Source organism: Salminus brasiliensis, chromosome 1 (assembly GCF_030463535.1).
Source record: "Salminus brasiliensis chromosome 1, fSalBra1.hap2, whole genome shotgun sequence".
Taxonomy (NCBI): domain Eukaryota; kingdom Metazoa; phylum Chordata; class Actinopteri; order Characiformes; family Bryconidae; genus Salminus; species Salminus brasiliensis.
The window spans coordinates 28,804,734-29,058,260 of record NC_132878.1 but is presented as its reverse complement, the minus strand read 5'-3'; the positions used below and the strand labels follow the sequence as shown (position 1 = coordinate 29,058,260).

Here is a 253,527-nt window from a genome sequence, read left to right as displayed (position 1 = left end):
TCCGCACCAAGAGCCCTTCGAGCTTCAAGTACGGCTCGGCTCGACCCGCCATCCCTCAAAATTCACAGAAGACAAGCGTCCAGGCTTTTTTCTGTCCTGCACCAAAGTGGTGGAACGATCTTCCCCTGGGTGTCCGAACGGCCGAGTCGCTCGCTGTCTTCAAACGCAGACTGAAGACCCACCTCTTCAGAGAGTACTTGGACCATTAGAGTTCTATGGTCACCTTATTGTATTGTGTTTAGTAATGTCTAAAGCTTAGAGGTATCTTTTGAACTATTAGTCTATTCTAACTAGCTGAGGTTTTTCTTGGGTAAATAGCAAATCACTTTGTAAGTCCCTCTGGATAAGAGCGTCTGCTAAATGCTGTAAATGTAAATGTAAATGAAGGATTGTGAAGATGGAGGACTTGTTTGTATGAACGAAACACAAAAAAATGACCTTTTATTTCATGTTACTAAAGAAATGGTCAAGATAATTCAATTAGATAAACTATTTTAATTTTAATTACACATGTCCACCAATTTCACCTCACAATATTCCAATCTGAAATTATAGGTGTGTTACATATAAAACAAATCACTGTTTACGGTTTGAAAAGGAAGTATGGTCAACCTTACATTTTTAATGGAAGTGTTTCATTAGGATACTGTACCCAAATGTGTGCTTTAAAAATCCCGCATGTTTGACATATGTAAACTCCATACTGGGTACACTTCCCCACCCTTCCCATCCCCCCCAAAAAGCTAAGGAAGTTCATTTCAAGATAATATATAATTCTAAAGAATATTTTATTTGTTTAATTTAGATGAAATGCTTTTTCTAGTTTTCTGTAAAGAATATTTTGAAACAACTCATCATCTATTTGTTTCCTGTAACTCTACAACATTCTGGAAAAAATGTTTATCCTCGTTACTGTTTATACTCAAGATTTTAAGATTTTTGGTCTAAGCGAATTTACAAAGTCAGATGTAATATTTGGAATGCTTTTCCAACACAGATTCTAATATGGTTATTAATGTTATTTTACTGTAAGGACATTTTCAAGTAAGGTATATGACTACAACTTTGTTCCACAAGGACCTAAGACACTACTTCAGAACTGTAGAGTACATTAAAAAGTATTATTTAGATTCTTTTATAAATGCTCTCTGATAGACCCTAAAATTAAGACCCTGTCATTGTTTCATCCATTATTTTCCTATTAGTTGATTTCTTTGTTTATTATTTATTTATTTATTTGTATTTGTATTTGATGATTTGATATTGCCACTGAAAAAAAAACAACCATAGCAATTTCTTAGCAACCGTATATCTTACCACCTGGCATACGTAAGCAACTGCTTGGCAACACCATGGAAACCACATGGAACAGCTTAGTAACCACCTAGAAGCTGCGTAACTATGTAAGACGCCATAGCAATTGCTTAGCAAAAACATAGCAACCAGCTAACTGATAGCAAGCACATGCAATACTATAGCAACCCTCTGGGAATTGCTAAAGAGAGAAGCTTTAACACCTGACTTTCCATAGTGTGAAAAAAACGGAATTATTTTATTTATAAACACAGTTGTTTGACATACAGAAATAAACTGATGCAAAAATCCCCCAAATAATCACAAAATGAAGCGCATAATAAATATAAAAACAAACTAAAAACATGTTACTTAGTTAGCGTTCGTTTGCGAATGACGTCACCTGCTGGGCCGCCGTACTTGTGTCATTACGGTACGCGGAAATGCGCGAGTGGAAACGCTCCTTGTTTTTTTTTAACGAAAAGCTTTTAAATAAATCAGTAAACAAACAAACCGATAAACAAATAACCCCGCGCCGCGTGTTCACTGTATCAGCGGTCCGCGCGCGCAGCAGTGGATTAGCGGAACAGCGGCAGCAGCAGCGGTGTGTGTGTGTGTGTGTGTGTCTGTGTGCGCGTGTGTAAGGTTGGCGTGAGTGAGTGAGTGTGTGTGCGCGTGCGTGCGCGCGCGTGTGCCTGTGTGTGCGCGCGCTGCGGCGGAGCGACATGAACAGCATGAGCGCGAGCGGCTCCAGCAGCACGTTCAGCCTGCAGGACTGCGATGTGATCGGATTTGACCTGGACCACACACTCTGCAGATACAACCTTAAGGAGACCAGCAGGGTGAGACTGCACACACCCCCCCACATCTCATACACATCAGGCTTAAGTTCGCTCCTTGTTCGCCAGCTTCATGTTCCAAGTCTCCGTTCCACCTTAAATGGTTTCGCCAGAGGCGCCAGAATGCAGCTGCTGCACCATTTAAGGTGGAACGGACAGTTGGAATAAAAAGCTGGCGCATTGCAAGGCAGTTTCATCCTCGTTTCATGTACGTTACGCAAATCACACAGTACAGTCATCGTTAACACGGCCACAGACAGCACACGCACGCACAAACACACGCACGCACGCACGCACGCACACACGCACGCACACACGCACGCATACCATTATGGATGTATTACCATGACACATCATGACACCGAATGCAGCCAGCACATGCACTACAGCCCTACTGATGATGCAACCAATGACAGCCAATACAGATACAGGTATGGTCGTTATGGATACCACTACATCTTCCAGAGCTGGTACCACCTTTAGAACCAATACAGCTAACAAAACCACCACTTGATTAATATAGCCGGTAACCATTACAGCCTATACAGATCCCAGAACTGTAACTACGGCTACCACTACAACTCATATAGCTCATAGAGACTAAAATCATGACAACCAGTATGATACAAAAACTCTAGTCACTATGGTTACCAGAGACCAGAACTGAAACTGTAGTTACCACTAGAGCTTATATAGCCAATAAAACCCTTACAGCCAGTACAGATACCAGAACCGAAACTATGGTTACCACTACAGCTAATGTAGCCAATACAGGCTGTACAGGTGGTAGAACTGTCGCTGTCTTTGCTGCTACAGCTAACATAGCCAATGCAACCATTTTAGGCCATACAACAGAACATCAGTTGGCATCAGTATTGCTGTAGATGTTGGATAATTAGTTCTGCTACTCCAACTCTTCAGCTCTTCAGAGAACACAGTTCTACTGCTCCTCAGCCCAATGCTGGAGGCATTACACCCCTTTAGTCCACTCAGCGTTGGGCACAGTGGCCTTAGGCTCATGGTTCTCACAGGTGCTCCAGAGCAGACCGTTCTATTGACCACTGCTTATATAGAGATAAACATTATACAAGGTGTGTCAATGCCTGTGTCAGTCACCTTAAAGCAGCTACACCTCACTCAATAGACGGGCTGGTAAAGAGGACTGTGGTGTGTTGTTAGGTGATGTTTGGCTGCTGCGTTGTCCTGGTGAGTTTAGTAGCAATTTCTACAGTTCAGAAATGTTTATGCATTGCCATCCCCAGATCTGCACATCAGCAGTATCAGATATCAGCTCAGAATTCCTGTATAGTTGAATAGGCCAGTATACTTGTAAAACATTAGCTGCGAAGAGTGTTTATCTGTGCTTATAGGAGGTGGGTATTTCACTGTCAGTGACGTGCTTGTGTTTGTTTTCAGCTCATATATGAAAGTTTTGCTCGATATCTGGTGGAACATAAAGGCTACGATAAAGATCTGCTGAACCTGACTCCGGCCGCATGGGACTTCTGGTGAGCTGCTGATTTTGAGTTGAATGTTTCTGCTGTTAACATTCATCACTAAGGTCAACACTCATGCTGTACTGTTCTGAATTCGCAATGAGTCATCTTGATAATATTACACAGAGGTGTGTAGAGTGTCCTAAACCTACACTGGAGTAAAAATGTTGCTACAGTTGCAATTGAAATGAATCAACACCCACTGCCAATTAGGGTAAATGTACACATTCTCAGCTGTTTGCTGAAAAGAAAAACATGATCCATTTAAATATTTCAAAACAATATTTTAGAAGAAGTGCTTCTCCGCATTCAACACAAAATCCCACTTGTCAACTTGTTTGCTGCAAACGTGAACAGAACAGTATCCCAAAATGTCTGTGGAGCGATGAAACAAAACTGTAGGTTTTCAGGTATGTCTGGAATAGGAAGATTGAGGCTCACCCTGAAAAGAACACCCTGCCTACAGTGAAGCATGGCATGGTTCTGTGATGATCTGGGGCTGCTTTGCTTCCTCTGGCACTGGAAACCTGCAGTGTGTAGAGGGAGTGCAAGATGGATTCAATCAAGTCTCAGGAAATCCTAGGAGAAAACATCATGCCTTCTGTTGGGAAGCTGAAGCTTGGGTATCATTGGACCTTCCAACAGGACATTGATCCCAAGCATACCTCAAAGTGCACAAAGGCTTGATTTCAGAAGAAGTCCAGGAAGATTCTGGAGTGGTCATTACAGTCACTTGACTCAAACCCCATAGGAATTCTTTGGTGGGATTTGAAGAAGATCCAAGAGTATTGGTGAACTGGAGGCCACTGCCCATGAGGAAAGGGCTAAGATTTCTCAGGAATGCTGCCATAAGCTGGTGTCATTAAAAGGATCATTATGTGTTGAATGTGAAGAAAGCAATCATTCTATTAGTTGTGTTGAGAAATTTCAATTGCTTGTTTGGTTGATTTACTAAAAACACAAGATATTTTGCTAATAAATCTAATTTGCAGTGGTAGTTGGTTCGAAATAAAGACAGATGTAAAAGTAAACATGTATTTTCAAGAAACAGCTCTAGTAGAAGAACATCAGAACAGCTTTATTTCAAAGATTCTAAAATAAACCTGTACATTTTAATCAGCGCAATAATGTATGTATATTCTGTATATTCCATATATTGTTTTCATTTTATTTTGTACATTTTTATGTTTTTGCTACCTTGAATGTGAGTGTAACTACTGTGTTAATGTGATGTGATGAAAGCAATTTGGTTTGGTTTGATTTGATTTGAACTAAAGCAGCAGCTCCAAAAACTACTTAAGTACTGTGAACTTTAGAACTGCAGCAGAACGTTGAACCTCCAGTGTCAATCAGCACTTAAGCTTTGATGCTAAACCCGACTTTTTATCTGATGATTTTTTTTTTGTGTGTGTGTGTGTGTGTGTGTGTGTGTGTGTGTGTGTGTGTGCGTGTGTGTGTGTGCAGCTTTAAGGGTCTGGTGGTGGACCTGGAGGAGGGAAACCTGGTCAAATTGGCCGAGGATGGAACTGTTTTACGGTAAGACTAATTGAATTGATTAACATGCTACTGCACATTTAACTGTTTATGACTGTAGTTCACTTGTTTATACTCTTCATTACTTGGAATACCGCTACTTGTCTCCTCACTCACACCCGACCTCATCTCCACTTTACACCAGTTCTCCAAAACGTTCACTGGCTACAAAATACCACATTCAGTTCAAAATCCCAAGTGCATTTCCAGATCTGCTTACCATTCACTTTTTCAACATCCACATGATTTGGTGATCAAGCATTCTCCAGACTTGCAACACACCTCTGGAACTCTCCCACCACAAATTCAACAGTTACACGGTCTCTGTTCAAATCCAACCTTAAAACACATCCATTATCTCTTACATACAACCTTCCTGTGTCCTGAATCTCTCTAATTCTGTCATTTTCTCTTCTGCCTTAGCATATATGAATTGTTGTTTTTTATGTATTAATGTATTTGGGTATTGAAAAGGCACTATACAAATATAATGTATTATTACTCAGTCAAAATATATGTCATTTGAACACAGACTTTTGCACAGAGTGTCTCTATCTACCTACCTACATATATCTATATCTATCTATATATCTATCTAACTGTAATTAAATTGTTTTTATTATTTTTGTTTATTTTAAACAGGGCCACTCATGGCACTCAGGATCTGAGCCAGGAGGAGATAATAAAGCACTATGGTCCCAAAAGAGAATGGAAGCACTTCAACAGCCTCAATAGTACATTTACACGCTCTGGTAATACACAGTCACTCTCTTACTCTTTCTCTGTTTGTCTGTACATGGTTTTTTTTACTTTAAAGGAGAAGGAATATATAAACACAATACAAGGTCTGTGTTATGTTAATGTGGTCGCTCATATCATTTCATTGCTTTCTCTGCAGCTAAGTACTATTTCTATGACAACTATTTTGACCTTCCTGGAGCGCTTCTCTGCGCTCGAGTGGTGGACATGTTGCACAAGGTAACAACAACCTTATACAAGCTACAAAAATGTCATGAGTCATATGAAAATCTTGTTTACCCTCGTCTATACTCTATGCTAAATTGTTTTGATTTTAAAACCAAGCTGCATATGACATGTTTTCTAACAGCGAGGCAGTGAAGTTACACCTGACTTTTGGAAGGACATGGTTGCTGCCATCGATCACAATTACAACACGTCAGCATTTCGAGGTACGTCAGTACATTTCTAGGAGCATTAAAGAGCATAAAGTATGAGTACTGTATCACAATCTAACTCAATGAAAAGAGCAGAAACTACTATAGTGAAAGTATGAGTACTGTATCACAGTCTTACTCAATGAAAAGAGCAGAAACTGTAATATAGTGAAAGTATGAGTACTGTATCACAATCTAACTCAATTAAAAGAGCAGAAACTGTACTACAGTGAAAGTATGAGTACTGTATCACAATCTAACTCAATTAAAAGAGCAGACACTGTACTATAGTGAAAGTATGAGTACTGTATCACAATCTAACTCAATTAAAAGAGCAGACACTGTACTATAGTGAAAGTATGAGTACTGTATCACAGTCTTACTCAATGAAAAGAGCAGAAACTGTAATATAGTGAAAGTATGAGTACTGTATCACAATCTAACTCAATTAAAAGAGCAGAAACTGTACTACAGTGAAAGTATGAGTACTGTATCACAATCTAACTCAATGAAAAGAGCAGAAACTACTACAGTGAAAGTATGAGTACTGTATCACAATCTAACTCAATGAAAAGAGCAGACACTGTACTACAGTGAAAGTATGATACTGTATCACAGTCTAACTCCATTAAAAGAGCAGAAACTACTATAGTGAAAGTATGAGTACTGTATAACAATCTAACTCAATTAAAAGAGCAGACACTACTATAGTGAAAGTATGAGTACTGTATCACAATCTAACTCAATGAAAAGAGCAGAAACTGTAATATAGTGAAAGTATGAGTACTGTATCACAGTCTAACTCAATTAAAAGAGCAGAAACTGTAATATAGTGAAAGTATGAGTACTGTATCACAGTCTAACTCAATTAAAAGAGCAGAAACTGTACTACAGTGAAAGTATAAGTACTGTATCACAATCTAACTCCATGAAAAGAGCAGAAACTGTACTATAGTGGAAGTATGAGTACTGTATCACAGTCTAACTCAATGAAAAGAGCAGAAACTGTACTATAGTGAAAGTATGAGTACTGTATCACAATCTAACTCAATTAGAAGAGCAGACACTGTACTATAGTGAAAGTATGATACTGTATCACAGTCTAACTCCATTAAAAGAGCAGAAACTACTATAGTGAATGTATGAGTATTGTATAACAATCTAACTCAACTAAAAGAGCAGACACTGTACTATAGTGAAAGTATGAGTACTGTATAACAATCTAACTCAATGAAAAGAGCAGAAACTATACTATAGTGAAAGTATGATACTGTATCACAGTCTAACTCCATTAAAAGAGCAGAAACTACTATAGTGAAAGTATGAGTACTGTATCACAATCTAACTCAATGAAAAGAGCAGACACTGTACTATAGTGAAAGTATGATACTGTATCACAGTCTAACACCATTAAATGAGCAGAAACTGTACTATAGTGAAAGTATGAGTACTGTATCACAGTCTAACTCCATTAAAAGAGCAGAAACTACTATAGTGAAAGTATGAGTACTGTATCACAGTCTAACACCATTAAATGAGCAGAAACTGTACTATAGTGAAAGTATGAGTACTGTATCACAGTCTAACACCATGAAAAGAGCAGAAACTACTATAGTGAAAGTATGATACTGTATCACAGTCTAACTCCATTAAAAGAGCAGAAACTACTATAGTGAAAGTATGAGTACTGTATCACAATCTAACTCAATTAAAAGAGCAGAAACTACTATAGTGAAAGTATGAGTACTATATCACAATCTAACTAAATTAATAAAGCAGGAACTGTAATATAGTGAAAGTATGAGTACTGTATCACAATCTAACTCAATTAAAAGAGCAGAAACTACTATAGTGAAAGTATGAATACTGTATCACAGTCTAACTCAATTAAAAGAGCAGAAACTGTACTATAGTGAAAGTATGAGTACTGTATCACAGTCTAACTCAATTAAAATATCTTAGTTAAAAACATTTTTTCTTTTTCTTTGTATAGTTTAGTAGTAGAGTACACTCTAGTACTCTACCACAATAATACTGAAGTATAGCAACTAAGAAGAGTTCTTAGTCAAGTAGGTTCTACCCATCATGTTTTGTCTGTCAGAGGTCTTTTAGTATAATGTGAACACTGTTAAAAAACATACGCATTAAGAAAAGTGAGTTATCCTGTCTTTGACATGGAGACCAAGGAAAGCACTCATACACAATGTTGGCACTAAAACTTTATTTGTGTTGTTCACAATGATGTGCATAGCATGAGACACCTTGTGCAGTAACAGAGTTGCATAATAAATGTATCCAGTTTTTCATCCATATCATTTTATACACATACAATTTAGTGTTCCAGAAACAGAAACTTTAAATGAATCCATATATATTTTGGTAAAGTAATACTGAACTTTAGAAATGAAACTCTAAAACATACTTAATAGCGGATCATCTTAGCATAATTTACAGGCCTTAGGAGAGCACCACTGTAAAGTATGAATTAGCACCAGCTCGGTTTGTAGACAAACGCTGCATATTTAGCACTGCAGGACTGTTTTTTAGACAGAATTTTTTTTAATACTTTCCAGGGATATGTCATAGTCTGTCCACCATGGTCAATGGTTTCAGTGTTTTTCTTCTCTTTCACTTGACAGACATTTTGTTATTGTCCAGAAATTATTCCAGACACCTTAATTTACTGAGACACTGCATTTATTAAGTAGTTACTTTTCCCTAATTTGCAAATGTCTAATGGCTCTGAGGGGCATTTTTAATATATTTTTTTAAGAAAAATAAAGTTTACTTGAAACGTTTGAGGTTTTATGTAGCGTCTTGATCACGTAGAGGCAATCAAGAACCCAGAGAAAGAACAGTGGACATTGTCATCAGCATAGATGCCATTGGACTGTTCATCTGGAACCTGAACATACACTCTGTCACCAGCGTGTAGCAAAAGGACAGCACTGCCAGACAACTGATCCAGGAAACCTTTGTTGTACTCATCATAGGAAAACAGAACTGGCTCACTATTTTTGTAAAGTGCTACCAGTGCGTTAGCCCCATTGACATGCATGTGGAAGGCGAAGTAGTAAAGTCCTGGAACCTGGCAGGTAAACACACCTGAGTGAGAATCATAGTGGTTCTCTCCATTGTACACAATCTGACTGAACACAATTGGAGTACCTGCATTAGGGTAAGCACTGGTCAAAAGAGCTGTAAAGGCCGACACTGGGGCCTTCACCAGCTCGTGACTGAGAGGCATGATCTCATACTCATGAGATTTGATGGGCATGCTCTTCTCATGATGGTAAATGATCTCACCTGGTGGGCCAGGGGGACCAGGAGGTCCAGCTGGACCTGGGAGACCATCATGACCTCTTGCACCAGGTATTCCTGGAGGACCTTGTGGGCCAGATATTCCTTTGGCTGTTAATCCTGATGGGCCAGGGGGCCCTGGGAGACCAGGATGACCTTTGCTACCTTGAGGCCCAGATGGCCCTGCTGGCCCAACTGGTCCTCTTGCCCCGGGAATGCCGTTTTCTCCCCTGGCACCTGGTGCACCTTGCTGCCCTGGATGTCCTTTAACACCTGCAGGGCCAACAGCTCCTGGAATGCCTGGTGCCCCTGTAAAACCTGCCTCACCTTTAGGACCCTGATGACCCACTGGACCAGTAGCACCTGGTGGACCTGCTGCCCCTGGAATTCCTGGTTTTCCTGAGTAGCCTTGTGCTCCTTGCTCTCCCTTTGCCCCTCTTGGACCAGGTGCCCCAACCATACCATGATCACCCTTAGGCCCTGCTGGACCTGCCTCACCCTGGAATCCCCTAGCACCCTGAGGACCAGCTGGACCAATAGGCCCCATAGCACCTGGCTGACCTGTAAAACCTGTTGGGCCTGGCTCTCCTTTTTGTCCTGTTGTTCCTGAAGAACCGGGTGCACCTCTGTCTCCTGGCAATCCTGGTGCGCCGCTCTTACCAACACCTGGCAGACCAGGAGCTCCGGGCTGTCCCGCTGGACCCTGAGGACCTTTTGCGCCAACTGGACCGGGAATACCGGCAGGACCATTCTGACCTGGTTTGCCAGGTGCACCAATGCCTGGAGCGCCTGTGTGTCCCTTTAGCCCTGGTGCGCCCATGGGGCCTGGAGCCCCATCTCTACCTGGCATACCTGGCTTTCCGGGTTCACCAGGGTATCCAGTTGCACCACTCTTTCCAATTCCTGGTTGACCAGGCTGACCAGGAGGGCCCACTGGACCGATTGGACCAGGGCCACCAGGACTTCCTGGGATACCGTGTCCTGGATCTCCTTTATGGCCAGGTGCACCAGGAATACCCGGGAGTCCTTTTTGCCCAGGCTCTCCTCTAGGCCCCATTGCACCTGGTGGGCCGTGTGCTCCTGGCTTTCCAGGAGCAGAGTAGCCGGCAGGACCTGGGCTGCCAGGAGATCCTGGTGCTCCTCTTGCTCCCTGTGGTCCTGCAGGTCCTGGAATTCCTCTTTCTCCTGGCATTCCATTAGCACCTGGTTTTCCAGGAGATCCTGGGCCTCCAGGCTTTCCAGGTGAAGAATAACCGGAAGGTCCAGGTGGTCCAGGTGGCCCCACTGGTCCTGGGTGTCCTATTCCACCGGGGCCTTGTGGGCCTGGGGGGCCAGGGGGGCCTTGGGGACCAGGTTCACCAGGTGTACCTGGGATTCCTGGTGTACCTGCAACAGCTGAAAAAGAGTGAAACACCCTTAGAGACTTTTTAAGGATTGTTCAGATGCAACACTTCTAAGCCTAATAAGGAGTGGTGTTGAACTTGTGAATGCAGTATTAAGCTCAGGTACTCTGTCAGATCAGGTCAGGAGAGCTCTGTGCCCTCTATTTGCAGGTGGACTGCAAATTTCAAGTGTTATATAAATCCCTGGTCCCTGGTGCTGTCTGTGTTTGTTAGTATTGATAACCAATATTGTCATGCCTCGCTGACTGCAGTGATTGATCTTATGACCTGTTTTAATTAGGATCCTGGGCCATTAGTGGTATGCTCCACTACACCCACTAGGTATACAGTGTATTGAAATAGTACATTCAGTGATGCATCAGTAAGGATTTAAGCAAACATGCTGGCTTTGGCCTGCTATCTGCTAAACGAGGGGGAGTATGAGTAATGCTTATCTGAGTCAACATCTACAGGCATATAGACTTTTGAATGCCAAACTGCTTATTTGCATATCTAAAGCTGGCTGTGAATTTTGATCTAATATTTAAACACGAGTTAAAAAAACTAAATTCTTTCTATGGTGTTGTTGTTTAATATCCCTGCTGCTGTCATTTAGCTTGCAACCTGGTTGTGCTTTGGGTCTTGGGGCTCCTGCAGGTGTACTAGCTTGACAACAACTTAAAGAAAGTTTTACAGTAATGCCAATATAAAAGGTTAGAAAATGTGTGACACTCTGCTGTTGTATTATTAGGAGAGTCATTGCTTTCCAGCAGAGCTTATGTGAAGTGTACAGCATCACTATGTTCAGAAGGTGACCTTGTATAAACGTGTTTGCACCCGCTGCTCTCAGTCAGTCACATGAAGCGAAGCAGAGAATTCAGATATGTGATTAAAATTCACTTGCATAAGAGCATTCTTAAATCTTCTGTGGTGAAACCCTCCTGGAACACCTGCGCCACTTCTGTAAATAAATGCCTACCTTCCAGCATTATTGTATGAAATGAACTGAAAAGGGCGATTACACTTTCTATTCTGTTTTAAATGTGGGTAGGATGGCACTGGAAATCCTGACAGAAATGGTGTTTGTGAAGTCAGAAATAAGCAGGTTCCTTAAACCACACGGGTAGAGCAGGCCAGCTCCAACAGCTTCCAACGTTGACCTGATATTACTGCGGTCAGCAGCTTCACTGGCTACAATGGAAACTGGTCTTTTCTTTTAGAGTACGCGTCAGGATTCACAGCATGACTTCTGAGGGTAACCTTCACCTTTTCCAAAGGTCTCACTGGAGACGTGTCATTTAAGGCTTTATTCGATTCGATTTCTAGGTCACCTCGCAAATTATGGCAAGTATCCCTCTTCTAGTGTGAGAATTGTTTGTTTTGAACCTATTTTGGTACAATTTAACTCTGCAGAGTAGCTTGTTTTGGGTGTGCCCACTGTGGTTACATCTGTTCTGGAGATTTACCAAGCCCAGGCCTTGCTTGATGTGTTTATTGCCCAAAGCTGGTTATTTGCTGACGCATGTAACAACTATAGCCGCAAGTGTTTGATGTTAAGGGGTAGATTATATTTTAACACCTCGGATCCAGAAATATGCACCACTCTTTTGTGGGAGATGGAACGTCATGTCAATTTGCATGCACTGTCCTGATTTCTAGGCCTTTTCAATTCAGGGAGCTGCAATGCTACATCACAGTTCCCTTGCTAGAGGATATGTGAATGTTACCTGTTGGCCCTCTGTTTAGTGTGAAAACTAAAATATGAAATATATGTATATGAAATTTGTATATGAAACTCTAGTTCTTTCTGTGTAATACATTTTGCACTATTTTCCATGTGATTGTCCTAGAAAGGTCATGGGTGCAATCCAGTACCATCAGTGTTTAGAGATGAGTCCTGTTTGGTTCAGCAAGTATTCAGAAATAACTGAACTGGTAGACTTGATTGATGCTGAATATAGTGTGTGCTGAAAAAAGGCTCTCACAGCTGCTACAGTATGACCTTAGGCATGGTCATGGAGGCCTGGATTCAGAGATCTCAGAGAGGTTGTTTTCCAGTTGGGTAAAATGAACTGGCAACTGCGAGCTGGTGTTTCTACCAGTTCCACCAGTTAAGTACTTAATGTCTAGGCACTTGGTGAAAGCCTAAGTTTATTAGTTCATAATGAGCCATTTTGCAGTACACAAAGTAATTACTAAGGGCTGGAATGCCATTGCTTGTTTTCAGTGGTAGTCCCATATCAGGTACTAACAACTTACTAACAACCAATTTTTCACTATAGATGCTTTTAACCCTAAGTGTTTAGCTGCAGTTTAGGTGTCTCATTCTTTCTTGCTATTTGATGCTAAGTAATTCATACTGTGCTCAGAGGGATTTTGCTCAGTTCTGATGGCAATAAAGATTGGTAGTATTGTGTTAAGGCAGTGCTCGTAAGCTTACCGTGGCTCTTTGTTGGATAAGGAACTTTCTTCACATGGTAGTATGGATCAGGTCTTGCCTCGGCCAAAGCCACGAGGAGAAGTAGAACACTTGTTACATAGAGGTCCATTTTCTGAAGCTAAACCTGTTTGAAAAACACACACACACACAGTTCTGATTAGAGTTGGAGTTGACGACTGAATGATTGAATGGTAAGCAAACTCTGAGGCTAAAGTGGAGCAGCCCACGGGACTACAGGGTGGACTGCAGGTTTGTAGATGCCAGTTGATTAAGAGACAAATTCAGATTACAAATGACCCATCAAGACAAACAGCATATTGTTACATTACTTTAAAAGCCAAGAGCCTGAAGGAGATACTCATACACTCATACAGCAGTCTTAACAGCATCACCCTACACCAGCACCCCACCCTCCCACAGACACCCTCCTGCAGCCGCACTCACCCGCAGGCCGAAGCTCCTGAAAGTGGTGAGGTCGGGCGGTCCCGGCCTGGCTGTATATCCGTGTGAGCTTGTGCGTGTGTGTGTGAGGAGTCAGTCTGCGAGGCTGCTACTGTTCACAGCTGTAAATTTGCCTTTTTATACTAAATCTCTCTCTCTCTCCAGCATCACCCACAGCTATCCTCCCCCTGTGATGTCAGACATAATGAGGGGTCTGGTGGCCCCGGGAGGGAATGCTGTGGCTCCCCTGGGTTACACTCACACCTATCTTCACTGTGCAGATAACAAAAAAACATATATTAACAAAGAATTAGCATTAACATAGCATTAACTGCAAATATGATCACAACCGAAACAAGGAGTAAGTGTTTGGGGGGTCTTTTTTTGGGGTGGTGGTGGGGGGGGGGTTTCTGCTAGTCTTTTTTGTCTTTTTAATGCAAAGTTATTGTTTTGCTTCGCTTGTTTGCAGGTCACTTGTGTAAAATTGAAGTCTACATATGCTTCTTAACTGTTGTTGAGAATTTACAGGATTTTCCTCATTCTGTCCTTGACCTCTTCTGCTTGAGCTCACTTTCCTCTTACCTGCTGCTTTTGGAAGGTGAATAAAGCCTTTGAAGGCTCAGCCTAAATTTAACACTAGTCTTAAACCAGACTATAAACCAGACACTTTAGTCTTTGATGGGCAGTGTGGAAAAATGTGTTAAATGTTACTTGAGGCCGTTCTTATTTTTAGTGTTGTGCATTTAGGCTCTTTTCTGCTTTTTGTGGTCAGTGGAGTTGATCTGCACCACTGAATGTGGCAGTATTTTATTTATTTATTTGTTTGTTTGTTAAACCAGCTGGTACCACCAGAGGGCAGAGTTGCAGGCTTTTTGATCTGTACATGGGAACTGCTGGCCACATTGGCTGCTGTGGTCACACTGTACATTTATTTTGGGATTCTGTGGCTGGTCTAGTGTCAGGGGGAGTGCAGGAGTGCTTGATTTAACCTTACTGTAGTAATTATGATAAATCCGTTTTGCTGGATTGGCACATGGTCCATTTGTTTTCTCGTGCTCTCCAGATATAAGGAAAGGTTTTGATTAGTAACGTAGTTGAGATATTACTTGTAAAGTGTCACCTGTAAAAGCTCATGCGGCAAAAGGGAACTAACAATCTTGCAGTAGTTGGTGCAGTTTCACTGAGTGCATCCGTCTAGTGAAGCTACACTGATGCAAACAACAAAAGGCAGATTAGGTTTTTAGTACTGACACCACTGTCCTGTTAAAATGGAGGACTTCACTTTCATGTGCCTGAAAGAAGCAGATTGGTAATTACCCACACATTATACTATAATTATTATTTAATCAAGTGCTGTTTTTATAGGCCACTTCTGCTCTGACCTGACCACTTTTAGTGAAATAACAGCCTTACCCTACACACCAGTCTAAACTGTGCTTTCTCCCTGAAGGCCACTTTCTGTTCGTTTGCTTGCTTTGGCTCAGTAGAATTAATGTCTTTTAGAGTAAACTCCTTTTTCAGTTGTTTTCAAGTGTAAGGTCATGTCCAGGTTTGGTTTGTTTTGCACTTTAGGTCTCTTAATTAAACGTCTTTACACAACAGTATGTCTTAATAGATTTTGTTTCACCACATAATTCTTTTTTGAATATGATTTCTAAATAAATGTGAATGAAAAGTGTTTGTATTGTTCTGCCCATTACAACACCAGAGATGGGAGAATGTCTTTGGGATGATCTGTATTCTTAAGGAATAACTGAACTCTTTGTCCTTGGAAAGCACTGAATGATTTGACTTTAGGAATAGCTGAGCACTTCAACTATAAGAAATGCTGAATGCTTCAGCTTTAGGGAGTACTGAATGCTTCAGCTTTAGAAAATACTGAATGCTCAGCTGTAGGGTGTACTAAATGCTTCAGCTTTAGAAAAATACTGAATGCTCAGCTGTAGGGTGTACTGAATGCTTCAGCTTTAGAAAATACTGAATGCTCAGCTGTAGGGAGTACTAAATGCTTCAGCTTTAGAAAATACTGAATGCTCAGGTGTAGGGTGTACTGAATGCAGGGAGTACTGAATGCTTCAGCTTTAGAAAATACTGAATGCTCAGCTGGAAGGTGTACTGAATGCTTCAGCTTTAGAAAATACTGAATGCTCAGCTGGAAGGTGTACTGAATGCTTCAGCTTTAGAAAGTACTGAATGCTCAGCTGTAGAAAATACTGAATGCTTCAGCTTTAGGAAGTATTGAACACTTCAACATTAGAAAGTACTGAATGGTTTAGTAGTTTTATGGAGATTCTTTCACTATGGCATTGATTGACAGAAGGACAACTGACGTTAACAGTTACCTTTTTTTCGTCTGTGGGAGCCAGCGTTCCCCAGTCCTAAAGAGGGTCAGGTGGTCAGGTCCTCTAAAACAACTGGTTAGCTGAAGCAGGTGTGCCTTAATAAACTTTGGTGAAGATGTTTTTGGCCACTTCAATCGTGCAGTCAAACGTATTTTTGGAAAACATTTTAGAACTGGAGTTCTAATCTTAATACAGACCATTTACCATCTCTAAATAGAACATTTAGTTTTGAGAGGCATTTCTATGTGGAAATAGCACTGAAGTGCAGACTTGCTGAAGAGGCCCATTATGTACAATGAGTCACAGAAATGTGAGGTTTATCAGATGTGCTGAAAGTGTAATGCTCTAAGAGCTTGTTGAGAGGCTGTTGCAGGATTTAAAGCATGTGAAGACCTTAATGTGCCACAGTTTATTGATGTGTGTGTGTGTGTGTGTGTGTGTGTGTGTGTGTGTGTGTAAATGCATAGAATCAATCTCCTGATCAGGTTGCATATGTGTCAAACTCATTTTTAAGAATAATTGCAAATACATATACAAAGGAGTTGTTTGTGTTTGTACTGAAGGTTTCTGCCTGTGATGGTAACCTCTTTTTCTGAACTCTTCTGACTCATGTAGTTCTCCAGTATTGGTTCCCAACATAGTACACTGTGTAGAAATTGTGTGTAGTACACTGTGTTTAAAAATTAAATGGAATTTCGGTCAGTAATGCAGTATGTCTCATTATGAGACTGTTGTAGGAATAAGATTTTTATTTCTATTAAATAGAATTTCTATTTCTATTATTTCTTTTATTTCTATTCTATTTCTTATTTCTACATTATTTAATTTTAAGTAGCTTTTGAATTGAAATGGTTTAAAGGAAATGCTTTAAAACATGTTTCATACAGATTCTTCTGAAAATTACCCCAAAACTATCCATAAAAAAAATCTGGAAACTGCTCAAAAACTGTCTGAAAACGAACGGAAAACTACCCAGAAAGCTATGTCAAAATTAAAAAATTACACACATTTGAGACCTACCAAGAAACTACCTATAAATTACCCAAAAACTATTTAAACTACCTAAAAACTGCCCAAGAACTGAAACTGTTCGAAAACCATCTAAAAACTACACATCACTGAAAACTTTCCAAGGACTTCCCAAAACATTTGAAAAACTACGCAGAACTCCGCTCTGTGTGTACGGCGGCGCCATTATTATTGATGCTCTGACAAGCACTGCATTCTTTTCCTACACGATAGAAGTCACTGTCCGCTCACAGATTCGTCCTCTCCCCACAGCAGAAAAGAAAACAGATCAGCGGGACTGTCTAAAATACCCACAAGTGATGGGAAATATCGAGGTCAGCAAAGACTATAATGTCCATATATTTCCATGTATTATAAGAGAAGTCGATAACGTAATTATCCCGACAGGCCTAAAAGTACCCAGAATGATGTCAGCATCCCTAAAAAACTATCCACAACAACCCAGAAACCACCTAAAACTAGTTATAAACTACACTGCTCTGTAAAAATGTAAAAATCTGCAAAATTAATGTAATAACTAACACCTTGATCATTGTGGGGCAGTGGTGGCTCAGCGGTTGGAGCGCTGATCTATTGACAAACAGGGTTGTGGGTTCAGTATGCAATATGCATCCTCTCTGCTCCCTGGGCGCTGCTGCAATGGCTGCCCACCACTCCGGGCTCACTGTCGCAGTGTGTGTGTTTGATCACGTGTGTGTGTGTGTGTGGGCCAAATTTCATGTGCCCAACACTATGGTGAATATGCTTGTCTTGTCTTGTCTTTAATTATCTATCATTGTTTTACAATTAGCTGACGTTACTGTTAGCATCTGACAGTGCTAGTCTGAAAGAGGAAAGAGTGGCCTCTCCATAACACTCTCCATTTTATAATTAAATATGACAAAATACTCTTTAATAATTGTTTTTACTGCAGTCATTTTTGTACCAGTTTTGTGTGTGTGTGTGTGTGTGTGTGTGTGTGTGTGTGTGTGTGTGTGTGCGCAAGTGTGCATGTGTGTGACCTGAAGATGGCACACACTACGAGTGGAGAAAGTAATTGCAGGTTGATGGAAGCCGTGCTGAGGGGAGGTTAAAGATAGCTTAGCTCCTGAAAGAAATAAATGGCCAACAGATTTAACGCTTTAATAATGTTGGCACGCCACTAAGAGGCAGTTTGCAGCCGTGTGAACGGACGGGCGAGGCAGGCTGGTTCGATGCTCCGGGTTGGGCGTGGGTGAACTTGCAGCCCTAGGCTTTACCCAGAATACCCCCATTACCCAAGACTCAGTGCAGGCCTGTTTAGAGCATCATTAAGAGACTCTGTATTGCTCTGTATGCCAACTGCAGAGGTTCTAACTAAAGGTCTATGATAGACTACAGGTGGGCTAGGGCCAGGTGTTTAAAACCTGGTGTTTTTGAAGAGATCAGGGCAACCAGCTTGTTGTCATTTGGTCCTGTAATGTTTGTTTGTTTTTTGGGGATTGGGATGATGAATGTGGACTGGAGCTGAAGTTCCAGTTATGTGTTAAAAATGTGAGGATTAGTGCCAGTTCATCCCAATGCTTTAGGGTCGAGGATAAGACTATTTTCGCTCCTAGAGTTTTTCTCACCTTTTGACTCCTGAAGGGCCTTCAAATGGCCTGCAAGTTAAGCATGGGCAGACATGAAAGAGCCAGGTTGGAGGGGGCTGGTGATTGTCCTTTGCGCTCTTATAACTGCTATAAACCTTGTTCAGGTCATAGGGGACTTGGCGGTCGTTTTCCTTGCTTTGTAGTTGGTAATCTCCTGCAGGTCTTTCCAAACTGAAGCTGAGTTGTTGGCAGCAATGTGGCTTTTCAGCTTGTGTGTTTTCTTGTTGTTGCTTTGATCCTTTGCTCTGTAGTCTGTATTTGTCCCTTTTTGTAGGGAAATCCATTTCCACTCCACTGCCTCCTTTTCGAAGTTGCCTGGGTTAAGCTGAAAACCATGGCTTGTCATTACTGTATTTTACCTGTGCTTTAGTTGAAATGCAGCTGTCCTCACACAAGCCAATTTGTGACGTTCCGATCTGTGTATTCATCTTGTCCATTGGTAGGCACCCGGGGAGAAGTCTAGCACAGTTTGCTGATGTCCCTGCTCTAACAGACCTGTTTAATCTGGCAAAAAAAACTGTACAGGGATCCGGCACCCTCCTGGACCGGATTGCCCACCCCTTAGCTAGTCTATCTGTTGCTCTTCATAAAAAGTCCAATCTGTGGAAGCCTTGTAGGTTTTCATTCTCCACTGGTCTACCTCTTCACTGTTGGGGCGATAGGCTTGTTGGTTTTGAGTTTTTGAGTCGGTTGGAATGTAGAAGAGCTTTAAAAGCAGTGTAATGGTTGTGATCTAGAATGTTTTCTCTTATTGTACAACACTTGTAACCAAGCAAAAAAACATTGCAGGCGTCCAAATGGCTTTAAATAATCCCATTATGTTCATCAAAGAACCTCAAAGAACCTTTTTAGAGGGTGTAGATCTAGATCTGTAAAAACTCAGATGGTTGTTTGTTTAGGTTGTTGAAACTTCATATTTTTCTAGGTTAAATGTTTGGACACGGCTGCCCTAACTAAATTAGTTTAGAGACATTTTTATCTCAAGGCCAAACATAACAACTCATCACGTTTCTGCGCCATTCACTATCTTGAATGATGAATACAATGTTAACGTGAATCAGTAGAGTTGATGAATCCTGAAGGAGAACCCAAAACCATTAGCACAAATGAGATATTATATTATATTTATATATATAATATATTATATTTGTATTATATATATATATATATATATATATATATATATATATTGTGCATTGGGCTGATGAGCAGTGGAGCTGTGTTCTCTGGACGTCTTCTATTCTGACTGAGTTATCAGTTGGATTATTAATGAATTGGCAGGCTGCATTTAAATGTGGCTAGTGTCTCTGTAAAGCCCGGGTCTCTTGTTAAAGGTACTTTAATTGTACCCGTGCCCGCTGTTAATAGAACTACAATAGTTCATAGATATATTTCAGTTCATTTAGAATCGGTTCACCTTCTACTAAAGAGTCTACAGCAAGGAATAGTGGGGATTTAATGCCACTTGATTGCTGCATCATTATTTTTTGTGTTCAGCTATCCCCATGTCACCCATCTAGGATACCATTGCAACCACTTAGCAGCAGAGTAGCAACCGCCTATCAACCACCAAGCAGCACCCTAGAAACTAATTTGTAATAAGTTGTAATAACTTCTCTGTGAGGGAGTTTTTAGAGCTGGTGTGAACATTTCACACCAACCCACCATGAAACCCACCTGTTCACAACTTAAATTATGCAGAGATTTACCCTTTAGGTGGACAAATTGAAGCTTACCTGGTCAGGAGTGAGGTTCTGACCCCTGTTTATCACATTGTTTCACTTTTCACTGAATGTTTTTGGACGGTGAAACACGGTGAAGGATTTTGACCTTGTTTGTTATTGTTAGATTGGATCTTGGCTGCCGATGAGGAAGCAGAACTGCAGTTCCCTGGAATGGCTCTAATTCATAATTATGTTGCTTTTGGAGCCACTTTATGTTCCACAGTTTTTTAGAGCAGCACTGATTCAAACATAAAAGAGGAAAGCACTTAGCGGTCGATTTACAATAGAAGTTCAAAAGGTAACACAGGAGCAGGTCCCTTAAATAGTGAATTTTAATGTTAAATATACACAAAATCATCCGTTTAAACTAAAAAGGACTTAATATGGTAACAAGTAATTGAACTGAGCTCACTTAACTCTGAACTTTGAATCAAATAATTGTAATGAAAAATATTTTTAAACCCATTTAACCCATTTATCTTTAAACCCAGTTCAGTTATGGATGAATGGCATTTTTGCAATGTATGCACTGTATGTCCTGAAGTTTGTGGACAGCCCTTTTTATTGTTTGCTGCTTTACGTTATGTTCCATTGCCAAAGAAAAGAATTGACTGATGGGACGGGACACTCTGGAGTAGCTGTGAGCTGTCACTATACCCAGGCGTACAAAGCCCCCAGCATTGGGCTGATGAGCAGTGGAGCTGTGTTCTCTGAAGTAATGGAGCTCCATCCAACATATTTGGGAGGATTTGGAGTGGCAGGATTAATCATCATTAGACAAACATTAGATTCTGTAATTGGTGGTGCTCTCGCTCTTGCAGGGCCGAATACAGTCAAATCTTCCTCACAGTGTTCCAACATTTAGTGTAAAGTCATCTCTGAACAGAAAAGGCATTACTGCTGCAAAAAGGGACAGACTCCCTGTTAATACCAATGATTTCAGCAGAAACACTGGAGGAACTGATGCCCTTAATACTTGATATACCACTTGCAGTGATCTATACCAAAACCGCTAGAAGCCATAATTATACTGTGAGATAAATTTTAGTCTCCAGCTACCAGTCAGACTAAAATAGCTCAGAGCCTTTTTCTTCTTTGTTTACTTCTGTTTTCGAATCGCTGTTGGCAGAGAACAGAAAACCAGAAACAATGAATGAAGATGAACTGAGGATGAAGTTCTGTTTACCCACACATTCTGTTTGTGCAGCGTATCACACGTCCGATACACAGCATGCTCTGTGTGTGTGTGAGTGTGGGTTTGTGTCCAGAACAGTTAAAGATAGTGTGGACACCCCCTCTTCCCCAAATAAGAGCTTCCCTTGTCCAGCAGTCATGAGTGTGCTGCTGCATTGACTCTGATCTGCTGCTGTTTTTACTCTCAAGCACAGAACTGAAGAAAAACAAGCTTATTTATCTCCTCTTCTCTACTGTTGCAGAAAGGCTGACTTTATTTAAACCGGCAGGTTTATTATTTTAAATCAAATCTGATTATATGTCAAATCATGACTAGTAACACATGGCTTGCTGCTTTTAATATAGTATAACATAATGTGATGGAATATGATGTGTCCCTATTTTGAGTGTTAGTGGGTAACTCCACCCTCATATGTACAGAACTGTTTAATATATTATCCACTTTTGAACCTGATTCCTCTCACTGGCTACGCTTACATACAAGATTTTCTCTGATCAGATTGAATTCATTACGATTTTAGATCAAGGCTGATGTGTTTATGTACACTCTACTCAATAATCAGATGAAAATCTCGGTTTATGTGCATGCTAGTATACCATGACAACTGGCAACATGCGAGCCCGGTCAGAGTAGGAGCAGCTACCTGAGTTTTGAGTTGGTGTGTTCGTTTTTTTGATTGCTTGCATTGAAATGATTGCGGACTCCGGAAAATAAACCAAGGCACACAAGCTGCTGCCAACACAAAACCTCTGGATGAGAGTGACAATTTTCAGATTTTGACTGGGAGCAAAATGTCCAGCCATCGTTTATGATTTTATGCTACTTGATAGAAAGATTATCCCTCTTATGCGCAGAACAATCTTAAGCTTTCCGATCGGGAATGTAATCGGATACAGGTGTTTACATGGCTGTTATTGTTTTTCTATTTAACAGATTATTTAAAGGATTACCCGTCTCATTCAATCAGATAGTGTTCAGAGTGGCCTCAGTCGAACTAGTCTATTTCGATTGAGGTGTATATGTGGACGTTTTCTATTCTGACTGGCTGCATGTAAATGTGACTAGTGTCTCTGTAAAGCCTGGACCTCTTGGTTAAGGTGCTTCAACTTTACAAATCAGTTCAACTTCACAAAAACAAAACCCTCCCTGCATGTCTGTACGTCCAGTGGGAGGACCAGTGCCTGCTAACAGCTGCTGTTTCTTAAATAAACCAATATCTGGCTCCAGAGATGGTGGGGAGTAGCGCAATTACCTAAAGCTCTAAAGCAGTAGATACTGACCAGTGGTGAGGCAATGGTCACTGTGGTGGACCGTCTTCCAAACTTAGTCATTATAAAGTGACTTCACAGGGCGGCAGCGCCATGCTTCTGTCTACAGACAGAGTTGTTTCCCCTATGGCTTCAGAACTCGTTCCTGTTGTGCTGTGGTTCTGCACCTCAGGGGGGTACGCACTATATAAAATAACAGCCCTGTCCACTGGAGGAGACCACAGCTGCACCTTCCAGCTCACTTGTGCAGCTTCAGTGTGGTCAGTTTAACTCTGTAGAAGGTATATACTGTACATATACATGCGATTAAAGTTTAGGTCTGCAGTAGTACACTGCAGTTTGCTGTACAGGTAAATGTGCAGCAAAAAATGCTTGATGTGCTTTAAATGAGGTTAGAAAAGGAGCTGTGTGGAGCAAGACATTCTGGGTGTTTCCTGGTTTTACTGGCGCTCTTGAACACACAAATAAAGCCGAGTTTATGGCCCTCCACGTTCCACTAACAGTGCATTAAGTCACAGAGAATCTTAAAATATTTTCATCAAAACCCAGTAAGGCTTATTCTGCCCTTGTGGTCGTTCCACGAAAAGAAATGTTCTTCCTGTAAATAAACACAGGGCCTAAGACTTATCTTGTGTACACACTCTGATTATATAACATATGCAAAAGTTTGAGCACCCCTGCACAAATGACATGTGGTGTTGATTTTCTAAGCATTTGGTACATTCGGAAAGTCCTCAGACTCTGGCACTTTTTTCACATTTTATAGAGCTCAGAGACAGGAATGTGTGGATGCACAGATCTAAAGAAGGCTACAAAAAATGCTGCACTAACAGTTGCCAAGAACACTGCGGCCTCCACAATTATTAATTGGATGACGTTGGGAACAACCTGGACTTTTTCTAGAGCTTGCCACCCCACCAAACTAAGTAATTGGTGAAGAAGGGCCTAGGTAGATGAAGTGACCAAGAACCCAATGGTCACTCTGGCTGAGCTCCAAAGATATTGTGTGCAGATGGGAGAAACTTCCAGAAGGTCAACCAACATTGCCATAAAACCCAGCTTGGTTGAGTGCTGCAGAGTGGCCAGACAGAAGCCTCATTTCCCACGAGAAAGGACTCTCAGACTGTGGGGAAACAAGATGTTCATGTCTGGTGAAACCAAAATTGAATTTTTTAGCCTTAATTCTTAGCTCAATGTCTGGAAGAACCCAGAACTGCTCAAAATCATCATGCTGTGGGGGTGTTTTTCAGTGGCGGAGACAGGGAGACTGGTCAGGGTTGAGGGAAAGCGGAATGAAGCAGAATGGTACAGCTATATTCTTCATGAAAATCTGATCCAGAGTGCTCTGAACTTTAGACTGGGCCAAGGGTTCCCCTTCCAAGACAATGACCCTAAGCATACAGGAAGGGCGTAGGGATAACTCTTAAATATCCTTAAGTGGCCCAGCCAGAGCCCTGATTTGAACCCAATTGAACATCTCTGGAAAGACCTGAAAATAGCTGCCCAACCTCACAGAAGTTGAGAGGATCTGATTTTTGCCTCCTCAACATAAATGTAAAACAAAATGTAAAAAAATATATATTCAACTTTTCAGACACATTTCTTAAGAGTAAATCTTTTTTTTTCTTACTGTATTTGATGGAGATGGATAATGGAGGACTTTGTGGTTATATTATAGGCTGCAGAAAGGTCAAGAAGAATCAGTATTATGGCAGACAGGCTCTATTAATGCTATGAGGACATGTTTTAGGTGAGCTGGTTCTAGACAGCAAGGATTTGTGAAAGCAAAGAAAGGAGAGACCTTGACACTTCATCTAGTTATATATTTATGAATAGCATTGACCAACCTTGTGCAAATCTGCCATTAAAAGCATTTCCAGGTCATTTAGTCTCCATTTAGAGTCCCATTATCCTGTAGGTGTGCTTTTGTCACAGATGAGTTTGGAGGAATCAAGCTTTCAACCCCAAACTCTGTTTTGGCAGAACACATGTAATTATGGTGTGCTTTGTTTACATCTCTGTTTTCTATTTCTGTTTACCTTCAGATATGTTTGTCGGTGGAGTATTTGGGGTGTAACGTCACTAAGGCACAAGTGCTTTGATGCCACAAGTGATGAAATTAATTATACTGTCAGTGTGGCTAGTGTCTCTACTGCGTCTCAGATTTGATGAGCATGCTGCTTCTTCAGATGGCCTTTACCCAGAAAGCGCTGGAGGACAGGGGGACTCTGGCTTTGTTTATGGCCAGTAGCACTTCCACATCACACATTTCATTCACAACCAAGAGTGACACATGTCACGCCATGTTCACCAAATGATATAATTGGCATAAACCTCCGCAGTTTACACAGACTTTCCACCCTCAATGTGTTTTGTCACCTTAAACCCCTACTCATCTAAAGCGTCAGGATTTACTGCATAAACCTTGCTTCAGATAAAGTAGAACTTGACTTGAAGTTGACTCAGCAGCCCCTCCTAAAATAAAGATGCTAGAAAGAAGAGGTCACAGAAGAACCACTTTTGGTTCCCTAAAGCAGGGGTTCTTAACCCGTAGCATGCCATAGCAACCACCCTGAAACCCTATAACATCAACATAGGATTTAGGAACTACTTATTAACAACAAGGCTCAAATGAACGATAATACTGAGTCAGAAATTAAATCCCCTGGCTGTACATCATGGACCTATAGGGGTTCCTGACCCTTACCTTGGACTTCAAGGACATTACAGTGGTAGATTATATTAGATGCCTGACAATGAATTTCTTTTCTTAGAACTGTACATTTGCTTTATGTATGTATTTCCAAAATGAACCTTTTTAAATATAGAAATATTTAATCATCACCACCACCCAAATCAAGCACTCAGTCAGCACGGTGTGATCATAGATGTGTGTGGGCACGTGTTAATACTGTCCTGGCCAGATGACACATTCTGTAGATTTTTGGTAAATGCAATAGTAAATACACCCTCTTTTTTATTTTTTTATTTATTATAAATTGAGTGTGGGAAAAAAGTACTTAGTCACCAATTGTGCAAGTTCTCCCGCTTAAAAAGATGAGAGAGGCCTGTAATTGACGGGCGGGCAACACGGACTTTCAACTCCCTCCAAAGGTTTTCTATGGGGTTGAGATCTGGAGACTGGCTAGGCCACTCCAGGACCTTGAAATGCTTCTTATGAAGCCACTCCTTTGTTGCCCTGGCAGTGTGTTTGGGATCATTGTCATGCTGAAAGACCCAGCCACGTTTCATCTTCAATGCCTTTGCTGATGGAAGGAGGTTTGCACTGAAAATCTCACAATACATGGCCCCATTCATTCTTTCATGTACACGGACCAGTCGTCCTATTCCCTTTGCAGAGAAACAGCCCCAAAGCATGATGTTGCCACCCCCATGCTTCACAGTTGGTATGGTGTTCTTTGGATGCAACTCAGCATTCACTCTCCTCCAAACACAACAAGTTGTGTTTGTACCAAACAGTTCTACTTTGGTTTCATCTGAACATAAGACATTCTCCCAATACTCTTCCGGAACATCCAAATGCTCTCTAGCAAACTTCAGACACGCCCAGATATGTACTGGCTTAAGCAGGGGAACACGTCTGGCACTGCAAGATCTGAGTCCCTGGCGGCGTAGTGTGTTTGTAACGTTGGTCCCAGCTTTCTGCAGATCATTCACTAGGTCCCCCCGTGTGGTTCTGGGATTTTTGCTCACCATTCTTGTGATCATTTTGAGTCACGGGCTGAGATCTTGCGTGGAGCCCCTGATCGAAGGAGATTAGCAGTGGTCTTGTATGTCTCCCATTTTCTGATTATTGCTCCCACAGTAGATTTCTTCACACCGAGCTGCTTGCCTATTGCAGATTCAGTCTTCCCAGCCTGGTGCAGGTCTACAATTTTGTTTCTGGTGTCCTTAGACAGCTCTTTGGTCTTCACCATAGTGGAGTTTGGAGTGTGCCTGTTTGAGGTTGTGGGCAGATGTCTTTTATACTGTTAACGAGTTCAAGCCATTAATACAGGTAATGAGTGGAGGACAGAGAAGCCTCTTAAAGAAGAAGTTACAGGTCTGTGACAGCCAAAAATCTTGCTTGTTTGTAGGTGACCAAATACTGATTTTCCACCATTATTTGCAAATGAATTCTTTAAAAATCAGACAATGTGATTTTCAGATTTTTTTTTTTTCTCATTTTGTCTCTCATTGTTGAGGTCTACCTATGATTTCAATTACAGGCCTCTCTCATCTTTTTAAGTGGGAGAACTTGCACAATTGGTGACTGACTAAATACTTTTTTCCCCACTGTAACTGTTTTATAGTGAGGTGAATATGCTATGATATGGATCTCTATAGTGTGTGAGTATTAGTATAAGCATAAGTCTCCATTCAGCTCTTCAGTGCTGGTTTAAAGACTCCCGCTGGTTTCAGTGATAATTTTATAAAGTTTCAGGTATTATGTTGTGTTTTGATTCTGCTCTATCCAAACTCAACTCTTTTATTTACCTTCTGAGAAGGTCCAATAATGGCCACCAGATGGCGCACTGAACACCATGGGTAAAACAAAGAATCAGAACTCTATCAAGTTATTGTAACCAATCCATTAAAATATGCCTGGATCAGAATTGGACATCCCTGGAATATAGTATTCTGCATCCTGGATTAGCACTTATTTGCTGCATGTATTAGGCTTTAAAAAAGTGTATGTTTACATGTGGAATAATTGGTTTGTAAGAGGATGTGTTCACTTATTTACACTGCAGGTGAAATTTGACATGCAGATCAACAGCACATCATTGGGAAAGAGGTGCACAGACTTTTGCATAAGACTGTAAATGATTGCTGCCTCATATCTCTTCTTAACTTTCAATGGAAAGATATTTAGTTTCATCATTATTTTAGACTATATATATATATATATATATATATATATGTCCTGTCAGTTCCCTTCTAATCTCTGAATGCTCTGAATGTGTGGATATTGTGATGTTCCTGCTGAAAAGTGTAATGAGTTTTGACTCGCTCAGTGGCTGCCACGAGTGATGATGTGTTGGCAGGACAATCGTCCCTGTTATTTTTTTAACTCATGTTCATATTTAACTCTTCTGGTGAAGTCATGGTGGCGTGCTGGAGCGTTAGGACAGGAGTGAGTTTTACAGTGGAAAGTACAGCGGGTTGCCATGGACTGTGTCTGTGTTTTAGAGGCAACACACAAGGAACCCAAACCACAGCCAAACACAGCATTTACTAATGAACGCTTCTGAGAGCAACGTTTGGGTCAGTAGTCTGCTGATGCTGAATGTTCAGCATCGACTCTGCAGGAACACTGGTCTGGTTGGACCCCCTCGTCCCACAGTGTTCAGGAAGGTGTGTAATGAAAAAGTGAATGTTGTTTTCTTGGTGTGTCGCCTTAAGTTCATACACATGCACACACACACACACACACAAATTAACACGCTAATGTATAGATAAAGGAATGTACCCTGCAGCTCCTGGGAAAAGGTATAAATGAGAGAGGACCACACTTACATTCAACACCAGAATAGAAATTCTATATTAAATGTAGTAAAATTATTTTATTGGAGTGTGGCATATAGTCCTGATATTGCCATTCAGGATATTATTCAGACACTGGAGTTCAGGATGTTATCTTGAGATTGGAATGTGGGGTATTATCCTGTTATTTGAGTGTAGGCTATTATGCTGATATTGGAGTATAGGACATTAACCTGAAATTGTTACTCTGATATTACAGTTTGGGATATTATCCTGATATTAGGATAATAGGATGTTATTGTGATATTGGGGTTTAGAATAATTTCTTGTTATTGGAGTGTGGGACATTTATCCTGATATTGGACTGTGGGACATTTATCCTGATATTGGAGTGTACAACATTTATCCTGAAATTGAAGTGAGACATTTTGTTCCTGATACAGGAGTGTGGGACATTTATTCCTGATACTGGAGTGTGGGACATTTGTTCCTGATACTGGAGAGTGGGACATTTTGTTCCTGATACTGGAGTGTGGGACATTTTGTTCCTGATACTGGAGTGTGGGACATTTTGTTCCTGATACTGGAGTTTAGGATCATTTCCTTATATTATCATGTTATACTGATATTAGGACTATATATTAGATATCAGAGTTAGAATTGATTTAGAGTTGATTTTTCATTTTAGGACTTAGTATTTGACAGTATAACATTATCCTGATGTTGGATTTATGATATTACCCTCATGTTAGAGTTTAGGGTGTTATCCTCATAATGTAGGTGGATATGATTTTGGATGTCCAGACACTGCTGTGTTTAGTTGGCTACAGTGAAAGCAGCACTATTTCGGTGGACGTTAAAGCCCATGCGTGATGCGGTGGCTGTGTTAACGTGGCTGTAATGATTTCTGGGTGGGGAATGTATACAGCTCTGTTTGCTAACATAAATATGGTCTTGATGTTGTTTGTCCCGTGCCAGCTTAGATAAGTACATGCATGCAACAATAACAGCCTAAGCATTTAGTGCATGAAATCAAATAGATCGGTACCGCTGCCTCAGACCTCGGTGGCTGAACTTCTGAGGCTTTTCGCAAGTTTGTTTACCTGTGTTTGTTAGTGGGGAGGATGAAGTGACAGTTTATAAAATAGGACTAAATTCCAGCCTGTTTATATTCCTCGAAGCTCAATGTTTCTCTGTCATGCAACACTTTGGATTTCACTGACGTAATCAGGAGTGCTCTTTCAATAGATTTAAACCTTTTCTAATCACATTTGTGGACATGCAGTCGTGAGGCATCCGGTTTTATTTTTTTAATACTGTGTTTTTATGAGAATTTTGAAAATAGTTTATGAAGATATTATCCCTTGTATTATATACATTACAATAAAAACAGACTTTCTGCTTTTTGTTTTGATTATCAGCACTTTATTTATTGGTCTTTGCTGATAATGCTAAATCTGTAGGACATTAATATTGACTGATTTGAAATCCCAAGCCATTTGGTTTCTAATGCATTTGCTGTTTGTTTAAGCTCACCTATGTTCCTACCTGCACAATGGTTTTCATGACCTGCCTTTCCTAATTGGTTTTGGTTTCGTAAAGTGGTTCTGTATCTTAGAGTCAATTGATTTCATATGTGGTTGGAAAAATCCCTGTGTTAGTCTGAAGCCTTCAGAGCTTTCCAAAACCTATCTAAGCCAGTTAAGCCGTCTCATTTTGGTGGGTTTACTTTTGTCTGCCGTTAAACTAACAACTGTTTTTCATCTTCAAGTTAATAGCAGTCATTGTGAGGGTGAAACTGTTTGAGTGTTGCGCAGGATCAGGGTGTAGCCTGACGATTTTGCAGACTGTTTTTATGGGAGATTTCCTACTAAAAGGTTTGAGTTTTGTTTCGAAAGATTGCGTCTTTAAACCGCAGAGCCATTCAGTGAAAGGAGTGTGAAAGTCCCCAGAGATAAAAAACACTTTCACACACTCTGGTCCACCCCTGTCTTCCTCCTGAGTCAGCAACTGCTATCCGCCATCAGCCTGTGTTGAAACACCATTCAGGGACAGTGGTCAGAGACGGTGGGTCAGGTATAATTGTTTGGGGTTCAGACAGAATTGTGTTGTCTAGAGTCCACTTTCAAAAGAACTGTGTCTGGTTCAGACAGAACTGTGTCGGGCTTCAGTCGGGTTCAGAGAGAACTGTGTTGGGCTGCAGTCGTGTTTAAACAGAATCGTTCTGGACTACCTTCGGGTTCAGACAGAACCGTTCTGGACTACCTTCGAGGTCAGACAGAACTGTGTCAGGCTGCAGTCGGGTTTAGACAGAACTGTGTTGGGCTGCAGTCGTGTTTAGACAGAATCGTTCTGGACTACCTTCGGGTTCAGACAGAACTGCTTCTGGCTGCAGTCGGGTTCAGAGAGAACTGTGTCGGGCTGCAGTCGGGTTCAGACAGAACTGCGTCGGGCTGCAGTCGGGTTCAGACAGAACTGCGTCGGGCTGCAGTCGGGTTCAGACAGAACTGCGTCGGGCTGCAGTCGGGTTCAGACAGAACTGTGTTGGGCTGCAGTCGGGTTTAGACAGAATCGTTCTGGACTACCTTCGGGTTCAGAGAGAACTGCTTCTGGCTGCAGTCGGGTTCAGACAGAACTGCGTCTGGCTGCAGTCTGGTTCAGACAGAACTGCGTCTGGCTGCAGTCTGGTTCAGAGAGAACTGCGTCTGGCTGCAGTCGGGTTCAGAGAGAACTGCGTCTGGCTGCAGTCGGGTTCAGAGAGAACTGCGTCTGGCTGCAGTCTGGTTCAGGCAGAACTGCGTCTGGCTGCAGTCTGGTTCAGAGAGAACTGCGTCTGGCTGCAGTCTGGTTCAGAGAGAACTGCGTCTGGCTGCAGTCGGGTTCAGACAGAACTGCGTCTGGCTGCAGCCGGGTTCAGAGAGATAGTGATGTTACGATTGATTTAAAAGTCTTGGATGTGGCTGTAAGTGTATATGGTACACTGAGTGACCAGTAGAGAACAGAGGCTGATGCTCTCTTTCTCTCTCTCTCTCTCTCTCTCTCTCTCCCTCGCTCAGCCTGGTTGAGGTTTCTGTAATGACCGGTCGCTACTTCCCCAGTTTTCACCTCCAGCCTTGACTGACCGTGGCTTTGGCGTCAGATGCTCGTAAATCACCCAGCTTTGGAATCCACAAACCACTGAGCCTCTGCTGTCCACTTATTGTTCTCTTTATCTCTTTCTTTTACCTTTCTCTCTAACGGTGTAGTTGAGTGTGTGCAGACTTATATTTACAGTTGAAGGAAGGAATGATGAATATAAAGCTACGTAGACTTCACCCTAGGGTATCTACAGTATATAATCTTACTCTTTATCTTTAACTCCCTCGTTGGTTCTTCTTGGCTGGTGGAAAATGTCTCAGCCACGTCCACCGAGGACAGATTTAAAAACCTGCTGGATTAAAGGAGAGAATGACGAATGAGACGAAAGAAATGAGCAGTTTAGCAACACCGCAGTGCTGAGTCACAGCTTAACCAGCCATAAAGAACACGCACACACACAGTATGCTAGATAAACTTTTTTTAGTGGATTTACAAGCTCTGTGTGTGTGTGTGTGTGTGTGTATGATAGTGCCACAGGATGCTGGTGAGCTCCAGAAATAAAGAAGTAATGTTATGTTCAGTTTGTAGCGTCTTAAAATTAGTGCCACCATGAGGATGAGATTAGATCCCACTGGAGCTTCAGAAGCCACAGTGGACGAACTGAAGATGATAGAATGCAGCTTAGCGGATGGACGCATGGGGGGCGAAGGGAGGGTTATCGAAGGCCAGGCAGGTACAGAGTGAGAATCAGGTGCAGAGTGGAGTTGGCTGGGTTAACTCTGGGCTACCCAGTGCTGCCGCTCAGTCTGCGGTAATGACTGAGAGCTGTAAACCCAAAGTCAGCAGCAGATTAAACGCTTTAAACACAGTCAGAAAGTGTTTTATTTGTGTGTGTAATCGCCCCTTTCAGTGCAGTGTTTAGAGCCTGCTTGTGTGTGTGTGTGTGTGTGTGTGTGTGTGTGTGTGTGTGTGTGTGTGTGTGTGTGCTGGAAGTGTTTATTGCTGCGTCTCACTTTTAAGCTTTGATGTGTTTCAGCGTTATGATGCTGGTCATGGTACACACACACACACACACACACATAGTAGTTTATTTTTATGTTTCCTCATATATTATGGTTTATGTAGAATGAAGGCCTGGTTAATTATTATTATATACTGCAATTAAAAGAACCAACAAAGAACCCTTTAATTAGGCAAAACAATACATTCAAACTTCCATATGGTTCTTTAGGTTGTCACAGTTTTACATAGAACCATGGCATTTAGTAAAGAACCCTTTTTGTGAGAGTGTACATGGTTACTTTACCACCTTTCTCCTGATCAGAGTGAATATTAATGGAAGTGAAGGGAAACCACCTTTTAATAATGTCTCCCAGTTTGTTTAGAGGTTAGAGGGCACTCCCTGAGTGAGTCCAGGATGAATGCATTCAGGGGTCCATGAGCAATAACAGATAATGAGCGCATTAACAGCACTCCAAACAGCACTCAGTAACAGTAATGCCATCCAATCAGGACTCAAGAGCAGTAATGCCAGCCATTTAGTACCTAGGAGCAGTAATGCCAGCCAAACAGCGCTTAGTAGCAGTAATGCCATCCAATCAGGACTCAGGAACAAGAAATAACAGCCCATCATGACTCAGCAGCAGTAATGCCAGCCAATCAGGACTCAGGAGCAGTAATTCCAGCCAAACACCGCTCAGTAGTATTAATGCCATCCGATCAGCACTCAAAAGCAGTAATGCCAGCCAGTCAGCACTCAGGAGGACTAAAGCAAACAAATCAGCACTCAGGAGGAATAATGCCATCACATAAACACTCAAGAGGACTAATGCCTTCCCATCAGCACTCAGTAGCAGTAATGCCATCCAATCAGAACTCATTAGGACTAATGCAATTCAATTAGGACTCAAGAGCAGTAATGCCATCCAATCAGTGCTCAGTAGCAGTGGTTCCTTTTAATCAGGACTCAGGTGCAGTAATGCCTCAGTAGCGAGAACTTCCGTGTCAGTCAGCACTCTGGGTTCATTCACATGTATCCTGATATTCTCCAGCTGTGTCCACATGAGAACATGTAAACAGCCCTAATACCCTTGCCAGCATGTCAGGCCAGCAGGGGGTGCTAACACCTCACCAAATATGATCAAGTTTAGTCAAGTAAGTGTAACGGCCAAAACAGACCTAAATACAGCAGAAAGTTTCCAACAACAAATATAAAAAAAAGAAAACAGCAGGTCTCCAAAACTCAATCATAAATTACTGTGGCAATGCTGCTGTCTCTGAAACACGCACACACTCCTGAGAAAGGGTAGTTTTTGTTGTGTTTTATAGAAATGAGAGTGCAGGACAACAAGCATGCACAGGTTAACATCATGATGTGAGCATTTTTAAAAAGCTGTTTTTTGCCTGCCCCCATGAAAACACAGCCACCTCAAAACACTGTGTTTGTATGGACGTGAGATCGAAATGCAGAGAAAAGTTAAAAATGTTAAAAATGTCTGGATATGTGTGAACTGTCTGATCTGGAACTATTAATGTTGTTTTTCTACAGCCAGCACAGACGCAACAAAGCGCCCTCTAGTGGTAAATCTATACCAGTGTCTTTTATTTTTCATCGAGGCCCGTCTGCTTTTCTGTGGTTCGTAACTTCAGGAAAGGGTGTCATGACGCCCAACAGACAGTGTGTAGCATTTCTGTGTCTTCATAAGTCTCTGAGATACAGGGGTTTTAAAAAGTGGACGTGAGCTTTGTTTTATCTTCAAATAAATGCTTCTGAAGCAAAGTGCAGCATGTAGATAAAATAAATAATCACATAAATGATAGAAAATACTGTGATCTGTCGTTGTGATTTTAGTGTGCAGCTTTGCTCCATTTGAGAAGCAAATCACATATCACACCCTGTGTGTGTCCGTGTCTGCCTGTGTTAGAGCGTGAGATGGCTTTCCGTTCCTCCCTTCCAGCACACAGGACTGAGTGTTTAATAAAACAGCACCCTCTGGTGTTTAACTGCAGTCATTTTAGAAACAGGACTGATTCAGGTGGTCTGGGTTTAAACAGACTGTGATTTTACTGGATTTAGTGGTTCTGTCCTCTGGTTTCACTGACGGTAACTGCCCGCAATCTGGATTATGTACTCAGGTTTCTGTATTTCTTTAAATATCTTTAAATGACTGAGTTTATGAACTGTGTAACAACAGTAGTATCTTCAGGTTTAGTTTTATGATAATAAAAATAAATTAATTAATAAAAATTGTTAACTTTGCAGCTGTTAAAATTGCAGCTGTTTCTCTGAAGGATTTAGAAGAGGCTTTCCACTGCAGCAGCAGTAGCAGCATTGCCATGACACCACTGTTGTACCCCCCCACCCCCCATACACACACACACACACACACTACCATCTTAAGCTTTTATTTTCTGGTGGAGGTCTGTTTCTGGTGAGGTGTGGGGTTAATGGGGCCCACTGTTTTTTGTTGTTTTGGTGTAGTCAGTGTAATCTGTAGTTTGGGTGTTGGAAGTGCTGATCTGAGGAAGTTGCAGTACTGTCTGTTCTTCACAGGGGGGCAGTACAGACATAAGAATACAGTGCTTCTGCAGTGTTTCCATTGGGCTCAGAGCTGCGATTGTTCTGGAGTGCGTGTTTAGATTGGGTTAGGTATGTGTGTGTGTGTGTGTGTGTGTGTGTGTGTGTGTGTGTGTGTGTGTGTGTGTGTGTGTGTGTGCTGGTTTTGGAAGACAGCCTCCATACCATCTGCAGAAAGAGTCAGACAGTATAGCAGGAAATTCTTCAGCAGGGGATTCAACACACACACACACACACACACACACACACACACTCACACACTCACACCCCATGAGGTCTTCTGGAGACATAGCATCTGTTTAGAATCACATGACAGAGATTAAAGCGATGACTGACAAAATGCAAACGCCAATTTATCACACTTAAAGCAATAGTTCTGTAAAAAATGTCCCCACCTTCCCTGACCAAATTCACCAATGACGTTTTTAATAATTTCTAATAATTTTTAAAGGGGCTATGAGGCTAACTTAGCTTAAAAGTAATAGAAGCTTACACCACACCAGTTAGCACTATACCTACGAGGCTAATGTTGCTAACACCTAATGGAAGCTTACATCCCACCAATTAGCGTTATAGCTTCAAGACAAATGTAGCAAACAAGTAACTGAAGTGCTTTGTTCTCCTTATTTCTCAGCTTTTCATTTTAACTATCCATTCCATCTTAAATGGTGCAGCAGCTACATTCAAGCGCATCACTTTTTAAGGTGGAACATAAAGTTTTTAAAATAGAACTGGAAAGGCTTTGCTGCTGCACCATTTAAGGCAAAATAGTGTTAGATTGTTGAGTAATCTCGAATAAATGTTTAATGGGTTTTGTGTATGTGTGTGCGCATTTACAGAGGATGCAGGCTGGTACTTCCCGTGTGTAAAGCGTGATCCTGGTCGGTTCCTGCAGCCGTGTTCAGCTTCAGTGCGCCGCTGGCTTCGCAGCCTGAAGGAAAGCGGCAAAATCCTGCTGCTTATCACCAGCTCCCACTCAGACTACTGCCGACTGGTGTGTGAACACATACTGGGGTGAGTTACACACACATACAAATGAATCAATCCATCTTAAATGATCAGATTTTTAAAAGGAATATCTCAGATTTGATTAATATTTACAAACTAAAGATAAATGTGGGCCCGGTCTTTGTTTTCGCTTTGCTTTTGGAACTGTTCCTGTGAGATGTGTGAAATTCTCAGGGACCGTTCTCAGAGTTAAGATGTGCTAAACTACCAAAGCAGAAGATACAGGGATGTAGGGTTGCCAGTTTCTGACTGAATTTAAAATAAAAAAAAAAGAAAAAGAAATGAACCTGTGAGGCAGCAGAATGTAACTAAACAGAATGTTTAGTCGTGTGATGTAATGGTTTTCTTCAGGAAGGACTTTGAGGGTCTTTTTGACGTCATCATCACGAATGCTCTGAAACCAGGCTTCTTCTCCCTCATCCCTCAGCAGAGACCTTTCAGAACACTGGGTGAGTGACACACACACAAAGTTCATGGTGCAGCAGAAATGTGCAGAGCAGCTTTTGGCAGTTCATAAAGTCACAGATTCTCTTTTTTATCAATTTATTATTTTTCAGTTCATCACTTTTTATTTAATGGATTTGTCTTCATTATTGGGATGTGTGTGTGTGTATATGTGTGTGTGTGTCTGTGTTTGTAGTGAATGATGTAGAGGACTCTGAGGGTCTGCCTGGTCTGGAGAAGCCTGGCTGGTACTCTCAGGGAAACTGGCCTCACCTGCACGACCTGCTGAAGAACATGACTGGCAAAGCCCAGCCTAAGGTATCACTGTGTGTGTGTGTGTGTGTGTGTCTGGGTGTGTGTCTGGGTGTGTGTTCTTATGAACTAAACTGAATTTGCCAGTCTGGGCCTGACAAGCGCCCTAGGCAAAACAGCAGCTGTGTGTGTGTGTGTGTGTGTGTGTGAGAGAGAGAGAATTCTCACCAACAGTAACAGAACAAACACAACCACAAATCCACTGACTCACTGCCACACAGACAACATCTGCATTTACAATTCTCTCTATCTCTCTCTTTGACTGCAGTGTATATACATTTAACTTTTTGTAGCTGAACATATACAACAGTAACAATAGCAGAAGTACAGTTAGTAACAATAATAGAAAAGGGAAAAAAAATAATAACTTACTATTATTATTAATATTATTATGATTATATAATTACACATATTGTTTATATATTTATACAGTGGGGGAAAAGTATTTAGTCAGTCACCAATTGTGCAAGTTCTCCCACTTAAAAAAATAAGAGAGGCCTGTAATTGACATCATAGGTAGACCTCAACTATGAGAGACTAAATGAGAAAATAAATTCTGAAAATCACTGTCTGATTTTTAAAGAATTTATTTGCAAATAATGATGGAAAATAAGTATTTGGTCACCTACAAACAAGCAAGATTTCTGGCTGTCACAGACCTGTAACTTCTTCTTTAAGAGGCTTCTCTGTCCTCCACTCATTACCTGTATTAATGGCACCTGTTTGAACTTGTTAACAGTATAAAGACACCTGCCCACAACCTCAAACAGTCACACTCCAAACTCCACTATGGTGAAGACCAAAGAGCTGTCGAAGGACACCAGAAACAAAATTGTAGACCTGCACCAGGCTGGGAAGACTGAATCTACAACAGGCAAGCAGCTTGGTGTGAAGAAACCTACTGTGGGAGCAATAATTAGAAAATGGGAGACCACTGCTAATCTCCCTCATTCAGGGCTCCACGCAAGATCTCAGCCCGTGGGGTCAAAATGATCACAAGAACGGTGAGCAAAAATCCCAGAACCACACGGGGGGATCTAGTGAATGACCTGCAGAAAGCTGGGACCAACGTTACAATGGCTTCCGTCAGTAACACACTACGCCGCCAGGGACTCAGCTCTTGCAGTGCCAGACGTGTTCCCCTGCTTAAGCCAGTACATATCCGGCGCGTCTGAAGTTTGCTAGAGAGCATTTGGATGTTCCGGAAGAGTATTGGGAGAATGTCTTATGGTCAGATGAAACCAAAGTAGAACTGTTTGGTACAAACACAACTCGTTGTGTTTGGAGGAGAGTGAATGCTGAGTTGCATCCAAAGAACACCATACCAACTGTGAAGCATGGGGGTGGCAACATCATGCTTTGGGGCTGTTTGTCTGCAAAGGGACTAGGACGACTGGTCCGTGTACATGAAAGAATGATTGGGGCCATATATTGTGAGATTTTCAGTGCAAGCTTCCATCAGCAAGGGCATTGAAGATGAAATGTGGCTGGGTCTTTCAGCATGACAATGATCCCAAACACACTGCCAGGGCAACAAAGGAGTGGCTTCGTAAGAAGCATTTCAAGGTCCTGGAGTGGCCTAGCCAGTCTCCAGATCTTAACCCCATAGAAAACCTTTGGAGGGAGTTGAAAGTCCGTGTTGCCTGCCGACAGCCCCAAAACATCACTGCTCTAGAGGAGATCTGCATGGAGGAATGGGCCAACATACCAGCAACGGTGTGTGCCAACCTTGTGAAGACTTACAGAAAACGTTTGACCTCTGCCATTGCCAACAAAGGATATATAACAAAGTATTGAGATGAACTTTTGTTGTTGACCAAATACTTATTTTCCACCATTATTTGCAAATAAATTCTTTAAAAATCAGACAGTGATTTTCTGAACTTTTTTTTCTCATTTTGTCTCTCATAGTGGAGGTCTACCTATGATGTCAATCATAGGCCTCTCTCATCTTTTTAAGTGGGAGAACTTGCACAATTGGTGACTGACTAAATACTTTTTTTCCCCACTGTGTGTGTATATATATATATATATATATATATATATATATATATATATATATACAGTCATGCCCGAAAGTATTCATACCCCTGTCAAAGTTTGACTTAAATTTACTTTTATTTTACCAGAAGTTATATTTTTGCCTGGAAATGACACAGGCATCTCCCAGGAGATAACACAATGATGTACAAGAGGCATCATTGTGGAAAAAAATATTTCTCAGCTTTTATACACATTTGAACAAAAAGTGGCATGTCCAAAATTATTCATACCCTTCTCAATAATTAATAGAAAAGCCTTTATTGGCTATTACAGCAATCAAACGCTTCCTGTAATTGCTGACCAGCTTTTTGCATGTCTCCACTGGTATTTTTGCCCATTCATCTTTAGTGATGAGCTCCAACTCTTTGAGGTTCGAGGGTCTCCTTGCCATCACCCTGAGCTTTAGCTCCCTCCACAGATTCTCAATTGGATTCAAGTCAGGACTCTGGCTGGGCCACTGCAAAACATTAATGTTTTTGTCTGCTAACCATTTCTTCACCACTTTGGCTGTGTGTTTTGGGTCGTTGTCGTGCTGAAATGTCCACCGGTTCCCAAGGCCAAGTTTCTCTGCAGACTGCCTGATGTTGTTGTTGAGAATCTTGATGTATTGCTCTTTTTTCATGGTGCCATTTACTGCGATCAAGTTCCCTGGTCCATTGGCTGAAAAACACCCCCAAAACATTAGGTTCCCACCACCATGTTTGACAGTGGGGATGGTGTTCTTAGGGTTGAAGGCTTCTCCTTTTTTACGCCAAATGGTACACACATCATTGTGGCCAAACAATTCAATTTTTGTTTCATCTGACCATAAAACAGAACACCAGAAGTCTTCTTCTTTGTCCAGATGAGCATTTGCAAAGGTCAAGCGGGCTTTTGTGTGCCTTTTCTGGAGAAGTGGTGTCCTCCTTGGCCTGCGTCCGTGGAACCCAGCAGTGTGCAGTGTCCGTTGAACTGTCTGCCTTGAGATGTCGCCACCAGCAGAGTCCAGATTCACCAGGATGGCCTTGGTGGTGATCCTTGGATTTTTCTTCACCTCTCTCACTATTCTCCTGGCCAGCACAGGTGTCACTTTTGGCTTCCGACCACATCTTCTGAGATTTTCCACAGTGCGGAACTTCTTGTATTTTTTAATAATACTTTGCACTGTAGCCACTGGAACTTGAAAACATTTGGATATGGCTTTATAGCCCTTTCCTGACTTGTGAGCGGCCACAATGCACAGCCGCAGGTCCTTAGTGAGCTCCTTTGTCTTAACCATGACTGTCCACAAACCAACTGCAGAGAGCTGCTGTTTTTCTCCTGTTGAGTTGATTAAAACAGCTGTTCCCAATGAATCAGGGTAATTAGGATGCTTTAAAACAGCTTGGACTATTTGGAATGGTATAGAACTTTGGATTTTCCCATATACTGTGACAGTTTTCAAAGGGTATGAATAATTTTGGACATGCCACTTTTTGTTCAAATGTGTATAAAAGCTGAGAAATACTTTTTCCCACAATGATGCCTCTTGTACATCATCGTGTTATCTCCTGGGAGATGCCTGTGTCGTTTCAAGGCAAAAATATAACTTCTGGTTAAATAAAAGTAAATTTAAGTCAAACTTTGCCAGGGGTATGAATACTTTCGGGCATGACTGTATATATATATAACTGCATTTCCTGAGGGATCCTGACAGATGAACCGTTTTTTACATTGCCATAGAATGCCTTTAGTGAGTATTTTAAAGTGTCATTTGCTGTATAATAGTCATTCCTCAATCCTGTTATTTTGCCTCAGAATAAACTTCTTAAAAACTCCTCAGAACTACCAGTCGAACATAGCATTCATTCATTCAGCAACAAATAGCTAAAAAAGTTGCTACATGGAATGAAAAAACTGTACACAAGCACATCATTCCCAGTCAGACCAAACATTCAGGAATTAGTTCCATGTTGTAGTCTGGAAAACTGCAGGAGGAGATCCGACAGAAAAAGAAGAAGGTTGTAGTGCTGGATTTCCCACAGTCTCTCTATAACCGTCTATAACCGTCGTCTGTTTGCTAAATAGAAAAGGGCTCAAGTTGAGATTCAGGTAAAGCTCCTCTGAGTCGCAAGTATAAACTTGTGAGTGTTCATAAAGATTCAAAGACGTGTCTGAACCCAGCTAAACCATTATTATTCAGTTACAGAAAACACACACACACACACACTAGTATCTCACCATGCTCTCACTCTATCAGGTTAGCTGTTAGTTGTTAAGCCCCTGATACACACTCTCAGTAGCAAAGGTTCTGCATAGTACTAATTCTATAAGAGATTCAGTTCATTTTTTGTCACAAGATTCTACACAAATAAAAGTATTATATGTAAAATATCATTTTACCCTTTCATATGACACCCAAATATAAGCTGAGGTTCATTTTGTATCCACTAATACTGCTTGACATGTTTCTACAACTTAACTGGAATCCACCTGTCAAGTTATTGGACATGATTGCCAGCACCTGCTTATCTGAGGTCCAGCAGTTGACTGTGCATGTGAAAGCAAACGCCAAGCCCTGAGCCCGCTTGGAGTTTGGAGTTTGACAAAAGACACCTGGAGGACTCTTAAACCATGAGAAACGAGATTCTCTGGTCTGATGAAACCAAAATTTAACTTTTTTTGCCTGCATACCAAGCGTCACACCTGTAGCAAAGCAGGTACCGCTCATCTCTTGGCCAATGCCATCCCTACAGTGAAGCATGGTGGTGGCATCATAATTAATGATGTAACCCCTAAATAACCCCTAAATATTTTTGTCAGTAAAATTAAAATTGCACATTTTGTAATTATTGGTGATTGCGTGTAGATGTTCAAGACCCAGTCTATTGTAGAATAAGTCTGGAACGTAATAAAACATGGAGGAGGTGAAAGGGGTGAGCAGACTGTCTGGCTTGACTGTACAGTTGTGGTCAGAAGTTTACATACACTCACCATGTACGTGAATCTCATGGCTGAATTGGGCTTTCAGTGACTTCTTTGATTGAGATGGATGGCAGCCTCTAAAGACCCGCTTGACTGTAAACAGTGACACTGATGTTTCAGTAGGTTTTGTCTCATGGCAGGCCTGTACTTTGGTGAGGAATGGAGTCATTACTGACTATCCGAACCAGTTTCAGTTTGGGTCCTCTTTCTTGCCTTGGCAGAAGACCCCAACAGTGGCAATGGCTACACCTCCAAATTATTTGTATGTACAGATGTTTTAACCTGATGATCTTGGAATCTGTTGTGGTTTACAGATGTCTCCACAAGACATTTCTGATTTAGACGATCATCCTTCTCAGATCTGCACTGAGCTTCTGCACTGACAGTACAATTTCCCCATTGTACTGTCTGCCAGTGTATTGATGTCACTGTTGAAAAGGATAAGATCCTTAAGGAAATTTTGGTGGTTCTTCAATTAGAACCTGTGGATCAACCACTTAATGTGCTTTAAGGAACCTTTAAGAAACCTTCGTTTTAAAACCTTTACCTAAAGCACTTTGAAAGCCTCCAACATTTTCTTAAAGATCTTGTCCTTTTTACAGTGTAGCAGCATGATATATTGATGTGGTGGTGTATTGATGTGGTACTGGGGTGGTGTATTTATGTGGTGCCGTAGTGGTATGCTGATGTAGTGCTGTGGTGGTGTATTCATATGATGTGATGGTGTATTAACGTGGTGGTGTATTGATATGAGGGTGTATTGATCTGGTGGCGTAATGAAGTGGATATCTAACGGTGTATTCACATGGTGGTATTGATGTGGTAGGTTGACGGTGTACTGACGTGGTGGTGTGTGTGTGTATATATATATATATATATATATATATATATATATATACACAATGGTGCGATTATGGTGTATTGATGTTGTGGTGTATCGTGGTGCTGCGGCGATGTATTGATGTGATGTCATGATGTATTGACGTGGTGCCGTGATAAAGGTAAAGGTAAAGGTGCACGTATTTGTCACTGTACAGTGTACAGCGAAATGTGTCCTCCGCATTTAACCCATCTGGTAGTGAACACACACTCACACACACACATGTGTTAGGGGCAGTGAGTACACACACACACACCCAGAGCGGTGGGCAGCCAACTCCAGCGCCCGGGGAGCAGAGAGGGTAAAGGGCCTTGCTCAAGGGCCCAACAGTGGCAGCTTGCCGAGCCAGGGAATCGAACCCACAACCCTGTTATCGACAGCCCGGAGCTCTAACCACTGAGCCACCACTGCCCCATGGTGTGTTAGATAGGTGGCATATTGACGTGGTGCCCTGTAAGAAATATCTCTGATGTGTATGAGCTGTTATTCTGTGTAACTGAAAGATGTGGATTTGGATCAGAACACTCATGGTGTCTCTCGCTCTCTCTTTTTCTCTCTCACGCACACCCACATATACACAGTATTGTCTCATTGTGCCTTGCCTGTGTGTTATACTGTATCTTTGTTTATTTTGTGTAGGTGGTGTATTTCGGGGACAGCATGCGGTCAGACATGTTTCCAGCGTTCACTTTTGGAAAGTGGGAGACGGTAATGATCGTAGAGGAAATGGAGGGAGAGGGCGTGGCCAGAGCAAATCCTGCCCCCAGCCAGGGGCCAGCTGAAAAGAAGGGCAAATTTGAGGTAACACACACAAACACAGAGCAGGGATGAGAGAGACTATCAGTTCAGACGTTGTTGAGTCACTAATTCTGGTGTTTATTAAACCCGTTTGTGTTTTAATTGACCTTCACTACTCCATAACTTGTCCAAGGGGCTGACTGTGCTCTTACAGTGAGGCACATTACACAGACTGTAATGTGGACAAAATGATCTAATTATAAATAAGGAGATCAGAGGAACACGATCCATGTTTTATAGATTTGTGTTTATTAGTTAATAACCCACTCTCTGTGTTTCTAAGGATATATAAGTAATATCTAGGGCCAAAAAAAATAATTTCAAAAAACTGCTGCTTTTGTCAACATTTTTATTAAGAAAAACACCCCAGACATAAAATACTTTTAATAATAATAATATTATTTTTATTCAGACATGGGAGTCATATTCACAATGAAACATGGTACATATTCATCCTTAAATGGTCACAGTTCTTCTTTCACAGTTACAGTGCAGGATCCCCACAGTGCTGTAACTGATGTATTAACAGTTTTTAATGTTTAAATAAATTAGTGGATGTAAAATGCAGTAGAAATGTATGTCTAATTACATCATTCTCATAAATAGTTTCCACTTTTAGGAGTACATGGATGAAAGAGAGAAGAGGATGAAAATAATCACTGATCTCTCATATCTGTCACTCTGTAATGCCTCCTGACATGATATCAGTCTTTCACAGGTGGTCTGCTCATTTTACCTCACTAAGACAATTTTCTCCTTTAAGCTATTCTGGGGAAATGCACCCCCTCCCCCCCTTATATCTATGCCTGTGATCTATCGTATCGTGATCATATCACAGCCTGAGCACAAACTGCACTAAAGTGTGTGTGTGTGTGTGTGTTAGGATGCATGTGGTTGTGTGCGTGTGTGTCCGGGCAGGCGGATGTGTGTGTGTGTGTGTGTGTGCGCACGCAAGAGTGTGTGCCAGTGAGTGTGGAGGCGTGTGTATGTCTGTTTGTTTGAACTGAAGACGTCTCAGAGAGAAGATCAGAGCAGAGCTGTGTTTGATGTTAGATCAGAGAGTTGAGCTGATGTTTATTAATAACTGTGTGTTTAAAGGTAACAGAGTTTAATAATTCTTTTCAGTTTCAGCAGTTTAACACTGCACCCCTAGCTCACTGCACCCCTAGCTCACTGCACTCCTAACTCACTGTACCACTGAATCACTGCACCCATAACTCACTGCACCGCTGAATTACTGCACCCCTAACTCACTGTACCACTGAATCACTGCACCCCTAGCTCACTGCACCGCTGAATTACTGCACCCCTAACTCACTGTACCACTGAAATACTGCACCCCTAACTCACTGTACCACTGAATCACTGCACCCCTAGCTCACTGCACCGCTGAATTACTGCACCCCTAACTCACTGTACCACTAAAATACTGCACCCCTAGCTCATTGCACCCCTAACTCACTGTACCACTGAATCACTGCACCCCTAACTCACTGTACCACTGAATTACTGCACCCCTAACTCACTGCACCCCTAACTCACTGCACCCCTAACTCACTGTACCACTGAATCACTGCACCCCTAGCTCACTGCACCCCTAACTCACTGTACCACTGAATCACTGCACCCCTAGCTCACTGCACCCCTAGCTCACTGCACAGCTGAATTACTGCACCACTGAATTACTGCACCCCTAAATCACTGCACCCTTGAATTACTGTACCCCTGAATTACTGCACCCCTAAATCACTGTACAACTGAATTACTGCACCCCTGAATCCTTCACCACTAACTCACTGCACCACTAACTTACTGCACCAGTAAATCATTGCACCGCTGAATTACTGCACCCCTAACTCACTGCATCCCTATCTCACGGCACCCCTAACTCACTGCATCCCTATCTCACGGCACCACTAAATCACTGCACCCCTAAATTACTGCAATCCCAGCTCACTGCACCCCTAAATTCTTCACCCCTAACTCACTGCACCACTAAATCACTGCACCGCTGAATTACTGCACCCCTAGCTCACTGCATCCCTAAATCACTGCACCCCTAAATCAGTGCACCCCTGAATTACTGCCTCTCTAAATCACTGCACCACTAAATCACTGCATCACAGTGATGCAGTAAAACAGTGATACAGTGAAGCATCAATGCAGTGATTCAGTGATACAGGGACGCAGTTAAACAGTAATGCAGTAAAACGGTAATGCAGTAAAACATCCCATGCGCTATTGATGAGGTAATACGTAAGCACTAAGCTTATGTGCTATCCAATATGTGAACTAATACACTAGCTATGATAATATGCTAACTGCAGTTTTGAGCTAAGTATGATACAGTGATGCAGTTTATTCTGTACGCCTTTCTATACTTTTTTTGTCTTGCAGGATCAGGGTATGAAGACCCCCTCAGCGTCCTCACAGCAGTGGGGTTCGTATTTTGTGGATGTTCAGAGGGATGAAAGTGGAGAGGAGCGACCGAGGCTCACCTGGTGTTCCCACTGCATTCACACCTACAGCACCACGGCCATCCCCAGCATAGAGGCAATAGCAGGTACACACAAACACACACACCTGATGGTTCATGAACTAAATTATTTGTATTACATTTTTTTATAAATAACAGTGAGGAATGAAACTCCGTGACTCTTTCTCCCCCAGATTTGCCTCTGGATTATGAATTCCCACGATTTTCCCCAGATAAGCCAAGCACCACAGGATATTACCCCCGCCCCCCCGACTCCCTGCTGAAGAGAGAGGAGAACCAGTCCTGAACCCCCTGCCCCACACATACACTTACACACAGGCACACATGCAGAAAGTGTGTGTCTTCTCCCTTCTAACATCTCTATACACAGTATAAGCACAGGTGTGAGTGTGTGTGTGTTTACAGTTAGTTACTGTTAATAAAATCTGAAATAACTGAAGTGTGTGTGAATGTATTATGGTATGTAGGTTTTTATGAATGTTTTCACAAGCTCATAGAACCCAAACCCACCCCAGCGCTATAGATCCCACATTAACCAAGCTCTACAAAATCCAAACCCACCCCAGCGCTATAGATCCCACATTAACCAAGCTCTACAAAATCCAAACCCACCCCAGCACTATGGAATCCGAAATGACTCCAGCACAATAGAACCTAAACCCACCCCATTGCTATTGAAGCCGAAGCCATACACCCCCTCAGCTCTACGTAACCCAATCCCATTCCATTGCTGTACAACCCAAACTCGGCCCAGCACTATGGAGCCCAAACCTGCCCCACCACAGAACCCAAAACACTCCACTGTTATCAAGTCCAAATCTCCTCCAGCACTAACGAACCTGCTTCTGCTTTTCACCATAAACACAGAACCCTGATACCTACAGAACCCTAATCCTTAAATAAGCACGTGCTGCAGTATCTGTTCAGAGTGTTGTGGGGTGCTGCAGTATGTAGCTCACTTTCCCTTCATCTCTTCCACACTGATCCTTATATACAGTCCTGTTAGTCCAGATGTGCCAGCTGTGAGACCAGCTGCTTTCTGCAGAACACACACGGTTAAAGTCTTATCGGTCAGATCAGCTGCATCTCAGCAAACAGTTCATTTTAGAATCTGAAGCGCTTCAGGAAGTCGTTGGTTAGAGGGGTTTCAACGAGTATGATGTGAAACTCTGTGTTTGTGTGTGTGTGTGTTATTCTCTGTCCTCATGTTACTTTACGGCACCTCACACTGAAGATTATTTACCGAAGTGTTTAAAATGTGATGTTTGTGACCATTGGCTTGTATCTCGTGATTGTTCCTGATTGGCTGTTTAAAGGTGTCAAGCTGCTCATTGGTGAATGTGTCGTTCCTGATCAAACATCATTCAGGCGTTTCTCTCGCAATAACTTTAGTTCAGTGTTTAGCAGCAAGAAGCAGGCATGCTTCATCATCGTCGTCCAGTGCGTCACAGTGATTGTGTGTGTTTCAGGGGGTTTATCTTGTCTATGGGAGGGGGATTGAGGCCGTCTGTAATCCTGGAGATCTGACGCCATGGTTCTGTCCTGTTCTGTGACCATTGTGGTGTTGTAGTGTGTGAACAGGAGTGTGTTCATCCAGCACAAATAAACATGCAGAATTAAAAGGTGTTCTCCTGCAGAGCCGTGTTCTGTTTTTTTCCCTTATAAACTCACTTCAGAAAAGCACTATCACTGTTCCTTCATTTAAAGCCACAGTTCAGCAAAACCTCCAAACTCTGAGAAGCGTCCTGACTTTCCATGCTTTACACTGTGGTTCTGTTTCAGTACTGGTTTCGATACATCCCTTCTTCGTCACACCTTCATTACCAAACTGTCCGCTGGCATTGTGAGGGAGGTGTGTGGGGGGAGATGGGGGACTGGAACACACTCAGCATTGACTATGCTAAGGGGCAAGAGTTAAGTAATGAAGCTTTTTCAGCATCACATACTAGTACAAATGGTTCCAGGTTTGAAAAAGAAACCCAATCATTCTGGGTAAGCTCTGCTAATGAACTTGTTCACTTGTTGACCCCTCACCCCTCAGAGGACTCACATAAGGAACCTCACTTCTGCTGATTTTAACAGAAACGGCCCTTAAGGTGGCATTAGGATTCGGCCGGGGCACAATTGAGAGGATATGTGCACCAGGGTGCTTTAAAACCAAAGTATTAAGATGCAGGCTGCAGTTTCTAAACTAACGTAATTAATGGAAGCTAATACTACTGCCACTGCATGGCACACGTGCATTTTACAAGCTGGGAGGAGAGCCCAGCATCGGAAATAAAGCAAGGATGTCGTCTGATGCGGTACAGTAATATTACAAGATTTTACATTTAAATATGACAAATATTATGCAGCGTTACGCCGTTCTTACAAAAGTTGTCCTGCCCGCTTCATTAAAGCTACATGGTGCAGTTTCTGGTGTCTGAGCTGAGAGTGGGAATTTTTAGTGGTTGTTTTTACTCTGATGTGGGTGTGTGCACACTTGGTTGTTCCCAAGCATTGTGGCATACCGAGCAGTTGCTAAAAGATGCCAGCCAGACCTTTTATTTGTGTTCTTAGTTGCTAGTCGAGGCTGAAGCCAAAAGTCTCCTTTCTGCCCGTCTATACTAAAACGTTCCCAGAAGCGCTTACCAGAAAAGTATCCATTGTAGGGGGTCGAAAATGTCTGGGTGGTATTTTTTTTATTTATTTTTTTAGCTTATTTAATTAGATTAAAGCTAAGGCATACTAGTGTGTACTGAACTGGAGTTTGGTTTCCAGTCTGTATCTGCCAGCCTCAGCATAGGTCAGGGCTTTCTCAAAAAATATTTATGCCGTGTCAGCGGTGTAGGGACACTTTCACTACAGGGCCATATGGTACTGAGCACCGGGGGTAACCCTTCCAGTGGCTTCTCCATGCAGACACGGTTTAGCATGAAACACTTACAAACCGGGCTGGGAGGTGGGAGGGCTTAATGGCATAGGGATCCACTGATCCACTTCATACCTCAAGATCCTGGGTCTGTATTGTTCCAGTACAGACAATGGTACCAGATTAGCTGTTCCATTTTAGCATTCTTCAAGTGCCCTGATCATTAGTTAATTAAAGGAGTTAAATAAGGGACAGTGGTGGCTCAGCGCTTAGAGCACAGGGCTACTGATAACAAGGTTGTGGGTTCGATACTCGGGCTCGGCAAGCTGCCGCTGTTGGGCCCTTGAGCAAGGCCCTTTACCCTCTCCGCTCCCCGGGTGCTGGAGTTGGCTTCCCACCGCTCTGGGTGTGTGTGTACTCACTGCCCCTAGTTCACTAGTGTGTGTGTGTGTTCACAACCACAGATGGGTTAAATGCGGAGGACACATTTCGCTGTACAGTGAACACTGTACAGTGACAAATCTGTTCACCTAGTGTGGTGACAAGTACTGTAGCATACTGATGGCCTCTTCTATCACGGCTTCAGCATGGCTCCAAACTCTTAAAAGACAGTTGAAGTGTTTCTATTAAAAGTGGAGGTTTAACAGCTGTGCTGGAATGTGCTCATAATGTGACTGCATATTGTCTTTATGCCAGGACCACAGCTATAGCTATCCGTTAGCATAGTACTAACTGCATACTCGCGTCAAACCCCATTGAGTTTCAGAAAGACTTGTTCATACTGTCGTAATCCCATCTGCACTGTCCCTGTTTATTAGTTTCCCTTGGTATCTTTAGGTTAAAGTGGATTACGTTAGGTTAAATGTATTTCATAGTAGAAGACAAAGTACATTTTTAAGTACATAATATAAGATATGATATATATTTGTATATACGTATATGTATATATTTGACTTTTATTTTGTATAATATTTGATGCATGAATTTGTTTACCACACATACAGAACACAACATTGCTTATACTCTTACCTTTAACAGTACTAATAACAAAGAATAATTATTAATAAAAATAAATAAATAATTCAACCTTAGAGGTCTGTATGTATATACCACCAGGGGGCAGGAGCATGTCTGATTTTATTGTCTTATTTATGTAATTATTATTTAATTACATTTTTGAAAAATATTTATTTCTAATTTAACCTCAGTTTGGAGGGCAAATTACCCAATCCTCATTCATGTAAACTCCCCCTATCACTAGCAATGCCTCTACAGTAAGAAGACAAGCACATGTGAAGTCAGTCACCACCTCTTTTCAAACTGCTTGGCAGTGCTAGGCAGCTCCCCAGCTCCACTACAACAGCTAACAGACACATGTGCAGACCAACATCACACTAGGAGTGATGTGGGGAGGAAAGAAGGAAGCGTTATTTAATACTATTTAGGGAAGTGCCATCAACCTAAGAGAGCAAGGCCAATTGTGCTCCACTGGACCATTCAGAGCCCCCTTATGTAATTTGTATTTGTATTTGTTTATTATATATTATTGTTCATGTTTCTATATTATTTAAGATGAATAAATAGCATAGTTAATATAGTGTGCTAATTATTTAATTATTACCAAATATTGCAGAGGTTTCAAATCCTCAAATACAGTCTGAGCTGTAACCCCAGCAGCCTTCTGCAGTGTGCGAGGAGGTAATACAGCCAGCTTTCTTTAAAGTTGTAAAGATTAAGTTTAGCCTAATGTAATGTAATGTTGATCCTAATCAAGGATGCAGATTTTATCTTACATGGTGCGTCGTAACCTTTTGCATTCTGGTGGGGCCCTGTGTGGTGCAGTAGGTGCCCTTTTTATTTTTTCGCCTCTGCCCTTCAAACAACCTGAGTCACCACTGAACACAAATACATAAGTATAGAAATTCAATGTAAGACTGTCTCTCAGCTCGTCTCTACTGGACCGGGTTAAGTTCTCTTAAAATCCAGCTCTGTGAATCCAGTGAATCCAGGCTGGCCTACGCTCACAACATAACTAACACACTGGACTTGTCTTATAGACTCACTCAACACTGTTATTTATAAACACAACCTAAAGTACTGAGCAGAGCCTGAGTCCAGTCCACCCTTTAGTCCATGGTTTAGTGTCAGACACCACATAAGCAAGTCTGTCAGAGATTACCGAACAGCTCCAAAGGGTTTGATGAGAGTGTGGTGGTGTTGGTATGCAGTTAGGGCTATGCTAATTGGTGGGGTATAAGCTTTCATTACATGTTAGCTACATTAGCCTTGTAGCTTCTGTGCTAATTGGTGGGGTATAAGCTTCCATTACCTGTTAACTGCATCAGCCTTATAGCTCTATTATGGTGGATCTGTTCAGAGGATTTTAATTTGAATACTTTTCTTCCAAAGGTGAGGAATCACTTAACACTGGTCAGATTCCACTGGGCAGTAATGGAGGGAATGAAGGGAAGTCTGTTTAATGCCCACCTCCCTCCACCCCAACACCACCCCCACCCCCACTCCCCCTCCCCCTGCCCCTCCCCCCAGGTTCCTGTGTGTTCAGGCTGCAGCTGAAACTCTCGAATTGAAAGTGCAGGAAGTCTCCAGTCTCTATAAGAGAACCTGAGTGAGAACAGCTTCATTACCGGACTCCTGCTGCTGTCAGATTCCAGGAAACTTCACCTCCTTTCTCTTCTTCCTCTCTTCTTCCTCTTCCTTCCCTCTCTCCTCTTCCTCCTCTCTCTCCGGCCTCACGCTGTTCTTGGAGGAAGCTTGTGGTTTTATCTTCTGTCCAGCTGGTCTGATCCTCACCAGGTAAGACCGACAAACTCAGACAGCTTCATATCTGCTCTTACAAACAAGCTACATCTGAGGTCTGAGGTGTGTCTGTGTGTGTGTGTGAGTGAGTGAGTGAGTGAGTGTGTAATGGAGAAAATGGGGTTCTTAGGCTTTGCGTCAGATCACAGCAGCTCTTTTTTTTCTTGGAATTCTTCTACCAGTTTAAAGCTCCAGTGTAACCTCAACACCCACAACCACAATATAACCATAACTGTAGTGTAACTTAACTTTACTGTAACTATAACCATAATCTAACAGTAACTATGACTGTGACTGTAATCCAGTACAACTGCAGTCTAACTGTAAACTTTACCATTCTTTAATCAAAGTGATGCTGTTTTACCTTAAGCCTTAATTTGCCCTAATACTAAATTCAGTAGTCAGAGCTCTATAAGATACTCTCTCTCTCTCACTCTCTCTCTCTGCTATAACATCGGTCAGTCTGCTGCTGCTCTCCCCTCATCTGGTTTTCTTTAAGAGTCAGAATCAGGTCTCCAAAAATGTGTGTGTGTGTGTGTCTCGCAGGGTTTATGTGAGCTTTACCTCCTTAAGCCTCCACTGTTGGCCCATGTGTGCCTTCAGCAGGAATGCAGGGGTCAAAGGTCATGGGGTTTCTCCTTCCTTCGAGCACAGAAGAATGTGAGGACTGTAAAAGTTAGTGTTCAGGCGGAGCGACGCGTGGAAGACGCCATTACGCACTTTCCACATTAACTACTGCAGAGGCCTAATCGTGTACAGTTCTGTACTGTTTACTCACACACATCCACACACACCAGCCTGTTTACTGCAGCCGAAACAGTTAAAGAGTTGGGGAGTAAACTTGATGGTCTGATGGTGGAGATTCAGCTGCGCTGATTATGAAACATTAGCATCCATTAATAGCAGTGTTAACAGATCATAGAAGCCAGAGAAAGCCTGTTGTTAACTTTGACTATTGATAAACGGTAATCAGCTCCTCCAGTTGAACCACAATAATCACATAAATCTGTGAATAGAACACTGATAATTGGTAAGTGGGGTAGGAGTATAGTTACAGTACAGGGGTATAAATGGGGAAGCAGTACTATAGTCATCAAAATGATTCAACCTCCACTGCATTTTTATAATTATGTTTCTGAGCAAAATGTAGAACTTTTCAGCTGTTTGTAATAAACCAATCAAACAGGATCAATTTAAACATCTCAACACAGTAGTAGAACCAGTGCTTTCTCCACATTCAGCACACACTGACCCTTTTAAAGACGACTGCTGAGTTCTTCCACCCCTGAATAGAATTTCTCATAAGAGCACACCTTTGCAAATCAGGGGGCAAATCGGGGGCTTTGTTAGTTGCATCAGGTGTGTTTGAAAAAACACATCAAATACCTGGACTGGCCAGGGGGAGGTTGTCAACTGTGACGTTTGATTGCATGCTAGAAAGATGGCTGAGTTCAAAAAGAGGAACAAGGAAAGCTGCCACAAGATTAAGAAAGAGGCAGGTGATCAAAAACAGTCGAATAACAGCCAAAGACCCGCAGCACGATTTGGTCTGAATGCTAAAGGTAACCTGCAGTGTTGTTTAGGGAAAATGGATTCAATCAAGTATCAGGAAATCCTAGGAGAAAACGTCATGCCTTCTGTAAGGACACTGAATCTTGGGTTGTCATTGGACCTTCCAACAGGACAATGATCCCAAGCATACCTCCTGAACGATTCTGGGGTGGTCGTCACAGTCACCTGACCTGAACCCCATAGGAATTTTTTGGTGGAATTTGAAAATGTTTGCAGCACACAAACTCAAGAGGTATAAGTTCAGTGGGGTGGGTATGAATGGGGTAGGAGAACTAAGTGGAGTAAGAGTACAGTACAGGGCTTCAAAAGGGATAGGAGTACTATGAATGGCTAGGGATGGAGTAAGAGTACAGTAAGGGTGTAGGAGTGGTGTAGAAGTACAGAGAAAGGAACACAATGAGTGGAATAGTGGGAGTAGGAGTACAATAAGGAGGTAGAAATAAGGAAGGAACACAATAAGGGGAGTAGGAGTGGAGTAGTGGGAGTACAGTAAGGAGGCAGAAGTGGGGAAATGACACAATAAGGGGAGTAAGAGTGGAGTAGTGGGAGTAGGAGTACAGTAAGGAAGTAGAAATGAGAGAAGAACACAATAAGGGGAGTAGGAGTGGAGTAGTGGGAGTACAGTAAGGAGGTAGAAATGAGGGAAGAACACAATAAGGGGAGTAGGAGTGGAGTAGTGGGAGTAGGAGTACAATAAGGAGGTAGAAATAAGGAAGGAACACAATAAGGGGAGTAGGAGTGGAGTAGTGGGAGTACAGTAAGTCGTTAGAAGTGGGGAAATGACACAATAAGGAGAGTAGAAGTGGAGTAGTGGGAGTAGGAGTACAGTAAGGATGTAGTAATGAGGGATGAACACAATAAGGGGAGTAGGAGTGGAGCAGTGGGAGTAGGAGTACAGTAAGCAGGTAGAAGTGGGGAAAGGACACAATAAGGGGAGTAGGAGTGGAGTAGTGGTAGTACAGTAAGGAGGTAGAAATAGGGACAGAAGGGGAGTAGGAGTTGGGTAGCAGTACAGCTAGCGGGTATGAGTGGGAAAAGAATACAGTAAGAGGGTAGGAGTGGGGTATGGGGGTAGTAGTGGAGAGCAATAGACAGGGTAAGAATTTCAGTTCTCTGTAGTTAGGTTTATTTACATTCTCTCTCTCTCTCACTCAATCACACTCTCTTATATACACACACACACACACACATAGCCCCCGGCTGTTGGTGTTCAGTGTGTGCATTCTGTCTGAGTCACTGTTGTGAAATGCAGTGTGTTTAGTCATCTGAGTTAAGTGTGTGTGTAGTGCAGCACTATTGGGGCTCTAAGCTGCAGCTGGGTCAGATTACCAAGAGTGTTCAGGACTTTCCTGCTGAAGAATCAGCTGCAGTGTTGGTGCGAAGGAACACAGCTTAGCAAGTTCATCCACTTCCGACTCAGATTCACTTGAACTCTTAAAGAGCAGATTCCAGTAAAACCATGTCAAAACAATGTTTCCACAATTAGGGGAGGCTGATGTGGCAGAAATGTAACATTTGGAAGGGAACCTCTCCAAAGTGGGGGCTTTTATTCTCATTAGAGAAAAGAAATTTGCTAGATGAACAATCAGAACACTGAAATGTGGCATGAGGGGCCTCTTCTGGCCTTGGGTCCAGCTCTACATTGTAGTCAGTGCTGACATAATTTACTATTCAAGAAATGATTTTAATAAGTGAAGAAAATGGGACTCTATTACTCTATTACTTATAATTATACTATAAGTAAAAAAATGATACGGCTGCTCGGACCTGTGATCATGCCTTCATATCTGCACACTGTTGTTTACTCTAAGCTGCATTCATTTGGCAGGAGTGTGTTCCTGAGTGACACAGCAAGTGAGTGTGTGTCCACTGCGAGTGTGGCCTTGAGTGTAGCCATGAGTGTGGCTTGAGTGACACAATGAGCGACACCCAGAGTGTGGCCCTGATTGTGTTGTCAGTGTATTTGTGATTGTGGCCCTCAGTCACACCACAATGGACATCCTGAGGGTGGCCCTGACTGAAGCCATGTGCGTTGTTGTGATTATGGCCCTCAGTGATGCCCTGAGTGTAGTCATGATTGAGGCTGTGAGTGATGCCCTGAATTATGCAGAGAGCGTGGCTGTGAGTGATGCCATGAAGCCACTGTATTTGTTGCGTTGACTGTGTCTGCCGCTGCTATAAGTGTCACTGCTATAAGTGCCTTGCTGAGTGTGCTGCGCGCCCCTGCTGTGAGTGTCACTGCCATAAGTGTCGACTCCACAAGTACTGCTGTTGTCCGTACAGAAAAGGGTTGTATTAACGTGCCTCACCTAAAGGATCCCACCGCTTTTAGGAGAAATAGTCAAAATGAAAATGAACAATATGATGATGTCATTACGGGCTCCCATCCACTTAGCTGCTTGTTACAGTGCAGTGGATGTTTGGACAGAATGCAAAAAATATGATCAAAAATAATTTAACCCAGATTTCTCTCTTTTTTCTCTTTCTCTTTCTCTCTTAGCGGGGAGCAGCGTGTGATGTGTCCCTGATGCTGCGATGAGTTCATACACTCGTGGTGCTCCTACAGTCTTCTTCATAAACTCAGTATGTTTGCTGCTGAGGGTGGGGTCGGTCCAGGCCAGTTCTGACCCTGGGGGATCCGTCCCATTTTTGGGGGGGAACTATGACGGCCACCCAATGCTGTATTTCGGCCGCGAGGACATAGAGGGCCTGCAGGGGGCAGCGCTGAATTCACACCGCCTGTTGGCCAAGGGGATTCGCGAGGCCGCGGAGGAAATGCTGGAGCGACCAGAGGACTTCCTGCCCCCTTGGAGCCCCGCCCAGTTTAGCGCCCGCTGGAACGAAATCTATGGAAACAACCTGGGCCTGCTCGCTATGTTCTGCCTGCTGTACCCACATCGTGCTGGAGCGCTCCACATGGCCCGAGAGTACATGGAGAGAATGGCAGCCCAGCCGGACTGGTATGATCACTATGACTGTTAAAATCAGTTCTCTACTTGTCCCCTATGCATCTTATAGTGTATTAGTCTGTCGGAATGGTCATATGAAGTGATTTATAGTGCATTACAGTGCACCCTCCTCACTTCCTGTAGTGTAATATAGTCCTTTGGAATGAGTGTGTGGATCATATAAACATTATAGAGCAGTATAGAGCTCCCCCTACACTTCCTGTAGTGTATTACAGTCTGTCAGAATGAGTGTGTGGAGCATATGAACATTATAGAGCATTATAGAGCTCCCCCTACACTTCCTGTAGTGTATTACAGTCTGTCAGAATGAGTGTGTGGATCATATGAACATATTAGAGCATTTTAGAGTACTGCCTACACTTCCTGTAAAGTATTACAGTCTGCCAGAAAGAATGTGTGGATCATATGAACATTATAGAGCATTATAGAGCACCCCCTACTCTTCCTGTAGCATATTACAGTCTGTCAGAAAGAGTGTGTGGATCATATGAACATTATAGAGCATTATAGAGCCCATACAAGGAACTGCACTATAGTCTGTTGTGTGGAGGACAGTGTGTTGCCCAGTATGCAATATCAACTGTAGTGTTTAAACAAAAAAAAACTTTTTTTTGCATAATCAGCACTGTTGACTAATTCCTACATCCTGTGTGTGTATGTGTGTGCATGTGCATGTCTCTGTGTGTAACTAAAATGTTCAGAAACTTCCCTTTTCACTTTTATCCACATCAGCTGAAAATATTGATCAGTTTCACTTCCTTTAAGCAACTGCTAGAAATGTTACTATAAAAAACTATAAAACTATAAATATAGAGTGTTATATGCACACACACACACACACACACACACACACACCATACAGTACAGAACTAAGCGCTGCAACAAATTACTATTTTGACAGTTGAATAATCTATTGATTATAGAAATGACCGAAAAACTCTTATGTAATATATAGCTTTTATATTTAGCTTGGGGTTGTTTCAGGTGTTTGGTAGCTAACTAATGAAAACAATAATAATGATTACCTTATATAGACGTTCCCTGTTTTACTGAACTGTTCTGCTAATAATAAAGACAAAAGGCACTTTTTCTATAAACAGATGCTATGAAACACGCTAAGTGTTTCAAGAATTCCCATTAATATTTCAACCAGTGGCTGGTGTGCTCATGTATAACGTCTTTGGGTTGACTTACACTCCATATGGGACTCCTACACCTCACACTAAAAGAACTCTCCACTCTTCACTAATGTCACTCTAGATGTGTGGCCATGCTAAGTGTGGTGCCTGTTGCTACTGATTTGCACCTATGCCCAGTTTGTGCTGAGCATGCGCACATGTGTGCAACTGTACAAGTGTGCAACTTTGGGTAGCCAGCCTTGAGTGTTTGTGTATTTGCATTCAAACGAGAGAAAGGGGCATCAACCAGGCTTAAGACATTCTGAGCTTTCCAGCTTAACTTCTAACATAGATCATGTATAGATATAAAAGATGAAAAACAAGGTGTCTGTCTGGCTTATGGCTCTGTATAGGTTTTATTCACATGCTCCGTCTACATGACAGTTGCTCAGTCTGTACAGTTTTCACTGCAGCTCTGAGTCCAGATTGAGGGAATTACTACAGTAAAAAGTAACAGCAGCAGGAAAACTGTATTCCACACTGTTATGGTTAAACATTGGTTATTAATCTGCAGTTAGCATACATCCACAACTGTTTTTTAGTTAGTGTGAGATGCATGCATGATGAAGTCATCAACTAATCAACTACTAAATTAGTTGCCAACTACTCACTCACCAAGTTTGTCTTGGTGACTTTAACACTTGTACTGTGCTTAACTTGATTGAACCACACAGAAATATACTGGGCTGGACTGGACTACTGCACTCCTTTCACAGACCCCCACATATCTACTTCATGAGTACAATCCAGCTGTTTATATTTTGGACAAATATGCATCAGTTTTCTTTACATGGAGCTCAAGCTCTCCGCTCCAGGTTTTCATGTCTTTTTATGTTGTTGATTTCTTGTATTTTACTAATTACTGATTGTGTAAAGCTGCTTTGTGACAACAGTTGTAAAAAGCACTATACAAATAAATTTGATTTGATTACACACTTAACATTACCAAACACTCACTGAGACTGTGTGTGTGTGTTGCAGGTTGGTGAAGGATGCTCCGTGGGACGAGGTACCGATGGCTCACTCTCTGGTGGGCTTTGCCACAGCATATGATTTCTTGTTCGAGTATCTAAGCCGCTCTCAGCAGGAGCGCTTCCTGCAGGTGATCGGGAATGCGTCCCGCTACATGTACGAGAAATCGTACCATCGTGGCTGGGGCTTCCAGTACCTCCACAACCACCAACCCACCAACTGTGTGGCTCTCTTAACCGGCTGCCTGGTGCTCATGAACCAAGGTCAGTCTGATTTACTGCCCTGGGCCATTCATAGTGTACCACACTAATTTATAATGGACTGCACTAGCCTGAATCATACTGACCTATAATACCATAGACTGGACAATTCTTGTTTATACTTTACTATACTGAACTATACTTTACTGCACTGGACTGTACTGGTTTATTCTGCACTAGACTGAACTGAACTGAACTATACTTCACTGCACTGGACTGTACTGGTTTATTTCGCAGTAGACTGCACTGTACTGAACTATACTTCACTGCACTGGACTGTACTGGTTTATTTCGCAGTAGACTGCACTGTACTGAACTATACTTCACTGGACTGGAGTGTACTTTTTGCACTAAACAGGACTATACTGGTTTACACCATACTATACTGTGCTGCAGTAGACTGGACCCTTCTGTACTACATTACACAAGACTACACTATACTGCACAACACTACATTAGACTGGACGCTAGTATACTATACTACACTAGAATGGGCAGTAACTTACCACACTAAACTGGACCATGCTGTGCTCTACTACAATAAACTGGACTATACAACACTACTTCTGTACTACACTAGACTATACTGAACTACACCCCACTAGATTGCACTGCACTAGACTGGAATCTACTGAACTGCACTGGGCAAAACTAGACCACACTAAACTTTACAGCACTAGACCTGACTATGCTCAACAATAGAGTGGACTGTACTAAACTATACTACAATAGACCTATAGAATTATACTGTATTACATTAGCCTGGCCATACTGTACTATATTATACTTGTTGTATAATACTGCGGTGTACTACACTGTACTGGACTGTACTACTCTATACAACACTGTACTATACGAGATCATACTGTTTACATATTATTGCTGCTCATCAGTCACATAGCAAAATAGCCAACTCACCCTGTTAGTGTGTGTATGTGTGTGTGTTTGTGTGTGTTTGATCATGCATATCTGTTTCTCTGTAGTGCAACCTGTTGCTGTTTTCTGATTGAGATCAGTAGAGGAAACACACACACACACACACACACACCCATGTGCACTGGGACAGGGTGGGGTTCAGAACTCTCTCACTGTCATCTGAATTATCTGGTATTGTGTGTACAGTAAGGATGACTGGACTAAGAGTTTCTTAGTTTGAAGTTGCTTATTGTTTCTCTGCAGTCAAGGAGATTAAGAAGCTTCTGTTTATTCAGGAGCGCCGACCACAGCTGTGTCCATTACCAGGAAACGGCCAGAACAGTGCTGAATCAGCAACACGCACACACAAATGCACACACAAAACTATTTCCAACCCATCATGTTACAATCAATCAAATAAATGAGTTCCTAAACCTTAACTCATAAAGTCCCACACTATAAACCCCATAACAAGCTATAAAACCTAACCCATACCCAACCCTAGCTTCTAAATCTTTAACCTCATGAAGCCCTAAACTATAAACCCTAAACCCAGCTCCTTTACCTTCCACTCTTAAACCCTAAATGCTGCTGTATGATCTGCTGTGCGGTCTGAAACGTGTCTGCTAATGTTGTAACTGTAATATTCACGTTTCTTCTGTATGCTGAATCAGATACAGTATACTGACTTGTGTGTATGTGCAGGCTATCTGCAAGAGGCGTACCTGTGGACGAAGCAAGTGCTGTCCATCATGGAGAAGTCCCTGGTCCTGCTGCAGAACGTGGTGGACGGTTCTCTGTATGAAGGTGTAGCTTATGGGTCATACACCACCCGGTCGCTCTTCCAGTACATCTTCCTGGTGCAACGGCATTTTGCCATCTCTCACTTTCAGCACCCCTGGTTGCTCCAGCACTTCAACTTCCTGTACCGGACATTGCTGCCCGGTATGCCTTTCAGCAACAAACCAGACCCCCATTATACGCCCCCTTACCACCACCCTCCCCCCAAATCTTATACTCAAATACTGTCCATCAGCCAGGACATGTTTACTGTCTAACATGTTTACTTACTACTACTGTTTTAGTTTAATAGAGGAACTAACTGTCCTATCTGAGTTCTGAGTCAGCAGTGTGTGTTTCTGCAGGGTTCCAGCGGACTGTGGCCATTGCAGACTCAAACTATAACTGGTTCTACGGGCCGGAGAGTCAGCTGGTGTTTTTGGACCGCTTTGTGTTGAGGAACGGCAGTGGGAACTGGCTGGCTGAGAAAATCCGGCAGAACCGTGTACAGGAGGGTCCTGGACAGCCGGGGAGAGGACAGAGATGGAGCACATTGCACACAGAGTTCATATGGTAACACACAATACACTCGTAGTCTTCTGTTTGGTAGTCCATTGTGATTTGAGGATTTAAGGATTTATTGATGGATAGAAGAATGGATGGGTGGATGGTTGGATGGATAGATTGGATGGAGGGTGAATAGATGGATGGACACTCATTCATCGCATTCATCCATATGGAGTAAAAAGTAAACCTGATTGGAGCAATGTGATTTTAATATGCATTATTGTTTTAATATATAATTAATATTTTAATATATGTAATGTACTAGTGGCCACATGCTACCACGGTTATCCAAGACACCAGGCTAGGTGATAAAACATGCCTATGCTTTTATAGAACAAAGCACATGAATACACTAAATAACTGGTGTGTGTCTAATATATTTATATATCTAATATATTCTAGTATATTTTAATATATTTACTGTGTTTACTGTACTTCTTAGCTCTAAATCGCTGCAGTATTCCATTGTCTTCTCTCTGTTTCTGACCCACAGGTTTGATCCAAGTTTACAGTCCACACCCCCTCCTGATTATGGGAAAGCCCAGCTTCAGTATTTTGAGGATTGGGGTGTGGTGACCTACGGTAGCGCTCTTCCTGCAGAGAGAAACCACTCTTTCCTTTCCTTTAAGTCGGGTAAGCTGGGTGGCCGGGCCATCTTTGACATCGTTCATCAGAACAAGTACCGGGAGTGGATCAGGGGCTGGAGAAACTTCAATGCGGGTCATGAACATCCTGATCAAAACTCCTTCACTTTTGCCCCGGGTGGCATTCCCTTTATCACTGAGGCACTGTATGGCCCCAAGTTCACTTTTCTCAACAATGCCCTTATGTTCGGGCCCTCTGAGAACCAAAATTGTTTAGCCCCATGGGAGGGACAGGTGACTGAGGTGTGTGACTCTAAGTGGCTGAAGTATAAATACGGTCCGGCGGCAGACTGCCAGGGCCGCGTGGAGGCGGCCTTGGAGCAGCAAGGTGTAGTGTTTATCCGTGGAGAGGGAAAGTCGGCCTACAGCTCAGAGATAAAGGTCAGGAGTATCCAGAGAAACCTTCTACTGCTCCAGCCTGAGCTTCTGCTGCTGGTGGACCATGTCCATCTGCAATCGGACAGTCCCATCCGCAGCTTCAGTGCTTTTTTCCACAACACGGACACTCCCTTCCAAGCCACATCTATGAACACTATCCAAGGAGCCTTCATTCAGCATGGCCAGGACACTTACAAGATGTTTTGGCTGGACGATACAGGGAGCAGCGATAAAGCAGCAATTGGCTATTGGAGCTATCCACGGGGTTATCCATATAATGGCTCCAACTATGTAAATGTGACCATGCCACTAAGGTACCCCCACACTCGAGTGGCTTATATCTTCGTTGGACCGGGAGTAGAGGTCCAGAGCTTCAGCTTGCGTGGGGATTCGGAGAGGATTGACATTCACCTGGCAACCCATGATCACACTTTCACCATCCATTTACTTACAGGAGAGGCACCTAGCAAGCCTCTGTATGCCATGGTGATAGAGGACCAGAAGAAGAAGATTGTGTTTGAAAGGGCAGCTTCAATACAGGAGCGCCCTCTGGTGGAGGTGGAGGAATATGTGAACATGGTAGAGGACAACCTCCAACATGTCAAGCCAGTGTTTCAGCAGCTGGAACGGCACATCCTGGCCAGAGTCTTGGACTCCGGAAACTTCCAGAAAACTGCGGAGCGTCTGCTGAAGTTCTCGGACAAGAAAAGAACGGCAGAGACGGTAAAGAAGATGTTCGCTCTGTCAAAGAAACAGAAAGGGAAGGGTGGCTTGAAAGCAGGCCTGGCAGAGAACCTGCCGGACATATTCACTCAGATGGAGGCGAGCGAGAAGAGGCAGAGGCAGAGTGGAATAAAGCGAGTTTACGAGGACGTTCCAGAGGAGGCTGACGGAGACTCCAGAGCTTTTGTCGACTACAGCGACATGCGCAGACTTAGAAAGGGGGGGTTTGTAAAAGGGCGCCGGTTTAATGAGGTGCGTGCCGCGGCCACTGTTGGCGGGTCACACTCATTTGGCCCCGCCTACATTCGCATCTTTCTCATCTTCAACATCCTCACCTTCTTCCTGCTGCTGGCAGTACTGCTGCTGCGGCTGCAGAAGGTTCAAACCCTCCACACCCAGCGATGCGTGTACTGCCTCCTGCTGGTGGACAGCTTTATCCTGTTGTGCCTCTACTCCTCCTGCTCTCAGAGTCAGTGCTGACATCATTAGCGCCAGACACTCCCTACAGTGCTGAGATCATAAGTGTGGGTTGAAGATTCTGGGTGAGTCTGAGTGGGAGTTTCTCTTTGGGTACTCCATGAACCCTCCTGCCCAGATTCTGGGGGTACCCGGTTCTCTATTAAAATCTGAAATTTGTGCTGTGGCTTAGTCGGTAAAATCACACTTCGGAGTGACCATCTCTGGATTGCTTTTACGAATAGTGTCATTGTGTTCAATAGACAGATTTCAGAATTACAGGATTAGTAACTTCATTAGTTTCAGAGACACAAAAGCTTTAGACAATGGCCTAAAAAAGTTCCACCTTAAAGCTACATTTTTAAATAAGAACCATCACCTTTAGGCTTTTGCTGAATAAATCTTTAAACTAAAGATTTAACTACTGTGTTTAATGGATGTTCGGAAAAATAAACACAGTAATCTTGAAGTAGTATCACATTACAGGGAAAATTAAGCTGTTTTATAATATTTTATTTTCAATTTTAATTCTAATTTCTGAACCTTTCATTACTTTTAAATGTTTACTGCCAGTCTAGAATAAAGTTCTCCTTACCATTGGGAGCATATCACTTAACAAAGGCAATGAGGTATGAAGTTATTACTGCAGTTAAAGATCTTTGTACTATGTCATTTAAAAATGCTGCACAGTCACAGAGCTTCGGGGCACAATGACACTGTTCTCTGGAACAGTGGTTCTCAGTCCTAGTCCCTACACATTCTAGAGTCGGATTGGGGAACCAGCACAGGCCAGAGGGTCCAGCACAGTCACTCAAACCTGGCAGTTGAGTTGAATCAGGTGTGTTTGAGCAGGGAAAGCACAAAAATGTGCAGACCCTCCAGGACCTGAGGTTCCCCACCTTTATATTAGAGTCTATGGTTTTATGGGTTAAGGTTTAAGGTATAGTTTAGATGTTAGGGGTTAAATGTTAGAGCATATGCTATGAGTCATGAGTCATGATGTGCAGGACAGAGAACCGCTGCTCTAAAAGTGTAAGAAAATCTAGGATGATTTGTATTTTTTCTGAAATGGTGTGGAGAAAGACTTCCCCATGTGCTAGGGCTAATCAGGTTCTCCAGAGGCTCTTCATTAGTATGAATAAAGAAAGATTTGACAGTTGTTATTGTTAGAAACACATTATGTATCTATTTTGGCCCAACAGTTAAACACAAGAAAGGTTTGACCAATGGCAGGTGCTGACATCACAACAACGGGGCCAAAGAGGTGTGGCCTTTGGCTTCATTCCTGGGCCAGAGCTTCAAGCAGCTTTTGTGAAGAAAAAAATTAGGAATGTTTAATGTGGTACAAAAACTGTCAAACAAGCTAGAAGAGTCCCTTAGTATCAACAGGCTGTACATAATAGAATTGTGCACTGTAGTGTTTGCAGGCTGCGGTCTCAGTCGGAGCCACCGTTACCGAATAAGTGTTTATATAAAAGTTGATTCCAGTAGGAATTTACAGAAGTGTGAGATTTGAGGCCTAAAGCTTCTGTGGAGCTTCAGAAAAAAGTGGATGTCTTGTAGCAGGCGGCCAAAGGCTAGCCACTAAACTTCAATGCAATCTGTGCACATTTGATGATGACATTCAAGCAAGAGAACTAATAAAATGTACATATTATAAAGCAAGATTTATAAATATATATATAAATATTTTTGGGGGGTGGGTGTTGTTTTGTACTCTTTGTAATGAACAAGCAAATACAGAAATCTTTCCTGCATTTCTTTCTGTGTTGTTTGCTTTCTGTGTTGTAGTCGATTCAGTCCGATCTTAGAATCTTAGAAATATGAATAAACCTAGAGAACTCCGCTTGGCACCGCCGGCCTTGTGATTGTGCTGTTAAAGGAACAATTTGGCCAAAAATTCAAAAAACCCTAGATACAGTCGATCAGACATGGCATGTTTGATATTTGACGTGTGCTTCCTTAGTTTACAATGAGAAATACCAGGCTAACACTATTTCTAGTAAAAATTACATGTTTAACAACCATAGAGAAACTGATGCACAACAAAATACTGGCAAAGTGCTGGTTTCCTGGATCCAGATTGATTCATCTTAGACTAAAAAGGCTTTTTAGTGTTACCTTTACGGTTCAGTCCTAGCCTAGGCTTGATCCTTGTCCATGAAGCCTGTGTTCTGTGTTCTTGTTACTTGTCATACGTGTTGCTCTCACCAAGACAAATTCCTTGTATGTGTAACATACTTGGTGAAATAAAGAGATTCTGATTCTGATTCTGATATGACAGATTACTGAGCGTTCCTCACTCAGGTTTGTAATAAAATAGTGAGTCCAACATACCGTCCAATCCCTCTGTCCATTTAAGGAAGCTACATGATCAGCCTTTTCATACACCAGCTCATTACCTACACCACCCTATCCAGCCTAAAGCAATGTAGCCCCGCCCATTCAGCGTACAGCAGAATAGCCACGCCCACTCACGTTACAGTTCTTCTACAGTTAGTTTACATGTTTTAGTTTTAAAGGCACAGTAACAGAATAACACTGAAATTCAATGGGATTAAAAGAGTTTGTTTTTTGATATTCAGTTTTTCATAAGTGGTGGAGGATGCCTGACTAACTTTGAGCACTATACCAGTATAACCAGAGTTTGTAGTGGTGTAACACTGTTATGTTGGTCAAGCAGCACTAGCCCAGCATAAGCCAACATCAACATAAAGTTCCAAGTTGGAGAATAGTAAAAGATCGCTCAACCGGAAGTGGTTATTTAACACAGCGAAATTATATAATATTAAAAAGGAGGAGGGCCAGCTTGGCAGGGGAACCACCACCACCTAAAATAACTCTGAAACCCACCGATAGATATTTATGCTTTTGTGCATAAATAAACTGAAACTAAAGTGTCCAAATAAGCCAATTAATTAATTAAATGAATAAATACATCTTACAATCATATCTGTCTATATCGCGATTGGTGATTAAAACTGAAATTATATTAATACTAAATATTATAGATCTACTGAGCGTGACTTAAGGGTCCTAATAACCCCAGTTGCGGACCTCCGAGAAGACCTTGAGCAGCCTCTCTGCAGTCAGGAAGGGCAGGCGTGATCAGGCTAAAGCCGGGTCACGCAGACTGATCAGCAGAGGGCGCAAGCGCAGGTTTCAGCTACACATCAAGAAGAAGAAGAGGGAGGAGGAGGCAGACGCAGTGTGGTATGGGGGCTCGTGTGGGACGAATGTTCTGGCGCTTCAATGTGGAGAATCGGGCACATCGAGAAATCAGCAAGAGCAAACCAAAGCCTGCGCCGAGATACGAGGCGCAGCAACCAGGTAGTGCAAGACATGCGCGTGCACAAGCTAACACACGAACAAGCAGCCATTCAGGCTAATAGCTACTGATCTGGGGGGGTTTGACTCAGGGAGCCTTCTCCTTGAAACTTTCCGCTCCACCTTAATGGTGCAGCAGTTACAGTCCGTGTCAGGCTCCTGCTTCACAAGAGCATAATGGCATTGGAGTGCTTGAGGCAGGTCTCAGTGTACTGACGGCAATGGTGTCAGTTCTGAGGAATGTTTCCACATTTCAGCATTAATCATACCCCTGTAGCTCAGACTACTGTTTTAAAGTACTGTACTGCTATTGACAAAATGACAGGAATATCATACTCCCATTATGGCAGCATTATAGTAATAGTCTACTGTAGTGTTGTGGGAAAAGTTAGGTTGAAATCTGGTATATTTCTAAGATGAATGCTGTAAGACTGGTCAGTGGCTTTAGGGTTCTGTTCTACAGAATCTAAGCGGCTTTAATCAGATAATTAAACTTGAGTAACCTCAGATTAACTCACTCACTGTCATGTGGTCCTTCACAGCCAGCACCTGAAACACATGAGTGTTTCTATCATGTTTTATATTAATGTCAACATTTGTGAGCATGGCTCTCAGGTAAACAGTCCATGCGCTTTATCTTCCGACTCTAAAACAAGATGCTTACAGTAAACTGATCTAGAAGCAGGTGTTCAGTGACCTCTTTTACTAGAAAACATAATTCTGCTTTTTTATCAACAAGAATGACTGACTGTGTGTGTGTGTGTGTGTGTGTGTGTGTGTGTGTGTGTGTGTGTTGCAGGACCAGTGGCCAGTGAGGAAATCCACAGGAAGGATGATCCGCTGCTGGTCAGACTACAGCAGGTTTATGTTGAGTCTAAAGATCCTGTAACAAAGGTATGTGGAGTGTGTGTGATTGTTCATTTTATTCTTATAATAAAGTGGATGTCTGCGCTGAAAGATATAAAAATATATTTCAGTGCACATCTCAAATGGGAATCAATTGACATTAAACTTCCAGTGCGGCCCCTGCTGGTGTGTGTGTGCAGTGTGTTGCCCCCTGCTGGTGTGTAAGACTCTGTACAGTGTCTGCTGCCCCTGCTGGTGTCTGACTATATGTTTGTGTTCAGGCTGCAGCCATTCCAGAGCGGCAGCAGACGGAACGCCGGCCTCTGAAGCATAATTTTCCAGATGTTTTGGGAGTCAGTGAGGTGAATGACGTTCCAGTGGGAAAGCTGTCCCTTCTGGAGGTGCTACATGTTCTGAAGGATCACAAGCTCTCTCCTCAGACATGGACAGCAGAGAAGATAGCCCAGGAATACTCGCTCCAGCTCAACGAAGCAGAGGCTCTTAAAGATTTCTTTATGATTTTTGAGATTAAGGTCCTTCCCCCAAAAACTAGTGAGAAGAAGCAGATAAAGGATACATGAAGCTCAAACTGACTCTTGACCTGTGGTCAGGCTTTGTAAATTAAAGTTCTGTTTTTCTGCTCTGTGATTTTAATGTTCTTAATAGTTTATTATATGTCAATGTGAAGTGTTTTGGTTGGCATTTAGTAAAGCTAATGCTAATGTGTACGGCTTGCTTCTTTTCTTCAGTTTCTTAACAGCTGGGATCAGTGTGAAAGTGTTCGTGTGTGCCTTATTTTAATGTGTTAATATTGATGTTCGGTTTATTAGGGAGTTAAAAATGATAACCATCATAAAAACAGTGTTACAAGGTGGAGTTAAGAGGCTTAGTAGGGGTTTATTCTTGTTTCTTATTGGTCAGACATGCACAATGCCATTTACAATCATCTAACATGCTAACCACCAGGGCTATCCACAATCCACAAGCTAATATGTTACAACTTATTAAATGCATAGCACCACTAAGGATTCCACTGTTGTTCCAAGTCAAAGAACCCCCTTGTCACTGTACCCATTTTTCTGAGACTGTAAACAATAGGCAAGTAAAAGGTGGGGGAAAAGGATCTGGGAATCAGTGAACTGCCCATTTTCGGAGCTCTGGGTCACTATGCAACACTATAGAAAACATATAGGGTATTTCTTGTTTCTGGGCTCCTCCTGTAGTCAGGAAGTGTAATTTGCATTTTAAGCCATCCTACTAAAAGGTGTGTTTTTTTTCTTGTGCAGTTTTGGATATCTAATAAATGTTTCTGACCGGATGTTTGCATTAAGTTCACATCAGCGGTGGCTTCCTACGTTCGCTGTATACATTTTCCAAGGTTGTCTATCCATGTAATTCTATGTATAGATCACCACAAATATAAGGAAAGCAAACTTCAATTTTTCAGTTTATGTGGAAAAACAAAACTCATTATATTAAAAGGTCCCAAACAGTTATAAAATATGAGAAGGGTGGTATTAATGCATTGGATTTTGAAGCCATGGTCGGTACATTTAGGATTAAATAGTTAAAAACATTTATTATGCAACAAAATTGTGGTTTTATATTCCTTCCATTTTTAAGCAACTGTGAGAAATTGAACTTTGCAAAGTGTGACTTTTCACAAAGTGTGAAATGAGTGAGATTCCAGTTAAACTATAATACTTCCACAAACAAATTCTTCAGTTCTGGAAAATTATATTTCAGCATAACTTTTCTCCTCATGGAAGAATATGGAATAGTAGGGCAATCGCAGTTGGTAGGCAGTCTATATTTAGAAAAGACTGGTATGTAAAAGGCATCATTTTTGTGAAGGATCGGTTTGATTGTCATGGAGATCTTTTACATTTCTTATTCTTTGTTGAATCATAGTTGTCGTTATAAAAATTTTAAAAAAGGAGTGTAGAGTGATCCCTTTAGCATTGATTCAGTTAATCAAAAATGTCATTGATGTCAAGATAACCCTTTTGATACCTACGTTTAAAGTGAACGACTGTAACTTAGTTGACTTCAAGTGTAATAGCAAGATTATCAATCATGGTATGAAAAAAAGGATTTACTATGATTATAGAAGAAAGTCTTTTAAGAAACGTCCTAATACCAATTATAAAACCATCATAACTTTTGCTCATTCCAAATTTGTCAAATGGCCTATATCTCCGAAAGTGAAGGAGACTAATTTCAGAAAAATAAATAAGACATATCCTGTAGTCTTGTTTCTTGAAAGAAGATTTAAATTTGATGTTGATATATGAGTTTTTTGTAAATTCCTGGAGCATTTGTTCTTTTCATGTCAATATGCAGATTTGTTTAGACAGACATTAGAAACTGTTTTAATCTTAAATTTAACATTCCTTCTTTTGATGTTGATGCCATTTTATTCTATGTGGAAAACGTAAGTCCAGCCTTCTCTGATGCCATAAATGTAGTCATACTTTTAGCAAAATCCCACATTCACTGCAGTAGGTGGAGGGGAAATAAGCCCTCTTTTCTCTGTTTCGAGAATTAATTAGAAATGAAAACTGGAAAACTCATCGCACACCAGAGCTCTAAAAACATACTGTTTTAAGACTTTGTTTACTCTTCTTTTCCTCCCTGTGGAGATTATGTATCTTTGTATATTGTTTTGTGCTTTATGTTGTTCAATTAAGAAACAAACAAACCAAAAAAAAAAAAAAAACTTACCTCAAGCTCACATGTCGTTCGGCCCAGAAACCATAGCAAAATGATGCACACTGTTTGAGGTTGAAGGTGCCCCTGGTCTATACCTGCAGAAGGCCATCTGTCAAACTGCTTCCCAGAAAGAGAGAGCAGAAGATGCCACTGCAGCCTAGAATTGCACAAACACAAACATAGCAAAATAAATGCAAAGCAGTACTAGAACCAAGTAGAGCAAATAGTTTGAAAGATTCAAGAGCACTGAGTTTCAAATCAGTGTCACACTGTTGTAGTCTGTCGGACACATCAGGGTGACTGAAAAGTGTTTAGTAAAATAGTAGATGGTGAAAACCCACATGTTGAACTGACCTGTTTTTGTGTGAGGCAGATTAAATCCGGACTGCTGTGTAAAGCACAGCATTTCTGCTACTAACATTGCCTAAAGGGTCAGTTTCAGCTCAGAAATGAGGTGTGCAGATGCTCATTTAAAAATATAATTGATCACTGAAATACATTTAAAATGATGATGATGATTAATATTATTATTATATTAATTTGTATGATTCCAACTCTTATTAGATCATTATGTCTATTGCATCATTTATAATTATGTAATATGTTCATGATCCAATACTGCTTGTAATTTACAGCTTATGAACTAAAGGTTGTGTGGAAAGTTTAGTCTTATTAAAAATAAAATCACAAACTTAATCGTGTTAAAAAAAAAGAGAGAGATGAAAGAATTATACAGATAAACAATAAACAATGTTATGAGTAAACCGGAAGAATAGTAACTCACTCTAATAATAATTAACAATAATCCTTAATATTTTTTCTATAAAAGCAGGATTGGATCTTTTAGTTTAGTTTAGTGTTAATGAAATGAATAGTTTATATGCTATTTACATTCATATTTAAGGCATTTAGCAGACGCTCTTACCCACAGCTTCATTGTTTACTCAGTGAATAATCTTAGTTTGAGAGATGTTTTAATCTACTATTAAAACATCTCTCGTGCAGAATAAATTGTCTCTTCAATTAAAAATGAATATGAATAATATTTAATTGTTTACCGTATTTGTTTTTAACGCAACCACACTTTACCCTGCAGAAACGGCCGCACGCCATTGGGTTAGAACTAAACCCGCCGTCTCTACGATTGGTCAAAATAAACGCCCTTCCATCCAGACTCCGCCCTCAAGCGAGATCTGATTGGGTTTGGGGAATATGACGCAGTCGGTGTTGAGCGCGCACGCGCGTATTGGGGGAGCTGTGGGGCTGAATGGCGGAGTGGCTGAAGATTATTAATCAACATTTATTCGTTTTTATAAAGATTTTGTGCACCTTATAATGATTTTATTCGTCTTATAGAGATTTAATTTGGCGCAGGGATATTTTTTTTTCACAAGATGGATTATTGTTTCGTTGTTGAAGCGCTGATGGTGTGTTTCTAACAGCTCGGGTTGGATGAGGATGCGCTCAGAAAACACGCAGGTAAAAACAAACAGCTCCTCTTATTTCTCACTGTGTTACTGATCTCCATATTACCGATTACTCTATTACTGATCATTTTATTACTGATCACTACTACTACTACTACTGATCAGGGTCCAGGTTCCCAAAGCATCTTCTTGTTAAGATCATCTTATCGGATGGAGAGAGTGGTTGGTGTGATACTGGCTCAACCATTTGGGAATTATCTTGGAGGCTAAGATGCTTTTTTTTTTTTTTTTTTGGTGGAAACCCCGGGTTTATTTGTTGACATTGCCATGGGTCAGCGTTAGACTGGTTATTAAATGTATGTTTTTTTTTTTTATTCATTTTTTTCAGTTTCAGAGATAAGAGGTTTTGTTTTTCTAACTGGGAGAGGGGCTTCTGACCTAGTCTGACCAGAGGAAGCAGCTCAGTGAATCTTAACCTTAAACCTCATAACCTTAAGCTCATACTTAACACTGAACTCCACATCTCTGCTCGGGATTAAATCTACATCCTAATCTCTAAATCTCTGTTCAGGATTAGCACTAACCTCTAAACCTCTGTTTAGGAATAATCCTACACCATAAACACCAAAAGCTCAGGATTAAACCTGAACCCTAAACCTTAATCGTAAGCACAGATTTGATTTGATCTGACCATTACCTTTATCCTTCAGTCCTACAGTAAGGCGTTCTACACTCAATTAATTTTAGGTTTAAGTGTCTGTTCTAGTTGGGTTTGTGGTTTGTCTCTACTTATGTTCAGGTAATGATGTCCGTCTTTATTCTGCGTTATATAGTGGAGAGCGGGGAGTGAGATAGTGGAGTGTGCTCCAGTAAGGAGTGTATTCTTGGTACTGTAATAGAGGAGCATGTGTGGTGACTTTTACAGTGGAGAGTGTGTTGAAGTGGATAGAGAACTGTAAGATTCCCAAACCTTACACCTAAAACCCAATGGGCCGTTTTCCCGCACAGGGGCTTAGATTAGGTCCCTGACCAGTCTTTGAATGAAAGACACCATGGCGTCGGTGTCAGGGTGGAAACAACGAGCCTGTAGAAGGGAAAAGAAGGCCATGGCCTCACTGGGTCGAGCCAGTGACAGAGAGTCTGGAGGAGGACAAAGATCACTGTGAAGTCATTAAGAGTCGGGGTGAGAGGAGGGTGAAGGTGACTGTGTTGTCAGGGTCGATGCGGAAACAGAGGGTCTGGAGTAAGGTTAAGATCAGTGTCCCAAAACCCCTTCACCCTCAGAGCAGGCAGAAAACCTAATACCATCTTTGATTACAGTGTAGCGAAGAATCTCTCCATCATCTTTAGCTTGTTCCTGTAGCACAGAAATGGGTAGGCACTTCTGATGCCATCGCAGTGCAGGTAGAAACGTTCTGAAGTTCCTCTCTACGATAATTCATTAAAAAAGGGGGACTTCCAGGAGTGTTTATTCATATTAATATCGCAGAAGAGAGTGAATCATTTTTTCCCCCACTTCTGGAGAATCTGCTGTCTCAACCCACACACAGCATCTTTGGAAATAGCAGGCCAAGCCCACAGCTCATACAGTCTCCACAGGTTCATAACATCATACAGTAAGAACAGAAATGCATTTGTGTCCACTGATCACAAACTGAACTGCACATCTGCTTAGGGTGAAGCTCTCCTATCAGACGTTTGAGAGTTAAAACGTCTCGTTGTTCTCCCGTCAATATGGTGGTTGGTGCAACATATAAAACCACTAGCTGCTATGAGCTATTACACCATGTGGGAGACCAGGGTTCAATTCCCAGTCTGAGTGCGCTACACCAATGCGAGTCCTTGGGAAAGACTCCTAACACTGTAATAACTGTAATTTTGTAAGTCGCTCTGGATAAGAGCGTCAGTTAAATGCAACAAATGTAAGTGTAATGTAAATGTAAATATCAGTTAGGTCAAAGAAGTTGGAAAACGGTGAGTGTTTGAAGAGTTTGCTGATATCAAAGTAAAATTCACTAACTGATGTTGAAAGTTATATTCCATTAAATATATATTATTGTTATTATTATTTTTTTTTTTTTGTTAAAATGGGACCAGACAGCTCTTACTCTCTTTGGTTGCCTCCCCTGGGTGAGGGTTACTGGTTTACTGTGTTTCCAGCTGTGGAGAAAAGCAGAAAAACAGTCCTTCCGTTTTTCGCTTAAGGGACATTATCAACTGGGACTGGACCCTGAATCTCTAGGGTTACCAGCAAGTTCTCTGGCTGCTAGGTTACAGCTGCATCAGGCTGAGACTCTTACTCTCGCTCTTGCAGAGCGGGTGTGAAGGGTCCTGAAGATTTAAGGTGTGTTTTACGCTCAGTTTACATTTGTTCTGGGGCATTCGTGTGGTCTTCATGCAGGCCTGACTTGTAGAGTTTTCTACAAGAAACTGCTTCCAGAATGGGGACAACAATTCTACGTACAGGTGTTAAACTCCAATAAGGTCCCATGTTACTGTGGTTTCAAGATTGTGACGTATCACCCGCTGGAACGTTCTCTGTTACCACAGCAACACAGTAGACCAAGCTGGGCAACAATACACAGAGTTAATGGTAGATCTATCAATTGTTCCCAACACAACAATACAGCAGCAGCATCTCTGCCTGGACTGCCATGTCTCGCAGTGAGCAGTGTGTTTGGCCCAACCTAGCAGATCTGTGTTGCACACAATAAATGTCCCACTTGTTAAATTTGTTGAGGTGGCGATTTATGCTAATACTGTTTTGATTTTCTGTTCCTGTCTCTGCACAGGCTCTCCCTCTGCTCTGAGATGTGTCTGTGGTCAGCTGCAAGTTGGCTGAGAGTTCAGTGGCCAACATGGTGCTCCAGATGCAAGGATGTTGTTTGCTCATGTTAGTGCAGCAGGCGAAACGCCAAGCACTGCCCAGTCTACTGTCCTATCCCCTGCCCTGTCCAGTTCACCCACTGCCATCAAGTGACCAGACACAGTCCATGCCATGGAAAACTCCTCATCCTCCTGGGAGAACAGCTCAGGGGCGACCAGGACGCTGTGGGTGACGGTGGCCCCTGTGGGGCAGGATGTGGCGCTAACTGAGGTGCAGAGCCTTGGACTCCCCCTGCAGGTCTTCTTCTGCCTTGCCATGGCCTGTGTGCTGCTGCTGGCTTTCCTGGGGAACGTTGTGGTGTGTGTGATGGTTTACCGCCGCGCTGCTATGCGCTCTGCCATCAACATTCTGCTGGCCAGCCTGGCCTTTGCGGACATGATGCTGGCGCTGCTCAACATGCCCTTCGCTCTGGTCACCACAGTCACCACGCGATGGGTGTTCGGGGACTTCTTCTGCCGGCTTTCGGCCATGTTCTTCTGGCTTTTTCTGCTAGAGGGAGTGGCCGTGCTACTCATCATCAGTGTGGATCGTTTTTTGATCATCGTGCAGAGGCAGGACAGACTCAGTCCTAGACGAGCAAAGGCCCTTATCGTTGTGTCCTGGACGCTGTCCCTGTGCCTGGCCTTTCCGCTGTCTGTAGGATACCCAGCCTTACAGATGCCACCTCGTGCCCCCCAGTGTGTGTTTGGCTACACGGCTGAGCGCGGATACCACGCCTACGTGCTGCTGATCGTGTTGGTGTTCTTCTTTGTCCCATTCTCGGTGATGCTGTACACATTTGTGGGCATCCTGAGCACCATCCGGCACAATGCTCTGCGGATCCATTCCAACTCCGACTCGATCTGCCTCGGCCAGGCCGGGAAGCTAAGCCTTACGGGCTTGCGCAGACCCTTCCACATCAACATCGACATGAGCTTCAAAACGCGTGCCTTCACTACCATCCTCATCCTCTTCTCCGTCTTCACCGTGTGCTGGGCTCCGTTTGCCGCCTACAGCCTGGTGGCCACCTTCAGCAGCTCCTTCTACACCAGCCGGAGCTTCTTCGAAATCAGCACGTGGCTGCTGTGGCTTTGCTACCTCAAATCGGCCCTAAACCCACTCATCTACTACTGGCGGATAAAGAAGTTCCGCGACGCCTGCGTAGACCTCATGCCCAAGTACTGCAAGCTCCTCCCTGAGCTTCCCGGTCACACCCGGAGGAGAATCCGCCCCAGTACCGTGTACGCATGTGGGGAACATCGCTCTGTGGTGTAGGACCTCAAAATGCTATTTCTGGGAATACTTTAAGGAAAAAAATAGAATTGCTCTAATTTCACTTTCTCTAACTGTAGTCGATCAGCTGAAACATGGCTAGTGCTTCCTCACTTTTACACTGGAGCTGCATGTCTAATAGCTAAAAAGTAATGGAAGCTTATAGCAATCACATTGGCCTTGTAGCTCTAGCACTAATCGGTGGGGTGTAACCTTCCATGACTTGATAGTAGTGTAAGACTAATGAAGCGCCAAACACGTCTCGGCTAATCGACTACAGTCAGGGGTATAATATATTATTATTTTGTCAGACTGTCGCTTTAAGATAAGTGAAGAAAGTGCTGAGCTGTAATGTTTACCTGAGTGGAAATGACAGAATGGCAGTGCAATGGTGTGATTAGTTTACAGTGTGTGTGTGTGTGTGTGTGTGTGTTGTCGGGTTGTGGACACAGTGAGCCTGGTGTTGTAGAATGTGCCGTTAAACCAGTTGCTGCTTTATCAGTGAAAATGTGCAATTTTTAGTGTCTTTATTTGAAACTCAATTAAAACGTTTGTTATATTGGTACAGTGTTGTGTGTTTCTGTGTGTGTGCTCTGAAATGTTGCTTTAGCACACTCTCCTCGAACCCTGTCATACTCTCACTGTTTCCTTGAGCTGTACTTTTGTACCTGTTAGTAGAGAATCCGTGATCAGTGTGTTGGACATGAGCTGATGCTGTTACGGAGGACCGCAGACAAGATGTACTCATCGTCGTTGCTCCTGCGCTGCTTACCGAGGGAGCTGAGGGCCGCGGAGACCCTCTCTTAGCAACACACCAACACACACTCTGTAGCACGACGAGGATGGTTCATTAGAGAAAGCTTTTCTTGCAGAACAAGACAAATGGCGCCCTAATTACAATTCCCTAATGAATAAACACACGCAGCACAGGTAGTGCACTTGCCTCAGGACTGACTGTGTCCCATGGTTAAAGTTGCAACAGTCGGAAGTGCTCTGTGCTCCTGAGGAAACCCTGGTCGGAAAAACAAATGTTCCGATACGGAAACGCTTCTTTGTTTTTATGAAGGTTTCCTGTCAGTCATGTTATAGCCCCGCCCCCTTCTCCGCAAACAGACGTGAGTATGAGAAAGATGCCTCATAAATTAAGCGTGTTGATTTTGGGTAAATGGCCACAGGAAGACTAAGATAAAAAATCCCAGTCCTAATGAATGACTGTTAAAAAAAAATAGACCCCCCCCCTCCCCGGACAGGGTGCCAGTCTATCACAGGTCACCTCACACACAATGGGTCATTTACAATAGCCATTATTTTTTGGGGGGGGAGTTAGGAGGAAACCCATGAAGACATGTGGAAAACACTCCTCACAGAGAGAGACTAGCTCAGACCCACAACTCCAACTCTGCTGCACCACTGCATATTACAGTATTTAACATTATTAAAGATTATTATATATATATGTTTGTTCATATTATTACTACTACTATTATTTGTAGTATTATTAGTATCATAATATTACTGATACTATTATCATTAGTGCTACCAGATTCTCTGGCTGTGGGAAAAATCTCAAACTTTTCTTTATTTACTGAAATAATCCCACTTCATTGACTGAACGCTCTTTTCTGCTTTTAATCTATAAAAGTATTGGTTTAGAGTTAAAATGTATTAGTGTTTAATTTTGAGTAAATACTTTTTTTTATCATAAAATGTGCATTTATGATCATATTGACCTTATGTATGAGAATTACAAAAACGTTTATAAATATTTTTTACTTATGCTTTACTTATGGCCTGAAAATTTGAATTTAATCTTAATTAGTACATTAGTACACAGCAATGACGTAAAACATTTTAAAGATTAAAACGATGTATAAGAAGGTATGTCAGAGCGGGGTGTTTGGCCGGGCCGGCTCGCCGTACTCCGCTCCCTCAGTGCTGACGTGGGGCTGCTGTAGGGGCGCGTTCCAATTCGCAAGGTGCAGCGCTGCCTAACGAAGGAGTGCGGTCGCTCCGTAAAGATTGTTCCCCACTGAACACTAGAATTGGAAGTAGAAACTAAACACAGAGCTAGAGAACCCGAGTGACAGTTAGAACTCACGAGTGCCACATAGAACAGCAGCGTTATATCTAGAACACTGAAGTGATAGCTGGGGCACTACATGACATATTGGGACGCGTCAGAGTTTAGAGGCTATAGTTGACGTTGGGGTTCCGGATTGGGTTCATTTCTCTCCGCTAACCCAAAACAGACCCTGAATCCGCAGGAATATCTGAACCTGCAGAACGACCTGCTTATTCTCCTGTGTTTAGAGGAGAACGAGCAGTCATGGCGGACTGGGAGGAAATCCGGAGACTCGCTGCAGATTTTCAGAGAGCTCAGTTTGCAGATTCAGCTCAGCGGTGAGAGAAACACCCACTAAATTCAGCAGTACATCTAGCTAGCTAGTTACTAAAGCACATCCAGCTTCTGATGCTACAAAACGTATCAAGTCCCCAGGAAGTATTTTACTTTAATAGATAATAATAATAATAATAATAATAATAATATCATAAATAAAAAAGAAGCAAAGCGGTTTACTAACGTCTGCAGTTACATTCACACTGTAAGCTAGCTAACTCCGCTCAACCTGCTGCTTCTTTAAGTTCTTTAACTGAGGGGAAAAAAGGACATTTTATATTTTAAGAGTTTAAATCGAGGTGTTAAATCCTGAGAAGAGTATCGGGGGTGAAAGGAGATGGTTGTGTGTAAATTGTGTCACAGCTCCCTGCCGGTGAGCTATAGCTAGCTAGGTGCTAGAGTAGTTAAGGAGGCTCTGCTAGCGGCGCTGTCAGAGCTAGCGGCGCTGTTAGTGCAGGAGACCGATCAGCACAGCTGCAGTTATGGACTCCTGTGGCCAGGTTCACAAAATATCGTAATAAAAACACTTAAATATAAAGAATTTGATCAGAGTGAGTTTTAAGTTTTAAAAACTAACGTAAGAAGTTCTCCCCTATTCTGTGGTGAAAGTCTTAATTACTTTCTTAAGGTTTTCTTTAGAGACTCCTCGTTGTTTCCTTCTGTAGCAGTTTTCTGCATTTGCAGCTTTCATAAACGACAATTATTTAGTTTAATCCGTGTTAAATCATCTCTTTTTTGAGATGATCAATTGTTTATTTGAAGCACATCCAGGACGATGTGCTTCAGCTACAGATGTTTTAGTCTCTGAGCTCAGCTCTGAGAAAATACACAGACATATAAAGGTGCACGTATTTGTCACTGTACAGCGTACAGCGAAATTTAACCCATCTGGTAGTGAACACACACTCACACACACACATGTGTTAGGGGCAGTGAGTACAGACACACACCCAGAGCGGTGGGCAGCCAACTCCAGCGCCCGGGGAGCAGAGAGCGTAAAGGGCCTTGCTCAAGGGCCCAACAGTGGCAGCTTGCCGAGCCCGGGAATCGAACCCACAACCCTGTTATCGACAGCCCAGAGCTCTAACCGCTGAGCCACCACTGCCCCTGCCATGTCACTCAGCAGCCAAAGATAGTTTGATAGTTGTTAGCTGCAATAACCTCGTAGCTCCAGTGACAAACAAACTGTTGAACTGTTCCTGTAAGTGGAACAGAGAATGAAATCAGGGATGACATTGCATTAGATTTATGGCTTAGGGGGCTACTCATTTACTATGACTCCTAAACACGTCAGTCATGGGTTTTTAGAGTAATGAGAGGCCTAATGGTGTTAAGTAGTAGTGCATTACTCCTGTGTTAAGCTCAGGTCTGATGTTAGGTGCTATCATATCACACACAGCAGCCACAGACCAGTAACTACAGGTGTTTTTCTCTGTGTGTGTGTGTGTGTGTGTGTGTGTGTGTGTGTGTGTGTGTGTATTCTCAGCCTGTCTGAGAGGAACTGTATTGAGATTGTGATGAAGCTGGTTCAGGAGAAGAAGCTAGATGTGGTTCACACTCTCGACGGGAAAGAATACATTACACCGGCACAGATCAGCCGAGAGATCCGTGATGAACTCTACTCACATGGAGGTAAGGGTGTGTATGTAAGTGAGTCGGGGATGAGTGAGCAGCATCATGCTGTGGGGATGTTGTTCCTCAGTGAAAACTTGCTAAAGCTTGGAAGAACCTTATCCTGTTATCCCAAGTGCACGGCCAAAAAACACAGGAGTGCTCACACATTAAAAGTGAGTTCTTGATCGGAGGCACTGTTTAAAACCTCGCAGCTCACAAGCGTCATCCAACCAATCTGAACAACCTGGAGTATACCTTCAGGAAGAAAAGGGTGGAAATCACTTCCAAACAGGGAGCAAAGCTAAGAGAAACTCACCCCAAGACCCTTAGAGCTGTTGTTGCAGCAGAAAGTGCTTTCTAACAGTAATAGTCTGAGGGGGTTGAATGCATGCAGATGTGCGGACAAATTAAAAGGAGCAGATAGGTTTGGCCTAAATTTAAGCTAAACCTAATCTAAACTGATTATTTTCATATATTTGTTTATTTAGTCTTTTTTTAATTGATATTTTATTGTTATATCTGGTCAGTAAAGACTGTTTTGTGTGTTTGGTAGGTGTTGTTTGAACAGGTGCAGAATTCAAATTCAAATGTAGTGGTGTTGTTTTTTTTATAGATAATTCTGAAAATAATTGTACAATTTGTTTTTATTTTGGACAGTTAGATTTCAGTTTTACTGTTTACAAATCTGATTTTAATGCTCTGTGTTTTAAAGGGCGGATCAACATTGTGGAACTCCAGAAGGTGGGTCTTTATACAGTGTTTAGTCTGTTTGTGCTGATGTTGTTTAGGCTGATCGATTGTTTAAGATGACATGTTGGTGTGTTAAGTTCATAAATGCCTGTTAATGATTATTAGTGATTATTGATGGCTGACACAATTTGTGATGATTCTGACAGATTATTAATGTTGACCTGGTGCATGTGGAGAGCCGAGCCTGTGACGTTTCAAAACAGGATCGAGGAACACACCTGATCTTGGGTCAGCTGATCGATGAGTAAGTGACATTGGGCATGAGGAGGTGTAGGAGGTTCTTGGCTCTATTTGTCTGTGTTTTTTATTATTATTATTATTAGTAGAAGTAGTAGTAGTAGTAGTAGTAAAGTAATACTCTGCCTCCTGCAGGAAGTATCTGGACCAGCTTGCAGAGGAAGTGAATGATAAGCTACAGGAAGTGGGGCAGGTGAACACCGCGGAACTCTGCAAAACCTATGACCTACCTGGAGAGTTCCTCACACAGGTGTGGCACAGAGAACAGGGTTACTGCACTATGTTTGCTCTGTGATGTAGTATTGCCTAACTTAACACAATGCTTGTCCTATAATAACACTATCATAGCACTATAACATGATCCTAACGTTATAATAACACTATGCTTAAACTGTCCTAACTGTCCTAACCGTCCAAAGGTATGAGGTCCGGATTGACCGTAATCCCGGTATGCATCAAATAAGTGCAATTTATCTTATAAAGACTGCAGAATTGGCATGTTCACCTGTTTATTGTTTGGCTATTTTCTGATTTGCACAACATAAATATAATATATACTTATTTAAAGTCAAGTAAGCCTCTGTTAACCCACAAAGATATGCTTACTGTTTTATTAATACTGTATATGTCTAAATGTATGTGGACTGTGGTATAAACGTTCGCTCATACCATCTGTATAACGCTATCCTACCGCTAAGGTAATAAGATGTTCTAACTTTCATAATGTTTGTCTCTCTCTCACTCGCTCTCTTTCTCCCTCTCTCTCTCTCTTGCAGGAGTTGTGTGGTCGAGTTGGGCGAGTGATTGATGGACAGGTGGATGAGTTTAATCGAGGTGTGATTTTCACTCAGGCTTTTATCCGCAGACACACAGCTCGAATACGAGGGGTCTTCAGTGCCCTCACCAGGTGTCTTTCTCTCTCTCTCTCACACACACACACACACAGGTGTCAAGTAACAAAGTACAAATGCTTTGTTACCTTACTTAAGTAGAACTTTTGGTTATCTCTACTTTACTGGAGGAATTACTTGTTACTTGTTAAAAATAGCCTCATTACTCCTATAGAACTTTTGGTTATCTCTACTTTACTGGAGGAATTACTTGTTACTTGTTAAAAATAGCCTCATTACTCCTATTTACTCCATTTTTCACCATTAACATTTTAACAGAACATTCTCCTCATTATGGCTTTTAGAAAAATGTGTTTTTTTTTGGGGGGGGGGGGGGGGGGGGGCTGTGGCTCGGCCTAAGCTTTTGGCATTTTGAAACCAGTACTTTTACACTTGAGTAAAAAGCTTAAGTTGATACTTGAACCTCTTTAGACGTCTTTTTTAAAACCCTAGTATCTCCACTTCTACCTGAGTAATCAATGTCAATACTTTTGACACATTTGCACACACACACATACACACACTTATGTGCTCAATGCTGAACAGAAGATGTTTACCTTGTTTGTCTGTATGTTTTTAGGCCTACAGCAGTCAGTGCTCTGGTCAGTGCATTTGGCTTCCATGAGAATCTGTTATACTGTGAGTATTGTTACATTGATTTGTGAGTCGCTTACAAGTGTGCACAGTAGTACGCTAACCTGTAGAATACACTGTGGAATAAAAATAAATGGAAGCCACACATGTCTTTAGCTTTGTGTTTGTGTGTGTGTGTATGTGTGTTTCCTGCAGCGGTTCTGGAAGAGCTGGTGAATTCCGGACGGTTGAAGGGTACGGTGGTCGGTGGTCGGCAGGATAAAGCTGTTTATGTTCCGGAAATTTACTCGAAAACACAAAATGCCTGGGTCGACTCATTCCTCAAACAGAACGGATACCTGGGTACCATCAGACTTCATTTGTAACCCCTATACACACTGAATGTAGACTTCGCCTTTAATCCCGAATTACACTAAACAGACTTCACCCCAATCCTGATTCACACTGAACACACACTTCACTTGTCATTCTTTTTGAATTCCTTCCTCTATTGGGGTTAGAGTGTAGGTTTAGTTTTTGGGTTTAGGGCATAGGTTTAGGGTTTGGTAGAGTTTACAGTGTAGATTTAGTTTTAGGGGTTTGTTATGGTACGGGTTTATGTTTAGGGTTTAATGTTTGGTTGGGTATAGTTTTCGTGTTTAGGTGTTGGTTTATACGTTTTGTTAGAGTTTAGTGTGTAGGTTTAGGGCTTTATTATGGTTTAGGGTATAGGTTTAGTTGTAGGCTTTAGGTTTTGTTTGGGTTTAGGGTGTAGCTTGGGGTCAGGTTAACGTTTAGGGATCCATGTTTCATGGTTAAGTATGTAGATTTATTTTGAGGGTTTTGTTTTGTAGGATTTAGGTTTAGTTTTAGTTTTTAGGGTAAAGGTTTATGGTTTGGTCAGGGTGTAGGTTTAGAACTTTTAAATATTTTTAAAGGTTTAGGACTTTTTGGGGACTTTTCAGCTGATGTTTTAATTGTAAATGTTTTTTTTCTGCAGAGTTTGAGGCACTAAGCCGATTGGGTATTCCTGATCCAGTGGGCTACATTAAGAAGCGTTTAAAATCAAGTAATCTGCTGTTTCTGAGAGCTTCGTGTGTCGGGCCAGAAATTGTAGCCCAGTTGGAGGCATCAGTGGAGGAGGCTATCAGTTCACAGACCTGGGTTGACCTGCAGGTAAACTGTAACCCTATACCCTTACTTTCACTGTAGCAGAAAAGGTGCTCAACTTATGTATGTGTACAGTTTCCATGAGAGGGTGGTTTTGTATTTACTGCAGTGATGTAAAAGGAAATGACACCCCCCAGCTAGAGGGGGAGCCCAGTAGCAAAAAATACCAATTCATGCATAATGCTTGCATAATGATGACTTACTCATAAACTCACCATGTACTTCTAAAGCCTCACTCTGATTGATCTGAATGCTGTGTAAACTCTGTGTAAACTCGTCCCCTCCCCAGCCATTGTTGCCCAGCTGTCTGTCGGAGGAGGATGCAGGGCTCCTGATTGGTCAGATTCTGCGGACGCAGGGTGCTCAGTCCACCGCTCGGGTCCTCGGCAATGTGGTCGTCAGTGAGAATTTTGTTGGCAGCTGCATGGCGCTGTTTGATGACATCATGCAGCAGAAGGCACAGAAGGTGGGACCACTATTGGTTGTTTAAACTGACACTTCACCAGACTAAGGTAGCTAATGAGCAGTGAAACCTTTTGACATTTTACCACAGTCCTAGAGCTACGAGGCTAATGTAGCTAACAACTAAAGGAAGTCTTGCAAGTCTGTTTATATTTATAATCCAGGCCCTGATCAAGGTGTGTGTGTGTGTGTGTGTGTGCGTGTGTGTGTATATGAGTTTAGGAGGTGAAGAATAACCCTGTGTTTTTGGTAACTGAGGAGGATTTGAAAGTTTCAGCAGTGCTGGAAAGCTCTGCCCCCTCCAGGAAAGACAAACGAGAGGAACGACGGAAAAAAGCTTCAGGTGAAATACTCACTGGCCACTTTATTAGAAACACCAACCTTGTACTTCCACATACTGGCTACTTTATTAGAAACACAGTACCTTGTACTTCCACATACAGGTCATTAGAAAATCTGGCACTTTGTAGGTCAGAGGTGGCCCAAGGCATACTCGATTTACGGGCCCTAACGCCACCAGGGGGCCCCCCAAGAGCACCCCCAAGATATCATGATAAAAATACATATTAAATGTGTGTGTGTGTGTGTGTGTGTTTGGATTTTTAGAGGGCAGTGGAAGTGTGAAATCAGGTGGAGGAGGGAACGCCCGAGAAATCCGAATCCGAAAAACCAAAAAAAAGAACCGGAGAGACGAAGAAAGTGACGATGAGGACACTACACAAAGTAAAAACACACACACACACACACACACACACATTGTCATAGTACTGTTTTCACTCACTATAAGACAAGAGAATGGCTTTCAGCAAAGCCTCCCCACACCCTGCACCTCCACCCCCACCTACACCTCCACCTCCACCTACTACCATGTTTACTGTTGATAAAATGTTTTTAGGTCATTGTCCTGAATACTTGTTCACTCCCAGGACTGGTTATTGTTTTGCTTATTATTATTATTATTATAGTTATTGTTGCAGATTTGTACTTGAAGCCCGAAGGGCTCTTGGTGCGCTTTTGACCATTACCAAAGTACGGAGGAGCTAGTCCGTTCTTGGCTTTGTAGGCCAGCGTCAGGGTTTTAAATCTGATGCGGGCAGCTACAGGAAGCCAGTGGAGAGAACGCAGCAGTGGAGTCACATGGCTGAATTTATGAGCGTTGAAGACGACCCGTTCCGCTGCATTCTGGGTGAGTTGCAGGGGCCTGATGGTGCGCAGAGGGAGACCAGCCAGAAGAGAGTTGCAGTAGTCAAGTCTTGAAGTGACGAGAGACTGAACGAGCACCTGGTCGGCCTCTCTAGAGAGGAAGAGTTGAATTCTCCAGATGTTGTACAGGAGAAATCTGCGTGACCGAGTTACATTTGCATCATGACCTGAGAACGATAACTGATCATCCATGACTACACCAAGGCTTCTAGCTTCTGTAGAAGGAGTGACCAGTGAGTTCTCAAAGGAGATGGCAAGATCGTTTTTAGGTCCAGCAGTTCCCGGGATGTACAGCAGCTCCGTCTTGCTGGGGTTAAGTTTGAGGTGGTGAGCCGCCATTCAAGCGAGACATGCTGAGATGCGGGTAGAAACCTGTGTCAGACGGTGGAAAAGAAAGCATGAGTTGAGTGTCATCGGCATAACAGTGGTAAGAGAATCCATGAGAGGATATCACTTTACCAAGAGAGCTAGTATAGAGTGAGAAAAGAAGAGGACCAAGAACTGAGCCTTGTGGAACGCCAGTGGTAAGACTACAAGGAGCGGACATGTTACCTGGTTTGAGCGTCCCTGCAAGTACGATGCAAACCATCGCCATGCAGAGCCGGTAATTTCAAGGATAGACAGGAGGATCTTGTGGTCCACTGTGTTGAAAGCTGGAGGATCAGAACCGATGACAGTTTGGCAGCTTTAGCTGCATGGAGCTTCTCTGTAACTGCAATGAGAGCAGTTTCAGTAGAGTGTGCAGCTTTGAAGCCAGACTGGTGGGGGTCCTGAAGATTGTTTAGAGTGAGAAAGAGAGACAGTTGGTTGTAGACGGAACGTTCGAGAATCTTTGAGAGGAAGGAGAGAAGAGAAATGGGTCTGTAGTTGCCAATGTCCAAGCTGTCCAGAGTTGGCTTCTTTAGGATAGGCACAACTTGAAGGCGGGTGGTACATAGAGCTGTTTATGATGAAGAAGATGAAAGGAAGGAGGTTTGGAGCAATTGTTTGGAACAGTGGGGATGGAACAGGATCTAGCGGACATCTTTGTGCAATGTTTTTTTTGCAAAATAGTATCTAATGGGTTTCATCCTTTTTTTGTTTGACAATAAATGCCTGGCAATTTCTAACAACGTTTTTGGACGTGCAGCATGTCTTCCTGTAGAAAGCTACAAATGAGAAGCCGTTCTCACTTTTTAGATTAATCATTTTCATGATACTTGACACACTGTAGACCACACCAAACCAACTGCAGAACCACCGTTTCCAGGAAGACCGGAGATCAGAACTCTGTACCCCACCTGGGTTCCAAAACAGTGTTCAGTGCTTTATAATTCTCTTGGATCCATTTCTGTCCTGTCTCCTTCTTCTGGTGGAATAATCGAACTGTGACCTTATCTAAGGGGAGCAAGAGCAGGTCTTTAACCAAAATGGCACACTACCCCCTCTTGGAGTAGCGATTAGACAGCTTGTGGTTCTACAGCAAATCTAATCTACAGATCAACAATCCTTACTTTATTTTAATTGTAGAAAATGAACTTATACATAAGACCTCTCTTTGTGTCTGTGTGTGTAGGACGTAGTAAGCAGTCTGAGGTGGCGTTTCTGTCTGTGGAGAAAATTCTGGAGGTTCTGGAGGCAAAAGTTACAGACTACCCTGAGGACACACTAGAGCAGCTCGCAGAGCAGCTTCTGAGGTACACCTACAGACCAAATAAATTATATTAAAGGAATGTAACGCAGTTTAAAAAGGTACTATTCACTCATCAGTCCACTTTAGCCCTGCCCATTCAGCCTAAAGCAGTTTAGCCCCAACCATTCAGAGCACTTTTTTTTTTTGCCCCACCCATTTAGCCACGCCTACCCAGTCAACAGCACTGTAACAGAATGCTGTCTGGGTACTTAATTCTCAGACCTCGGATCCATTCTCAGAAGGTTATTTTCACCACAACTAAAGCTGGAGTGTGTAATACACTGCCTTCATTTCTTTCTGCAGAGCTTCGTAAAACACTGGTTTAATTATAATTATTTAATTATAAACACTGGTTTATTATGAAAGACAGAGGAGTCTTTACACTGAAGCTAATGGTGTCCTTCTCTTGCAGGCCGCTGACCCTTAAGTACCAGGAAGTGATCCACTCGGCTTTTCTCTCGTCCAGCTCATCCGGCTCCAGCGGGAACCGAAAGCAGAACGTGAAGGACGTCCAGGAGGAGATAAACAACCTGTACAATAACATCCGCCTGTTTGAGAAAGGGACCAAACTCTTCTCAGGTGACTAAGAGTAGCGTTTTTCAATGCTGGCAACAAACACAAACATCACCTCAAAACCCGCACAACACACACGCAACACTTTAATCAGTCTTCAACCTTTTGACTCCATCATCTCCCACAGCTGTTACCATGATCCGGCAAGTCTTTTTAAAAATGACATTCTGACTGCATTGCTGTGCCCATTGCCCATGTGTGCTCCAGATGATACTCAGCAGCTGATGATGAAACACGTCCTGCGCACTGTCTGCACTGACCTGACCAACATTCTACTTAACTTCATGTCAGCCGACCTCATGATGACCACGGAGAACCCCAGCTCCATTACTGCTGAGGTCAGCACTGCCATCACCATGGTTACCACACCAGATCAATGGTGTTAGGGTGACTGGGTTGATCGTGTGAGCACTATTTAATAGGGAGCTCCACTAACACCCTGATACACTGGTACCATGGTAACCACACCCGCATTTCACACAGAGACCGTGTCACTTAATCAGCTTAGTAACTCACCTTTCCTTAGCGGTGTGTGTGTGCACGCAGGACAGATAATTACAAGGTTCATTGAACAAACTGATACAAGGTCAGTTGACACTGTGCAGCGGTAATCAGGGCTGCGGCCTCCTCAGTGAACGTGAGTGAACATTTTCCAAAATGTCCTACATAACTAAAAGGGTTCATTATAGAGACCATTATAATTGTGGTGATAGAAACCAGGCATCGCCATGACAACCACCCACACACACCAATGATATGTATTATATTTAAGATAATAGTATCTTACGATGGAGTGTTTGTGGGGTTTTTTCAGGTGAGACTGAAGATTCTGGGGAAACTCCCTGATGAAACTAAAGCGCCGCTGATGAAACTCCACAACAGCCTGAACGGAAAAGTGGGTTTGAATAAAAGTGTGTGTGTGTGTGTTTACATGTTGGACTGTTGTGGTTAATGCAGAAAATAAGTAAATAAGTGTTTCTCTCTCTCTTTCTCAGACTGTCGAGGACTTCCTGTCCAGTCTCGAAGCTGCCACTGAGGATTGTGGGTTGATGCTGAAGAAAGCAGATAAGAAAAAAGAAAGGTAGATTTTAATCACATTTTATCATGTGTACTGGTGTAGATCTGCCTCCAGAGGAGTTGTGGTGTGTGCATGTTCACTCAGCAGACATTAAAATAGATCAATCATTTTTTCTTCTTCATTATCATCTGGGTCACTGTGGCAACAGGTCAAGCACTGAAGCCCAGGCATCTCTGTCCCAAGCAAGTTGTACCAGCTCCTCCTGAAAAATCCCCAGGCACTTCCAGGGGGCATTCTTATCAGATGCTCAGACCACCTTAGCTGTTGTGCTGAAGAAACCTCCTACATAGAGGCCAGCAGGACAATGTCATCAGCAAACAGCAGATACAATTCCTGACATCCTCACCAGCAGTCCAACGGCAACACTGAACGAGCTTGGCCTAGTGCCCGAGAATACGGACACAGCTCTCGCACCCAGACCGAACAGGTCGCATTAGCGGCTGTGGCGTGTCTTGAGGAACACGGTCGTAGGCCTTATCTGAGTCCACAAAACACATGTTGGGCCTTGGGAGACTCTTCCAGGGGGATACAGCCACTGGCAACCTAGACCTTGACATCAGTTCTTGCAGTTGCTTGCAATGACATCCCCCACAGGCCCCACTGGAGAAGGGCTCCAAAGTTTACTCAGTGCTACTTTCATTTCATCAGCTGTGTGTTTGTGTGTTTGTTTTAGGCAGGCTCTTCTCCTCCATAAGCAGGCTTTATTGGAGCAGCTGAATGCAGTGGAGGATCCTGCTCTGATCCTGCACCTGACCAGCGTCCTGCTGTTCCAGAACCTGATGCACTGCATGCTGCACGCTCCAGGCCGCTGCGTCCCCAACATCCTCAGCACCCTGCAGCCCAAACTGCCTGAGGTAATGACCTTCAACTCGTTACATTACAGCGATGGTTAATTTTTTTCCACCACTTACATTCTGGTGCCTGAGGCACTGGAGCTACAGGACAAATATCAGAAGGTAATTTCCATCCTATTAAAAGTGGAGCAGAAAATTCTAATAAGAAACCCACCTCTGGATCCAGTGCTAATTGGAGGGAATAAGATTCCATTTCATGTTTGCCACATTGTCTTCTTAGCTACAGTACTAACTGGACATGCATAAACTTTTCTTTACGTGTAAACCACTTTAGCCTCGTAGTTCCATGCTATCATTTAAAATGGTGTATGTGTGTTTTGCTCCTCAGGACCAGTATAAGTTACTGGTGCAGTATCAGGGGCTGGTGGTGAAGCAGCTGGTGCAGAGTCACAGTCAGGAGAAAAAGGCAGATGGGGCAGAGCAAGGTGGCGAGGACAGTCCTGCTGAACTGGAGACCATGCTAACGGAGCTGAACAGTCTCAGCAGTAACATCAAAGAGCTCGTCCTCAATCCGCGAAAACCATCCGCCACGGAGGGCTGAGCGCACAGCCGGAATGGTGGAAACTGTTCGGATCACCTGCCTTCAGACAAACAAAGTAGTAAAACCTGAAGACATTTCTTAATTAAACATGAATTATGTTTACTGTTATAAACTAATGACAGCTGAAATTCAGTGTTTAATAACAGACTGACCTGGAACTGAAACCCAGACTGAAATCCCAGCTGACCCTCACGCTGAGGGTTTTGGGAACTGCAATGAAACACAAATAAAAGTCCTCATAATGATGTGTGATCCGTTTACTAATTGTTTGTGTGCTTGATCAGTTCACTACATCTGCATTTAGCTCCCACCAGCCTCAGGAGCAACACAAACAATTTGAAGTTTTTATGGCTTCCTACTAATTATATAAAATCCAATTGACATTTTAATAACTGTCGACAACAAAACTATCAACTATCGCCTTCCTTTTTTTAAAACAGTAATTCTTGATGATGATGATAATACAGACACTGTGGTTTGCTGAGCTCCTTGTAGTTTTCTATTGCCTTTTTTATATGCCATACATCTATAAAGACCAGCCTGTGAATGGTAACTATGTGTGCAATGAGTTCACTGGTGTCCTGATTGGGCTCTCAGGGTTAAGGCTTAATTTTAGCATTGATGGGTATCTGGATGGAAGTCCACTGACAGTTTCGATGTGTGCAGCACAAATGCCTGGAAACTCTTGAATCTTGGTTTGAAGGCTCCTTCAGCAATGATGCTGCAGTGTAATCAGAATCACATGAAATGGAAATAGTCTGAATGTAAATGAATACTCATTGTTTTAATTGAAGTGATTCATAAATAATATGAATTATTAATACTATCCATATCTTTGCTCTACAGAATAGTATGAGCTGAAACAATCCACATCCGTATAAATATCCAGCAGTTCTGATCTCATTTCAGCTTTGGATGATCTGTGACTGCAGTTGTTTTCAGTTGAATAACTGGTCTTACCTGCAAAAATATAAACTGCTCCACTGAACTCCCTCCTTTCAACTAGACTTTCAACACTCATTGTTTCCCCCAGTTGTGGGAAGTCGGTCGCAGCTACTTTTCCACTTTATTTTTAGGTGTGCTTATTCAAATCTAATGTGATGTTCAGACAGAAACACATTTACTGTCCAGATGCTTCTATCATTGTACTAGTTTATGTTTCATGGAATGTAAAATGCAGTGTAGTGTGTTGATTTTAGAGCATTATAATCAGTTATTTTAATGAACAGCATGGTGACAGTAAGATTTGTGGAGCTGAAGAGTCAGTATTTCAGTATTTAAGTCAATTTTTAGAAATCAAGCCATGCTTTTCAGATAACAAGTGAAGGTCACACACTGCTGCTAAAGCAAGATAGACAGTTTCTACTCTTACTGGACAGGCCAGTATATCAGCCAGTATGGAATAAAGGTCTGAAAGGCTGGTGTAAATAGGAAATCCACGTCTTTGCTGTGAATGCAGTGGGTTTGAAGGGTAAACTACTTGCTGGAGGATAAACTGTTGATACATAAAGCTGTTAATGATCTGTATCATCAACAAAGACTTTTCTTCTTGTGATATTTAACTGTACTACAAGCGTGGAGCGCTGTTGGAGTGATGCTAGTGAACAGTGAGCTATTCTAAACTTTCTTCTTCTCACGTTTTTCTTGATCTACTTATGATTCCTATTCCAGAGAATACAGCAAGTACAGAGAAGCAGTGGAACATCACTTTATTGATGCGTGATGGAGTGAGGGATGTACAGTGGCATGCAAAGGTTTGGGCACCCCCCTGGTCAATTTCTGCTACTGTGAATAATTTTACAGAGATCCGGGTCCGAGCCCCAAGTGAGCAAGACAATGGCGACAGTGGCAAGGAAAAACTCCCCAAAAACAAGAGGAAGAAACCTTGAGAGGAACCAAGACTCAAAAGGGGAACCCATCCTCCTCGGGTCGACACCGGATAGCAAAAGCATGAACTAAAGAACTGATGAATGGACGTTAAGTAACACCCTACCACCTCACAGAAGTGCTCAGATTAACCTTAATCTTTCATGCACTGCACTTTTGGTCATTTCAGGGTCGCGGTGGCAATAGGGCAAGCAAAGAAACCTAGACATCCCTGTACACAGCCAGTTCCACCTAGAGGATCCCCAGATGCACCCAGGATAATCCCTCCAGCTGGTCCTGGGTCTAGCATGGTGTCTCCTCCCAGGTGGTCGTGGCGGGTAAACCTCAAAGGTGAGGTTCAGCAGATGCCTGAACTGCATCAGCTGGCTGCTCTCAGCGTGAAAGAGCAGCAGCTCTCCTCCAAGACAAGAGTGAGCACAGCTACCCAACGGTGAAAAGTTTGTTTGTCTGCTTGTTTCCACAATCTTGTTCTTTTGGTCAGTAACCAGGGTTTCTGACCATAGGTGAGGGCGAGGATGTAGATCCACTAGTAAATCGAGAGCTTTGCTTGAGGCTCAGCTCTCTCTTCACTGCTGTGGTCTGGTATAGAGACTGCAGTACTGCAGCCACTGCACCTAACCTGCGGTCAATGCCACAGTCCCTCGTCCCATCACTCTTGAACAAGACCCTGAGGTACTTCATGAGATCGTTTTCAGGATGCAACCATGGTTTCAGACGCGGAGGTGCTGATTCTCATACTGACCGCTTCACTCTCAGCTTCAGACTAGTGAAGTGTGCACTGGAGGTCCCCTCATGTAGGAGTCAGCAGGACAACATCATCTGCAAACAGCAGAGATGAAACCTCCTGCTCCTGGCTACACCTTGCTATCTTGTCCATGAATATCACAAACAGGAGTAGAGACAAGGCATAGCCCTGATGGAGTCCAACAGCAACACTGAACTAGCTTGACCTAGTGCTGAGAATATGGACTCAGCTCTCACACACAGAGTACAAAGACCGAACAGCTCGCATTAGCGGCCGCGGCACCCCATACTCCCGGAGCACCTCCCACAGGATGTCTCAAGAAACATGGTCATCAGCCTTCTCCGAGTCCACAAAACACATGTAGACTGGGGTGGCAAACTCGCATGCCCCCTGAACTATCTGAGGGAGAGTGAAGAGCTGGTCCATCGTTCCACGGCCAGGAGCAAATCAGCATTGCTCCTCCTGAATCTGATGTGCAACTAACGGACAGATACTCCTTTCCAGTACTCTGACATAGACTTCTCTGGGAGGCTGAGAAGTGTGATGCCTCTGTGGTTTGCACACACTCTCCGGTCCCCTTTCTTAATTAAAAAAAAAAGAAAGAAACGGGGACCACCACCCAGTCCAGAGTCTAGTCCAGAGACACTGTTCCCGAGGACCATGCGACATTGCAGAGGCGCGTCCAACACAAGACCTCCCCCCCAATATCTAGAGCCTTCAGCAGTCTCATCCACTTCCTGTGCCTTGTACCTGTGGAGCATTTGAACTACCTCAGTGACTTTGGCCACAGAAATGGATTCTGACTCCCTGGAAGCCTCCAGCCCTACTTCCTGAACAGAAGGCATGTTTCTCGGGTTTAGGAGGTCCTAAAAGTGTTCCTTCAAGCACCTGACAATATTCTCAGACAAGTTCAGAGCTTCACTGATGAACACAGTCTGGAGAGTGTCACTCTTTTCCCCTCTGAGCTGTCGGAGTGTTCTCCAGAACGTCTTAAAGGCTGTCCGAAAGTCCTCCTCCATGGCCTCCACAAACTCCTTCCATGCTCTAGATTTCGCTTCTGCTCCTGCCAAAGCTGCAACCTTTTTCCTTGTTGGAACCTGTCTGCGAAAACTGGAGTCCCGAGTGAGCCAAGCTCGGAAAGCCTCCTTCTTCCGCTTGACAGCCTCCCACATCGCTGGTGTCCACCAATGGGTTCCCTGGTTGCCGCCACAACAGGCACCAACAAGCTTTTGGCCACAGCTATGTACAGCTGCTTCCACGATAGAGGTGTTGAACAGGGTCCTTTTAGACTCCATGTCCACAGCCTCTTCCAGAACATACAAGAAGTTCTCCCAGAGATGGAAGCTGACATTACTCTGGACAGTCTTTTCAAAGCAGAAACTCTTTTCCCGTCAGGAGATCCAACTCACCACCAGATGGTGAGTCGGTTAACAGCTCAGCACATCTTTACCCGAGTGTCAGAAACATCCACGGTCCTCCCACATTACCTGATTGGGCTGAGCCCCACCAGAGTAAGTGGACTGCCCAGCCACCTGATGCTCCCCTGTGGACATTACCCCAAAAAGCGTCCATAGTTTTGCATGCCACTGTAGAACCCTGAACTATATAAACAGCAGCTGAGTGCAGATCTGATGTTATTGGATGGTCTCCTCTGCCTCGTCCTAAAACAAGAGAAAGAACATGTCAGGAGCTCCTTCATAAGGACAAACATGGTTCTGGTGTTCTCCTACATCTGCAGCTCTTATTTGATGCTTTGCTTCTTTACTGTCTTACTGACGTTTACTCAGCTCAGCTCATTACTTTAACACTAACATTACTGTGTTGAGTTTGATTGGTTCCTGGAGTTTTCTGTTCTTATTTAAAGTTGAAAAATGTTCCTTATTATAAATGTTAGTGGTTTTAGCACAATATTTAATATCAGGAAGAACTGAACTTCCTTATTTCCTGCTCTTTAGACTCTTTGATGACTGAATCAGCCGAGCTCCTCTGGCTTTTTATGAGTTGTTCTGTAACTGTAATGGCATGAGTATGGAAAAGCTTCTTACCTTAAAGCTGCTTTCCACTAGTCTCTCCATCAAATAAGCATCTGTCCCGATGGAGTACTGGGTCTGCTCCATGTTGGTCAGCAGTCTCAGGTACGTGGTCATGAGCTCTATCTTCCTAAAAACGTAACAAACAACAATCCTTCAGAGAAAAGCAGTGTGAGCTTCAGGCAGTGTGAGTTCATCATCATCCAGTAGATTTGGTCTTTTACTTCTTAGAGGAATATGCTGATTCTATTGTCACCAACATATGGGTACTTCTGAAACAGGGTCTCTCACCTCTTGCTGTAGTTCATAGAACTGAAATGTTGTCTAAGAGCCTCCTGGTGCAACTCCTCCTCCTCTATCTGAGGCTCACTCAGCTCCAGTTCTGTTGAAGTGACAGAGATCCATAAAACACGGCATCGATACAGAACATTAAAGAACAAGTGAACTTCAGTCATTTTAAGAACAAACTGTTTAAAAGGTCAGAAAACCGGGTTCGCTATGGAATCTATGAAAACTGGAAGGTGTGACTAAAGCCCTAAAGTCCTTCCTCTGCGTTTTGGCCTTTAGTCGTTTTAGGGGACTGAAAACAGAGGTTTCTGAAAACACTCTCCAGGGTGGAGGTTTTTGTGTAGCTTATTCTGGTCCAATTCTGCATATCCCCTTACATTTACCACAGGGTGTTTCATCCAAATACATCTTCTCTGACTGAAAAATCACTCTCTCATGTCACTTCAGGAAAATCCATGAAGATTAAGATAGAAATCTTTTAGCACCAACAAGTGATGTCATTCTTTTTGAACCTGCCAGCCCTTCTGTCAAGCAAGCCATGCTGTCTTTCACACTTACCTATCTCCCTGATGCACTGCAGTTCATCCTCTTGGGCGTTCTGGATCTGAAATCAGAGGTTAGTTAGAAAACTGAAACATTACACATCTATGAATGGTTCTGCATTTCAGGAGAATCATGAACTCTGCTTACCTGCTGATTGGTCTTGTTGATAGTGAGCCCTAAGTTGTCCACTAACACTGCGAGGATGATACTTGAAGGACAGAAAACAAACAGGTGAATAAATGAACATTTACATGATCGGAGTAGTGATCTAGTAGTGAGGTCTACACCATCTGACTTGTGATAGAAACTTGACTCTCTGCTCATCTGAGAGTCTGTAGTTCAACAGTGTGGTGGGATGACTGACTTTATACTGTTAAGATAACACAAGTGCAACTGCCTTGACTTTCTACTATTAGACAGTTCAAACAGCCAGATGACTGAAAGCCTTTTATAGACATCATTAGTGACTGTAATGTGGATCACAGAATTGGGAAGTGGGAAAACTGGGAGGTTACTCCAGGTCACTTACTTCAGGAGAATTAAATTCTCCACTAAGATATACAGCACGAGGAAGATCATGATGTGAGCAGCTCCTGTTGGGTGTAGAAAACAGAGAGTTCAAATTCCAGCTGGACAGACAATAGGCAGTAATTGCCTTGTAATTGCTTTAATGAGTTTGCTTTTCCTGTGACATGTTGACTACTAGAAAGAGACGAGCCCTTACCGTTGTTACTGCTGGTGCTGTAGACCAGGGACCAGTCATCCAGCGTCAGCACCTGAAACAAGGTGGTGGTGGTGCTGAAAATACTTCCGAAGCGTTCCGGGTCCGTCTGACTATACAGCACCCGGAGAAAAATGGCGAACATGGACAGAATCAAAATCATGATGCATGACGTAGAGCCGATGGAGCGGAGGGACTTCACAGCAGTTGCTAGGATGACCTGGAGCGTGTGAAAGGAGCTAGAGAGAGAGAGAGACCTCGAGTTAATATAAGAGAGTAAACTGATCATCCCAAAAATGGTGGTACACTGAGCAGAACTGCTGAGAATCACTTGATTTACAGCTCTTAGTTGATTGATCTTTTACACCTAAAGACTTTATATCATAATCTAATAGATCATAACCTAATCATGCTGACATCAGTACAGAATTCATAACAGAGCTAATAAAATAGTGGACATCAGTCAGTGATTCAAAGTGATGACACTCAGAACTGCCTAATTATCATCATGACAACAGAGGAGCAGTTTTCCTCACCGCATGGCTTTCAGCAAACGGAATGCTCGGACTGCTCGTGCTCCTTTCATGATCTTCAGCATCCGGAAGATGCTGGAGGTTTGCTTGCTGCTAAAGAGTCCTGTGGACTGCAGCAACGGCAGTGTGAAGTCTACCACACTCATCACCACAATGATGAGATCTGAAAGAAAAAAGAGGAAGAGGAAGAAGAATGAAGAGTCTGGAGAAGTTCTAACATACTAACATATACAAACTCAGTCCCTGATCTTCTAAAATCATCTGCAAATGGAGTTCAGCTTGCAGGAACTGGCTGCCATTTGAAGACCAAGTTGACTACTCTCATAAGAGACAGATCAGCTCACCCATATTGTTCCAGTGGTTCAAGAAGTAGTTGTGCCCCAATACCACAAGCTTCAGGAAGAACTCCATCAGGTAGATACCCAGGAAACAGGCATCCACCACTGAGAACACCCAACCTGTTCCAGCCACATAAAACAACATGTACAGATAAGCCCTTTTACTCACCCTGTAATCTGACAGACAGCACTTTACCATTAGAGGAAAGTGACGAGTGAACTAACTGGATTCAGTCTGGATGTGTATTATCCTCTGCACTCCATGCGTGTGTGTGTGTGTGTGTTCATGTACGTCACTGGGTTGTGCCCATATCTTTTATCAGCGACAAGTTCAAGATTTATCCCCAACCAAAAGCCAAAATGAGACAGAGTGAACATGAGCTCTAGACAGTGTGTGACCGCACCTGCTCTCACACTGACGCTGGGAAAGGCCAGGGCGATCAGCATCAGGGTGTCCAGCACCACCACCAGCAGGATGAAGTGGTTAAACAGAGGCGTCTCAGTGAAGTTCAAGAGCAGGTTGTAGATCTGCTCCACGTGTGTCCACCAGTCCTTCCTTAAAGCACCTTCAGCCTTAGACTGCTGACTGCACTGATCCCCTACAGACAGGGAGAGAGAGAGAGAATGATGAGCATGTGGAGTGGAGGTAAAAGCTCTGTCAGAGTTACCTCCTTCTTCTTCTTCTCCTTCATCTTCTTCTCCTTCAAGGCTGTCCTGTTCTGCGGTGCTGTGCTTCTGCTGTCTCAGCACACAGCATCCATAGAGGATGTAGAGGAACAGGATGCTCACAATGGTGGTCAAGGTCATCTACAAACACAGAGAGCGTCTTAAAGGGTTGTGTCTGTGTGAGTGTGAATGATTTGTGATGACTGAGGTGACTTTTCATCTGAATTTAGAGCTCTTCTACTTAAACAGTCTCATGTTCTTAGAATCCATTAGATTGTGTAAAATGTCTGAAGATCCAGCTGAAGAAATCCCTCACCCCCATGTAGAAAAGAGCTCTCAGTGGCATGAGAGGAAGACCATGAACATGTAGCTCAAACTGGGCGGTATGCTCACAGTACGTGGTCCTGTCCACTTCCCTACACACACACACACACACAAACACAGAGGTAATTAAATACATGCACTTGTTCCAGTCCTTCACCTGTGATGTTCAAACAGAGGGGGGCGGAGCTTAATCCAAGCTTAAGTTACTCCAGGTAGCTCTAGTGACCAAACAGCATAAATCTGTCTGCTTGTCTATTTTCAGGATCACCGAGTCATCACCCAATCAGCACTCTGAACACGTTGGTTCTCTGTGGGCCGCAGAGCTGAGTTAAGCATGCGTAGTGAGGAGATCCTACCTAAACTGACCCAAATTCAGATCTCTGATTTCTCTGTGGACTCAAGGGCTCACGTAGTTGGGGTGAATCTCCTCCACTGAGTAAAGCTTACTGTCACTGATTCTAATGACTCTCTCTAGGTCCTCGAAAAGCTCCACAGGGAGGAGGAAATGACTCCGGTGAGCTGTTTGTGAATTTCGGTGTGTCAAGCTTCTTCTACATTAAAAGAGAAAAACAACAAGAGAACGTACTTGTTGGAGACCTCAATGATGAAGAAGAAGTCTGGATCCAGCAGACCTTCAGGTGTTAGATCTCCACAGGGGGAGTTCCTTTGACATACCCATCTACACACACACACACATAGTTGATAGGTATAGAAAAACAGAAGAGGGCGCTGTTGCTTTAACTTTTACTCAAAGTCAAATACAGTTCATTTCTAAGTAAATCAGCAGTGGTAGTTCCCACCTGACCCAGTTTAAGGAGTCCCTCATCTCAAGGAAGCCCTCTTTGGTCACGTTAACAGAGTCTGGGATGTTCTGTAACGTCCACACAAGAGTCTCCCCGGATGTTGCACTGACACACACAGACACACAGACACACACACACACACACACACACACACACACAGACAGACAGACAGAGGGAAGATAATAATGTTAATATGACACACAGCAGTTAGACCGACTGGTAATCTGAACTGTCTCATTCAGTCTATCTGATATAGAAACCTGTCACTGAAGCTGCTGTATTTCAGGATCTCCTCTTCACTGTAACGACGGATGTTGTCTCTGGAATAAGGACCCCCACCTACTACCTTAAAGGTGTAGCTTTGAGCAAACAAACACACACAGGACTAAAGTTAGGGACTGAGGTTAAAGTGTGGTGTGTTCTAGATCAGACATTTGATACGAGGATGAAAATGAAAAAAGCAGATCATTTATTTGTAGACTTGAAACTTTTGAGGAGCAAAAATGAGGCTGGATTTCAGTGACTAATCTCCTAATAGATTGTGATGAATTATTCTGATCCTATATTGATACACTACAGCACCGATTACACCCAGATGAAGCATAACATCAGTAATATGAGAAATATATGGAATAATGCTTAGAACCCTTACCTGCCCAGGAACCTGTCAAGTTCTCCAGAGACGTTACCCTTAATACCAAAGACTGGATAGAAGACTAGAGAGAGAGAGAGAGAGAGAGAGAGAGAGAGAGCAAGAGAGAGTGTGTGTTAGGTAAACTTTAACACACACACACACAGACACACACCATACACAGAGCCATGAGCTCCTAGGTAAGAAAGTAAGTGATAAAGAGCTTTGGGTGTTCTAGACTCGTGCTGTCTTCACGTCTCCAGAACAATCATAAATACGGGTTCCTGACCTAAAAATTCCCATCAGTGTTTCTTCCAGTCGTAATTCTAGGAAAGAATTTGAACACAGATTTCAGAGCTTCTGATTGGTTCCTAAACTTTACCCGTTCTACACGCTGCAGGTAAAGGGGGCTTTTGTGCTCGATGGCAGCTCTTTTCATTTTTATAGAAAAAGACCATTTCTGATGATATTTTTAATGAAAAGACACCAAACTGATCAGGGGAGCTAACTGCCTAACCATGCTCTCAAACACAAAGCTCTTAAATGGGAAGATCCTGTCTCTCCTTCTTTGCACAGGGGAACCAGGACCATATGAAAAGCATGTGAAAGCAGCATCAGCTAGGGGGGATTTCACACAGCAGGATTTCTCAGTTAGTCAGATCATAGAAGCCAAAACTGAGGACTGTCCAGTGAGAGGGGGGGGTGAGGGACCCTCCTTTAGGACAATCTTCAACTGTTTGCTGTGCAGCTTATTGAGAACCCTCCTTCATTAAATCCTCCCTGCAGTCTGCAGTGAGAGTGGAGCCTTACGGTCTTTGTAGAAGAAGCAGGGCACGCCTGGTTCTGGTGTTGGACAGTGGAAGTAATGGCGGTTCAGGCGTTTGCTCTCCTGAAGAGTGCTGTTAACATCAAACACCAGCTGGCTGCCCGGCAGACACTGAGAGACGCTCTGGAAGACACAAGCAGGTCATAATGAATGCTGCCATTATTGATGGATATTCTCATGATGATTATTTTAGGTTTCTGCATCCATTAACATTAAGAACATCAGGAGACTGAAAACGGTTCAACACACACACACACACACACACACACACACGACACATACAACACATACACTACATACAATCCATTTGAAGTGGAAACTTCATATTCAGCTCATTCACAGACACACTCATTAGAGTAGCTGCTAACTAAACACTGCTGCTGAGGTAAAGCTGGGGTCTACAAACTCAACTCCGTCTAGGTCTGTTCATTTCAATATTCTATTCTAATAGGAAAAATCAGCATCTCCCAGCTTGAACATCGATCTCCCTGCTCTAACACACCCACTCCAACCTTCCAGCACTAGACCTGGGTTCTCCTGCATTAGTGTGTGTTGGGGGTTGTGTACTGTAGACACAGGCATGGAAAAGCATGGTTTCAAAGAGGAGAATTAGAAGGAGATACCCACAGTGTTACTGTGAACACGCCGGTCCTCAAAGACGTCCATCACGCTGCGTCGACCCACTCTGCTGGAGACGGACCTCTGTGGGTCTTTAAGGCCAGAGGAGACCACCAGGGCCACAGTGAATAACACTGTCAGTATCTTCACCATCATAGCTGTTAAAAAATAGAGTTCATAGAGTCGCAGTTTTAAACCATATATTTTAAACCATTTATTTTCAAATAAAGGTACAGAATGATTCTCATAGACGTTGTTTGCTGCTTCACAGGTTTTTACATCATTATTAAAGAGATTAAAAGCTGTAATATTTTAATCGACACTGTATGTAGAAGTTATTATACTCAATAAAAGAACTCAATTATTCAGAGGACACATGTTTCTATTACCCAGATTCAGAGCATAACCTTAGCTTAGAGTGAAGGTCCTTAATACCTACTTGGCTTTCTGCATTTGGAGAAAGCTAAACCACTGAGATTTCTTTTCCTAACATTTGTAGAAACACGGTCCAGTGAGGGATTTCAGTCAAACAGTCCTAACTGAACCACGACTAAGTGGACTGTGCTCCACAATATGGACTTCATTTCAGAGACTATTATTATTATTATTATTATTATTATATAGTCACACAATCTTTAATCCCCACCACACATCCTCTATTATCACTCTTACACATTTAGCTACATGTAGCACTTACCTAATCCCTCTGATTCGACACTCAGCTCATCTGACGAGATTCTGAACTAAACGTCTCAGCTCTGGTTTATAAGAGCGTCTCCACTGATTGTGACGTAGTCACATTTCCATAGTTACCTGCTCAGCCAGAATTCCGGTACTATGGAACAACAGTGATGTCATATTCATAACTAAAGGTTACCTTAAAAACATATGAAAACATAATGTAATGATAACATACTCTAAAGCATTACCGTATTTAAGTAATGTAATCTCATTACTTTTGGATTATCTGGATTTTTAAAATCCACAAATTCAAATAAAGACTCAATAAAAACGTGCAGCGCCCTCCACAATAATTAGCATACCTGGTTAAGATGCGTTAAAAAGCCTTAAAATAAATAACCAAGATGCTTTTTGGCACAAACACTCTAACCATGATAATAAACGATGATGTACTTTTCACAGAACACATGGGTACAATATAAAGGTTTCTTGAGTGCAAAACAGAAGCAGTTTGCATTTCTTGTTTTTAAAGTCAGAAAAAAACATCTAAATACACACACACACATATATATATATATATATATATATATATATATTTCATATTAACATCCAGTAGAACATCATTTTATCATTATTACATATTACAGAAAAATCAGAGAGGGAGACCTCGAGTCAGCATAAGGGAGTAAACTCAACAAATGTTTGTGGTACATTGAGCAGAACTGCTGAGAATCACTTTATTTACAGCTCTTAGTTGATTAATCTTTTAATCCATTTTGACTATCATAATCTAATAGATCATAACCTAATCATACTGAAATAATTAGTCATCTATAAAAAAGCAACAAAAACACACACAATTAAATAAATAAATAAATAAAAGTGGACATCTAGCAGTGCTGATTCAAAGTGATATCTACAGATATGGATACTAGTACCTGTCTGATTGGACAGAGAGTGTAATCCACTACAGAAATAAAATAAAAGAGTAAAATGTGTTCATGCAAAACTGATTTCTGCTGGTCTATGATTTTAGGGTTTAAAGAATATACGGTTATATATTATAATATATTTAATATCATCCGTCATTTGACATATGGCTTCAGAAAATGGATGCACTAGTGTGGGTCGACGGTTGGGACTCAGCTGTATCAGGGAACAGGGAATCAGCTGTAGCGTTTGATCAGCCTGGAACATGAATGGCACAGAGAGTTAACTGGTGTAGTAGAAGGTGAAGGTAAGTTAAGGTGCTGTTTGGTACAACTAGAAGAATTCTGAGTCAGGGAGGCTTGGAATAAAATGTCCAATAAAAACGTGCAGCGCCCTCCACAATAATTAGCATACCTGGTTAAGATGCGTTAAAAAGCCTTGATTAGATCATAACCTAATCATGCTGACGTAATCAATGAAGAATTCATCTATTAAAAAAAGCGAAAAAAGTGGATATCAAGAAGACAAGACGACCATATTCACAATTTGTGTTGAAAATTGGCCTCCACCTTTAACCCATCTGTGCAGTGAACACATACTTACTAGTGAGAAACACACACCTGCCTTCTTCAAGAGAGTGAAGGGTCTAACTGCTGAGCCACCACTGCCCAAAAAAACTGTTTCTCTAGTGTGGTGGCCTGTGACTTTTAAGGTGTATTAAAAAAAAAAATTCCATTGATAGAATTCTGGGGAGGGACCACGAGTGTGACCAGCCTGTCCACAACACAGGCAGAGCCACTCTCATCCTCTGCTCTCTTTCTTCTTCAGTCAGGTGAGCTCGGCTGTTCTCCACAGGCTCACCGTCAGTGGTAACCAAAATAAATAACATCATAGTGGGCGAGATGAGAGGAGGGTTAAAGGCACAAGCGTTGGCAGATGGTGGAGCTGTAGAGAGGGTGATAGAAGGACCGGTGGAACCAGCAGGAGGCTCCAGCAGGGAGATCTGAAAAAAGCAATGGTGGGAGGAGGTTCAGACGATTCATGGAACCGGACAAAGAACAATTGATGGAGGCAAAAAGATAGAAAGTGTATAACAGCATGTAATGAAAATCCAGTAAATAAATAATAAAAAGTATGAAATGTGTTCACACACAACATATTCCTTCTCTAGTGTGGTGGTCTGTGACTCTGTGGTATGAAGTGTATAAAAAATAAAAACAGAAATAAGTAACATAGCATGGGAACATCTGAGCACGTGTACCAGAGGTAGCACAATACCAGAGGAAGAACTCCATCAGGTAGATACCCAGGAAACAGGCATCCACCACTGAGAACACCCAACCTGTTCCAGCCACATAAAACAACATGTACAGATAAGCGCTTTTACTCTCCCTGTAATCTGACAGACAGCACTTTAACATTAGAGGAAAGTGAAGAGATCTAATCAAAGTTGGGGCTTGTAATGAAAAGTTTGGGAACCTTTGCCTTAAGCTGGATCACAACCAAAATGTGAAAGAGTAAACATGAGCTCTAGACAGTGTGTGACCACACCTGCTCTTACACCAATACTGGGGAAGGCCAGGGTGAACAGCATCAGGAAATCAAGGAAAACCAGCAAAAGGATAAAGCTGTTAAACAGAGGCCTCTGGGTGAAGGGGAAGATGAGGCCGTGCATCTGCTCTACCTGGGGTAACTGGAGAGAAGGAGGGTACTCATCCCACTGCTCCCAGCACTGTGTTTATGGTCACACGTTGCTCCTGGCTGAAGGGTCATTCCCGGGATTCAGCACCTCGGACAGATAGACGGCACTGTGAGGGTTTGAAGTGTCTTCAGATTTGAAGGTGCGGACACAGCCTGCTCCCACAGTTGAAGAGACCTGTAACTAAAGCTGCAGAATTGTAACTTTCCTCTTCACTGTACTAACAGATGTTGCAGTGTAGCTTCTTAGGGAACACACACACACAAAATCCCACAGCGCAGACCTACTGTGCTCACATCTGTCCTTGTGTTCATGAGCAGATACAATCAACCTCTCACAGATATGTCACGAAAAATTATAATAGTACAATGTAGAATTATGTACATTTTGCATTATGTGATATTGCACGTCCTGCAATGCTGCACATTAGGATGGCGATGCTGAAACGCTAAAATCGTATAGCCCTACACTTACCCATCTTCAGCATCCTGGATCTGAAATCAGAGGCTAGAAAACTGAAACATTACACATCTATGAATGGTTCTGCATTTCAGGAGAATCATGAACTCTGCTTACCTGCTGATTGGTCTTGTTGATAGTGAGCCCTAAGTTGTCCACTAACACTGCGAGGATGATACTTGAAGGACAGAAAACAAACAGGTGAATAAATGAACATTTACATGATCGGAGTAGTGATCTAGTAGTGAGGTCTACACCATCTGACTTGTGATAGAAACTTGACTCTCTGCTCATCTGAGAGTCTGTAGTTCAACAGTGTGGTGGGATGACCTCAACTTTCTTCAGTTTAAATGGACAGATGACTAGAAATCTCTCACGGATATCATTCTGCACTGTGGATCACAGACTGGGGAACTGCTTCTTTAAATGTTACAACATGGAAATACTGTGAGCAGGCAGCATGTACCGCCAGCCGCCAGCAGGGGGCCTGCTGGTAGTTCAAGCCCAACAGTCACTAAACACACACCATAATATTATCATTTCATCATAATGAAGCAAATTCTGACAAGTAAACAATTCGTAACAAGTAAAACAAATTAAAATACACCTACTTTCAAAACGACATATATAATCTACTACACCACAGACACCAACTCCCAGCTAAAATATCATTTTACAGAACATTACAATCATTACAAACATTACAAACATTACAAGCAGAATCCTCTCAACTCCACAACAGTCAAAACAGCCCACAGAAATGAGCTGAATAAAAGACAGACCCCAAAACCCACTCGTCTTCTTCTCCTTCATGCTGCCTGCACTGATGTATTCTATCAAATCTGACCAGCAAACAGGCTACATTTGACTGACTGTAGTAGAGCTAGCTAATAGTCTTACAGAAACAGGAGTGTTAAACTACAATACATCAAACACGAGTGGTTAATTAATGACATCCTTTAAAAAATGATTGAAAAACTAGCTGTGAAATGAACAAGGATGTCTATCGGTAAAGGAGCTAACTTGGCTAGCTAACGCTAATAGACTTCAACTGGTCTCGAAAGTTTCCCACCACATGACTCCCCTTCACATCTCCATGCTTCCCCACGCAACCCTTCAGCCTGTGCCGGAGGACTGTCCTCGTTTACACAGCTTTGAAGGCGAAACACAGTCTAGGTGTTTTACCAGCAGTCTTGATGGAGAGGGGGATACTTCTCTGTCAGTGATCCAGGTGTGCAGTTAGTAGCTAAATGATCTGGAACTATGGTTTATTTGAGAGCAGCTGGGAGTGTGCCAATACTGTACAGCAGAAAGCTACAGTCTACAGGCTAAGAGCATTCAGTCGACAGTACGCACTGCAAACACTGTACACCCACACACACAGTCTGGATCTCTAAACTAGATCAATGATATGAGTTTTTAACCAGTTAAACAGTAAACAAAACCTATCCTGAAGTAAACAAACCCAAAATCCTCTGCAGCGCCACGAATCATGTAGCTGTAACTGCTGTATGATTAGCTGACTGCTGGACGCGCTGTTGTCTAAACCTTTCTGGGGCTAAAAAAGAGAGTGCAGGAGTGCTTCTGTCGGAGATTTTACTACTGCTATTATTATTATTATTATTATTATTATTATTATTAATCACAACAACCTGTCAGCTAAATCTTGAAAACTGACACAGTGAACCCTTCTCAAATACTCCATTTCTTACATCCTCTAAACAAACCAGCAGCCTTTTACCAGCAAACCAGACCAGCATACTCCAGTTTAGACCAGTTTAGTGGGATGTTTGAACATTTCATGATGAATGAACCAGTAGAAATAATTTTAATTCATTTAACTTCATATTTAACTTTTCACATTCTGGTATTTGTCAAATATGACCTGGCATTTGATGTAGACACACCGGACAGTCACAAGAAATGCAAAAGTAAGTGTTTTTGTTGTAAGAGACAGGTTAGATCAACGTTTTAAATGTTTTGTTGGTGTGTTTGTTTCTGTTTTCCTGTTTTAATGAGCTTTAGTTATGACTATGACATCACTGTTGTTCCATAGTAACGGAATTCTGGCTGATGAGGTAACCATGGAAATGTGACTACGTCACAATCAGTGGAGACGCTCTTATAAACCAGAGCTGAGACGTTTAGTTCAGAATCTCGTCAGATGAGCTGAGTGTCGAATCAGAGGGATTAGGTAAGTGCTACATGTAGCTAAATGTGTAAGAGTGATAATAGAGGATGTGTGGTGGGGATTAAAGATTGTGTGACTATATAATAATAATAATAATAATAATAATAATAGTCTCTGAAATGAAGTCCATATTGTGGAGCACAGTCCACTTAGTCGTGGTTCAGTTAGGACTGTTTGACTGAAATCCCTCACTGGACCGTGTTTCTACAAATGTTAGGAAAAGAAATCTCAGTGGTTTAGCTTTCTCCAAATGCAGAAAGCCAAGTAGGTATTAAGGACCTTCACTCTAAGCTAAGGTTATGCTCTGAATCTGGGTAATAGAAACATGTGTCCTCTGAATAATTGAGTTCTTTTATTGAGTATAATAACTTCTACATACAGTGTCGATTAAAATATTACAGCTTTTAATCTCTTTAATAATGATGTAAAAACCTGTGAAGCAGCAAACAACGTCTATGAGAATCATTCTGTACCTTTATTTGAAAATAAATGGTTTAAAATATATGGTTTAAAACTGCGACTCTATGAACTCTATTTTTTAACAGCTATGATGGTGAAGATACTGACAGTGTTATTCACTGTGGCCCTGGTGGTCTCCTCTGGCCTTAAAGACCCACAGAGGTCCGTCTCCAGCAGAGTGGGTCGACGCAGCGTGATGGACGTCTTTGAGGACCGGCGTGTTCACAGTAACACTGTGGGTATCTCCTTCTAATTCTCCTCTTTGAAACCATGCTTTTCCATGCCTGTGTCTACAGTACACAACCCCCAACACACACTAATGCAGGAGAACCCAGGTCTAGTGCTGGAAGGTTGGAGTGGGTGTGTTAGAGCAGGGAGATCGATGTTCAAGCTGGGAGTTGGGCTGGTCTGAGCTGGAGATGCTGATTTTTCCTATTAGAATAGAATATTGAAATGAACAGACCTAGACGGAGTTGAGTTTGTAGACCCCAGCTTTACCTCAGCAGCAGTGTTTAGTTAGCAGCTATTCTAATGAGTGTGTCTGTGAATGAGCTGAATATGAAGTTTCCACTTCAACTGGATTGTATGTAGTGTATGTGTTGTATGTGTGTGTGTGTGTGTGTGTGTGTGTTGAACCGTTTTCATTCTCCTGATGTTCTTAATGTTAATGGATGCAGAAACCTAAAATAATCATCATGAGAATATCCATCAATAATGGCAGCATTCATTATGACCTGCTTGTGTCTTCCAGAGCGTCTCTCAGTGTCTGCCGGGCAGCCAGCTGGTGTTTGATGTTAACAGCACTCTTCAGGAGAGCAAACGCCTGAACCGCCATTACTTCCACTGTCCAACACCAGAACCAGGCGTGCCCTGCTTCTTCTACAAAGACCGTAAGGCTCCACTCTCACTGCAGACTGCAGGGAAGGAGGGTTTCTCAATAAGCTGCACAGCAAACAGTTGAAGATTGTCCTAAAGGAGGGTCCCTCACCCCCCCCCCCCCCCCCTCTCACTGGACAGTCCTCAGTTTTGGCTTCTATGATCTGACTAACTGAGAAATCCTGCTGTGTGAAATCCCCCCTAGCTGATGCTGCTTTCACATGCTTTTCATATGGTCCTGGTTCCCCTGTGCAAAGAAGGAGAGACAGGATCTTCCCATTTAAGAGCTTTGTGTTTGAGAGCATGGTTAGGCAGTTAGCTCCCCTGATCAGTTTGGTGTCTTTTCATTAAAAATATCATCAGAAATGGTCTTTTTCTATAAAAATGAAAAGAGCTGCCATCGAGCACAAAAGCCCCCTTTACCTGCAGCGTGTAGAACGGGTAAAGTTTAGGAACCAATCAGAAGCTCTGAAATCTGTGTTCAAATTCTCTCCTAGAATTACGACTGGAAGAAACACTGATGGGAATTTTTAGGTCAGGAACCCGTATTTATGATTGTTCTGGAGACGTGAAGACAGCACGAGTCTAGAACACCCAAAGCTCTTTATCACTTACTTTCTTACCTAGGAGCTCATGGCTCTGTGTATGGTGTGTGTCTGTGTGTGTGTGTGTTAAAGTTTACCTAACACACACTCTCTCTCGCTCTCTCTCTCTCTCTCTCTCTCTCTCTCTCTAGTCTTCTATCCAGTCTTTGGTATTAAGGGTAACGTCTCTGGAGAACTTGACAGGTTCCTGGGCAGGTAAGGGTTCTAAGCATTATTCCATATATTTCTCATATTACTGATGTTATGCTTCATCTGGGTGTAATCGGTGCTGTAGTGTATCAATATAGTATCAGAATAATTCATCACAATCTATTAGGAGATTAGTCACTGAAATCCAGCCTCATTTTTGCTCCTCAAAAGTTTCAAGTCTACAAATAAATGATCTGCTTTTTTCATTTTCATCCTCGTATCAAATGTCTGATCTAGAACACACCACACTTTAACCTCAGTCCCTAACTTTAGTCCTGTGTGTGTTTGTTTGCTCAAAGCTACACCTTTAAGGTAGTAGGTGGGGGTCCTTATTCCAGAGACAACATCCGTCGTTACAGTGAAGAGGAGATCCTGAAATACAGCAGCTTCAGTGACAGGTTTCTATATCAGATAGACTGAATGAGACAGTTCAGATTACCAGCCGGTCTAACTGCTGTGTGTCATATTAACATTATTATCTTCCCTCTGTCTGTCTGTCTGTCTGTCTGTCTGTGTGTGTGTGTGTGTGTGTGTGTGTGTGTGTGTGTGTGTGTGTGTGTCTGTGTGTCTGTGTGTGTCAGTGCAACATCCGGGGAGACTCTTGTGTGGACGTTACAGAACATCCCAGACTCTGTTAACGTGACCAAAGAGGGCTTCCTTGAGATGAGGGACTCCTTAAACTGGGTCAGGTGGGAACTACCACTGCTGATTTACTTAGAAATGAACTGTATTTGACTTTGAGTAAAAGTTAAAGCAACAGCGCCCTCTTCTGTTTTTCTATACCTATCAACTATGTGTGTGTGTGTGTGTGTGTAGATGGGTATGTCAAAGGAACTCCCCCTGTGGAGATCTAACACCTGAAGGTCTGCTGGATCCAGACTTCTTCTTCATCATTGAGGTCTCCAACAAGTACGTCCTCTTGTTGTTTTTCTCTTTCAATGTAGAAGAAGCTTGACACACCGAAATTCACAAACAGCTCACCGGAGTCATTTCCTCCTCCCTGTGGAGCTTTTCGAGGACCTAGAGAGAGTCATTAGAATCAGTGACAGTAAGCTTTACTCAGTGGAGGAGATTCACCCCAAGTACGTGAGCCCTTGAGTCCACAGAGAAATCAGAGATCTGAATTTGGGTCAGTTTAGGTAGGATCTCCTCACTACGCATGCTTAACTCAGCTCTGCGGCCCACAGAGAACCAACGTGTTCAGAGTGCTGATTGGGTGATGACTCGGTGATCCTGAAAATAGACAAGCAGACAGATTTATGCTGTTTGGTCACTAGAGCTACCTGGAGTAACTTAAGCTTGGATTAAGCTCCGCCCCCCTCTGTTTGAACATCACAGGTGAAGGACTGGAACAAGTGCATGTATTTAATTACCTCTGTGTTTGTGTGTGTGTGTGTGTGTAGGGAAGTGGACAGGACCACGTACTGTGAGCATACCGCCCAGTTTGAGCTACATGTTCATGGTCTTCCTCTCATGCCACTGAGAGCTCTTTTCTACATGGGGGTGAGGGATTTCTTCAGCTGGATCTTCAGACATTTTACACAATCTAATGGATTCTAAGAACATGAGACTGTTTAAGTAGAAGAGCTCTAAATTCAGATGAAAAGTCACCTCAGTCATCACAAATCATTCACACTCACACAGACACAACCCTTTAAGACGCTCTCTGTGTTTGTAGATGACCTTGACCACCATTGTGAGCATCCTGTTCCTCTACATCCTCTATGGATGCTGTGTGCTGAGACAGCAGAAGCACAGCACCGCAGAACAGGACAGCCTTGAAGGAGAAGAAGATGAAGGAGAAGAAGAAGAAGGAGGTAACTCTGACAGAGCTTTTACCTCCACTCCACATGCTCATCATTCTCTCTCTCTCTCCCTGTCTGTAGGGGATCAGTGCAGTCAGCAGTCTAAGGCTGAAGGTGCTTTAAGGAAGGACTGGTGGACACACGTGGAGCAGATCTACAACCTGCTCTTGAACTTCACTGAGACGCCTCTGTTTAACCACTTCATCCTGCTGGTGGTGGTGCTGGACACCCTGATGCTGATCGCCCTGGCCTTTCCCAGCGTCAGTGTGAGAGCAGGTGCGGTCACACACTGTCTAGAGCTCATGTTCACTCTGTCTCATTTTGGCTTTTGGTTGGGGATAAATCTTGAACTTGACGCTGATAAAAGATATGGGCACAACCCAGTGACGTACATGAACACACACACACACACACGCATGGAGTGCAGAGGATAATACACATCCAGACTGAATCCAGTTAGTTCACTCGTCACTTTCCTCTAATGGTAAAGTGCTGTCTGTCAGATTACAGGGTGAGTAAAAGGGCTTATCTGTACATGTTGTTTTATGTGGCTGGAACAGGTTGGGTGTTCTCAGTGGTGGATGCCTGTTTCCTGGGTATCTACCTGATGGAGTTCTTCCTGAAGCTTGTGGTATTGGGGCACAACTACTTCTTGAACCACTGGAACAATATGGGTGAGCTGATCTGTCTCTTATGAGAGTAGTCAACTTGGTCTTCAAATGGCAGCCAGTTCCTGCAAGCTGAACTCCATTTGCAGATGATTTTAGAAGATCAGGGACTGAGTTTGTATATGTTAGTATGTTAGAACTTCTCCAGACTCTTCATTCTTCTTCCTCTTCCTCTTTTTTCTTTCAGATCTCATCATTGTGGTGATGAGTGTGGTAGACTTCACACTGCCGTTGCTGCAGTCCACAGGACTCTTTAGCAGCAAGCAAACCTCCAGCATCTTCCGGATGCTGAAGATCATGAAAGGAGCACGAGCAGTCCGAGCATTCCGTTTGCTGAAAGCCATGCGGTGAGGAAAACTGCTCCTCTGTTGTCATCATGATAATTAGGCAGTTCTGAGTGTCATCACTTTGAATCACTGACTGATGTCCACTATTTTATTAGCTCTGTTATGAATTCTGTACTGATGTCAGCATGATTAGGTTATGATCTATTAGATTATGATATAAAGTCTTTAGGTGTAAAAGATCAATCAACTAAGAGCTGTAAATCAAGTGATTCTCAGCAGTTCTGCTAACTCGATCTCTCTCTCTCTCTTTCTAGCTCCTTTCACACGCTCCAGGTCATCCTAGCAACTGCTGTGAAGTCCCTCCGCTCCATCGGCTCTACGTCATGCATCATGATTTTGATTCTGTCCATGTTCGCCATTTTTCTCCGGGTGCTGTATAGTCAGACGGACCCGGAACGCTTCGGAAGTATTTTCAGCACCACCACCACCTTGTTTCAGGTGCTGACGCTGGATGACTGGTCCCTGGTCTACAGCACCAGCAGTAACAACGGTAAGGGCTCGTCTCTTTCTAGTAGTCAACATGTCACAGGAAAAGCAAACTCATTAAAGCAATTACAAGGCAATTACTGCCTATTGTCTGTCCAGCTGGAATTTGAACTCTCTGTTTTCTACACCCAACAGGAGCTGCTCACATCATGATCTTCCTCGTGCTGTATATCTTAGTGGAGAATTTAATTCTCCTGAAGTAAGTGACCTGGAGTAACCTCCCAGTTTTCCCACTTCCCAATTCTGTGATCCACATTACAGTCACTAATGATGTCTATAAAAGGCTTTCAGTCATCTGGCTGTTTGAACTGTCTAATAGTAGAAAGTCGAGGCAGTTGCACTTGTGTTATCTTAACAGTATAAATTCAATCATCCCACCACACTGTTGAACTGCAGACTCTCAGATGAGCAGAGAGTCAAGTTTCTATCACAAGTCAGATGGTGTAGACTTCACTACTAGATCACTACTCCGATCATGTAAATGTTCATTTATTCACCTGTTTGTTTTCTGTCCTTCAAGTATCATCCTTGCAGTGTTAGTGGACAACTTAGGGCTCACTATCAACAAGACCAATCAGCAGGTAAGCAGAGTTCATGATTCTCCTGAAATGCAGAACCATTCATAGATGTGTAATGTTTCAGTTTTCTAACTAACCTCTGATTTCAGATCCAGAACGCCCAAGAGGATGAACTGCAGTGCATCAGGGAGATAGGTAAGTGTGAAAGACAGCATGGCTTGCTTGACAGAAGGGCTGGCAGGTTCAAAAAGAGTGAGAGAGAGTGATTTTTCAGTCAGAGAAGATGTATTTGGATGAAACACCCTGTGGTAAATGTAAGGGGATATGCAGAATTGGACCAGAATAAGCTACACAAAAACCTCCACCCTGGAGAGTGTTTTCAGAAACCTCTGTTTTCAGTCCCCTAAAACGACTAAAGGCCAAAACGCAGAGGAAGGACTTTAGGGCTTTAGTCACACCTTCCAGTTTTCATAGATTCCATAGCGAACCCGGTTTTCTGACCTTTTAAACAGTTTGTTCTTAAAATGACTGAAGTTCACTTGTTCTTTAATGTTCTGTATCGATGCCGTGTTTTATGGATCTCTCTCACTTCAACAGAATTGGAGCTGAGTGAGCCTCAGATAGAGGAGGAGGAGTTGCACCAGGAGGCTCTTAGACAACATTTCAGTTCTAAGAACTACAGCAAGAGGTGAGAGACCCTGTTTCAGAAGTACCCATATGTTGGTGCCTCAAGCATGACAATAGAATCAGCATATTCCTCAAAGAAGCAAAAGCCCAAATCTACTGGATGATGATGAACTCACACTGCCTGAAGCTCACACTGCTTTTCTCTGAAGGATTGTTGTTTGTTACGTTTTTAGGAAGATAGAACTCATGACCATGTACCTGAGACTGCTGACCAACATGGAGCAGACCCAGTACTCCATCGGGACAGATGCTTATTTGATGGAGAGACTAGTGGAAAGCAGCTTTAAGGTAAGAAGCTTTTCCATACTCATGCCATTACAGTTACAGAACAACTCATAAAAAGCCAGAGGAGCTCGGCTGATTCAGTCATCAAAGAGCCTAAAGAGCAGGAAATAAGGAAGTTTAGTTCTTCCTGATATTAAATATTGTGCTAAAACCACTAACATTTATAATAAGGAACATTTTTCAACTTTAAATAAGAACAGAAAACTCCAGGAACCAATCAAACTCAACACAGTAATGTTAGTGTTAAAGTAATGAGCTGAGCTGAGTAAACGTCAGTAAGACAGTAAAGAAGCAAAGCATCAAATAAGAGCTGCAGATGTAGGAGAACACCAGAACCATGTTTGTCCTTATGAAGGAGCTCCTGACATGTTCTTTCTCTTGTTTTAGGACGAGGCAGAGGAGACCATCCAATAACATCAGATCTGCACTCAGCTGCTGTTTATATAGGTCAGGGTTCTACAGTGGCATGCAAAACTATGGACACTTTTTGGGGTAATGTCCACAGGGGAGCATCAGGTGGCTGGGCAGTCCACTTACTCTGGTGGGGCTCAGCCCAATCAGGTAATGTGGGAGGACCGTGGATGTTTCTGACACTCGGGTAAAGATGTGCTGAGCTGTTAACCGACTCACCGTCTGGTGGTGAGTTGGATCTCCTGACGGGAAAAGAGTTTCTGCTTTGAAAAGCCTGGCAGTGGACTCTGTCCAGAGTAATGTCAGCTTCCATCTCTGGGAGAACTTCTTGTATGTTCTGGAAGAGGCTGTGGACATGGAGTCTAAAAGGACCCTGTTCAAGACCTCTGTCGTGGAAGCAGCTGTACATAGCTGTGGCCAAAAGCTTGTTGGTGCCTGTTGTGGCGGCAACCAGGGAACCCGTTGGTGGACACCAGCGATGTGGGAGGCTGTCAAGCGGAAGAAGGAGGCTTTCCGAGCTTGGCTCACTCGGGACTCCAGTCTCCGCAGACAGGTTCCAACAAGGAAAAAGGTTGCAGCTTTGGCAGGAGCAGAAGCGAAATCTAGAGCATGGAAGGAGTTTGGGAGGCCATGGAGGAGAACTTTCGGACGGCCTTTAAGATGTTCTGGAGAACACTCCGACAGCTCAGAGGGGAAAAGAGTGACACTCTCCAGACTGTGCTCATGAGTGAAGCTCTGAACTCATCTGAGAATATTGTCGGGTGCTTGAAGGAACACTTTTAGGTCCTCCTAAACCTGAGAAACATGCCTTCTGTTCAGGAAGTAGGGCTGAAGGCTTCCAGGGAGTCAGAATCCATTTCTGTGGCCGAAGTCACTGAGGTAGTTCAAATGCTCCACAGGTACAAGGCACAGGAAGTGGATGAGACTGCTGAAGGCTCTAGATATTGAGGGGGAGGTGTTGTGTTGGATGCGCCTCTGCAATGTCGCATGGTCCTCGGGAACAGTGTCTCTGGACTAGACTCTGGACTGGGTGGTGGTCCCAGTTTCTTTCTTTTTTTTTTAATTAAGAAAGGGGACCGGAGAGTGTGTGCAAACCACAGAGGCATCACACTTCTCAGCCTCCCAGAGAAGTCTACTACTAAGAGTACTAGAAAGGAGTATCTGTCCGTTAGTTGCACCTCAGATTCAGGAGGAGCAATGCTGATTCGCTCCTGGCCGTGGAACGGTGGACCAGCTCTTCACTCTCCCTCAGATAGTTCAGGGGGCATGCGAGTTTGCCACCCCAGTCTACATGTGTTTTGTGGACTCGGAGAAGGCTGATGACCATGTTTCTTGAGACATCCTGTGGGAGGTGCTCCGGGAGTATGGGGTGCCGCGGCCGCTAATGCGAGCTGTTCGGTCTTTGTACTCTGTGTGTGAGAGCTGAGTCTATATTCTCAGCACTAGGTCAAGCTAGTTCAGTGTTGCTGTTGGACTCCATCAGGGCTATGCCTTGTCTCCACTCCTGTTTGTGATATTCATGGACAGGATAGCAAGGTGTAGCCAGGAGCAGGAGGTTTCATCTCTGCTGTTTGCAGATGATGTTGTCCTGCTGGCTCCTACATGAGGGGACCTCCAGTGCACACTTTACTAGTTTGAAGCTGAGAGAGAAGCGGTCAGTATGAGAATCAGCACCTCCCTGTCTGAGACCATGGTTGCATCCTGAAAACGATGTCATTCTCCCTCCACGTAGGGGGTGTAAACCTACCCCATGTGGAGGAGTTGAAGTACCTCAGGGTCTTGTTCAAGAGTGATGGGACGAGGGATTGTGGCATCAACCGCAGGTTAGGTGCAGTGGCTGCAGTACTGCAGTCTCTATACCAGACCACAGCAGTGAAGAGAGAGCTGAGCCTCAAGCAAAGCTCTCGATTTACTAGTGGATCTACATCCTCTCCCTCACCTATGGTCAGAAACCCTGGTTACTGACCAAAAGAACGAGATTGTGGAAACAAGCAGACAAACAAACTTTTCACCGTTGGGTCGCTGTGCTCACTCTTGTCTTGGAGGAGAGCTGCTGCTCTTTCACGCTGAGAGCAGCCAGCTGATGCAGTTCAGGCATCTGCTGAACCTCACCTTCGAGGTTTACCCGCCACGACCACCTGGGAGGAAACACCATGATAGACCCAGGACCAGCTGGAGGGATTATCCTGGGTGCATCTGGGGATCCTCTAGGTGGAACTGGCTGTGTACAGGGATGTCTAGGTTTCTTTGCTTGCCCTATTGCCACCGCGACCCTGAAATGACCAAAAGTGCAGTGCATGAAAGACGACCCAAGAATCTCACAGAATTTTTCAGTGGTTAATCTGAGCACTTCTGTGAGGTGGTAGGGTGTTACTTAACGTCCATTCATCACTTCTTTAGTTCATGCTTTTGCTATCCGGTGTCGACCCAAGGAGGATGGGTTCCCCTTTTGAGTCTTGGTTCCTCTCAAGGTTTCTTCCGCTTATTTTTGGGGAGTTTTTCCTTGCCACTGTCGCCATTGTCTTGCTCACTTGGGGCTCGGACCCGGATCTCTGTAAAATTATTCACAGTAGCAGAAATTGACCAGGGGTGCCCAAACCTTTGCATGCCACTGTACATCCCTCACTCCATCACGCATCAATAAAGTGATGTTCCACTGCTTCTCTGTACTTGCTGTATTCTCTGGAATAGGAATCATAAGTAGATCAAGAAAAGACAAACGTGAGAAGAAGAAAGTTTAGAAGAGAATTACACCAGATTACAGACAACTTTGATAATGCAACTCCAACAGCATCTGCACACTATAGCCTCTAGCTTTCACCATACTACACCTACAGTCACACACTGCCCTTCTCTTACCTGGCTTTGTTCGATCAGCTGAATAACATTATCACTCAAAGTTTGGTCATTTGGTTGTTTAAGGAATCAGGAAGGACAATATATTGCTGTATGGTTTTATTCAATAAAAAAGGGAAAAAATAAATGATATAATAAATAAATAAATAATTTAAAGTATATACTGAGGTTCACTTAATTCAACATTTTGTCCAAACACCTAAAACACAAAAATGCAGTACTAAAATTAAGAAAAATACTTTTTCATGGCACCGAACTTTCTACAGAGAAGACTTAAAGGAGTTTGCAGTATGGTTCAGACATTATATTCAAAACATACTCTTTGCTTCTCCAGCCCATACAGTCCAAATATAGAAACCGATCTGTACAAATGTAGAATTTATATTTGTCCTGCTGTCATAAGGAAGGAAGAAGGAAAAAAACATCATTCCCCACTTATGTTGTACACCTAGGTATTTGACCTCAGCCTTTAACTGTCATGCCTGCCCCTCTTCTGTCATGTCTGCCTCTGTTTTGTGTCTTGTCAGTTCAAGCCCCTCCTTTTCATTAGTGTTCCCACCTGTGTCTCCTCTATAGCCACACCCCCCTTGTTAATCCCATGTGTTCCTCTTGTCTCTCTGTACAAGTACCTCTTTGTTTCCACCTTCCCTTGTCTGGTTTTGTGCATGATCATGTTGGTTTGCGGTGTAGTAGTTTGGTCTGTCTTGTTTTGTTCTGTTTTTGCTTCTGCTTATTATCTTTGTTTTTTTAGTATTTGGCTTATTTTCTTAGTTTGTGTCTCTTTGTGTTTGGTTTGTTGGGTTTTGTTTTCCTTGTTTTAATAAACGCCTGCGCTTATGTCCGCCTCCGCCTCCACCCTCTACTCATTGTAACAATAACCCTTCCATGTGATAAGAACATACACACACTAGGTTGACAGTGAGTTCATGTTTCCAGCCCAGGGAGCAGTTGTGGGTAAGGCGCCTTGTTCAAGGGCACTTTATTTGTGTCCTGTTGGTTGGTACCTTCCAACATTAATGTCATGGCCAGCTCTGTTACCCATCTCCACCTATTCAGTCTCCCTGCCTATTCATATAACAGTACACAGTGCTTCAGCTCCGCATTCTGTACCAGAACTTGGTGGATATCTAGTTAGCTTATATTAAGTTAAGGCTGTCACACAACGGACGCACTGCGCCAAATATTCTGAAGCATCGGGGGTGGAGGTACCAATACTTGCCCTTAGATGCTTCAGAACTCCCAGCACTGTTCATTTCCTCAGCGAGCCACAGAGCATTATGCAGGATTATATGAGTTGACATTAAATTGACATAAAATAGTATCAAATAGTCAACAGCTTATTGACCTCATATCTTGCTCAGAAAAAAATCTCCTGTGGGCTCACACAGAATGTTCACTGGCAATCTCACTTAACTTTAGTTAACTTCCACTGCCCGAACAAAGACAATCATGATTATGATTTTTCTATAGTTATATCTAAAAGTTACTGTATCTGTAAATGTAAATGTAAATGAAGCATTACAGTTTGCTAGCTAATAGGCATGGCCAATGTAATGAATCCAATGTCTGATTCAAACTTAACATGTCTAAAATAAATGTGGAGAGCTGCCATGAAGTAAGAAATGTAACAGGCTAATGCTCATTACTAGGCTAAATGAAATGATCATAATAGTTCAAACGTGTGTTAACAACTGCTGTGAAATTACATGCTTTGAGGCGCAAGATGCAAACTACTGGTAACACTCAAAAACAGGCTGGACAGATGAAACTAAAACGAATCTGAGTGTGGAGAAGGAAAGGGAAGGGCTCACGATCTAAAGCATCCCATATCAACTGTCAAACATGGTGCAGGCACTGTTATGGCATGGGGCATGTTGAGAGGGTAGGGCATACCATGGTGTATTTTCTACCACAGCAATAGACTGGTCATCCAAAGCAATGATTTCAATCACTTTCTCTGTAACTGTTTTCGCCATGTCGATGTCTTGAGAAATGTTCTCTCCTCTTTTTAAAACATTCAAGAGAGCGGGCCAATGGCAACAGTGGCAAGAAAAAACTTCCTCAGAGTGAGAGGAAGAAATCATTAAGAGGGGGGGCTTTTGGATGTACTTTTGTAGAAATGGTGGGTGGTGTCTTGATCAAGTCGGACTTTATAAGGAGAGATGTCCTTCTGTCTTTCCCCTCTTTTCTTCAGACTTTCTCTCTAATTGATTCTGCCTTCTGCAGCTTCTCCTCAACAGACTCTATTTCCATTTAGTTTCCCTCTCATTCCACTTCCTCATCTCTCTACATTTCAGATTCTGCTGATTTTGCGGATTTCTCTTTATTCCCACTATCTGTATGTTTAATATTTCCTCTCTTTCCCTGCATTCTTGACTCTGCAGCCTGTGTCTTCTCCCTGCATCTTTAAAAACTCTGACATTTGTGAAAAGTGGTCCAATCCTCCAGAAAACAATACATTTCTGCTAAATACTTCTCTTAGGTAATTTGAATGCATTATTTCACATTACTGGTGGTCTTTATAAAAAATACCACTGTATTTCAAGTCAAGTTAGACAATAATACATGGTGTTACTAACTGCTTTCAATAAGTTTATGTTATGTAAATTGTTACATTTATATAAACAGTGAACAGTTTAAAACAGTTTAAACGTACAGAGCGTTTTATATTATTTCTCAACCAGGAAACCAGCAAATATAGATAACGACTACAGACAACAGACTGCCTCGGCATTCGACTGAAAGACGCTTCACGCGCGTGCACGAGAGGGAGCGCACCGCGCGGCGGAGGGGGGGGGGGGGTGATGATTTCGGCACCGTTCCTGCTGGTGGCGGTAATGAGCTGCGCGTGACGACAAGAAGAAGCGGAAGCAGCGGCGGCGGCGCTGATTGGCGGAGCGCGCGGCGGGAGAAGTTAGAGGGGTGTGTTTATATTTGATCTCAGCGCGCGGAGGCTCGTTCTGTCTGGTTCTAGTTCTGGTTCTAGTTCTGGTTCTGGTTCTGGTTCTGACTCTGAGACACGGGACTCTCTGATCATGGAGACGGCGGAGGTGCGCGCCGTGGCGGAGAGGCTCGAGCGGTGAGTGGAGACCCGGGTCTGAACTGTTAGCTAGCTTCCCGGCTAACGCCGCTATTTCTGAGGGGAATTTACAGCCATCGACAGCAGCTAGGACAGAGATGACAATGAGCAACAGCTACTACAGTCATTAACACTTAAAAACTCGCCGTTTTCCTGTGAAATCCGCCAGACTGAGTGATGAATGTGAAGCGTTGTGGTGAATCGAGTTTCTAAATGCTGTGAAGGGGATCACCTCCACTCCCACAGACCTGCTTAACCAGCAGCTCGGTGTTTACCAGCACAGAGAGACATGCCGGGGTGGTTAGCTAGCTAGCTGTGGGTTGATCTGGGGGAATATGTCGCTAGTATAGCTAAACTTAAATCTATGACGAGATTCGTGGCTTTAATCCGGTACGAATCTGAAGTATCCGTAGTTTTTTAGGTCTGTCAAGTAGACCTAGTAGAGTTTCCGCAGAATCCGGAGAGAATTGCTGCAGAGCCCCTGAAGTGTCAAAGCAGAAAATAGGATGAGGGGATATAGCACTAGTGCTACATCGTAAGGGAAATTGGTTAAATCGTGGAAACTGTCTGCAACTATAAATTCAGACAAGAAACATCCAGCAGCTCCAGAATCAAATATTTACTGGTTAACTGTCCTAGCTAACTGTTTATTTTGAGGAACTTGGACTACACGGGTCCTGTAGCTGCTCGATCTCCCTCCCTCGCCTCAAAAGCTTCGTAATGTGAAACAGATGTTTGAACAGTAAGTTAGTCAGACTGAGTCATTGACCCGGGATGGGTAAGCACATTTAGTCTGACACCATCTTGGTTCAAACTGAGCCGAGTCGAGGAGTTGACTCCGGTGGCAGGAGTCGAGAATCAGAGTCGGTTCCACTAGACGCCTCTCCAGGCTCTTACATGTGACACACCTGCTGTCCGTGGGCCAGGACGCCTGTGTTTGTAGCAGTGCATAATTTACCCGTATTAAAATACATACAGTGTAACTGATCCTGTCAGGCAGGGGTTTTCTCTGGGAGGTAAACAATGGGCAGGTGACTTGGCTTCAGTTTATTATCTAATAATAATTATATTATAATAAATTATTTATTATCACAAATAATCCTACTGGACCTCCTGGGGTAAAATAAATTTTAGATATAGTTAATAAAACATTGGGAAGAGTGGCACATTTTATTAAAGGAAAAGGTTCAGTATTACAGTTTATTTTTTTTTTACTAAATATGTGTAAATTATTGCTGTTGGCGATTTTGTTTAGTTTAAAAGATGAGGCTCATCTTAAATCCTCTTCATTGATTGGTTATGACAAGTGAACACCAACAAAGTATGGAGGTCAAAATAATAATCAGATTTTGAATATATGAATTTTGAAAACAATGACAAAATGCATATTTGAATATAAAGCTCTCTCTGTAGCAACCTTAGTATCATACTTTCCAGTAGTTATGGTAATAACTGTAGTAATGTGCTGGATTAATAATAATGACCTTTTCAGATCACTATGTGATGATTCATCATGTGTATTTTGTTTCCAGGTCCCTCACTGTTGTTGATGATGATGATGAGAAATGCCGCAGGTATGGACCCACCTCACTAGGGTTGCAAAGTTACAGGAATTTTGGGGGAATTTACCATGGGAAATAACGGGAATTCATGGGACTAAAATGGGAATTTTCTTAGCCAGAGGTGACAAACTCAGACACACACAAAAAAAAAATAATAAAAATAAAAATAATATATGATCCAAAAACAATTGAATAGCAAAGCTGCTCCTCAAATCCCAGGTACATAGCACATTACACACTATAGGGCTATTGAGCCCACACCCCCTGCATTCACTGTTAATTCCTCTATCACATGTACAGCATATGTCCTGATGATTTCTAGAAAGCTGACACTCACCACTAGTAATAGTACTGAAGCAACTTAAGCAACTATTAAATCAAGGTGGAATCTCAGTTTCTGAAAATCTGGTAAATCAGAAAAGCCTAATGAGCAATTACATTCGAGACTAGTTAGGTTATTTTTTTGCCTCAACTTGTTTCTGTAACCAAGAATGAGTACTTATTAATTATTTATTTAACATTTTAAAGACGATTGCTAGAATGATTGTTTTTTTTTTATAACAAAGTTTTGGTTGTTCAGTGAAATAATTAAGCATTTATAAAGTTCTGCTTGCAAGGTCATTGTTCTTATTTGTATTATGCATTCGTGTCAGCTGTTACCAAAACCAAAAAAACAGCGCATTGATAATAGTGTATGATGATGAGTTATTTTAAATTATCCATTATTTCCAATAAATTCCCAAAATTGCCTTGTAAAGTTTACATTTTGGAATATTTTTATACTTCCTGAGCTTAAGTTCCCATATAAAGATACCAGTTATTTACTGGAAATTTCTTTGATATTTTCTGGGAATTTTCTATCCCTTTGCAACCCTACACCTCACACGCACACATCTAAAGAAAAACTCTCTGTCAGGATGTCAACCTGTCAGAATGTGTGTAAAGGTCAGAGACTCACTGAATCTAATGTTTTTACACCCATGTTTTGTTTCCATGTGGTGTGTTTTTGATTCTGAAACCAAAAGTTGAGTTTCAGCAGCTTGTTTAAAGAAAATTGTCATTTTTTTTACATATATGTATACTTGAGTGTTAAATTGCTGCATAAGTACTTTTTTCTTTGAAAATATCAAAGATTTTTCACTGTTCTGAAATGTGAAATTTAATTCCCTATTTGCGTGTTTCTTCGTCGTGGCTATTTCCTCCCCAAAGTACAGTTTGACAAGTGTACTGTGCTCGCACCCACTTGAAGACGTGTCCTCAGGCACAGTTCAGTTGGACTCGGGCACAGTACACATCTAGTGTGATCGCTAACTGTTCCCCAAGCACAGTACAGAGATTAGCAAATACAATGGTTGTGGTGTTTAACCAGGTTAACGAATAAGAGAAAAGACACACTTATTAATGAGTAATAGTGTTATTACAAAAGTAGAACCAGGGGCTTAGAGTGGCTCTGGAGTCTAAGGCTCTACCGCTATAGCCCAGGGGTTGTAAGTCTGAATGCCGTGCCATGCAACTTGGCCATCAGCAACTGGCCTGTGGTACATTACTCTGAAGTGGTGAGTTCCAGCTTAGACGTCTAGATTACCTAACCGCGTTTGGCCGCAGGTGAGCCCAGCGATAGTGTACCTTTAGTAGCGATAGCACCTTTAGAATGTTTTACTTTCTGTGATCAGAGTTTTCTTTTTTTTTTTTTTGTTTTTTAAATCCATCAGCAGTGTTTGTCAAGATTAATTGATGTTAAAATAAGAGTTTGTGTTTTGTGTGTGTTTTGTTTATTCAGGTACAGGGAGGAGGGCAAGGAAGCGGCTCAGCGAGGGGATCTGGGACGCTCTCTGGAACTTTTCCGCCTGGCATACGAGCTGCGGCCCAGTGCAAAGCTAGAGAGCCGAATCCAGCGCCTGCAGGAAGCCATCAAAGATGCAGAGTCACAGGAGGAAGAGGAAGAAGAGGAGTTTATAAATGTAAACGGCAGCGGCTTAATGCTGTATAAGGAGCTGTATAACAAACTCTATGACCATCAGAAAGAGGGTGTGGCCTTCCTTTACAGCCTGCACCGGGACGGCCGGCGTGGGGGCATTCTGGCGGACGATATGGGCCTCGGAAAAACCATCCAGGTCATTTCCTTCTTGTCTGGAATGTACGACGCTGAGCTGGCCAATCACACGCTGCTGGTCATGCCAACGTCCCTCATTAAAAACTGGGTACGTGAGTTTGCCAAGTGGACGCCGGGCATGCGAGTGAAGGAATTCCACGGCACCAGCAGAGTGGAGAGGAATCGGAACCTGGAGCGCATCCAGCGGAAAGGAGGTGTCATCATTACCACTTACCAAATGCTCATCAACAACTGGGAGCAGCTGGCAACATTCCAGCAGCAGGAATTTCGCTGGGATTACGTCATTCTGGACGAGGCGCACAAAATCAAAACATCATCCACCAAAACGGCCAAGAGTGCCCATGCAATTCCGGCCCAGAACCGCTTGCTGTTGACCGGCACGCCCGTTCAGAACAACCTGCGGGAAATGTGGGCACTGTTCGATTTTGCGTGCCAGGGGGCATTGCTGGGCACTGCTAAAACATTTAAGACGGAGTATGAAAACCCCATCACTCGTGCCAGGGAGAAAGATGCCACGCCAGGGGAAAAAGCCCTCGGCCTAAAAATCTCCCAAAACCTAATGGATCTTATCAGACCGTATTTTCTCCGCAGGACGAAGGCCGAGGTGCAGAACAGAAAGCAGAACGCCAAGGGAACCAGACAGGAGGAAAAAGAGAAGGAAGGAAAGGAGGATAAGGAGAACGCCTGTCCCAATGCAGGTGACACTGCAGAAATGCCCTCGCTGACTCGTAAGAATGATCTAATTGTGTGGACATACCTGAGTGAGGTGCAGGAGGACATTTACAGACAGTTCATTTCATTGGACCACATTAAGGCGCTCCTGATGACCACTCGATCTCCACTGGCCGAACTGACTGTGCTAAAAAAACTCTGCGACCACCCTCGCCTGCTCTCTGCTCGAGCAGTCACTCAGCTGGGCCTGGAGAAGGGGGATGCTGCAGAACTCTCCAACGAGGACAACGAGAACGAATCGGCAGCAGGCAGCATTGACCATGTCTTGGATGAGACCCTGCTGGAAGAGTCTGGAAAATTGCGCTTTCTGGTGTCTCTGTTGGAGCAGCTCAAAGAGGACCAACACCGGACACTTGTGTTCTCTCAATCCAGAAAGATGCTGGACATAATCGAGCGCGTCCTTCGGAACAGAAATTTCCGGCTGCTGCGAGTGGATGGCACAGTGACCCAGCTGGTGGAGAGAGAGCGACGCATCACTCTTTTCCAGACAGACAGGCGATACTCCGTCTTCCTTCTGACCACTCAGGTGGGCGGAGTTGGGATCACGCTGACCGCCGCTAACAGGGTGGTGATCTTTGACCCCAGCTGGAACCCAGCAACAGATGCTCAGGCAGTGGACAGAGCGTACCGAATTGGACAGACTGAAAATGTTGTTATCTACCGACTCATCACCTGTGGCACTATGGAGGAGAAAATATACCGCAGACAGGTACGTAGTGTATGTGTGAATGCTATTACATGCAACTCAGAAGTTGAATTTTTCTCTCTGTATTCAAATGTGTGGAAACACTTACAGTGAACAATCAGTAGTGTCCATATATTAACACTAAGCAACACACAGTTACCTTGAACATATTCTTGTATCCACTAGAAGTGGGTTCATTCAGTGCACCATTAAAAATTCAGTAAAGTTTTGTAATTATCTTAATACTGACAGACAAAGACGGACAAGCATGGCAAAGCGAGAGCAAGGAGGTGATGAATAATAAGATAATGTGCACCAAAGAGAGGTGCTTCAGATTTCGAAAGTGGTTTGAAGAACAGGCACTAAAACTAGCTCAGGGTAAAATTAATCAATTAATACAGGAGAAATGGAGGATATGGTTTATTTAACCACGTTTATGCCTTCTTTTTTTTCTTGGTGATTTCAGGTGTTTAAAGACTCTCTGATCCGGCAGACGACAGGTGATAAGAAGAATCCATTCCGATATTTCAGTAAGCAGGAGCTAAAGGAACTGTTCACGTTGGAGGACACTCGCTCGTCTTCCACTCAGCAGCAGCTGCAGGCGCTTCACTCTCAGCACCGCCGTTCTGACCCCAAACTGGACTCACACATTGCCGAGCTCCACCGCATGGAAATGTTCGGGATCTCTGACCACGACTTGATGTTCTCTAAAGAGGACACGGTGGACGACGACCATCCTCAGGATGCGGAATCTGACTACTACATCCAGACCCGAGTGCAGAAAGCACAGGAGCTCGTCCAGGCTGAGTCCGAACTGCATGGCCAGCTGATGGAGAGCGTGGCGAACAACACGGAACCGGCTTGGCTAAGGCTAGCAAAGCAGCGTGGTGTAGATGAGCCTGCCAGCAGAGAGAGAGGGAAACGCGCACACACAATGAGTCCCCCTGCTGTGGTGGACCTAACTCAGTCTGGCTCAGAGGAGCTAGGTGAACGTTCGTACGCTGACGAGGTGGAGATCATCAGTGAAGATGGCGAAGTAGAAGTTAAGAGTGAGTGTTTGGTGTCTGAGGAAGTGATTGATTTATCTGACCCGGTTAGTGATGCTGCTGCAGCTACTGAAAGCTTAGTGACTGCTCCTGCTGAGGACCCGCTTGCTGAGGACCCGCTTGCTGAGGACCACCACACTAATCAGAGCTTTTCTCCCGGCCCACAGGAGCTGTCTCTGCAGGCAGAGAATAAATACAGTCCTGTGGTCAATGAGGATCCTGGAAATATCCATCATTTCTCCCCACATACCAGCTCTCCTGACCAATTAGATTCATCTGAAGCACTGCTGGAGGTAGAGCTGAATGCGTCTAAAGGCTCTGTTCCAATGGACTCATTTCAGGGAAAGTTTAACTTGCAGCTGGAGGACAGTGCTGACATGTTCTCCTCTGAGGAGAAAGAGAAGGAGGAGGAGGAGGCGGCGGCTGAGGCAGATGAAGAGATGAATCCAGCTGGTGGAGAGGGGAACTTCCAGCTGCAGATGGAACTTAGCGGAGAGGCCAGTGCTTCTGACTTTCCTATGTTTCAGCAGTCTGCCATGTCCAGCCCTGGAAATGAGTCTTTACACATGATCAGGAAGAAGAAAAAAGCCCAGGTTCTCTGCGACAGTGAGGAGGAGGAAGAGGAGGCTGAGAAGCCATTGTTGGGAAGCAGTCCTGTGGCTCGCAGCTTTAAAAGTCTTGGTTCTTCCACGCCCAAATCTGCACTGAACAGTGGCGCCCAACGAAGGCGCAGCTTGAACACCTCTGTAGCCTCCCGTCGCTCGTTTGTGGAGTCGTTCCTGGAGGACTTGGAGGAGGAGAAGGATGACGAGGTCACTGATGGGGCAGAGCTGAGCCAGGCTTCAGAGACCAACAGAACATCTGCTGACGAATCTGTGGAAGAGGAGGAGCCTAGTGGAGAAACGCTGAACTCTGAGTACACGGGTGAGAGCGAGGGAGTGAGCCAGTATCAGAGCTGTGAGGAGGAAGAAGAGAGTGCTCTGGAAGAGTCCAGTAGTAATGTAGAGTTAGCTTCTGGTGAAGCTTTGGAACAGTATGCTCCCAAAACAGCAGTTTCCCAAGAAACTGCCACCCAACCTCCCATCACTACAACGACCACCAATAAAAGCCCACCAGAGGTCACGTTTGAGGCATTAGTACATTCTGGGAAATGCAGTCTTGCAGAGGGGAAAAAGCAGGAAGCTCTGGATCTGTTCCTTAAAGCAATAGACATCAACAACGGAGATGGAGAAATTCAGCTGCTTATCATTCAGCTCTACAGGCAGCTTAGCCAGCAGAGATGAAACACGTGCATGGGCACTGGGATATGGGGGGGGTTGTTTAATCTTCAGATAAACATTTAAAAATTTGAATGCATATTTACGTCTTTTTTTTTTTTCTTCTACATTTGAATATTATCATGTGGCGTTTAGTGTTGCAAATCAGGAACTAATTGTTAAAAGTTAATATAAGCTGATGTCTGAGTGATGTAACACTCCTGCACAGCTGTTGAGTTAAAAAAAAAAAAAAAAGAAGAAGAATGAATTGATTTTGTTTGTTTGTTTGTTTGTTTGTTTTCCTTTTGATGTAAAGCAGTGCAGGCGGATAATCAGAGTTTAGGGAGCTGGTGTTTGAAACGTAGAGGGAGAGAGCAGGAATGGTAGGAAGTGAAGTGGAGGTGTCTGTGTTGAGTGTGTCTTTCAACTTGATAACGGTTCTGTTTCCAGAAACCATTGGCCTCAGAGGAGCGAATGACTCCAATCTAAGCAAAAACTAGATTTAATTTGAATAATAGTGGGGCAAATTCTATCATAGAAGATGATTCGGTTCTGTGAGTTGCTGTGGTTCTGCAAGAGTTTGGAGCACCCCTGTTCAAAGTACATGTGCATTTTAGGCACAATTCCTATTTATTAAATTTAAACATTGGGATAAAAATAAAACATAAAACGTACCAATATGTTTAAGCATGTTTACTATTTTCTCCAACCTTTTACATTCAATAAATAAATACTAATTGTGGGTTAAAAAAAAAAAAGTGTGTCTCTGTAGAGGATGTGAACTTATTAATGCCCACGTGGACTGACTGCTGGATCCTAATTCCCTCATTATTGTTGTAACACATGGATACTACATAGCAGTAAAAACTTGTGAATCTGAATTCCTCTGGATAATTTCTCAGCCTGCTTCAGAGTTCGCATAAATAAGCCAGTGTTCGTGTTTGAGCGAGCGGGAGTTTCTTATCAGAAGATTCAGTGCAAAGTTTGGAGAACTAGCTACAGGTTGAGAAAACAGTAAAAACTGGACTGGACTACATGTTTAAACTCTGCCCATGACTGCGTAAATCCTGAGCGCCTGTGCTGTTTGAGGAGTAGCAGCAAATGCTTTAGGGTCTTGGTTTTAAGCTGTATAGCTGCTCTTTCTACAGCGAGGAGAGGCTGGTGAATGTTGTTTTCATTGTCTCAGCGGCCGCTGTAGTGAGCAACACTGTTTATTAAAAATCATCAGCGGACTGTGGGGGACTCACGTTATGATTCAGACACTAAGAGAAAAATGAATGAAGAACTCAATAGTGTCCAAACATGCAAATAGTCTTTCAGGCACATCCATCAACTGTATATGGACTTTGACCAGGGCTGCCCTGGCATGGGCTGTAATAACAATTTTGTCTTTACTAAGGAGCTCCTTAAGTTGATTGTACAAAAGTTGCTCTTGATTGCAGATGCCCCGATCACCTAATTCTGAAGTGAACATCTAACCAAAAACACTAGGGTCCTGTTTCCCAAACTGAGCTGAGCTGTGACCAGAGAGTGGTTTGGTGGGGGAAACTGAGAGTCAGAATTATTCACAGTCTTGGTAAAAGCTCTTAAAGTCATTACATGAAATGGTTATAAACACGCAGATGCCTGTGTTTGGTCAGTTCTGGGTCTAAATAGATAAGTTTGGGGTTTCTTAACATTTTACTTTCAGCATCACATACTGGTGAGCCAACGCCTGGTATTCATTCGTCTTGGTGCCAATAGTTCCATGATTATCTGGTATTGGCAAGACTTCTGCAAGCTGTGTGTGTGCATTTGCACATCTGTGTTAGCATTGGGTGCAGCTTAAAGTAGCTAAATACATTCATTTAGAAAGGATATCCACAAAGATTTTGACACATAGTGTATATAAACCCACAACAGTGTTAATAATCCACTGTAAAGCTAAATGTCACCTACATGTTGTTTACTGTTGTATTATTTAGTAGAATCTCTGCTTCTGTCTTGCCCAGTATGATCTTCACTACCAAAACATCTTCATTGGGTCAATCATCAGTGAAATCGGTGCCCTATAAAAACAAAAACTGTAGAAAGAGTAAAACCAGTAGGCCTGCATTAGTAGAGTTTACAGTTCATTCATTTTACTTCATTAGTTTACTTACAGTCATGGTCAAAATTATTGGCACCCCTTTCAGCAAATGTAGCACCTCTCCCAGAACATTGTTGCAGTTACAAATGCTCTGGTGTTCTCATGTTTATTTCTTTAGTTTCAAGCACTGGAACAACCCAACATCTTCTCTGACCTCATCCCACACAGAACTCCAGATCTGGACTGGACAAAACGATGGGCACCCTCAACTTAAGCTTTGGTAGCACTTCCCCTGGAAACGAACTGAAATCAGGCTCTTCCTTTAACCATGAGTGAGATTCTCACACCTCTTCTTCTCCAACTGCTGTTTTCAGATCTCTCTACAGGTGTCCCATAGAGTTTAGATCTGGACTCATTGCTGACCCCTTTAGAGCTCTCCAGTGCTTTGCCATAAACCATTTATGGGTGCTTTTTAAGAATGCTTCGGTCTGGCCAAAGACATACAGTCCTGCTGTTTGACGATGTGTGTTTGAGTACACTGCACACAGTGCTATACACACCATACTATGCACACTCACCACACACTGTACTGTACACACTGCACTCAGTTTTATAACCACTGCATATACACTATATTGCCAAAAGTGTTCTCGCCTGCCTTTGTATGCATATAAAGTTGAGTGATATCCCATTCTTAATCCATAGGGTTTAATATGATGTCGGGCCACCCTTTTACATTGCTATTACTGCTATGCTATTATAGCTTCAACAGGGAATTTTCAACCATTCTTTCAGAAGTGCATTTGTGAGGTCAGACACTGATGTTGCACGAGAAGGCCTGGCTCGCAGTCTCAGCTCTAATTCATCCCAAAGGTTTTTCTATTGGGCTGTGGTCAGGACTCACAGTCAAACACTGCACTTTACATAGTGTTCTATACACTCTGCACAAACACTGCACTTTGCACACTTTTCTATACACTCTGAACATACACTGCACTTTACACACTGTTTTATACCCTCTAAACATACACTGCACTTTACACACTGTTTTATACACTCTGCACAAACACTGCACTTTGCACACTTTTCTATACACTCTGCACATACACTGCACTTTACACACTGTTTTATACACTCTGCACAAACACTGCACTTTGCACACTTTTCTATACACTCTGCACATACACTGCACTTTACACACTGTTTTATACACTCTGCACAAATACTGCACTTTGCACACTTTTCTATACACTCTGAATACACACTGCACTTTACACACTGTTTTATACACTCTGCACATACACTGCACTTTACACACTGTTTTATACACTCTGCACAAATACTGCACTTTGCACACTTTTCTATACACTCTGAATATACACTGCACTTTACACACTCTGCACATACACTGCACTTTACACACTGTTTTATATACACTGCATAAACACTGCACTTTACACATTGCACTATACCACTCCCAGCACGCTGTACTAAACACACTGTATTATGCACACTCACTGGTATTAATACAAAACATGCACAGTCATTCAGAGCAGCTGCACAGCTTCCTCATTTCTCAAATAAAGAGGTGTTTGTGTGTGTGTGTGTGTGTGTTTTGGCAAGAACAGTGCTGTTTCGGACTCTGAACAGGTGAGTTCTCATTACTTAACACACAAACTAGATTTTGGGTTTAGGATAAGACTTTTGGGTTTAGGATAAGGCTTTTGGGTCTAGGATCAGGTTTTGGGTCTGGGGTCAGGTTTTTGATTTAGGGTCAGGTTTTGGGTCTAGGGTCAGGTTTTGGGTTGGGTTTTCATTTAGGATTAGGTTTTTGGTTAAGGGTTTACATTTAAATTAATGCATTTAGCAGACCCTCTTATCCAGAGCGACTTACAAAAGTCCTTCACTGTTTACTCAGAAAATACCCTTAGCTTGTTTGTATAGACTAGGATCTGAAGAGACCTCTAAGCTTAAATACTACTAAACACAAAAGTCAGTATAGAGACCAGAATACTCAGCACTTCACTTGGGCTTGGGTTTTGAGTTTAGGCTGCTGAAGCATTTAACAAGATATTTGCAATTTGCAATATTTTATTGAATAGAACGTCATGGAAGAGCATGTGTATATAAAGTTACTGTATAGATGCATACATACATGTACCCTCAAAGGTACCCAATATCCAGCTGTGCACCATGGGGTTGCATTTTCACTCTCACAGGACAAACATCAGATCTGCGCCTTTTCATTACTGAACAGTTTATAAACAGAGCATTATGCTGTAAATGCCGCACAAATAAACACCTGCAGTGGAATCTGGCTCAGTTCTATTCCTAAACTACAGGTACTGTATTCTCAACCACGAGAGTCCAGCTCCAGCGACATTTTGGTACTTTTGCAGACTGCTGAGAATTTAACACAGAACACCTGGAATTCCAAAACTAACTTCCTTCAGGTAAATAGATTGTTGTGTGTGTGTGTGTGTTGAAATGAAAAGTGGCGGATCAGGTTTTTTTACATGCTGCACAATTTTGTTCAGCTAGTGTGTGTGTGTGTGTGTGTGTGGTATATATTGTAGAAACTTGACTGGTTGCTGTTTCTCCGGACAAAGACTGAGGCCATGGCAAAAAAGGTAAACTCCAGACTCTGTAAGTGTGGGTATAATTGTGGTTGTACAGTAAAGTGATCATGATATGCTAAATAACTGAGAGAGTCTCTTTGTCCAATAGGAGGAAGAAGAAATAGGTAATCTGCGGGATTTCCGCAGCCTCTCAGTGGAAGAAGACAGAAGACCTCACTTCCTTATGATAGAGCGGTAAATGTGTAGCACTATAGCCCAACACAGTTCTGTCTGAACCCGACTGTAGCCAAACACAGTTCTGTCTGAACCCGACTGTAGCCCGACACAGTTCTGTCTGAACCCGACTGTAGCCCAACACAGTTCTCTCTGAACCCGACTGTAGCCAAACACAGTTCTCTCTGAACCCGACTGTAGCCCGACACAGTTCTGTCTGAACCCGACTGTAGCCCAACACAGTTCTCTCTGAACCCGACTGTAGCCCGACACAGTTCTGTCTGAACCCGACTGTAGCCCAACACAGTTCTCTCTGAACCCGACTGTAGCCAAACACAGTTCTCTCTGAACCCGACTGTAGCCAAACACAGTTCTGTCTGAACCCGACTGTAGCCCAACACAGTTCTCTCTGAACCCGACTGTAGCCCGACGCAGTTCTGTCTGAACCCGACTGTAGCCCGACACAGTTCTGTCTGAACCCAACTGTAGCCCGACGCAGTTCTGTCTGAACCCGACTGTAGTCTAAACAGTTCTGTCTGAACCCGACTGTACCCTTACACAGTTCTGTCTGAACCCGACTGTAGCCCAACACAGTTCTCTCTGAACCCAACTGCAGCCCAACACAGTTCTGTCTGAACCCGACTGTAGTCTAAACAGTTCTCTCTGAACCCGACTGCAGCCCAACACAGTTCTGTCTGAACCCGACTGCAGCCCGACACAGTTCTCTCTGAACCCGACTGTAGCCCGACGCAGTTCTGTCTGAACCTGACTGTAGTCTAAACAGTTCTCTCTGAACCCGACTGCAGCCAGACGCAGTTCTGTCTGAACCCGACTGTAGCCCGACACAGTTCTCTCTGAACCCGACTGTAGCCAAACACAGTTCTGTCTGAACCCGACTGCAGCCCAACACAGTTCTGTCTGAACCCGACTGCAGCCCAACACAGTTCTGTCTGAACCCGACTGTAGCCCGACACAGTTCTCTCTGAACCCGACTGTAGCCCGACACAGTTCTGTCTGAACCCGACTGCAGCCCGACACAGTTCTGTCTGAACCCGACTGTAGCCCAACACAGTTCTGTCTGAACCCAACTGCAGCCAGACGCAGTTCTGTCTGAACCCGACTGCAGCCAGACGCAGTTCTGTCTGAACCCGACTGTAGTCTAAACAGTTCTCTCTGAACCCGACTGCAGCCCGACACAGTTCTGTCTGAACCTGACTGTAGTCTAAACAGTTCTCTCTGAACCCGACTGCAGCCCGACACAGTTCTGTCTGAACCCAACTGTAGTCTAAACAGTTCTCTCTGAACCCGACTGTAGCCCGACGCAGTTCTGTCTGAACCCAACTGTAGCCAAACACAGTTCTCTCTGAACCCGACTGCAGCCAGACGCAGTTCTGTCTGAACCTGACTGTAGTCTAAACAGTTCTCTCTGAACCCGACTGCAGCCAGACGCAGTTCTCTCTGAACCCGACTGTAGCCCGACACAGTTCTGTCTGAACCCGACTGTAGCCAAACACAGTTCTCTCTGAACCCGACTGCAGCCAGACGCAGTTCTGTCTGAACCTGACTGTAGTCTAAACAGTTCTCTCTGAACCCGACTGCAGCCAGACGCAGTTCTCTCTGAACCCGACTGTAGCCCGACGCAGTTCTGTCTGAACCTGACTGTAGTCTAAACAGTTCTCTCCGAACCCGACTGCAGCCAGACGCAGTTCTGTCTGAACCCGACTGTAGCCCGACACAGTTCTGTCTGAACCCGACTGTAGCCCAACACAGTTCTGTCTGAACCCGACTGCAGCCCAACACAGTTCTGTCTGAACCCAACTGCAGCCCAACACAGTTCTGTCTGAACCCGACTGCAGCCCGACACAGTTCTCTCTGAACCCGACTGTAGCCCGACGCAGTTCTGTCTGAACCCGACTGTAGTCTAAACAGTTCTCTCTGAACCCGACTGCAGCCCGACACAGTTCTGTCTGAACCCGACTGCAGCCCAACACAGTTCTGTCTGAACCCGACTGTAGCCCGACACAGTTCTCTCTGAACCCGACTGTAGCCCGACACAGTTCTGTCTGAACCCGACTGCAGCCCGACACAGTTCTGTCTGAACCCAACTGCAGCCAGACGCAGTTCTGTCTGAACCCGACTGTAGTCTAAACAGTTCTCTCTGAACCCGACTGCAGCCCGACACAGTTCTGTCTGAACCCGACTGTAGTCTAAACAGTTCTCTCTGAACCCGACTGCAGCCCGACACAGTTCTGTCTGAACCCGACTGTAGTCTAAACAGTTCTCTCTGAACCCGACTGCAGCCCGACACAGTTCTGTCTGAACCCAACTGCAGCCAGACGCAGTTCTGTCTGAACCCGACTGCAGCCAGACGCAGTTCTCTCTGAACCCGACTGTAGCCCGACGCAGTTCTGTCTGAACCTGACTGTAGTCTAAACAGTTCTCTCTGAACCCGACTGCAGCCAGACGCAGTTCTGTCTGAACCCGACTGTAGCCAGACACAGTTCTGTCTGAACCCGACTGTAGCCCAACACAGTTCTGTCTGAACCCGACTGTAGTCTAAACAGTTCTGTCTGAACCCGACTGCAGCCCGACACAGTTCTGTCTGAACCTGACTGCAGCCCAACACAGTTCTGTCTGAACCCGACTGCAGCCCAACACAGTTCTCTCTGAACCCGACTGTAGCCCGACGCAGTTCTGTCTGAGCCTGACTGTAGTCTAAACAGTTCTCTCTGAACCCGACTGTAGCCCAACACAGTTCTGTCTGAACCCGACTGCAGCCCAACACAGTTCTGTCTGAACCCGACTGCAGCCCGACACAGTTCTGTCTGAACCCGACTGTAGTCTAAACAGTTCTGTCTGAACCCGACTGCAGCCCGACACAGTTCTGTCTGAACCCGACTGCAGCCCGACACAGTTCTGTCTGAACCTGACTGTAGTCTAAACAGTTCTCTCTGAACCCGACTGCAGCCCGACACAGTTCTGTCTGAACCTGACTGTAGTCTAAACAGTTCTCTCTGAACCCGACTCTAGCCCGACGCAGTTCTGTCTGAACCCGACTGCAGCCCAACACAGTTCTGTCTGAACCTGACTGTAGTCTAAACAGTTCTCTCTGAACCCGACTGTAGCCCGACACAGTTCTGTCTGAACCCAACTGTAGCCCGACACAGTTCTGTCTGAACCCGACTGTAGCCCAACACAGTTCTGTCTGAACCCGACTGTAGCCCAACACAGTTTTGTCTGAACCCGACTGCAGCCCAACACAGTTCTGTCTGAACCCGACTGGAGCCCGACACAGTTCTGTCTGAACCCGACTGTAGCCAAACACAGTTCTCTCTGAACCCGACTGTAGCCCGACACAGTTCTGTCTGAACCCGACTGTAGTCTAAACAGTTCTCTCTGAACCCGACTGCAGCCCAACACAGTTCTGTCTGAACCCGACTGCAGCCCGACACAGTTCTCTCTGAACCCGACTGTAGCCCGACGCAGTTCTGTCTGAACCTGACTGTAGTCTAAACAGTTCTCTCTGAACCCGACTGCAGCCAGACGCAGTTCTGTCTGAACCCGACTGTAGCCCGACACAGTTCTCTCTGAACCCGACTGTAGCCAAACACAGTTCTGTCTGAACCCGACTGCAGCCCAACACAGTTCTGTCTGAACCCGACTGCAGCCCAACACAGTTCTGTCTGAACCCGACTGTAGCCCGACACAGTTCTCTCTGAACCCGACTGTAGCCCGACACAGTTCTGTCTGAACCCGACTGCAGCCCGACACAGTTCTGTCTGAACCCGACTGCAGCCCAACACAGTTCTGTCTGAACCCAACTGCAGCCAGACGCAGTTCTGTCTGAACCCGACTGCAGCCAGACGCAGTTCTGTCTGAACCCGACTGTAGTCTAAACAGTTCTCTCTGAACCCGACTGCAGCCCGACACAGTTCTGTCTGAACCTGACTGTAGTCTAAACAGTTCTCTCTGAACCCGACTGCAGCCCGACACAGTTCTGTCTGAACCCAACTGCAGCCAGACGCAGTTCTGTCTGAACCTGACTGTAGTCTAAACAGTTCTCTCTGAACCCGACTGCAGCCAGACGCAGTTCTCTCTGAACCCGACTGTAGCCCGACGCAGTTCTGTCTGAACCTGACTGTAGTCTAAACAGTTCTCTCCGAACCCGACTGCAGCCAGACGCAGTTCTGTCTGAACCCGACTGTAGCCCGACACAGTTCTGTCTGAACCCGACTGTAGCCCAACACAGTTCTGTCTGAACCCGACTGCAGCCCAACACAGTTCTGTCTGAACCCAACTGCAGCCCAACACAGTTCTGTCTGAACCCGACTGCAGCCCGACACAGTTCTCTCTGAACCCGACTGTAGCCCGACGCAGTTCTGTCTGAACCCGACTGTAGTCTAAACAGTTCTCTCTGAACCCGACTGCAGCCCGACACAGTTCTGTCTGAACCCGACTGCAGCCCAACACAGTTCTGTCTGAACCCGACTGTAGCCCGACACAGTTCTCTCTGAACCCGACTGTAGCCCGACACAGTTCTGTCTGAACCCGACTGCAGCCCGACACAGTTCTGTCTGAACCCAACTGCAGCCAGACGCAGTTCTGTCTGAACCCGACTGTAGTCTAAACAGTTCTCTCTGAACCCGACTGCAGCCCGACACAGTTCTGTCTGAACCCGACTGTAGTCTAAACAGTTCTCTCTGAACCCGACTGCAGCCCGACACAGTTCTGTCTGAACCCGACTGTAGTCTAAACAGTTCTCTCTGAACCCGACTGCAGCCCGACACAGTTCTGTCTGAACCCAACTGCAGCCAGACGCAGTTCTGTCTGAACCCGACTGCAGCCAGACGCAGTTCTCTCTGAACCCGACTGTAGCCCGACGCAGTTCTGTCTGAACCTGACTGTAGTCTAAACAGTTCTCTCTGAACCCGACTGCAGCCAGACGCAGTTCTGTCTGAACCCGACTGTAGCCAGACACAGTTCTGTCTGAACCCGACTGTAGCCCAACACAGTTCTGTCTGAACCCGACTGTAGTCTAAACAGTTCTGTCTGAACCCGACTGCAGCCCGACACAGTTCTGTCTGAACCTGACTGCAGCCCAACACAGTTCTGTCTGAACCCGACTGCAGCCCAACACAGTTCTCTCTGAACCCGACTGTAGCCCGACGCAGTTCTGTCTGAGCCTGACTGTAGTCTAAACAGTTCTCTCTGAACCCGACTGTAGCCCAACACAGTTCTGTCTGAACCCGACTGCAGCCCAACACAGTTCTGTCTGAACCCGACTGCAGCCCGACACAGTTCTGTCTGAACCCGACTGTAGTCTAAACAGTTCTGTCTGAACCCGACTGCAGCCCGACACAGTTCTGTCTGAACCCGACTGCAGCCCGACACAGTTCTGTCTGAACCTGACTGTAGTCTAAACAGTTCTCTCTGAACCCGACTGCAGCCCGACACAGTTCTGTCTGAACCTGACTGTAGTCTAAACAGTTCTCTCTGAACCCGACTCTAGCCCGACGCAGTTCTGTCTGAACCCGACTGCAGCCCAACACAGTTCTCTCTGAACCCGACTGCAGCCCGACACAGTTCTGTCTGAACCCAACTGCAGCCAGACGCAGTTCTGTCTGAACCCGACTGCAGCCCAACACAGTTCTGTCTGAACCCGACTGTAGCCCGACTGCAGCCTAACACAGTTCTGTCTGAACTCAACTATGTCTTTTAATGTGTGTTTGTTAGTGATGAGAGCATTGATCTACCCTGTGTACGTTTTCCTGACCATTCCGAGGAGCTGCAGACTCAGCCTGTTAAATCAGGTTGGCTTGATAAAACCCCCCCTAAAGGGTATGTGTGTTTCTGGTGTCGGAAGTCATCTTAAGTTTTACACTGGACAAGTAACAGTAGTTACTGTTGCTTTAAAACATCCAACTTGAATAAAAATGTAGCCTTGGCTTGCCACAATCTGCCTTAAAACTCGCCACACACTCTAATAAATTAATAATCTTTAATAATAACCTATAATACTCTCTAATAATCTCTTTATAATATACTCAAGTATGTGGTGTGTTCTGTATTATCAGTGTATGTGTATTTTCAGAGCAAAGAGGTTTCAGAGACGCTGGGTGCAAGTGGATTCTGAATATCTGAGATATTTTCAAAACAACAAGGTTTGATTAAGCAAGCAACCAGTTTTTATTCTGTCAATTATTCATCATTAATAATATTACATTCAGTACCTAATATCAGTTTCATTTCCAGTGTCCACTCTGTCTCTGTCTCTCTCCATCTCCCTCTCTCTCTTTCTCTTTCCCTCTGTAGGAGGTGTACTCTAAGCGCATGGTGTCTCTGCAGTGTGTGAGTGCAGTTCAGCCTGTGGGTGATCAGAGATTTGAGCTCATCACTCAGAGTCGAACTTTTCTATTTAAAGCAGAGTCCAATCGTGAGTCAAACTAACTCATTTCTAATCCCAACTCACTAATCCCTTTACATTCATCTCTACACACTAAACCTTAAAAGCAATCCCTCTACACCACTCTCTATACATTATATCCTACCACTAATCACTGAACACTAATCTCAAACCTATACATACTAATCTCTAATCCATGCATACTAATATCTAATCCCTGTACTCTAGTCTCTAATCCCTGCAAACTAATTTCTAATCCCTGCACACTAATCTCCAACTTCTGCATACTAATTTCTAATGCCTGCAAACTAATCTTTAATCCCTGCACTCTAATCTCTAATTCCTGCATACTAATTTCTAATCCCTACACACTAATCTCAAACCTGTACATACTAATCTCTAATCCCTGCAAACTAATCTCTAATTCCTGCATACTAATTTCTAATCCCTTTCACACTAATCTCCAAACTCTACATACTAATACTAATCCCTACACAGAAATCCCTGCACACTAAAGCCTTCACACTAATCATTAATGAAGTCGTGTGTGTGTGTGTGTGTGTGTGTGTGAGATATAGAGAAGCGAGCTGACTGGATAAAATGTCTTCAACAAGTTCTGAATGTTCAGCAGCAGAATGGTGGTGGAGGAGTGTTTTTTAAATCATCTGTAGTCAGAACTGAGGGTTTGCTGGAGATGACATCCCCTCGCACTAAAGTCTACACCGTCATCAAAGACTGCAGAATGTACCTGTTCAAAACTCGGCAGGTGAGTGTGTTTCACCATGCAAGTGTTATGTTTACAGCGCTATGTCTGCATTTTTCTGAAACCAAAGTGTGTGTGTGTGTGTGTGTGTGTGTGTGGTGTGTAGGAGTATTTGAATGGTGTAGGCATCACTGATATTGACCTGCGGAAGGCGAGTTTGAGGGAGTCCGGCAAATCCTTCAGCATCATCACCCCCTACCGGACCTTCAGGTACCATTAACCCTTCACTATTAAAGCGATAGTTTATCACCCCACCACTATTAACCCTTCACTATTAAAGCGATAGTTTATCACCCCACCACTATTAACCCTTCACTATTAAAGCGATAGTTTATCACCCCACCACTATTAACCCTTCACTATTAAAGCGATAGTTTATCACCCCACCACTATTAACCCTTCATTAATAAAGCGATAGTTTATCACCCCACCACTATTAACCCTTCACTAATAAAGCGATAGTTTATCACCCCACCACTATTAACCCTTCACTATTAAAGCGATAGTTTATCACCCCACCACTATTAACCCTTCATTAATAAAGCGATAGTTTATCACCCCACCACTATTAACCCTTCACTATTAAAGCGATATTTCATCACTTCCTCTACATGTGTGTGTTTAGCTTTGTGGTGGACTCTGAAGCTGAGCAGCGGCGGTGGCGTGTGTGTTTGGCGGAGTGTGTGAACTGCACAGCACCAGTTACTGGAGTGTGTGAGAGACTGTGGAGTTTGGAGTCAAACCGTGTGTGTGCGGACTGTGGCGCTGATTTGCCAGAGTGGGCTTCAGTCAACCTGTGTGTGCTGCTATGTGAACAATGTGCAGGTACACACAAACACACAAACCCCTTTTAGTGACAGAACAGAATCAAAATCATCTTTTAATTCAGAATAAACTTCATAAAGATCACAGTGTGTGTGTGTGTGTGTGTGTGTGTGTGTGTGCGTGTGTGTGGTGACAGATGCCCACAGGTGTTTGGGACCCTCTGTGTCTAGAGTGTTTAGTCTGAAAGAGAATGATCATCTGTGGACTGAAAACCTGATGAAGGTAAAATTCTTCTTATCTCCTCCAGAGTCTCTGTTCAGCTCAATCTTCTTGATGCTTATCACTGTGATCTGCTGTTAGGTTGCCACAATACAGTGCACACTACACTACACAACACTTTGCAACACTACATAACACTAGAACACACAACACCATGTAATAATAATATACAACCCTACAAAACTGATCAGCACTTTTCAACACTACACAAAACCATTTATAATATACAACCCTACAAAACTGATCAGCACTTCACAACACTACACAACACCATTTATAATATACAACCCTACAAAACTGATCAGCACTTCACAACACTACACAACACTGTTTATAATATACAACCCTGCATCACTACACGGCACTTCACAACACTACACAACACTGTTTATAATATACAACCCTGCATCACTACACGGCACTTCACAACACTACACAACACAATTTATAATATACAACCCTGCATCACTACACAGCACTTCACAACACTACACAACACCATTGAATAATATACAACCCTGCATCACTACACATCACTTCACAACAATACACAACACCATTTAATATTATAGAACCCTGCATCACTACACAGCACTTCACAACACTACACAACACCATTTAATAATATACAATCCTGCATCACTACACAGCACTTCACAACACTACACAACACATCACAACACTACACAACCCTACACAGTGCTAGACATCACTACACTGTAATCCATAAACTACAAAACACACAAGCGGTGTCTGAAACTGTGTCCTATTCACTATTCCCTACATGTAAAAATCCAGATCACCACATAGAGCACTGTTATAGGGAACAGAGTTCATCAAGGTCGTGAGTGATTTCAGACACATCATTATGTATGTGAGTGCATCGCATGAACAGTCAGACCGGTGGGGTTTCTCAGAGAAGCTGCACGCAAGTCTTCTAGCCAATTACGATGGAGTATGGTAGTGCACTATAAAGTAAATAGGGCACAATTTAGGACACAGCTACTGACTAATTTTCTCCAAGTGTTTCCATGTGTGTGTGTGTTCTGGCACTCTGATTGGCTGCTGCTCATTGCTGCTGAGTTCTGTGTTACTAATTCACTGTTTCCTTTTTACTTTTTAATTTTTTTGTTGTTGTTGGTAGATGTTCCTGTTGCTAGGCAACAGTAAAGTTAACACCTTCTGGGCAGCGAATGTGCCAAATGATGAGGTTCTTAAAGTGGAGTCCAGCAGCAGCGAGCGTCTCGCTCACGTCACAGCAAAGTACCAGCACGGAACTTTCCAGAAACAACACCAGCTCTCTGGCCAGCAGAAGGCACTCAACAATGTCAGTAATACACATGTGCCCTAAGACCTCAGGCACTCTTTAAAGTGCACACCTTTGTGAACTAAAGGGGTTTAAGTGTTCCAGGGGTTGGAGGGATGATGGCAGAATTGGGACACACCCCTTGTGTACCGACTGTGTACACCAAAACTAAAGCAACAACTGGGTTCAGGTTATATTGTCCTGTGTCCAGTATCAATTACATCTGACTGATAGCATGTATCAGGGATCGCAGTGGAACGTGGGTTCCAGGAAGGCGTAGTCTGAAGTGCTCACAGGGGGCCCTTTTGAGCCCCCCTGCTGTAAATAAAGCAACAGGACATCCAACAGTCCTGAAAGTCTCTCTCTCTCTGTCCCTCTGTCTCTTCCTCTTAGGCACTGTGTGTTGCAGTACAGGGTGCTGATGTGATGGAGTCTCTCTCTCTGCTGTTTTCGGGTGCGGATATTAACTGCTACTCTGGTATCCCAGATTTCCCTTCTCCTCTAGCCCTCGCAAAACACTGCGGGCAAACAGAACAGGTGGAGCTACTGCAACACAACCTGAGATCAGGTACACACACACCCTCACACTGAAGGGCCGAGGCTTAACATGATAACACACCACTGAGCACATTCAGGAGTATCATTGCTGATACTTACATACAGACATACACACTGCACACACACACACACATTGTTACGGATATTGAAGCCGTTAAAGGCTTTTCAAAGACATGGTCTTCAGGTTTTTCAGTTTTAAGACAGCAAGAAACTCTCTTAGACTCCAGCTGCTGATGGCAAGCAGCATTACCCTGGGTTTGAACAGTAATCCTCAAATCATAGTGACAGCACCGCAGTCCACAGGACTACTCAGAAGAAAAAACATTGGATCAGATTTAGATGTATGCCACTTTTACCTGCAGTAAAAATACAGTCAGTTCTGCTATCCACATACAGAGACCCAGACTGATACGCCAGACTGCTACGCCTTTGTGTAGAAACACATAGACACTTCTCAAGACAGGAACAGGAGCATCACCAAGCATCAAACCTGCAACAACCTGATGATGGAGCTAACGCTTAGACTGTTGCACCACCCAGGTGCCTCAGAAATGTTGGTATGAGAGAATAATGTAATATTGTGTTTATGTGCAGATGATGTGAGTTCAGTGGTCACCTCTACACCCTCTCGGAGTGGACACCTGTTCAAAGTGGCTTCCTCTAATCGGCCATTCACAGAACACAAACCTAGGGCAGGTGGGTGGAGCCTAACACACACACACACAGGCCAAACACATACACACACATCACAGTTCTGATATGATTTCTCCTCAACACTCTGATCAATTAAAACTGGTTAAGCTTTTCAGCTGTTTCAGCTTTAGCTCAGTGTGCTGCAGATACAGTAAAATTACTATACCACTGACCACTCTAACAATGACCACTCTGCCACTGACCACTTTAACAGTACACCAATAAAGGTTTGTGGGCAAGACTCCTAACATTGCATTCTCCTACCTGTGTAACATGATTTAAAGGTGAGTTGCTCTGGAGTATCAGTGAAATACCATGAAAGCAAATGCAGTGTGTGTGTGTGTGTGTGTGTGTGTGTAGATTTCTCTCAGCGGTGGTGTTCCCTTGATGCTGGCGTGTTCAGCTACTATAAAACTGAGCAAAGCACTCACCGGTGTGGAAGTATGAAGACCAGTGACATCATCTGCCTAACCTTCAACAGCCCAGGGACTCATGGGTAATGTTGTCAATCTCCTGTCAATTATTATTATTATTATTATTATTATTATTATACCATCATTGGCATTATAATTATATAGTCATTTATTGGATGTTTGTGTGTTGTACTGTATGTAAAGGAGGCACTGGTATTATGGCTTTATAACAGATTATTGCTTTGATTTGATTGGCCGGCAGGTTTGAACACACCTTAGAACTGTACACGGATGGGGGGCGAGTCTACCTGTTTGGAGCTGATGACATCAGCACAATCAAGGAGTGGTTCAGAGCTATTGCCACGGTAACCACAGTTACTCTAGTTTGAACACCCCCAAACTCATTAATACAACAGATACACACAATGATATGTTTGTGTGTGTGTGTCTCAGGCTATGCTTCCTACTGCTCTGAGTAGTGTGTGTGGACTCTGTGATCGACTGGGTCGCCTGCTCTGTGATGAAGGCAGCTCTGGAATTGGCTGGTTCTGTCTGAGTGGCTCTAGGCTTCAGGTGCTTCTGCAGGACTCTGTGCAGGACATCAATCTGCTCCGACTACACACACTCAGTGAGTTTCACACACACACACACACACACACACTGATTCCTGTAGGTAGCACCACTATCCCTGCCCCCAAAAAACCCTACTCTCATAAACATTTTACTCTATTATATGGATTATGAAGTCTATAGGGAGTTTGGCCTTATCACAGAGATCATCTATAGAGACAGTTAGCTAGTTGTTCTAATGAAATGACACCAGAGCATGACTTTTAGAGCCAACATCACTGTTTTAGTCACTATCATTTATTACTTTGACAACTGTTGGGGGGGGGGGTTAGTGTAGATTGGGGTGAAGTGTGTCTATATTATGTTTTTGAACACTCTGCTGTGGAGCTGCAGAACTGAACTGAACTGATGGACACTGACAGAGAGGTTGAATATAAACCCCACCCACATGGACAGCTGATTGGTATTATTGTAGCCTATCAGTGTCCCTCTCTAGCTGCGTCTATTACTGGCTCTCTCTTCGTCTCACCTATTGGACCGCTCTCTCTCTCTCTCTCTCTCTCGCTCTCGCTCTCGCTCTCACTTGCTTAAGAAAACTATATTCTGAACATTGTGTGTAATTTGCGTACACTAGGTAGCCGCTATCTATCATGAGGGAGACCCACAATTTTCGGGTGAGGTGGGTTGTCTGATTATATTATCACAATATATGAGAAGAAATAAGTTTGTGAAATGTGTGTGTTAGGCAAAAAATACAAAAATATACAAATATGTGCATGAACAAATGTTTGCATGAAGGCTGGGTGATTAAGGTTCAAACTAGGTTACTATACTAATAGTAAAATAGAATAAATATGTAGAGCAGTGATGTGCTGTGCATGTAAATGAAGAGTAAAACAGGGAGTTCAGGAGTGAATGCTGAGGTGCTGGTGTTATAGCATCACTACATATGTCAACAGAGTGTACAGTACAGTAATGAGCATAGCCAGTGTTCAGAGAGAGAGAACAGTACTCAGCTTATGTACAGAGAGGGAGTTCAGTTGAAGTGCAGAGTGCATACAGTCCCTGAGCTAATGGAGTTCAGTGTGGATATGGTAAGTGGACTGGCAGAATCAGTGTGTGTGTGTTCAGGTTGAGGTTGGCGTTGCAGGTGAGACCAGTTTAAAAGCACGTGGGAAGACACTGTTCTTGAATCTGGTGGTTCGGGCTCTGATGTTCCTGTACCTCTTTTCAGATGGCTTTCCTCCAGAATCTCTGTAGAGGTCCTGTATGGGTGGGAGGGCAGCTGCAGTAATGTACTGGGCAGTTTTCACCACTCTCTGCAGGGCCATACTAGACCATGATGCAGCTGGCCAGGATGCTCTCCACAGTGGGACCATTTGAGATCCTCAGATATGTGGACACAGAGAAACTTGAAGCTGCTGAATCTCTCCACCGCTGTCTCCTCGATGCTCAGGGGTGTGTGCACTATGCTCCCCCTCCTTAAGTCAACAAACAGCTCCTTGGTTTGGCACCACTCTGCAAGCAGCTCCCTGTATGGTCCCTCAGCTTCGTTGGTGATGTTACAGATTATTGTTATGCCGTCTGTGAACTTGATGGTGTTGGAGCTGTATTTTGCAATGGTGTACAGAGTGTAGGTGGCATGGGTGAGAGAATGAAGCCTTCTGGGCATCCTGTGCTGAGTGTGAGGGTGGGGAAGGTGTGGTCACCCATTCTAACAGACTGAGGTCTGCCGGTGAGGAAGTGTGTTTTTTTTATTTTTTATTTTTTAATCAAGTTGGTCTGTTTGTGTGTTTGCAGCTGTAGGTAACGGTGCAGGGGACATGGTGTTAGGGTGGAGGGGTGGTAGTGTGCGTGTGTGTTCTGACCGCAGGCCGCATTTCCCTGGCTGGATAAGCGCGCTCAGGCTGGGTGCAGGATCTGGGACTGAGATGCTGTCACAGCAACAACTCACCGAGTCAGGAATACCCATCTGCGTCCAGCGCTGCACTGACTACGTCATCTGCCACGGTACCCAAATACACACACTATAGTCAGTATCAATCAATAGATGGATCACTCACAGATTAAACACTGTGCGTGTGTCTGTGTGTGTCCAGGTCTCATGTCAGCGGGGATCTATCGGAAGTGTGGTGTTAATTCTAGAGTGTCTGCGCTGCTAGACAGTTTCCTGCGGGACGCGCGGAGTGTGTGTGTACCCGATGAGTACGGAGTGGACGATGTCGCAAACACCCTTAAACGCTTCTTTAGAGAGGTCAAAGGTGGAGTGTTTAACGGAGCAGAAAACACACTAAAATGGCTCAACATAACAGGTTAGTAGGACACACACATACACACACATGCACTGAATCAGTTAGACCTTAGTTACATACTAAATCATCTGAATCAGCTAGACATTGAATCAATTTCACCTGAGCCACTAAAGCCCTGAACCAGTACCTTGAATCAGTTAAATCAGCTACTCATTGAGTCAGATTGACTCTGAATCAGCTAGACTCTGAATCAGTTAGTTAAATACTGAACCATTTATACCTTAAATCAGTTGGACTCTGAATCAGCGAGGCCTTGAGTAAGATAAACTTTGAATCAGCTAGACTCTGAATCAGCGAGGCCTTGAGAAAGATAAACGTTGAATCAGCTAGACTCTGAATCAGCGAGGCCTTGAGAAAGATAAATGTTGAATCTTTGAAGAGAAAGCTTGACTCTGGATCAATTAGACATAGAATTGTTTAAACTCTAAATCAGTTTGACTCTAAACCAGTTAGAATCGAAACCGGTTAAACCTTGAATAGATGAGCTTCTGAATCATTTAGACTCTAAATCAGATAAAATGGTGTGTGTTGTGTGCTGTTTTCTCCAGATGTAACTCACCACCGTGCTAAAGTCAGCATGTATCAGGCTCTTCTGGCCGGTCTGCCCAAGGTCAACAGAGACACACTGAAAGTTCTTCTGAACCATCTCTACTGGTATCACTCACTGCTGCACCTTCACCAGCTAACATCTCACTTATATTCACAGGAAGAAGACCCTCTTTACTGTTTTCAATTCATTTTCACTTCCACTAATCTGACACACAAAAACGCACACAGTTTCACCATGCAGGGTTTTGCGGCCAACTGTGCACACACTCACACACACATACACAGATACATGAAAAGTCTGTGCAAATATTTCCCTTGTACAACTCTTTAACTCCGCAGTAATGATTGAATACCTGTGTTGTTCGCTGCTGTGTGTGTGTTAGTGTGCAGCATTTGTCTGAGGTCAATCAGATGACCGTGAGGAATCTGGGAATCGTGTTTGGACCGACACTTTTTCAGACTGCTGGGTCAGACCCAAGGGCCTCCACAGTGGTGGAAGAAATGATCCATAATTATTGTGCCATCTTTAACGTGAGTTACGGTGACATCTTTTACATGGGTTTTTGGTCATCAGAATTTTCTGTAACATGAGTTGCACTGTAACATAATAAATGTGTGTTACTGTAAAATCTGTAGTGTTGGTTACTGTGAATTCTTAAACGTGAGTTACTGCAACATCTGTAACATGAGTTACTGTAACATCTGCAATGTGAATTCCTGTAACATCTTCAACATGAGCTACTGTAACATGATACATGTTTTACTGTAAGGTCTGTAGCGCTAGTTACTGTAAAGTCTTAAACATAAGTTACAATAACATTTGTAACATTTACTGTAACATTGGTAATACAAATTAGGGTAACATATTTAGCATAAATTACTGTAACATGACAAATGCATTACTGTAAAGTCTATAGTGTTAATTACTGTAACATCTGTAATGAGTTAACATGACAAATGTGTTACTGTAAAGTCTGTAGTGTTAGTTACCCTAAAATATTAAGCGTGAGTTACTGTAACATCTGTACAGTGTTAAGCACGTTGTTACACATTTAAAGGTTGGACTCATGTAGAATTGTATTGACATTTGAGAGACAGAAAAAAAGTCAAGAATCCCAGTTAAATGAATTCCATTCTCCAGGTCCCGCAGGCAGAGCTTCAGAAGCAGTTGGATGCAATTTCTCTCGCCCTAAACAAGCTCGCTGACCAGGTGAGAGGTGAAAGGGATATTGGGTAATGTAGAGCTAATTTGCCTCGTATTGCTGAACATTTCACTTCTGCATAGATCGTCTGAGAACCTGTAGTATTTGAGACTGGCTGAATTTTCTCACACACTTCATTTCCTGTTGATAACTGATGTGCGACAGGCGTCCGCAAAGTTCTCTCCCTCCCTCACCATCTGCACTGTTTATGTGGAGAAGAAAGGAGAAGGGGCGGAGCTACTTGTGCAGGTGATTGTCAGCCTTTTTTATAGCTTAATGTTTTTTAACTTCAGAATTTTCACTTGAGGGATCTAGGGGCCTGTTTACACTGGTTCCATTGATACGAACCCGGGGGCGAATGATCTGTGGTGTGATTGCTGTGTTAATGTGGTTCGTTAGAACAAGTGAGAACACTGCTTTTAGAACCTGGTGTGATTGTTGTGTTAGAAAACAGCACAGTTCACAGCATCTAATAGCACAGTGTATGTGCCCATGCATTTGTGTGTGTGTGTTAGATGGGTGTGAACCTAACTGCAGCGGAGCTAGTATTGCAAGTGTTGAAGATGCGTGGAATAGACCCCCCTGCAAGAGAAAGGTGGAGCTGCTGGGAGGTTCAGGAGAAAGAGGAGCTAGGTGAGGCACACCTTGCTTAAATCACAGCTGCACTTTCTTTAACTTTGTTATCCTAATTGAATTGTGTTTCTCTTTTAAATGTTAATTGCGTTTTCCAGTCCCAACCCTCCAATTCTGGTTTTACATCTTTGTATTGTGTGGGTGTGTGTTTTCCAGAGAGAGAGCTGCATTATGAGGAGAAGGTGCTGCCGGTGTATTTCTCACTCAGTCCAGAGAGCCACCTCCTGGTCAGAAAAAGCCAGTACAGCAACGACATTACACAGTACCTCAGTATGACACCCCCCCCCCCCCCCACACACACACACACACACACACACACACACACACACACATGCATACTCACTCACTATGGAGGGGCCTTGGGTCAGTCATGGGTGGAAATGATTAGATTGCAGACATTCCTAACAGTATCCCTGTTGTGTGTGTGTGTGTGTGTGGCTCAGGTGGTAAAGTAGAGGTGTGTAAGACAGGAACGTTGAGAGTGTGTGAAGTGAAAGGAGACAAAAGCAGGAATTTCAGCAGCCGCCACTGTGAACTCAACAATGCCACCTTCAGACTGTACAGAGAGACGCAGGTGTGGATGTGTGTGTGTGTGTGTGTGTGTGAGATATAATATCATGTGTAATAATATTGTTTTACTGTATTTATTTACTCATAAACATGCTCATGAAGAACTGTGTGTGTGTATGTAGAGCTCGCAGTGTGAGAGGGAATGGTCTGTGCAGGAAGCGAAGCTTTATCAAGGCTACAGGAGCAAACTATACCCGCCAACACCGTAATGCAATCACACTACACCCCCAACTCTACATACACTGTCCTGTGTTAACAGTGCATTAACATATTTTTTTTTACTTGTTTTGTGTGTGTGTGTGTGTATGTAGGTGGGGTCTGACTCTGGTGTGTGGTCAGCAGCAGTGGTGAGTGGTTTCTGTTCTGGGTATAAATACAGATAGACTAATTGTCTGTTAGCTGATGTATGAGAATTAGCAGTTAGAGCTCTCCTTCAAGCGTGTTGAGCTCCAGTGGTGTTATGCTAGCGGCAGACTGAAAAGATACGGTAAAGCTTCTCCTGGAAATGACTGAACCTAGGTTTTTTGTTTTTTTTTTCTTTTTTTTGGGGGGGGGGGGGAGGTTGCTGAGGCCGGGTATTGAACCCACAGCCCTGTCATCAATAGCCCCCCCCCCTGTCGGCTTAAAGCATTGTTTTTCATTGTGTGTCTCATCTTACATGAAGCTCCGCACATTGGAAATCAGGCAGAAATATTCAGTATATTATAATATATATTATATTATATTTAAATATTCTATTGAATGCATATCAAGTAGGAGGGGCTTGCATTTAGAACACATGCACACATTTAGTAGGAACTCTACTAGTTAAATATTTTTTAAACCAACCCTCCAGCTCTGCTTTTCCTTCTTCTCGACCTCAAAATCATGGCCAGTCAACGAGGGAAGCTGTTGACTTGGCTGTAAAAAACATCGCCTTGGTCAGTCCGCTATCTCCACGGCTTGGCTGGAGTTTTGGATGATTGACTGAGACTCATAAATAGATCAGAGATAAAAGATATAAAACCAAACGAGTTTCACTTTGGTTACATTGGACTAGTCGTTGTTAAACCCCACATAATGTCTAAAGGTGTGAGATTAGTCTCTGTGTGTCTGCAGGTACTTTTGCTGTGAAAATGAGGATGAGTTAATCGAGTGGATGGCCACCTTTCTGAGCCTTCAGGTAACGCTCTATCCAGGAACTACCTGCTCCACGGTCACATGATCTTCACTAAGCCCTCTCCTTTCTCCGATTCGGACGTCATTAAGCTAGTTCGGACATCTGAGACGCAGCTTTAGTCTGGACTATCGCTTTCTGTAGATGTGCTTTAGTTCCACAGACAGACGCAAACCACACTGTAAGAGTCTCAGGGTGTCCCAAAGGGTTTAGTGCTAGGCCCATGTTTTGTTATTACTATTTATATCAGCATGCTCCATCATTCCACTTGATGTTCCTCATCGCTAAACGCACTAACAGCACCCCTTTTCAAACCCACCATCATTAATAACGCTGTTTACAGGGTGTTTTCTACCTTGGAAGTTATTTCCTTGAAACTAATTTCCTCCAGTTTACCTGGCAAAACTCACACTGCTGGGTTTAAGGCTGCTGTTAGAAAAGCTGCTGATCTCTGACTGAGAATAGATGGCACTATTATCCCTCATACAGTTCAACACATTTCAACTTCATAACTAATAATAATAATAATAACATTTGTTCATCAATTTATCTAAATTCATTCTGTCTCTCTCTCTTTCAGTATGGTGGGAACCTGTGGATGGAGCCTAAATGAACAAACTAGAAGTGCTCAAACTGAATCTATTTTATGAAATCAACATTATTACAGTCATATGTAACATCTACATTAGGGTTGTCATGGTTTAACATTTATAATTATAATAATATTATCATAATTATAATATTTTCCTCTAAACTGTTAAATAGCCTATACGTCAGGAGTGAATACCACCTTAATAAACGGAATTATAATTAACTGAAATACTGAATAATAATTAAATTACAAAACCTGTAATACTGTAATAGCTGCTGTCTTTCTGCGTCGTTCTGTGTGATGTTGTCTTAGATAGCAAAGGTCGTCTGGGTGTCGGTATAAATCACCAAAAAGTTACGTCTCAAGTCTGTAAAACTGAATTTGCCTCTGAGCCATTTTACGAAGGGTCATTACAGGTATGGCTCCAGCCTTGATCTGCATCTTCTCCCTCAGTTTCATTTTTTACATTACATTTAAAGTCTTAATTTACATGAAGACTATGATATTTACTAGAATATATATACTAGCTATATTTCATAAGACTTCAAAAGCTAAACTAACCAGGTAGTTTGTGTAATCATTTCTCTGTGTTAAAATACAGTGTCCCACCTCATATTTTATGTTTTTCCTACACACCCACTTTAACTTAGGGCTTGCTAATTAGGTTAGCTGCATAAGGCATCAAGATTATCAGTGAAAACACTAAATATGCAGTGCAGGGGTACTCCAGGGCCACAGTTCCTGTGAAATACAATATTACTTCACACATAAAGTATAGGACTTAATAACTGTCTGAAAGAAGAATTGTTAGGAAGTACAATTAAGCATAAAACTGGGGCAGTGGAGGCTCAGCGGTTTAAGCTCCAAACTATTGATCTCAGGGTTGTGGGTTCAAAACCTGGGCTCGGCAAGCTGACACCTTCACCCTCTCTGCTCCCTGGGCACCGCAGCACTGCCATTTTACCACTGTTCCTTAGTGAAAACATTTAGTGATACCAGCCTCAGACCTTTTACTAACACTCAGCAACCATAGGCTCCTCTATTTAAGTGTCCAAAGATCTGCAAACAAATGTTATCAATGCCCACAAGGCAGAGGAAAGCTAGCATGAAAATAGCTGAGCATTTTCAGCTTGTGGTTTGTAGACTGTTGTTAAGAAATTGCAGTTCAGGGAAGCTGTGGGTGGAAACATTAGTTCAGGAAGACCAGGAAAATCTCATAAGGGGGAAGTACTCATATGCTGGTAAGACCACTGAGGGTGATGCACTGTTCCATATAAGAGTCTCAAGAAGAAAGCCTTACCTTCGACCTCATTACAAAACCCAAACCACAATGAGCAAAAGTATGTTCGGAGGAAAAAGAGTGCAGGATTTCATGAAAAGAACACTTATCCAACTGGTAAGCAGGCTTGTGTTGCAGTCAGTGGTGCAGGCAACATTTCACTGGTGGAGGAAGTGGACTCAATTAACTGTCTGTTAAAAAAGCTGAAGATAATTAGAGGTCCTCGACAGCAGAATAATGATCCTAAATGCTGGTGCCCTGGTACACTGGTTCGATTCCTGGGTCATGCTTCCTGTCATCAGCAGCCGGAGTCTCGGCCTTGCTGTCTCTCAGCGTAAGGTTGGTACCAGGTGCTTTCCTTCGGGCCTGTTGGTTGCCCGGTGACGTTGCATCGGCGGCAGATCGAATATAGAGACGGTGGCATGTGTCAGTCCTCACCCTCACAGTTATAGGAGCATTACAGTGCTAGTGGGGGGGAGTACAAATGAGTGGGTTGGGTAATTATTATCTTATAATTATTATAAAATAATCTTATAATTATTATATTGTTATCTACAATTGGGTAAAATAATAAAGAAAGAAAGAGTGACTTTTGGAAATCATCCTACTCACAGTAACAGACTAAGACCAGGGGTGCCCAAACTTTTGCATTTCACTGTAGTGTATCATGCAAACACCAGACAAGACAGAAGTCAAGTCTGTGGCTTCAAACATTGCAGGAGTTCACAGAACAGGTCACCATGCTCTCACGTTTGCCTGATTTGCCTTCAGCAGTCCGACGAGAACACGTGACGTACAGAAAAGGAGGCCTAATCAGAACTCTGGGAGGAAACACATCACTGCTGTACAAGAAAAATACCTCATTGCCTGTTACTGGCCGAGATTAAGAGTGTACCTTCGGAAACAGTAACTGTAAAATAGACTCGCATGTACTTTAATCTGGATTGTGTTGCCAGGCAAAGGATGGTTATGGGAAGTGATAAGAAGCCTGTAAAGTTGTAAACTTTATAATTATAATGTTCGTGTTTACTATGGACTTTAAACCAGTGATCTTTTAAAAGATGTCAGATACATAAAAATCATAAAATACAAATCTCATCTGCTCTCAACTGATTCAGAATTAAATGCATATGTAAATCAGGTGATTCAGAGTGGAATCATGTGAAATGGTTAAATGTAGAGAATCTTCACAACACAAATACATTGTATTTACTATCTAAAACTATGAGTCTTCTGGGGTCCTATGTGATGTTGATAATGGTAAAACATCACCAACACCATCTGGAGTGGAGGGGAGGGAGGGAGGGGGGGCGTTGGGGACTATTTTACCCCCTATTTACCACCCTACATGTATCCCTCCACCCAACATCATCTCAAATAGTAAAGCCATGTCTCAGGCATCAGACAACACACTCCTAATGACTTTCTGTGAGGGAGCTTTCAGAGGTTAACTGCTGGCTGGGAGGAACCTTGGACCAAACTGCCATAAAAACATTTAATCACCTCTGATCACACCGTCATAATCAATAAAACAACAGTAGAGTGTTGTTGCTGTTCCTGCTGTGGGTTTGACTGCTAATGCTAAAGCAAATCTATAAGACTAAAGGACAGTATTCGTGTAGTTTATCTATTTACCACAGTTTGGGGTTCCTTCATGTGAGAACAGTGTAAAAAACAGTGAAGATGAGGCTGAACTGCAGCTACAACACACACACACACACACACACACACACACACACACACACCGCCCCAAGTTTTCAGTGTAAACTCATGTCAGACTCTCCTGTTTACTTTCCTAACCTGTGAGTCCTGTGGTTGTCATGGTGACCTGAGTCCGTCGATTGTCTAATCTGGCCCGCCCATCGCAGCGGTTGGAAGAGAACTGTCCAATCATAGCGCTTCCGCTTTGCCGGCCAATGAGCCTCAGCGTGTGGGACAGCGTAGGTGGGTCCTGCCGAACGACAGAGCTCACCTGCGTGCACGGAACCAATCAGCGCAGTACGGCTCAGGTGAGCAGCAGCAGCAGCGGCGGCGGCGTCTGGAGCCTCGAACACGTACTCGCAGTGCGGGAGTGTGTGTTTGTTTTGGTATTTTTGTGTGTTTCTGTCTGTATTTCAGCGAGAGAGTGTGAACTAAGCAGAGCTCGCGACATGTCCGCTCTGCGGTGGCTCGCTTTCGCGTGCCTGGCGCAGGTGTGGTGCTGCGCGCGCGCTTCGACCTTCTGTTCGGCCTACCTGAGCGTGCAGGTGAACCTGAGCTCGGGCGCGCTTCCCGGGAACCTCTCCGTGTGGCGGCGCGAGGCGGCGCTGTTCGGGCGCGAGTCCCCGCACCGCTCGCTGCTGGCCCGCGTACTTCTGGCCGAACCTGTGCACGCCTGCGACCCCGGCACGCGCTTCCGTGGCGCGCACGCGGGCCCCGGCTGGATCGCGCTCATACGGCGGGGGAACGGGTGCACGTTCACAGAGAAGATCAACCGCGCGGCGCTGAAGGGGGCAGCCGCGGCGGTGATCTACAATGAGGACGGAACCGAGAACACCGTCATACAGATGGCACATCCGGGTAAACATACACACTCTGTTATTGCTGTTGGTGCTGGTAATAATAATAATAATAATAATAATATGTAATAATAAATATTATATAATAATAACATTTATTAATATTTAGTGATATTTAATATTAGTGATAGAAGTATTTAGAAATAATACCAATATTAACAAATAATATTATTTTAAAATAAATATTATAATATATTAAATGCTGCTTAGATTTATATATCTGATATTTCTAATTATTATTATTATTATTATATTATATTATATTATATTATTATTACTTTTAATGCAGTGTGTTTACCAGTATGTCATCTGTAATACATTTAATGTTGTTACATGTACATAATGGCACCATTGGTCTTATTATTATTATTATTATCATTATTATTAGTGGTAGTAGTAGTAGTAGTAGTAGTAGTAGTAGTAGTACTGGTATTATAAATATATATTAGACAATTAATAACACACAGTTAATTACATCCAGGTAAACACACACTGAAAATCATAGTAATAAGTTATTGATTATGTAATTACATACATGTAATATTGAATGTAAAGTATTACAGATGGCACAAGTAAATCTTAGTGTCAATATTAAGTTTTAAATAATATTATTTGTTAATATTTCTTAATAATTCTATTACAGTATTAAAGATTAAATACCACAGACAACACATCCATGTAAAATGACCTATTGTATGTTATCTATGCCATTACATGCATTTAATAATATTAATGTTAAATGTTACATAACATCAAACAAAAAAAGATCATATATAAATGCCATAAATATGAAAAAGAAAGTTTAATATCACGGACAGTTAAAATCACGAATAGTTAACAAATAATACTGTATTAGTAGTAGAATGTCTACACACAGCAGTAAGTAAATGCTGGAGTAGTAGTAAAGATGAGATATTCCAGTTTGCAGGTAGAGAGATCAGTGTGTGTATGAAAATGAAGGAGAAGGGTTAATGTTTAATCGAACAGTCGCAGTGTTTAAGGTCGAATGGAGAATTTCAGTTTAGTTTGATAAGGTACACGGTTCAGCACTATGGATATGAGTGACTGTGGCTGATATATATGGTAAAGATGACAGTTGGGTTCTGAATGGTTTGTAGGTTACACTCTGTCCCTCACGTTATTACCTGAGCTGCTAGTACCTCAACACTGTGTGTGTGTGTGTGTGTGTGTGTGTGTGTGTGAGAGAGAGAGAGAGAGAGAGAGAGAGAGAGAGAGAGAAAGAGAAAGAATGAAGTTTAAGGCTGCCAAACCAGTAAGCCGACCTCTGCTGTTTTGTGCTTGTGTGTTAAGGGCAGACTTGGCTGCATTCTTTCCTGGTTAAAACCTGTAAATCATGTTTCCTGATTCAGGCTGGACTGGAGGTTTTGTGTGTGTGTGTGTGTGTGCATGCGCATGCGCATGTGTGTGTAATTATACAGACTGGTGTGTGGGGGTTAAAGTGCTGGACTGATCGATGGTTGTGGAATTTCGGTCAGTGGCAGAAGTAGAGAATTTACATAGACCTACAGATGTTACAAAACACACACACACATACACACACTACCGCTTATAAAACCCACTGTGGATCAAAACATAAAAAACATGTTTCAGTTCCGACCATTTATGAACATCAGCCAAAATCAATGCAAGTGCAACCAAGGCTCTATCTGCTTTCTTCGTAGCATTATACAGTCTCAAAATAATACTGCAGTACACAGTATTACTGTGGGTGGTCCTACATTTACATAGTGCCTATACAATCTCATCCTTATTTTAAAACTGAAAAATTACCAAATGTAGTGGTTACTTTGCTCGTAGGGTTTTAATTTTTTCAATCGGTGGGCTTGTTTTTTCTGCCTGTTTTCGGACAGTCTGATACATCTACACAAACCCTATTCATCCATTACTATGCTATGCTGTTTAAAATTGACAAGCCTCTCAGCCTAAACACATCAAAATATCTGCATCCAAAAGGCTGCTGTCGAACACTGACCCTTGTCTTTAACACCAGAAAGTTGGTGTCCAGTGGATGCAGAAGCGGATGAGTTCCTAAATTCCCAATAAATTACATGACTGCACCTCATCTGAGAGCATCAACACACTGACTTCGGTTCAGAGGAATGAGTTGGTCATTGCCACACCTGAGCCATCATACCTAAACCCCCCGACCGCACCTTCACCCAATCACACCCTAAACTTGCCCACACCTTCACTCTATAACAGCACCTTCACCCCATGACAGCACCTTCACCCCAACCCACCTTACACTTGCCCACACCTTCAACCCATGACAGCACCTTCACCCCATCACACCTTAAACTTGCCCACATCTTCACCTCATGACAGCACCTTCACCCCACCCCAAGTTAAACTTGCTCACACTTTCACCCCCCCAACAGCACATTCACCCCCGACCGCACCTTCACCCCAGCACACCTTACACTTGCCCACACCTTCGTCCCCCGACAGCAGCTTCACCCCATCACATCACCTAAACCCCCCGATCGCACCTTCACCCCATCACACCCTAAACTTGCCCACACCTTCACTCTATAACAGCACCTTCACCCCATGACAGCACCTTCACCCCAACCCACCTTACACTTGCCCACACCTTCATCCCCCGACAGCACCTTCACCCCAGCACACCTTACACTTGCCCACACCTTCGTCCCCCGACAGCAGCTTCACCCCATCACACCTTAAATGTGCCCACACCTTCACCTCACGATAGCACCTTCACCCCATGACGGTACCTTCACCCTATCTCTCCTTAACCTTGCTCACACCTTCACCCCCCGACAGCACTTTCACCCCAAACCACCTTCAGCTCCACCACACCTTAACCTTGATCGCATCTTTACCTCTACCAAACCTTAACCATGACTGCACCTTCACCCTACGACTCCTTAACTTTGACCACACCTTCACCACGTCTTAACCTTGACCAAACCTTAACCATGACTGCACCTTCACCCTACGACTCCTTAACTTTGACCACACCTTCACCACGTCTTAACCTTGACCGCACCTTTACCGCCACCATGTCTTAACCTTGACCAAACCTTCACTGCACTTTAACTTTGACCGAACCTTCACACCACCACACCTTAACCTTGACTGCACCTTCATCACACCACACCTTAACTTTGACTGCATCTTCACCCCTTCCTGACCTTAAATTTGCCCACACCTTCACCCCATCTGTACTTTCACCCCACTCTACCTTCACCTTAAACCATCTTCAACTCAACCACACCTTAACCTTGATCGCATCTTTACCTCTACCAAACCTTAACCATGACTGCACCTTCACCCTACGACTCCTTAACCTTGACCACACCTTCACCATGTCTTAACCTTGACCAAACCTTAACCATGACTGCACCTTCACCCTACGACTCCTTAACCTTGACCACAACTTCACCATGTCTTAACCTTGACCAAACCTTCACCGCACCTTAACTTTGACCGAACCTTCACACCACCACACCTTAACCTTGACTGCACCTTCACCACACCACACCACACCTTAACCTGAACTGCACCATCACCCCACTACTCAGTAACCTTGGCTGCACCTTCACCCCCACCAGACCATAACCTTGACTGCATCTTCACCCCCACCAGACATAACCATGGCAGCACCTTCTCGCCAACCCCCTTGACCTTGACCGCACCTTCACCTCCACTATGCTTTAACCTTCACCACACCTTAACCTTGATAGCACCTTTATCTCACCACATCTTAACCTTAATTCCACGTTCACCCTCACCATACCTTAACCATGGCTGCACCTTCACCCCTGACCATACCATTTACTTCAATCGCACCTTTGCCACAACCACGCTCTGCTATCTTCATAGCATGTCCAGCTCTATCTGTGTTTTTGTGTGGCGAAGAACTGATGCAGCATTCCAGTATTTGTCAGATAATCTCCCTGCGGGTACAGCGGTGTGCGTGTGTGATCCTCAGATGGCTGGACATGACGTCACACACTCACTCAAACTCGCCTCCCACAACACTGCCACCCGGGGCTTCTCTTGCTCTGCAGTGCTGCACCTAGCAGCTGCACCTCTGTGCGCTGACATCCCTTGAGCTGCAAGAACAATACTACCTAACTCCAGTCTCTAGAATCTGCTTGGCCCCGGTGGAACCATGGGTCAGCCCAGGAGCCAGCCAACAGCATTTTAGGGTCAGCATGGGCATGAAATTGGGGCCACACAAGTTCCAACATGAATGGATTAAAACCTTGCTTTGTTGTTGAATAGTAAGAATTTAATGTGGTTGAAATCTTTGTTGAGCGGGTTTAGTGTGAAACACTCCGTTCTAGAGAAATGTATAGGAGCCTGCCTTTTTCACAGCAGTGCTGAATGGAACCAAAGTTAGTACACCACTATTATAAATCACATATCATCAATGGTGGAGGGAGACATGCAGTAAACGCAGCAAAAACAGTCTCAAAAATCGTTCCCAAAGAAAATGTGTTTGTTTAGGTTTGCCACTATTTTCCCCATCATCATTACTAAGAAGATATGTGGGTTAACTGGTAATATAGGATTATAAATAACTGGCTATATTTGTGTAGTCTTATCACTACCACTATGAAGAAAACCCAATCAGTGAGATTGGGTACAATTTACCATTTTACACCAAACCCCACTCTGAATGCATTCATTTCAGCCACTGAATTACACAGAGGATTTTAGGGATGGAGTTGGTGGGTGGAGTTTCCCTTTAAGACACAATGTCTTTACACCAACTCTTGCACTTCGAGACAATCCGTTTTACCGGCCTCTTTCGTTGTCATTCATGTTGTGGTCATTAAATGACCGCCAGTACCTACAGAGACCTCCAGTTCCAACTACCCTGCTGGACACAAAGTGGGCTGTATTCTCTTCCATTCCCCCAGTTCCTTCAGTATCAATCTAAAAAAGTCCACTGACCCAGAAAACCACATAGTGCTGCTGGGGAAAGTGAGTGACCCTGATGCTACATTCTCCATCCGCTGAAACACCCTGTTCCTGATCCAGTTCAGACATGCAGAGCTTCTAGCTTTTCCAGCATTACAGCGTACCTGGCTGCTCTTTCTCTCTTTCACTCCTCGCTCTTCATATGACTGTTTATGGCGAGGACAACTGCACTCTGAAATCACTACGCTGGCTTTCGTTAGTTATAGATCTTACAGTGCTGCTACTGGTCTATAAGTAACTAAATGATCCAGACCCAAAATACATCACTGATATGTTTAGAGATCTGGAATCCATGGAGATTCACAGACACAGGTCAGCTAGTTGAGCCTTGAGTCCAAACTAAAGTAGTGCAAGCAAATTTTAAAATCCAGGTTAAAAACATTTCTGTTCACATGGCCTGACAGCCGCACTTTACCTTCAACACTGCACTTTTAGCTTGGAGCATTAACAGATGTAGAGTCATGTAGAGACCTGACTTTGCATATATCCTATCATTCGTCATCAGTGAGTCCTCTGAGGAGCTGTGGAGGGTGTGTATTTTGAATGTTTAAAGGAACAGGACGGAATAGTTTCTGGGAGATTGATCAGCAGTTTGACTGAAACCTGTTGCTGGTCAGCTAATCAGTAAGTAGATCCCGGGATCACTCTGGATAGCGGGGCCGTTGCTATAGGGGTCCAGTCTGCGGCCGACTGATGATTGCCTCACCACTGTCTCTCGTCTTCAGCAAACATTGCAGGAACACTGAGCACACGCTACAGCTCACAAACGCTCTCACAACAGTCATCTACTGTCGGACCCTGTCAGGCTGTTGGTCAGTGACGGGAGCTCACTGTTGCCTGTAGCCTGTCAAGTTCCACACGAACACAAACAAGTTATGCTGCATTAACACAAATGAACTAAACTGTGTTAATTAGAAGTGAGCGAGGTGGATATTAAAAATCAAGCACCAGCAGAAGTGCATTTCATAGAAAGATCTCCATGGTTATATCCATAGGTTTATGTGTTCTGTGTGTGTGTGTGCAGGCACTAGCATCATAGCAGTGATGATGGGTAATGTGGGCGGCACTGTGCTGGCCCAGCTGCTGCGAGAAGGTGTGCCCGTTACCATGGCAATAGAGGTGGGGCGGGTTTACGAGCCGATGATGAGTCATTACTCCATCTTCCTCATCTCTGTGTCCTTCATCGTCATCACCACTGCAACCGTCGCATACTTTATCTACTACACCGCTCGAAGACTGTACAGAACCAGAATGCAGAACCGCAAACAGGTACACAATTTTTTTTTTTTTACTATGACCAGAACTCCACCCATTTTCCTAAAAGTCTCTGTATAGTTTGGGTACTATCTAGCATTTCCCACATGCCACTTGGAAGAATGGCCCAGAAGTAGTCCAGATGCAGTTTATGGAGCCCATAAACAGCACCATATAGCATAATAATGGAAACGAAAACAATGACATTATTATATAGTTTATACAGTTGTGATAGTAATCGATTACAATACAACTGCTGTGTAGTATTTACTACTATATCTGTCTGCTACAGATGTGAGAGGGGAACAGCATCTCACCCACCTTTAAACCAATACTGTCAGAACTGACGCACCACTCAACCACTAGTTTAAAAACTACATCTAGTTTGAAATTTCTCTTTGTGCCAAGTGCATCTGCCCTACTTCTGGGGTATCATTCCTGGGCTTGTAGGAAATGCTAGATGTGCCCATAAAGCTATCAGTAAAGCATGTGGTGCATGCTAAGTAATGTGATGAACGCTGGTTAATAAAAACATTTATAAACACTTCAGAACTGATTAAACTCTTTAATACACACACACATAATAAAATAGGACATGCATTGAGGTCACATAGCTAATGCTGAGGAGTGTGTGTCTGTGTGTAACAGGAGTAGCTTGGTGGCTGTAATGCTGAGTTTCCCTTTTAAAATATTAACGCGTGTGTGTGTGTGTGTGTGTGTGTGTTTATTTCCCGCTCTGATTCCCCTGAACATTCACTGAGTGCTGGGATTGTTGCTCAGCAGCGAAAACACAAACACCATATACTTTCTCTCTCTCTCTGTCTCTGTCTCTCTCTCTTTCTCACGTGTTGGATTAAAGAAACAGTTCTAGGAGAGTAATCAAAGCGTTGCTAACAAACACTAGACCACCACCAATCTCATCTTAGTAAACACACTTCCAAAACTTCCTTTACTTGTTTCAGAGGTCTGTCAAATCTGTCTACCTAAACAAGTTTTAAAACATCATAGCTGCATCTAGAGCTGGGCAATATGACAATATTGTATCATGATAAATTCTATTATTATATATGATAACAATATGCTAGTACATGGAGGATACTGTTGGTGCTTAATAAACATTGATCAGCTGCAGGCTTCATTACTAACAGTGTAATTAGACTGGTTTAAATTGGAGGAAAAGCAGCAGATGTTGAGTATAAATTACTGTATTCAGTACAGGAGAGTATCTGAGTAGTAGTTTATAAGGATCTGTCGCTACTGATGTGTTTAGTCTGTGATTACATGTATTGTGATAAATATCGTGTGGAGAGAAAAAAGTCTTTAAAAATCGTGATATAGTATTTTTACCATATCGCCCAGCCCTAGCTGCATCTTATTAACATAGCCAAAAGTGTAATTACAAATGTCTATTACCAGAGAATGGTCCCAGGAGTTTGTAGTTAGTTGTGTAGAAGTTGTGTAGTTACTGAGTAATACACTGTACTGCGTAATAAGCCTTTCTACGTTGAGGGGTTGAAGGATCATTAGTCAAATTTCTCTTCCTTACTGATTTAAAACTGTGTTGTTTATAATTAAAAATAATAGAAATGGCGTCAGTATGTGTATTAGGTGCCAGATAGCACCCCAAACCAGATGCTTGGATACGTGCCCTACATAGCTGTAGGCAAAAAACACAATATGCTGGCCAAAAATGTAAAAAGGGGGAAAAAATGCCAGAAAGGAAAATGGTAAATTTATACCCAGAGGGGACGAAGTTGAATGCAGAATTAGTGACGTTCCTCCTAGACAGGTAAATTTGACACAGGTAGTGACCCATAATCTCATGGGATACGTTTGACAGTGGTCACAGCAGCTAATTGTTATGAGTGAACCGTTATAAGTGTTCATAATTAGTTTTATAATTTATAAATAAGAGATGAGTAAACAAATGTGTGTGTGTGTGTGTGTGTTTACAAAGATGGTGAGCATCTCCTGTTGTAAACTAAAGAAACACTACTTCTGCAGTCAGAGATTGATCATGTTACTTTTTTCACCAAATGTTTGTGTGTGTGATTCTTCTTCAGAAACAGCTGAAAGCAAAGGCTAAGAAGGCGATTGGTCATCTCCAGCTCCGCACACTCAAACACGGAGACAAGGTAACCATTTGTGCAAGTGAGAAAGGTCGTCCTCTCTAAAATGGTCTTCCTTATTTACATAAAACAGAAACAGTATAAATGTACTGTGACGAGTTCAGGTGGCGGTGGTGGTTGGTGGAGAATGAAGGTGTCTGGGAAGAGAGTACGACCAGTGTATGGTACAGAATAGCAGTGATTGGTGGAGAATGGAGGAGTTTGGGCAAGGAATAGTGGTGATTGGTGGAAAATAATAGTGGTTGGTGGAGATGACTATTTGGTGGAGAATTGGGGTGTTTGGGCAGAGAATGAGGGTGTTTGAAAAATGGTGGAGAATAGCGATTGCTGAAGAATGACTATTTGAGTGGAGAACTAAGGAGATTTGAGGTTTGGTTAACAATTGGCGGTATTTGGTGGAGAATAGCAGTGTTTGGGCAAAGAATGGTTGTGGTTGGTTTAATTGATAAATTGGCCAGTGGAATTGACAGTTTTCGAGGATACGACTGAAAAGTAAAATAACTGTGTGTGTGTGTGTGTAGGAGACTGGGCCTGATGCTGATTCCTGTGCAGTGTGTATTGAAGCATATAAACCTGGAGATGTTCTCTCAGTCCTCACCTGCAGGTATGTCTTTAGGGTCTGAAATCTAATGTAGCTAAACAGTAATGGAAGCTTCTACCCTACCAGTTAGCACTGGTGCTACGAGGCTAATGTCGCTACATAGTAATGGAAGCTTATGGACCCCTATAATCACTATAGCATTATGGCAAATGTAGATAACAGCTATTTAAAGCTTATACCTCTCAAGTTGGCACTGGAAACTATGAGGATAATGTAGCTAACAGGCAATGTGAGCTTATACCCCACCAATTAGCATTAATGCTCCCAGGTTAATGTAGTTAAAGGTTGCTCAGTGCTTAATGTTAAATTTGGATATGGGCAGTGGTGCCTTCTGCCTGTACTCTGTGTTCATTTCTGTGTTCATGTTGTATTTGTGCACGTTCTCTGAAAGCTAGCGGATGCAGGCAGAATGGCGCAGTACCACTAGAAATTGTCAGGGCAGTGTAGCTAACAGTGAAACACGACCACTGTCATGTGGACGTGATGAAAACCCAACTCTGGCAAAAAAGAAACTTATTATAGCGGAACTATTTTACACTTCTCTTACAAACGCTTACACCACTTCCCTTTTTAGTAGTATGGATATTATCACAACTTCCTCCACTGCTGCCATGTTTGAAGATGTGAGAACCATTCGACTCTGTACTGCCCTCTATGTTCACATTCATTCATTCAACATTCATTCCAGCGTAAAGGCAGTGACGGTTACAACGTTAGAATAGACATTTATGTACGAAAGAGTATAAATGAGCCACAAGACTATACTGCACTGTCACTGAACCAGTTTAACAGACTGACATCAGTATTGTTTACAGTGGAGGAAGAAGTGTGTATGTTTGGCTATGAAACTCAGTCATCCTCCAGCAATTCGGGTCATGTGGTTTAGAGATAAAGAAAGAGACTGTTCTCGGAATGAAACTGACTGAAGGTCACTAAAGGAGACTAAGGTGTGTGTGTGTGTGTTTGTGTGTGCAGTCATTTCTTCCATAAGGTATGTGTTGAGCCATGGCTGTTGGAACACAGGACCTGTCCAATGTGCAAGTGTGATGTCCTTAAAGCCCTGGGGGTGGAGGTGAGAACTGCTGTATGCGTTTCGCTGCGTTATGTTCTAGGTACCTGGAAAAGTGATGCTTTCATTTCTGACAGTAAAAAAAAAGGTTGGTCTTATGGTTGAATATTGATTGTGGTGTAGAATATCTGGCAACTTAAAGACAGATGGGTAGAGACAGTAAAAGAATGACCGGATTAATGGCACATCGCTGTTAGCCAGCTTAAGACCTTGTACTGACCTTTCTAAAATCTTCAGCATGAATATCCGTGAGAAGTGTAGGCTGATAGATTTATTATCTGGAGTATTTTTAAAGTATTTTAGAAATAGTTTCTTTTCCCGTTAAACAATTTTGGGCATATATGTAGGGTTTGTTTCTGCTTCTGGTGGGCGGGTTTAAGAAGCATTTATATTGTCAGTCAGTCCTACTGACATGTTGGTCTTCTAAGGCATGAATAAATTATTAATAAACGTTATACGTTATAAATTCCCCATAATTCCTACTCTTATGGAACGTCTCTCATCCAAAACAGTTGCCAGTCATTAGATTCGTCACCTTTTTACCTTTCAAATATTTAACTGAAGTCAGTTAGTGTGTGCACACGAGTGTACACAGAAAAGACCTCAGAACACAAAAAATTATAAAATGTAATTAATGCAAATGTAAAAAATGGATGTTCTAAATTTTCCCCAAAAATTTAACATTTTCTCTCTCATTCTGTCTGTCTGTCTGTAGTTGGAGGAGGAAGAGTCTCCACCTGATTTTCTTTCTCACAGCACTGAGGACTCTCATACACACACTCACACACATGGCGACGGTGTGGCTCACACACATGTTGACAGTGTGTCTTATACACTCACTGACGATGTGTCGAACACACAGAGCGATGCCGCATCTTCAGGATATGAATCCATAAACTCAGCGGGTGAAGCACACAGTGGTGAGACACACACACCTACACACACCAGTACCGTACGCTGGGTGTGATTGCTGTGTGGTGGGTGTGAGTACTGTATGGTGAGTGGTATGAGTGTGATTACTATGTGGTGTGTGTGTGTGTGTGTGTGTGTGTGTGTGAGTACCGTATGGTGAGTCGTGTGTAGTGAGTGTGATTACTATGTGGTTGATGTATGAGTACTGTGTGTGTGTGTGTGTGGTATGTGGTGTAAGTGTGATTTACTATGTGGTAAGTATCAAATTATAGATTATACTTTAGTTTGCCTAGCAACCAAAGTTTACAATGAGCTCAAATCAATGTGATTGTTTCCCAAAAGCCTTCTTAGTCTCCAAAACTAAAAAAATAATTTTAAGCAGTTCTTTGTTGCATCTACATCTGTGCTGGAAAGGCACCGCCAGTCGGAAGCTAATCCATTTACATGATTTTTCTTATTATTATACCACAAAAGTATTACTAGACAAAAAAATATTGTGGAAATAAGAACTTTATTTTTAAAAATGCATATTGTATATCAAGTGAATAACGTGCATTAACTACGTAACATAACTACTAGGATGGTCATTATTTATAATACAATTATTTAAACTACAGAATAAAGGAATTTCTTCTCATGTCAAATGTCATAAAAATGTCTAGGAAGAGTTTTATAAGTTTTGATCATTGTTTATTAATTTATGTATTGGTTACATAATGTGTGCAGTACTGATTTAACAGAATACACTATTACACTGTATGGATATATTGTACATCCCAATGAGTTTTTCTATAAAGTGAAAACAACAAAAAATGTAGAATTTAAATCTTGTAAATATGAAAAACAAGTAGATGTTTTTTACTCAAAAGAGAAAGCTTTTTAAACCCATGTTAATGTCTAGATGGCTAAATAGTTAATAGCTAAAATGGTATAACTGATCATAACAAATTTTAGATGAAATCATATTGAGTGAAATTAACTCACATTCATTACAAACCAATAATAAAACAATATATTATTTAGGTTAGGGTTGTTGAGCTAGGGTGTTGAGTGCTGTATGGTGGTGTGTGAGTACTGTGTGTAGAGGGCTGTATGGTGGTGTGTGAGTACTATGTGTAGAGGGCTGTGTGTTGAGTGCTGTATGGTGGTGTGTGAGTACTGTGTGTTGAGTGCTGTATACTGGTGTGTGGTTAGTGTGTGAGTACTGTGTGTAGAGGGCTGTATGGTGGTGTGTGAGTACTGTGTGTAGAGGGCTGTATACTGGTGTGTGGTTAGTGTGTGAGTACTGTGTGTAGAGGGCTGTATGGTGGTGTGTGAGTACTGTGTGTAGAGGGCTGTATGGTGGTGTGTGGTTAGTGTGTGTGTACTGTGTGTAGAGGGCTGTATACTGGTGTGTGGTTAGTGTGTAGAGCGCTGTATGGTGGTGTGTTGTTAGTGTGTGAGTACTGTGTGTAGAGGGCTGTGTGATGGTGTGTGGTTAGTGTGTGAGTACTGTGTGTTGAGTACTGTATGGTGGTGTGTGGTTAGTGTGTGAGTACTGTGTGTAGAGGGCTGTGTGATGGTGTGTGGTTAGTGTGCGAGTACTGTGTGTTGAGTACTGTATGGTGGTGTGTGGTTAGTGTGTGAGTACTGTGTGTAGAGTGCTGTATGGTGGTGTGTTGAGTGCTGTATGGTGGTGTGTTGTTAGTGTGTGAGTACTGTGTGTAGAGGGCTGTGTGATGGTGTGTGGTTAGTGTGTGAGTACTGTGTGTTGAGTACTGTATGGTGGTGTGTGGTTAGTGTGTGAGTACTGTGTGTAGAGGGCTGTGTGATGGTGTGTGGTTAGTGTGCGAGTACTGTGTGTTGAGTACTGTATGGTGGTGTGTGGTTAGTGTGTGAGTACTGTGTGTAGAGTGCTGTATGGTGGTGTGTTGAGTGCTGTATGGTGGTGTGTTGTTAGTGTGAGTACTGTGTGTAGAGGGCTGTATGATGTTGTGTGGTTAGTTTGTGAGTACTGTGTGTAGAGGGCTGTATGGTGGTGTGTGGTTAGTGTGTGGGTACTGTGAGTGGTGTGTGTGTGTATCATGGTTTTGGTTAGGAAAAAAACTTCCGTTTATCTGATGTGTCCGATGTGTCTGAAAGTGCACTGTTGTTTGATTGGTCCACAGGTTTGGAGGTAGTATGTGTGGAGACGCAGCCTCATTACGACAACCCCGCCTTCGAAAGGGATGCCCGAAGCTAGAAAATTCCAGATCACGCCCAATACACACATACACACTTGGAAATTTTGGAGTTTTTTGCTGACAGTGAGGAGATAGATACACATATTCGAGTACACTAAGAAATGATAATTAAGTTAATTTCTTAAACCATACACACAAACACACACTTTTACAGGTGTGACTTTAAGCACTTTGTTCTCAGGTGTGTTTATTACGGTTTACTGAGCCAGTTCATTATTTGATGTTAGTTTGTATTTCTCTATAGATCTGTTTAGTTTTTAACTCTGCTGTGTATGTTTGTGTGTGTGTGTGTGTGTGTGTGTGTGTGGTAAATGATTAAGTTGATTTTGAGCCTCACTTGCAACCATACAGCAGTCACATGGCCTTCCACAGGCACAGCAATAACAGTTGAACACCTGCCCTGTGTTACAGCGCCCCCTGCTGGACCTTCAGGCCTTTACCTCACACGTTTGTGTTCTCTCTCTCTCTCTCTCTCTCTCTCTCTCTCTCTCTCTGATATTTAAATTTCCATTTTATTCTCACTTTGGATTTATTTTTTTTATCATAATGAATGAATATACGTGTGTGTGTGTGTGTGTGTGTGTGTGTGTGTGTGTGTGTGTGCGTGCGCGCGTGCATGTGTGTGCGTGCATGTGTTTTCACTGTGTGACCTTTCTGGTTTTTGCTGAAGCTGATTTGAATATTTAAATAAGGGCTGAATGTACGATGGAGTTGATTATAATTATGTGAAAAATAAACTGCTTTTAAGAAGAAAGTATCTGATGTAAGATTGTGTGTGTATGTGTGTAGGTGAGAGAGAGAGAGAGAATGAGAATATTACCATTATGATTGTTAGTTTATATTAGTATTACACTTACTATTAGGTTTAGTTTCTATTAGTCAAGTCAAGAGGATTTATTGTCATTTCAACTATATACAGAGTACACAGTGAAACGAAACAACGTTCTTCCCGGACCATGGTGCACACAACACAGTGCAGAAACACAAGTGCAGACAGTACAGACAAGACACAGAGTGCAAATTAGAAAGTGTAAATTAATAAGACAGAGACTGAGACAGTAGTGGGAAGCAGAGCTGTGCAATAAAATGTGCATACTCTGCTACATACTGTGTTACACTTACAGTTAGTGGTAGTTACTATTAGTGTTACACTGACTATTAGGTTTAGTTTCTATTAGTGTTACACTTATGGTTAGTTGTAGTTATTATAAGTGTTACACTGACTATTAGGTTTAGTTTCTATTAGTGTTACACTTACGGTAAGTTGTAGTTATTATAAGTGTTACACTGACTATTAGGTTTCGTTTCTATTAGTGTTACACTTATGGTTAGTTGTAGTTATTATAAGTGTTACACTGACTATTAGGTTTAGTTTCTATTAGTGTTACACTTATGGTTAGTTGTAGTTATTATTAGTGTTACACTGACTATTAGGTTTAGTTTCTATTAGTGTTACACTTATGGTTAGTTGTAGTTATTATAAGTGTTACACTGACTATTAGGTTTAGTTTCTATTAGTGTTACACTTACGGTAAGTTGTAGTTATTATAAGTGTTACACTGACTATTAGGTTTCGTTTCTATTAGTGTTACACTTATGGTTAGTTGTAGTTATTATAAGTGTTACACTGACTATTAGGTTTCGTTTCTATTAGTGTTACACTTATGGTTAGTTGTAGTTATTATAAGTGTTACACTGACTATTAGGTTTAGTTTCTATTAGTGTTACACTTACGGTAAGTTGTAGTTATTATAAGTGTTACACTGACTATTAGGTTTCGTTTCTATTAGTGTTACACTTATGGTTAGTTGTAGTTATTATTAGTGTTACACTGACTATTAGGTTTAGTTTCTATTAGTGTTACACTTATGGTTAGTTGTAGTTATTATAAGTGTTACACTGACTATTAGGTTTAGTTTCTATTAGTGTTACACTTACGGTAAGTTGTAGTTATTATAAGTGTTACACTGACTATTAGGTTTAGTTTCTATTAGTGTTACACTTATGGTTAGTTGTAGTTATTATAAGTGTTACACTGACTATTAGGTTTAGTTTCTATTAGTGTTACACTTACGGTAAGTTGTAGTTATTATAAGTGTTACACTGACTATTAGGTTTCGTTTCTATTAGTGTTACACTTATGGTTAGTTGTAGTTATTATTAGTGTTACACTGACTATTAGGTTTAGTTTCTATTAGTGTTACACTTATGGTTAGTTGTAGTTATTATAAGTGTTACACTGACTATTAGGTTTAGTTTCTATTAGTGTTACACTTACGGTAAGTTGTAGTTATTATAAGTGTTACACTGACTATTAGGTTTAGTTTCTATTAGTGTTACACTTACGGTAAGTTGTAGTTATTCTAAGTGTTACACTGACTATTAGGTTTAGTTTCTATTAGTGTTACACTTATGGTAAGTTGTAGTTACTGACTGAACTGTTAAACTAGCTGAAGTGGTTAATCTTGTGGTCAGTGGTGGTTTAAAGCTGTAAAGAACTGCTTTACTATTAAATACATTATTCAAATAACTCTTAGCATCATTCCCTTTAGTATTATTATACTACTGTGTTGCATTGTTATATGTAATGGTACTGATACGATGTAAAAAGTATTGCATTATTATTCAGCAGAAGATTATTCATCAATGGTAGGCCAAGACATGTGGCACCAGCCACTGTGTCAGGGCGGTCACTGCAGTATGTGGGCCAGGTTCGGCCCGAGGTTCTCCATGACTGTCAGCCACAGCACTTGGAGCTTAGAGAGGGTCTGTATGTGTATGTGCTCTACATACCTGTACAGATGTCTACTACATTTATACAGTTTGCACTGCACGAAAACCCCTTGTAACGGGACAGAAGCGAGGTGTTGTGGCTGTGGTTGTGGAAGTGAAGGGTGAAGGTTAAAGTGCAGAAGCAGAGCTGCAGATACTGTGGCGGAGCAGCACAGTCCTCTAAAACTGCATTACACCATACCATTTAACCCAAAGCCTCATGCAGTGTTTATCTTGTCGTATTTCGCTAATTAACACGACTGAACGCCCTCTGTTTATATTAGCAGAGCCCATGTGAGAGGCACTGGCTCTTTAAATAAACAGTGGCGAACGTGGCAGCGCTAAGTATTATGGGAGACGCAGTGCGCAGTTGCTGTGTCTGGGCGGCCGAGGAGATCTGCGGGACTACAGTTCCCAGCGGTGTTTACGTTCCTCCGCTTGGCTCGGCTTGTGTCGACGTGTGTTAGGAGTGTGATGCGGGAACGCGGCGGAGGAACCGGAGGAACCCGGGGCTCTGCAGGATCTACCGGAACTGGCGGGACGGGCGGATCCAGCGGGTCAGCATGTGGCTCAAGCCCGAAGAGGTGCTGCTGAAGAGCGCGCTGAAGCTATGGGTCACCGAGAGGTCCAACCAGTACTTCCTGCTGCAGCGGCGGCGGGGCTACGGGGAGGGCGGCGGAGGCATCACTGGTGGGTGAACAGGAACGGAAAACGAGGTTATAAGGGTTACCGGGGGTGTAAGGGGGTTGAATGTGTGGGCGGACACGGTAACGGCGGTAACGTCGTATTAATTCTGACATGCGCAGGTTTCCCTGAGTGCACTTCAGTCACAGAGTCTGTATCCTGGCAACAGGTCGCCGTTACCGCGATTATCACGGTAACCGACACTGATACACGACACCGACAGCGCTGCTGTAACTGATGGTGTTACACAGCTGGTAACGTCACTGGTGCCTATCTAGCACTGTCACGTTGGCTGTCACTGTTACCTTTACTGTTACTGGTTAGATTGCCTGTAAGCGTTACTGTGGACATCACTGTTACTTTTCTAGTACTGTCAGGGTTACTGTTAGTGCTAGCTATAACGTATACGTTGGCATTACTGATACAGTTACGTCACTGTTACTTTTCTAGTACTGTCAGGGTTACTGTCAGTACTAGCTGTAACATATATGTTGGCATTACTGATACAGTTACATCACTGTTACGTTTCTAGTACTGTCAGGGTTACTGTCAGTACTAGCTGTAACATATATGTTGGCATTACTGATACAGTTACATCACTGTTACGTTTCTAGTACTGTCAGGGTTACTGTCAGTACTAGCTGTAACATATACGTTGGCATTACTGATACAGTTACGTCACTGTTACGTTTCTAGTACTGTCACGGTTACTGTCAGCGCTAGCTGTAACGTATACGTTGGCATTACCAATGCTGTCACTATTAACGTCACTGGTACTTTTCTAGTACTGTCAGGGTTACTGTTAGTGCTAACTATAACGTATACATTGGCATTACCGATACTGTTACTTTTCCAGTACTGTCACAGTTACTGTCAGCTCTAGCTATAACGTATCAATACTGTTACTGTTACATCACTGTTACTTTTCTAGTACTGTCACGGTTAAGGTATGCGCTAGATATAATGTATATATTGGCATTACCGATACTGTTACTGTTACGTCACTGTTACTTTTCTAGTAAGCGCTAGCATTACCATACCAATGCCTGTTTGCGTTGGCATGACTGCTACTGTTACTGTAACATAGCTGTTAAGTTATTAATCACATAGGACTGTTATTTTTAATGATCACACACTGCTTTGTAAAGCTGAACACTAGGATTTATCCTAATTTCTGCTTTATGGATTTTCGAGATACGGACTTGGCTTGGATCAGTCAACCAAGTAAACACATAAATGGCATGGATAATAAAATCAATAACATTTAAAATGTATACAATTAGATGTTTATATATGTACGAAATTAATAAATAATTGAAAAACTGACATTTTACTGATGCTTATTGTGTCTGAGTCTGAACTACTGCTTTGGAGAATTAAACATGTGAACTGTAGTAGACTCAACACGGCAGTAGTGCTGTATTTTTACTTTTATTTTACTTTAAAAAAAATCTAAACACAGCTCTGAATGCGATCCTGTGCTCTTTCAGACAGAATCTGCACTCAGCCAACATGAAGGCACCTGTGTGTGTTGTGTAATACGGGAGAACACACTTGCATAGAGCCCATAGATTCCACATGCTGGAAAATCTCACTGTGGAAATGATGAGCACAGATTTCAGAACTAGCAACTACACAGCCAAACGGGCAAGCCCACTGTTCCTGTGTAGAGCTAGAACTTGTGCAGAACCATGTTCCTTTTACAGCATAAACTGTGTGTCACTGTCTTTCATTTTTACTGTGTCTGTGGGTTACTGTTACTGCCGTCCTACAGACGGTTACAGTTCAATCAGTATTAATGCATCACTGTTACTCGTCTTCAGTTACTGCATGTGACCTCAGCAAAGACCAAAACACACACACACACACAGCTATTTTAAGGAACACAGTGGGGCCTCAAATTATAGGCTGTAAAAGGTGTGTGTGTGTGTGTGTGTGTGTGTGTGTGTGTGTTTGTGAGACAAAGAGAAAGATGGACGTAGACATAGAGAGGGAAAAAGAATGAGAAAGCGGGAGAGTGTGTGTGTTGTGTTTCGGGGAAAATAATTGGTAAATGTTTTACATACACATCTGAATATACACACAATCCATACTGACTGGTGTGTGTGTGTGTGTGTGTGTGTGTTTGTGCATGTTTCAGGTCTGCTGGTTGGGACGCTGGACACAGTGCTGGACTCCACAGCTAAAGTGGCTCCATATCGAATCTTACACCAAACCCCTGATTCACAGGTGTACTGGAGCATCGCCTGCGGTAAGGGGTGTGTGTGTGTGTGTGTGTGTGTGTGTGTGTGTGTGTGTGTGTGTGTGTGTGTGTGTGTGTTTGATGTAGCAATTGACTATGTGTCTTTTTGCCCACCAGTCTGGGCCTTCAGACTTACAAAACGGCCAGACAGCCACCACTTTAACACTGTAGCAGGTGCAGTCATACAGTCTCCTCCTCCTCATCTTCCTCATCCTCTTACTGGACCTCCATCATGTTCCTCCTCCTTCTCATTTCCCCATGATCTTACTCTTAATCTTCCTCTTCCTCTGCCTCCTCTTTATCTTCCTCCATCTGTTGCTCCTTATCTTCCTCCTTCTCCTCCTTCCCCCATATCACCATCCTACTTCTACTACTACTACATCCACTCTTACTCCTCCTGTTCGTCCTTCTCTTGCTTTTAATCTTTTTTTTTATATGATTATGTCCACACTCATCACATTGAACAAAACAGGTCAGGTGGTCAGTAACAAGCGTGTAAAGGTGGAGGTTATTGAGGAGCGGGTGGGGTAGAACTGAGCCAGTCGTATACTTTGTAACCACTGTGTAATAGAGGGTAATCTGCACTATTCCTTCGTCAAGAGAGGCGGTGTTATAGACACTTAACCACTTGGGGGCCCACTAGCCAGATTTTATGCAGCACTAGCATGATAAAATGGTTATTCTTATGATGTTTAATGCTTCTTTATGCTAATATAAAAACAGTACACTATCAGTTGTCATGTATAATGTCATGAATAAGAAGAGTGCCTTTACTTAAACATCGATACATAAAGTGTAACATCATGTGTCACTGAAACTCCTGACTATAAATGTTCTGTGAATATTTTATGTATGTAATATATAATAATAATATAATAATATAATAATATATAATATATATAATATTTCTGTCAATATTTTAGCAAAACCTCAGTAATGAAGAATGTGATGATAATAAGCCGTCCTCTTGTTCAACACTTTTACAAGCACTTCAGAAATCTGATAATGAGAAAACATCAAGTCTACATGAATCACATTTGTTATCACCATCTAAACACACCTTTTACACCTTTACTGTTGCTTAGCAACTTGTCAATTAACCTGCCAAAGAGCCACAAATTTACTTTTCACAGTGACTCTTTACTGATTTCTTTAATATAGAACAAATTTGGCAGTTCGTCATCATTTCACTGAAATAAGTGATTGGTGTTTTTTTTCCGGGAAACTCTCAGTGACATGCACTGAAAAATCAGATTAGTCGACTAAAATCCAGCTCTCAATATTCAGATTTCTCGAAATCCAGTAATGACTCTAATCTGATCTTAGTGTGCTCTTTACATGTGCACTTGAATAATCAGATAAGTGCCAAAATCCAATAATGTTCAAGGTATTGGTGTGTGTTAGAATCACAGTCAGTGATTCATGTTTGGTGTGTGTGTGTGTTTAGGTGCCTCTCTGGAGGAGATCTCTCAGCACTGGGATTGGCTGCAGGTGAACATCATGAGAACTCTCTCTGTGTTCGACTCCGGTGATGACATCACCAGCTTCGTACAGGGCAAGATTCGAGTGAGAGAACCCCCTCCCACACACACACACACACACACATACATGCACACACACAGGGGTGGGTGATATAACAAAGATATGAATTCCACTCTTGCTAATAAAACATGCACTCATAAGTCCTGACCACATCCACCATACAGCCTTATGCAAACTGACCCCCCCCTCCCCGAGCAAACTGGTCTTACACCAACATCAACCCAGACAGGAGGGTGGTTCAGCCCGTCGAAAAGAAGAAAACCTGACACAATATGTAAGGTGTAAACCAGAGTGCAGGTGCTGATGAACTCATGAGAGCAGCAAGATGACCGCACTGATATCTCTAAGAGAAGCCAACACCAAACTAAGTAGATTTGATGGTCAGTAAAAGAAGATGAGGTCACTCAGGTGCTGAAGGGCAAGGCCATTTAGAGCTATCTACGTCAGTCGCAGAATTTTGCAATCAGTACATAAATTGACTGGAAGCCAATGTGTTGACAGTACTGGACTAATATTGTTCATGTTGTAGTTCTTTTAAGGACTCTAGATCTGCAAAGCTGCCCCTATTGGCTGGCATGTCAGAGATCCTGCCATGTTTGATACTTTATGTTTTATATACACAGCTCTGGAAAAAATGAAGAGACCACCCTACATGATCAGTGGTCAACCATGGACAACATTTCCCCTAAATTCCAAATACAAATATTGCTATTTAGAGCATTTATTTGCACAAATGACAGCTGCTCAAAAACAACTGTTCAAACAATGCAAATAAATTATTCTAATAATTATTATGCCAAGAAGTTATTATTCAAATGTATTCTTGGCAGGCTCTCCACTAGTCTTTCACATTACTGTTGAATGACTTTGTGCAATTCACAATTCAGGTAACTCAGCTTTGTTTGATGAAATGCCGGGAATAAAATGGCTGGCATACACGTAGAGATGCAAAAAAAGTGGTCTCCTAATTTTTTCTGAAGCTGTATATTTTTTACCATATGTTACATTTTGTAAATAAATTGTGGCTATAAAATGTGCAGACAAATACACGTATTAGAACATCAAAAGTCATTTATCAAGGGTTGCACAGAAAGACTGTGATATTACCATGCCCTACACACACATACATAATAGATGGTAATGTTAATAATAGTAAAGATAATAAATAACCAGATAAATAAATAAGCTGTTTATTATTATTATTATTTGTGTGTGTGAACATCTGTGTGTATGTGTGAATGTAGGGTCTGATAGCCGAGGAGAGTAAATCTGGGGGTGGTGATGAAGACCCGGAGGGGTTTCGCGAGGCAGTGCTGAGGTTCGAGCGTCTGTTCGGACTGCCGAAGCGAGAGAAGCTGGTGACGTATTTCTCCTGTAGCTACTGGAGAGGACGAGTTCCAAACCAGGGCTGGATCTACCTCAGCACCAACTTTATCTGCTTCTACTCCTATCTGCTGGGCAATGAGGGTGAGACATGATGAGTTTTTCACCCAGTTCGAAAATGCACTTCAAAAACTGAAAGGAAGAGGCATACATTCCTGCAAAGTAAATGTTTCTGTTAGGACGAGGTGGATGAGTGGGTTTATGGATAAAGGGGAAATATGATCATCTGAGATGGAAACAGGTTTTGTGATGAAGTCATGATGTAGCAGAGTGTGGTTGGCATTATGGCTAATGTAAGCTGCTTTGGGGGGGGGGTTCTTTAACCAACGTCTTGAAAGCGTTCAACTTCCAGCTCTTAAACTGTGGAAGCATTTGACTGGAAACTTAGACATACATCCAGTCCTACACACACACACACACACACACACACACACACACTCTCTCACACACACATAATAATGATTGATTGATTTTAGCTGGATGACAAGGTGGCGCCGCAGGTAATGTGTTTGTCACACAGCTCCAGGGGTCTAGGGTTGTGGGTTTGATCCTCCCACTGGTTGCTGTCTGTGAGGAGTTTGATGTGTTCTCCATGTGTCTGCAGGGATTCCCTACAGGTACTCCAGTTTCCTCCCGCTTCACATGGTACACCTATACATGATAGGTGTATTGCATTTACATTTACATTTATGGCTTTTTAGCAGATGCTCTTATCCAGAGCGACTTACAAGGTTACTCGTATTACAGAGGAGGGCCAATGTAGTGTTAGGAGTCTTGCCCAAGGACTTTTATTGGTGTAGCGCAGCATAGTCACCCAGACCGGGAATCGAACCCTGGTCTCCCACATGGTGGCCATGCTAAATTGCCTCTAGGTGTTTGTGTATATGTGTAAGGTTGTGTGTGGTACCCTATCCTGTTATTCCTGCCTAATGATTCTGGGTAGGCTCCAGACCCACCTTGACCCTGACCAGAAAGAAGCTGATACTCGTTCTCTGACTGAATGTTTACTGAGTGTTGCGTGAACCCACACAAAGCACACAAAGAGGACAAACACATGAGCTGGTTAAAAAAGTCTACATTAATTACTTAAAACTAGGTGAGTAACTTTACTCCTACTGAGCTAATAAACACACCGCACTGTGGTTTTACCTTCACCTCTAATCGTAAAGCTCCATCTACAGCTTGGCTCAGTGAGACTCAGCACACAATGTATGTGTATGTTCCAGTGAAACTGGTGTTCTCGTGGGATGAGGTGAGCCGCTTGGAGCGCACATCCAGCGTGTTGCTGGCAGAGAGTATCCGTGTGAGTGTGCGAGGGGAGGATCATTTCTTCTCCATGTTTCTACGGCTCCAGCAGACCTTCCTGCTCATGCAGCAGCTCGCCGACTACACCATCACGCGGCTGTTCGACAAGGAGACCTTCAGCACAGACCACCCACTGTCTGACCCACTGCACATCACTCAGAGGTAGTACATCATACTACACTACACTTCAATACAGTTCACTGCACTGTTCTACACTACAGTACTCTATACTACATTATACTACTGTACACGATACTATAATTTACTATACTATGGTATTCTATGGTACACTATACTACATTATACTACTGTACACGATACTACAATACACTTTACTATGGTATACTATACTACATTATACTACATTATACTACTGTACATGATACTATAATACACTATACTATGGTATACTACGGTACACCATACTACAATACACTTTACTATGGTACACTATACTACATTATACTACTGTACATGATACTATAATACACTATACTATGGTATACTACGGTACACTATACTACAATACACTTTACACTGGTACACTATACTACGGTAAACTATACTACAGTATACTACACTATACTGCATTATACTATGGTACATTATACTACAGTACACTACTACACTGCAGTATACTATAATACACTATAGTACACGACACTTCACTTCACTACACTCCTGTTTCTCTGCAGTTTAATGTATGCTCCGGTGTATCAGTCTGTCGCAGTGTTGTACTCTACTGTACTCTGGTGTACTTTGTTCTGCAGGGCTCTCGAAGTACATGCAAGGAACCAGGCCTTCCGGGCGTTTTTCCGCCTTCCACAAGAGGAGAACCTGTGTGAGGTTTATGAGAGTTTCCTCTGGGTTCCCTTCAGCCACTACAACACGCTCGGAAAAGTCTGTGTGTCAGAGCGATACCTCTGCTTTGCCAGCCAGGACGGCAGCCAGTGCCACCTCATCATCCCCCTGCGGGAGGTGTGTGTGTGTGTGTGTGTGTGTGTGTGTGTGTGAGAGAGAGAGAGGAGACTACAGTGTTATTGTGTGGCTAGGGCTATAAACATTGACTCACTGTCTTACAATGTGTGCCAAATACTCATACTCTAATCTGTGCGTGTTTGTGAGTGTATTAGGTGGTCAGTGTGGAGCTGCCCGATCGCAGTAGTCGTGCGCTGAGTGTGTGTGTTCGGGGGAAAAGGGCCTTCCGCTTTTCAGAGGTGCGTGACTTTGAGCGCTTGGCTGCGACCATCCGCAGAAAGTGCTCTACTTCATCGAGCCCTCAGCACTCTGCCAGCGCTCAGGTAACCTACTGTTTCTGCTGTGTCTACTTTTTGTTTTACTTAGTAATGAAGAAGTTATTAATGATTTTGATGATGATGAATTTTGTTAATTAATTTACACAAAGTGGAATTAACCTCTGCAGCACGGTGCCCTGAATTACAGTACAGCAAATATACAACAGTGCAGAACTCACTGTTAAATACAATCCAGTACAGACTGGACTTCATTAACTCTGTAGATGATGCTGTAACGCTGTCTTTGTGTGTGTGTCTGTTTGTGTAGCTGCCTCTGTGTGATGATGAGGAGGACGTGATGGTTGGTCAGACTCAGGCTGCCGTTAGCACAGAGGCTCTGATGAATGTTTTCCACCCACATGACGCCGAAAACCTTGACCCCAAAATGGTGAGCAGAGTTTCTGCTGGTGTCACTGTCATGTTAGCTCAGCGTTGTTAGTTCAGTATTAGTTACATTGTATTAGCTCAGTGATAGCTTTGTCTCACTTCCCTTTTAGCTTTATAGTGCCTCACTCTTACCTTTGTATCAGACCAATGTTAGCTTTGCTTTAACTTACTTTTAGTTTGTATACGCTGAATAGTATAAGCGTATATAAGAAGTTATAGTCATTAAACAGTACACAGAATCATTATCTGAACAAAAGTTGTTGCACCTCCAACTGCTGACATGCTGATTGGCAGCTGAAAGAGCGAATGAAGGAGCAGTCGTGGCAGATCCACTTTGCGGAGTACGGCCGGGGGAGCGGGATGTTCTGCACCAAGAAAACCAGAGATCTTGTTGTACGCGGAGTTCCAGAGACACTCCGTGGAGAACTGTGGATGCTATTCTCAGGTGCTGTGTGTGTGTGCATGCATGCATGCCTTAATTCGTGTTCACATAAGCATGTGTATTTGAGACACGGTTTGAAGCGAGACGAGGAAGACAAAATTCTAATAAGAAGCATAATTCTAGCATTATTGTGGCAAATTTGTGATGACATCAATATGTGTCTTTGTGTGTGTGTGTAGGTGCAGTAAACGACATGGCCACTCACCCGGGTTACTATGCGACATTGCTGGATGAGTGTATGGGCAACAGCTCCTTGGCATGTGATGAGATCGAGCGGGATTTGCACCGCTCTCTCCCAGAACACCCAGCGTTCCAGACGGACACTGGGATATCGGCCCTGCGCAGAGTGCTGACCGCTTACGCTCACCGCAACCCCAAAATAGGATACTGCCAGGTACACTTTCACACATTCACACTCACACACCCACGCACATTCACACTCACTTGGCAAAGTAAGCACATCATACTTAGCTACTAGATCTAGATACTAGATCTAGCATCAGTGTTGGCATTAGCAAAGTTTCAGATTATTATAAGATTATTACCAGTTCTAGATGAACTCGGTGTTAGAATTAGCGCAAAAGTAGAATGTTAGCATTAGCCCACTGTTAGCCTTTCTGTCACTGTTGAAGTAGTAATTTAGCTTTTGCTTAGTGCTAGCTTAATTTTAGCATACATACATGCTGCACATGATGCTTATCATTCATGTTCGCTGCACTGACAAAACTGCAAATTCTTTCTCTCTCTCTCTCGCTCTCTCGTGTAGGCGATGAATATTCTGACCTCAGTGCTGCTGCTCTATGCTAAAGAGGAGGAAGCATTCTGGCTGCTGGTAGCTGTGTGTGAGAGGATGCTACCGGACTACTTCAACCGCAGAATCATTGGTGTGTGTGTGTTGTCCTGAGGCATCTGATTAGTTGATACATAAAAACATTCTTATAGTCATATCAACCTTGACTTGCAAACCTTGACTTGCAACAATTTGTGCTAGAAGCATTTTTTAGCATTATTCCTTTAGCAATGTTGTATTTTTAAGTAGTAGAAACAAAATGCTGAATGACTGTATATAGTAACCACATATATCCCATCATAGAAGCATAATAAAGGGTTCTAGATAGAACCGTCTGCAAAAGGGTTCTATGTAGAACCGTTCCACTAATGCAAAAATCCGAGGAGTCAGACAGAGCCATTTAAGTTCTAATCATTAATTAATCAAATTATAACTCATTTCCGGTTGATTTTCTGCAATGTTAAGGGTTAGAGTTAGATTTAATAGTCTCTGTTATATTGAACCTAGAGTTAAGTTTTATTGAATAAATATTTAATACAAATTGAATAGGTGTTTTACATATTTAGGTGAGTGTTAGGTAAAGCCAGTGAGCTCCTGCGGTGAACTCATAATACTCTGCTACTTTTGCTTTTATAAGGTTTGTTTTGTCATAAACAAGTTAAAACTCTGGAGAGTTCAGTTTGTGGCTATAATTGAGAGTTTGTACTTATTTTAACGCGTGCGTGTGTGTGTGTTTGTGTATGACAGGTGCGCTGGTTGACCAGGCCGTGTTTGAGGAGCTGATCCGTGATCACCTGACAGCACTGACCGATCACATGACCGATCTGTCGTTCTTCTCGTCAGTTTCGTTGTCATGGTTTTTGACGCTGTTCATCAGCGTGCTGCCCATCGAGAGCGCCGTCAACGTGGTGGATTGTTTCTTCTACGACGGGATACGCGCTGTCCTGCAGCTTGCCCTTGCCGTCCTGCACTACAACATGGACAACCTGCTCTGTTGCCACGACGATGCAGAGGCTGTCACCATCCTTAACAGGTGACCTTGCCTTAGTCTGGTTTTGTGCCAGTTGTGCGAATGTTTCAGTTCAGACACAGTGTGTGTGTGTGTGTGTGTGTGTGAGTGATTATTTATTATTATTCATTTTGTCCTGCAGGTTTTTTGACAGTGTGACAAATAAGGACAGTCCTCTCCCTGCCACTGTCCAGCAGGCCTCCGCACCAGCCAATAACAAACCAGCTCAGAGCGTCGACATCAGCGACCTCATCAAAGAGGCCTATGAGGTTCTTGCACGCAAACACACACACACACACACACACACACACACACCACTCATACTGTGACTCAACTGTGACTGTGACTAAACTGTCTCTGTGTTTGTGTGTGTGTGTGTGTGTGTGTGTGTGTGAAGAGATTTGGGGAGATTCGGTGGGAGGAGGTGGAGAATATGAGGAAACGGAGTAAACTTTACGTCATTCAAACCCTGGAGGAGACCACCAAACAAAACGTCGTAAGTAAAGAGTGTTTTCCGGTTATTAGTGACTGAGCTGCTGCTGTTCTCCTGTTCACATCAAATGCGCCCACGTGTACCAGTGTTCTCAAATAACAACACTGAACCAAATCCAGGATGTTCCGTCTTATCGAGAATGGTGGGCGTGTTCATGTAAACAAAGAAAGACTTAAATTCTCAAACATGCCTGACAAGCGCTTGTGCTCTCTTTTGTCACCATGATACATGTACACTACCACCACCCTTGCAATTACCTGGGGTATGACAGCATGCACCTGGTATACAATAGCATCCACTTAGCAATAACCTAGCAACCACACGGAACACTGTATACACCGTAAGCAATACCACAGTAACCAAATAACCAATGCCCTAGCAGTTACCTCCGGTAATATAACAACCACATACTGAAGCAACACCCAGCAACCACCAGAGATACTATGGCAGCCTTCTAGCAATCACCCTGGGTACATTGGTAATTGCTTTGCAACACCCTAACAACCACCTGAAAAACCATAGCATCCATCAAGCAACTACTTTGGATGTCTTGGCTATCACTTATGGTTTCAATGTACCAGAGATGTACTATAGTTAACATACTGCAACACCCTAGCAACCACCTGGGAATTGTTTAAGCTGTGCAATTGCTCTTATTCCCTTCAGTGCATTCACTTTTTCTATTTCTGTTACTATTACTATCACCATAACTGTTACTGTTTCTTCTTCTTATCATACGTTTTATTTGTAAATGCCCTAATACTAAATAAGATATTACTAAAAAACATACAAAATATAAATATACTCTAATCAAAGTGTTACCTGCTCTGTGGAGTTTTAATGAACATTTGTATTCGCAGTGTACAGATATATGTACAGTTATGGTGGGAAGTTTACACATGAATGTTATGGCAGTATTGGGTTTTAGTGATTTCTCTGAACTGTTATGTTCTGGGATTAAATTAATGTGCAACATTGTTGTGGTTGTGTTGTGTAGTTGCGAGTTGTTGCTCAAGACGTAAAGTTCAGTGGCCCTCAGCTGGATGAGCTCTATTTACTTTTTAAGGTAAACCACACACAACACACACACACACACACACACACACACAAAAGCACAAAGTTAAAGATTAGTGTATTATTTTTTTTGTATGATTATAGGACATAAAATAAGGAAACACACCATGCAAACATTTGGGCACCTTAAAATGTTTTGCTTTTAGATCTCTTTTACCAAGGTCTCAGATTTTAATTAGCTTGCTAGGACTATGGCTTGTTCACAGTCGTGGTTAGGAAGTCAGGTGAAATTTCAAAGGTGCATAAATGATTCAAACCTTGTACCGACAATCAGCAGCCATTGGCTCCTGTAAGCAGCTGCCAAACACGCTAACATAATTAGTGCTGACAAAGCAGGAGAAGGCTATAAAAATAACAAAGATAAAAAAGAGTTTCTCCTGCTTTTGTCTCCACTGTCCATATAAGGCTTTCTACTAGATTTTAAAGCATTGCTGTGAGAATTTGGAAAGGTGTCAAAAGTGTTCACATTGATTACTCAGGTAGAAGTGTAGATACTAGGGTTTAAAAAGACCTCTATAGAAGTTAAAGTATCAACTTAAGCTTTTTACTCAAGTACTAAAAACGTAAAAGTAATGTAATGAAAACAAATGTGCCACAGGTGCCTATAGTGCACTACCCCACCTCCTCAAAAAACTCTTCATACTAGCCTACATACGTCTGCTATGTCCTTGCTGAAGTGTGACATGACGTGCAGGTGCGATGGATCGCTTACAAACCAATAGGGTGATAGAATGGTATGAATAGGGTGATAGAATGGTATGAATAGGGTGATAGAATGGTTTCCGGATGGCAAAACAAGCCGAAATGAAATAGGAGTAAAGTAATGAAATAATTACTCCAGTAAAGTATAAATAACTAAAATTTCTACTTAAGTAACAAAGTATTTGTACTTTATTACTTGACACCTCTATGAATTTAATTGTGTTTAGCGACAAGAGTGTTAGTGAGGACAGGATGATCACCACCCCACCTCATCCATAACTCCCAACTCACCCCATAAGTTTTACACCATCCTTCTAGATAACACAGTTCCTCTGCTTTATACTTCTCTAGTCCACGCCTGGCATGGTGCCAACAGGTTCATGTTTAACTGCTCCAGAGAGTCCTATTCTATTGGAGTACTTCTCTACAGGGACAAGACAAGTTGTGTGTGTGCATTTGCACATCTGTGTCAGCAGTGGATGCAATGAAACTTACCTGAATACCTGAATGCATTCATTGGAAGTGTTGTCTACAGACATTTGCATATAGAGTATGTATATACATACTAATTAATAAATACCATGTATAAATACTAATAATTTACATTCATTAAGGCTGGGCATGGGAAGATCTGGGACATCTGTTAGATGGTAACTGAACAGCCGGTTCTCATAGTCTTGCAGAGGCACAAGTCATACTAATGTTTAATGCTGGTTACACACAGTCGGGCCCCCGTGTATGGGACCTTTGCTGGACCCTGTATGGGACCAGAGATACCATAGCATCTGTCGAGCAACCACCTTGGATACTATAGTAATCACTTAGACTCTAAGGATCTGATTATAATGTTATGGCATATTTGGTGTTTATATATGTACACACACACACACACACACACCTACATACAAATGTACATATACACGATCTGTTCCATTCATGTAAAACAAGAAGATAATTTGTGCACTGTGTGTGTGTGTGTGTGTGTGTGTGTGTGTGTGACAGAGACAGCACTTTATCAGCTGTTACTGGTCCGTATGCAGTTCGGCTCTGCAGAATCACGACCCTAGTCTGCCGTATTTGGATCAGTACCAGCTGGGTCAGTCTCAGTTCACCGCACTGTTCAACTTGCTGCTTCCCTGGACTCCCAATACACACGATCACACACGATCACACTCGCACACACACTCACACTTACACTCATTGGCACGCTCAGTATTCCGTCTGGCTGATGAGAATGCAGATGGACTGGTCAACTTCAAAGAGTTCATCTGCACCCTAGGTGAGCCTGAACCTGACCTTTACCTTCACTTTTATATTAAACCCAGACCTGTTAGAAGCAGAGTGTGTGAGTATGTGTGTGTGTGTGTGTGTGTTTCAGACATCCTGTACAATGGCTCATTCACAGAAAAGCTGAAGTTTCTCTTCAAACTTCATCTGCAGCCAGGTAATCACTTACCATAATACTGCATATGTTCATTACTGCAAACTGCTGTATATCAATCAGTACTATAACATGCTGTCTATCAGCCATTACCCTAATATTAGTCATTATTATAAACCACTGTATATAAGTTTTTACTGTAAACTAGCGCATATGTCACTACTGTAAGCTACTGTAGGCACAGTATGTACAGTATCGTTAACTGCTGTATATTGATCAGTACCATAACTACTATATACAGTTTTATATAACCTGCTGTATATCAGTCATTACATATCCTACCACATATCAGTCATTATCGTAACCTGCTGTATATCAGTCATTACCATAACCAGCCATATATCAGACATTACTCTAACATACCATATATCAGTTATTACCATAAACAGGCCGTATATCGGTCATTACCATATTCTAGTTTTGGTGGCTATGTAAGTAATATGTCCAATTAGAGACAATTTCATTAAGCCAAGGCAAACATCATATCCTGTACATTAAAGTAGATCAGTATCAACATTTTTTTAGTCAACTAAATATCACATTGTAATTCAGTATATTTCAACAATATTTACTGTACATTTTCACACTGGACTGGATAAACTCTAAAAAATACTGCAAATACTCTAAATACATTTTAAAATCTAACAAAACGCTTTTGAACATATAAGATATACTGGTTTAGAACTGCCAGTGGGAAGAATAATGTACCAGTCTGTCCCTTCTTGATTAAAAGCTTGGCTTTCGCCCTCCACTTTTCTCTTTCTAGAGCATGCCATCTGAATTAACTTTCCTCTGACTCACTTTCTTCTCCTACCACCCTCACTCACACGAGTCGCAGCATTCACCATAGTGCACAGATCTGATTGGCTGAATAGTGTTGTCTGATATTTACAACACATGCAATTGGTATGTGAGTTTCCTGTACCGTTAAACCTGTACTGTAACGGCTAGAAAAGTTCAAATAAACACTCTACTGTTAGTTTTCAGTAGTTTAGCAGTTATAGATCCAGGTCCAGATAAGACAATGTCTCTGATCACCTTTCACTTACTATGACCTCTGGCCTAGTGTCTATCAGGTGGCAGTGCGGTTTGTGTACCAGTACTCACCTTAGTCACCATTCTAAACAGCATTAAAGCTTTCACACTATCACAGCAAGCACACATTCTTTATCCCTTGGCAACACAGAGAATTCTGAGCCTTCTGAAAGTCCCCAACTGCTTATTTAACTGATAATCTTAAATGGAAATTAGAACTAGATGGCAAAAACGGGCTACACTTATTAGCCCTGTACAGTATAATAAAGTACCTTAAAATAACAATAATAATAAAAATCATTTAAAATAATTACATAATAATTACATTATTGAGAAAATAAATTGGATGCATGTTTTTGTTCCCTGGTGGATTATCTGTTAACTGCAGACATCAGAAAACTACATACAGATTTTAATATTTTGAAAAGCAAAAGAGTATAAGAGTATAAGTGGTTACAATTTTATTAATAACAAAATGTCATATGCAAGCTGTTGTATATCTGTTATCATAACCTATCATATATCAGTAATTACCATAACCTGCTGTATATCGGCCATTACCGCAACCTACCATTTATCAGTTATTACCATAATTTAGCAGACATCAGAAACAATCATACAGATTTTGGTTTGTACATACAGAAGTTTGGGCAACTAATTATTTGGGCAACTCAAATTTGATTCAAAACAAGACAAAATATATGTTATGTTATGTTGATATGTTATGCAAGGCACAAATATATGTTATATATATGTTTTTTAGTTATTGTTCAGAAGGTTAAATGAAAACTCCAGTTTTGGGGTTTAATGTGTTGATGCATGTTCTGCATGAGGTCAAGTTCATTATACTTTTTCTGCGGTGCCACATAGCTTGGCAGGGCTGCAGTGAAAGGCCAGTACCTGCACAAAAACAGTTTTCTGCAGTAGCGTGAACACAGCTTAATGCTCCAAGTGCTGTGTGTGTGTTTGTTAGCAGGTGGTCCGATCTGTAAGACTTTTGGACCTTCTGCCTCTACTCTTCCAGCTGAAGAACTCTCTCTTTCTACTCGTTTTTCTGGTCAGCTTCTCACTTTCAGTCTCGCTGTATCTCTCTCTCTCTCTTTTTCTCTCTTCCTCTCTTCTATACCTCCTGTGATTGACTATCTTACCTGGCATGTATTCAGATGTGTTTGTGCACAGTTAGTGTGTCAGTGTGTGTGTGTGTGCATATTACACGCTCTTCGTTGTTGTAGTTTTTTTGCTTAGTGTTAATGTTGTTGTGTTGGTATGTGTGTTCTGTTTAGAGTGTGCGGATGATGGCGTGATCAGGAAAAGTCCAGAGAGAGGTGAACTTTCACTCACTCATGTTCTATTCAGTGTCACTTGTAAACAACACACTTCCTTTATATTACACTACCCCCCATCTCTCTCTCTTTTTTTACCTCCCTCACTCTCTCAGGTCGAGGGAAGATTGATCTACAGGAGTATCTAAAACAGTGGCAGGACGAGTTACAGAAAAAAGAGGAGAGCATAAAAGACCTGCCCAGGATCAAACAGGTGAACACACACACTAACACACAGTACAAGTCAGGAGAGCGCATTAAGCTACTGTTCAGATACAAAAGGCTTTGTTATCTTTGTTGTTTTTATTCCTGTTTTGTTCTCTTATTATTACCCGAGGAGGACGGGTTCCCCTTTTGAGTCTTGGTTGCTCTGAAGGTTTCTTCCTCTCGACCCGGGGGAGTTTTTCTTTGCCACTGTCGCCACTAGCTTGGATCAAAAAACACTCAGACCCTGATCTATGTAAATCTGGTACACTGAGACATACGCTCAGCTATGTTTGCTGTAGCTTGGAGCTATGTAGCTATGCTTGGAAAACTGAAGCTTTTGCCAAAATGGCATTGTGGGAAATGTAGTTGACTAGTTGACTAGTTAATGTTAGCATGTTGCGACAGCAACAAATCTGTCCATTTGCATCACTGCGTATTTTATAAACAGGCAAAGACCACTCGACTGCACGTCTTAACGTACATTTGCATTACTTGTGACAAGGAGCGTAAAGATTCTTGCTAGCATAGCATATTAGCTAGATAAAGCTAGCTGTCCGACAAATGACAAAGGATAGAATATTAGCTAGTATAAGGAAAGAAAAAAAGTGTTGTTCGCTTTACAGATTGTTTTAAGAAATACATTGTCAGCGCAATTAATGCTTTTAATCTTGCTGGCATCTAGGCCACACCTACTGCATGTTTCTCTTTACCCTCTGGTCACCATAGCGCTCAATCACAATACTGCTTATTGTCTATAAATCGACTTGGGGGCACACGGCAACAAAAACATACAAATGATGTTTTGCGTTTGTTACCCCTCTTGTTGTTTCAATTGTAGTCTAATATTTAGCAAGTCTTCCTTGGTCTGATCTTGCATCAACCTCTTTGTCATCCATGCCACAGTTTCTTTGTTGATAAGAATTGTTTATGCTTAGTTTCGTTTAAATAAGAATCTCACCTTGGGCTTCAATCCTGCTCCGGAGCTTTCATTTTATGACAGCTGTGTCATCATAACCTCTGTGCTCTGAGCAGCTTGTTTTTATAACTCTGTATGTGGAATGCAGGCCTACCAGGTTACTCTTAGAATGTTTTGTTAATCTTGTATGCAGAGCTTCCAGTTGTCTTAATTGGCGGAGGTACAGTTTCTCAATTGTAAATCGACTGCCACTTTATACTATGGATTTATAGGATGGTCAGGTTGCTGGGAGTTTCCCTTAATTGTAAAGATGTAAATAGTTGACACAAGAGAAAACAGTCCTGTGAAGACACCTAGGGGTTTCTATGTGTTCCTAAAGTGGCCTGCATTTTAAAGCAGACACAGGAGCCTGAAGCCTATTGAAGTTGAACAGGTAGGTTTTGTCTATTCTGAGATCTACTGTACCCGCATTTCTTTATGACGCATCTGAGTAACTCAGAGTAGCGGTTGAAGGTTAAAGGGAGAACAACTCTGACTCCTGGACCGCTTATGTTCAACACACGTTGTCATACTTTTATGAGAGGGCTGCAAAATGAAGACAAATTTGTATGAGACCAAATCAGTAGGATGTCCCACAGAAGCTCTCAGCTGACCATAGACAAATCAATGGAAGCCATTAAAAAAATATCTTGATGCTGTTCCTGGCATGTTGACCTAACCATGTCAGGTCCAAGGTTTTTTGTCAGGTTTAGAAACATGACCATGGCCAAAACCTTTTTAGTAGCAGGAAAACAACCCCCACTGTTTCCAGCATTTCAGCTTGGCAACTTACTGTTAAAGAATTGTGATGTATTGTCATTGCTAGGGGACCCTTGGGTCCCACATGTTGGTGATGAAGTAATATAAAGTTCTCTGTGTGGATACTGTCAGGACCAGGACTTATACAGTACTGTTTGCAGCAATTGAACATTTATTTGAATTAATGGATGCTGGGAGGTCCTCAGGGACTGAGAAGTGGGTTAAGGTGAATTGGTTCAGATGGGTTTTAGCCCATTTGTAAAAAGTGAGCTGCTGATTGTGCACTTGTGATACCATTTGTGAGATATTTTTGGGCTGTAGATGGCCTTCAGTACAAGAGTGTGAATTGTTTCTATTTATAAAAGTGAGATTCATTGTCCATCTAAATCCAATGCAGATTTTGATTGGGCTGTTTGCACTTTTTCATGTTTTACATGATAATGTGCTAATACCCCCTGCTGATCTATCTGGATAGGAAAAAAACAAGCAATGGACAGGAATGTTAGTGTTGCTGACTTCTAGGGGATAGTCCAAATCTCTGTCAAAGCCAGGAAGTGGAATGAATGGACAGATGCCCACCTCCCACCACAGCCTGAGACTGAGATGACCTCGGAGGGTTGGGTAGAGGAGATTACTGCTATTGTGGCTTCGGCACCACAAGGCTGTTCTGCCCTGTCCTGGCACTGATGTCTGTCATTGCTGTGAATGTGATAAAGGGCCTCATTTAGTGCCTGACAGAAGTAATGCTTCAGCTCCTCCACAGATGGTAGTCTGTGCACAGACATTAGGTTGGGTAGCTTAGCACCCAGTTGCTATAGACAGACGTATGTATTTCATTTATACTCACCAGGAATGTATTTCTTATTGCAAACCAAACACCGTATGTTTGTGTGTGTGTGTGTGTGTTTGTGTGCGTTGCAGACCCAGTTTGTCCGTTTGTCCAAGACACTCTACAGTGTATTCCATGGTGATGAGGAAGAGGAGTCTCTGTACCGTGCTGTTGCCCGGGTAACCAGCTTGCTGCTGCGCATGGAGGAAGTGGGGCGAAGACTACAGGACAACAGCCCGACCAAAACACCCCAAACTAACCCCAACACAACACCCCAAACTAACCCCGACACCCCTGCAGATTCAGACTCTGCCCCTACCCCACTGACCCCGGAGCCCTGTTCAGGGGGTGATCATTCCCCCAACACTCCCCCACCTCCTGACTCCAGCCCCTCAGACACCAGCCCCCCCTCCACCGCCACCAGCAGCCCCACGGGCACCAGCAGCTCTGCCATCGACACACCGGTGGAAACACCTGGCGATTCCTCCACAGCAGGGGAGGACTGGAGTTTCTCTTTCGAGCAGATTCTGGCGTCTCTGCTGAACGAGCCAGCTGTAGTGCGCTTCTTTGAGAGAACCGTCGACGCACACAAGCTCATCGAGAATGCACGTAGGAACCAGCTCAGAGACGCACGCTGAACACACATACCTATACACACACACACACACACACACACACACACACACACACACACAGGGTACAACACCTTAAACTACATAAGTAAAACATGAAGTCACAGCAAACTACTGCCCTCCAAAAGCCATAAATACACACACACACTGTCTAATAATGAGGGTAATAAGATGTTTAGTTGTCGAACTCCATTACTCAATTAGAACTTGTACATAGTCTCTGTGTTAAACTCATACATATTCAGATATGCAAATTAAAGTAGAACAAAAGAGTGTAGACCAGTTGAAGTGGGTTAACTGTAATTGTATGGAACTTTATTTCCAGAGGCCACAGCTGTGTGTAGAACCGATTATGTACCGCCACCCTAGAACCCTAGTGAAACACTAAAATCCATATTAAAGTTCTAATGGTAACATCATTCAGTTATCGAGGGTTATAGAGAGTCTATTCTACAACTCATATATTCTCTTTTAGGACACTCACAGATTTTTTCTGTCTAGTGAAATCTGAACCGGATTGGTTGTTCATTTTCCTGGGGTATAGAGGAACTTGATTGGTTGATATAGTTTTCCCAGAGTGTAGTGGAACCTGGAGTTGCTACCTTGGTTGCTGTAGCCTTCCCAGGTTGTAGTGGGACGTAACTGGTAAATGGAATTGTAGCATTCCTGGAGTGTAGTGGAATTGAATTGGTTTTCCCATGTGTGAAGTGGAACCTGGTCGGTTGCTATAGCTTTCATGGGGAATAGTGGAATCTGATTGAGTGATTTAGCTTTCCTAGGGTGTAGTGGACCCTGAGTGGTTGCTAAAGCTTTCTCTGGGACAGTTTGCTGATTGTCCCGGGATATAATGGAATGTCACTGGTTGCTGGTTTTCCTGGAGTGATGTGGGACCTAAGTGGTTGCTATAGCTTTCCTGGAGTGTAGTGAAACTTGGTTGGTTGCTAAAGCTTTCCAGGGGCGTAGTGGAATCTAGTTAGACGCTACAATGTTTCTGGCACAGGATGCACCTGAATTTGTTCTTTGATTTATGGATTGTTTTTGCTGCATCTTCTTTCTTTTTGAATGAGACAGAAGCATGGAGTTTGTGTGGACACACAGAATCTGACCTCTTTGCTTTTCTCTGTAATGTAACGTGTGTAGGTCACAGCTTTGTACATTTTAGAACATATAAAGGGAAATGTGCTAATAAATGTTATTATTGCTGCAGCATCTAATGAATAAGGGAATATTAATGTGTATCTGAATCTTTGAGAAATATAAAGTGCTTCCACACACAGAACATATACAGCAGCATCTATTACAGATTATTATTATTCTTACATATTATAGTATTATTAAAGATAGTTTATTGTTACAAGTAAGTGAGGAACCTCTTAAAGGTCCATTTAGATCAGGGATGGGAAACAGATATTTTCCGGATGCATTATGAACGCCATTCCAAAGTGGAACTGAGAACGCACACGTATGTGTGTGTGTGTGTGTGTGTATGTGACTTGTACTGAATACAGTGATTTATTGCACACACAAACACAAAGTGTTAACACAGTGATGCAGCTCCACAGTGAGAATCTTTATCTCATTAAATTTAAGAACTATGTAAATAGAATATGTAAAGGACCTTAATGGGCCAAAAAAACGAATTCTGTTGTAAAATTGTACTGAACTCTAGGATTAGTGTTGGTTCTAAACGGGACATGTGAATGTTTAACGATGTCAGAATAATGTGCCATGTTAATTAACGAAGAATCATTACATCAGCATTATTAATCAGGGCTGGGTTTCCCAAAAACTTCTCAGCACAAAGATGATTCTTTAAATCACAGTTCAGAGTGACATGAATATTCACTGACCCCAGATGCAGCCGATTAGACAGGACATATTTGATATCTGATTTGCGCTTCTTTAGTTCACAACACCAGATGTTAAGCTAACGCTTTAAAAACAAAACCACAAAAAAAAACAGGGGACTGTCACCAATCTTATGTCTGACCTTCACGTCACTTCACTTGGCACTTCAATGTAGTTAGAACATGGTGTGACGTCCATGCTGGTTTACTGAATTTAGCTTTTCATTAGAATTTAGAAGCATGTAAATGAAGATTTTGGGGGGCGGGGGGGGGGGGGTGTTTATGGAAGTGAAACTCTTGACAGTCTAAGTTAGTTAGCTTAGCGTCTCCCGTTGTAAACTAAAGAAGCACACATCAGATACCAAACATGTCTTGGCTGATCGACTGCATTCGGGTCACTGATCAAGTTTCATCATGTTTGTTTGATTCTCTTTTTTTCAAAATGATCCCTGAGTGTGTATTAATCTGAACACTCACTCTCCTCCTGTTAATGTAATCTTAATACTATTAGCTAGATGATTTTGGGAAACCTTGATTTATGCCTTGATCTGTTTTATTTTGTATTTTCTTTTTCTTTTTTAATGTTCAGTGACTGTGGCTGTTTTTTTTATATTTTTATTACTTTGTGCACATACACACAGCTCTTTCTGTGTCTTATTCCACCAAGACTGCCTCACACACATATATTTGGATGATAATGCTGTGTTCAGTATTGTGTGTGTGTGTGTGGCTTTTTGTTTATCGTTTGTTTGTTTGTTTGTTTGTTTGTGCTTCTCTCGCAAGCCACTGTCTGTAAATTGGATGTGATATATGTGAAATAAAGTAAACTTAAAACCTGCAGGTGATTTTGTTGAATGCATGAGTTCAGTCAGTCTGAAGGTTTTTGAGTCTGAGAGTGAACACGAACACGAACACCAACGTTTAAGGTTGGTTGACATTAGCTAGCGCTAGCTAACATGGACAGTCGGTAAAAAAAAAAAAAAAAAGTTTCCTTCAAAATACAAAATCAACTGCCTATTAAATTTCCAGAAGTTATAGATAAAATATGACTCTTCATCGTACATTTAGCTAGTTGTACATAGTGCTCTTACCTGAACAAAAGCAAAAGCAGGGCAAATCGTCCGGGGGACAACCGCTCCTGGACTGAAATCAACGGTTCACCTCAGAACTGAACTCGCGAGCGCTTTAAATTCAAAAGCTGTGACTGCGGCGCGTGAACACCGCGCTGTAGAATTGCTGATATTCAACTCATTTCACCCACTGCTTGGTGGTGTGTATGCTTTACAGATCTAAGATGAGATCTGCCATCGTGGTTATAAATGAGGGAATGGAGACACTTTAAAATGCGAGTGGCACAGCAGTGTCTGGAAAGTGGATAACAATGTTACAATATACTAATAATTGTTTATATATATATATATATATATATATATAATAAAAATTTTCCTTCAAACTTTTGTTTGCAACCCTAACCATCATTAACAGTACTAACAAATCAAATCAAATCAAATTCAAATCAAATTTTATTTGTCACATACATAGTCATACACAGTATAACTTGCAGTGAAATGCTTTTTTTGACAGTCTGCCCACATCAAGCTATACAATGAAAATCTACATTTAAACTTAACTAAACCTTAACTTAATGAAGTAAAGTGCAAAAGTGCAAAAGAAAAATAAAATAAAAATGAAGAAAATAAAAATAGAATAAGTTACATTTAAGTTAAAGAATAGAATATAAAAATATGAAAATATAGAAATATAAGCAAAAAAAAATACAGAATACAAATATACAAATATATATACAGAGATGAAATAGTGCGTGTCTGTGTGTGTGTGTGTGTGTGTATATATATACATACATATACATATGTACATATTTATCTGTATGTGAGTGTATGTGTGAGTTAAAAGAAATATTTTCAGTGTTGTCCGTAGTGTGTTTTCCGTGAGCCATGGTTGTGTATTGTAGTGAGTGAGGGTCCAGTTTGTGTATGTAGATACTTTGATTTAGTGTCCTAAGTCCCTGTCCCCATTCAAGGCACGGATGGCTTGTGGAAAGAAGCTCCTCCTCATTCTCTCTGTGTTAGCCTTCAGGGTTCTTAAGCGTTTCCCCGAGGGCAACAGAGAGAACAGTCCATTGTTGGGATGACTGGGGTCCTTCACAATCTTCTTGGCCAACAACAACATATTAAAACGAATACAATTCAAGTCGCATTTAAACTTTACATTGACGTCATCTTTGTGGCCAACGTTTCCATGTGACGTCACGACCAAAATCCAATAAAAAAAAAGAAGATATCACATCAGCATGGTGTGCCCGCTGAATGCACAATAACCCAGATAGCAATCTGGCACTGAATAATCAACAATAAACTGCCCATATTAACCTCAGTTATACATTTTTTATGAGTAAGCATTTTGCTCAAATATGTGCATAAATACATATGTGTGAATACAGGTCTTTTACTAAAAACTTTCATTTTAATTGTAGCAAATCTTACTGAAATGTACTTTCATGGTGCAAAATGTGAGTCTTCAGTGGTAAGATGCTAGTCAATCCAGTGCATAGCAAATCAGACTAAATCAAATCAAGTTTATTGTCACGTCACATTGCACAGGTGTGAAAAACGTAGGTGCGTCATCCCTCACAGTGGTACTATTTACACTATTGCACTGGTTTAAAGCAGTTTAAATGCAAGGTTGATATAATCTGAATGTTTCCATTATTTACAAAAGACACTGGATGGGGGTGAATTCAGGTGTAGCAGAGCCTACTGTTGTGGTTACCGCTTCCTAACTGCTAGAGGTTGTGTTTCTTGAATCTTAATGCTCCTTTAAGCCATCCTGGTCTTCCCTCTGCCCCAAGCTGCCACACAGCCATTGAAACCAATGCTTGCTTCAAAATACTAACAGGTTTTAAACATAATTACATTTTGATTGATTGTACAAAGTGATCCATTGGGCTTGTCTGAATCTTGGTCAAACTAGCTCAGGTGTAGCCACAACTTAGTATACACTATACAGAGCTGTCAGGAAAGCAGGAGATGATTATTATTGACTATTACATTAGATCCACTATCCAAGTAAAAACACTTCATTTGCCAGCCAAAAAAATGTTTTGATTTTTGTGGCCCTAACCTTGTGTACATAATAGTTTTATGGTTGCTAGATAGCACTATAGCATGGCTCACCCTGCGCTCTGGCCTCAGCATTTTTGGTTGGAATACAAAAATAGAAGTTGTTGTACTGTAAAATGTCCTGACTGTGTGTGTGTGTGTGTGTGTGTGTGTGTGCATCTGCTAAGTTTCTCCACCAGAGTGCACTCTGCACACACTGGTATTACCATAGTTCCAAAACCATTCATGATAGTTAATTATTGCCACTGCAGTAGAGCTGGGCAATATGACAATATTTTATCATATCGTGATGAATTTTGTTAGCGTGGTACACAATATGCTTTTATGAGTGTATCGCGGATATTGTCTTATTTAATTAAATGGCGTGCAGCATATTTTGAGTAACAATCACGGTACTCAGAATGGGAGAGTATTTGGATATCATTGTTTTATATTTTACGCTGCTGGTACGTTGTGCATATATGAAATATTGTGATATATATCGTGTATTGTGATAAAATATCTTTAAAATGTCATATCGCTCAGCTCTACACTGCAGTGTAAATTAGGAAATAGCCAATCCTGTAAATAAGATGCATTGTGTTTGCAAAGTGGCTGTCATAGTTTGTTGCTAAGGTATTTCAGGTCGTTTATATGGTGTTGCTATGCAGTTGATATGGCATTCCTGTAGCTGGTTGCTAGGTTCTTGCTTGAGTATCTCTGTTGGGTTGATAGTATGTCGCTCTGCAGTTACTAAGGTATCCAAGGTTTTGAATGTGTTGCTAGATGGATGCTATGGTATCTTAGGTGGTTAATAGGATGCTGCTATGTAGTGTTGGTATGTAAGCACGTGTGTTTGTAGGTATAATAAAAGTTGTTAAAGAGGCTGATTTCAGTCTTGTGGTTCTGGTGCTAATAGCTGCTGGAAGCTGCAGTGGTGAAGAAGTTCAGAAGCAGTTTGAGCTGCTTTTGTTCTGCTCGAACTGTTTATTTACATCAGTCAAGATTACACCGCAGGAACTGGAGAACACTGCATACCTGTGCTCTGCTCTGCGGCCCAGCAGGCATGACGTGATGACAGGACAGAAGTGTGTAGTGTGGGAGGAGCAGAGTCCACCACTCTACAAGTCCATGAGTCAGGAGGTTATGGGGGTTTACAGCAGGTCAGATCAGAGGGGGCTGGGCTTCAGCCGTCCTTCGATTATTACACATTGGGCCACCGTTCCTGACTGACAGCTCTGCGTGTGTGTATGTGTGTGTGTGTGTGTGTGTGTGTGTGTGTGTGTTACTGTACTGCTGGAATTTGGTTCCATTTAAAGATGAAAATGCTCTTGTAGGTCGGCCTGGAATAGCTTCACTCCCTCTGACCTCTGACCTCACACCTGTCAGGATCCTCACACAGAGGTGCAAAAAAATTTTAGGATAGAATTTTAAACCTTCTTTGTGTGTGTATGTGTGTGTGTGTGTGTGTGTGTGTGTGTGTGTGTGTGTGTCTGGTTTCAGGTGTGACTCAGCTTCCTATGAATAGAGTCCAATGTTTACTTGAGAGACCCTCGCTATCTCTCTCTCTCTCTCTCTCTCTCTCTCTCTATGTTGTTTATTTAAAACACATTAGTATCCTGAGAATGTGTGTGTGTGTGTGTGTGTTTCCAGTTCAGTTGAATGCTTCAGTGAGCTAAAATAGTTTAACCTGCACCTCCACACAGACACACACACACTACTGGTGTGAAACCCATCTTGCATCCTCATTCTGATTTCACTTCCCACACACCCTCAGGCATTTGCTACACTGTTAACTGTTAGCTATTATCTAAGTTAGTCTGTGGTAGCCTTAGGTAAAAACCTTTTAGGCCAAGGCTTTTCTCAGTGCAAACTTACACTGGTCAGCCATAACAGTAATACCAGTACCTAATAAATGTCCTGCAAGTTGTGAGGTGAGGCCTTCATGGATCACATCAATGAGCCTTAGAGGCCCATGACCCTGTCACTGGTTCACTGGTTGTTTTGGTGCATTGTTGGTCTTGATTTTTTGTTTCACACACTTACTTTGCAAATTACAGTCTAATTATCTTGTCAATTATTTTGAAAAAACATGATAAACAAAAATGTTAATAACTAACATGATAGCCAGGACAATTAACTGTGCTATGCTAAAGTTGGTTGCTTTAGCAAAATGTCTAATATATATATATACATATATATATACAGTGCCCTCCATAATTATTGGCACCCCTGGTTAAGATGTGTTCTTTAGCTTCTAATAAATTGAGTTTTTTTCTAAATAATATAGAACCACGATGGAAAAAATAGTAAAATCCAACCTTTAACTCAAGTGAATTTTAAGAGGAAAAAAAAATGACTAAGGAATAATTATTCTTCATAAAATCACCTGTTCCACAATTATTGGCACCCCTAACATTTCTTAGGAAATAAATGTAATTAAAGTATTTCTGTCAATTCTACAGTAGTTTACGAAGTTGATCAGAGTATGTAAGAACATTTAGTTAGTAATTCACAACTTCCTTTTTCCCTGGGGTATAAATATGATGTGACACAGAGGCCATTTCTCTTCAACATGGGAAAGACAAAGGAACATACCATTCAAGTAAGGCAGATGTGTGTTGACCTCCACAAGTCAGGCAATGGCTACAAGAAAATAGCCACTCACCTCCACCTGTCCATATCTACTGTCAGAGGAATTATTAAGAAGTTTAAAACAACTGGAACAGTGGTAAACAAGCCTGGACGAGGATGCAAGTTTATGCCACCACGCACAGTGAGGAGGATGATAAGAGAAATAAAAAGCTCTCCAAAGCTCACTGTTACAGAATTGCAACAAATGATAGCTTCTTGGGGTCACAAAGTCTCCAAAACAACCATCAGGCGCTATCTGCATGCCAACAAGCTGTTTGGGAGGCATGCACGGAAAAAAACTTTTCTCACTCACAATCATAAACGCAAACGTCTGGAGTTTGCTAAGCAGTACTGGAACTTCAACTGGGGCCGTGTGCTTTGGTCAGATGAAACTAAGATCGAGCTTTTTGGCAACAAATGCTCTAAGTGGGTCTGACATAACACAAGAGCTGAGTATGCAGAAAAGCACCTCATGCCCACTGTGAAATATGGGGGAGGATCAGTGATGCTGTGGGCCTGTTTCTCTTCCAAAGGCCCTGGGAACCTTGTTAGGGTGCATGGCATCATGAATGCTTTGAAATACCAGGACATTTTAAAACAAAATCTGGTGGCTTCTGCCCAAAAGCTGAAGATGGGTCATCACTGGGTCTTTCAGCAAGATAATGACCCAAAACATATGGCCAAATCTACACAGAAATGGTTCACCACACACAGAATCAAGCTCCTCCCATGGCCATCTCAGTCCCCAGACCTCAACCCCATTGAAAACCTGTGGGGTGAGCTAAAGAGGAGAGTGCAGAGGAGAGGACCCAGGTCACTGGATGATTTAGAGAGATTGTGCAAAGAGGAATGGTCAAAGATCCCTCAATCTGTATTCTCCCATCTTGTGAAACATTAGAAGAGAAGATTAGGTGCTGTTTTGTTGGCAAAAGGGGGTTGTACAAAGTATTAACATCAGGGGTGCCAATAATTGTGGCACACATGATTTGATGTTAAACAATTATTTCTTAATGTGGGATTTTTTTCCTACTGAATAAATTCACTTGAGTTAAAGGTTGGATTTTACTCTTTTTTCCATCGTGAAAAAAGAAGCTAAAGAACACACCTTAACCAGGGGTGCCAATAATTATGGAGGGCACTGTATATATATATATATATATATATATATATATATATATATATATATATATATATATATATATATATGTATATATATACAGTGCCAATAATTATGGAGGGCACTGTGTATATATATATATATATATATATATATATATATATATATATATATATATAAAATCACTACAGTGTAACTTTTTTTATAACATAAAGCAAATGAAAATAGATCAACATTCAAAGTTTGTAACCAATAACTATTTTCCTCAAGGAGAGAGAAGGTCAAAAGAAAAATACAAAAGGCTCCAATGTCCAGCAAATGGCTGGAAAAATGTATTCGTCATCATACTGAATGGAATTTCACATGACGTCACCCTAAAAGATGGGTGACCAGCAGTGATAGTGGCATTCTGTTGAAAGTGACAAGTTACACAATAATATTTACAATTCAAATGAGCATTACTGTATTTAGAGAAAGTTAGATGTTATAAATATTAAAAAGTAGGTCGAAGCTAGATTTGATGTCAATGATAGTGTCTGAAAGATAGGTTTGTGCACTATATAGACAAATGTATTGGGACATATAATTTAATTCAGGTGTTTCATTTAGTCTCATTGCCACGGGTGTGTAATCAGACGATCAGGCACCTAGTTCTAAAGAGCTCACTGAAGTACTGAAGCTCACTGTAGTAACTGCCAAGTGCCTTATCCACACAGATTTTTAGGTGGTTCAGAGAGTCTTCTCAATTTTGACCAACCTACCCTCGGGTAGTTCTCTATGCAGATGTTTTTATTATTGTGGCACGGAACCACCAGTCTCTGCTTCACCACCATTTCCTCATCATTAAAGTACAAGATCCCAGCAGCTGATGACACAGGGCAGTCGTTGCCCTTATACCCAGTACAGGCAGAAAGGGGGAATTTCCCTTATATGCACAGAGCTGTTCTAAATAGGTTTCAAAGCAGGTGTGGAAAGGGGGGGTACAAGAGGGCAACTTTAAAAAGGACCATATGCAGACTAATAAGGCAAGGTCAGGACATCGCAGATGCACTTACTGTTCAAGGCCCTTTCAGAAACCAACACATTTGTATTGCTTCTAGTTAAAAGTGAAAGGGTTGAGAATACTCTTCAGAATTTGTCAGCTGTCCCTCAATACCCAAATAAATAATAATAATAAAAAATAGGCAAGGGTATCTTTTTGACCTCTCAGCACATAGAGATTTAAGAAGACATATGGGCTGAACACAGTACATAAATAACAGATAAACACTTTTATTGAAGTGACTGAATTAATGAAAAGAGAGAAATGCTGACATGGGTGAACCAGCATAACGGCACTTTTAATTGAATGAATCATTTTATTGGCACTACACATACATAAAAGTAAAATCACATCCCTAATGGGTCAAGAGACTTCACAAAAGCCAACAACCCTAAATTTCCTGACCAATCTTTTACAATACATGGGTGACTTTACTACTAAAGTGTATAGGTGCACCTAAAGCACACAATGTGCGATAGCCTTCACTGCAGAAGTTTGCTTTGTTAGGGCCTTTAAGGTCTTTATCTCCTCCCACAATACATCACCTAAGTTCAGATTGGTTAGATAATTCCCACCTGACGAGGGGTGGTGAGAGGTATACCTGTAAAGGGAGAGAGAGACGAAGAGAGAAGAAAAGATACACAAACAAAACAGTGCTTGTAACGGTGCAATTTCACTGGCATGTTGGTAACGATTTCCTTTTTACACATTATTTATAAAGGCCCAGGCAATGAATCTTCTACAGATTATTTTGATATTAATAAAAAAATAATATTTTATACTATACCATTTATTTATGAACTTATGAACTTGAAAAAATGTATGAACTAATTTTTTTAATTAGTCGAGTGGCATATGGTATGGCGTGTTTAGAGGAAGAGGCTTAAGGCTTTTCTGTTTTTTCCTAATAATAATGTATGATTTGAGTTTTATTTTATTTAGACAATTTATATTGATCAATTCATCTAGAATTAATTACACAGTGTACAGAGCAGCTACAGGGGTCAAAACTGACAAAAATGGAGATACATGCTTATCATTGGACAGCTGTTTTCAAGATCATACTCTCTGAGGTTTTGTTTCTGGCTGTTCTGGCTGTCGAGTATGAGTGCTCCAGTCCTGCAGGTAGCACTATGACACTTTACAGTAATTTCCTTGATTGCTGGAAGGTTCAAGCCATTGAAACACCATCTTCACAAGATGTATATTGATGCTTTAGAGCAAATGGTTCAGCCAGATCTTATTGGTAAGAAAACCCCCCAGGTGTAAATATTAAAAACATCAATCAAACAACCAAAATCAGCTTTGAGTTGAACTTTAATGGTTTATTAGTAAACATTGACATTACAGCACACAAAAAGCTGATTGGCTCAGACCGCAGACACAAACACAGCAAAAACAAAGCCAAAAAACAAACAAACAAACAAAGAAATTCACTCAAAATCAAAACTTAGCAGCAGAGAAAATAAGAGATGATTTCACTGCACCTTAAACAGCTTTTACAATATTTGCATAAACTATGTACTGTTTGAACAGGAATTTTGCACTAATGCTGCAGCTCTGCTAGCAGCAAGGCTCCGTTAGCAGCACAGATCAGTGAGCAGCAGCCTTATTTCATCATGCATAATTTTCAAAATGTATGGTCATTTTGTATCGAATGGTTTATGGTCTTATTGGATTTAAAGTGAAGGCAGTCAGAAGTAGGCTACTGCTATGGACACTGATAGTAGGTGAAGTAGCTCACTGTGCTAACCCAACATCCCAACAGGCTATTGAAGTTCTTTACAGCTCTTTAGAGCCGAGCTAACTAGCTTTCCAACACAACACAAAAAGAGCAGAGTGTTGTGTTGAGTGTTGGCATAATATTCAAAGAAAAAGAGGATCTGCATCTGTGGTTGGAGGCCCTAAATTTAACACCTCCCCCAAACCTCCAATCATCTGCCTTTAGCTAACCTAAAATCCGTCCCAGCACCCGATTAACCTGAGCTGCATGATCGAGCAATTCTTTGGGTAAGGATATTCTGATGTTGTTTTCTCCTTTACAAAATAATAAGAGCGTATGCGTGGACGTTTGGGTGGATGGTTTAAATTTACCGCCCTCAACCATCAACAAAGGACCTCTTTTTTAAAAGGCAGTGGATATGAATGAAATGGTGCCCTACAGAACTTTTTTCTACACGTTCAAGTCTCCTGTTCTTCCAGTTACTGTGACACCATTTAACTGAGCATATAACACTACTAGTGGTTGTAGTCTATATCCATGGATCTACTGTGTAACCAGATGTTCTAACACGAAGTAAACAAAGATGACCCCCCCCCCCTCCGCCACCCCCCATTGTGGTAATGAAAAATAAGGTGAATATGGACTTTAGTCAAACTTACTTTATCCACCCAGCTGCCATTCTGATTTTTCTGTAAACAGGGTAATGAGTCAGTTAGTGCCTACAGGAACATGAAAATACATCATTTCTGATGTTTGACATAATTTGTAGGCTTTAAAAACATGCAAAATGGACAAATGGTTCTGCAAAGATGCCTGTAAAGGAAACAGCAGCTGGACTGAAGGACTCATCCATGACACTGAAGGAAAGTCCTGCTAAATAAGCTGGGCAAGCTAGTGCTAAGGGTATTCACTCTGGTAATGTTAATGCAGCTGTAAGAACAGAAATCCACATCTGGTTCTCAGATCAGAAGAGATGTGATCATCTGGTGATAGTGTGATATGATATGTAAAAAAACACAAAAAAAGAAGCTGAAACAGCTGAACAACTGACGTGACGTGTGTAAGAACGTAACTGACGTAGTTAACATGGTTTTATTAAAGCGAAAAAGAAATACTTTCCAGATATTTCACTTTTTGAGGTGTTTTATGTGACTGCCAATTGTTCTTTGAGGTGTTTTATGGAAGTGGTTAAAAGTGTGTTTCTCTCATGTAACATATAAATATCAAGTACAAGGTCAAAGATTCAACTTTCCAAAATTCTCTATGTTTTGGGGTGAAACGCTGCATTCTAGGGGAACTTAGCTTATCGTAAATAAAATATTGGCTAAATGTTTGCTGTGATGCCTGGTTCTTAAGTTCCTCTACAATGACCCATTTTACACCAAACACACTGTAAATGTGCCCAGTCTCAGCCAGTGAGTTACACAGAGATTTGCAGGAAAGGAGTGGAACCTCATTAAGTGTAATAACTAAGTACAATTACTCAGGTATCATACCTCTCTGAATGTGATGTTAAGCTAAATGGTCAACATGTGTTTCAGGACAATTCTCTGTTTCTTCACCAAAGCCTCATGGCAGAGCGGCCCTCTCATTCAGTCTCACAGTTGCACTGAGAGTCCTGATAGATCCATGAGAGACAAAAATCATACATAATTGTCTCTTGTGAATCTGTGATCGTTTACTCTGGCCTTAAACCCCATCCCTCCACCCCTCACTCCTACTTATATCTTCAGGTCATCCAGCCTGGTCTTGTTGTTGCTATAGCGACTGGCATAGCTGGGCCTGCGTTGGTTGTAAGGGGATCCAGGGGCAGAGCTTGAGGTCTTCTTCACTCTGGTGGACTCCATGGCAACAGCATCTGGTGTGGCATCTATGCTGGTGGTGTCTATCTTGGTTTCCATGCCAGGCGGCTTGCCACTGCCACGCTCTACGGCGAGGTTCTGGCGGTTCTGTTTGTAGGCGGGTAGTGTGGCGTCCATGTCGGGGATTCGGTACTGGTGCTCAGGTGGATGGGATGGGAAGTAGGGGAAATTGGCCACGAATGGCACCTCAGCATCTTCGCTGGTGGCTTTAGAGTTGGCGATGCACTGCGCACGGCGGTACCGCAGCCCCTGCCTACACTTGGTGAAGCCCAAGTGGTACATCTCCACCATGTTCAGCAACAGCGACAAGCAGGCCACAGCCAGCATGAACAAGATAAAGATGGTTTTCTCTGTGGGCCGAGAGATGTAGCAGTTTACTGTGTTTGGACATGGCCAACTGCTGCAGGTGTACATGGGCTTTAGCTGGAATCCGTACAGGAAGTACTGCGCCACCAGGAACCCCACCTCCAACAGTGTCTTGAAGATGATGTTCAGCACGTAGGTGCGCAGCAGCGCCCCTTGCAGATGGATCCTCCCTCGTTCATCAATGACCGGAGCTTTCCGGACTTTCCCGGAGGGCAGCAGCGCCTGCTTCTCTGAGCTCATTCCAATTTCCAATTCCTTTTTCTTCTTCTCCTCCATCCTAACCAGATGCAGAATGTGACCTAGGTAGATAAGTGTAGGCAGGGAGACAAAGATGATCTGCATGACCCAGAAGCGGATATGAGAGATGGGGAAGGTTTTGTCGTAGCAGACGTTCTGACAACCGGGCTGCTTCGTATCACAGGTAAAACCTGACTGTTCATCACCCCAGACCTTCTCGGCTGCTGACCCTAGCACCAGAATGCGGAAGATGAAGAGCACAGTCAGCCATACTTTTCCAACAACCGTGGAGTGCTCCTGAGCTTTCTCCAGCAGTTTACCCAGAGAACTCCAGTCTCCCATCTTTGCACACTACAGAGAGAGAGAGAGCTAGACAGCAGGAAAGAAGAATATCTAAGAAAAAGAAAGTAAAGAGAAGGAAAATGTTACAATTCCATACTGTACTGTACAGAAGTTTGGGTAATAAACACATAGAGAGTAACGTTATAACTAATAAACCTGGAGAGTGCAAATATGAAATAAATAGAGACAGAGTAACTATCAGCAATGACCATAGAATGAACATGACCATTTAGTTATGAATATGGAGAGAGTAACAGAATCAGTTATGAATATGGAGAGAGTAACAGAATCTGTTATGAATATGGAGAGAGTAATTGAATCAGTTATGAATATGGAGAGAGATACAGAATCAGTTCTGAATATGGAGAGAGTAACAGAATCAGTTATGAATATGGAGAGAGTAACGGAATCAGTTATGAATATGGAGAGAGTACTTGAATCAGTTATGAATATGGAGAGAGTAACAGAATCAGTTATGAATATGGAGAAAGTAAAGGGATCAGTAATGAATATGGAGAGAGATACGGAATCAGTTATGAATATGGAGAAAGTAAAGGGATCAGTAATGAATATAAAGAGAGAGATATGGAATCAGTAATGAATATGGAGACATGCAGAGTAATAATATTTGTATTAGTATTGAATATACAGAATAAAATTATATTAGTTATAACTGTAGAGCATTTTAACAGTATCAGTATTGAATGTGGTAAATGTAAAACATTAGTAATGCATGTAGAGGGTGTAAGTATTAGTAATATTAGTAAGTATTAGTAAGTATTAGTAATAAATATGTGAGTGTAATAGTAATAGTTTTAGAATGTAGAGCGTTTTGCAGTAATAGTTATGAGTGTGGAGAGTTTAACAGTATTAAAAAGTATTAGTAATGAATATAGAGTGTGTAATAGTAATTAGTAATTAATGTATGTTTGTAAGTGTGTATTACTAATAGTGGGTGTATACTAAATAGTGGGGTGACTGTAATGGCTGCTCTACTGATCTACAGTCATTACAGTAACCCTTCTGTAGATCAATCACTATAAAAAAACAGGTCAGTGGTGTGGTGGGTTAGTGGTGCTGGTGGGTCAGTGTTGCTGTAGGTTTGTGTTGCTGTGGGTCAGTGTTGCTGTGGGTTACTAGTGCTGTGGGTCAGTGGTGCTCTGGGTTAGCGGTGCTGTGGGTCAGTGGTTCTGTGGGTCAGTGGAGCCGGTGGGCTTCTGGTCAGGTCAATAAAGGTTATATTTTACCAGTAAATGAGTTTGTGAGTGTGTGTGTGTGTGTGTGTGTGTGTGTGTGTGTGTGTGTTACACACTCATGCGGAACAGTAAAGAGAGACTCACCTTCAGTCTTTGTTCACATCCAGCATGGGAACCCTCACACACACTCAGACACACACACTTTCGCTGTAAATGCTGGAGTCACACTGAGCCCGAGTGAGATTTTATGGAGCTAAAGAGATGCCCGTGTGTGTGAGAGAGGTTAAATTTGGCAGAGAACACACTCCCAGGAGTCAAGTTTGAAGATGCCCTGCCTCTTTTCTCCCTGAGTATCGACTGACAGCTGGCTGAGCCAATCAAACTGCGACTGTAAGATCAACAGGATTCAGCTAAATATACTCTCAGCTCCATACACACACACACACACACTCACAGACATACATATATACATATATACAAATACACATTTATACACTAATGCACACTTATTCACACTAATACACACTTACCCACACTGATTTGCACTTATACACACACTTACACACTTATTCACTCTAACACACATACACACTAATACACACTTATTCACACTAATACACACTTATTCACACTAATACACATACACACTGACTCACACTAGTATACACACACTTATTTACTCTAATACACACGTAGGCACACTAATACACTAAATGCACTTATACGCACATACACATCTATTCACACTAATACACATGTATACACACTGATATGTACTTATATGCACCAATACACAAATATTTACACTAATACACACTGATATGCACTTATATTCAGTAATACACACTTATTCACACTAACACACACTTAGACATGCTAATACACACTTTTACACACTAAATGCACTTATATGCACTAATACGCGACTATTTACATTAACACACACTAATACACATATACACACTGATATGCACTTATATGCAATAATACACACTTATTCACACTATACAAATTACTATTGCACACTTAATCGCTAAAACATATACCTGTACACTCTTAGACACAACACTACACTTATTCACTCAAGCCAAGTTTGTTTCTAAAGCACATTTCATACACCAATAAAGTCAAGGGATATAAGAGTATTGTTTTTTCTTATTAATTAAATTAATATAAAAAGGAAAATAGGTATAGGACATGGAGGGTAATGCTGTAATAAAAGTATGGTGATAGTAAAGTGTGAGTCTTTTGCTACATTTGAGGCTAGTCTGAGATCTTCTTGGAGTCGGTTCTAGGTATACATAGTTACATAGTGCAGTTATCAGTGTGTTGAGCCCAGAGTAGCAACGTCAGAGGTGCAGCAACGATTTTGAAGATGATATTTTATGATAAAAATGTTTATTATTACTACTTGATTAATAAACTGCTTGAATACCCAAGACATGTTGGGGTGAGACAAATAAGAGCTTTGCAGGCAGTGAGCAGTACACTTAATGTGTTTTTTCTTTTTTATGTTACTAGTAACCAGTAAAATTGACTGAGAATTGAAGTTTTTTTTGGCTGAAATTAATTTTGTTAATAGCTTAATAATTCCACAGCTGTTGTCTGCTCCACTGTCTAGGACACAACACAGCAGCTGACCAGCCTTTAAGAGAAGTACGGCTCTGTGCAGAACGCAGTTACACAGACTGTAACCATATCAGAGATCTGAGAGCTGTTGAAGAGGGACACCTCACCTGTCCCTTAGTCTCTTTAAAACTGCTTTTATCTCGGTAGGGCATTGAGGCAGCCAGGAGGGAGGGGGTGGTCAGTTTATCGCAACACTCTAAACTTACACACTCAGCTTCACTGGAAGTGTTGTCCTTAGTCAACCTCTGAAAGACAGTAAGGATTAATTGAATAACCCTGGCCTCTGACCCTGACCCTGACCTGACCCCGACCCCTGACTCCTGCTATCTGACCCTGGTTCCACCTTCAATCTTGAACTATGACCCCAGCCCCTGGACTTAATGGTAAAAAAACAGTGTCCAGGCATGCTGCTGTGGAATGATGTATTAGACATAAATCGAGTAATGTCCCAATTATTGGTATCCCATAGAATCTGCATTTCCCAGCTCTCTGGCCACTCATATTTATGTTTTTTCCCCCTTTTTCAACAGGTAGCAACATGTTGAGCTCCAAATAGCAACAAGAAAGATGCCATTCTCACTCTTACAAGTCAGTGAAACATCTTACTTTTAATATTTTAAGATAAAATAACAGTAACACCTGTCGTTATTAGTTTGGATTTGGTATTAAAAAGTTAAACCCTACATTTCTCTTGCATTTTTTTAGCGAAGGCCCAATTACATAATCAAAGGTTAAATAAAAGTCTAGAAAATAAGACTAAACTAAACTCTAAAAGAGTAAAAAGTAAAGTAAAGTAAACTCTAAAAACATGTGTACTTACAAAGTGAGTAGACTATGTAAAAGATGATTCAACTCTTAAAATAGATGAACAAAACAATAAATAATAAAAACCATTACTAAATCCCCTCTATCACCTTTCTGCTGCCGCACTCTAATAACTACACACCATCAGCTGTCCTTTACAGTGTGTGTGTGTGTGTGTGTGTGTAGTACATTTCTGTTCTGAGACAGTGTGGCTAATGTTACTCTGGAGCCGAATACCTGCAGTTACTGCAGAGCCACAACATTCATTCATGTCTGCAAGCTTAATGCCACCTGTCTGAGTGTCTCCAATGCAGCCTGCTGGTAGAGTGAGGAACTGCGGCTCAGAAACCTTTAAATCACTCCTTTTGACTCATTGAATCTTTAAATCACGTCTACTGAATCACTGAATCATTAAATCACTCCTATTAACTCATTGAGACATTAAATTACTTATGTTGACTCATTGAGACATTAAATCAGTGTTACTGACCCACTGTATTGTATTTGTCTGTACTGTATTGGTTTTTGTTCTCATTTTGTTTCATGTGGCAATGACAATAAAAGCCATTTGACTTGACTTGACTTGAATCAATAAATTACTTCTACTGACCCTCTGAATCAATAAACCACTTCTGCTGACTCACTGCATCATTAAATCACTCCCACTAACTCAATGAATCATTCATTTTCTTGTACTGACCCACTAAATTCATTAATTTTTCTCCCACTGACTCACTGAATCATTCATTTTCTTGTACTGACCCACTGAATTCATTCATTTTCTCCCACTGACTCACTGAATCATTCATTTTCTTGTACTGACCCACTGAATTCATTCATTTTCTCCCACTGACTCACTGAATCATTCATTTTCTTGTACTGACCCACTGAATTCATTCATTTTCTCCCACTGACTCACTGAATCATTCTTTTTCTTGTACTGACCCACTGAATTCATTCATTTTCTCCCACTGACTCACTGAATCATTAATGTTCTTGTACTGACCCACTAAATTCATTCATTTTTCTCCCACTGACTCACTGAATCATTCATTTTCTTGTACTGACCCACTGAATTCATTCATTTTCTCCCACTGACTCACTGAATCATTAATGTTCTTGTACTGACCCACTAAATTCATTCATTTTCTCCCACTGACACGGAACTATTAAATCACTTCTGCTGACTCATGAAATCACTCTTACTGAATCTCCAAACTATCAGATCACTTCCACTGACTCACTGAATTATAAAAACACTTCTTCTGACTTTTAAAAATTATACATTAAAAATCCGAATCAGAAGGAGAATCAGGCCTAATTGGCTAGCTATGATGTTATAAAAGGCTGATCTGAAGTCTGCAGAGAGCAGCCTCACATACTCCCTGGTTATTGAAGATGGCTCAGTGCAGTGTGAAAGGTTGTGGCTATGGCGCCCTCTGCAGATTTAAACAGAGTCGAATATGGATGAGAGACTGTCAAAGCACTACATAGTTGCCTGTGTGAGTGTGATGGAAGTCACAGAGGCTGCTGATAGATAAAATAATAGTTTGAGACTGACAATTTTGCAGCTTAAAGGAAGCTCCATCCGGCCATTTGAAGTGTATGTTTTTGTCTAGTGTTTGAACTCCTCTGGTAGCACATTTTGTGTGACCAAAAAAAAGGAAATATTAGCATGGTTGACTTCTCCACCTACAAATAGAAAAATGGCTTTGGGATCGGTGGGTAATGGAAGGGTCTGTATATAACAGTCAAATACTCTGGATTTGTCTGCCACCCTCATTGCACTTTACTGCAGTCACACCCCTTTAGAAGTTCCCTCTATTATAAACTGACTAGCAACAATAACAGCAGCTCATAAACCAAATCGTATTTATTTACTTAACCACCATCTCGCCTATCCAGTCTCAGTACCCTCCAAAGCAAAACGTTCACCTCCGAGCCCACAAATGACTTAATTCATAATTCATACATTACAGCCTAAACAGGATCACTACTCCCACCATGTTTGTCTCTAATCGAGTGAGAGAGAGTGTGTTTGTGAGAAGCTGCCAACCAGACCAGCATAAACCAGTTTAGAGCATTTTAGATGAACATGGAACTCATACTGGTTTAGCTTTTTACAATCTTTTAGATTAATTTTAAAATCTGAGAGAGAAGGTTTTGTTCCAGCAGCAGTAGTGTATACAATTTAGTAGACAGGGGATTTGCTTCATGAGGCCACAAGCTTGTCTGATATTTGGTGTAAACATATGGGACGGTTTCATGTGATTTTATACATTTGTATTTATTTTTTAAATAAATGTGGTTTTGAAATACAGGTAATTCAAAAGTAAGAGAAAGTAATGAGATTACATTATTAAATTAATGAGGTAATCAGTATCAGATTAGGTTATTTAAGGTCAAAGCCCTATCATCTAGCACACCGTCTCTCCAATTCTTGGCCTTTCACACCTGATCCAGACTGTCTTAAACTCACATTTCAGGTTCTCTACTTAGTAACCACACATTCTCAAAATGCTCAGCCAGGATCAGCATCATCACAACTTTTGTATTACAGTCTTATCCATTGTATTCTAGTCCTCAGAATGTTAGTTACCTGGGACTTTTCAAAGCAGAAGCCATGTGAGCCCATAGTTCTCTTTTGAGCCCATAGTTCTCTCTCTCTCTTACAGTCTTCTCCCATGTTATTATACTATAAACTAATACAAACATCCTGTTTGAAATGTTGAAAACTATGTTTTATAATGCTCAAAGAATCATTAAATCACTCCCACTGACTCACTGAATTAATAAATCACTTCCATTGACTCAATGAATCATTAAATCACTCCCACTGACTTACCGAATCATTAAATCACTCCCACTGACTTACAGAATCATGTACTCATTTCCACTGACTCACAGAATCAATAAATGACTCCCACTAAATCATTAAATCATTCCCACTGAATTATTAAATCACTTCCACTGACTTACAGAATCATTTAATCACTTCCACTGACTTACAGAATCATGTACTCATTTCCACTGACTCACAGAATCAATAAATCACTCCCACTGAATCATTAAATCATTCCCACTGCCTCACAGAATCATTAAATCATTCCCACTGAAATATTAAATCACTTCCACTGACTTACAGAATCATTTAATCACTTCCACTGACTCACAGAATCATTAAATCACTCCCACTGACTCTTTAAATCATTAAAGCATTCCCACTGACTTACGGCATAATTAAATCACTTCCACTGACTCACTGAATCAATACATCACTCCCACTGAATTATTAAAAAATTCATTAAAGAATTCATGAAAGTCATTAAAGTATTCTCACTGACTTACTGAATCATTAAATCATTCCCACTGACTCACTGAGTCATTAAATTATTCTCACTGACTCACTGAAAGTAATGTAATTATACTCAGAGTTCCTCATTCAGCAGGCTGCAGTGGCATTAGGAGAGGACTCACTGAATCATTCCTTCTGACTACTGACATGATGGATTTGCTCTCACTTACTCACTGAATCATTCCCTTTGACATGATTGATTCACTCCCACAGTCCTCACTGAATAACTCACACTTACTTTACTACCTTTAAACCTACTTGAATCACTCTGACTAACTCACTGAATCACTTCCTCTTACCTCTGACATGATGGATTCACCCCCACCTACTGACTGAATCACTCTTACGTACTCACTAAATCACTCTTTCTGACCTCTGACATGATGGGTAGCTGAAGATGTGGTTCAGATGTACTGTAATGTTATAAATCAGACAGACAGACACAGAGCAGTGCATTAAACAGGCACTTTTTATTTCAACACTGCTCACCAATATAGTGAATGTTTAGAACAGTAAGTGATCCAGAGTGATCCAGTAATAGAAAGATTTTAAATGAATGTGAACTATTATTTTTGATGAAATTTTCTATGTTTAATTGAAACAAATACACTGAAATATTAATTTTAATAGTTCCAGGTCTGGATTTACAAAGCAGGGGATCTGAGTTAAACAGATAAATTAAGCCCAAACTCAAGCTGGTCCAATAATGGACCAATCCTATTAGACAATTCTAAGAAACCTGACTTTATGACCCGATGCCACTACACACACAACACACACAGTTAGTTGTACAACTGTAAATGAGTGTGTGTTTGTTTATTATAAAGACTAAAAGACCCAATCCAACCAGGACTGACTCTGAGTTTCCTCCCTTTTCCTTCTGCAGTACTAAATCTGTCCCTCTCTGAGTTTGTAAAGACTCACATCGAGGACACCAGAGAGAGTCTTCAGTAAAGTAAAAATTAAAACTGCTAAACACTTTTATGCAAAAAACTCTTTTACTTTTTTTGCAAAAGTTTTACTGATTTGATTATGCATAGGTATGTCGGACTACGGTCAAAGGTTCAGATGGTGAACTTAAACAATGTTATGTGAATATTGTTGTTTTCAAGAGAAGGAGTAATCAGATACTTGATCAGAAACTTCAACCACCATTCAAATCCTGAATCTTTTCCACCGCTGTGGCATCGCCGTGGATCGAACTCACCTCCTCGCAGTGACAGAGAAAAATGCTGGATATTTATTATGTTAGTGGTTGATTACAGTTCATTTGCGCTGCCACCTTTACACACTAATAAAATAACAATTCCATGAAAAATCAGGGTCGAATGATCACATCACATGCAGTCTATCAGCCAAGACATGTTTGGTATCTGAGGTGTGCTTCTTTAGTTTACAATGGGAGATGCTAGGCTAACAGTGCTAAGAAACACTGGACTTAGACTGTCACCGATCTCATCTCCGTATACACACAGAAATCCTTAATAATTTCCTTCAAACTTCCTAAAGCTATGTGACACAATATTTAAATACATGATTCAGAATAGACCCTAAGCTTAAATATTTAAGCTTAAACTGTAACTACTTGCTGTGTACTATTCCACTGTCAAACTGGTCCAAAATTAGTGATCCCACAGCCAAAGTCCAGTGTTTGTTAGCAACTCGGGATATCCCGATTTAGCTATTTAGTTTCTTGATGCTGCGTATCAGCTGAGTCCGATCTTTATGTTTATATAAATAATACAACCTCACAGTTTAGATCAGATGAGCTGCTGATTAATACGTTCAGTAAAATCTCTTCCTTTTTAGTAACTGTTTCTAAAATCAGACATTCTGGACTGAACGATTTAGTTTAGTAGAGACTTTTCTTAAATTGGCTGTTTTATATTCTGTTTAATATCTTATAATCTAGTCTAACTAACCTCTCTGACCATTCAGCTCCCAGTTGATGCTGCAGTCAACTCAATTTGTATGTGTGTGTGTGTGTGTGTGTGTGTAGTGGTACACACTTTGGACTGATATCAGTTGTTTGTTGACTACTAATGTGAAATAGGGAGGTGAATGTGCTATGCTTGGTTTTCTATAGCATGTGTGTGTATTAGCATTAGCATTAGCTTCCACTCGGTTCTGAATGTGCTCTTCAGTGCTAGTTTAAAAACAAAGAAAGGTTTGTGGTTCTTCTGCCGGTTAAACAGAGTTTAAGTGATAGGCTTATAACGTTTCTGTTTTCATATTTCAATGTAAAATAGATACACACTGCAGACTCTAAACTTTTTTATTTACCTCCTGAGAACTTCCTTATTTGTCCCGCCTGGGAAAAATGTCTCCCAATGGCACCTTGAGAACACCAAATGGCGCTCTGAACACTGTGGTTAAAACAAAGACTCAAAACTCGATTGGTATTAAAATAGCCAATTCCCGTTCCACTGTCTGGATTGGAAATAAACCTGGATCAGTCCTAATCCCAATCTTCTGGATTGCATCGGGACATCCCTATTAGCAATGTTAGCCTAGCATCAACCACTGTAAACTAAAGGAACACGAGTGAGATACCAAACTTTCTTGGCTGATCGACTGCATCTGGGGTCAGAGATCAATCATGTTACTTTGATATGTCTTCAAACTGTTTCTTGCTACCCCTACTGAATACATTACGAACTGTAGTAACATAATTGAAATATAATGCTTACAGAGGGCCAACAGGGTTTTAAGAAATGACTGCACTGCTGCTGTTTTTGCAAAACAGTGCATTTATCTGTCAAATAAAGCGAAACGTGTCAAATATAATAAATAAGCTCTGTAGCAACTTTTTTTGTTGGATTTTAGAGTGCCCTCTAGTGTCTGTTTAATCCCAAAAGAGAGGGAGTTTTCTGTAAAAGAAATTCTGAAACCCAGTGTAGTCAGTTCCTCAGTTCCTCAGGGTCAGGGTGACGTTAAGAGTAAAGGTCAGAGTAAAGATTGGGATGAAGGAGTGTGAAGGGAGAAAGGCGATGCGCCTCTTAACTGAGAACTGTTTGTAAGGTCGTCTAAAACATCGCTCCTCTAATAGGAGAACAGTTTCTGAGTGATCCAGGCACCCACGGGCGAGTCTTTGGCGTTGTTCAGGTGCTGACTGGTTGCCCTGGCGACAAGAAAGACGACCTCAGCAATGTTGAGGATGATGCAGACGCCGGACACAGCCAACATGAAGACGGTGAAAACGGTTTTCTCTGTGGGCCGGGAGACGAAGCAGTCGACGGTGTTCGGGCACGGATACGAGTCGCACTTGACCAGCCGGAACATCTTGTAGCCGGGGTAGATCATGTAGAACAGGTAGAGGAAGGCGGACTCGAAGAGCACACGGAACAGCAGGCTGATCAGGTACGTCCACCACAGGGCACCAGTGATCTTCATCTTTTGCGTCTTGATCTGCTCCAGCTCCTTGGGGCTGCCACGGCCTGTGCGGCGGTACAGCTTCTTGTCCAGGTGTCGTCGGTGTGCGACATGCATGGTGACCAGCAGGGCGGGGCTGGAGACCAAGATCAACTGCAGTGCCCACAGACGGATGTGTGAGATGGGAAAGAAGTGGTCGTAGCAGACGCTGTTGCACCCTGGCTGCTGTGTGTTGCAGGTGAAGTGAGATCTCTCGTCGCCCCAGACGCTCTCGGCTGCCACCACCAGCACAAGGATACGGAAGATGAAAAGAACGGAGAGCCAGACGCGGCCGATCCCGGTAGAGTGCCGGTTCACGCCGCTGATGACGGCGTAGAAGGACGCCCAGTTCATTTTTGGTTCCAGGTCTAAAACAAAACATACAGACAGTGTTAAACACAGTCGTGTCGATTCGACGACTAATCGGTGAATCGCGATTCAGTTTTTCACAATTTTGAGTTATCCTCCTCTTTCTTTAGCAGCCTTCAAACGGCAAACAATCTTGTGAGAGTTCTATCTTTGCGTAAGAGCATCATCTTGCTGTTTGCGAAGGCAGTGTAGAAATGTCCTTCACTGCCTTTCATATCCCATAATCCTCTGGGTTAATGGCAGCTCTTCTTGTGAAAAAAAGCAACATGGCGGAAGCAAGCAGCAATCTGTGCACACGTTAGTTATTTACGATTATTTATTCAATATTTCATTTCTGAGGAATACTTGTTTGCGCAATAGCGCAATAACGATTTTAATTAGTTGCACCACCAGCTGAGTAGTTGCCGGTATCCTGGTAACGTCATGACGTATCGCTGCCTTCGACATGCGTCTCAAGCACAATTCAGTAGTAGGTACTTTCTTCATAGTGTTGCCTTGACTTATGAGTCAGCACAGGCAGCAAGGCATCGAGGCAGATGCCTTCTATTTCAGACACAGCCTAAATGCCATTAATGTAAATGTACTACAGCAGGTATTCTAACAGTAACAAAAATACTTACGTACTGTATCAGCATTTAGTCTAGCGACTACTGAATATTTAGCCTGTGACAGTAGGTGTTCCTAATTAACTGTCTCGGTGCAAGTAGCTTTAGCAAAGCCAAGTATTAAGCTTGTTTAGTGTGTGAGCTAGTGGATAGCGTATTGGCTTGGGGCTGACATTAGCTAGTGGCTTGTGTGTTTAGAGTGTTAGATGGTGACACCATAAAACATCTTTAATTTGTAATATTGAATGGTTTTAACATTGAATATCTAATAAACAGAAAATGAAGCATTAACTCATTAAAGTCCTTATTTTTACTGAATTAAAATGTATGCATTTTTTAACATTCAGGTCTAAAGTCACAATAAAACCCTTGATTTGTGTTAATAAAGCTGTGTGCAAAAATGTGTTCACTATGTATAGTTAATGTAACTGTAAACAAGTCAGGTCCCCTACAGAAACACTATTACTGTTTATCTACTAAATTTGACTTTAAAAGATACAATTTATTGTTAACAAAAAATAACAAAGATTATGGCATATTAAATGTTTTTTTTTATTCAGTAAATAAACTTTTAAAAGTATTATTACTACTATTATTATTGTTATTAATAATAATAATAAACTAAAATTATGTGTCTAAATTATGTAGACAAATACTGTATTTAAGGATCTGTAAAGGATTTACATCCATCAACACATGTTATGAACATTGTGTGTCTGTGTGTGTTACCAGGCTCCGGCGGTGGCGTAAGAGGCATGGGCAGAACCCCACTGAGCGTCCAGACACATCACAGTCCCTCCAGTCTCCAAAACACTGCCAGTGTGTTTGCGTGTGTGTGTGTATATACAGTATGTGTGTCAGCCAGTCCGGCCGCTGCTGCCACTGCTTAAGAACACACACCCATGTGACCTCTTATCCCTTAGTCAAAACCACACCCCTTTGCACCATGTGACTGGAGGGTCAACGAGTGTCTGGACAATCCGACAGTGTATGCGGGGGGGGCGGGGGGGTACATCCTGTACCTCAATTCACTTCACATTCAGCCTCTGTGATTCCTCTGTCTAAATACAAGAGTTTTACACAGTCTGATTAACAAAACTCTTTACAACAGGGTTTTAATGTCAGCGGTTTGGTGAAAAATCAAATACACCAACATGGAGAGAACATTTTTTCAGCCAATTGGGTAGTGTGGGTGGAGCTAAATGCTGTAGTTGTGTGATGAATGAAGTGTTCTGCTCGCAGGTAGACTGAGTGCTCTGTTTCTCTGTTTACACCTGTACTTCACAGCCAGGTACACTGATCTGTAATTAGTATGTCATGTGTGATCTGTGACTGATACGTCTGGAGTCTGGCCTTTTCCTATTCCACTCATTCCACCAAAAAGAAAGTGAAATTCTGGGATATCCAGTGTTTCTGTGGTATCCATCGCTTCTGAGGTATCCAGTGTTTCTGAGGTATTTAGTGTTTCTGTGGTATCCAGTATTTCAGTGGTATCCAGTGTTTCTAGGGTATCCGTGGTTTCTGAGGTATCTAGTGTTTCAGTGGTATCCAGTGTTTCTAGGGTATCCATTGTTTCTGAGGTATCCAGTATTTCTGAGGTATTTAGTGTTTCTGTGGTATCCAGTGTTTCAGTGGTATCCAGTGTTTCTAGGGTATCCATGGTTTCTGTGGTATCCAGTGTTTCTGAGGTATCCATTGTTTCTGAGGTATTTAGTGTTTCTGTGGTATCTGTGGTTTCTGAGGTATCTAGTGTTTATGTGGTATCCAGTGTTTCTGGAGTATCCATTGTTTCTGAGGTATTTAGTGTTTCTGAGGTATCTGGTGTTTCTGGGGTATCCAGTGTTTCTGGGGTATCCATTGTTTCTGAGGTATTTAGTGTTTCTGTGGTATCTGTGGTTTCTGAGGTATCTAGTGTTTATGTGGTATCCAGTGTTTCTGGAGTATCCATTGTTTCTGAGGTATTTAGTGTTTCTGTGGTATCCAGTGTTTCAGTGGTATCCAGTGTTTCTAGGGTATCCGTGGTTTCTGAGGTATTTAGTGTTTCTGAGGTATCCATTGTTTCTGTGGTATCCAGTATTTCTGGGGTATCCAGTGTTTCTGTGGTATCCAGTGTTTCTGTGGTATCCAGTGTTTCTGTGGTATCCATTGTTTCTGAGGTATCCAGTGTTTCTGGGGTATCCATTGTTTCTGAGGTATTTAGTGTTTCTGTGATATTCAGTGTTCCTGTGGTATCCATGGTTTCTGAGGTATCCAGTGTTTCTGGGTCATCCAGTGTTTCTGAAGTATCCAGTGTTTCTGGGGTATCCATTGTTTCTGGGGTATGCAGTATTTATGAGGTATTTAGTGTTTCTGAAGTATCCATTGTTTCTGTGGTATCCAGTGTTTCTGAGGTATCCATGGTTTCTGTGGTATCCAGTATTTCTGGGGTATCTATTGTTTCTGAGGTATTCAGTGTTTCTGGGGTATCCATTGTTTCTGAGGTATCCAGTGTTTCTGTTGTATCCATCGTTTCTGAGGCATCCAGTATTTCTGAGGTATTTAGTGTTTCTGTGGTATCCAGTGTTTCAGTGGTATCCAGTGTTTCTAGGGTATCCGTGGTTTCTGAGGTATTTAGTGTTTCTAGGGTATCCATTGTTTCTGTGGTATCCAGTGTTTCTGTGGTATCCAGTGTTTCTGAGGTATCCAGTGTTTCTGGGGTATCCATTGTTTCTGAAGTATCCATTGTTTCTGAGGTATCCAGTGTTTCTGAGGTATCTATGGTTTATGTGGTATCCATTGTTTCTGGGGTATGCAGTATTTATGAGGTATTTAGTGTTTCTGAAGTATCCATTGTTTCTGTGGTATCCAGTGTTTCTGAGGTATCCATGGTTTCTGTGGTATCCAGTATTTCTGGGGTATCTATTGTTTCTGAGGTATTCAGTGTTTCTGAGGTATTCAGTGTTTCTGTGGTATCCAGTGTTTCTGTGGTATCCAGTGTTTCAGTGGTATCCAGTGTTTCTAGGGTATCCGTGGTTTCTAAGGTATTTAGTGTTTCTGAGGTATCCATTGTTTCTGTTGTATCCAGTGTTTCTGGGGTATCCATTGTTTCTGAGATATTCAGTGTTTCTGGGGTATCCATTGTTTCTGTGGTATCCAGTGTTTCTGTTGTATCCATTGTTTCTGAGGTATCCAGTATTTCTGAGGTACTTAGTGTTTCTGTGGTATACAGTGTTTCAGTGGTATCCATTGTTTTTGTGGTATCCAGTATTTCTGGGGTATCCATTGTTTCTGAGGTATCCAGTGTTTCTGTGGTATCCAGTGTTTCTAGGGTATCCATGGTTTCTGAGGTATTTAGTGTTTCTGAGGTATCCATTGTTTCTGTGGTATCCATTGTTTCTGAGGTATCCAGTGTTTCTGTGGTATCCATTGTTTCTGAGGTATTTAGTGTTTCTGGGGTATCCATTGTTTCTGAAGTGTCCATTGTTTCTGAGGTCTCCATTGTTTCTGAGGTATCCAGTGTTTCTGGGGTATCCAGTGTTTCTGTGGTATCCATTGTTTCTGGGGTATTCAGTGTTTCTGGGGTATGCAGTATTTATGAGGTATTTAGTGTTTCTGAAGTATCCATTGTTTCTGTGGTATCCAGTATTTCTGGGGTATCTTTTGTTTCTGAGGTATTCAGTGTTTCTGTGGTATCCAGTGTTTCAGTGGTATCCACTGTTTCTAGGGTATCCGTGGATTCTAAGGTATTTAGTGTTTCTGAGGTATCCATTGTTTCTGTGGTATCCAGTGTTTCTGTTGTATCCATGGTTTCTGTGGTATCCAGTATTTCTGGGGTATCCATTGTTTCTGAGGTATTCAGTGTTTCTGTGGTATCCAGTGTTTCTAGGGTATCCATGGTTTCTGAGGTATTTAGTGTTTCTGTTGTATCCAGTGTTTCTGAGGTATCCAGTATTTCTGAGGTATTTAGTGTTTCAGTGGTATCCAGTGTTTCAGTGGTATCCAGTGTTTCTAGGGTATCCGTGGTTTCTGAGGTATTTAGTGTTTCTGAGGTATCCATTGTTTCTGGAGTATCCAGTATTTCTGGGGTATCTATTGTTTCTGAGGTATTCAGTGTTTCTGAGGTATCCAGTGTTTCTGAGGTATCCAGTATTTCTGAGGTATTTAGTGTTTCAGTGGTATCCAGTGTTTCAGTGGTATCCAGTGTTTCTAGGGTATCCGTGGTTTCTGAGGTATCCAGTGTTTCTGATGTATCCAGTGTTTCTGAGGTATCCATGGTTTATGTGGTATCCATTGTTTCTAAGGTATTTAGTGTTTCTGTGATATTCAGTGTTCCTGTGATATCCAGTGTTTCTGTTGTATCCATCGTTTCTGAGGCATCCAGTGTTTCTCGGGTATTTAGTGTTTCTGTGGTATTCAGTGTTCCTGTGATACCCAGTGGTTCTGTGCTAAGATGTCTTTTAGTAGTGGCTGAGCCGAGAGTAGAGACAATAAAGACGCTATTCTCTCAATAACAAGTTATTGGAGCATCACTAAAAATGCTACATAATCTTGCTTTAAATGTAGCATATGTGTGTGGCATCCAGTGTTTCTGAGTAACTGGTGTCTTGCTTAACTGTATAAAGGTGCTGTATTGAAGCAGTAGAACAAAGAATTTCAGCTGTTCCTCTTTCATTAAACACAGTTCAATTTAGACAGGTCAGTGTGTTCAGGGCAGAGTGTCTAACCCTCCTGGATGTTACTGCCTCTTAGACAATTACAAATCAGACTTTTCCTCATTCAAGCAAAAACTCTAATTTATATAACACACATCAAACCTATGATTTATATAAAAATGATAAAAGAAAAAAAATTATAAAAACCACTGAACAACTCCACACACTTTGCTGAGCTGTGTGTTTAGCTCCAAGCTAATTGCTGGGGAATAAGCTTTATATACATTTTAGCTACATAAGCCTTGTAGCTGCTGTTAGCATCGTCACCCCAGTGCTAAATTGCAGGGTATAAGCACCTGATACGTATTAGCCATGTTGCTTCAATGTAAAACACAAAACATGCCTCAGCTCACTGACTGTTTTTGGGTAAGGGGTGAAAACAGGGGAATTCGATTTTTGGCCAAACCTTCTATGTAATACTATTCTGTAGTAGAATTACCAGACTTAATGCAAACCAAACATTACACTAGCAGATTTCTCACAGGAACAATGAAAACTGAAGATAATGGAAACATTAGTTTCCACAGGGTTTTAGCAGAGTTGGTAGTTTGTAGTTACAAGGTGAGATTAATGTTTTTGGTAGTGAATGCCATACTTGGTAGTTGGAACATGGGCTTTGTTGTGCAGGACTTTTACATGTAGGCACTTGGTAGTTATAAAGTTAAGAAAGTGTTTAGGTGTGGTAATTAGAAGTGAGAATGGTAGCAGGAGGTGAGGGGGTATTTGGAAACGAAAGTGGTGTTTAGAATGGTGTGTTGGTTGCTGGTACTTGGAGGTGAGAGTGGTGGATAGTAGTAGATAAGAGTGATTGGTAGTTGGAGGTGAAAGTGGTGGGTAGTTGGAGGTGAGAGTGGTGGGTAGTTGGAAGTGAAAGTGGTGGATAGTTGGAGGTGAGAATGGTTGGTAGATGGAGGTGAGAGTGGTGGGTAGTTGGAGGTGGGAATAATAAGTAGTTGAAGGTAAGAATGGTTGGTAGTTGGAGGTTAAATGGTGGGTAGTTGGAGTTAAGAGTGGATGGTAGCTGGAGGTGAAAGTGATGATAGGTTAGAAGTGAGAGTGGTGATAGGTTGGAAGTGAGAGTGGTGGGTAGCTGGAGGTGAAAATGGTGATAGGTTAGAAGTGAGAGTGGTGATAGGTTGGAAGTGAGAGTGGTGGGTAGCTGGAGGTGAAAATGGTGATAGGTTAGAAGTGAGAGTGGTGATAGGTTGGAAGTGAGAGTGGTGGGTAGCTGGAGGTGAGAATGGTGATAGGTTAGAAGTGAGAGTGGTGATAGGTTGGAAGTGAGAGTGGTGGGTCATTGGAGGTGAGAGTGGTGAGTCGTTGAAGGTGAGAATAGTAAATAGTTAGAGATGAGAGTGGTGGGTCGTTGGAGGTGAGAATAGTAAATAGAGGTGAGAGTGGAAGGTAGTTGGGGATGGAATTGGTGGGTAGTTGGGGTGAGAGTGGTGGGTAGCTGGAGGTGAGAGTGGTGATAGGTTGGAAGTGAGAGTGGTGGGTAGTTGGAGGTGAGAGTGGTGGGTAGTTGGAGGTGAGAGTGATAATAGGTTGGAAGTGAGAGTGGTGGGTAGTTGGAGGTGAGAATAGTAAATAGTTAGAGGTGAGAGTAGTTGGTAGTTGGAGGTGAGAATAGTAAATAGTTAGAGGTGAGAGTGGAGGGTAGTTGGGGATGGAAGTGGTGGGTAGTTGGGGTGAAAGTGGTTGGTAGTTGGGGTGAAAGTGGTTGGTAGTTGGACTTGAGAGTGGTTGGTAGTTGGGGGTGGAAGTTGTTGGTAGTTGGAGGTGAAAGTGGTTGGTAGTTGGAGGTGAGAGTGGTGGGTAGTTGGAAGTGAGAGTGGGTGGTAGTTGGGGATAGAAGTGGTGGGTATTTGGAGGTGAGAGTGGTTGGTAGTTGGAGGTGAAAGTAGTAGGTAGTTGGGAATGAAAGTGGTGGGTAGTTGGGGTGAAAGTGGTGTATTGGTAGTTTAGAATGTTGTGTTGATAGTTGGAGGTGAGAGTGATGATAGGTTGGAAGTGAGAGTGGTGAATAGTTGAGGTTAAAGTGGTGGGTAGTTGGAGGTGAGAGTGGTTGGTAGTTGGGTGTGAGAGTGGTGGGTAGTTGGGTGTGAGAGTGGTGGGTAGTTGGAGGGGAGAGTGGTGGGTAGTTGGGGGTGAGAGTGGTTGGTAGTTGGGTGTGAGAGTGGTGGGTAGTTGGGGGTGAGAGTGGTTGGTAGTTGGGGGTGAAAGTGGTTGGTAGTTGGGTGTGAGAGTGGTGGGAAGTTGGGTGTGAAAGTGGTTGGTAGTTGGGTGTGAGAGTGGTGGGTAGTTGGGGGTAAAAGTGGTGTATTGGTAGTTTAGAATGTTGTGTTGGCTGTTTGGTAGTGGTAGATAAGATTGGTGGCAAAGATTTACCTGTGGTTTGGTGGGGTCCGTGCTGGGGAGCGGAGAAGCTGGAGTTAACAGCAGTGCAGAAAGGGTTGATGTATGTGTGTTTGTGTGTGCGTGTGTGTGAGGGTTGTTACCATGCAGCTCAGCGATTTTGCATTGCTAATGAAGAGCAGTCACGCTGTAGCCGCTCCCATGTTAACATTAGCATACAATGGCTGCTTGTGCTGTTCTCTTTACCATTCAGATCAGTCCGCTGATACACACCCACCACAGCACAGAGACTAACACTCTGACGCACATACACACACACACACCGGTATGCACTGAAGGACTGCAGGTTTTAGACGCTCTGAAGTAGGATGGAGACAAAAAAAAAACAAAAAAAAAAAGTTAATAGACAAAAATACAAGAAAGCCTACAAAATCTCTCAAAGCTGTTCTGAGAACATCCTAAAGATTAGTTTCAGATTGTAGCAGAGATTGGAAACAGTACATTGAACAGAAACAATTAATGACAACAAGCAGTATTACGTCAGCAGTATGACATCATTTAAATACATTATTAACTGGTTTCTAATTTAAGCTCAAAGTGGGGTAATTAGTACTAAGGCTAAGCAAATTAGTCAACTAAACACATCTTTTTTTTCAGTAATAAGCAGAGTACTAAGCAAGACCAGACAGGACAACCATATTCACCATTAGTGTTGGACACAGATGGAATTTGGCTTCCGCCCATCAGTGCAGTGAACTCATACATACACACTAGTGATCGAACACACACGCCCGGAGCGGTGGGCAGCCATTGCTGCGGTGCCTGGGGAGCAGAGAGGGTAAAGGGTCTTGCTCAAGGGCTCAACAGTGGCAGCTTGCTGAGCCCAGCGGTAACATGAAAAGTATGCATTTGGCCTAGACTTTGGGCAACGTTTTTCCTAGTACTACTACTACAGATTTTACGTTTCCAGTGGTTTTATCGACGTAAGCCACTCATTTTAAACTCAAGGAAGTCATTGAGTCATTTTTGAGAACCAGAATTAAAAGCACTTGCCTACAGTGTCGAGGCTCATTACAGATGAAGATAACTACTACAAGATTACATTCATTACTCCTCACTAATATCATTTTAGCTACATCCATTGTAAGATTCACATAAAAAGTTACATAAAAAAAAGTGGCGTTTTAATTAATAAAATACTGAAGACTGTGGCGCACGCGCGCATACACACACAGAGGTGAACTGTGGGTAAAGATGGCAGCTTCCTGTGTGTGGGTTTCGCTGGTGTAGCTGTGAGTGTGGGGAGGACGGTGTCTAAATGCTGGTTTAATCGCTGTTCCTCTGCAGGACTCGGTGACTCTCTGCTCTCATGGACCCGGGCTCTAACGGGGAGTCTCCGGGCTCCAGGCAGCCCAGCCTGGACTCACTCTGCAGGTATTCCGCCCGTAGAGCTAACGGCTAACATGGCTAACCAATTACACTATGGGAAACGCAGCTAACCGCCAGCTAGCTAGCTAACACTGGGATAACCCACAGCGAAATAGTGGGGAGTTTCCACTGTGGTTAGCATAAGTAACTTAGCATAGCAAATCAGTTTATTAGCAGTACCATTTACCCAGGCAGTGTTTAACTACAGTAGTACCTGTAGTGTAGTAATGACAACAAGTAGCCACTGGCTAGCTACGTTTAACTGGTGCACCATTAGGACGTTTAACTGCCACCTCGTTTAGCTCCAGTATCTTTATTTAGTTAGCTCATATGCTTAGCTATCTATCTAGCTAACTGCCATGACATTTACTGTCAGTTAAGGGTTGTTGCCATTCATTTTTTGTGTGTCACATAACCGTTGGAGCATTTACACTGTCAGGGATGTAATAGTGTGTTTTGGGAATAAGTAGATATCTATATTAGCTTGCTTTCTTGAATTGTGCAGCACGTCAGCAGGACGTTTCTGATGAGCCTGTGTCTCACAGTTAACACGGTTACAGTAACACTGTGGTAAAGTCAACCTGAAATCAGAGCGTAACCTTACTAGTTACTAGTGCCTTGCTAGTTTTGTTAGCTAGCTAGTGTTCTTGGTCAAGCACCGTCCATTAGGTGCTGGCATTCAAAATGCAGAACTCTTGTTCTTCTGTGATTTGTGGTTGAAGTGCAGTGACTTTTCTTACCTCTAAATTGGTTGTAGTGTTTGGCTGACATAGATCTGGACAAGGGGCCGGGACAGTTCATGGAAAACACCAGTCCTTACATTCGCTCGCAGCCTTTCTCACATAAAACCATGTCTCGGTTACACTGATTTTCCACTCGTGTGTCCCGTTTCACACTGTAATCTGTCACCTGATAATACCTGATTCATGGTGTCTTAACACTAGTAACCCACCACTATGTACTGTATTAATGTATAACGTATTAATTACATAGTATATTAATGTGTATTAAATGTTATGTTGCAGCTCCTCCACGTCTCGGTCAGATCGGTCCTTTCAGACCAAAGGCCCATCCCTGTCTTCTGAGCAAAACTCCAACAGTGACCTTTCACCCCAGTTACGGGTCAGAATCATCATCATCATCATCATCATGTTATTAATAATAGTATAATATTAATAATTATAATAATGTTTTATTTACAACAGTGCTAATAATAGTGTTTTTCACAAGCTCATTGATTTTACAGTATAATTACAGTATCATGTTAGTATGTTGAATTTCTGTTAGAAACTTAAGTGTGTGTGTGTGTCTGTGTTTCACAGGTGAAAGGAAAGCCTTCTGCCAAGGTAGTCTCTTATTTTTTCTCACACACATTAATGCATGGAATAAGTTCATACTGAGTCAGTGCCTAACCCCCCTCTCTCTATTTATGTTTATCATTGTGTCTCTTTGTCTCAATCTCTCTTCCTTTCTCTCTGTCTCTCTCTTTCTCTCTCTCTTTCAGACATTCAGAGACTCAGGGAAGGATGAAGTTGAACTGTTGCCGGGGGAGGTGGTGCAGGACATGGGTGAGAAGTGTGGAGTGCCCTAAACCCGACAGTAAAAGTATGAGCGGAACAGTCGTCTGTTCTCACAGTGCAGACTGAACTGATAAACACTGAACACACCCACAGGCAAATTAAAATGTACCCCCAACCTTTAGATGTTTTAACTCCGAAAGAAGAACCACTTAGCTAAACAGAGTAATACAGTAAAGCGTTGTTTAGGTAAGATCACATTGAAGTGTCCCTTTTTGCTGCATGTGTCCCTCTTACCTTAGTACTATGTTTGTGCATGTGTATAGCCAAGGATGTGACGTACATCTGCCCGTTTCTTGGAGCTCTGCGGGGAACGCTGACCGTCACCAACTACAGACTGTTCTTCAGAGGCATTAACAGGGTAATGCACATTAGCACTGTGTCGGCACTGTAACTACTACTAATTTGCATTAAGCTGCAGTCACACCAGACTTTTATTTAATGTTTTTTTGTTTGTTTTTGTTTTAATCAAGCGATTGTGAGTGGTTCTGATTTTGGAGGGAATGTAGATAGCTCAAGTTAGCTCTTTGCTCAGTTATTTCTGCATTGTTTTATTTGGAAGTCGGCACCATGACAGGAAGCCGATGTGACTGCGGATTTAAAAGTGTGTGTGTGTGCGCGCATGTAGGACCCTGGTGTTGTGCTGGATTTGCACCTGGGAGTAATCAGCAGAGTGGAGAAGATTGGTGGAGCCTCTAGCCGTGGAGATGTTTCCTATGTCCTAGTCTGCAAAGTGAGTGACAATAAAACAGGAGCAAGAGTTATTTTTGTTAAAATGCTTATTTTCTAATTCTATTCATTTTGTGTTCTGTAATGATAATTGTATATATTTTAAAGAATTCAACCATAAGGCTTTACATTTAAGAATACTATAATAATTAAAATACCCCAACAGAATCACTTATGTAATACACTACTCACAAAAGGGATATTAGTGATATTTGGCTTTTGGGTGAGATTTATGGAAAATGTAAAAATTGGAGGTATGCAATGGTGATTTTCTAATCTCAAACAATTTATTGAGACAATAACTTGTCATCTGCCCTTGAGCAACGACACCTGGGTGCCTCTCACCTCCCTTAAATGTGCCTTGAGTCCGGTTCTGCACGGCACTGTTCACAATGAAACGTGGCCAAAGGACGTCCATTTCTATGCCTTTCTGTGACTCTTCCAGTCTCTGTATCTCTGTTGCAACCTGCTGATGACACTCTGCGACACTCTAAGCTCAGTGGCCACTTCCGTCTTCAAAACATCCTGTTTGAAGCCTCGCAACGGTGAGGTACTGTTGATCAATTGTTAGGTGTCATCTTTGTTTCATGATGTCAAATGATGAGGAAGACTGTTTAAATACCAATTCCAATTGAACCAGGTAATTTATTGGTGGATTGGTATTGGTCAATGGACAAACACCTTTAAGTTCACATTTAAGTAACATTAAGTTCACCTGTAAAGGTAACAGTGCACTTTAGGTTAATCCTGAAATTTCACCCAAAAGCCAAACATCCCTAACCTTTTGTGAGTAGCTTATGTAGAAGTGATTTTGTCTTAATTAAAAGTCTGACAGGTATTTTCTTTTCTTTTTTTTCTGTGTGTTTCCTGTAGGATATGAGGAATTTGCGGTTTGTGCATAAGCAGCCAGATGATTCATTAAAGAAATCTGTGTTTGAGGTGCTGACCAAATTTGCCTTCCCCGTTTCCAACAACCTGGTGAGTGTGTGAGTGTGTGTACATTAAAAAATCTTTCCCTATATTTACTGAACTACTCACTTTCTCTGTCTCTGTCTCTCTCTGTCTCTAGTCTCTCTTTGCATTTGAGTATAATCAGGTGTTTCCGGAGAACGGGTGGAAGGTGTATGATCCCCTGGCTGAGTACAGGAGACAGGTACAGTTTGAATATATGTTACTCTACATTATGCCTTACTGCTGATACTCACATCATGGATTTGCAATAAAGTAGTTGTTAAAGAAAAAACTTTTAAAATGGTATTTCTTCAGCCCTGTACAATTTCAGCTATAGCCATTTAAACACCTCTAATCTAGGCCCTATCTCTCTTCCCCCCTAAACACGTTACAGAATTAGCAGTTAATGTGTTGACCTCCAGTGGTGTTGTGTTAAGCCAGACATTCACTGCGATTTTTAGCATGTTTTATGATTTGATCGCCAACATTTCAGGATCGGTCAAACGAGATTTGAGTGAGCAGTCAGATGAATGGATGGATTTCTGAATTTTGCTCACTTGTCTCACAGGTTGAGCAGTGTAGCGAGCTGATTTCTCAACCTGTTTTCCCAAAGGCTGCACATTGTACATTGTGTTGGTCATAGACAAAATCTGTCACGAAACACAAAATGTTTTTGGCACCTCTGCACATCCCACGCACACAGTGAAGTTGTTGTTTACCTCCAGTTCTCTCAGCAAAATCAAGCTCAGGCTTTGTCTGTACACAATGAAAGAATGATGTGTGAGGGATCACCAAAGAGCAAGAAAAGGATGTGGTGATGGCAGTTCAAAAAGATATAGTGGAGCTTCAAAGAAGCTTATGCTAGCGTTCACATTCCCAGCGGTGGTAGCAATGTCTGAGGAAGTCCTGGCTAGTGGGAGGACTGGAAAGGACTGAAGAATTGGGAGAAGAATCGGACACCTGATGTTCCACTCCAACAAATAATGCAACACGTCTAGAATGGATAAAAACATGAGAAATATGAAGTCAGCGGCTTGTGGGTGACTAGTTTGACTGTGCGGATCAGAAATTCACTCCATGCACACTTGTAGTCAGTGGTGGCCACTTATAATCAGATCGCCCACAACGCACATGAATCCGGGGTCTGAAAGATACTGAAAGATTTGTTTATGCAGTGACCGAACTGAGCTGAAATGATAACTGGGTATAAATAATAATAATATAATAATAATAATAATAATAATGATAATAACAAAAATTTGCTTTACTTTATTGCTTTACACACTATCTAATTTGCCTCTTAAATAATGTTTAATTTGAAACGTTCAGGGAAGAAAACTATTTGGAGCACAACTTTAGATTTTAGCTTTTATTTATTGAATAAAATGACATGACCTGCCTGATTTACCACTTTAACCCATAAAGAGTATGTTCTTTTATTTGTTTGTATGTGTGTGTGTATGCAGGGCTTGCCCAATGAAAGCTGGAGGATATCGAAGGTGAATGATCATTATGAGCTTTGTGACTCATATCCTGCTTCTCTGGTCGTCCCGGTAACCATCACTGATGATGAACTGCGCAGGGTCGCCGCCTTCAGGGCGAAAGGACGCATTCCGGTCAGTAACATGATCAGGAGTGTATGCCTATGTTTACATCATGTAGTAGGATAGATTAAGAAGATTTCCTCCCAAATAAACCATTGTGTGAATTAGAGACCTGCATGAGCATGGAAGCGAAACCCGAACAGTCTGATTTTGAGACCTGACTTAATCAGACCTGACTGATACTGCCACATTTACTGCCATGATACTGCCATATGATACATGATACATGATGCCACATGATACTAAGTCATAGACGTCAACATTTCAGAGCGCCAGGCCTCTAAGCCGGAACGTTTTTGGTCATGACTGATAGACCACAACTGTGGTGACAATGAATTCACAGCAGGTTTTCCACCTGACATTTAAAAGTAGTTCTGACCGGAGATAAGGCAAAAGACTGGGAGGGGAGAGAAGTTGGTTTGGGTCCAGAGCTAAGGAATAGATCAGTATGCTAGTCCTGTATCTCCATGTGCTGTATCAGCATTCGTTCTTTCTTGTTAAATCAAGAGTATTAAAGAGTTTATACTGGTTTTGTTGGAGTGACTGTCTCTACTGTTCAGGGAAGGCCTTCTGATAGATTTTGGAGCATTGTTGTTAGGATTTGATGGCATTCAGCAGCAAGAGTGTTAGAGGGGTCAAGATGTTGGATGATCACCACCCCACCTCATCCCCTCCCAAAAGTATTGGATGGAGCAGCATCCGTCATTCCAGAGAACACCGTTTCAATGCTGGGAAGCTTTATACCTCTCCTGGCATTAGGCATGTTTTTTTTTGAGTCTCATTCTATTGGCAGTACTTCTCTACGGGGACTAAAACTGTGTGTGTTTGCACACCTTTTTAGGGTTGGTTGCAACATAAAGTAGTTGAGTGCATGTGGACAAATAGTACATCTCAAAGCTAGCAAATTAGCTTGAATCTAGTGCATTTGCTTGTGGCTAACGCATTATCTTGGTGCTAACACATTAGCTTGTGGCTAGAATGTTAGCTTGAGATGTTCTATATGCTTTAAGAAATTAGTCTGAATGCATCAGGCAAAATTCCACTATGACGTCCTGAACGTGTTGTGCATTTATAATGTCTTATCCCAACAATAATTACATCCCTGAACTGATGCATACTTGTGTTTAGTTTGTGTTTAAGTTACTTTTTCTCTTTCTTTCTGTGGTGTCTCCACTCCATGCATTGTGTAGGTGTTGTCGTGGCTTCACCCAGAGAGCCAGGCGGCAGTGGTGAGGTGCAGTCAGCCAATGAGCGGCGTTAGCGGTAAACGCTGTAAAGAGGACGAGAAGCTGCTGCAGGCCATCATGGATGCTAACGCTCAGTCACACAAAATATTCATCTTTGATGCTAGACCTAGTGTCAATGCCGCTGCTAATAAGGTCATTATTAAGGCTATTAAATGCACACACAGACACCTGGTGTGTTCTCCTTCTCTTGTAGGAGAATGTTTGTTTCTTTTATGTTTACATAAAAACATAAAAGAACTTATGTTGGTGTAGCTTAGTGTGTTTTTCAGTTTGGGTAATTGAACCCTGGGTTACTACCCACTATGTTGCACCAACCACTGTGACTCCAACTGAAGTAAAACAATATATTCTTTCAAATCAGAGTTTTAATGGAAAAGTGTCCATTATGAAGAAGAACAAGCAGGGGGAACATTTTAATGATATAGTGTGTCTGTGTGGTTTAGATGAAGGGCGGTGGTTGTGAGAGTGAAGACGCCTATCAAAACGCTGAGCTAGTGTTTCTGGACATTCACAACATACACGTCATGCGTGAGTCGCTGCGGAAACTGAAGGAGGTAGTCTACCCCAACATTGAGGAATCTCATTGGCTGTCCAATCTAGAGTCCACCCACTGGCTGGAACACATCAAGGTAATGAATTTGCAGCTTCTTCACCGGTTTCTTACTTGAATCTGCTGTTCCAACTTAAAAAGTTAAAAAGAAAAGTTAGATTCGGGCACCGGGAGGACTTTTAAATTTGCCCATTTAAAGTGGAACTGTAAATTCAGCAGCCAGCTTTAGTTTAAAACAAGTGTGTAATGATTTAGGCATGCAGGTAGCTCCAGTGCTAATTGGTGGGATATAAGCTTCTATTACTACATTAGCCTTGTAGATTCAGTGTAAAACTAAGGAAGCAAACTTTGACTCATTGTATAAGGTTTACCTAGAGCAGATTTAGGGTAGTGATGATATTCTCTCTCTCTCTCTCTCTGTCTGTGTGTGTGTGTTTGTGTTTGTGTGTGTGTGTAGCTGATCCTGGCTGGTGCATTAAGGATAGCTGATAAAGTGGAGTCCGGTAAGACGTCTGTTGTCGTCCACTGTAGCGATGGCTGGGACCGAACGGCCCAGCTTACTTCGCTCAGCCTCATCATGCTGGATTCGCACTACAGAACCATTATAGGCTTCCAGAAACTGATAGAGAAAGAGTGGATCAGCTTCGGACACCGTTTCCAACAGGTACAATTCACTGTAACTGCACTATACACACAGTGTTTAATAGTTTTTCAATACTGCAATTTGGCACACAGTTCCTCCCTGTAATGTTCAATACTTTCAGTGCTTAAAATAAAATTGCATCAGTTTGGTTTTTTATTTTACCTGCTTTTGGGTTATTTACAAAAGACATTAAATAAAAAAATGCACACAACACTATCAAGAGCTTTGAAGCGCAGCTGTATTAGGGAGTGGTTTGAAAGCAGCCATTAAGTAAAAACACACCAGAGTACGTCTGGAGAAAGTAACAGAATGACCCAACAGACAAAAATGGAGCATTTGGCCATGTTTACAATGCTATCACAAAACCAACACTGCTTATTTCCTCCACAAATGCCAGCCCACCAATAAAGTCTGGTGGTGGGCAGTATCATGTTGTGCGGATGCTTTTCCTCACAGTGCTTGTGTATGTGTGTTGTAGAGGGTCGGTCATGGTGATCAGAATCACACAGATGCGGATCGCTCGCCCATCTTCCTGCAGTTCATCGACTGTGTGTGGCAGATGACACAACAGGTCAGTTACTATAGCAACAGCATTGCTCTGTGAAATAATAATAATTATAATAATAATAATAATAATAATAATTAAAAGCTGTTTCACAATAACGTGTGTGTGTGTGTGTGTGTGTGTGTGTGTGTGTGTGTGTGTGTGTTTGCGCATGCATGCGCAGTTCCCTGCAGCATTCGAGTTTAATGAATACTTCCTGATCACGCTGCTGGATCACCTCTACAGCTGTTTATTTGGAACCTTCCTGTGTAACAGCGAACAGCAAAGAGTCAAAGAAGTCAGTGTGTGTCTGTGTGTCTTACTGTAAAAGCACTGCTAACATACAATGCCCCCTCTAAGAGCCATAATATATTTGGCTATAGTAGCACTAACCGATAACAGAGTTATAGATCCTAGGGTTAGTTTTGTGAGATGGCACAGGATGACACAGACGTGGAATGTGTTTATTATACAAAGTATATAGTAATGCTGAAAAGTTTAAGATGTAGATTTCTGTTTATTATTTTAATGAATTAGGTTCATTTGGTGATGATTTACAGAGATTAACAAGATTATTGGTTGGGTCAAACAGAATTGCTGTGGTGCTGGTAGGTGGTTATCATATTCAAAGGATTGCTATGGTGCTTAGTAATTAAAGTTCATCAGTTAGCTCATCAGTCAGCACTGGAGTTACAAGGCTAATGTAGCTAATAAGTACTAGAAGGTTATTCCCTGCAAATTAGCTCTGGGAATACAAGGCTAATGTAGCCACCTAATGTACATAACTGAAAACGGTAGCTTATACGTTGCAAATTAGCCCAGAAGCTAATGTAGAATACTAGTAATGCATGTTTTTTTTATTAGAATGGCACTCAGGCTTCAAGATGATGCTGCTGTTTCTAGTTGTGTGATGCACTTTGTGTGTGTGTGTGTGTGTGTGTGTGTGTGTGTGTGTGTGTGTGTAGGAGCTGATGAAGCAAACTGTATCTCTATGGTCGTTGGTGAACAGTCAGCTGGAGGAGTTTGTTAACCCCCTGTATGTCCATTACCCAGCCCACGTTTTGCTGCCATCAGTCTCCATCAGACACCTGCAGCTCTGGGTTTCATACTACATCCGCTGGAACCCTCGCATGAGGCCACAGGTACATGTGTACACACACTAAACATCACACAGTTGTAGAGCTCTGGTTCAGCAGCACTGACATTGTTGGTGTGTGTTTGTTTTAGGAGCCAGTGCACCAGAGGTATAAAGAACTGTTAGCCAAAAGGGCTGAGCTTCAGAAGCGGGTGGAGGAGCTTCAACGCGAAGTAGCCAATCGAGCCTCAGCATCCTCCGAGAGGGCAGGGTCACCCACACGCTCCATCACACCTGTACAAACCTTTGTCTGATTGGTTGAGAGCACAATGAACTGCAGCAAAGACACACGATTTGACACAGTCTCTGTGTCACAGTCTCTCTCTGTATCACTACTCTAACCCTGCCCTCAGATCAGCTGTACTGAACTCTAGAGTGAGCATTGATCTGCAACGCTATGATAAAATACTCTTTCGGCATTATTACTGCTCTAGTCTCACACTAATACAGATAATAGGGCTTTTATTATCAGTCATGTCAGTTTTAGCTTTATGTATTTGTCTCGGTGTAGTGAGAAACACTCACAGACAGCACTGAGAGGAAACACACGACCAAACCAGTGAATATGAATGTGTTAGATTTGCGTATATAAATGAGCAGTGTGTAAGGGAATACTAACACAAAATAAACACTTAAATGCAAGCTTAACAGCAAAGTTATTAATATCTTAGCATTCCTACATTTTAAGAAGGAGCATATTTACATACTTGAAGCCAATCAGGGGCAGAATACTGACATGGTAATTACCTGTGCAGTCTCTTCATAATATTGCTAATTTGCTCCGCCTCTCTGCTTCTGATGAGCACTTTGTGTAACAGTAAATGTTACACAAATCTAACGGCCCTGATCCAAAGAAGTGCGTGTGTGTGTCCGCACGCGTGTTTAATTCCTGATGGAACATCGCTGACCAGCTTGGGTCATAATGCTATGCATCATGTAATGTAGTTTTGCAGTAGTGTTTGGTTTCAGAACTGAAAAAGGAAAGAAATAAAACTATATGCAGAGATTTTAGTTAAACCTAAAATTTAAAACTGAACTAAACACTGCAGGTATGAAGGGCTCTTTAGACACACTAATAATGTTATGATTTAATGCTGATGTCTTATTAACATTCCTATGTAGCCTGAGTAAACAATCTTACTTGTTCATCTGTGTGTGTGTTTTGTTTTTTGGGGTTATTTTTTGTTTGTTTGTTTGTTTCCCCTTTTCATGTATCCAGGTATTTGTGCATAGAAAGAAAAATATCTGCATTATAGCAGTTCTAAAAATCTGTTCACATGAGAACACAAGTATCACACTGAAAGAGGAGCCTGACCTCTTCCTATTTTTCCTATTATAGCGAGTCCTTATTGGATGTGAATGGAGTTATTGGATGGTCAGATGGATGATGAATTGAATTATCAAGGGAAAAAAAGAACCAGCATCAAATAAGCATGTAAAGGTAGTGACTGTGTCAGTGAGTGAATACAGATCTGTAGTTTGGAAGATTGTGGGCCTTTTCTGTGGCCTTGGCACTTACCATTTAGGAATGGTAATTGTAAGTCTAGGAATTACACATTCAGTCCAATCAATGTGATTTCTTTTCCAGATATTGTTATAGAGAGGTTGATCATAGCACTTTCTACGTCTCTATCAACATCATATCCAGTGAAACAGACGTCCAGAAATCACTCAAGAAAAAAATGGCTTATTAAAAGTAGCACACTACATGAGGAGTGTGGAGAATTAATTACGCTAAATATAATCTGTTTAAAGTTTCATGTGGTAGAAACTGGCTACATGGAAAACCTAATTTTCATAAAGATCTAGGATGTCCACGTCTCCATGGTCTGTGGTCAGGGTCATGGTTGTGACCCTGATGACAAAAAGAGCGTCAACATAAAGACAGGCATGTAATGTACTTTGAGGTGGAAAATTGCAGTGCCTTGGCTGTTTACTTATTTTGTTACATTACAACCTGTATTTAAATGTTTTTAATGTATCTTGTGTGTCTGCACAAAATAGTCTAAGTGAAGTGAAATTAGGAAAGAAAAAATAAATTAATAAATTTTATATATATATATATATATATCTCAAATTTGTAGAAATAAACAACTGAAAAGTGGCATGTGCATATGTATTTACCCCCTTTGCTAAGAAAGAGTTTAATAGTTTTGGTGCAACCAGTTACCTTCAGAAGTCACATACTTAGTGAAAGGAAGTCCATCTGTGTGCAAGCTGAGTGTTACATGACCTGTCAGTATATGCACACCTTTTCTAAGAGGTGACACCATTCACCAAACAACACCTTGAAGACCAAGAAGGTCTCCAAATGAGTCAGGGACAAAGTTGTAGAGATGTTCCAGGCAGGGTTGGGTTCTAAAAAATCTCTGATGATCCTCTGGAGCACCATCAAATCCATTATCATCAAATGGAAAGAAGATGGCACCCTAATAAACCGGGCAAGAAGGGCATTAATAAAGGCAGAGAGGCAGCACAGAGAACAAAGGTAAACCTGAAGAAGCTGCAGACAGCTGCTTGGGTAGCAGAGACTGTCCATACGACCACGATAAGCCATACACTCCAGCCGCTACTCTTTATCAGACTTTAATCCACTTGAGAATCTGTGGTCAGACTTAAAACTCGCTGTTCACCAGCGGAAACCATCTAACTTGAAGGAGTTTTGCCTTGAGTAATGACCATACATCCCAGTGGCAAGATGTGGCAAGCTCATAGAGACTTCTTCAAAGCATCTTGCAGCTGTAATTGCTGCAAAGAACTGAATTTATGGGGGTTTGTGTTATTTTATCGTCTTTGTTCGAGGACTTTAAAATCAAAGTTCAAAGTTGTATACATGTTCTGAAAAAATGTATTTTAATTCCAGGTTGTGAGGTAACAAAACATTAACCCATAGTTAAACACATATTTACTAATACACTTGTCTTGGTAAATTGGTATGTTTGCTATTAAGGTTGCCCTACATCCAGGTATACTTTCATGCTACAAACTACTGGAAAGAAGAAGCAGTTACACCAACAAAAGCAGGATAAGCCCTTTTTAATACGCTTGATTTTAGAAGAATGAATGAGCAGATGTCCCAATACTGTTTTGTATACTGTATCCCCATGATTTTCTGCATTGCACTGCTACCACTTCATTGGCTGTTTAAATAATTGTTATTGCGAATAATTGTGTGAGTCAACCATAGTTTTGACATTTTTGGCCTAGTATAAAGCTCAAGCTCTTGGTACTGTGTTTATACAGTGTTTTATGTAACGGTTAGTTCCAACCTCACAACCTGACAGGTTGAGAAGCATCCACTGATGGGTTGACATATGACAAGGCTGAGCTGAACCAGTTATTTCCTATTTCTCCACCAGACTCTTATTTCTATGAATGGGGAGAGACCAAAAGACTTGAGACCTTGAAACTTAAGGTCAAATTACTGTTTTAACAGCACCTCTTAAATCAATGATAAAATCTGACAAAAACCTCATGAATAGTTTGTCGTGTTCAGCTCAATGAGTTCCTCTTTACAAACTCTGTATAGCTGTAAAGTCATGTGATTTATTGTTTATTGTGTTTATTACTGATTATGACCTGTTCAATTGTAAAGCAGTGTTTCTCGTGTTTATTACAGACTATAAAATGTGTGTTTACTGTTTTCATTACTGATTGTAGGTTTTTTAAAGCTGTAAAGTCGTGTGTTTGTTGTGTTGATTGATGAAGAAATCTGTAAAGTGTGTTTGTTGTGTTGATTGATGAAGAAATCTGTAAAGTGTGTTTGTTGTGTTGACTGATGAAGAAATCTGTAAAGTGTGTTTGTTGTGTTGACTGATGACGTCCGTAAAGTGGTGTATTGTGTTGGTGGATGGAGAAGTCTGTCAGGTCCTGTCCGTTGTGTTTGTCTGGGGAGAACTGAAGACTAAATCTCCGGCTCTGTTTCTCTGTTCAGGCCTTCCTGTTGTTCTCGGCCTCCACGTCATCACGCACGCAGCCGACCCGGTTACGTCCGCGCAACGTCATCGAAACTGGGCGGGGTGATTTAAATAGACGATCCTGATTGGTGTCGGCCATTCAAATCCCGAGGCTCCGCCCCCCGCGGCTCCCTTCTGATTGGCTTGCACCTCTTTCCTTTGTGGCCCGGGTCAGTTCCGGTTCGGATCGGAGAGCCGGAGCGGATCACACACTAACCCTGAGCGAGAGCAGTGTGTGTACGGAGAGTGTGTTTTATCCGTCTGAGTGAGTGGCTGAGTGTGTGAGTGAGGGAGTGATTGTTTGTTTGTGTGTTGGTTCTCGGTTCTCTGTGTTTATTAGTGTGTGTATCGCTGTGTGTCCGCCATGGCCACCCCCGCTCTGTACGCGTGCACCAAATGTAACCAGCGGTTCCCTTTCGAGGAGCTTTCCCAGGGACAACAACTCTGCAAGGTGGGGGAGAAGAGAGAGAGTATATAAACGTGTGTGAGTGATGTGACTGAGCGAGAGATTTGGGCCTAATTTAGTTGTACATGTAAGTAGTAGTAGTAGTGGTGGTGGGGAATTATTGTAGGTGTGTTTAAACTGCCTTGTTGGGTGGTTCTGTGTGTATGTGCATCATGTTATAATTGTGTCGGGATTGAGGGCTTTTAAAGGTTGTGGGGTTTGAGGGCTTTGAAAGGGTTTAGGGTGTGGGGTTTGAGGGCTTTTGAAAGGGTTTAATGGTTATGTTTTTAGGCTTCAGGGTTTTATAATGGGATTTTAGGGTTAAAGGGCGTGGGGAATGCAGGCTTTTAAAAGGGTTTAGGGTGTGAGGTTCGAGGGGTTTAAAAGGGTTTAGGACGTGGAGTTCGAGGGCTTTTAAAAGGTTTTAATGGTTATGTTTTTAGGCTTCAGGGTTTTATAATGGGATTTTAGGGTTCGAGGGCTTTAAAAGGGTTTAAGACGTGGGGTTCGAGGGCTTTAAAAGGGTTTAAGACGTGGGGTTTGAGGGCTTTTAAAAGGGTTTAGGACGTGGGGTTTGAGGGCTTTTAAAAGGGTTTAGGACGTGGGGTTTGAGGGCTTTTAAAAGGGTTTAGGACGTGGGGTTTGAGGGCTTTTAAAAGGGTTTAGGACGTGGGGTTTGAGGGCTTTTAAAAGGGTTTAGGACGTGGGGTTCGAGGGCTTTGGAAAGGGTTTATGGTTATAATGTTTTTAAGCTTCAGGGGTTTATAATGGGATTTTAGGGTTCGAGGGCTTTAAAAGGGTTTAGGACGTGGGCTTTGCGGGCTTTAATGGGGTTTAGGACGCGGGCTTTGAAAGGGTTTAGGGTGTGGGGTTCGAGGGCTTTGGAAGGGTTTGGGACGTGGGGTTCGAATGCTTTGGAAGGGTTTAGGACGTGGGGTTCGAATGCTTTGGAAGGGTTTAGGACGTGGGGTTCGAGGGCTTTAAAAGGGTTTAGGACGTGGGGTTCGAGGGCTTTAAAAGGGTTTAGGACGTGGGGTTCGAGGGCTTTGGAAGGGTTTAGGACGTGGGGTTCGAGGGCTTTGGAAGGGTTTAGGACGTGGGGTTCGAGGGCTTTGGAAGGGTTTAGGACGTGGGGTTCGAGGGCTTTGGAAGGGTTTAGGACGTGGGGTTCGAGGGCTTTGGAAGGGTTTAGGGCGTGGGGTTTGAGGGCTTTTAAAGGTTGTGGGGTTTGAGGGCTTTGAAAGGGTTTAGGGTGTGGGGTTTGAGGGCTTTTGAAAGGGTTTAATGGTTATGTTTTTAGGCTTCAGGGTTTTATAATGGGATTTTAGGGTTAAAGGGCGTGGGGTTTGAGGGCTTTTAAAAGGGTTTAGGACGTGGGGTTTGAGGGCTTTTAAAAGGGTTTAGGACGTGGGGTTTGAGGGCTTTTAAAAGGGTTTAGGACGTGGGGTTTGAGGGCTTTTAAAAGGGTTTAGGACGTGGGGTTCGAGGGCTTTGGAAAGGGTTTATGGTTATAATGTTTTTAAGCTTCAGGGGTTTATAATGGGATTTTAGGGTTCGAGGGCTTTAAAAGGGTTTAGGACGTGGGCTTTGCGGGCTTTAATGGGGTTTAGGACGCGGGCTTTGAAAGGGTTTAGGGTGTGGGGTTCGAGGGCTTTGGAAGGGTTTAGGACGTGGGGTTCGAATGCTTTGGAAGGGTTTAGGACGTGGGGTTCGAATGCTTTGGAAGGGTTTAGGACGTGGGGTTCGAGGGCTTTAAAAGGGTTTAGGACGTGGGGTTCGAGGGCTTTAAAAGGGTTTAGGACGTGGGGTTCGAGGGCTTTGGAAGGGTTTAGGACGTGGGGTTCGAGGGCTTTGGAAGGGTTTAGGACGTGGGGTTCGAGGGCTTTGGAAGGGTTTAGGACGTGGGGTTCGAGGGCTTTGGAAGGGTTTAGGACGTGGGGTTCGAGGGCTTTGGAAGGGTTTAGGGCGTGGGGTTTGAGGGCTTTTAAAGGTTGTGGGGTTTGAGGGCTTTGAAAGGGTTTAGGGTGTGGGGTTTGAGGGCTTTTGAAAGGGTTTAATGGTTATGTTTTTAGGCTTCAGGGTTTTATAATGGGATTTTAGGGTTAAAGGGCGTGGGGAATGCAGGCTTTTAAAAGGGTTTAGGGTGTGAGGTTCGAGGGCTTTAAAAGGGTTTAGGACGTGGAGTTCGAGGGCTTTTAAAAGGTTTTAATGGTTATGTTTTTAGGCTTCAGGGTTTTATAATGGGATTTTAGGGTTCGAGGGCTTTAAAAGGGTTTAAGACGTGGGGTTCGAGGGCTTTAAAAGGGTTTAAGACGTGGGGTTTGAGGGCTTTAAAAGGGTTTAGGACGTGGGGTTTGAGGGCTTTTAAAAGGGTTTAGGACGTGGGGTTTGAGGGCTTTTAAAAGGGTTTAGGACGTGGGGTTCGAGGGCTTTGGAAAGGGTTTATGGTTATAATGTTTTTAAGCTTCAGGGGTTTATAATGGGATTTTAGGGTTCGAGGGCTTTAAAAGGGTTTAGGACGTGGGCTTTGCGGGCTTTAATGGGGTTTAGGACGCGGGCTTTGAAAGGGTTTAGGGTGTGGGGTTCGAGGGCTTTGGAAGGGTTTAGGACGTGGGGTTCGAATGCTTTGGAAGGGTTTAGGACGTGGGGTTCGAATGCTTTGGAAGGGTTTAGGACGTGGGGTTCGAGGGCTTTAAAAGGGTTTAGGACGTGGGGTTCGAGGGCTTTGGAAGGGTTTAGGACGTGGGGTTCGAGGGCTTTGGAAGGGTTTAGGACGTGGGGTTCGAGGGCTTTGGAAGGGTTTAGGACGTGGGGTTCGAGGGCTTTGGAAGGGTTTAGGACGTGGGGTTCGAGGGCTTTGGAAGGGTTTAGGACGTGGTGGTTCGAGGGCTTTGGAAGGGTTTAGGACGTGGTGGTTCGAGGGCTTTGGAAGGGTTTAGGGTGTGGGGTTTGAGGGCTTTTAAAAGGTTTTAATGGTTATGTTTTTAGGCTTCAGGGTTTTATAATGGGATTTAAGGGTTAAAGGGCGTGGGGATTGCAGGCTTTTAAAAGGGTTTAGGGTGTGAGGTTCGAGGGGTTTAAAAGGGTTTAGGACGTGGAGTTCGAGGGCTTTTAAAAGGTTTTAATGGTTATGTTTTTAGGCTTCAGGGTTTTATAATGGGATTTTAGGGTTCGAGGGCTTTAAAAGGGTTTAAGACGTGGGGTTCGAGGGCTTTAAAAGGGTTTAAGACGTGGGGTTTGAGGGCTTTTAAAAGGGTTTAGGACGTGGGGTTTGAGGGCTTTTAAAAGGGTTTAGGACGTGGGGTTTGAGGGCTTTTAAAAGGGTTTAGGACGTGGGGTTTGAGGGCTTTTAAAAGGGTTTAGGACGTGGGGTTTGAGGGCTTTTAAAAGGGTTTAGGACGTGGGGTTTGAGGGCTTTTAAAAGGGTTTAGGACGTGGGGTTTGAGGGCTTTTAAAAGGGTTTAGGACGTGGGGTTCGAGGGCTTTGGAAAGGGTTTATGGTTATAATGTTTTTAAGCTTCAGGGGTTTATAATGGGATTTTAGGGTTCGAGGGCTTTAAAAGGGTTTAGGACGTGGGCTTTGCGGGCTTTAATGGGGTTTAGGACGCGGGCTTTGAAAGGGTTTAGGGTGTGGGGTTCGAGGGCTTTGGAAGGGTTTAGGACGTGGGGTTCGAATGCTTTGGAAGGGTTTAGGACGTGGGGTTCGAATGCTTTGGAAGGGTTTAGGACGTGGGGTTCGAGGGCTTTAAAAGGGTTTAGGACGTGGGGTTCGAGGGCTTTAAAAGGGTTTAGGACGTGGGGTTCGAGGGCTTTGGAAGGGTTTAGGACGTGGGGTTCGAGGGCTTTGGAAGGGTTTAGGACGTGGGGTTCGAGGGCTTTGGAAGGGTTTAGGACGTGGGGTTCGAGGGCTTTGGAAGGGTTTAGGACGTGGGGTTCGAGGGCTTTGGAAGGGTTTAGGGCGTGGGGTTTGAGGGCTTTTAAAGGTTGTGGGGTTTGAGGGCTTTGAAAGGGTTTAGGGTGTGGGGTTTGAGGGCTTTTGAAAGGGTTTAATGGTTATGTTTTTAGGCTTCAGGGTTTTATAATGGGATTTTAGGGTTAAAGGGCGTGGGGAATGCAGGCTTTTAAAAGGGTTTAGGGTGTGAGGTTCGAGGGCTTTAAAAGGGTTTAGGACGTGGAGTTCGAGGGCTTTTAAAAGGTTTTAATGGTTATGTTTTTAGGCTTCAGGGTTTTATAATGGGATTTTAGGGTTCGAGGGCTTTAAAAGGGTTTAAGACGTGGGGTTCGAGGGCTTTAAAAGGGTTTAAGACGTGGGGTTTGAGGGCTTTAAAAGGGTTTAGGACGTGGGGTTTGAGGGCTTTTAAAAGGGTTTAGGACGTGGGGTTTGAGGGCTTTTAAAAGGGTTTAGGACGTGGGGTTTGAGGGCTTTTAAAAGGGTTTAGGACGTGGGGTTCGAGGGCTTTGGAAAGGGTTTATGGTTATAATGTTTTTAAGCTTCAGGGGTTTATAATGGGATTTTAGGGTTCGAGGGCTTTAAAAGGGTTTAGGACGTGGGCTTTGCGGGCTTTAATGGGGTTTAGGACGCGGGCTTTGAAAGGGTTTAGGGTGTGGGGTTCGAGGGCTTTGGAAGGGTTTAGGACGTGGGGTTCGAATGCTTTGGAAGGGTTTAGGACGTGGGGTTCGAATGCTTTGGAAGGGTTTAGGACGTGGGGTTCGAGGGCTTTAAAAGGGTTTAGGACGTGGGGTTCGAGGGCTTTGGAAGGGTTTAGGACGTGGGGTTCGAGGGCTTTGGAAGGGTTTAGGACGTGGGGTTCGAGGGCTTTGGAAGGGTTTAGGACGTGGGGTTCGAGGGCTTTGGAAGGGTTTAGGACGTGGTGGTTCGAGGGCTTTGGAAGGGTTTAGGACGTGGTGGTTCGAGGGCTTTGGAAGGGTTTAGGGTGTGGGGTTTGAGGGCTTTTAAAAGGTTTTAATGGTTATGTTTTTAGGCTTCAGGGTTTTATAATGGGATTTAAGGGTTAAAGGGCGTGGGGATTGCAGGCTTTTAAAAGGGTTTAGGGTGTGAGGTTCGAGGGCTTTAAAAGGGTTTAGGACGTGGAGTTCGAGGGCTTTTAAAAGGTTTTAATGGTTATGTTTTTAGGCTTCAGGGTTTTATAATGGGATTTTAGGGTTCGAGGGCTTTAAAAGGTTTAAGGGCGTGGGGTTCGAGGGCTTTAAAAGGGTTTAGGGCGTGGGGTTCGAGGGCTTTAAAAGGGTTTAGGACGTGGGGTTCGAGGGCTTTGGAAGGGTTTAGGACGTGGGGTTCGAGGGCTTTAAAAGGGTTTAGGACGTGGGGTTCGTGGGCTTTGGAAGGGTTTAGAATGTGGGGTTCGAGGGCTTTTAAAAGGTTTTATGGTTATAATGTTTTTAAGCTTCAGGGGTTTATAATAGGATTTTAGGGTTCGAGGGCTTTAAAAGGGTTTAGGACGTGGGCTTTGCGGGCTTTGATGGGGTTTAGGACGTGGGCTTTGCGGGCTTTGAAAGGGTTTAGGGTGTGGGGTTCGAGGGCTTTAAAAGGGTTTAGGGTGTGGGGTTCGAGGGCTTTGGAAGGGTTTAGGAACGTGGGGTTCGAGGGCTTTGGAAGGGTTTAGGAACGTGGGGTTCGAGGGCTTTGGAAGGGTTTAGGAACGTGGGGTTCGAGGGCTTTGGAAGGGTTTAGAACGTGGGGTTCGAGGGCTTTGGAAGGGTTTAGGACCGTGGGGTTCGAGGGCTTTGGAAGGGTTTAGGAACGTGGGGTTCGAGGGCTTTGGAAGGGTTTAGGAACGTGGGGTTCGAGGGCTTTGGAAGGGTTTAGGAACGTGGGGTTCGAGGGCTTTGGAAGGGTTTAGGACGTGGGGTTCGAGGGCTTTGGAAGGGTTTAGGACGTGGTGGTTCGAGGGCTTTTAAAAGGTTTTAATGGTTATGTTTTTAGGCTTCAGGGTTTTATAATGGGATTTTAGGGTTAAAGGGCTTTGGAAGGGTTTAGGACATGGGGTTCGAGGGCTTTGGAAGGGTTTAGGACGTGGTGGTTCGAGGGCTTTGGAAGGGTTTAGGACGTGGTGGTTCGAGGGCTTTGGAAGGGTTTAGGACGTGGTGGTTCGAGGGCTTTGGAAGGGTTTAGGACGTGGTGGTTCGAGGGCTTTGGAAGGGTTTAGGACGTGGTGGTTCGAGGGCTTTGGAAGGGTTTAGGACGTGGTGGTTCGAGGGCTTTGGAAGGGTTTAGGACGTGGGGTTCGAGGGCTTTTAAAAGGTTTTAATGGTTATAATGTTTTTAGGCTTCAGGGTTTATAATGGGATTTTAGGGTTAAAGGGCTTTTGAAAGGGTTTAGGACGTGGGCTTTGCGGGCTTTGAAAGGGTTTAGGACGTGGGCTTTGAGGGCTTTGAAAGGGTTTAGGACGTGGGCTTTGAAAGGGTTTAGGACGTGGGCTTTGAAAGGGTTTAGGACGTGGGCTTTGAGGGCTTTGAAAGGGTTTTAATGGTTATAATGTTTTTAGGCTTCAGGCTTTTATAATGGGATTTTAGGGTGTGCAGTTCAAGTTTGAAAGGTTTTAGATTGTAAGCTTTGAGTGGTTTAAAAGGTTGTAGGCTGTGGATGCTCCTGGAGTTTTTTGATTGAGGTTCGAGGGGCTTAAAAGGTTTTTAAACCACACCCTAAAACCTTTTAAGCCTCTCGAACCTTAATCAGAAAACTCCATGAGCTCCACAGCCTGCAGGGTTATGGGTTTCAAAGCTTCAAAGGGATTTAAGGTGTGGGGTTTAAGGTATGGGCTTTAGTGTTCAAGGTGTTTAAAATGGTTTAGGTTATGGGTTATAACGGGTTTTAGGGTTTGAGGGGTTATAGTGGGGTTTTGGGGCTCAATGGGTTAAAATGGGGTTTTAGATTGTAAGCTTTGAGTGGTTTAAAAGGTTGTAGTTTGTGGGGCTCATGGAGTTTAGAAAGTTTTCGGTTGTGGTTTGAAGAGGTCTAGGTTGTTTTCGGCTTTGAGGGAAGTTAAATGGTTTTAGTGGTCAGAGAATGTGTTTACACCATGATAAAAGCTAAATCGCCTGTTCTGTGTGTTGACTGTTCCTGCAGGAGTGCCGAATTGCCCATCCCATTGTTAAATGCACCTACTGCAGGACCGAGTTTCAGCAGGAGAGGTAACAAAAGCTTCTTAATAAGGAGGCAAGGCCACCATTATCATAGTGATGCTCGTAAATCGTTGCAGTTCCTACAATACCATGCAAAGCCAAATTTTACTTGACCCTGAGCCCTGACCCTGGCTTTCTTAGCTGAGATACACAAAGAGAAGAGTTGTGCTGTGCTATACAACTTTCAGTATACATTTGTAGATAATTTTTTTTTTTTTAAACATAGATACTTGTTGTGTTTGAAACAGTGGTTGCATCAGACAATGCTTACAGTAGTAATAGTAGCTACTTTTTTTGTTATTCTGTTTCAGCAAAACCAACACCATCTGCAAGAAATGTGCACAAAACGTCAAACAGTTCGGAACAGTAAGTGTGTATGAGTGAGAAAAATGCTGGGACGAGTTTGTGTATCTGAGAGTTAGCAGTTTGTAATGAGGATTTTGTAGTTAAGTTGTTTGTGTGTGTGTGTGTTCGGCAGCCGAAGCCTTGTCAGTACTGTAACATTATCGCTGCGTTTATCGGGACGAAGTGTCAGCGCTGTACCAACTCTGAGAAGAAGTATGGCCCACCTCAAACCTGCGAACAGTGCAAACAACAGTGTGCCTTCGACAGGAAGGAGGAGGGACGCAGAAAGGTAACACTTATTGTTGCTGTTCTGCAAACATATCCAAACCCTTTGTCAGTTTGTCATTTTTTGATTTTTTTATATAATGTGAATCTTGCAGTTGTCAGTTACGTTGTCAATATTTCATTATGAATGGATCAATAGAAATTAATTGTATATGAATGAATTATTAAGTTATACATATTCAGTTGAAATATATAAAATAAAATATTCTTACATTTGAGATGCATGATTTCAACAAGCCAGGAACAATACGCGCACACATCCAGTTCAGTTTGTGGTCTGCCTCTGTCTGTTTGGGCAGTTTAGTGTAATGACAAAGCAGCTGACCATTAGAGCAGTTTTACTCCGGCTTTAAGCCTCAACGTTCAGGGCAGGGTTTGGGAGGGGGGGTGGTCTGGATCTGTTGTTTCTTAAAAAAATGACGAATTAGTTATTATTTTAGGGGATGTACTGACACATGAATAAATGTTTTAGTTGAACATAAGCTGGTATTATAGTTTAATAACAAAGCTTGTGTTGTAGTGTTAACTTCTGAGACTGTTTTAGTTGAACTTGAGCTTTTAGAGCATTTTAGAGTAGAAACTTATGAATAAATGTTAAATGGCTGTAAGATGGTGTTTGCAAGTGCATGCTGAACGTAATGGGTGCACATACGCTGCTATTATAGCGTAATAGCTCAGAAATAAATGTTTCAGGTGGACGGTAAGCTGCTGTGTTGGCTCTGCACTCTGTCGTATCGGCGCGTTCTACAGAAAACTAAAGAACAGAGGAAAGGCCTCGGCTCCTCCCACTCCAACGCATCATCGCTAAGTGACAAAGAGCATCGACATCATCACAGACACAGCAGCTCACACCACAAGTAAGTTTCTCTCTCTCTGAACCATTTTCATATGCACAGGTTCTTCACTGCAGTTCTCATCCACCTGTTCTGGATCAGTGTTAATGTTTGTTAGAAGAAGAAGGAGGAGGATGACCAATACACTAGCAGAGTTAGGGCAGTGCTGATTGTGTGTCTCTCTGTGTGTGTGTGTGTGTGTGTGTGTGTGTGTGTGTGTGTGTGTGTGTGTGTGTGTGTGGCAGGCTGAGTGGCAGTCTGAGTCCTGAGCCGGAGCAGCGTCTGTGGGATCAGAGGTGAGCTCTTCATTTATAAACACGCTGCTGATACTGATGTTGCGGTCATAACACCATTGGGTGTGGTTGTGTTGTCGTGGTTGTCGTGGTGATGCTGTGTTCTTCTCCACAGCCATAAATCCTCCTCAATCCAGAAGGAAACTCCAAAGAAGAAACCTAAACTAGAGCTCAAACCGTCCAACGGAGACAGGTATGCACACCTGAACGAGAGCGGGAGGGTGTACTCGGGATATCGGCTCTTTAAGCAAAGTAACCCTCCTCTCTTTCTCTCTCTGGGTCAACTCTAGTAGTTCTGTTGCTCAGTCGATGGACTCTGGCGGAACCGATAATTTTATCCTGATCAGTCAGCTAAAAGAGGAAGTGATGTCACTGAAGCGTCTGCTGCAGCAGAGGGACCAGACCATTCTTGAGAAGGACAGGAAGGTACTTGGACATACACACACCCACACTCTGAACGGCCACCAAATCTCAGCAACACTGTTCAAGACCTCTGGATTGATGAGTAAAGACTGAACAGCAGGTGGCGCTGCTGAGGTTTGCTTTGCAGTCACTTTTGTTGATGTAATGTAGTTTTACTTTAAAGAGCCGTGTAATTGAAAGCTGCAGGAGTGTGCGTTCATTGCCACGGATGGGTTAAATTGTGTAAAGTTAAAATGCACCATACTGCTGTGTAATGACTATAAATGAGGGGCTTAATCTTCAAGTTGAAATTGGCATGGTTAAGCTAAATGGCTGCCCCACCATTTAGCTCTGTAGAGAAGTTTGACTAAAGTATATCATGTGTTCTGAACCACATCAAAATGCCAAACAAATGAAGATCTGGATTGTTTTGAGATGCAAACGTTTACAGAGATTACTCACAGTGGAAGTCCAGTGTTTGCTAGAACAGTTGGCCTAGCATTTCCTATTGTAAAGTAAAGAAGGGCACAGATTTCTAATCGGCTGCTTGTGATCAAAGTCATGTTTAAAGCAAAAAAAAAACATGAATTCTTTCTTTAATCACTAATGATGTTTGAGTCTCTAGAAAGCATATTCATTTATCTCAGTAACACTGAACATAAACTGTTAGCCTGTAGCTTAGCAGACCAGATGAAGTGCTAATTTATTTATATATATATATCCTGGTTCATAAACAAAGCTCGGTAAACCTGATGTGCTGCTGTGGGTTGCTTTTTAAATAAACGTTTCAACCCAGGTTGCTTTTTGAATGCGGAACAATACAGTACAGAGCAACCAATCAAAACAGAGCTTCTTGACACATCAGTCTTAAAGGCACAGTAACAAAAAGTCTTACATTTTAAGGGATATAGAGGTTGGCAGTTGATCTTGTAAAACTTTCTTTTACACTCTGTATGTGTGTTTAGCTGACGGAGCTGAAGGCTGATTTTCAGTATCAGGAGTCCAACATGCGTTCAAAGATGAACAACCTGGAGAAAGCGCACAAAGAGGCCATGGAGCAGCAGCAGGTCAGAAACCTTTACACCCACTAATGCTTGCTTTCCTCAGTGAAGATTTAATTTGTGGCTCAGTCAGTATGACTTAACACTGATCTGATTCTGAATATCAGCACTAGACATGCATACATGTCTCACAATGTAGCAAGATTTTTGAGGCAGGCTGAAAACCACAGAGCGTTCTGGTAAAATTTGGATACCAGCGTGACGACTGATGCGTGCCCATGCAGTGATTGCGATTCCTGTCTTTTTGACTGCCGGGCCTTGAGAATGGGTGGCAGATTCAGTGTCCGCAACCAATCCAGCGGGACAATTGATGAAGTTGGACAGAGTTGGCGGTTTTCGTGTGTGTTTATTGTTGACGTATGTTTCCTGTTTGTTTCAGGCTAAGAACAGAGAGCTGTTGAAGCAGGTCGCTGCTCTCTCTAAAGGCAAAAAACTTGACCGCAGCAGCAGCTCCCTGCTGTTACCATAGCAAAGACCCCTCACCCTTCACGTGTGTCATCACTGTGAGGAAGCGAAGGCCACCCTCCCCTCCGGCTGTGTGGTGTTTGTTTTTGTTTAGTTTTTTTTTTTTTTTTTTTTTTTTTTTTCTTTCTCCATTATTATTTTAAATATTTTGTTTCATTCCTCCATCTTCAGTCTCTTTCATTTTTCTCTTCTCTTCTCATCTTTTACTGTTTCTTGCTCTTTTTAGTCTCTTTCAAGAATGTTCTCTCTTGGTCTTTCTTTCACTCCTTATTTTTTATTCTCTCTCTCTCTCTCTCTCTCTCTCTCTCTCTCTCTCTCTGATATATCTGAAGTTTATGCAGCCGTTTTGTTTGTTTATTTTTTAACTGACTTTTGACCTTTTGGACTCCACGATGGACGCGGTCAGGCCTGATTTTGGCCCTAAAGCTCATATGCAAAATGTCAGCGGAACACTTGGGTGACGTATGGGGAATGTTTTTTCTGGACGCTGCAGGAAACGCTCTGAAACATCGCAAACTTCAGCGGGATTTTATAAATAACGATTTTATAGTTTTACCTTCAGCACAAACTCGGTTTCTGGATCTTACACATTTTTCTTTCTCTCTGTCTCTCTCTCTGTCTCTCCCCGGTGGATGAACTGCATGTTTCACTGCTGTCAATGCAGTGTGTATTTTGTATTTTTTAACTGATTATAATCATGATTATTATTCCGTTGTTTGACTTTCTGTTAAACGCTGCTGTGTGTGTGTGTGTGTGTGTGTGTGTGTGTGTGTGTGTGTGTGTGTGTGTGTGTGTGTGTGTGTGTGTGTGTGTGTGTGTGTGTGTGTGTGGAGAGAATCTGTCGTACTCTTCATAATATAGGAATATCTTTCTCAACCCCCCCCCCCCTTTCTCCCCTGTCTTATTCTCTCACCTCTCTCTGCCCCCCCTCCCTCTCTCTGTCCCCACCCCAGTGTGTCTCTCTCTCTCTCTCTCTCTCTCTCTCTCTGCCTCTCTCTTTCTTGCCTCTCTCTCTGCCTCTCTCTTTCTTGCCTCTCTCTGTCCCCACCCCAGTCTCTCTCCCTTCCCTGTCTCATTCTCAGTTTTTCCCCTTTTCTCTGTCACTCTCTTTATTATGAAATTCTTTGTACTGTGATCACACTTTTGTATGCTTATCTCCCCCCCCCCCCCCCAGAGGACAGACGATTCAGGAATAATAAATCTAGTAAAACCCTGAAAGTGTGTGTGTGTGTGACTTAAGTGTAATACATTTCAGAATCAGTCACCAAGAAGAATTTTTATTTTTATGTATCTGTAGTTAAGCTATGTTTTAGGTTTGTAGACAAAAATAGAAAACAATAATGTATCAAACAAACAAAATCTCTAAAATGACTTTTCAGAGATTAACATTGTCAATGTGCTGCAAATTCCCCACATCTGGAGGAATAATGGAACTGAACTGAGCTTAAAACCTGTAGGTCATTATCAGACTCTAAAGCGAAAATGATTTTTGGGATGGTCATGCTTTTTCTTGGAAAATGACATTTCCTACAGTAACTCGCTTTAGAGCTCTGTTCAGGAGAACATATGCCCCAGCACTTGCAGAAGTTCATATTCATGTTCATAAATCCATATACACTGCTCAAAAAAAATAAAGGGAACACTTAAACAACACAATATAACTCTAAATTGACAATCAACTTCACATGCTGTTGTGCAAATGGAATAGACAACAGGTGGAAATTATTGGCAATTAGCAAGACAATAAAGGAGTGGTTCTGCAGGTGGGGACCACAGACTACTTCTCAGTACCTATGCTTTCTGGCTGATCTTTTGATCACTTTTGAATGTTGGTGGTGCTTTCACCTTCATGGTAGCATGAGACGGACTCTACAACCCACACAAGTGGTAGTGCAGCTCATCCAGAATAGCACATCAATGCAAGCTGTGGCAAGACGCTTTGCTGTGTCTGTCAGTACACTAAGGGGACGTGGAGGAGCAACAACCCAGCAGTGGGACCGCTACCTCCGCCTTTGTGCAAGGAGGAACAGGAGGAGCACTGCCAGAGCCCTGCAAAATGACCTCCAGCAGGCCACAAATGTGCATGTGTCTGCGCAAACAGTTAGAAACCGACTCCATGAGGGTAATGGTGTAGGGTGGCATTTCTTTGGAGGGCCACACAGCCCTCCATGTGCTCGCCAGAGGTAGCCTGACTGCCATTAGGTACCGAGATGAGATCCTCAGACCCCTTGTGAGACCATTTGCTGGTGCGATTGGCCCTGGGTTCCTCCTAATGCAGGACAATGCTAGACCTCATGTGGCTGGAGTGTGTCAGCAGTTCCTGCAAGATGAAGGCATTGAAGCTATGGACTGGCCCGCCCGTTCCCCAGACCTGATTCCGATTGAGCACATCTGGGACATCATGTCTCGCTCCATCCACCAACGCCACGTTGCACCACAGACTGTCCAGGAGTTGGCGGATGCTTTAGTCCAGGTCTGGGAGGAGATTCTCATCAGGAGTATGCCCAAGCATGTAGGGAGGTCTTACAGGCACATGGAGGCCACACATAATACTGAGCCTCATTTTGACTTGTTTTAAGGACATTACACCAAAGTTGGATCAGCCTGTAGTGTGTTCTTCCACTTTAATTTTGTGTGTGACTCCAAATCCAGGCCTCCATTGGTTAATAAATTTGATTTCCATTGATGATTTTTGTGTGATTTTGTCAGCACATTTAACTTTGTACAGAACAAAGTATTCAATGAGAATATTTCATTCATTCAGATCTAGGATGTGTTATTTGAGTGTTCCCTTTATTTTTTTTGAGCAGTGTATACACACACACACACACACAACATAGGCAATCATAGACCAACTCCTATTCTCCCTGCATTCTCAACTCAATAGGCTTTAGAGAAGGTAGTCGCTAAGCAGTTAACACCTTTAGCTTCTGAAATACCACTGCGTCCCATTCAGTTCAAAACTGCATGTTGTTTTCTTTAAGTTATTAAAGCTAGATTTAATATAATATTATGAATTAATATTTATAATTAATAATTTAGCTAGTTGCCACTAGGACAGCAGTTTTTTTTTTTTGTTAATTTAATGAAGTCTTTGATAGAGTTAAAGATCAAAATAAGTTGGTCTATAGAAGTCATTGTCAGTCCAATGTAAATCGAGGTATTTAATTATGTGTAGTGTTATTAAAACTGAGGAAGCAGCGTGGTGGGCAAACAGCCCTGTTTCTGGCGTGAAGAGTGAAAGTGCAGAACTGCGCCACCTGCAGCTTGAAACACGCTGCGTCGTCCTTTGTTTCTCCATCGAGAAATAACTCAAATCAGGACTTCTCATCCCAGCTAAACTAACTGTCAGTGTGTTGAAGGCTCTTTTGAAGCAGCTGAAAGTTTGTACATCTTGCTAACAAACCTAGTTTGCGATGGAGGTTGAATAATTGTGATAGCAACTGTACACACCAAAAGACTGAATAAAATATGTGTACTTAAGCATACTAACTTAAGTGTGTACCAGGAATAGATTACAGGAGGGCATCCACTCAGACCGTGGTAAATATATTTGATATATTTTAGAAATCTTAAAAAAAAAGTGATTTAATCTTGGATCAGTGCAACAGAGCAGGTGTAACTAACATTAACTATAATGTAAGTTAATGTGAAGCGATAAATATCTGTATATTATCTCACATTTACAGTTATGCAAATGTGTCGTGACAATAAAAGTGATTTGATGCTAAAGGTAAAATGTCTGGTACGGGTGATTTGTGGGGATATAAGATAAGATAAGATAAGATAAGATAATCCTTTATTAGTCCCACAGTGGGGAAATTCTCAGGGTCACAGCAGAAAGGGATAGCAAGACACTCAGTTACAAAAAAATGTAGATAAATAATTTACACTATATTTACACTAAAAACACACAATATAAATAAGAATTAAAAATTAAATATATAAGAATTAAATATCCATTTAGTTAAAAATTTGTATGATTATATTTCATGTCAACCTCCA

The 253,527-nt window shown here is 42.4% G+C and overlaps 16 protein-coding genes and 1 long non-coding RNA gene across 26 annotated transcripts; 12 read left to right on the top strand and 5 right to left on the bottom strand.

Annotated features, from left to right (window-relative positions):
- Positions 1 to 1,715: 1,715 nt before the first annotated feature.
- nt5dc1 (5'-nucleotidase domain containing 1) lies at positions 1,716 to 47,770 on the top strand. Its single transcript, XM_072676664.1, has 12 exons — positions 1,716 to 2,135; positions 3,549 to 3,640; positions 5,093 to 5,164; positions 5,804 to 5,913; positions 6,060 to 6,139; positions 6,270 to 6,351; positions 36,049 to 36,223; positions 36,569 to 36,666; positions 36,858 to 36,979; positions 43,479 to 43,640; positions 46,035 to 46,200; positions 46,308 to 47,770. Exons 1-12 carry the CDS (start codon positions 2,019 to 2,021, stop codon positions 46,418 to 46,420), a joined length of 1,389 nt encoding a protein of 462 aa, XP_072532765.1. The 5' UTR covers positions 1,716 to 2,018; the 3' UTR covers positions 46,421 to 47,770.
- Positions 9,158 to 14,905, bottom strand: col10a1b (collagen, type X, alpha 1b). 2 transcript variants are annotated; one of them, XM_072676662.1, is made up of 3 exons: positions 14,894 to 14,905; positions 13,459 to 13,570; positions 9,158 to 11,031 (listed from the first exon to the last, which is right to left on the bottom strand). In XM_072676662.1, exons 2-3 carry the CDS (start codon positions 13,565 to 13,567, stop codon positions 9,158 to 9,160), a joined length of 1,983 nt encoding a protein of 660 aa, XP_072532763.1. In that variant the 5' UTR covers positions 13,568 to 13,570; positions 14,894 to 14,905. The 2 variants fall into 2 exon arrangements, with proteins under 2 accessions (XP_072532763.1, XP_072532762.1); XM_072676661.1 differs by lacking the exon at positions 14,894 to 14,905 and having other exon boundaries at positions 13,459 to 13,567.
- Positions 47,771 to 51,560: 3,790 nt separating the features above from the next.
- dse (dermatan sulfate epimerase) lies at positions 51,561 to 64,973 on the top strand. 2 transcript variants are annotated; one of them, XM_072676645.1, is made up of 6 exons: positions 51,561 to 51,799; positions 55,875 to 56,334; positions 58,503 to 58,756; positions 60,374 to 60,613; positions 60,814 to 61,021; positions 61,509 to 64,973. In XM_072676645.1, exons 2-6 carry the CDS (start codon positions 55,910 to 55,912, stop codon positions 63,238 to 63,240), a joined length of 2,859 nt encoding a protein of 952 aa, XP_072532746.1. In that variant the 5' UTR covers positions 51,561 to 51,799; positions 55,875 to 55,909; the 3' UTR covers positions 63,241 to 64,973. The 2 variants fall into 2 exon arrangements, with proteins under 2 accessions (XP_072532746.1, XP_072532747.1); XM_072676646.1 differs by lacking the exons at positions 60,374 to 60,613; positions 60,814 to 61,021; positions 61,509 to 64,973 and adding an exon at positions 59,933 to 60,313.
- Positions 64,974 to 66,302: 1,329 nt separating this feature from the next.
- On the top strand, positions 66,303 to 68,719 carry ndufaf4 (NADH:ubiquinone oxidoreductase complex assembly factor 4). Its single transcript, XM_072676685.1, has 3 exons — positions 66,303 to 66,546; positions 67,343 to 67,437; positions 67,671 to 68,719. Exons 1-3 carry the CDS (start codon positions 66,432 to 66,434, stop codon positions 67,968 to 67,970), a joined length of 510 nt encoding a protein of 169 aa, XP_072532786.1. The 5' UTR covers positions 66,303 to 66,431; the 3' UTR covers positions 67,971 to 68,719.
- Positions 68,720 to 71,342: 2,623 nt separating this feature from the next.
- On the top strand, positions 71,343 to 76,231 carry gpr63 (G protein-coupled receptor 63). The gene is made up of 2 exons (XM_072676667.1): positions 71,343 to 71,580; positions 74,321 to 76,231. The coding sequence occupies exon 2, from the start codon at positions 74,527 to 74,529 to the stop codon at positions 75,667 to 75,669; it is 1,143 nt and encodes a 380-aa protein (XP_072532768.1). The 5' UTR covers positions 71,343 to 71,580; positions 74,321 to 74,526; the 3' UTR covers positions 75,670 to 76,231.
- A 1,585-nt stretch (positions 76,232 to 77,816) lies between these two features.
- On the top strand, positions 77,817 to 89,926 carry ufl1 (UFM1-specific ligase 1). Of its 2 annotated transcripts, XM_072676653.1 has the most exons (19): positions 77,818 to 78,066; positions 79,551 to 79,696; positions 80,391 to 80,419; positions 80,575 to 80,672; positions 80,801 to 80,915; positions 81,442 to 81,572; positions 82,136 to 82,194; positions 82,345 to 82,491; positions 83,129 to 83,304; positions 83,588 to 83,764; positions 83,983 to 84,103; positions 84,367 to 84,483; positions 86,519 to 86,639; positions 87,048 to 87,214; positions 87,416 to 87,546; positions 88,023 to 88,103; positions 88,204 to 88,289; positions 88,960 to 89,140; positions 89,469 to 89,926. In XM_072676653.1, exons 1-19 carry the CDS (start codon positions 77,993 to 77,995, stop codon positions 89,679 to 89,681), a joined length of 2,370 nt encoding a protein of 789 aa, XP_072532754.1. In that variant the 5' UTR covers positions 77,818 to 77,992; the 3' UTR covers positions 89,682 to 89,926. The 2 variants fall into 2 exon arrangements, with proteins under 2 accessions (XP_072532755.1, XP_072532754.1); XM_072676654.1 differs by lacking the exons at positions 88,960 to 89,140; positions 89,469 to 89,926 and adding an exon at positions 88,435 to 88,937 and having other exon boundaries at positions 77,817 to 78,066.
- Positions 89,927 to 92,530: 2,604 nt separating this feature from the next.
- On the bottom strand, positions 92,531 to 103,084 carry LOC140553237 (cation channel sperm-associated protein 1-like). 2 transcript variants are annotated; one of them, XM_072676657.1, is made up of 18 exons: positions 102,849 to 103,084; positions 100,644 to 100,792; positions 100,001 to 100,139; positions 99,212 to 99,275; positions 98,820 to 98,918; positions 98,557 to 98,664; positions 98,343 to 98,435; positions 97,749 to 97,848; positions 97,171 to 97,573; positions 96,773 to 96,886; positions 96,432 to 96,591; positions 95,899 to 96,134; positions 95,704 to 95,767; positions 95,322 to 95,382; positions 95,190 to 95,235; positions 94,635 to 94,725; positions 94,359 to 94,473; positions 92,531 to 93,974 (listed from the first exon to the last, which is right to left on the bottom strand). In XM_072676657.1, the coding sequence occupies exons 2-18, from the start codon at positions 100,788 to 100,790 to the stop codon at positions 93,948 to 93,950; spliced, it is 2,067 nt and encodes a 688-aa protein (XP_072532758.1). In that variant the 5' UTR covers positions 100,791 to 100,792; positions 102,849 to 103,084; the 3' UTR covers positions 92,531 to 93,947. The 2 variants fall into 2 exon arrangements, with proteins under 2 accessions (XP_072532758.1, XP_072532757.1); XM_072676656.1 differs by lacking the exon at positions 102,849 to 103,084 and adding an exon at positions 101,332 to 101,486.
- An 870-nt stretch (positions 103,085 to 103,954) lies between these two features.
- Positions 103,955 to 105,635, bottom strand: LOC140553633 (uncharacterized). The gene is made up of 3 exons (XR_011979568.1): positions 105,589 to 105,635; positions 104,521 to 104,581; positions 103,955 to 104,127 (listed from the first exon to the last, which is right to left on the bottom strand). It is a non-coding gene; the product is annotated as an uncharacterized lncRNA (long non-coding RNA).
- An 899-nt stretch (positions 105,636 to 106,534) lies between these two features.
- LOC140553263 (cation channel sperm-associated protein 1-like) lies at positions 106,535 to 116,590 on the top strand. Its single transcript, XM_072676659.1, has 18 exons — positions 106,535 to 106,597; positions 107,140 to 107,288; positions 107,805 to 107,943; positions 108,666 to 108,729; positions 109,023 to 109,121; positions 109,305 to 109,412; positions 109,540 to 109,632; positions 110,127 to 110,226; positions 110,402 to 110,804; positions 111,089 to 111,202; positions 111,384 to 111,543; positions 111,798 to 112,033; positions 112,165 to 112,228; positions 112,550 to 112,610; positions 112,697 to 112,742; positions 113,145 to 113,235; positions 113,408 to 113,522; positions 113,907 to 116,590. The coding sequence occupies exons 2-18, from the start codon at positions 107,142 to 107,144 to the stop codon at positions 113,931 to 113,933; spliced, it is 2,067 nt and encodes a 688-aa protein (XP_072532760.1). The 5' UTR covers positions 106,535 to 106,597; positions 107,140 to 107,141; the 3' UTR covers positions 113,934 to 116,590.
- Positions 116,591 to 123,502: 6,912 nt separating this feature from the next.
- Positions 123,503 to 127,327, top strand: ercc6l (excision repair cross-complementation group 6-like). Its single transcript, XM_072676640.1, has 2 exons — positions 123,503 to 124,981; positions 125,424 to 127,327. The coding sequence occupies exons 1-2, from the start codon at positions 123,518 to 123,520 to the stop codon at positions 127,284 to 127,286; spliced, it is 3,327 nt and encodes a 1,108-aa protein (XP_072532741.1). The 5' UTR covers positions 123,503 to 123,517; the 3' UTR covers positions 127,287 to 127,327.
- Positions 127,328 to 131,945: 4,618 nt separating this feature from the next.
- arap1a (ArfGAP with RhoGAP domain, ankyrin repeat and PH domain 1a) lies at positions 131,946 to 151,071 on the top strand. Its single transcript, XM_072676644.1, is given in 28 exon segments — positions 131,946 to 131,957; positions 132,055 to 132,140; positions 137,853 to 137,957; positions 138,211 to 138,280; positions 138,432 to 138,642; positions 139,101 to 139,288; positions 139,392 to 139,495; positions 139,911 to 140,110; positions 140,247 to 140,332; positions 141,474 to 141,656; positions 142,029 to 142,203; positions 142,788 to 142,889; positions 143,247 to 143,382; positions 143,562 to 143,664; positions 143,753 to 143,927; positions 145,670 to 145,879; positions 145,969 to 146,181; positions 146,730 to 146,835; positions 147,114 to 147,261; positions 147,872 to 147,940; positions 148,098 to 148,181; positions 148,448 to 148,565; positions 148,722 to 148,835; positions 149,009 to 149,139; positions 149,258 to 149,340; positions 149,447 to 149,482; positions 150,234 to 150,297; positions 150,872 to 151,071. Coding segments are annotated over 28 exon segments (3,345 nt in total). The 3' UTR covers positions 150,905 to 151,071.
- Positions 151,072 to 154,152: 3,081 nt separating this feature from the next.
- On the top strand, positions 154,153 to 168,638 carry rnf128a (ring finger protein 128a). 2 transcript variants are annotated; one of them, XM_072676666.1, is made up of 7 exons: positions 154,153 to 154,721; positions 160,719 to 160,963; positions 163,018 to 163,083; positions 163,599 to 163,681; positions 164,654 to 164,750; positions 165,463 to 165,667; positions 167,807 to 168,638. In XM_072676666.1, the coding sequence occupies exons 1-7, from the start codon at positions 154,313 to 154,315 to the stop codon at positions 167,878 to 167,880; spliced, it is 1,179 nt and encodes a 392-aa protein (XP_072532767.1). In that variant the 5' UTR covers positions 154,153 to 154,312; the 3' UTR covers positions 167,881 to 168,638. The 2 variants fall into 2 exon arrangements, with proteins under 2 accessions (XP_072532767.1, XP_072532766.1); XM_072676665.1 differs by having other exon boundaries at positions 163,012 to 163,083.
- A 2,467-nt stretch (positions 168,639 to 171,105) lies between these two features.
- Positions 171,106 to 191,275, top strand: tbc1d8b (TBC1 domain family member 8B). 3 transcript variants are annotated; one of them, XM_072676642.1, is made up of 21 exons: positions 171,106 to 171,343; positions 173,478 to 173,588; positions 175,027 to 175,145; positions 176,366 to 176,588; positions 177,731 to 177,971; positions 178,580 to 178,787; positions 178,943 to 179,110; positions 179,373 to 179,492; positions 179,786 to 179,936; positions 180,113 to 180,327; positions 180,700 to 180,817; positions 181,471 to 181,756; positions 181,875 to 182,001; positions 182,130 to 182,228; positions 183,223 to 183,291; positions 185,004 to 185,280; positions 185,380 to 185,445; positions 187,454 to 187,534; positions 187,761 to 187,802; positions 187,916 to 188,013; positions 190,642 to 191,275. In XM_072676642.1, the coding sequence occupies exons 1-21, from the start codon at positions 171,217 to 171,219 to the stop codon at positions 191,185 to 191,187; spliced, it is 3,492 nt and encodes a 1,163-aa protein (XP_072532743.1). In that variant the 5' UTR covers positions 171,106 to 171,216; the 3' UTR covers positions 191,188 to 191,275. The 3 variants fall into 3 exon arrangements, with proteins under 3 accessions (XP_072532743.1, XP_072532742.1, XP_072532744.1); XM_072676641.1 differs by having other exon boundaries at positions 187,451 to 187,534; XM_072676643.1 differs by lacking the exon at positions 187,454 to 187,534.
- Positions 191,276 to 204,384: 13,109 nt separating this feature from the next.
- gja2 (gap junction protein, alpha 2) lies at positions 204,385 to 205,470 on the bottom strand. The gene has a single exon (XM_072676668.1). The coding sequence runs from the start codon at positions 205,468 to 205,470 to the stop codon at positions 204,385 to 204,387; it is 1,086 nt and encodes a 361-aa protein (XP_072532769.1).
- A 7,435-nt stretch (positions 205,471 to 212,905) lies between these two features.
- On the bottom strand, positions 212,906 to 223,997 carry gjb1a (gap junction protein beta 1a). 2 transcript variants are annotated; one of them, XM_072676680.1, is made up of 2 exons: positions 223,919 to 223,997; positions 212,906 to 216,233 (listed from the first exon to the last, which is right to left on the bottom strand). In XM_072676680.1, the coding sequence occupies exon 2, from the start codon at positions 216,217 to 216,219 to the stop codon at positions 215,497 to 215,499; it is 723 nt and encodes a 240-aa protein (XP_072532781.1). In that variant the 5' UTR covers positions 216,220 to 216,233; positions 223,919 to 223,997; the 3' UTR covers positions 212,906 to 215,496. The 2 variants fall into 2 exon arrangements, with proteins under 2 accessions (XP_072532781.1, XP_072532780.1); XM_072676679.1 differs by lacking the exon at positions 223,919 to 223,997 and adding an exon at positions 217,569 to 217,673.
- Positions 223,998 to 225,133: 1,136 nt separating this feature from the next.
- mtmr2 (myotubularin related protein 2) lies at positions 225,134 to 235,439 on the top strand. Its single transcript, XM_072676663.1, has 16 exons — positions 225,134 to 225,319; positions 226,339 to 226,435; positions 226,636 to 226,659; positions 226,818 to 226,881; positions 227,157 to 227,251; positions 227,519 to 227,623; positions 228,493 to 228,597; positions 228,689 to 228,772; positions 230,037 to 230,186; positions 231,365 to 231,553; positions 231,865 to 232,050; positions 232,429 to 232,635; positions 233,093 to 233,185; positions 233,343 to 233,456; positions 234,124 to 234,300; positions 234,386 to 235,439. The coding sequence occupies exons 1-16, from the start codon at positions 225,255 to 225,257 to the stop codon at positions 234,545 to 234,547; spliced, it is 1,917 nt and encodes a 638-aa protein (XP_072532764.1). The 5' UTR covers positions 225,134 to 225,254; the 3' UTR covers positions 234,548 to 235,439.
- Positions 235,440 to 238,329: 2,890 nt separating this feature from the next.
- On the top strand, positions 238,330 to 250,732 carry fam76b (family with sequence similarity 76 member B). Of its 2 annotated transcripts, none has more exons than XM_072676675.1 (10): positions 238,330 to 238,700; positions 245,783 to 245,847; positions 246,150 to 246,204; positions 246,317 to 246,472; positions 247,162 to 247,325; positions 247,547 to 247,597; positions 247,710 to 247,787; positions 247,888 to 248,020; positions 248,962 to 249,063; positions 249,437 to 250,732. In XM_072676675.1, the coding sequence occupies exons 1-10, from the start codon at positions 238,614 to 238,616 to the stop codon at positions 249,524 to 249,526; spliced, it is 981 nt and encodes a 326-aa protein (XP_072532776.1). In that variant the 5' UTR covers positions 238,330 to 238,613; the 3' UTR covers positions 249,527 to 250,732. The 2 variants fall into 2 exon arrangements, with proteins under 2 accessions (XP_072532776.1, XP_072532775.1); XM_072676674.1 differs by having other exon boundaries at positions 238,336 to 238,700; positions 247,885 to 248,020.
- The last annotated feature ends 2,795 nt before the right edge of the window (positions 250,733 to 253,527 follow it).

Bases quoted from the DNA above. Each gene is read 5' to 3' on its own strand.
- nt5dc1 (XM_072676664.1), top strand. From the start codon at position 2,019: ATGAACAGCATGAGCGCGAGCGGCTCCAGCAGCACGTTCAGCCTGCAG. The intron at 36,224-36,568 runs GTGAGTTACACA...GGTTTTCTTCAG, and splicing joins GTGTGTGAACACATACTGGG to GAAGGACTTTGAGGGTCTTT. The intron at 43,641-46,034 runs GTAACACACACA...TTTGTCTTGCAG, and splicing joins AAAAGAAGGGCAAATTTGAG to GATCAGGGTATGAAGACCCC.
- col10a1b (XM_072676662.1), bottom strand. From the start codon at position 13,567: ATGGACCTCTATGTAACAAGTGTTCTACTTCTCCTCGTGGCTTTGGCC. The intron at 11,032-13,458 runs GTAAGCTTACGA...ACTCTTTTTCAG, and splicing joins TTATCCAACAAAGAGCCACG to CTGTTGCAGGTACACCAGGA.
- dse (XM_072676645.1), top strand. From the start codon at position 55,910: ATGAGTTCATACACTCGTGGTGCTCCTACAGTCTTCTTCATAAACTCA. The intron at 60,614-60,813 runs GTATGCCTTTCA...GTGTTTCTGCAG, and splicing joins GTACCGGACATTGCTGCCCG to GGTTCCAGCGGACTGTGGCC. The intron at 61,022-61,508 runs GTAACACACAAT...TCTGACCCACAG, and splicing joins TTGCACACAGAGTTCATATG to GTTTGATCCAAGTTTACAGT.
- ndufaf4 (XM_072676685.1), top strand. From the start codon at position 66,432: ATGGGGGCTCGTGTGGGACGAATGTTCTGGCGCTTCAATGTGGAGAAT. The intron at 66,547-67,342 runs GTAGTGCAAGAC...TGTGTGTTGCAG, and splicing joins ATACGAGGCGCAGCAACCAG to GACCAGTGGCCAGTGAGGAA. The intron at 67,438-67,670 runs GTATGTGGAGTG...GTTTGTGTTCAG, and splicing joins CTAAAGATCCTGTAACAAAG to GCTGCAGCCATTCCAGAGCG.
- gpr63 (XM_072676667.1), top strand. From the start codon at position 74,527: ATGGAAAACTCCTCATCCTCCTGGGAGAACAGCTCAGGGGCGACCAGG.
- ufl1 (XM_072676653.1), top strand. From the start codon at position 77,993: ATGGCGGACTGGGAGGAAATCCGGAGACTCGCTGCAGATTTTCAGAGA. The intron at 80,916-81,441 runs GTGTGGCACAGA...TCTCTCTTGCAG, and splicing joins CTGGAGAGTTCCTCACACAG to GAGTTGTGTGGTCGAGTTGG. The intron at 83,305-83,587 runs GTAAACTGTAAC...TCCCCTCCCCAG, and splicing joins AGACCTGGGTTGACCTGCAG to CCATTGTTGCCCAGCTGTCT.
- LOC140553237 (XM_072676657.1), bottom strand. From the start codon at position 100,790: ATGATGGTGAAGATACTGACAGTGTTATTCACTGTGGCCCTGGTGGTC. The intron at 98,436-98,556 runs GTGGGAACTACC...GTGTGTGTGTAG, and splicing joins GACTCCTTAAACTGGGTCAG to ATGGGTATGTCAAAGGAACT. The intron at 96,135-96,431 runs GTGAGGAAAACT...CTCTCTCTCTAG, and splicing joins CGTTTGCTGAAAGCCATGCG to CTCCTTTCACACGCTCCAGG.
- LOC140553263 (XM_072676659.1), top strand. From the start codon at position 107,142: ATGATGGTGAAGATACTGACAGTGTTATTCACTGTGGCCCTGGTGGTC. The intron at 112,743-113,144 runs GTAAGTGTGAAA...TCACTTCAACAG, and splicing joins GCAGTGCATCAGGGAGATAG to AATTGGAGCTGAGTGAGCCT. The intron at 113,523-113,906 runs GTAAGAAGCTTT...CTCTTGTTTTAG, and splicing joins TAGTGGAAAGCAGCTTTAAG to GACGAGGCAGAGGAGACCAT.
- ercc6l (XM_072676640.1), top strand. From the start codon at position 123,518: ATGGGCCTCGGAAAAACCATCCAGGTCATTTCCTTCTTGTCTGGAATG. The intron at 124,982-125,423 runs GTACGTAGTGTA...TGGTGATTTCAG, and splicing joins AGAAAATATACCGCAGACAG to GTGTTTAAAGACTCTCTGAT.
- rnf128a (XM_072676665.1), top strand. From the start codon at position 154,313: ATGTCCGCTCTGCGGTGGCTCGCTTTCGCGTGCCTGGCGCAGGTGTGG. The intron at 163,682-164,653 runs GTATGTCTTTAG...TTGTGTGTGCAG, and splicing joins CTCTCAGTCCTCACCTGCAG to TCATTTCTTCCATAAGGTAT. The intron at 165,668-167,806 runs GTGAGACACACA...ATTGGTCCACAG, and splicing joins AGCGGGTGAAGCACACAGTG to GTTTGGAGGTAGTATGTGTG.
- tbc1d8b (XM_072676641.1), top strand. From the start codon at position 171,217: ATGTGGCTCAAGCCCGAAGAGGTGCTGCTGAAGAGCGCGCTGAAGCTA. The intron at 179,937-180,112 runs GTGCTGTGTGTG...GTGTGTGTGTAG, and splicing joins ACTGTGGATGCTATTCTCAG to GTGCAGTAAACGACATGGCC. The intron at 182,002-182,129 runs GTTCTTGCACGC...GTGTGTGTGAAG, and splicing joins TCATCAAAGAGGCCTATGAG to AGATTTGGGGAGATTCGGTG.
- gja2 (XM_072676668.1), bottom strand. From the start codon at position 205,470: ATGGGAGACTGGAGTTCTCTGGGTAAACTGCTGGAGAAAGCTCAGGAG.
- gjb1a (XM_072676679.1), bottom strand. From the start codon at position 217,596: ATGCCTCTTACGCCACCGCCGGAGCCTG. The intron at 216,234-217,568 runs GTAACACACACA...GTTTTGTTTTAG, and splicing joins TACGCCACCGCCGGAGCCTG to ACCTGGAACCAAAAATGAAC.
- mtmr2 (XM_072676663.1), top strand. From the start codon at position 225,255: ATGGACCCGGGCTCTAACGGGGAGTCTCCGGGCTCCAGGCAGCCCAGC. The intron at 230,187-231,364 runs GTCAGTAACATG...TGCATTGTGTAG, and splicing joins GGGCGAAAGGACGCATTCCG to GTGTTGTCGTGGCTTCACCC. The intron at 234,301-234,385 runs GTACATGTGTAC...TGTTTGTTTTAG, and splicing joins ACCCTCGCATGAGGCCACAG to GAGCCAGTGCACCAGAGGTA.
- fam76b (XM_072676674.1), top strand. From the start codon at position 238,614: ATGGCCACCCCCGCTCTGTACGCGTGCACCAAATGTAACCAGCGGTTC. The intron at 247,788-247,884 runs GTATGCACACCT...GGTCAACTCTAG, and splicing joins AAACCGTCCAACGGAGACAG to TAGTTCTGTTGCTCAGTCGA. The intron at 248,021-248,961 runs GTACTTGGACAT...ATGTGTGTTTAG, and splicing joins TTCTTGAGAAGGACAGGAAG to CTGACGGAGCTGAAGGCTGA.